Here is a 239,448-nt window from a genome sequence, read left to right as displayed (position 1 = left end):
TGTAAAAGAAAACGCAGTACCCACTCTTATACCAATGATAAGAACCATGGTACTGTCTGTCGGGCGAAAGCTCGGTAGTCTAGCGGATACGACGCCTGTCTAGTGATCAGGAGATCGTTGGTTTGTGTCCAATTGTATGCCCATGATTTTTTTTTCCATAATGGCTCCTACTCAAACACTGAACAATTTGTGCTTATTTACATCGATATAGGGCAATTTGTTAATCAGTTGCAATAAAAACAACTCGACGCGTGAACTCATTATTTTCAGTCAAGACCTTAATGTCAATGATCAGCAGTTTTTGTGTTTTTTTTTTGATGTTTTTGGTTACTCCCATGCTTTGATCGTTTCTGAAAGCGAGCCAAAAATATTGTTAAAAATGTACCATTTCCCAGGCAGCAAAATGCCGATGTTACTTAGCTGTTTCCGTGCAATAAAAAAAAAGTATGACAAGTTGGTACAATATGCGAATCTTAGTTCGGTGTTTTCTTTGTACCACAAAATGAATAGGAAGCCCTGGAGGAAGATTTGATGACCATTGCCAATATGACATAGTCGAAACATGCGAATCTGTTTTTTGCCAGAATTAATGTGGCTCGACAACTCAAGCTCCTCCATCAGCAGATCATCTAAGATTACCATTCGCGACTCGTCAGGATATGGTAGCAAACTTCCTCATGTCGATATTGTTCATCTAGAAGGATAACGCAAGGAGCCTTGAAGTGGAAATTCAACTGGGTATTGAATATCCTGGTATAGAAGTACATCGAAGTACACTACAAGAAATACGAAAATTTTGTCGATTATAATTTCAAAGAGCTGGGACCCTGGTGAACAAGAACAGTGCATTATAAGGGATACAATTATGATTATAAACAAAAAGAATGACAAACAAAGCGTGAGCCGTTTTTATCAACCTCTCTCAGACACCCCCCCCCCCCCAAATCAGAGCGAAAGCGGAATGAAACGGGGCCTCAGGTAATGACGTCATCCTGACGACGATCCGTGGCCCCAGCTCTCGGCGAGCAGTGTAGTATTGAATGTGCAATGGACATCTCAACTAGGATACCCTTTCTCAGAGAGTAGATTCTTATTGGTAGTATGATCATTTTCTTTGTTCATGACGATGTTAGTGTTTGATGTAATAATTGTATTATTTTGCATATCTATAAAGTGTTGAAGGCTGAAACAACCTGCTGAAAATTAGTCGTGTCATGGGATAGTGCGCACTGCAATATTAGGTGCTGGTCCTTCCACCATGCCCCTATACGCTGCAGACAGGGTTTATGCACAAAAATGCTGATATCCCATCATTTTACCAGTAAACCTTTTAAAACAGTTCGAAATATACTCTTTGTTAGCCAAGTATAAAATGGTGTGGTTTTCTAGAATGTTTCTACTTAGTATAAACGATATATAGTACGCAAATTCCTGTAAACTTTATATTACATGAAGGATGTCCTTTTGTTTTAGGATATAATTATTGAAGAATAAACGATTGCATTGTCTTATTGTAACCCTTAAACGTATATACTGTTTCGTAGTTTAAGACTCACCTTTCTTACAATCAATGGAATTTGTAACCTTCATTATTATTTTATACAAATAATTGTCCTAATGTATAGATTGAAAAAAAAAAACTTCGTCCTGTGTGCTCATTGAAGGTTGCATTTAGGCAAATATTGCATTGGATTAAGTTTTCTTGCAGTGGCAATGCATGCGTTATTCTGACTCTGTTTTGTATTCAGAATATGGCGATTGTCTGACGCCGAAGAAACATGAAGGATAATGTAAAATAAAAATGCTTGCATAGAGAAAATTCATTAAACAAAACAAGAAATATATTTACTGTGCAAGAGAGAGTCTTTAGCTACAGCCTCACCTCTTGGGCTGCATGTTCTTTTGCGTATGTATGTTTATTATGAATAAATGCTAACGCTAGTCTAAGTTCGCAGTGGACCTAAGGGATTGCGTGAGTTGAAAAATATTGCATTATTTACTCATGTAGACACTGCTGTCTGGCTCCAAGATTAGCGCCCTAGAGCCTTTTTGAGCGAGGTTTATGTAATTTGCGTGAAGCCGAATCGATAGCATGTATTTCTCACCGATTCCTCGCAGTATTGGATGAGTGCGTGCTGATCCACATCTCAAAGGTCAATGCTAGATATTTGCAAACTTACTTTAGTAGGCTTCCTTTTCATAATATCTTTATGAAATAATTGTATGCATACGTGTATTTGATTGTATTGCGGTGGCCCGGTGATCCGGCTCCATAAAACTGATTTTGAGCCACCAAATTAATATCCAAAAACTCCATTTACGGTGACTTTGGTGAGTCGATCGGGCAGCAAAATTCGAAACGAAATTCCATATATCCTGTTATTTCTTGTCACTACATTTTCTTTTTTCGGGCGACCAAAAATTTCAAGTTGAAAGATTCAAGTGGCAGAGGAAATGTTTATATCGAGCCCTGACGTGTGCATTAAAGATCGATAAAGCAAGTCATCGTATGATACATCACGATTACAACACTCGAATTCATTCAAGTATACAATGTCTGGTTTTTATAAACATTTACACATTTCATTGCTAGTAAAGTTCGTATTATGCCCTATGAAATGTAGTATTGCAACAATATTGTCGTGAAAGAACGATTGAAAAAAAAAAACATTTTTACTTCAGCAAAGATCCCATCAGTGTGAATTCTTTAGATAACGAAACGGTCACAGGTTGGGGTCACAGTTTCTTTATCCTGATTTGTACATGTAATGTGTTATGCACCTTAAAGTTTGAGGAGTATTTCATCTGGTCCTTTAAGACGGTTTGCTTGTATTGATGTTCATTGTTTTAATCATTAACTCTCGTGAAGAGACGCGGAGTTCTGTTTACGCCAAGGGTACTGACATTACTAGGTATATTAATAAAATGTCTCGTTAACTTAATGTTTATACATGTGGTCCAGAAGGCAATCTTTTTAGAAAATTATCTTTGATTAGCCAGTGTGATTAGTTTTAGAGCCAAAAAATGGTGTTGATTACTAATTATGTATATCTATAATACTCGGATCTTGAAGGGATCGAATAGTTTTGGTCGAGACCAGGATTGTAACCAGCATGTAATGTCAAGGATTCAACGTTAAGTTGATGAAAATTGGTCTTGAAATGGCTAGAATATTAAAAAAAAACCCGATTCTTTTAAAAAGAATCTTTTAGGATCTCTTTGTTTACCTTGTTCCTGTATATCTCGGTCATTTCAAAACCGATTTTCATCAAATAAACTTTATGATAATTTTCCGTGGAATTGTATGCTCTAAAACATTTCATAGAGTGATTTCTGAATATTTCGCAAAATGTTGCAAGCTAAATCCTCACCTCAAGCAGAACTGTACAGTCCCTTTAAGAGTTTAAAGGAATAACTTCATTCAGTACAGAAGTAGATTAAGATATGATGAAAATGGTGGAAGTCAATAGACGTGTTTTTAATAATACAATACAGGTATAAAAAGGCTATCAGGGCCATAACCTCTGGTAGGATGGATTGCCCACATTGTAATCCTAGAAATATTTTTTGGCTGAAACTGTTTCCGTCATTGTCTCCACACCGAGACGTGTATAAATAAGTACGCAATGCTTAAAGCTGAATCAAATGAAGTATCAAATGTTTGTTTAGAAATATTTGTGGCTGAAACTGTTTGCTGAATTGTCTCCACACCGAGCCGTGTGTGAGCAAGTGTACAATGCCTTGATAGCTGAATAAATATGAATTGTGTTTGTTTTCCCGTACGTTGTCTTTGTAATCGTGATCAGTCGAGTTCATTGAAAGTAACGTAGAGGATAAATAGAGAGACTGAGTGCTGCTGATGACACGAGACTTACAACCATCAATGTGTGGTCAAGTGGTCGACTCACCCAGCAGCCTTTGCGATCATTTTCGAGTGGGCTTGCTGCAACGAGGGACCTCAAGTAGGCAGCAATAAATGATCATTGCATCTGTCCTCTGGACGGACCAGCCCTCTTTTTTATTTTATACGGAAAATCAAATTAATGGTAACATTGCTAACGATCAAAAAAAGTTTTTTTTTATGTGTGTCATTCTAATGTAAGAAGCATTTCGACAAAAATTTGACCCATTATCATCTCTTCTTTTTTTCCTTTTCTCTTGTGAGAAATGCAAATTTCATTACTCAGCAGTCGATTTAACTAAAACATGACGTAAAGTTTGATGTCATTACAAATGTGGCCCTGCATCACAAAATCAACAGAAAGTCGTCAGCTATGAATTTTTAGTGTAAGGCAGATTCTGAAAGAGCAGACTATAAGATTTGAAATGATGTATAACTCCATTGAAATCTAAATACTGGAAAGAAAGCACACACTCTGGAAAAGTGTGAACTGAGAAAATAGGCTCTGAAGTAGAGGATCTATTCAAGCGCTTGATCTTTACCAAACCGCCCTAGCTGTGCGATAAATGGGACCAAAAAAAAAATAAGATGTAAACCACCGGAGCAACAACAAAGGAGGGATTATCAGATTAAGCTGAAATTGAGCATGCTCTGTTGACACATTTTCCATGATTAATGCCAACCTCCAAAGCAGAAGCATCATCCTTTCAAAAGTTATCAGGACCAAAAGTGAAGAGCGTGAAAGGATTTTCAAGAAATGAAAAGGGGCCTCTCCATAAGACGTGCCTGATCTCACTACTCTGAAAAAAAAAGGCTGCAGAAAAAAAAACTGCTAAAAACACACTTTCCCGTTCATTTTATGATCCAAATCTTTGGAACAATGTAGAATGAGAACAGCTCTTTCCGAGAATATGTAAAACTCAAGATTGACTTAGTTGACCTGTTTTACCTCTTTTGGGTCCTCACGTAAAATCAGTGGGTGCCCCTTTTTGTTCGTTTTGTGATACACGGTCACAAATGATGCAAATGATTTTTAGGGCTGTCTCTATGACGGAAGTGGATGGTTTTTTGTTTTTACTTTGTTTTCTCTTTGCTGTGTGTGCGTATACGTGTGTCTTTGGGTGTGCTTGTGCACGCATACTTGTTCAGGTGCACTTGCGTGCGAGTGCTGTGTGTATGTGTAAGTGACTGATTGTGATTTTTCTTTTCTAAAGACGTACTACACAGGCATCTGCTTTTCTGTTGGTTACGCCGCACATAATTTTGAATATCAAATATGAACGTGACGTACTGTAGACTGATTCAAACCCTTTCTGTATCGTGAAATATCATTTAAAGTCTGCATGCACTGAACTTTTAAATCTTTGTTACTATTCATTGACTTTTAGACGTATGTTACAAATGTGATTTGAGTGGAAATTCATAAATGAAATGATATGAAAAGTGGAAACGTAAGACAAGGTATCAGATTGTCATTTTTCCCAAAAACGTATACAAACTATAGTATCGATTAAAGTTATATGAGCTAGTTGCACACTAATACTATAGGTATGACCACGAAAAATCTTAAATTCATCTTTAGATTCCTCAATTTTATGTTGATGCATCATTTTATACATCTGTCACTTACTATGCAAATGCTCATTGATGGCATTTTGTTTTTATGCAGTTCCAAATTATACGATCAAACTGCTAAGAGTGTATCTGACGATTTACTCAAAATAGCCTCTACATAATCATCTGTCTTGTGTCGCCTGTACAAACTCCCCATGCAAATTTATATAGTGTACCATGACCATTATGTTTCCATCTTGATGGGATGATTGATGATTGTCAAACAATGACTCAATCGTCTTGCGTGTCAATCAGAAGGTCCAGTATGTCTATCCATATATGAAGAGCTTGCTTCCAAAAGGCGCTAAATCCATCATTTCCAACGGATTTAGCACCTTTTGGTTGCAAGCTCTTCATGATATATCGTCTATTACATATACACACATATTTGTATATATATATATATATATATATATATATGTATATATATATATATATATATATATATATATATATATATATATATATATATCCATCGATATAAAAGTTAAATGAGAACGGTAGGAAACATTTAAGGAAGATCGCTGGACTGTCATTAATTGCACGTATCCCCTCAATGTCATCTCGGCTTGCTGCACTGGTAAGTTGAAGGGGAATTCCGAACCAGTCAACAACTGATCTGTAAAGAGATAGTAAAATTTTACAAGAACAATATGATGAAAATTTGATGGGGGATTGCATAAAGATTATGAAACATGAATCGGTTGACACTTGCTCTTTTTTATTTTGCCGAAAACTTCTCGTGTAGCTGAAATGAATAGATTATAAAAATAAGTGAGCTGATCATGGTATAATCTCGAAATTTTTAATTAATTGTGAACAAAAAAGAAGATACTGAGGCAAATTTAATTTTCCGTCAATGAAAGTATAAAATTCTTTCTGGCTGAATAACTTCAAAATAATGATCAGTCAGATGAATAAAGATTTGAGGCAGGATTTAACTGTTTTTGAGCAAACACACTGGATGGTATTCCCGCTAATAGCAGCTTGTGCATGGGAAACAAATACGCGAAATATCTTTCGCTATCTCCATGAAATGTGAAAGGAGCTGATTGCGTCTAGTGATGAAGTTTCATTTAACAATATGTGAAATGTCATGTGAATTCATCTAAATTGTGACTGACAAGCTGATTGAAAAGGACTTGTATACACAAGTGTATACACAAGCAAACAAAGAAACCGATAAACCTTTGTACTTATCAAGAGATGATGGTAAATAAAAAACGTGCGCATTACAATTCCATGCAATGCACCGTGTTTCATTAATACTTCAGATTACTGTGCCTTTCTGTATACATGGCAATGTATGATTATATCAGTAATATTGTGAAAGGATTGATAAATGTTCTCTGCCCCAATGATGTCAGGAGTAGGCCTGTTTGTGTTTTTTGTTATATGCTTCTTTGATGATAGATCAATGTAAGTGTATGGGTTCCATGACATTCGCCCCTGCGACAATTGCTCCCATGTTATATCTGCACGCTCAGCCAAACATTCTACCCACAAACGTAATTCTAACTTTATTCCTGATCCTAAGGCTGGATTCACATAGAAGTATACTATTTGGGTATACGGCGCACGTTTTCGAGGACACGCGATTAGCTTGAATCGAACAATAGGGTTTCCTAATATCGGGTAACATAAGAGGGCACTATTCGAAAACGCCATAGTTGCGTATAGTATAGTATATTATAGTATAGAGGGAATCGTGCTTGTTCGATTTTCATGCGGCGTATACTATCCCGTTCGGGTGCAGCAGCTGGTGTTCTGAATGTATGCCTTAGTATAGATAAGGTAAGTTACAAATTATAGTATTCTTGGTACTCATTTTTAATCATTATTATTAAAATAATTTGAAAATAATTTGGAAATAGATTCAATTCAAGAAAATATTGTTTATATAATTATTTCTTTATTATTTCACTTTTGCCATAAATTCACAGAGCTGGGATGGGGGAGTAGAATTAAGCTACCCACCCACACCCCCCCCCCCCCCACTATGAAAAAAAAAATGACGTCATCTAGAGGGGGTCCGGGAGGCCGTCTACGTACAATGTAAACTCCGTAAACTCCGTAAACCCCTCCCTTTAAGGATGGGGGACTCACCACAACCTCTCAAGGGTGTACAGCTCTGTCATCCGGAGATTTCCTTGACGACTGAATCCGAACAATAACGTCGGTAATGCGTCTGTGTCGATTGGCAACCACACCTTGCCATTTGAAAAAAAAAAACAAATTTCATATATTTTATATTCTATATGACAAGCATAAAAACGAAATGCAACATTTTATCATGGTGAATGGTATATCATTGAAACAAAAAGAAAGTATCAAATTTCTCATAATATATCTAAATAGAATAAGAAATGGAACACGCATATGCAATATATGTATCTGATAAAGTGTATTGTAACGTTGGTATACTCCATTAGCAATGATTAATCCACGGGGGAGTGGGGGTTCTACACTGGCCCACGGACTACATAAGCTTAAGTAGAATGTCCCTAAGCCTTGCTAAGGACATAGTTTTATATATATTTCCTTGATATTATCGTACTGTTCATATTGCACATTGTATGAGCAACTTAAAAAAGTCATATTGATAGTATATCACTTCTGAAAAAAAAACAACAACAACAAAGCAGTACGATATGCACCAACTCAAATTATCGATACCATTCAGATCCTTTATTCGCAGAAATGAAAAGAGTCAAGTTAAATGAGACCATTTTTTTTTTTTTTTTTTTTTTGCAAAACTCACTCTTTATGTTTCGGTTACATAATGGTCAGTTGTCATCCTCTTTTTTCTCATTATTACAATTAAGAAGGATATACATTCTTATCTCGCAAGACAAATTTCATGATTATAATCCTAAAACGGTGATGCTCTCAAGTCTATCAAACACACTGGGACCGATGTTTGGAACTTTCCACCTTCTAAAAGTCGAAGTTTAAAGTCCATGTACTCTTTTAGGAAAACTTTAATGTTGTTCCTTGATGGATATCAGTTATTTCATTGCCATTGTTAGTGTATTATACATGAAATTCTTTCGTAGAAATAGCGAAGCGTTTAATCTATTAACCCTAACTAGGCCGGGGGGGGGGGGGGGCTCCGAGCCCCCCCCCCCCCCCCCCCGACGTTTCGCGCGATGTATCGCTAACGCGAAAAGCTAGCGCCGCGACGTTTCATGATTTTTTTCTTTCGAGTCTCCCGCATCTTTTGACACCAAATTTGCAATGATGCCCGGGCGCGCGGTTCCGAAGTTGCGCATAAATATGTACATGCATGTCAGACCAAAAATTGCTCAAAAACGTGAATTCGTGTACAATTTCAAGGCAAACTGTGCTTGCAGGCAAATTTCATAAAAGCATGATTATTTTGGGGTTTTAATGATTAAAATCAATTAATAACATACTTTTTTTTTGTTCGGAACAATGTCGCGGACAAGTTTCATCGAAAAAAACAATGAAAAACATAAAGTCGAAAAAACAATGAAATACATAAGAAATTCAAAAAACAATAAAATACTTAGGAAATTTTTCAGATGGCACAATTTTTTTCTCTTATATTTGCTCAGGACACTAAAAATATTATTTACACAAAAAACGTGCCCATTTTGAGCTTTATTTAGTGATTTATACCATATTGTTTGATTTCATGCATCATTATGCATAAATTAGTATAATTAAGCATAAATGATAATTTTTAAAAACATTTAACTTCATGGTGCTTTAGATTACGTCATAGGCAATGTGTGTGCGAATTTTCTGAATAGCCCGGCCTAGTTAGGGTTAATCAATCATGTAACCGTCTATGAATTTTTTACTGCTCACATGTACCTCGGTGAGAAAAACATTTTGTCATGCCTTACTGATCAGCGATCCAGGTGAATCTACTTTGTGTAAACCTTAAAGGGATGGTACAGTATTGGTGGAGATGAGAATTGGGCTTATGATATAACAGGGTATACCATTTTAAGAGGAATTCAAAGTTTATTCGATGAAAATCGGGTTTGGAATAACTGAAACATCCAAAAACAAAGTAAAACAAAGCGATCGTAATAAAGTGTGGGTCCCACACTTTTATACTAGAATCGCTCTTTTTTGGGTATTTCAGCCATTTCAAAACCAGTTTTCATCAAATAAACGTTGAATTCCTCGTAGAATTACATGCTCTTTCATAATAGGTTTCTCATTATCTCACCAACAAATGTTAGAAACCTGAAATTAGTTCTCAACCAAAACTATACGATCCCTTTAATAGTGAAAGCAGACAGACCTCTTCTTTCTCTTTCTCCTTTATACTATCATATCTCTATGCAAGTTATCCCTCCGTCCTATTTTCTTTGGGTATTATATGCCTTATGTGTATTGTGTACGGAGGCTGCATGCAAATCAAGCCTCTAGCCCCACTGCATTATTCATAATTGAGTATATGAATATAAGAACGACCCAAGTCCAATTTTTGGCCAAATTCAGTTTTTCATGGGAAATTGTAGCTTATCCATGGACTCATCTTGTGTGTAAATGATAAATCTTAATTACCCCCGGAAGTGCCTAAAATGAATGAGTTAAATCTTATATCAATGTAAGAATGAAGGACTTGGGTCATTCTTACATTCATATAATAGCGCCCTCTGTCATCCTTCTCCCATCTCTATAGCAGAATATCATGTATATGAATCAAAGAACGACCCAAGTCCACCACACAAAATGGCCTCTCCACAATTAATGTAAATGCTAATTGTCATAATGATATATGTTCTAATTTGTATATACAATGTTACCTTCCCATCACAGTTAAATAGAATATTATTGGACAAATAAAAAAGATATGAAGTTTTTTTTAGTTTACTCGAAATGATCCTCCATGGACTTGGGTCGTTCTTATATTCATATACTCAATTGTATTGCTGATACGTTTTGCTGTAGATTGTGTAAAAGCAATGAAGAAAAAAATATATGCAACAAATATACATATTTTTAAGTATAGTTCCCTAATTGTCAGGAAAAACAAATATTTATATTATAATTGTTCATTTACATTTAATATAAGAAACCATGATGTAGTCTTGACATTGTAGAGAAATTTATTAGGTCAATTCCGCTTCTATCGGGCGAGATATTATCAAAAAAAAAGAAAGATACTTAATTAATTAGATACAGTTATGCCGTCTTACGTCATTATGTTAGGTTCAGGCAAGCTTATCGGACAGTGAGGTTAGGTTTTACTCGATTAATTAAGTTCAAACCGAACATGAAACTTCTACTCTTTTGTTCGTCTGGTTTTAATCAATTGTTTTTATCAATCTATTATCAATTTGGATATTGTTGAAGTAATGATGCTAGGTTTTTGTTTTTTCTTTTGCCATGCATCAAAATGGAACTGCAGCTGAACTAACTGACCTTGGCTTATTATGTAGGCGTGTAGGTAAACAAATACGGGGCTACTACGAAGAAAAGACAAATCAGTGATATTTTCGATGTCAGTCTACACACGACTGTAATGACATGATAGTTACTAGCAGGAGGAAGTGGTAAAGAAAAATCTACAACTGCAATTGTTTTCTTCCATACGAAATAACAAGCAGAGCATCCTCGAGTTCAATAGTTGTGCAAACACGGTGTATAAGATGTTTGCAGTTTAAACCCTATGAGTAGAATAGACTAATCCCAGCTTTCAACTGAGGCAGGTTAATTTACCATCATAACGGTGTGCCCTTTGAACGGGCGTCTTGGGATTGAAACATCATGAGTTGCTTGTTCTTATCACCGTAAAACAAACTGATAAGCTACCACAGAGTGCTATACTGACCGTTGAACCAGGAAATTAAAGTAAAAAAAAACGATCCACCTGGAGTTACATGAGACAGCATAAGAAATGCAGGAATGACAGAGAAGACAATCATTTTCATATGTGCGTGATCCTTTTCTTTCGGTCGCATGGAGTAATTCTTACTGCGGAGAAATTACAGTATTCCGGGCAAAACGTGGAGTCATTGAATGGGTCACAAGAATGGAACTACGATCCCGAATATTAGCGCTTCGATGTGCAATCATCATCGGCATGAACGTGGCAGTTTGCGGTAAGTTTTGTGATGTTAATTTGGCGCAGTACGCTGGGGATAGCGTAATATCAAATTTTCACGTTGACACGTTTTGTGAGGATGGATTGCAGCTAGAGGCAACGAGTGTCAAAATCGCACAAGAAGAGCGAATCAAAACGAAAGCAACGGTATATTGAAATACATCATGTCTATGTCCAATGCTTGTGCGTATTTTTTTTTTAATGATAGAATAGCACCATTTTGGATACTACGTGTAATGAGATTTAGAGAAACAGGATAAATCTACATGAATTATGCATATAAGACGCAATGAGGTATTGCCTATGGTCTGCGGGAAGAATTTCTATTTATCCAGTCGATCATGCACTTGTCCTCAACATAATATGTGTTATCCAAATTCATAAAGATATTGTATGGCTTCTTATATAAATTGCGATACGTTACAGCACATGTGTAATATAATTTACCTAACTTCCACATTGACACAGATGAAGACATTACACAACCTATCTGAAGTCCAAACAGTCGAAATTTGCTGAGCTATACGACGAGCTCTGTGAGAAGGGCAATGAAATGAATAAATTCTTGTCGGGACTAAATCATAACTGTCCTGATATCCTGAATGTGCACGGGATTGTTGTTCATATCGAATTTCATGAGGATGACTCCATCATTGGTCCTCATTACGAGAGCCTCATTTTTATTTAATTTCTGACTTTTAGCGTATAATGACTCACATTTTTTTTTTAATGATTATACAAGTAGTTATCTTAATCCGGATATGCTATCACAGGAATAGGAGGAAACTTGACCATCTGAAAACATTTTTGATAATGCATGGGTAACCCCATGGGTGTGTCTTTTTTGTTAACCTAAACAACTAAATGTTGCTCCAAAGTCACGTGGGATTCGCGGCGAACGAAGATGGACAGACAAAATATCATTTACTGAGTATTAGAGACGACGAAGAATTGCTTCAAGCAGAACATCGAATGGAAGATACAGGATTAGTATCAGATTCAGCGTCGCGTCCGTAAATATCCACTCTTGATAACAACAATAATAATTATAATAGTTGCATTCATAAGGTGCTTCATACTGGCGTTTCTAAGCGCACTGGTGCTATTCATACAGAAGGCTAGAAAACACAATAACATGAACAAAACCAACATATTTAACAATAACATAAGAAGAAGAAGAAGAAGAAAATACATATGATACAGTGATACAATGATAAATAACTGGCTATGTGCGCCTCCATATCTTGGTGATATCAATAACTAGATTGACTTTCATTTTATCATTATGCAAAGGTTGGACAAAGCTTAATAAATACCCTAATGGACTTTTATTGCATGAAATATTCATATAATATCATTAGAACAGTGTTACACGGATGAGCATAGCTAAAGGTGGATATCATACCGGTAGATATTTATTTCTAGATGCAAGGGACACTTTTGGAGATATCTATAGCTATATACGATGGTTTGCACAAGGTCTGTAAAATGTGGCAGGGATTCAAATAACAAAAATCACTTACAAAATATGGAATCATCATGTCCGTCACATTTTCTGTCTCAGATGTGACTTATCTTCCTGTTGTCTAATCTGTGTAATTACAGTAAAAGTAATGACTGTCTAATTCTATATCCACGAACTCCCCACCAATATGTTAAACATGTCCCTCTCTATTAATAAACTCACCTATTCATAGTTATCCAATTCAACCAGAACCTTTATAAACGTGCACTTTACTAAATCGAAGAACAGCTCTTGCCCACCAATCCATACGACATGCTGGTCCTCACATCTGGAATTCTCTTTCTCGTGAAATACTACCGTGCCAAACAAAACAAAACAAAACAAAATTTTGTTTTGCGTTCATCAAGTTGACATATCAACGAGTCTTCCCATGTTATGTTACCAGAGTTATCACTTTTGTATACCTTTAACCATCATGATATCCCTCTTCATTCTTATTTTCCTCTCGATCTTTCTTCATTCCTCTCTCGTTCTCTTATATCCCTAACTATTTTTAACTTCTTTGTGTAACGTATATGTACATAATTTTGTGTACGTTATACCTACTGTACGTTCCAGACAAGCTTTTCATAGCTAATGACGATCCACACAAAGTATGTATGACATAATTCCATGTACAAACTATGCACATTTTTGCGTGATATGATACAATTATGTTTAAGCACTTGGTGAATAAATCAAATGAAATCAAAATAGGGAAAAATTACGTAGCTTATTTCTACTTAAATTCTAAAAAGTAAGTCATACTTTTCAGGCTTTTTTCGTCGGAATGTTCCAACATCCTCGCTATGATGTTTTTTCTGCATACTTTCAAGAAGATATTCACTAGTATGTTTTTACCTATTTTATACCTTTTTATATTTCCGATCTCTGTCCCCCCCCCCCCTTTGCTCCTTTCTACTGGGGAAGATAACATACGGATTATAATGAACAATAATCATAAATCACCAAATTTCACCATTCTTCATTACCGTAACGTCATGTAGCCTATAAGCATAAGCTATTACTGTTCTGTTATCGTAATCACTAAGTTTGTGGGATCTTTTATTGATATAAAATTAGCCTTGATTCTTTGTTCCCATTTCTTGCTAACCCCTGGTTTATATACATCAATCCCCCCCCCCCCCAAATAAAAAAAGATATAATCAGCAAATTTAATTTGTCTACAGGAACATTCAACATGAAAGTATCGCCACAATTCATACAGTCCATGAGTCATACGGCCTACTAGTCATAAAGCTCGAGGTTCGAGACTAAGAAAACAAGGCCTGATATACGAGACCGACACATAGGCCTTGAGTTGTAATGTCGAACTCATGTGCTGTTTTCACCCAATGTCGAACTCGTGGTCTGAATGACTTGTGGGCTGTAAGACTCATGGACCTTTTTTTTTTCCAATGTCGAACTCGTGAGTTGTATGACTCGTGGGTGTCTGTTTGGTGGGATTACCTCGTTTTTGCGAGTTGTAAATGGCAAAATAGGGCTTCACTGTCTATTAAGAGACGTGAAAGGGAGACAACTCAGAATACAGAATAAAGAATTCACTGAATGCAGAAAGTTTACTAGAACACAGCCCTCAATTTTAAACAAATTTGTACAGACCGTTCAAAAGATAATAATAATATTGACAGTGCTGGTGTTCAAAGACGTAATTTATTGTATATATTTGGGGATATTCTAGAACCAAAACCTGATCTCGTATAGATTTATGTCTTTCATGAACCTTTGTTACATATGACAGGGAACAACATGTATGCAAGTTTATCATAGGGGAAATTTTGGAACGATACCCTGATTTCGTATAAACATTTTGTCTTACATGAACTTTTGTTTCTTCTAACAGGGAACATACTGGACATGACATGTGTCAATTTCAACCCAACCTTTGATCCCAGTCAGCCCGCTTCATTTGCTGCTATTCTGAGCGGTGCTGACATGACAAGTACACTGACCTTTCAGAGGTCAATAGACTTGACCTCGGGGTCAGATGTGACAAGCTGGTGTTCTTACGATGATGACGTCTCCTCGTGTCAGTTACCATCGGGTTCAAATATCCAAAGCTACCTCACCTCTTCGGCAAAGGTCACCTTACCTGTTGATGCTGGAGACAACTTCGGGGCTTACTCATGTCGAGCTGAACGGTACAATTGGACAACATCCGCTACGACTCTGTTAATGCGTTCGGACGGTAAACTATTCTATCCCTTTGTATTTACGATGGTCAGTTTTCCCTCCTATCATCGGTGGGCAACAAAAAGGACAAAATGTCCTGTAGCAACTAAAGATCTCTAGCTTGCAAATTCAGATTGAGTATTTGAGCCCTTAAAGTCCGTGAGTCCTTAAAGTCATCAAAGTCGCCGTAATTTTCGAGAAATTGAATTACAAAAAAAAAACATGTTAGAAGAGCAAAATCATCGTAGATGCTGCTGTTGGGATAAAGCAGGGAAATAGCTCTTTTCTTCTTCTTCTTCTTCTTCTTCTTCTTCTTCTTCTTCTTCTTTTGTAGTGTGTGTGTGGCTATAAAACAAGCCGATATGGACAACAGAAAGGACAGTTTCAAAAGCGTCACAGATGTGATATGATATTCACAGATGTAACTTGAACGTCATAGTGTTTGTCACTGCCTAAGGGTGCCTACATATCATGATTCCTTCAGTGAATGATATATTTTGCATTGGATATCACGTACATAGAGACCGTGACGTTTTTACTCTTTTTGATTCACAACTGTAATAGGCATTTAAGTAGATGAATGACGTGCATGTAACCAGGGAGGTGAAAAAACGAAACAACACGGGAAGTTCAATTTCATTGAGATCTTCCACTCTAAGTATACTGTTTCAATGAGCCTCTTCTCCTAAGGGTGCCATATTCCTCATTATGTTGAATGATGGAGCAGATCATAATCAAATGTCTTGTTGAAAGCGTACACTTGACCGGGGGAGGGGGGTAATTTTGCTTTTGACTTTTCGTTAGTAAAGTGTAATGACCGGCCTTGTGGCACTTTCGTTTCGCAACCAAGCTCGAGTAAATCAACGTATTTCAAGTTCAAGTTGCTTTATTCCATCTCCAACAAATTGATGATACAATGCATTTCTTGTGTCATTCTTCTCTTTTTTGTGTGTGTAGTTGGAAGGCATGTCGATGTCATAATTTGCCCATAAAATGAAATTGAGAGATTTTTTTATTGTTTTTCCTCCAGTCTTGAATGATTAACTTATTGGGTATCTTCTTGTCCACATATTATTAATGCGCAGCCAATTTCACCCCCGATAAATTGACGGTAACTGCCAGTATTGACGAAGAAGTACGTCTCGTTATGAACGCTGGGACAGGAGCTGGTACAGGCTCACTCGTCTGGATGCTCAACGGTCAAACAGACCTTTCCGCTTCTGTGCAAGCTAACCAACTGAACATCAGCAGGGCAAGCAAATCAATGGCTGGAATACATCACTACTACTACAGCAACATGCCGGAGAGAGGTGGATTCATTAGGCTGATAGTTCGAGGTAAATAGGCATACAATCATACTTTAAAAAGAGAGGAAACGCTGCAGAAGTCACAAAAACCATGATTCCGGTCACAACCCCCAAAATTCCCCCCAAATTCTAATTTTTGGTCGAGCATCAACCAGTGACTGACTAGGCACAACTGATTTCTAGGTTATCGGTTAGTCTCTACGCCAACGTGTCCGCGGCGACCGACCAGTTTTCACCCCCTGGTGAAAAAAAAAAGCAAAAGAAAAAAAAAACACTCTTGGTGTCCGAGGGGCAACCTCCAGGCACCGACCTAATCGAGCGGTCGCTGGCGAGCGATATTAGGGACAAAAATAGTAAAAATAAAATGATAGAAGAAAACGAAGGGACCAGATGAGGAAGAGGAGCCAGGGCACTAAGGAAGAGGTAGGGGAGGGATACAGAGAGGCATGGAAACTTCATCAACATCTCTCCTTGAAAGAAGAAACATGTAGCTGCAAGGTTCTCTTCCCATCTCCCTGATCTGACATTTTCAGGTAGCCCACACAGAATAGGACTCGGCTATCAACATGGGGGACAGGGAAGACACTGACAACTACTCTGGAGCTGATGAGATGAAAGCTAGAAATTTAGGGTTGTTATGTAGACATAGTAACGTATTGTTATTCAAAATTTAGTTTAGCCTATTGAATGAAATTGTAATTTATGAAAAAAGTCGCTGAGAATAAAATTATAACATAAACTTAGGAATAAAAATACAGTAAAAATAAAGGAATGATTACATTCTTTTCATCTTTGGATTTCCTCCTTTCATTTAATTTTCTAATTTCTACCTGTTATTTATCCTTGGTTTCAAATAGCTGAGGTGTAATTAAATCATTTTCTTTTAGTTTTGATTTCATTAATCAATCTATAATTAAGCTTCTACACTCAGCAAAAAAATAAACATATTTCAAGTTCACATTCCTCATAGAATGTATGGCTTAAAGGTAATGTTTTGTATATCATCTTAAAGGTTATTTGATTGACAATCATTAATAAGGGAAATTGTATGCATGAGTGAACAAATTAGATTCTTTCTTCTACAAAACAGGCAAAAATTCACCTAAGAAACACAAATAACATCCTCCCCCCCCCAAAAAAAAAAACACAACAACAACAACAAAAACTATGATCTCGTCAATGTCATTGTAACCATCAAACGTAAATAAAGGCTAAAAGATGATTTAGGAAAAGTGAAGAATCCTCCGTCAAATTTCATTTCAAATAAAATTAAAGACGAAGCAACATCAACAAAAATGGTGGAAATTTCAAATGTTACTGCAAATAAAGATAATTGAAAATTTGGTCCTTGAAGTTCTCTTCTGAATTCTTAGATCCTGAATTAAAAGAATGGAATGAAAAACAAAAGAATCTGTCTATCATTTGAGTTTGTGTTGACAGAAAATTCCTATTTCCTCCATTTAGTATCCCTCTTAGTTTTTGTTTGAGGTCATAAAGAGGTACAATGGAACGAAAAATTATTTTTGCCATGTCATTCATGTCTGTAATTCTTTTAGATTAGCCTTTTGTCATCATTGCTGTCTTGAATGGTATTTTCAAAGAAATGAAAAATGTAGATTTTCTGCAAATTTTACTTGTGTACGTGGGAGGACAAAAACGAATATGTACACTCATGTGTAAAGTTTGCCTTTGTACCCTACCAGGGTGACAGCCAATTAAATTACCTTTAGAATGGCATAATATGCTACAATGATTTTTATCAAAGTCTAATACGGGAAATATGAACTTCAAAAGGTCTTTGCTTTTTTGTTGGATGAATATAGCACATACAACAAACCAATGTTCCATATTATGCGCTTTACAATGTCTCTTACCATTTTACAATGTTATCACAAAAGCATATTTGGCAAATGACACTAAACAAAATAAAACAAAAATTGATGCAACCTTACAACACAAAAAACAATCTGTACGCATTAACATACCTACCCTAACTTACAAAAAAAGAAGAAAACGTTTTCTTTACAAATTATAAAGCTTTATGGCAAATTGAATTCCATTTTGAGAATAATGAGGTTGAAGGAAATTAATTTGCATAGAGGCTTTCATGTATTCCTGTTTTCACAAAAGTACTGGGCTTGAGAACCTCGCTGTCGTGGTCGTTGAGGTAGAATTAAGAGTATCGTAGACCTTGTTGTGCTGTCAGATAGAAAGCAAAAGCGTTGTTGTTTATGATCCAGTCACATAGGTATATACCCAGGTAGATCGTAAGAAATTTGAGGCACAGAGCTGCCGCCGCGCCGCCGCGGCGCACCGGTTCGCCTATGGGACATCTGCAGATGACCTATCTATCGCCGGTCGGTTGCCGAGTGATTTCGACAAAAACAAAAAAAAAAGCCGGTGGACGGCAGGAAATCGTCCAGTTTCCGGTGGGAAATTGCTCGATGACTGCTGGAACTCGCAAAATGCCTAAAATTGACCGGTAGCCGACGGAAAATTGACAGGTAATCGCTTGGCAGTCGCTGGGGTTTTGCAGCCTGCTTGACGGTGCCAAAATGTTAGCGGCGACCGAGCAAGCGACAAATCGGTCTTTCGCTGCACTGAGTCTTCTAGCGATTCCTGTTTCTTCTAATATGCATATCATTATGACACTGAGGAAAGTGACGTAATGAACACTATTACCAGTGTTTGTCTATTCCGAACAAAGGTTCACTCATATCTGGTGCTACATCGTAACTGATACCATGAAAGAATGAATTAAATTTCCATATATTAGCTTCCCTGTTTACACAAAAAGAGATTTACATGGGATCACATTGGTTATCTTTATTCTCCTTTTCATACTCTAAAAGCTACAATACCAATACAATCTCAATGGCTTTTTTATTGGGATTTCGAAGAAAAACGCTATTATAGAAAATAGAATTCCCAGCAGCTGCAATCATGTGATTTATGAGAGAAAATGTAACTGAAAATAATATCGTCATGAAGAAAATGGATATGGAATGTTACTTTTGACTTTATGGTGTCCTCTTTAAAACTGTTATCGTATTTATTTTCTAAAACCAGGATGTCTCGATAACCTTTGGGGGCCCATTTGTCAATATACCTGCCCGACGTGCTACAATGGAGGCATCTGTGACGACACTAGCGGGCGCTGTGTTTGTCCTCCAGGATTTATGGGCGATCATTGTGAAACGGGTAAGTGTATTATGTCTTTGAACACTAATATGCGCATCCATCTTTTATTTTTATTTGAGACGGATATACATGTATCCGTCCCCTCGGATTCTCAACGGCTTTCCAAAGGAGCCCTGTGTACAGTTACATGAAAAACCCCTGGACTACAATAGCCTTCATACAATTCACATACCGGTACACGTATAACAAACCTACAAAAAAGATGTGAGACTGACATATACTGAAATCGGTATAGACGAAGTGAATCATTCAAGAAAACTATATGAAGAGTTTGTTTGCAAAAACCGATAAGTCCATATTTGCGAAATGGAGATATTTGCGATTGAAGGTCAAGAAAAATAAAGAGAATAATAAGAAAATTTTTGCTTCTTTTCACTATAACTTCAAGAATGTACCTTTATTTGTAGTGACCAATATATCATTCAAAAGGTATCATTTTTTTTTGTCCTTTATGACAGAGACCGTACTTCAAAATCTTCAAAAATGGACTTATCGGTTTTTGCAAACAAATTCTTCATATATCCCGTACCAGTCAATATCTGTATAATCTATATATAATATATATATATATATATATATATATATATATGAGATTGAAACCTAAAATGGCATTAAAACGCTTTATCCTGGCGAGGAAAGCGCATGTTTTTGAAACAAGACAAAAGACAAACAAACAAACAAACATGCGCTTTCCTCGCCAGGATAAAGCGTTTTAATGCCATTTTAGGTTTTAATCTCATATATATATATATATATATATATATATATATATATGATATAGATTAAACAGATATTGACTGGTACGGGATGGAATATAACATTCTTTGGACCGGCAGGGAGTTATATTTTCCCAAGGGATTACTAGTATTATTTTGATCACGAGGGATAATATAACTCCCTAGCGTTCAAAAGATTGTTACATTCCACCCCCTATCAGTCGATATCTGTTACATTAGATGGCCTTGCCCTTGATTACGCTTTACAGAAGAGCCTACACCTATACACGACGCATAACCGTTTAGTATACGCTCATAATAGCCCGACCAGACACTGTGTGCACTCTGTCGCGATTTTGTACAGCGGCAACTGGGCTGTGTAGCACGTAACAGTAAGTTAGGCTCATGTCCTCTAACGACAGTAGGTCCTAGGCCCTACTCTTGATATGCTCAAGTCTAGTAACGACGCGACGCTTTATAGTTAAATTAGGCTCAGAGGTCCTAAAGATCAGCAGATGTTCTACACTAGGGCCTAACGTCAATGCAGGCCTAACGTTACACTGACAATGAATGAATTGCCCTCGTTCTATTAAAGAACTGAACTGAACAAAATGTCTCTAGACTATTAACTCGCTTGTTTTAGGACATGTTTAGTGGAGTTAGAATCCCTATCCTCCATAATCTTATCGAGCTCGTCGTCGTCTATTATAGACAAAACGGGGTTCCATTTTGAAGTGTGAATCCAAACTTCGCGGGCCGAATGATACGCGCATACGGAAACGGTACATTGGGTACGGTACCTACGTTATTAGGCCTACCAATAGGCCTACCAATAGGCCTACTCTTTGGTTATTACACTGTAGCCTACGTAACGTTTAGCTTTCCGAATTCTACCCAGGCAGGCCTCCTAGCGCATAACGCTACTCCGCGCCGCGCCGTGCCGTCTACTCTCTCACGTACTGGCAGTATCGTGGGAGGCCGGATGGGGGGAGGAGGGGAGGGGATGGGTGGAAACAGATTATATCGTTCCAGACTGCAGTTATCGATAGTAATCTTTTGCTCCTCCCGGTTACCGATGTGGTCCCGCACCCTTATATTGGTGTAACTGTTCATATTTCAACCGTAAGAGGGCGACACACATGAAAAAAATATATTCATTTGACCAGGTGGTCAATATAACGAGCTGGGAAAATACAACATTTGCGATCTTCGCAAATACTATCATGTGACGAACTCTCGACCAATCACATACCAGAAACTGTCTAAGCCATCTAATATAGATGGATATTAAAGTCTGTCTAGCTGTTGAAAACATATAAAACGCTCCCTTAACCAACTGTTTGTAGAGAGTGATTTATGCATTCGACGGATGTCTTGAGCCCAGAGACATAGACGACTGTGGGCGCAATAATGATAATGTCACAGGTGTAGGGCTATGTGTAATGGAAATTGTTGAAATTGTAGAAATTAGCTATAATGCGTATCATATTTGTACGTTGATTTTCTTGATTAAAAATGTAAATGTGACCGTATGTCACAAAACAAACAAAAAGTCGCACGCACTGATTATGTGTGAGAGCTGAATATAGGTGAAACAGGTCAACCTAGCCAGTCTTGACCTTTTCATATTTTCTGAAAGCGTAAGTCTTCTTCTCATTATAATGAAATTTGGGATCATAAAACAAAATGAAAATTGTTTTTTAGCAGTTTTTCTCGAACCCGTTTTGATATAATAGTGTGATTAGGTGTTACTCGAAGAGTCCTCTTTTCTTAAAAACCCTGTCCATGCTCATCACTTTGAACTCCAATAACTTTAGAAAGGATGACGCCACTGCTTTGAAAGTTGGATTTGATCATGAAAAGAATGTGTTGATAAAGCAGGCATAAATTCAGCTTAATCTGATAATCCCTTCATTGTTGTTGCTCTGGTGGTTATCATCCTGTTATTAGTTGCATTCATCGCACAGCTAGCGCGGTTTGCTAAAGATTAAGCGCTTGAATAGACCCTGTTCTTTAGAGCCTCTTTTCTCAGTTCACATTATCCAGAGTGTATATTTTCTTTCCAAGGAGAGTCCATTGGATTGAGTTATAATACCATTGTAAAGCTTCGAGTCTGTTCTTTTAGAATCTGACCTTAACTAAAAAGTTATGTCTGGCGACTTTTTGTTGGTTTTGTGGTGCAGGGTCACAACAGAGAATAAATAAATCAAATTAAATCAGATCAAACCTCTCCCGAAATAGCATTACATACCAAAGAATTAGAACAAAAGATTTATCAACCTTTTGTCATATGAGTTTCACTGAAGTTCCCTGCGACTATGAACATATACATGTATCAATCTCCAGTTCCCATGAACCTGTTTTCTTTGTACTCGGCATCTGGGAGCCTACACCATGCAAGGCAGCTGGTTTTGCGCCTCATGTGGGCAGTGCGTATACTTTGATAATGCGTGTCTGACGTGCTGCTTCCAAATCAATGCAACATTTTGTACATATCGCAAATTATTCAAATTCATGAAATTCTTCCGTCGAGATATTAACGTTGATGTAGGGCAATTTGTCAATTTTGTACATCGCAAATTTCTTTTTTAACTTTTGTAAAAAAAATACATATATATATATAAAGAGTGTGTTCTACCAATTGCGAGAAGGCTATCATCTGTCTTATGGTTCAAATTGTATAGTAATGGGCCTTGTTTTCATAAATTAAAGTTTTCCCCACTATGGGAGAACATTTTAAGGGAGGACGCACATAAAATCGAGCACAGCACTAACTATGTGCTCTAAAACTTCGTGACATCTAATACATCGTTGTAAAATATCGATTCAATAACAAATGTAACAACGTGTTTTTTTTTAATTGTTACAAAATGCTACATTTTCATTTGTTAGGGAACATGCAATTTTCTTTTCTCTGTGTGTTTGACAGTAAGTATAGCCAGTTCTTTCCTTCCATCAAGTCACGAATCTATTCTGCCAAGCAAGCATGCAACTTCGGTCATACTGCAACAATTGAAGTCTATGTGAATGATACATGTAGTTTGAATTCACATGCTTATGACCATAATGTGATCATTTCATTCATGACAGCATGTCTGTCCGGCTATGTGGGGAAAAAATGCTCAGTTTCATGCACGGATATGAGCTCCCCTAGCAGCGACTGTCAGAGGGCACTATTCTGCCTTCCAGACCCGTACGGATGCCACTGCGCTGCTGGTTGGTCGGGACTGGACTGCAGTACAGGTAAGAGACAGATCTGTAGTGACTTTCCGCTTTTTTCGGTGCATTTCACTTGGCTTTCGCGTCATGACTATGAATGAAAGAAATTTGTGCATTTTGTCTAATTGGTGACATAACATCTGCTCCTGCGACAATTGCTCCTACACTTTCCCCAGTACTCTGGATTTGGATTAGAATTGTGATAGTTTTTTAGGTTTAGTTTGATGTAAGGATTAGGATTGGGGTCAGGGTCATGTTGTGGGTAGAATTTATGTTTGGTTTATCGTACAAGTAGTTCATGGGAGCAATTGTCGCAGGAGCAGATGTCATGAAACTATCTAATTAGGCCTACTGCCTTATGACTGCCATGTGGGAAAACATTGTTGAAGTTATGTAAACTCATGCTTTTAGAGGTTAAGCAAGTCTGTTTTTAATATAATACTATGTTTTGCTACGGCCAAGTGTTACTTAGACTAAAATAAAGATTACATAGATAATTAAGATTTTAGTTTCTGACCTTGGCGACACTAGTAGTGTATGTTGCACGCCCGCCAGTTTCACTGATATCTCTATACACATGGACTCTGTTATTGATTTTTGTTGAACGCACACATTGATTTGCTGTATTTGCTGAGCTTCAGAAGATGCTACATAGTAATATGAGGTTAATGGAACTTATCAATTTTTTTTTGAATTTGTTTGAAAAAAAAAAATCAGGATGTGCTGCCGGTACGTATGGTGCGGACTGCACCCAGACGTGTCACTGTAGTGCGTCATCCAACCAATGTGACCCAGTAACTGGTTCATGTGACGGTCAAGGAGGTTGTGATACAGGCTGGTATGGTCCCCAGTGTCAAGGTATGAATTCAATTACCTTTCTCCTCTGGGCTCTTCCGGATTGTTTGAACAAACAAAGAAGTCCAGAAATGTTCTTAATGCCATAACAATTAGATATCAACTCAATAATTCCGTAGTAATTTTCTGAGAACGACTGTCCAGCTTCTAATGTACTATTGTGAGAGAAAAAGATTATGCCTAAAACAATAATTAAATGAAGCATCAAATATGGGAGACTAGTTAAGTCCAGCTTGTAATTGCTGCCTATACCACTGCATAAACAAGCAATTTGAATGAAATTAGTACTGTTTTCTAATGATAATGAAGCTGCATATCATTTATGTAATTAGTTCATGAGTATTCAGTTTGAGAGGGAAATCGACTTGTGACCAATCTAGGGACATGTGTATTATGACTATTTCCTGAGAGTTAAAGCCCCCTCACACCTGAGCGAATGTAGGGGGACGAAGGGGGACGAATGGGAAAAACGCACGAAATGCGCGCGAATTCAACGATTTCAAATAAAATTGCCTTCAAATCATCCGATTATAAACTAAAGTCAAATATGATTAACGAACGGTAAGCGAAGGATGAATATGACATGCGAAGGATAGCGATTTTTCGGTTTACTTCTTTGAGTAAATTGCGGCCGAAGGCGAGCGAAGGGTTGATATGACCCGATAACACGAACGAACAATGAGCAATGGTTTGATATGGCGTGCGATTGGAAACGAAGACAAAAGAATATAGATCAGGCGTTCTCGTACGTGTGTGTGCGCTCCTCGGGGAGTATAAAAGCGACCAGGGGGGTTTCATCAAAGAGTTCGTCGGAGGTTTTCACCGACAAATTTGCTATCAGCCAATCAGACGCAAGGATTTCAGTAGCTTTTAACAGTTGTCAGTGTAAATCACTGACAAAAAGTTTCATGAAACACCCCCCAGGTCAGTCCAGATTTCAGTGCGGCCAGAGAAATCATCTACGCAACATTTACATTTAAAGGATGTCAAAGATAAACAGTAAAATCAGCCGGAAGATTCCAGTATTTTTGGCACTGTAAACATTAATGGTTTTTTTCGCAAAAATTGTGCGAGTACGTGGAACACTGTAAAACATCGGTGTTAGATTTACACCATGGGTGTTAAATCTAACACCGATCAAACTTCAATAGAGGACCACACCCACAGGTGTAGAAAATGCACTGTGATGGTGCTGAAAAGTGTTCACCTGACACTTCGTGGTGTTAATTTGACACTGTACCTGGTGTTATTTTGACACTATACTGGTGTTAATTCAAAAATGTCACCACATGGTGTTGATTTGATATTTGTTGGTGTTAATATCAATGGTTTAACACCCGTCCAGCTTCAATAAGAGACCACACCAGCTGGTGTTACTGTGGTGTAAATTTATTTTCACATTTTTCAAAAATCTAGTATTTTAATGTAAAATTCTTGATCGTCTTGTTTAGATTAAAAATCAACAAGAAGTGCAGTTACTAAGAAACTCTTCAAAAACAGTTTTATATTTGGAAATGACACCCGGAGGTGTTAATTTAACACCATAAATGAGCACCGAAAATTTAACACCAGCTCGGTGTTCACTATTTAACACCGGACTTTTTGCAGTGAAGGTAATAGTCATCACGATGACGAGTTGGATAGATATGAAAAGAGTTATTTCTTATGAACATAAGTGCGAAAATGTCAGGAAGCTCATCAATTGAAAATTTATACATAAAAATACCAACATTATAATGAAACAAATTTTTATATAGTTTGTATTTTTTTGCAAGAGATTTTAAAAAGTACAGTTATGAATATTTTATGATAATCAGTGGCACATAAATCTGTAACGCTGGATGCATCTGGAAGGGATATAGGTTAGGGCGGTCCGCGGACTACAGTTATTTAGTTAACTTGCCCAACGCCTGGCAGCCCTGTCAGGTGCATTCAGTGTTACGGTATTTTTATGTTATTGTATTGATTGATTGTTTTGAGCTTTGTAATTGATTATGTATTGCATGTTTTCTGCCAAATAAAATAATAATAATAATAATAATAATAATGATAATAATAATGAAATCAATCAATCAGTTTCAGATTTTTGCTTCTACACAAAAGATCATTTGTGTGAAATAAATATCCAATATTATTAATTATTCTTAAAGCACGTTTTTGAAGAAGAAAAAGGGTATCAAGCAAAAACTGAAATGAATTGCCCCAATTGCTATCATTTTAGCAAAAAAAAAAAATAGATATTGAAACAGTAACAATGGAAGTGAGGTGATACCAAATCTGACGTATCCCTAAATTGACTCGACCTACCCCCTTTCCCCTATTGTATCATACCTACCACCAACATCGCACCAGATAAATTTGTAGTCACTGTCCACTATAGCCAACAGGATTATACTAAAAAGCCCATGTAGTTGCAGCATAGCGAGCCGGACAGAGGAGGCTTTCTGATGGCCACATGCTTGCCATCAATAGCTGCCACACAGTGGGGAAAATTCCACCGCTTGTAGAATCCACCTCCAGCAAGTTGTTTCCATCCATCAGGGGTTGAAGGGGCTGTCATGACTTCATCTGCATACTCGTCACATATGGCCTGACACACTTCCCTGGCCACTACAGATAGGGCGTTTTCAGGCACCCTCCACCCATACTGCATGTCGGAGTACTTGGTGCCAGACACAAGATGACGGAGAGTGGCTGCCAACTTGAGACCTTCTTCCAGCGGCTCCCTGTACCAGGTGTACTGCCTCCTGATTCTTCCTCTGACCCTTTCCAGGATTTCATCGTAGAGTTCAGGGGGCATGCAGAGAAATTTCTTGAAAGTCGAAGGGTCTGCTCTTCGGAGCTCAACCAACAGCTGGTCGTAGATTCCAAAAGCCCTTCTTCTGGCAGGGTTCAGCCACGTCCTTCTCCAGATACGACGTCGTCTGAAGCCTCGTCTCCATCTGAAGCGGCCTCTGATGAACTGGTGTAGGTTCAGCTGCTGATGTATAATATCATTCTGAGCCATTGCCAGCAAATACTGGACTCTGAGGCGGGCTGCATCTTCCATTTTTCTGAAGATACTTTGAAACTTTCAGGTGGAATGTTTATAAAAATATATGAGTTGCGTAGTGAGTGGCTGGTCACATAGAGCAGCTCAGCATTCGCCAATTTTTTTCGTCAGGTCATTCGCTCGTATTCGTATCACTTCGCAATCCATAGTTTGTCATAGTATCTCTTAGACTTGCCTTCGTGTATGCATCGCCTTTCAAATTTAGTAAAAGTCAATCTTAGTTTCCCTTCGCATAGAAGATGGCAAGCGAAAATACGTGTGTCATAGTATCTTCGTTTCTATGCGCAAGTCATATTTAGTCATCGTGTTGCTTCGTTTAGAGTTCTTTCGAGATCGGTCCACCTTGGCAAAAGCGCGATGAGGGACTATGCGTGACAATAGCACACGAACGATAAACGAACGATTACCGCAGACTAAATAAGAGACGCGAATGACAGACGATTTTTCAATTCGTCGGGAAATTTTAAACATGTTCAAAAATCCCGTGCGAATTTGAATAATCGCAACTGTTAGTTCAGAAGGTGTACGAACCCAAACACGAAGGGTAAATATGACTTACTATCAATTACCATTGAAAACGATTTTTCCAAAAATGCCTTTCGCCGGCCATCGCAAATCATATTTCAGGCAATTCGCTCAGGTGTGAGGGGGCCTTTACAAATAAGTTGGACTATTGTTGTGATGGTCGACCCTCTTACCAACCTAGTCCCGTAAGAGGGTCAACATTTTATGGCTGTTATAAAACACCATACTCGTGTAGTATGGCTTAACATATTGATCATTTATGATTGGGGGTTGGACAACTCGACCCTGACAGCTCGACCTGGTCGAGTTGTCCGGGGTTGGGTTTCCGATTGGACAACTCGACCCATATTTACTTGGTACAGATTTTTAAAGAATGAAACTCATTTTTGGCACACAAATGACATCGATTAGTCGAATGATGTATGAAAGAAAGATTTATCAAGATTTAAAAGCAATTCCGTTCTATTTTCTGATGCTGCCAAGCAATATTTCGCAGTATTTACCCTGCTCTGAAAATCTCGGTCACCGAGCTTTTTCTTGTGTAGACAGCGTTTATGGTAAGGTGCATTTTGTTGAGAAATTTCCGTGAAAAAAACAAAAACGAAGGAAGAGGAAGTATTTTAGTGAAAAAAAAATTTCTAGGTCGACTCGCCTTCGCTTGTACTCACCCAGAGTGGCGCTCACACCCATTTCGAGCCGGGAAATGTGCAAACGCCGGGAAATGTGCAAACGTCTTGCCGGAAAATGTGCAAACGACGGGAAATTCAATTCAATTCGATTCAATTCAATTCCATTCATTTTAATCGTCCAATAAAAGATATTACAGAAAATGTGCAAATTTCATCAACGGGAAATTGGTAAACGCGTAGAAGATAGAATTACGTTAATGCTATAAAGACACAAATTGCTAAAATTGTAGGTGTGATTATGACGGATCCAGGGGATTTTCCACAATTTCTGCATGTTCTTGTAAAATCTATGACGGATATTCACCAAATTTGGCAGATAGTATCTTTATGGTGATAAGATCTTAACTCGTTTTAATAGGACGGTTTGCTTTGGCGAGCGAACACCCCACAGACGGACAGGTTTTCCAAAATCGATCCCGAACCCAGGGTTAGTAAGGGGGTGTGACTTTAATACGGTCCCGCTTTACCCAATTATCAAATTGCTGTGTATGCGGTGTAGGAATCCGCTTTCTCATTGGGTGAATAACGACCGCTCATGAATAATAATGTCACTGCCGTTTGATACTGGGTTCGCGCGCGCGGTTTGAACTTCATGTACTGTACGATTGTCAATTTACGCTCCCTCGTCAACTCAAATGAATAAGCCAGTTCGTAGTTCTACTTTGCGCATGAGCAGAAAAAGGTCATCAGTACCCAAACACACGATGGTTTTATTATTCACGGAGATAAGAATCTGTCATATCATGATTATTCATGCAATCCTTTTACATGATCCTTGCCATTACATCCACCTGACTGCTAACCTGGTATTTGGCAATAAGAATATAAACATGTTTTAATACATTCAATACAAAACAAAGAAATGTATGCTTCCCCGAGGGTTATTTGACGGACCATGCAGATCACCTGATCTCGCAATGCAAGACCATTTTTTGTTTAATACGAATTTCATAAATTATTACGCAGGGCAAACTCATCGGTACGCATTATGTTGCTTTGAATATGAGTGAAATGCTTAACCAACTAAGAAAATAGAAAGGTCATTTGTACCAACGTGCACATGAGCTAATTACGAACTGGCTTATAGCACCTTTTATTATTGGACACCATGCCATGGAGAGGGTGTCGCAAATATTTACTACATTATTGTTTCGAATTTACTGATTCACGGAGGCAATCTTTCATGGAAACTGTAATCCGTTGATCACAAGCCTTCAAAGTCTTTCGATGAAAAGCGATCGATCGGAGGATTGTATACAGCCTTGCGTATTTCCATTTACACGACTATAAGACACGGCGAGTAAATTTGGCATTGTCGCGATACCAAAAGCACACGAACCCACTCTTGACTTCCTATTGTTCACAAAATTCCTTACCATAGCTAGTCAAGGAATTTTGGAAAAAGTAGGAAAAGATTATTCATTGTATATAAGATACAACGTTTGAAAAGCTGTGACGCCTGGTTTGTCTCCGCTACTAGTATCCAAGTACAAAGCTTGCATGCCTGTAACAGAGACACGTGGCTTTATTTCAACACTAGGCAAACCATCACCATTATGTAATATTATGAGTAGAATTGGTGGTACCGATTTATCAAAGTCGATTTTCGTAATAGAATAACGTCCACTTGAGTTTGTTTCTTGGTTCAGTTTCAGTAATTCCCATAAAGCTGACAGGAGCCCAAAATATTCAATATTCAAATAAATATAGATTCAAATAGATATTTGCATCTTTCTAGCTTTCTTTGAGACATAATGACGACTAAAACTGCATAATCCACGCTTGCGCGATACCTGCCATCAACAGACGATGAAGTCTGTATAAAGAAGTTTGCTTCCTGAAATGATCCATCGTGACTGCCTACAAATTTCGACCATGCGACTTACGTTTTCATGAGATGCATAAAAAAGATCACCGAGTGAATTTATGAGTTTATTATCGGGGGTTTGATGCTGTCATTTTTCTGAGCGATCTCACGATTCGCTTACAACTTCAGCGTATTGTCGGAAAGATATCTTAACTATTACGCGATGTATCACGGTGATACAAGACATAATATATACAAAAAGTCATCACCAACCGAAATGAGTATCGTTATAACTTATATAGAAAAAAACTAAGAATAAAACACCAGTCCTGTTCAAACCAGTTGACAGAACATGTATGAGCTCTTCCGATGAAAAAGGGGAGTCTACACGATGAGAAGAAAAAAAAGGAGAGAGGAATAAGTTGGCCATCTAAATTTTGTTTGATGGAGGGTAGATAATCCAAACAGACTTTTGCAAACGTAATGTAAAATTATACAAGATGAGGTTTGCCTTTGATAATATCTTTCTTTTCATAATTATATATATATATATATATACATGTATATATGTAATATATACATAATTTATATATAATTTATACATATATATATATGTATATATATATATATATATATATATATATATATATATATGAGATATGAGAAAGGAAGGACAAATCGGTGTGTAGCTTTGACATCATTATTCCTCTTACTGTTCCTCCTTTTTGGAAAAGCGCAAGAGTTGAAAAATTGGTCTCCGCCGGGGATCGAACCCGGGTCTTTGGCATGGAACGCCAACGCCTTAACCGCTCGGCCACGGAGACGTCATAGCGATGAAGGCAGACCCAAGCTTCAATACCCGACGGACCAACCCATTAACTCTTTATGCGCACTTTCCTTTTTTGGGCAGAGAGTTATGAGTAACAACCAGCCGCGTGCCTCAGCTGGATCTGCAATGAGATTCACGTAGCGGTGAATTGGGATAATGTTTTTGCGAAAGAATGTATATATATATATATATATATATATATATATATATATATATTATGGGCATAGTATCTTGGAGAAGTGATCATCACCATAAATGATAATATTCAATCTACACGTTTGTAGATGGGAATAAAGAAGTGGATAGCTGGAAAGGAAAGTGATGAGATGTAATGAGATAAAATTAAGGCGCACTAATCGAGGTAAATGGATTACAAAAGAAGAACAAACGGCATATTTGAGTGTGCAAAATGGTACAACATCACGCACAGATTTTGCAGTCTTTTTCGTGTGTGTACGTTTGTCTTCCAATATCATGGTTACAACTAATTCAAAATCGCCGACAAAAAAGATAGCTCCATGATAATGTTCATTCAGCATGTTCTTCTTTCACTTTTCACTTTATCCTAACACTTCAAAAATGTAGCATTAAACAATTCAAATTAGAATGCACATCGATAATTCAAATTCCTCTCAATGTGAGAAAGCGTTTTTTTTCAAACAGGGTTGAGGTGAGCATTTCCGAGTTCGTCGGAAAAGTTCATTCAATTTAGCAGCAAAAAGGTTGGCCAACCGGCAGCAGATAGAGGAAGCCGACATGACCGTGGAAGAACGGCGAGCACATGCCACACAGGCTTGAAGGTCTGAATCATGATCATTACATCACTTCAGAAAATAAGGAAAAGACAATAATATATGTGCTGAAATAAACGACAATTCTCCCGACATTCTTCAACCTCTCATAACAGAAGGCTAATTCTGCTGAAATAATCCTCTCTTACGCCAAGAGTGTAAATCAATATTTGTTTTATTGTGTATACCAATCATCCTCCGATAAAAGACAGAAAATGGAGTACTATATTCATTCAATAAGCATAATCTTTAAAGGAAACGAGCACTTACTGACTGCAATCGTTTATAAATATGCAAAATGCTGCAATGCGATTTCACGAAGTCTAAAGGAATGAATGCATGTAGATTTACCTAAATGCAGAGATAGACATGTAAAAAATACACAGGCACGAAAAGTGCATATTACTAGCAGCATGGAAACATTTTATTACATCAATATGAGATGGACAAGAACATTTCATGCTTTTATTGGTCGAAATACCCTGCTCCTGAACAAAGTAGAGTGTTCAATTGAAGCGATGGGTTATCACATCTCCGTCTCTCGCAAAATTGAATCACCACTTTGGAAATTTGGAGCGCTTTCTGCAAATTCCATATTCGACTACAAAACGGTCGCGTGTGGCTAAAATCATTGCAACTCAGTGATCGCGAAATCATTTTGACTTGTGAACTTACGAAAGAAAATAAATGAACTGAAACCCCGGACCTCTAAACGTATAAATAATTGGTTACAGTTCGTTATTCCGAAGGTTCGTTATTCAGACGGTTTGTTAATCCGAAAATGAAACAAAGCTTATTATTCCGAAGGTTCGTTACGGACCCTATATCATTTCGGATCAACGAACCTTAGGAATAACAAGCTCTATTTCATTTTCGGATAAACGAGCCTTCGGAATAGCGAACCCTATTTCATTTTCGAATTAACGAACCTTCAGAATAACGCCACAAATGTTTGGATTAAACGAACCCTTTTTCATTTTCGGATGAACGAACCTCTAGGTATAGGGAATTTGTGTGTTTCGGATTAACGAACCTTCGGAATAATGATCCTTTGGAATAACGAACAGCACCCAAATAATTGACAGAGCGACTATATCCGAAAATTAGCGTATTATGAAGAATTCATACAAAACTAGACAAAAAAAAACAGTGGACATCACCATTGTCGGTATCATCGTAATATGGGATATAATTTTATTTTTACTGCTTCTTTCAAATGCTGCAAACATCAAGTACCAAATATCATAAGTTTTATTTACAATTTGTGGCGAATGCTAAGCGTATGATAGAAAAAAGACTTCTGCCGTATGTCTTGTTTACCCTCTTTATTGCATCGTATTTCGTTGTCGAAGCTTAAATTCTATAATTCATGTTGGTAACAAGCACATGAGAACTTTCACATTCGATTCCCGTCAACCATAAAATCATTGAGGTCCGTAAAAGAGGTTACGTAATACATACGAAGCACATCATTATAATGCATTCTATATAGATTAACTGTACTATTCTTGGCATTACTTTATTAAAAAATCCATTTTTTATGGCGCTTCAATGAAACTAGTAAACGAAACCAGAAATATCACTAAAAATAATGTATACCCCACCTTAAAATGGTACTTTCTATTCCTCAACTCGACCTCAAAAAATATTTTGTCTTCCATGGCTTAACATCGTATCACAGTGAGTACAGCTTGGGGAAAAAAATCACCGCTGTGCACAAAGTGCTCTACACTCAAACTTATTAATGATTTGTATACACAAATATCGTTGCAATGACAACACAAATCTTGACGCTCACACATAAGGTGTCTTACACAACTACACTGTAGGCCTATTAATCCACAGCATATTGGTTTGATTTTCATTATAATTTGTCATTATCATGGCAATGTGTTAGTCAGCAGCAAGGGAATAAATGTGTCTTACATGTCTGCCTACAATTTCACAGCGGTTACACATGCCAAATCTTAGGTTTACTAACATAAAGTATTCAAAATTTGAGAGTAGTTTGATCCACTATATTTTTCAATGAACTGACCAACGGACCGACCAATCACCTGAATGCCCTGCCCGGCCACCCAACTTCAAAGTGATTCCTGCCCCGTTTCTGATGCTCAAGATTCATTCTGTATTTTTGTTATGTTTTTACCGGTACCACAACAATCGAATTTGGGACACTTCAAATGTGTCATGGACTAGTGCATATCAGGGTCAAAAATGTGTACCAATGTTTGAGAGATTTGCTTTTACTATAAAACTGATTGCAGTACCTTAATCATTATGAATTTTGAATGGATTCAGATGCATATAAAGTGCAAGCTTTACATTAATGCCTTCATTAGTCTTAATTGCACCTTCAAGAAAACTGCACTGCGAAGACACAAACAAAAATATAGCACGTCACATTTTCAACCGATGAACACATTGCTGCTAACTTTTACATGATGAAAATCAGAAATATATTGATATTGTTCACAAAATTGATGATGACAACAGTGATGGTTTTGATAACATACCTGCTTCCATTGTAGAATAACATATCACAATTGTGATTAAGCCATTTGTACATCTCTCGAAAAAGGTGTATTTCCGTCCAGTATGAAAACTGCTAAAGTTATCCCTGTGTTTAAGAAAGGAGACAACAATGATTGTAATAACCCCCCCCCCCCCACACACACACACACACCTATATCAGTACTAACGGTTTTTGCAAAAATATTGGAAAGAATAGCATTTGATAGGTTTTACACTTTTCTTAATCAGAATTATATTCTTTGTTTTTGAAGCCGATTTAATCAGTATGGTTTCCGTTCTCAATATTCCAATGAGTTCGCCATAATTGATTTATATGATCGGGTATTAAATCTTATAGATAAGAATAAACATGCAATAGAATAGCAATATTCATGGATTTATCGAAGGTCTTCAACACCTTCGACTTGGCTTCCTTGTAATTTGAAAGTTCTCAAAACAATATATGTTGTATTTCATAATTCGCAAAATTTGAGTGGAAATTATGATAATATATCATTGTATATAAATTTTACTGAAATCGACCACTGCTCAGTAGTAACATACGTGAGAGTAATATTAGATCAACATTTTGACTTGGATTTTCATATCAATTATGTCAGTTCGAAAGTATCCAGGATCATTGGTATACTTCAACATATTAAGCATTTTGTCCCCCTTCGTATTTTGTTTATGATGTACAATGCATTTATTCTTCCATACATTATGTATTGCAACACCGAGTGGGCCACTGCATACCCGTCCAAACTCAGGAAACTGCATCGTCTTCAAAAACTAGTTCTGCGTACCTGTTCAAATGCCGAATGTTATGATCAATCTATGCCGTTATTCTATAGTTTGAACACTGCAATATCTATGATATTGACAAATTAAGTATTTGCATGATTATGCATCGTTATTTTTCCAGTACATTACCGGAGTGTCTAATGGAAATGTTTCTTTAAATTTGGAGGTACACAATTATGATACTAGAAGTGGACAACTATTTCACAAATCTAGAGTAACTTCCCATTACCTGTATAAATCAGTTTGGTATATTGGGCCAAATAATTATGTGGAATTCTCAGCCTCCGTCGTTACGAAATATTCAATCTCTGAACTCATTTAAAACTAAGTATAAGTTTCATCTTTTGTCTTTTTATGTTTAACACAACATCCTGTTAAACATCCTACATACACTCACATTCACACATACTTTTGCACACAAAGACGGATTGAGTAATTTTCTGCTGTACTCATTTTTACGTCATAAATAATGGGTGTGTCTACCTGTCAAGCCTTATAGACTTTTACTGATACGTCATATTTCAGTTTTCCTTATAATAATCCACTCTGTTTGTTCTATTGTATTGTTCGCTGAAATACTTTTTTAAATAATAAAACCTGTACATATTGTGTATATACGAATGATTGTTATTTTCCAACGCTTATCTGATTCATGAAATGAAATTGAAGATGGTTAGAAATTCTTCTATTTAAGTCATGTTAAGGGCTTAGACAGTTTACCTGATTTAGAATAGCAATGTTGACCATATTTTGATAGCATATTTGTAAAATGATATGGGTACATTGAATATGTGTCGAACAAGGAGAATATCTTCATTTCATGATGCCTACAAGATGAACCCATAAGCTGTTAACACACATTATTTATTTCATATTTATAATCCTTACTGTTTGTTTTCACAGACAATTGCTAAGATAACGCATTCTGGTACCGGTGCGTATCAAAGTCCAGTACACTTTGACAAACATTGTTGATGACACATCATGATGGAGTAGGTATTTGGAGTTGGAAATGATTAAATTAAGTGAACAACTATCAGCAACTCTCAGAAAACATGAACTAAGATAGCCGAAAATAGTTAAGACAGCAAAAAACAAAAAGACAAAAACAAACGCAAAAGCATAAACAAAGCAAAACAAAACGAACAACAAAAATAAGAAGAGGATAAATCATCCTTTAACATAATTATGTTTGTGTAAAGGTTGCTAATGATAAATGCAACTTGATGGATACTTGGTATCCAAAAGGAGAAAGTTACACAATACTCGAAGGATTGCTATTCAAAAACAATTTCATGCTATAGCTTGGGGATTTGGAGGAGAGCGAGAGAGAGAGAGAGAGAGAGAGAGAGTGAGTGAGAAGAGAGAGATGAGTGGTGGTGGTGGTGGAGAGGGTGGGCTGATATTATGTCACCAAGCACAATAACCGTCCAACTGAAGCTACTTTTTAGGGAAACGTTGGATTATAATCTCTTCTATGTACTTCTTTCTGTATCTTCGTTATGACGTGTTATCTCTATAGGAGGGAATTTTTTCTAGATGTGAAAATTTACATGATTGTCTTTATCGAGCGCTAGCTCACTTACCCTTCGGTGAATTTCTCCTAGATTTTAATATGTTGTAGCTGAGACTTTGCGCTATCTCTAAAGTGTCCTTCGTTTTTTCATACGACGTCGAAATCACGTCGAAAAACTGTCGAAAAACTTGGCTAAAATTGAATTAAAGCGTAGCTTCGATATATTTTCATATTCCTTTCTTTTCGCAACTTTCTTTGCAATAACTCAAGAAAAACAGGGCCTATCAGCCAAATATTTTGAACATGTTTAGTTCATGTCACGCACATTATTTCATAAAATAACAACTACTTGATCGGACACCATCCTGGGTATATAAATTAGGGTCAAAGGTCATAAATGTTTCATCCTGTATCTTGGTGAATACATGTCTTATCTTTCCCATATTTTGCACAAGCAAAGACTATGTTACAAGAATCATTTCGCAAAATAACCACTTTTTGCTCAGATGTCATCTTGGGTGTGCAAAGTGAGGTCTAAGGTAAAATATATTTCATTCTGTATAGTTAGTGTATGCGGAATTCGGTACCAAAGATGGTAGGTCTGACTCCCTTTTCTAAATGAGAATCCAAACATCATACGGCCAATGTCCCCTCAACACAAATGAAACCGGTATGGTCATGCCTATTGGTATCAGGACTCAAATCATTGATTTCCGAATAGATCGGATCTCCTAATTTGTCAGTGTTTGCAAATTCCAAGTCTAGTTGAAATTGAAATTATTGAATAATTACTGTATCTCTTTCGACAACGACTTTTATTACCACCACTTGATACCCCTTGTTAAAAATTAGCCTGCCTAGCATCGTCCCCGGTTTAGCGTGCACACCTCTCCATTGGTGTTGCCACAACCGAATATCCACAATGTGTGCATGTGTTTGAGGGCGTTGTCATGAGCTGACGCCGCTATCGCTCCGTGAGGGATTTTGGACTTTTTTCACCCTTTTCCATCCATTTGTTTCACGATTTCAGTTTGCTGCACTGAAGTGACAGAATTTGTCAGACTTTGTGTGTAAACTGTGCCACATTTGATGTACATTATCTCATGTTCGAAATGTCTTCTTGCCAACTGCTTGCCATCCCGACTCTCATGTCACTGTTGTGCGGGAGCACGCTGAACCACTTGCCCGACGCTTCAGTGCAACCAGTGGTGAGCCACAGTCATCACACGGTAGCGGTCATGATGGAGCGCTCACAAAGAGTAAGTTCAACTCAAAGTATTTACAAATACACAGTTGCGGAACTCTACAGACTAAAAACCTCAGCCAAATTACAACTGCCTAGAGATTTCTACTTTGCTGCACATGAATGTGGTATTTATAGACGTCGTGGAAGACGTGGCGGTACCCACACCAGACGAAAAATTTGTGTCTTGAACAATTGTCACCGTGCACATGCTCACCGGCCGAAATCATCCCTTCATAGGACACAAAATCTCGCACCTGTTCGATTGACCAGTAAGACAGTTGACCACACTCTTCCATCTTTCTATTTATGTAACGCTCAATCATTGCTTAACAAACTTGATGACCTATATATCACTACTTCCACCCTACGTGCAGACGTCATAGCCGTCAGCGAGACATGGTTCACACACGATTTGCCATCAGAATTTGTTTCGTTACCGGACTATGAATTATTTTCAAAATGTAGACAAGCCCGACAAGGTGGCGGTGTGGCCCTTTACATCAAACGTGAACTAAACCCCACGGCTGTTTCGTTCATCCACCTCCCTGAACCCCTGGAAGTGCTGTGGTTACAAATTAAGCCCTGCCGTCGACCGCGAGAAATATCTTCCATATTTGTCGCCATCATCTACTACCCGCAACCGGACAGAGAAATGGCTGCCCAGTTGATCGATCATATGCAAACTGCGGTGGACCAAATACTGACCAAACATCCAGATGCAGCTATTGTCATGCTTGGTGGTTTTAATCAACTGGATTTGAGCCCATTTCTCTGCGACGTGAACTTTCGACAAGTTGTTGATAGACCAACAAGAGGTGAGCGCATTCTTGACAAGATCGTCACAAATGTTCACGCCATGTACAATGATCCGCACATTCTCACACCTCTTGGACGAAGCGATCACTCGAGCGTTTGATGGACCTCTCGCGAGCCAACCCCTCCCTCAAACAGCTCACTAAACACGGATGACACGTCCAATGAAAGACAGCAGCATCAGAGCTTTCTGTCAATGGATCTCTAGCCATGACTGGCAGGAGATAAACACTGACGACAGCGTATCTGAACAATGCGCCAATTTCTACGCTACGCTGCACACGGCCATTGAGAAATACTTCCCCATACGCAGAGTCAAGTTGCACCCAACAGACAAAGACTGGATGACACCTAAGATCAAAGCGATGATTAAGTTCAGACAAAGAGCATTCAGCTGTGGCAACTCTGCTGTCTACAAACACTACAGTAAATAAAGTCTCCCGAGAAATAGCCACTGCGAAAGGCACTTTTATTTCTACTTGACAAAGATTCAAAACTTGAAAACTAGCAACCCAGCTGCGTGGTATCGTGGTACATACGTTCGATGACGTCAGGTAAAATCCAGTCAACTCGAATCATTGTACCTGGTGTCGACCCAGAGAACTATATCGAGATCTCTCAACGCATCAATTACCGATTCGCCTCATATTCTGCAGACCTCATACCAATTAACCCCAGCCGACTCCCAGCGTATCTACCATCTCGTCACCCCGTGCCACTCATACAACCATGGGAGGTGTATCGCGAACTCAAATCGATCAAACAATCGCGATCCGGTGGAGCAGATGGTATTTCGGCCCGTCTCATCAAAGAATTTGCTTACGAACTGAGTTGTCCCTTGACCAAGGTTCTCAACTGCGCATTTGGCGAAGGCATATTTCCTGACGTCTGGAAGAGAGCAATCATTACCCCTGTGCCGAAAACATCGGCAGCAACAATCGATGGTATTAGACCGATCTCTCTCACAGATCACTTTGCCAAACTAGCAGAGGGCTTCATCGCAAAATGGACCCTAGATGACATGAAACCATCCCTTGACAGCCATCAATTTGGTAATCGACGAGGCATGTCGACATCTCATTGCCCAGTGAGTCTTCTACATGAGCTTTACCTCAACGCTGATAAGCCTAAATCTTCATCTACAATAGTCCTCACCGACTTCGCAAAGGTGTTCGATCACATCGATCATGGTATTGCGATACAAAAGCTTCCAGCAATGAATGTCCGCCCATGTGTAGTGCAATTGATAGCTAATTTTCTAAGTGACCGGAAGCAGTGTGTCCGATACTTCCAACAGTTATCGAAATGGATTTCACCACATGGAGGTGTGCCTCAGGGGACCAAGCTCGGTCCCATTATCTTCTTGGCCATGATTAACGATGCCTGTCTCGACGGCCCAGAATGCAGTCCTGCCCTGATGTATCTACAAATATGTCGATAACCTCACGCTCGTCGAATGTCGCCAAAGCGAGCAAAGACCTCTCATCCAAGAAGCCGTCGATGATCTCTGTGAATGGTCTCGTATGAATAACATGAATCTAAATCCAAAGAAGTGTGTCACGATGGAGTTTTGTTTTTCGCGGAACCACCCCGACCCCAACTCGTTTGTATCAACAACGAAGTCCTTCGCCAACTGGATTGTGTGTAACTACTCGGTGTCCATATCCAAAAAGATCTCAAGTGGCATACTCACATTTTTGAAATGTTGAAAAACGCCAATCGCAAACTCTACATGCTACGGCTACTCAAAAAGTTTGCGCTCCCACTGTGTGACCTATTAACTATATACACGTGTTATGTCAGGCCAGTGATGGAGTACGCTACTCCCGTTTGGAACGCCGGCATCACAAAGGATCAAGCTTCCAAGCTAGAGTCCGTGCAGAAGCGAGCCCTCCGAATCCTACTTGGTTCGCAGTATACGTCCTATGACGAGGCTCTCCCCCTCGTAAACCTACCTACCCTAACTCACCGCCGTACTACATTCTCCCGCAAATTTGCCTTGAAACTTTCTGCTCCTACCTCAGGTCTTCGCCATCTACTCCCAACTCGAAATCCCAGCATACGGACAACGAGACACACCCAGCCTATCCCCCAACTTAGATTCCGAACAAATAGACTCCGAGATTCCGCAATACCATATTATTTTATTACTCTCATCAACCAGCCGTAATTACGCCTTTAACCACGAATTGTTTATTTTCTGTTACCCCATAGCATGTGTATTTAAATGCACTGATCATTATTATGCATGTGTTACACCACTGTGCGCATGCTCAGGGCACAAGCAAACTATTATGTCGTACTTTTGGGTGTACGTGTGTGTCTGTGTTGTATACTGCTTGGGTATACTATGCGTATACTTGTATGTTCGGAAAAGTACAATATGCGTATGTGTATGCCTTTTATGTGTACAGAACACTATGTCTTGTATGTGTGGGCGTGAATGTGTTTGAGCGTGTATAATGGGCATGTGTGCCTGTGTGCATGAATTACTATGTGCCTGTTTGTACGTATGTACCAGATCGAACAAATGTATACCTGTATATAGATGAGTGGATGCGAGTACAAGTTCATATAAATTGAAATACGCACGGTAGGTGTGGCTCTGTATGGTTGTATTATTATTACCGCAACACGAACTGAATGGATTTAATCACGGAATTTACTATGTCCATTTATGTGTTTGTATTTTTTTTTCTCCGTAGGAGTGATTGCAAGTGATTCCAAGCTTCTGATGCAATGTACATGTAACATGTGCAATTTGAAGTTAACATCAACATTGAAGATGAATCTGATGTATTTTTTGAAGATGCTGTAAAGTTTTTACACCTTTGTTTATAGACTCAACAAACTGGATTTTTTTGCCGCTCTCATGTACAGTGTACTTCTGTATTATATATTCACATCCGAAAGTCATTTACCCTTTATTTGTGTGCGTTTGGGTGTGTAAGTGTATATGTGTGAATGTGTGTGTGTGTACGTGTGTGGGCGTGTCTGTGTGTATGTGCGTGTGTACGTGTGTATATGTGTGTGAGCGTGGGTGCGTGTGTGCGTGTGTGTTGTGAGGGTATGTGTGTGCATCTTAGTGTTTCACTTTTCACTTGATTGGTTCATGCCATATTCAAAGCACACGGAATATTCAAACAGGAGCGCTAATATTTATCACTTGGTTCAGGTTATATTTTAGTATATACACCACGTAATAGCAACCCATGTAACCGATACTAATAAGTGATGCAATAATTTTCATACTTTTGATATGGTCAATGATAAATAAGTGATTGATATTTTTATTCATGTTGATTGTTGCCGTTTAAGTAGGTATTCTTACAGCGTTATTTCCTCACAGTTTTATCTATGAATATAATATGTACAAGTGTATATGTGTGTGGGCGTGGGTGCGTGTGTGTGTGTGTGTGTGTGTTGTGAGGGTATGTGTGTGCATCCTTGTGTTTCACTTGGCACTTGATTGGTTTATGCCACAATTCAAAGCACACGGTATACAGAATAACAGGAGCGCTAATATTTATCACTTGATTCAGGTTATATTTTAGTACACCATGTAATAGCAACCCATGTACCCGATACTCATAAGTGATGCAATAATATTTATACTTTTGATATGGTCAATGATAAATAAGTGATTGATATTTTTATTCATGTTGATTGTTGCCGTTTAAGTATGTATTCTTACAGCGTGAAGTTAACTTATTTCCTCACAGTTTTATCTATGAATATAATATGTACGAGTGTATATGTGACAGTGCACCTCAAAACGAACATAAAGTCGCACACACTGATTTTGCGTGAGGACTGAAAATAAGTGAAATGGGTCAACCTAGCCGAACTTGACTTTTTCATATTTTCTGAAAGAACGGGTCTTCTTTTACATTATGCTAAAATTTGGTATCATAAAACGGGCAGGAAAGTGTATTTTTTAGCAATTTATCTCGAACATTTTTGGTAGAATAGTGTGATTAGGTGTGTCTTTAGAATCCCTTTTTCACTTCTGAAAAACCTTGTCCACACTCTTCACTTTCAACTCTAATAACTTTTGAAAGGATAGTACTACTGCTTTGAAAGTTGGCATTAATTATGGACAGAATGTGTTAATGAGGCATGCTTAATTTCAGTTTAATCTGATAATCCCTTCATTGTTGTTACTCTGGTGGTTTACTTCCTGTTTTTTGTCCCATTCACCGCACAGCCAGCACGGTCTGGTAAAGATTAAGCGCTTGAATAGACACTGTACTTCAGAGCCTCTTTTCTCAGTTCACACTTTTCCTGAGTTTGTGCTTTCTTTCCAATATTTAGATAGGTTAGGAGAGTCCATTTGATTTGAGTTATACATCATTTTAAAGCTTAAAGTCTGCTCTTTCAGAATATGGCCTTAACTAAAAATTCATGTCTGGCGACTTTTTGTTTGTTTTGAGATGCAGTGTCACAGACCATTATATATTGTTTTCATGCAATAATGACTTTTTTATATTTCATTGTGTATACAGTTGTACTACTCCGCAATTCAGCCATTTGGCTGCCATGGCAGTATAATGAATAAACCTGATTGAATTGAATTGAATTGAATTGAATTGAATTGAATATCAAACGCTTCCGTTCCTTCTTGAGTTTCTTCATTGACGTTGCCAGTTTCGATAAATTCATTATTGCAATCAGTGGAGATACAGTAGATGGTAATACAGTACCGCTCGGCCCTGAGTGTTTACACGTTTACCTGTTTCATTGTTTCATTGAATGGTCGGAGCGAAACGTGTAATTCTCTCAGTTCCCTTATTCAGCCGGCGCTCAGACTCTGTGCGCTCAAGGAGAACCGCGTTTTCTTCCTCTTACACGTTTCGAGTGTCCCCGAAGGGAAGCGGAGTTGTCGGCACTACTGCGTGTAAACGTGTAAACGTGTACACAAATCACACGCGCCGTAATGTGCGACGCGCGCGTCGAACGAGCACTCACATCTCTTTTTTGCATGTTTGTAGTGCAAAGTCACTCAAGCGCGAGCGAGCGAGCGGAGATCTAGATAATCACCACCACACACGTAACTGCGGGTACCGTACCGTGGCGGCAGTAAACGAGTAAACGTGTATACAAATCACACGCGCCGTAAATGCGGCGATACAGTACGAAGTGGTGCATTCGTAGTGGAGGTTCAAACGAGTAAACGTGTACACAAAACACACGCACCGTAATGCAGCGGTTGATATACAGGGAAGTGAAGCCCGATGTTTCTGTTTGTAGCTCCGAAACGTTAGTACATGTACTGAGTACTCCCTTGTACATGTACGCCTACTGTCAGCACTGTCTCATGTGCTACTACATGTACTACTAGTCTGGGCCCTACTAATGTTAGATATCGTTACATACATGCATCGGTATTAATATTGTTATGACATTTTATAACGGTCCTCACGAGGCTTGTACACTGTACAGTACCTTCTTCCCCTGTATACCGTACCCCGTAGCCTCTTAGGCGCTAACGTTAGTTAGTGTACAGTTGTACTTTCGCACCTGTTTGTCCAACGACCTCCAAACAAACACAAACTCACCCTGTTTATTTAGTAACCAAAAATACTTCCATCTGAGTCTCCAAAGTCGAATATAAGTGAAATTTTGGCCGAAATTTTTACACTTTTTTAGCGTTAACAAGTGTCTGAAAATCGTTGGAAAATCTTGATCGCTATTCGCTGGTATTGCTGCTCTGAGAGCAAGCACAGTTACAAATTGGTCTGAATAAATGTAGCAAGTAGCGATACAGCGGCTTTTTCTATGGTGTCGTTGAAAGGCTAAAAATTGTTTTTTCCTTGCCCTCGGCCAAGTTTTCCGTTAGCGGTTGTAGCTTCATGGCAGCGGTTTAACGTGTGAGCGAGTGTATGCTGGCTGCCACTTATATCTTTCTCTTTCTTTTCTTTCTTCTTTTATTTTCAGGTAGAATCTATTCCCCTTCCTTCCTAGCAATCATTTCTTTGTGATTTTCCTACTCCTAGACTTCTCTCTTTCTCGAAGGTGTTCCTTTTTAACCGTAGATCTACTTTCTGCCTACTTTTTGTTTCAGCCATGGGTTGTTTTTCCCTCCAATCACAAGGGTTTTTTCTATCCTCTCCAATATAGTTTTCTTACATGTCATTCTAATGATTTTTCCACTCTTTTTTCCCTTTATTTCTCATTCAATCTGTATTTAATTCTTTCTTACCTTCACATTCATCTTTGCTTTCATCCAGGTTTGATTCATCTTTTTTTGTTCATAAATTCTTTGCATTCCTCTTTTCTTTCAAACTTATCCATCTCTCCCTTGCTTTCCTTTATGATGCAAGTTTCTCTTCTTTCTTTCTTTCCATCATTTTTTAGTGAACTCTCTATTTCATTAACCTTTTGTTTACTTTTTTTGAGGGTTTAATTTTTTTGATACAGTGTACCTTTTATTTCCTTTCCCCCTTTTCCTAGCCCTTTCCTTATATTCTTCACCCTTGTCTTATCACCACGTTTGCACAATCCTCTTTCATTCACACCAATTAACACACACACACACACACTTTTTTGTCTTTGTCAATCTTTTATTTTTCTTTCTTCTTCATAGAAACAAACAAATTAATTCATTGCAAAATAACACAATTTTTTAATTATAGCAACATATTCTACATTTGTCAATATCAAGTACACAATTCTTGACTTACCTTGATTCAACATTACGGTAAACTAACGTAAATCAAGAATTTTGTATAGGCCCTATAAAACAAAACACACAAACAAACACACACAAAATACACTGTATGACCAACCCCAATACTGAAATCGCCACAATAGGTTGTATACCGCGACTCGGTAGAAAACAAGAGAAAGGTGGAAAAAGTATTTTCTTTTTAAGGACACCATAGAAGAACTGTCCGTTCATCCTACACGTACGTACAGACTAGACAGCTAGATTAGCTGTGCAAATGCATTAGCGCCGAGCGCGCGAGTAACATTGTTAGCTGTGATCGAGATTATAACGAGTAACATAAGTGACAAAATGGTGAAAAATCCATTTCTGCTGGACTTGAATCTCACTCAGATGCAAGTATTTGACAAACAGGTGCGAAAGTACACTAGCGCCCAGCATTCTAGCTAGGCTACTGTTTTTTGGTTCGTTGTTGTTTTTTAATGCGCTCATGATCTTCACACTCGGTGCTCTGTTAAAAAACCAGCGGAGTCTATACAGTATCGGTAATAGTACATCATAACATGCATCAGGGCCTATACTTAATACTACGTTTGACTACAGTTATTTGGGAATTACAGCGTGTACTAGTAGTAGTACCGTACGTTCGAAGGAAGATTTAATCCAAGCAAAAGGGTCCTGGCTCGTGGCTGGTGCCATAAATGTTAAGAAAGACTGTCCATTTTAGATACGTACGTGTATGCACAATACATTTGTACATGTAGTATATTCGTTCATGCTGTGTTGTTAAGGTGTAGGCCTAAATATTGGCGATCGGGCTAAATAGACTGTTTACAGTAGCAACTTTCTTTTCTTTCTTTCTTGCTCGCTTCTTCTCGACAAAAAAAAAAAATACTTACTCGTAAATTGCTTTTATGTTCATCTAAACTAAGTATATTTCAAACTTTTGCAACAATCCCCTCTCGTAACTAACGTTTTGACGGAGCCTCTGCTTTATCGAGGATGCCTTTTTGGAACAGTCTTACCGGGCTAATATTAAACCCGGCTTGCGAGTTAATAGTTTCCGCAAGTACAGTCAGTGTTACAGCATTGTACATTTTATTTCGATGTCCTGGAGACGGGTTACGTCGCATGAGTAAATTACGTTGACAAGCTTTTTTTTTTCTGTTCGGTGATTTACGTGTATTAAAAGAGTAAACATTTTGAAATGACACCCGGAGGTGTTCGAGCACCAAAAATTGAACACTAGCTTGGTGTTTCATATTTAACACCGGACTTTTTACAGTGTGAGTGCACTCTAAAATCGTTGGATTTAAAAGTAATCTAATAAAACCATGAGGATGGACAAATCCAAATAAGATTACAATTTTTAGTCTAATTGATTTAGAAATGAAATCAATTAGATTTGAAATTAATAATCTTATTTGGATTTGTCCCTCATGGTCTATTAGATTATTTTTCAATCCAACGAATTTATCGTGTATACCTTGTATGTATGTGTGTGTATGTGTGTGAGTGTATGTGTGTTGCAGCAATAGAATGAAACTTTTATGATACCGTCTTCAAATCCAAATACATGTAACCTTAATCTTTAATATCGTCAACACCATGTTTTTGTTTTGTTTTTGTTTTTTTGATGGGGGGGGGGGAGGGGGAAGGATTAACATTTCAATAGATCAAAAATGCTTGTAACATCGCCACACCAAAGTTAGTAACAAACATACCATTTCATACAAGACTAAAAATAAAAGACACTGTCGAAACATTCGTGTTCATGTATAACAACGTTGTTATTTTATTCTTCAGCAAATAAAAAAAAAACCGCCTTTTTATTGACAGTTGCCTATATAAAATGTGTACATAATATGCCATTTGCACTTTAACAAAATACAAGAAATTAATAATTTTAATCAAATAAAACAAAACGGAACATAGAAAGTACAAAGTAAAACAAATAAACAGTGACTTTAAACCTGTCAGTCACATGCTGGTGGAACGAACTCTGTGCACGTTCGCATGTATAGATGGAACGTGTGAAAGCAATTGACTCACAAATTCGCAAAATAGAAAGTACATTGTACATAAGCACATACATAGAAAGTACAAAGTAAGACAAATAAACAGTGACTTTGACAGTACATAAGAACATCCAACTAGAACATAGAAAGTACAAAGTATAAAACAAATAAACAGTGACTTTGAACCTGTCAGTCACAGGCAGTGGAACGAACTCTGTGCACGTTCGCATGTATAGGTGGAACGTGTGAAGGCAATTGACTCACACATTCGCAAAATCAAAAAGATATAACCTTAGATTTTCCATACAATATACATAGCAAAGCTTGACATTTTCTGCAAAACTTTGCGAACTAATACACCGTATGTCCAGCTTAACAGAAATCTACGAAAGTAACATAAGGATGTAGATGAAACGGGTGAAGGCGATCGACTCAAAATCGCAAAATCGCAAAAAAAAAAAAATGTACTGGTAAATTTTGTACTTTTTGTGGAAGGCTTTATGCAAGTGTAAACAATCTTGATACTAATGATAGGGGGTGTCACACGGTGGAACTTCGGGCTCATTGCACTAATACAGTGTTTTACTTGCGTCTCAGGTTGCGATTCTGAGTGTCGATAGCCTTCACGCATCTTTTCCACACGTCCTCCTCTGTTTCGCCGGCTGTCGGACAGATGGCGAAGACGGCTGCCCTGATCGCGTTGATGCGCTCCCTGTCCATAGCGGGGTTCTTTCTCCCAGAGACGTTACTCCCCACACGCTCCTCGTCGAGAAACAGCATGTTCGTTAGTCGTCTGGCCACATCTCTGTGGCAGGGAGCGAATGGCAGCATGCTGTCCACGACGTGCTGTTGAACTTTCAACACTCGCTCTCCTGCCACAGTGACGTGCTCCAGACGACTTCCGATCTCTGCTCTCGACTTCGCTCTCTTCATCTTGTTCTCCCTCCTCTTCAGTTCCGTCTCTTTCCATGCACGAAGCTCTCTCACTTCTCGCTCGAGCGCATCGAGTCGCGCAAGAACTGTTACCATGTCAGGGGTCGGTGGAGTCGGCGGGGCTGGTGGGGTCGGTGGGGCTGGTGGGGTCGGTGGGGCTGGTGGTGTCGGCGGGGCTGGTGGGGTCGATGGAGCTGGAGTGGCGGACGCTAGTTGAGGAGGGAGTGGGGCCAGACGAGGAGGAGTCGATGGGGCTGGTGGGGTCGGTGGGGCTGGTGGTGTCGGCGGGGCTGGTGGGGTCGATGGAGCTGGAGTGGCGGACGCTAGTTGAGGAGGGAGTGGGGCCAGAGGAGGAGTCGATGGGGCTGGTGGGGTCGGTGGGGCTGGTGGTGTCGGCGGGGCTGGTGGGGTCGATGGGGCTGGAGTGGCGGACGCTAGTTGAGGAGGGAGTGGGGCCAGAGGAGGAGAAGTCGCGGTAGCTGGTGGCAGAGCGGATGCCGCTGGTGGAGGGAGAGAAGACCGAAGGTCCCGAAGACTTTGCCTTGCCTTCTCCATCACATCGTCTAGAGATGATGGGAGTGCGTACGTGATTGGGCCTTCAGCGGTTCCTTGAAGAAGCGGCCGCTCCGCGCCGATCATTGATGCTTTCTGTTGATGATACAAAGGAGAAAACAAACAAACAAGCATAAGCGGTTAGTTAATAACTTATACTCAGTGCGTCAATCCCCACCGAAAGTGCGAATGTATATACAAGCAGATCAAAATGCGGTTGCGATAAGCTCACTCGCGCCGTTGGCTTTGGTGAGCTACATAAAATCGTTATCAGCTGCAAATTAGATAAGTTGTTTTTTCTTATTCATTAAGGACAAATTCGCAAACATTGCATACTGTTATGAATACTATCACATTTCTTTGTAGAAGTTTTGAAGCCCCTGCCAGGCCTTGTAAAAAATACAAACAAAAAGAAAGAGTAACAGCATTTTTCGTTGATTTTGAATGAAGTTGTATAAATTAGCAAAATTAATTTCAAAATTCTGTGTGGAACTTTGCAAGTACTAACCAGGCCCTTACAGATAGAACAAACAATATCTAAAATCTGCCAAATACAGGTACGGTAGCATTATCACTGATTTGGGATAAATTTGCACAGTTTATAATATGACAGATAAAATTCAGAATTCTGTGTGGAACATTGAAGCCCCAACCCATCCCTATATACAATGTACATGTTCATATATCAGATAAAACAATTAAGAACCGAACTCCGTTGTAAAATACCTGAAACGTCATTTTGTTTTACACATGTTTTGTATAGAAATTACGCAGCTTTCACCTAACCCATCCCTATATACAATGTACATGTTCATATATCAGATAAAACAATTAAGAACCGAACTCCGTTGTAAAATACCTGAAACGTCATTTTGTTTTACACATGTTTTGTATAGAAATTACGCAGCTTTCACCTAACTTCAGAAGTTTGAGTAATCAGAATAAAAAATTCGCCACGGTAATTGACAGAGAAGAAGCAAACTACATGATATAACCATGAGCACACATGGACGGAGGAATAAAGATTCAGATTGAAAGGGATTTTTTTTACATCTTTCTTCTGACCTAACACTCTCATTTCTGTCTCTACCACTATATTATAAGTTATGACAGAATAGGTCGCGATTTCCCACAAAACATGAGATCGGGAAATAGAGGGTTAACAGTGAATCTGGTTACAAAAAAAAAAAAGAGGTCATGACGTCATTTGTTATAGGGCTACTACATGTAGTAGTTTACAGAGTTTGTTGCATCCTCAATTTCAACGCACGTCACTATACATTTGTATACTGGAAACTGTTATACTCGTGTGCTTGAGTCCTTCAATGTACGTATGGTACAGGCACATGAAGGCAAAATGATATATAGTTATCGTTGAAAAAAAAATGATATTTGATTTGAAGATTAAATTCCTTCACAAGTTCATATAATCACTGTTTGATAATTATGTTGATCGCATGTAGGACCATTCATGCAAACGTGTTCTCTTTTCAAACTGAGAATAATGTTGATTTTGTCTTGTACATAAATTGAAAAACGTCACGAAGATAATAGGATTTTCATCTCACCTTTTTTGAGACCTTTGTTGTTCGCACATTCTTCCGAGGTGACGCTGTCAAAACTGGCGAAGACCTCTTCTTCGATCTGGACTGAGGAGCTTGTGTAGGAGGGCCTGGAGCTGGTGCTGGTGCTGGTTCCGGTTCTGTGAACTCTGCAATGTGTTCATAGCGGAACACTCGCCCCTGATGTTCAGTAGAGGTCACCTGAAAATAATAAATAAGCAAAGAATAGATGCGAGCTGGTCCTCAAGATGCTTCAGGATTACAGAAATACATTATGAAGGATTTTTCATACTTTAGACTGCATTTGCACTTGTATTCTGTGTGGTTACCTTTTCTTGTCGATCTAATTATGAATACACCATCATTTTTAAAGCAAATTGGCATCGTTAGAATATGAATTTACGTAAAATTGCTAGTATTTTTATAAGCAATACGTGTCATGTGTGTCATTCTAAAAAAATTGTGATATACTAAAAATAGTACCTATGTGAGTACTAGTAAAGCTAGTTGTGTGCGAAAGATCGCATTATGTGATAGCAATCGCGTCCCAGTCATGATTCATATTCCTTATAATAAGATAAAAAGGACGAAACAGCAATTTGTAAATCTATCCTACTGCAGAAAATCAATCTAATACACCCATATGGACAATAAGATAATCACATGAATAATTGACATCATAATGTAATCAGGAAACAAAGTTGACGTTACTCACCGTTCCACCAAATGGATCATTTGTGTGTATGGTGATAGCCTCGCGTGACCCATCTACAGCAACAATGTGACACACATCCCCAGTCTGCAGCGTGAACGGCGTTTTTGTCGGCCACATGTCCTTGCTGATCTGCCTCGGAAGCAGCCTTTTCAAGACGGCTTCCCTCACATCTCCAACCGGAACGTCCGAAAACGCATTCCTGTAGTTTGTCCATCTATACATACAAAGAAAAGAGATAGGAAAAAATCATTTAAAAAATGACATGGAATGCAGGGAGTTAAAAAATATTGACAAAACTGAAACATTTTGAAAAAGCGAAAATCATTGAGCGACCAGACTTTGCAATGCATGTTTAATATCCCCAATGAACTATCGGAATTTACTTTTCATGCGATGCCTACATGTACGATGAACATATGACTAATCAGATCTCTGTTCGCAAACTATGCATACTCCATACCCATATCCCATCTTGACTGTCATTATCTTAAAGGCATATTTTACCATTTGCAGAAGAAAAAAACCCGGCATTGGGGCTTTAGCATAATTTTAATATATGTGTTAGGTATAGAAACGACCACTGTAACGTCAATGTTAAGTGTTGCTAAATATACAAATGTGAACAATAGTTATAAAAAAAAAAATATCCAAGACTAAACCGTCTACATACAGTTACGGTTTATTGGGAAAAACACATACTGTATCTCCTTACATTATATAATCAAGGCTTGATTGCAAAAAAAAAACAACAACAACAGACCAACACATAATTATTATGCATTTGATATATCTTTATTTTTTTTTCTTCTTAAATCATTGTTCCTAAAAGTTAACAGGGCCTTTAAATCAAGTGCTGACAATGCCTATATTGTTTTAAAGTTACACATGTGTTTACTAATGGAAAATGTATACGACATAATATTATTCCAAACACTTACTTGACTTTCGCAGTAGTGTTGTTCCTTGAAATGACTGTAACAGCCAACCAAACTCCGGTGTCCGGATCCCTCGCTTGGAACATTACCATGTCGACGACGATGAGCAAACTATATGGAAGAAGTAGGCTTACGGAAGACGGTAGCATGTGACGATCAAACGTGTGTTGGTAGAGTGAACGAATCGAAAAGGATTGAGCTCCACCCGTGTTTGAGACGTGATTTATAGGAGATAGCTTCCCCATGAGAGGAATGGCGAAAGATGAGACTCCACTGAAACAAAAGCGGTAACATTAAGCCAATGAACGCATGAAGTTCTAACAATGCAACCAATCACAGCGTACCTGCGCGGCGACTCGGACGTAATACGATGTAACAATGGCAACCAATCACGGCGTACCTGCGCGCCGACCCGGACGGAATACAATGTAACAATGGCAACCAATCACGGCGTACCTGCGCGCCGACCCGGACGGAATACAATGTAACAATGGCAACCAATCACGGCGTACCTGCGCGGCGACTCGGACGGAAAACAATGTAACAATGGCAACCAATCACATCGTACCTGCACGGCGACTCGGACGGAATACAATGTACAATGTAACAATGGCAACCAATCACATCGTACCTGCACGGCGACTTTGACGGGACTAAAGAACAAAGCAACAAAAGGATTCCAATAATTCGGACTCTTTTTTTTTTTTTTTGCTTGTGCGTTTATTAAACGTCTCTTCCACTGAATGGCGAACGTTCGATCATATTATTATGTACAACCGATTAACAGAGTCCCATGCAATACTGTGTTCAAAGGACAGTTTAAAAACGAAATGGTACAGACCAACAGATATCTATAAAAAAACAACAACAAACAAACATATTTACAGTGTTTGTTATAATACCGAATAAGATACTGGAAAATGTGACGCGTAAATCGGCATTAGATGTAAAGTTTCGTAATATGAGGCGTTTCAGTCGAGTTTGTGGACAAAAAATGTGGAAATCATCTCTATGCTTAGTGAAAGTGGTTTTATTGGGAATATGGAAAAATGGTTGTAGAAACAAACACACACAGAGACAAGACTTCGAGGTAGATTATACGAGAGTGGGCGGGATTCATTTAGGCTACGAGACGAAAGGGGGATACGCTTAATGGAGCACTTCGTGATCAATTCCTTATAAAATTGTTATATTCACAGTGCTTTTATGTTGTAGCTTCTCTAAAGGGAGCAATATTCTGGTGTATTATATAGAAAGCTACCTGTAAATCCCTGCGGAATCTGCATGTCAGCATCCATCTTTAAAATCTGAGTTTAATGACGATGATTGTACAGTATAGAAATTTCAAGTTTCGTTTTCCACAAATCAACCCCTATTATTTACATAGAAGAACTGAATAATTAAAGAAACTAAATCCTAAGCGGAATAGAGGAGTACATGTTTGGCATTTGCATTCATGAATATTCCCTGAAACAAACCAAGCAGATAGGTGAAATTGGTATCTGAAATCAATGAAAGGTTTTTTGAAACACCTCAGGATGAAATATAAGCAGATTCAATATAGAAGTTTGCGTAACTATTTATGCATGTTTTGTGTAAAATTTATGAAACCCTCATCTATATTCAGTAGAACAATCACAATCGGCCTGGGATTGAAAGGGAAGCACATACACATTTTGAGCACGCGTAGACATGTAAAGGCACAGACGCAGAGAGAGAGAGAGAGAAAAAAAAACACACACATTACGTAGTTGTACCCTGCAAGTTTCATAATCTTCCCTTCGCGAGCTTCGTTTGGCGGGGATTTAAAAAATGTAGCCTTTCACAAAGATCTAGTTTTCATGCAAATGTCGAACTGACAATATTGTGATTCATAAGTGACAATATTTTGATTCATAAAGTAGATTATGCATGCTCCCTTTCAGACCTTTATTGGTGAGGAAATCTCATGTTTTTAACCTGCACTAAGATAAAATTCAGTTGTTCAATTCATTCTTTGCAATGTCTTGTGCTTCTTAACTAATTTTACTCAAACTTAAGAAAAATAAAAAATTGATGTCGCTAATCACTTATCTTTTCATTTGAAATATATAAGGAATTTTACCGAGGACATCCTCCAACCCAGTACTTAACTTCCCTTTTACTCGCTTTAATAACTTTTGAAAATGAGAATGCACTAATACTGCCTATAAAGCTTTTCGACGAACGATGCATGCCAATTCTTACAAAATATTGACAAGGATGATTGAAAACGTGACCAATTCTTTCTTAAGGAACTCACATTAACGTCAATGTTTAATTCTGGATTCTTGAATAATGAGTCTCTGATTAACAGAAAATTAAAGAGACTATGGAAAGAACGAAAGATAGCAATAGACAGAATTATAGAATTTGTGTGTGCCTTTAGCATTTTATGAAGCTCATCCGACAAAAAATGATTCATTAATAATGCATAGATCGTTGCACAGATAATGAGTACTGGACGGTACCGACAAAGCTATGAGTTAAAGATGTGTTTTAATATTCAACTGATGATTTTGTTCTGTGTATATATACACTAGCTTTAACCATATATATTTGTAATTCTATCATTCTTATAATAAACATGCATGTTAAAGCATCGGCTCTAGAATCAAAAGGGGAGTGCCCGTGATTAGGCCAGTCTACCACCTGCTTCCAGGCAGGCAAGGGGAAAGTGTCTCCGATCCGAAGTGCGAGGCCATTGTCATGTAATGGCGTGCATTGTTACGTCACAATTACTAGCCATCAAAGGCGCGCTCTTTCTTCTTTGTCGCGCGCACGCGCACCAAAGTGTGACCGCACGACAACCGCGCCTTCGATGACTTTTCTTTCTTTCTTTTTTATCCACAGCTCTTTTATTGTCCACACTGAGATCTAAAGCGAACCTCATTGGCATGCGCCTTTATTGTAATCTATACGCAGGCGGAACCCATTCTCCCCCGGAACGCGTTGGTCAATACAAAGAGTTATTGTTAAACGGTTCTCGTTGATGCCTAAAAAGAAAATGTACAGGTGACTTTGTCACTATATTGAAAGTACAACCGTCTGTTATACCACCCACCTAAAAACTTTACAGAATGAATTTGATATGATTATTTTGTAGCATCATGTTTTTACTATGAATACTCCACTATACAACTTTTCAAGGATCATAATTATACAACATACAAGTGGAGAAACACGCAAACACACGCAGACATACATACACACACAAATTACTTATTCTTTTCTAAGTCTAAGACACTAATGCGTATCCATATCAACAACTTGAAATGGATTCTTCTATTCTTTTTTACATAACGTCATGAAGTATATTCGTATGCAATATCAATGGTATGCAGAATTCATTTTTTGTCTCATCTTCTCATTCTTTTCCTTCTTCTATTTCTTCTCCATCATCATCTTCTTCTTCTTAAAATCTTCTTCGTTTTCCTCTTCTCCTCCTTTTGCTCGTTGATTAGACTTTTGATATTAAACAATGGAATCAATGGAAGCTGCTGAGGTCCTTGCATCTCATTGGCTGTGAGGAAATTTGTCATAGCAATGTGGCAGTTGTCACTGATAACAAGTTTTATGAAACAGGCCCCTGGATAAACAGATAAATATATGAATAGCATATTACAGAATGACTACAGAAAAAGATTGCAAAAACTGTGCGTACCTTTAAAGTTTATGGAGCATTCCCGTGGGAAAACAAAAATCAAGTATATATTGCAGAGCTGCATAAATCATTCGAATGTCAAACCGAATTCCTACATGAGTAGTGACGATAACTTAAATCATGATGTACCGACACAGTACTGGGTCGGAGTGTTGGCTTATGCAAAACTACAAAGAAAATGAATGGATCGTATAATCAGTTTACTTGTTTATGTATGTATGGAAAATCAACTGGGGAAATTGCAACCCACTCCCACTCTCATGAGCTCAGATATGAATGAAAATACAAACAAACAAAAAAGTAAAAGAAACGATACAGTAACTATTTCACCCAAACTTTTGCAATATTAAGGTTTCTGTGATACTTTCTGACATGTTTTTGTCCACTTCACCTCATCTTGGCGATTTGTGCATTCCCTCTCTCCTAAACTCGTATGAAATACCCGGCACCTTTTAAAGGGTGTGTACAGTTCTGGTCGAGGTGAAGATTTAGCTTTTAACGTTTCGTGAGATACATGATGTATTCAGAAACCACTCTATGAGATGTCAAAGGGCATGCAGTTCTAAGGGGTATCAAAAGTTTATTCGATGAAAATCGGTTTTGAAGTGGCTGAGATATCCAAAAATAATGTGAAACAAAGATATACTAATAAAGTTGGGGCATGTCGCCTTTTATCATTAGCACTTTTTTGGATATCTCAGCCATTTGAAAACCATTTTCATCAAATAAACGTTGAATCCTTCTTAAAATTACATGCTCTTTCATATTTCATAAGAGGTCTTTCATCATCTCACTTAGGAATATTGAAAACATGAATCCCTACCTCAACCAGTACTGTACAGTCCCTTTAAGTGCATATAGTTGTTTTAATACTCGGCATTATTTTGAGATATTTCTTTAGGATGTATGATTATGATAATATATTATATACACTGTAGGCACTATTGATCGTAGATTCGTTTATTTGTGATACGGGGAGGGGAAAGGCATATGACGTAAAAACACGTGTGCTGTATTTCTCATTATAATAGGCCTATTTGGTGTGTCAACAGAAGCGTTGAATGTGGGTGCAGATGTGGGATTTTGTTTTAAATCTAACGCAGGTCTATAGAGCACTGGACTTTGAATCATCAAGGCTCGTTATCTTTATTAGCGCTTTCTTTATTGTCCATTTGTTTCTGATCGCACACATCGTAGTAGATTACCATGATCACCGGGGAAGGTTCCTTAATTAACACTCACGGGTACTCTTTCTTTTATTATCCGCTATTCTGTCCACACTTTTGTCCCGCTGCGAGTGCTTTCCTTACCGGCATGCGCCTTTATAATCTTAACATATAGGCGGAGTCCCCCCCCCCCCCCCTCCCGAACACGTTGGTCATAACAAAGAAGAATTACTGGGTGTGTATATAGTTCAACGGTTAATTCTCTTTGATGCCCAAATTGTACAGGACTGGTGACTTCGTCACTATTATATATTGAAAGTACTGCCGTCCATTATACCACCGACCAGTTCACAGAATGGACTTAAGATGATTATTTTGAGCATCATTGTGAATACTCTACAAGAAAACAACCTTTAAATAAAAAAGAATGTACAGCATACAGTACAAGTGGACATACACACACACGCACATTAAACAGACACACAAATAACTAATTCTTGTTGCGACAGAAGTTGTGTAACTCATGTAATAACATTTCCGGCCAAAAAGTAACTGATTCTTGTTTGTTTTTTGTTTCACTTCCCACCAAGACAGGAAATGACTCTATGATTAATAGTACATGTTTTTACAGCAGTTGCATCAAGAAAATATGACTTCTTAATTCTTTTAAGTCCAAGGCTGCACACTGGCGCCGGTCCGACGGTCCGAAACCGGCAAAAGTCACTGTTAACTTGGGCCAGTAACTTTTCAGGAATTGCCAAAGTTTACTGGTCCGACATGACCAGTAAAAATAACACTGTTGGGTCAGTCGAGAAAAAGAGCAGCCCTGATCAGGGAAAATAGAATGCAATCGCATCGTTCAACAAGACGCAAAACTCGAGTAATGATGTACAGAGTGCTTTTTGTTTTTAAAACGATCCCCGTTCGTGCTACAACTTGCGACGATCGGCTGTCATGGCTAAAAGAGTATACAGAATCGCACATTTTGTTTTGAGATGCACTTGAGAGCTCCTTGTATACAGTGTATTTGCTACAATGTAAATCCAGTCGCAACGAGAAAAAAAAAACCGCATTCATAACTCTGAATGTAATTAACAAAGCAACTATTTGCAGAGAAACGAAGAATATGTTTTGGAAATGAATGACATCCTTTCCATTTTTGTACCGTCTTCCAGTTCTTTTTCTGTCTTTCTTTCTTTCTGATTGTATTTTGCTGGTTAGTAAACATTAGCATGTACGTATACGTCTTAAACAACCGAAATAAAAAACCGAAATAATTCATAAGATAAGATAATTAAAGATAGGGCAAAACGATAATGAATTCGGCCCTGTTGTGTATCTCTCAAGAACGAATATACAAAATGCGAAGAGATGGAGAGAAAAATGAAGAGCGCATTTTCTACCCCTTTTGGCCCGTGCATCAAAAAAAGATTAAGCCCTTCCGTAAATACAGCGGGAATAAGTCATGAAACCATAGCAGTCCCGCTGGTATTTGAGGTAGAGATAGGCCTAAATATGGATCAAAAAGTCGTGTACCTATAATGAATGCACGCACAAAATGCGAGGAGATTATCGAGAGAAAAATAAAAAAAAACCGCATTTTTAACTTCTCCTGGTGGGTATAACATCATCAAATATTACAGCCGAAATACTTCACGAGATACTGCAATCCCGCCGAGAAAAAAAGAGCGTGAAATTACGCAGCGAGTTTAATAACACAGATTTCTCTATGTGTACTTGTGCCGATGTCTAAAAAGTTTACATAAACGCATTTGATACAATCTGATATGTTCTTTATCATTTTACACGGTAATTCACAAACAATTTAATGTTAATCTGTAAATTAATAAAATGTGAATTTGTTGACCAGCAAATTTTCTGAGCGGACCAGTAAAAAAAAATAATGATAAATAAGAAATCTTTACTGGTCTGAAAGAGACAGGTCGGACCTAATAGTGTGCAGCCCTAATATAAACGATACACTGCACCTGTACATACATGTAGGCCTATACTTATAATGCGAATTCATATGAACAATGTTGAACGGATACAAATTTGCATAATACATGTGTCATAAGCATTGCAACATGAATGTTTTGAAAAATTAAGTTTTCCCATTTTCGTCTGCTCTTTCTTTCCCTCTTATTTCTTAGCCTTTCTGTCGATGTTTATCTACCCATCTATTTGTCATTATAGCGCTTATCAAAATTATGCTCAAAGCGCTTCACAACGACAATTGGAATACATAAAATGCATTTCTCTGCTCTCAAAGTTTACTAAGAACACAACATAGGCGGAAAACAATACGTCTATAGATTTCATTTGCATGATTCAACTCGGGAGCATGAACGACCATCAAAAGGGAGATTATGAAAATATAACCAAAGATAAAAAGTAAAAGAAACGTTACAGTAACTATTACACCAAAGCGTTTACAATATAGGCTTCTGTTATTCCTTCTGACACCTTTTTGTCAATTTCACCTCACATCTCTGTGCTTTTGCGTTCCCTCCTTCGTACAGTATACACTCCTACCCGGTACCTTGATTATGGAGCATGATTTGAAATGTGTATTATTATGAATTGTGACGTGGATTGATAATAATTATGAAGTGTGCAAAATGGATCCAGCCATGATAGACTAATAGTTTGACATGAAATATATTGATGTACAGTCTGGAACCTATAACTCAACTCACGTTAATGTATTATGTATAATGATTAATGATTTAAGTTCATGATAGTGTCCAATAATAATAATAACAGTCCATAAATTGCTTATACATGTACTATACATAAATGATAATAATCAGACTATGTCAGTCACATCTCCAGGTCCTCACAGCACCCCGGAACGTGTGTGTTTATAGCAAAAGTAAAACAGTGATGAAAATGAAGAGTGTGAGTTTATCATACATGTATACGGTACTATATAGCTAAGGATGATGGACTGGCCAGAGAGAGAGAGAGGGAGAGAGAGAGTATGTGCGTGTGGATATAATGATATACGGGTACGTCATGTATAAATCATTTTTCAGTTAGCCAAAAACAATGCGTAGTATATAGTCTAATAATGTTAAACACATATCCATGCCAGTTTATGGACGAAACCTCTTTAGGCGAAGGCGAGAGGGAATTAATGGGACCTGAGAAAATAACAAAAGGGTTTAAATCAATAGTTCTGTAATAAGCGCTTGCGAGTGTGTACATTATGCTTACGCAGTGTACCTAATGAACGGCTATTGTTCGATGTAATCCCCAGTCGCAGCTTGATGGTTGGTTAGAAATCGGCAACAGTTTTCTCATCTTTCCACGTCGTCTTATTGTGTTACTTCTCCCGGATGTAAAGAAGATCAAAGCGGTCCGGGTGTCGTTAGTGAAACGCATTAGCGCTTGTACCGAATTCTATTCAAATCAATGAAGCCAATGAGAGACCAGACCCTGGGATGTACACTATAGAAACAGCTTATATAGAAGGTAACCACCAAATACGAGTTCATTAGTCATTCTGATTCCTACCCCTCAACGTTCTGCGATTTCATTCTTCAATTTCCAAGTGTTTTATACGGTCATGCCGCGTATCCTCGATCACGTTCGCGTTCGCATCGTGCAGCTTCATAGAGACGGGCGTTCGGTTCCAGAAATTCGTTCTCTGCTCGAAGACGCTGGAAACGTTCATTCCGTCGCAGGGATAAGGAGGGTGGTTCGGCACTACCAATCCACCGGGAGCTTGACCGACCAACCACGAGCAGCGCCACCCTCTGTTTTGAGCCAGGAAGACTTGGACTTAATCCACGAGCGCATGCTCTTGGACGACGAGACGACGTCTCCAGACCTGCAGAAGGTCCTTCTGAGCGAAACCGGGCGGACTATTTCGTTACCAACTATTCGCAGGGCAAGGAGGAAGCTAGGCTGGATCGCTACCGGGGCCAGGTATTGCCAGCTGATACGGACTGTGAACCGGGTCAAGCGTCTCGACTACGCACTCGACTGCCTGAGCAGAAACGAACAGTTTGAGAACGTCATCTTCTCGGACGAGTCGAGCGTTCAGCTGGATAACCACGCGACGGTGTGCTTCAGGCATGTACACCCGGACACTGGAGAGAGCGCTCCCAGGCAGCTGAAGCCAAGACCTAAGCACCCTGTGAAGGTCCACGTTTGGGCGGGGATCTCCAAGCGGGGATGCACGGAGATCCGCATTTTCGACGGCATCATGGACCAGGACTTCTACCAGGGACTGCTTCGAGACGCCTTGCTCCCCTTCATAGCGACACACTATCCGGACGGCCATCGTTTCATGCAAGATAACGATCCAAAGGTAGGCATTTTTATGTTCTGTTTGTTAAAATAAAACGAAAAATAGAATGCATATTTTATATGAATATTCATACACGTGTAAAGCTTGTTCAATCGACCTCATGCTTTTCGAGAAATACAGTTGTATGTCCAAAAGATATATTTGTAAAAAGTTGAAATATATCACGGCAATAATCATTCTAACATCATTGAATAAACCTGAGCATGCTGTGTTTTTCTAAGTAACACTTACGTATATAACGAGTAAATATGAACTGTAAATAATAAACATGCAATTTTATTGTAACGGCACAGCAGAGATGTACAAAGCATGTACTCACCCACTTTCTTTTCACTCTTTTTACAGCATACCAGTCGACAAACGAAGGCATTCATGGAAGAGCAAGGGATCAACTGGTGGCCGACTCCCCCGGAATCTCCCGACCTCAATCCAATTGAGCACGTGTGGCACGAGATGAAGCATTTTCTCAGGAAGGTGAGGCTCATGTGCATAAAGCTGTAGTTTATTATAATTGCTGTACTCCGCATGTTTGTATATGTATTTTTTTCTTGTTCTTCTTTTTTTCTATGAAGCGTAGATATTCGTTAAATTAATTGACTTGGTTTATTTTCATCATAGTAATAGTGTTCACACAACAGATACACATACAACATTGTATGTATTTTTATTTTTCTTGTTCTGCTTTTTTTCTATGAAGCGTAGATATTCGTTAAATTCGTTGACTTGGTTTATTTTCATCATAGTAATAGTGTTCACACAACAGATACTTATATGTATGTATTTTTTCTTGTTCTTCTTTTAAGCGTAGATATTCGTTAAATTCATTGACTTGGTTTATTTTCATCATAGTAATAGTGTTCGCACAACAGATACTTATAGCAGTGGATATTATTCTCGTGGAGTGTAGTCTTTGTTGATACACGTTTGTATGCTTATTTCAGATATCATCCAGCCGCAGTTTTATGTACTTTTGTGATAATTTCTTTGTACTATTTGATAAGAAGTGATTTCCATAATTTAATTTGCGGGAATAAAGTCAATCAATCAATCGACCACAAACTGTAGTCAGCGATTTGCATAAACGGAAACGGCTAAGAGATGTAAAGGCAAGCTTAACCGGCCGCCATGCCCTATACTGTATATGCTTTTGAAATTCTTGTAGCTATTTGGATGAAACTTACATGACCAACTAATGTCAATTTTTTTTTTTCATTCATTCATTTTTTCTTGCAGGTACACAAGCCCAGGACGAAAGCAGAACTTGTTGCAGGGATTAAGCTGTTCTGGAGCGAGCGAATGACGCCGGAGAAGTGCTGCACATACATCAGGAACCTCGGCAAAGCTTTGCCCAAGGTCATCGAGTGCGAGGGGAGAGCAACAGGATTCTAGACGACGGAACGAGACTGAAGATTGTTACATGCACATTTACTGTCTTCCAACGCTATTCTGTAATCGAAATGCGAATGTATTTTCTGATCTTCATGATCAAGTTTACTATTCATTATTCCTCTTCATTTCACGAACTGCAAAGTTTATAGCGTTCAACAGCATTTCACGTACAATAGTCCAATTACTTTATTTGTATTCTTCTTATGTTACTTGTAAATATGTATATTCATATTACATTGTTGTCGATCTTATACTTGCAAAATTTACTTTATGTTACAAAAATTAAATGAGAATGATATTCGACAACTTAGCAAAAGCGTATTTCTTTCGCCTCAACTTTTCTTTTTCCTTCAGTTAAACGCAAACTTATTGTGAGTGTGAGTACTATGATAAATCAATGTGTAATTGTGTATGCCATTGTGTGTGTGATTGTGTGTGTGTTTGTGTGTTTGCGTGCATTGTGGATGGAGGTAGACGGGAGCAGACATCTACAAATGTATTCGATGCAAACAATGACCGATAATCAAAATCATATTAAAACACTTACAGTGACCAAAAAAAAAAATAATAATAAAAAGACAATACATGAAGATAATCAAAAGCACATTAAAAAATGAAACAGAAAAATATTATAACAGTGACAAGCAACATACTGAAGAGAATAAAGTATTAACTACAGGCATGCAAGGTGGATGGAGTTACACGGACCAGGCATATTTTAGTATTGTTTTCGATAAACAAAACATTTAATCATAATCAACACAAATGATTAGAAAACGAAAACGTTTACAGTGAAAAAAAAAAATCCAAATTGAGATACTAAAAAAGCGAAAGCATTGATTACAGTGGCAAGAAACATACTGAAGAGAAAGATAGAATGACAATTAGCATTATATGACATTCTATTATGGGTTGGAACAAAAGGGTTTACGACTTAAAAATCTTAATCTGTGCAAAGTTGTGAATGGGAGTTAAGAGATTAATTAGCGATGTTTACACATAAAACTGGAGGACGCGGCGAACTCATTGTATATAGACGTATGTTTCTTTGTTATTGTTTTCTTTGGGGAGGGGAGGTTATGAAAATATTAATGTGTTACCGCTTGTTTGGTGTTTGACAAAAGTAATTACGTCAGCTCGACAGTAAAAAATGGAAGAAAGAAACTGATCTTGATGCGTCTGTTTTTTATCATTTTACTTATTTTCTTTTACGTGTGACTGTATATCTGTCAACACATTTTTTTTTTTTGCTGACTAAATGATGGAAGGATAATAGGCCTATGTGTAGAAAACAGTAAAAGTTGTTTACGAAAAAAAAATAAGAAGTATCCATCATTAATCCTGCACAAAAATGGACCTTTACTACAAAACAGAAGCAAATATTGGGGTTGCAGTTCTTTTATGTGTATACACAATGAAAAAAAAATGAAATCAAATATAAATATTACAATGTAGTACTAGTACAAATTATTTGTACACGTACTATGAAATCAAACATGTTTCCACAGTGCCATGAGTATCTTTTTAGGTAGAATGAACACTTTCTATAAAGAAGTCCATTATATTAATACATGATTGTACACTTTTTCTAACGCTATTATCATTCAGTTATTATTAGAACTATATGTATTATATTACAAGAAACAAATCTACGTAGACTTCAACTTCCTTCTCATTTTCTTTTCTTCCTCTTTCTCTCTCCCTCCTTCTAATAGCCTTACCTTTTTCTTCCACTTTTCCTTCAACCTCATTATATTCCCTTCAAAACTATTCAAATTAAATTATTAAATCATGATAAATTAAATACTTGCCACAATTTTAAAGACAGGATGTCTAAATCCTGGAATGAACAATTTGTATCAATATTTTAAATAGTGATAATCATGGTAGAGTCAATGAAAACGGAAAAAATACGAAAAAGAAAGTAGGGGCTACACGCATTGCACGAGTTGTGTTCAATATTGTTAGTACCGGTGAGCGGCTAATTAGCGACTACTGAGTATCAGAATCGATTAAATCGTCGACATCGTTCTCTGCCATTTCAATGCACGACAGTATTTATGAATGAGTATAGAAGCTACACTATAGTGATAGTATTTTAGTATTTACTACACATGTAATGTAGTACGTGTATGTTCACGACCGACGTACTTCTCATTAAAACTCCGATTTCACATTTTCTTCCCTTTTGGGCTTTCTAATTCCATGAAAACTCTCTGATATGGTTCAATTTAGCATCTTCAACAGCTGCACAGACAAACGGCGAAGCGAACGGTAAGTGTGCATTACTACATGAAGTCAGCTGTGCTTTGAATGAAAACGATAGTGCAATTTCGATCAGCGCATTTTCTTGCCCATGGTGGCAGCCGGGGCCAATGCGAACGGAACATACAAGTACATGGACCGTATTTGCATTACGAACTTGTCCTGAACAAGTTGGTGTGGTACTCGGCACAGCGTGGAGCGAGCGTGTTTTACGGTGAACCGTTCACTTCGTGTTCCATGATATGCGCGGTGCACACAGTCGTGCATGCTGCTGCATGCTGCATGACAAATGTGTGCGTTGTGTGTGTTGACGGCACTTGCACGGAAGTCGTGACAATCACGGCCCCAACCAAGCAAGGGAGGTGGGCATGGGGGAACTATGTGCGCGTGCACGCTGCATGCGTGAGTGCTCCCGTCGCTCGCGCGCGCACAGACATTGGCATACTGTCCATTTACACGTTTACACGTTTCAATACTTCGGAGACTTCGATTGTTTCCGAAGAGTGGCATCTCCGATTTACACGTTTCATTGGGTCATGGCCGGGTAACCGCGCTTGCGTGTAGATTCTATTCTACACGTTTCAGAAGCCGGATATGCGTGAATACAACCCAAACAGGTAAACGTGTAAACACTCGGGGCTGAGCGGTACTGTAACTGACAAATTATTACAACGCTCGAGATCACTGCGGTTAAATTCTTGATTGCAGCTGAGCTGATACAGTGTACCGATACGTTGAATGAACTTTGGACGCTTGGCCGCTCCGGTACGGCGCACACATGCCTAAGAGCCCCCTCACACCTGAGCGAATGTAGGGGGACGAAGGGGGACGAATGAGAAAAACGCACGAAATGCGCGCGAATTCAACGATTTCAAATAAAACTGCCTTCAAATCATCCGATTACAAACTAAAGTCAAATATGATCAACGAACGGTAAGCGAAGGATAGATATGACATGCGAAGGATAACGATTTTTCGGTTCGCTTCTTTGAGTAAATTGCGGCCGAAGGCGAGCGAAGGGTTGAAATGACCCGATAAGACGAACGAACAATGAGCAATGGCTTGATATGGCGCGCGATTGGAAACGAAAACGAAAGAATAGATCAGGCGTTCTCGTACGTGTGTGTGCGCTCCTCGGGGAGTATAAAAGCGACCAGGTCCGTCCAGATTTCAGTGCGGCCAGAGAAATCATCCATGCAACATTTACATTTAAAGGACGACAAAGATAAACAGTAAAATCAGCCGGAAGAGTCTTTAAGGCCCCCTCACACCTGAGCGAATTGCCTGAAATATGACTTGCGATGGCTGGCGAAAGGCATTTTTGGAAAAATCGTTTTCAATGGTAATTGATAGTAAGTCATATTTACCCTTCGTGTTTGGGTTCGTACACCTTCTGAACTAACAGTTGCGATTATTCAAATTCGCTCGGGATTTTTGAAAATGTTTAAAATTTCCCGACGAATTGAAAAATCGTCTGTCATTTGCATCTCTTATTTAGTCCGCGGTAATCGTTCGTTTATCGTTCGTGTGCTATTGTCACGCATAGTCCCTCATCGCGCTTTTGCCAAGGTGGACCGATCTCGAAAGAACCCTAAACGAAGCAACACGATGACTAAATGACTTGCGCATAGAAACGAAGATACTATGACAAACGTATTTTCGCTTGCCATCTTCTATGCGAAGGGAAACTAAGATTGACTTTTACTAAATTTGAATGGCGATGCATACACGAAGGCAAGTCTAAGAGATATTATGACAAACTATGGATTGCGAAGTGATACGAATACGAGCGAATGACCTGACGATAAAATTGGCGAATGCTGAGCTGCTCTCTGTGACCAGCCACTCGCCATGCTACTCATATATAAACATTCCACCTGAAAGTTTAAAAGTTTCTTCAGAAAAATGGAAGATGCAGCCCGCCTCAGAGTCCAGTATTTACTGGCAATGGCTCAGAATGATATTATACATCAGCAGCTGAACCTACACCAGTTCATCAGAGGCCGATTCAGATGGAGACGAGGCTTCAGACGACGTCGTATCTGGAGAAGGACGTGGCTGAACCCTGCCAGAAGAAGGGCTTTTGGAATGTACGACCAGCTGTTGGTTGAGCTCCGAAGAGAAGACCCTTCGACTTTCAAGAAATTTCTCTGCATGCCCCCTGAACTCTACAATGAAATCCTGGAGAGGGTCAAAGGAAGAATCAGGAGGCAGTACACCTGGTACAGGGAGCCGCTTGAAGAAGGTCTCAAGTTGGCAGCTACTCTCCGTCATCTTGTGTCTGGCACCAAGTAGGCCCTACTCCGACATGCAGTATGGGTGGAGGGTGCCTGAAACACTCTATCTGTAATGGTCAGGGAAGTGTGTCCGGCCATATGTGACGAGTATGCAGATGAAGCCATGACAGCCCCTTCAACCTCTGATGGATGGAGACAACTTGCTGGTGGATTCTACAAGCGGTGGAATTTTCCCCACTGTATGGCAGCTACTGATGGCAAGCATGTGGCCATCAGAAAGCCTCCTCTGTCTGGCTCGTTATACTACAACTATAACGGCTTTTTTAGTATAATCCTGTTGGCTATAATGAACAGTGACTACAAATTTGTCTGGTGCGATTTTGGTGGTAGGTATGATACAATAGGGGAAAGGGGATAGGTCGAGTCAATTTAGGGGTACGTCAGATTTGTTATCACCTCACCTCCATTGTTACTATTTCAATATTCATTTTTTGCTTAAATGATGGTAATTGGGGCAATTAATCTCAGTTTTTGCTTGATACTCTTTTTCTTCTTCAAAAGCGTGCTTTAAGAATAATTAATAATGTTGGATATTTATTTCACACAAATGATCTTTGTGTAGCAGCAAAAATCTGAAATTAATTTATTTGTTTCATTATAATGTTGGTATCTTTATATATAAATTTTCAATTGATGAGCTTCCTGACATTTTTTTGCACACATGTTCAGACTGTGATTGTGAGCATTCCGAGGTTGTGGATTTCTTCCCGGTTGATGCAGTCTTTCGTGCGTCCCCTATGCCTTTGCCTCTTGCTTTAATGTTGCGTGGATGATTTCTCTGGCCGCATTGAAATCAGGACGGACCTGGTGGCTTTTATCCCCCCCCCCCCCCCCCCCCGAGGAGCGCACACACACGTATGAGAACGCCTGATCTATTCTTTCGTCTTCGTTTCCAATCGCACGCCATATCAAACCATTGCTCACTGTTCGTTCGTCTTATCGGGTCATATCAACCCTTCGCTCGACTTCGGCCGCAATTTACTCAAAGAAGTGAACCGAAAAATCGTTATCTTTCGCATGTCATATTTATCCTTCGCTTTCCGTTCGTTAATCGTATCTGACTTTAGTTTATAATCGGATGATTTGAAGGCAATTTTAATTGAAATCGTTGAATTCGCGCGCATTTCGTGCGTTTTTCCCATTCATCCCTCTTCGTCCCCCTACATTCGCTCAGGTGTGAGGGGGCTTTACGTAACACAAAAGAGAGTCGGAATCGTTTTCACGCTCAGAAAAGCAAGAATATTTATAGCTTTTTAATTGCCCCTGATTATATCATGGATAGCTTTCGGATATCAGCACTTATTACATTGACATTGTTCGTCGTCTTTAGCTTCCATTATGTCTAATTAGCCGTATTTAGATATTTGAGCAGAAAAAATGGAACTGGTAAATGGAAATCTTCATGTCTGATGTGCAGTAATGTTAATTCCTGTGGATTTCAAAAAGGCTAAGTGCATTTTGCGCCTATGTGTGTTTGTGTTTGTGTGTGTGTGTGTGTGTGATTGTGTGTGTACTTTTAGAGAAGGTATTATGTTTCCCCAAGATGTTTTGATTTCATTCAATTTTATGTGTGGGAGGCAAATAATACGTTTACTTTTCATATCATGGCATGAATATTTGTAAGATTTGTAATATTTTATTGACTCTATCGATCCCATCTCAGATTATGAGAGTACAAACATATTCACAATTATATCAATATAAAACTGTAAGAAATAATATACATGTGCATGTGAAAATAACAGATATGAAAAAACATGTTTACAAAACAAGGCGTAAAGGGCGTGTAACTACTCTACCACTACGTGTACACACATTCACATCTACTTTATTTTCTACAAAGCTACTGTTTTTCTTCTTTGGTTTTGAAGAAAACTGAAACATAATTATTCTGATAAATTTGGCTAGTTTTTCTTTATTTCAAATGGAAAGCATTAGCTGATTTGAATAGTTTGGCCATATGTAATGCATTTGGTCAACTGGCCGTCAAACTACTATTTCTGTTTCCACTCACTTACTTGTCCACGGACATGTTCCAAATCTGACGTTCAATTTCAGTGCACATTGTCGATATGACGGCGTTCAAGCTGTATGCTGGAATTGACGACACCGCAAATGATTTAATCGGCCCTTACCTAATGGACGATATAAATCATCCTTCAATCGAGTTTTACATCGGGCGAGAGGTGGACACCGGACCGGGGGAGACCGGTCATGGTGTGACTGCAGAAGGCCAAAACTGGCGGGATTCAGGTTTACCAGAAGGCACAGTCATAACAGAATTCACTAAGGATAACTTCGACAGCGTTCGGGCGACTTTCGACTACCAAAATGGCGGGGCTGCCAGAGCTGGAGCTTTCAAGACAGCGGTGAGCTACAAGGGGAGAACGGAAAAGGTGGTCATGATCAACGAGTACCGGGATGGTAAGAGTTATGTCCTCCAAAGTATTCCGTCAGTTTTATGCGTTTTCACACCAACAATTGTTTAACTGGTGAATGACGCGTTGGGTTCGAATGTTAGTCTGCAGTCAATAGCATAGATATAAAACTTAATACGATGTTTTGATATATTTCTATTGTACATGTATTCAGTTTTATTCTACCTTTCTAGAAACTTTTGCGGTCATGACCCTCTGCAAAAGACAGGGGTTTGTTGATGTAAAAAAAAAAATGTCGGGTTTTCTCCAGCATGTTATATTCAGTGATGGATGCTGGTGTGATAATATCTCTTACCTGAAATGATAGCATGAGGGAGTTTCCATTGCTTCCATTGTCCTGGTTTATGTCACAAATCTAGTAATAAAGTGAACCGTAAGCAGGTAAGCAAACGAAAAAACATAGTCGAGATCATTACACACTAAATTGGGAATAAGCCACAATAACACTTTAAAGCATTTTAACTCGGTTATTTACTTCGACAAGGACACTATCTGTCCATTCCTAACTTTTCTTGAAAATGTACGCTCCATTATCAAGTTTATGTCTTTGTGCTTTTTGATATCATTATGTGGAATATAATTTCATATTTACTGTAAATGTGATTTGTCAGTCTTTTTCCTGAATTAATGCATTCCATATAGGATACGGTTCTGACATTTTCGAAATTCCAGTAGACTTGCACTGGAACGCATTGACTGTCCACAGGAGATGTTTGAATGTTTCCTTAACTTATCATTACATTTTACAATCACTACCAGACTGACAACGTAGCTTCATTCTCAACGAAATTAAGCAAAAAAATGACCTTATTCTAAACAAATATAACCGTTGCGACAGGCATAACGCATTATGTATATAATCTGGAGTTGGTATTCCTTTTGAAAGTGTCATGGCTTAATGTTATGATTTTTCTGCAAAGGCAGAGTATCACAGGTGTCACCAGTTCTATTCACTTTGAAATAAGTACAAAATGTAACTCTGAAAGTTTGAATGGGAAAATCTAGAAAAAGAGTAATTGCATCTTATTCGTGGAATAAGATATCAGCCCAAATCAAGTGAAATAAGTCCCAATTTAAGTTGTCAATTTACTACTGGGATCCTCCCGGATGGCATTTTGCTAACCATTTCTAGTCAAATCTCTCACATTATATTGTGTAAGAACGTTTGTCTGTCTTGTGTTTACTATGCAAATATTATTCATATTATTATTTAGTTTTCTTCATTCAGGAGAAGTAAATTTCATAAACTCAAATCAGAATTTATGAATGCTTATGTGTATTGTTATTTTTTCTAATTCTTCAGTATTCCTTGTGAAATATGGTCAGGAAATGAAAATATGGTCATTCAAATAAACTAAAATTTAAGTTACTGATAGTTTCCTTCCTTGCCTTACAAAGAGAAATGTGTCCGAGTTCACAATACTTTGATATTACTGGTCATGTGCCCGAGGTCACGACAGCTATATAATACTGCATTAACCCGTTCGATACTGACTTCTAAAATCGCCATGGACTTAATGCACAGGTCACCAGGTTCCCGCATGGAATGTGTGAATAAAATGATGAAATAACAACAACAGTGTTACTAGTTGCAAAGAAGAGCTACTATTCCTTTTAATTTCATGCAACCCTCAGTAATATAAGGGGAACTTGGAGGGTGACATTATAAAAGAAATCTTTTAAAAAAATCGTGGAAAAATCAAGTATAAGAAAATATAGTCATTGGTGGAGATGGCAATTTGATGATTTCTTCTTTTTTTTTAAACGTAATGGGCAAAGTTTATTTTTATTGCCAACAGATGAGGTGGGATTACTTGCTTTAATACATTCTCTTTAAGGGGAAAGCCCTAGGTATGATGATATCTCCAATGAGCTAATTAAAATGTTGTTGAAGGAATGATGTTTCACCTAGTTCATTTTATGATAACATGTATCAATGATGAATGGAAGTATGTCCGTGAGTATGGAAATTACAAAGGTCGTGTGTACTGTATATTCAACAGGACGACTCTGAATTAGTAGCCAATTATCGTCCTATTTCGTTTAGATGCTTCCCTTGTGCCAACATTTCAAACTCGTCAGTTGACATGCCTTCTTATATTTTATTACTCTCCTTATGGCTAATCGTCTCAATGCAGCATTTGATTCCCTTGATGATGATGAACTCTTTGATTTGTTTAGATGCTCCTCTTCGGAATCAAGTCGGAATAAGTTACAATCGTCTGCTTTTTTTGATAACCTTATTGCCAACAATGTTAGCTCATCTTGAAAAGATGTATATAATGATTTTGATTTTGAATATGACTCCACTCAAACTCCTAAGTATGTCACTGTTGATCAATTTAAAGACTTTCCAAATAGTTTTTCACAATGCACACTTTCCATGTTATATCTAAATATAGTAATAGGTTCAACTGAAACATGGTTGTCATCTGATGATAATTTGGTGTATGCATTAAATAGTTATGATTTTATCATTAACAACAGAGTGAACAGAACGGGTGGTGGGGTTGCGTATTATTTATCTCAAAAATTTGGATTTAGTGTTTGTGATGAATTGAATATTATGAATGATATTCTAGAGTCCCTGTTTGTGGAAAATTTAATTCCCAAAGTAAAAATATTATTGCAAATATAATTGATGTTATTTATAGACCCCCAATTTCAAGTCGTAAAGATTTTTTGGATTGCATAAAAACTTATTAAGAAGCCCTTTTCATTAATAAAAGCATTTTCATATGGGGTGATTTTAATATTTATTTGATTAAGAATGATGATAATAGACTTCAAGAATTTCTTGAAATGTTTTTTATCAGCCTCGTTTTTGCTATTATTCGAAACCAACTCGTGTTACAAATCATTCCGCCACCCTCCTTGATAATATTTTCGCTAATTCTGTGCAGATTTTAAATTCTTCTGTAATTTCATCTGACATTACTGATCATTAATTTTTCCTATCATAGCATGTTTTGACCTGAAACACTGTGTTAATAAGTTTAATTTTTCTTCATCCAGACATAGAGCTACACCAGAAAATTTGGCTAGCCTTGGTGCCAGCTTAGATAGGGCTGATTGGTGTAGTGTTTATGATAATGATGATATAAATGCATCATTTGGGAATTTTTCAGGGATGATCAATAAATATTTAGATTAATATATTCCTAGATCAAAATATAATTCAGTTAATAATAAAACTTCCCCAAAATTTCCATGGATTACACAATATCTTCTTCGTTCAATAAATAGGAAAAATCGGTTATCTAAATTCAAAATGAAAAAAACAAACTGGCAAGTCAAAAAATAATTACACTTCGTATAAAAATATTCTAACGAAGATTGTACGGTTGGAAAAGAGAAAATACTATATGATTCAGTTAGAAAAGTATAAACATTTAAACACGATATAAAAATACATGGAAAGTGTTGGAGCAGGCTATAAATATGTAAAAAAAAAGACATCCAACATTACAAAAATAAGATATGATAATAGAATTTTTGAAGATCCCAATGATATAGCCAATATTTATAACTCTTATTTCTCAATGATTGGAGAGAATTTGGCAGAAAAAAATATCGCAGTCAAATATTCATTTTTCTAAATTCTTAGGTCAATCCAATTCCATTCCTATTTTTTTTTTCGTTTTAATAAAAACTCTGAAATAATAGATATCGTTACTGCAATGAATAACAAGCAAAGTGCCGGTAATGACGATATCAGTAGTTTTATTTTAAAGAGAATTGTATCTTCAATTGCTGACCCACTTTCCTTTATTTTCAATAAAACCATATTTGTGGTGTTTTTCCAATTTTATGAAAATAGCTAAGGTTTTCCCTTTATTAAAAAAAGACATGATTCGGATTTAAGTAATCAGAGACCTGTATCTTTGCTTTCATTTTTATCTGAAATTTTGGAAAAAATAATATTAACAGAACAATCAATTTTCTGAATTTTCATAATGTTTTTACAAATTTTCAGTTTGTTTTTCGTCAGAAACATAGCTCCATTCATGCCCGTTTAAAATTTGTTGACCACGCTGCGCATACCTTTGATAATTATTTTCATCTTTTTGGTATCCTCCTGGACTTCTCCAAGGCCTTCGATACAATTAATCATAAAATATTACTTTATAAATTGCCTCATTATGGAATACAGGGAAAGGCTTTGGAGTGGTTCAGGAGTTGCCTACAAAATCGAAAACAATATGTATCTCTGAACGAGAACAACTCAAGTTTAGAATTCATTAAATGTGGCGTCCTACAGGGTAGTTTATTAGGACCTTTCCTATTTATTATTTATATTAATGACTTTTGCAGATCATCTGACATACTCTCATTTATACATTTTGCATATTATTATTCAAATATTTCTTTTCTCACCAAAATCCATATACTCTTGTACGCATCGTTAATTCCGAATTGAAAAAAAAATGTAACTCGGTGGATAAGGGCTACTAAATCATCACTTGGTCTCCAGAAAACTAAGTATATGCTTTTTTAGAAATTCTATAGAAGCTTTAGGCACAGATATTATTATTTGATGACACTCTGTTAGAACGAGTATCTCATACAAAATTCCTTGGTATCACAGTGGACGATAAACGTTCGTGGAGGCCGCATATTCCTAACATTTGTACAATAATTTCACTTAATATTGGTATTATTATTAGACTCAAGTTTCATATTCCATTGTCCGTTGTTGACGTTGTAATTTTCTGTAATTTTACCTGATCTTAATTACAGACTCCTAGCATGGGGTAGTGCCCATCAAACTTTCCAGATAAACTCCTGTTATTACAAAAAAAAAAGAATATTCGTCTTATTTGAGGCGTCCTGCCACGTTCCTATACAGGGCCATACTCTACTAAATATAAGACTTTGAATATCGAAGATTTGTACTTTTTTCAACTTAGTCAGTTTATGTTTAATTACAATGTAAATGCACTTCCCAGTTTTTTCAATTCTATGTTCCCACATAACCAATCTTTTCATAATTATCCCACTAGAAAATCTAATGAATTTCATTTACCCCCCCCCCCCCCCTGGGAACTTTATTGGCTCAGGATACATTTATATACACCGGTCCTAGATTTGGGAACTCACTAAGCTGTAAAATAAAATAAAAAATCCCCATTTTTGTATTTCTTTGAGCGCAAGTTATATTTTTTCTATTAAATCTTCTTTGATATATATTTTTTCCATTAGCTATAGGTTTCGTCAACCTCAGGGTTCATTATCCATCCACCAGTCATTCAATCACTGAATTCATTATTACGTAATGAAGTAGCCATCACAATCCTTGCACAGTTGCATGCAGCACCAGCTCTATGAAGCACGTTCTCAATCATACCCTGTTCCATTTCCCTTGTTCAACGTGTAGGCATTTTCTCATTCTCTCATTCTCTCATTTCCGTTCTTTCCTTCCATTCTCTTCATCTATTATGGCAAGTTGTGTCATGTTGTTGTGTTTCCCCTGTGTTGTCCCGTCCTGTCGTAGATCATATTTGTGACAAGTGTTTGTAAATAAGTAATTATATTTTTTTGCCAGTATGCGCTCTTATGTTTATCGGTATCATTTATCTATTGCAAAGGCAAATGTTTGTAGTTATGATGTAATTCCTGATTTATCTTGTGTTATGTTTTGTTGGAAAAAGAAGAATGAAAATAAATGAACTGAATTTTAAAAATGGAAAAAAATTAAGTATTGTGCTGTCAATAAATTTGTCTTTACGCGTGAACTGAAGTTGTACTTATCAAGTAATTTGATTGACTTCAAAACTTGCGCTCTAAAATATTATATTTTGTCATTGTCAATCATGGTATTCTGAATTGTTTCTTTGATACCTTGTGAACGCATAGTCTTTGTTAAAGAACTGCAATCTTTCTTTTGTCTCCTCACTTGTAGCCAACTTGTTTTTCCCCTCATTGTTGTTTTGTGAATTATTTACTTACTTTTGTTCCTTCTTTGTTCCTATATTTTATTTTATTTCTCATCTTTGTGGTTGTTTTCGTTTCATGCCCCTTTGTAAAGAGTTCCTATCTCTACATACCCCTTTCTAGTTATATCTTTTAAATTTTGTTATGGTTTGTTTTCGAAGTTTTTAATTAATTGTTGAATATCATTTGAAGTGATTATGAGGACTTAGAATGAAACGTAAATAGGCCTACTGTTCCGTTTCATGACATAATTACAACAGCCTGCACCATTAATTCACTTTTGGATCCCAGATTCTAGTTCTCAAGTATGGGCAGAGAAACTGTCCAACACAGTTGGAGTGGGTGAAACTATCAGTCTCGGAGTGCATATGAGAAGCGGGTTGAATCAAGGGGACCTCGTCTGGAGGCACAACGGAGATGACGTCATAACAGCTTGGCGTGGAAGAACATCAGTAACCCTCAATGACGTCAGGAAGTCTGATGAAGGCATTTATGAATGCTACATTGACGGCAACAGGGAAACCGGGAAACATGCAATTATGAGGCTCTTCGTAAGAGGTGATACGAAAACAACATATTCAGATTTTATGTAATGCAATGCCTAACATGCGTAAATACATGTGTAACCAGCGTCTTTTTTTCATGATTAAGTGCATGAATGAACAATACATTAATGATTCGAAGTACTTTCCCAATGGATCACAACGCATGGTCCTCATACTTGAAGTTTAATGCTATGAGGCACAATGTACTGTACATGATAAGAGTAGCATCCAATCACTTCTAAAAAGCAAAGTTTTCATTTGCAGTTTTTATGTGATCCGAGTATCCTCTTGGATCACCTTCTGTATCTCTGAGTCTTTCCTTATTGTTTCTTATTCAATCTTCTTTATTTCTTTCTCCTAAAGTCCTGTTTAGAGGTTATCTCAAAAAGCTCTTAAACTATCAATTTCAAACTTGCACCATATATGTATCATGTCGTAAGGATGACGGATGTAATGTTTCATTGTAATTGGTTGACCGTGACGTCACTATGACGTCATTAGTTAAATTCACATTTTCGTTCGTATCTCATTAATGGAATGGCATTTCTCAATGAAATTTACGTCTCATATAGCTTAAATCAAGCTCTCATGACTCATATTCTCAAAATTCATCTCTACACCAGAAACGAACGCGTACGCGCGCGTTGAAATGTTGACAAGCTCCAATCGAGTTCAATTTTTTTAAACACGTTTCAGATCATTTTGGAGCATTTTTTAAAAATTAAAAAGAACGACGGCCGCGTACGCGCGCATGCGCACGCGCAGCTCGAATGCAATAGAAATTCCCTGTTTTTTTACTTGGATCGGATGTCTAAAATATCAAGAAATGATTTTACCAAGTTTCAATTCAATACGACTCAATATGAGTGGGGGCGCTGTGGCATAGTGGATAAGACTCACGACTCCCGAACGGAGGACCGCGAGATCGAATCCCGCCCAGTGCTTACGTCCTTGGACAAGATGTTTTTACCCACAATGTCCCTCTCGACCCAGGTGTATAAATGGGTACCTGGCAACGCTAGGGTAATAATGATAGCAGGGCCCTCTGGTAGAGCAGTGGCAACACTGAAGAGGCTACCCTGGGTAAATAAGACCTTATTATTATTATTATTATTATAAACGGGCCCGACAACGTTAATGGCGGTTTATAGTGCAACTATGCCAAAAACCGCCAATTTTAAATCCGATTTTACTCGTCAGGATGGGCGATGACCCCCCCCCCCCCCTTTTTTTTTTCTTTACATATTCTGGAAGCTGATGACTTGTACGTGTTATTTCATGGGAGGGCGATGCTTGAAAATGATTAAATGGTATCAAATTCCTCAATAAAATAAAAAAGTACATTTTTAAAATGACGTCATCAAATATCTAGTTCACTCACGAGTATCTGCCTTATCTTTGGACGATTTTCACCCAGATTTCAATATGTTGTATCCTGTTTAATGTTCTTTTAAAATCTTTCCTCAAAAATTTGATTGGACGACGTCATCATCTCGTAAAAATTGTTTGAAAGTATCCTTGTCAAATTTGACCAGGTTGGGTGTTATCTCTATGAGAGTGCATATTTTCTGGAAATGAAAATTGACATGAATGTCTCTGTCGAGCACTAGCTCACTTACCCTTCAGTAAATTTTGCCCTGATGTTGCGACACGGATTGTCGCCTCCTGCTCGGGGCGACAATCCGTGACGGGCGCTGGCGGCACGGAGTGACGCTTGTGCAGTTCCCAGTTTTTGACCTCGAAGGCGACAATCCGTGTTGGCAAAAAATTAGTTGCGACACGGATTGTCGCCCCGTCACGGATTGTCGCCCCGGGCTCGGGGTGGTTCCTCCGGTGTTAAGCTTTGGTGGGATGGGTATGACTGGTAAGTTATGCGTATGTGTGTGTGGGGGGGGGGGGTGCGTGCGTGTGTGTGTGTGTGTGTGTGTGTGTATTGTGAGCTGCATGATATGTGATGTGTATGATTTGTTCTGTGTGTGTGTGTGTGTGTATGTGTGTGTGTTTGGAGTATAATAATACAATATGTAGAAACTGTGCATGTGTGGTGGTTGTATAGTGGTAGTGGTTTGTTTGTCTGTGTGTATACGTGTGCCTGTATGCTTACGTGTGTATGTTGAATATAGAGGCGCTACTGTGGCAATACAAACGCCTTCAGCTTGTATGAGCACGTGTTTAAAGAATTCACACCAGCGTTGATCTAAAGATAGTATGGGTGTGTCAACCAAGATCAGCGGTGAGGCGGGCTAGGCGAGAGACAGACCGAGAGAAAATACATACGAGGGAGGTACCCTCCCCAAATGTTATTTGTCTTTGTTCATTTTTCACTGCAGTCATTTTCTTCCATCAGTCTTATAAACTAGAACGTCCATACTACTATTCTTTGTCCCAGAATACGAACCTTCGGAATAATTAGCCTTCGGACGAATGAGCCTTCGGACGAATGAGCCTTCAGAATAACAAACTTTTGCAATAACGAAATGTAACCCCCTTCCCACATACCGACGCACACCCGAACCGATACCACATTCCTTCCTAATGAAACGATTTCCCAATGTTGATAAATAAGACATAATGGACCGTATGCAGAAAAGCAGCATCCGCCCGCACGCAAGCTCCACTCCGAATTCATATACAAATCTGCCAAACAAACTCATCAAATTCAAAGCTGCTGATAAAATCAATATCAACGTTTATGCCAGCAACAGCTTACTAGGTATCCCTCCCCACGCGCAGCTAAAAAACACATACGCAAAAAACTGACATAATAAACACATTCTTCTATCACACACACACACACACACACACACACACACACGCACGCACAAACGGACACTAAATTATCATGTGCACGCGCACATACACACTTCCTTGGAACCTCACCATGACTTTTTACATGGCATGTTTGCATGGATGTAGCCATGTAAGTTATGTGTTAGTATTTCAATGATTATGTCCAGAACGATATTACCCAGCAAAATGTGCTTCGAGGGCGGGCGATAATCCGTGCCGCCAGCCCTCGTCACGGATTGTCGCCAGGCGACAATCCGTGCCGGGGCGACAATCCGTGCCGCCAACGCCCGTCACGGATTGTCGCCCCGAGCAGGAGGCGACAATCCGTGTAGGGGCGCCAATCCGTGTCGCAACACCTGATTTTAATACGTTTTAGCTGAGACTTTGGGCTATCGTTACATCGCCCTCCGTTTTTTCATTGGACATTGGGAACACGTCGAAAAACTTGGTTGAAATTGGCACTTGGCTTCGATGTAGCGTCATTTTGCTTAATACATAGAGCCTATGGGGGATGAAGTAGCTCAGTGGATAGCGCATCGGACACTTAATCTAAAGGTCCTGTGCTCGAAGCTAACCCCAGCCAATTTCATTGCTTTTTTAAAACTCTTATATTTTTTATATTTCTTTAGTAAGTCTTATCCTCCCTTCCTAACTATATCTTTTTCTGATCATTTTATTCTTCTCCTTCAAATTTCTAGACAATCCCTTACCTTTTTCTTTATTTTTATTTGTTTCTTCCACTTTATGTGTAAAAAATCAAAAACAACAAGTCCTATCAACCCAATATCTTACACATGTTTAGTTCATGTCACGAACATCATTTCATGAAATAACTACTTCCTCCGACACCATCTTGGGTAGGTCAATTAGAGTCAAAGGTCAAAAATGTTTATCCTGTATCTTGGTGAATACGCGTCCTATCTTTCCTACATTTTGCCCACGTAAGGACCATGTTGCAAGAATCATTTTACAAAATAACAACTTTTTGCTCGATGCCATCTTGGCTGTGTAAAGTGGGGTCAAAGGTCAAATATACTTCATTCTGTAACCTCATTAGTGTAAAATGGTATCACCGCCATATTTTGCACACACATGGGCCTCAATAGATGACTCATTTTTGTCTCGCCCACCGGAGGTGAAAGCGAGACTATGGGATCCAAATGGCGTCCGTCCGTCGTCCGTCCGTCGTCCGTCACAAATGTTAAAGGGGATGGCTAGTAACCGATCAGTGGGAATGAGTGGGAATGCTGAGGGATGATTGTTCCAATCCTTGTGTGATTCATTTAAGAGTGCATTATATATGTACTGTTGTGTGAAAATTATTTGCTTAATAACGGTCTCATACTCAAGTAATGTGCAGATGAATGCCCCGTCACTGACCAGGCACACTAACCTGGAAACATTAAACTGCACATTACTTGAATATGAGACCATTCTGAAGCAAATAATTTTCACACAACAATAGTATATAATGGACTCTTAAGTGAATCCCACCAGGATTGGAACAATCATCCTCCAGCATTCCCACTGATTCCCACTGATCAGTTACTAGCCATCCCCTTTAAAGTTTACCTGCAAGACTCTCTTATGATGCATAACTTGGCAACTGTTACAGCAATGGCAGCCACACTTGAATGATAGAAGTACTGGGGGTATCTTAATGTTATGATGTTGTCAGAGGTCATGTGATGACGTCAAAGGTCATTTGAGGTCATATATCAAAGAGTATGTGCAAGACTCTCTTTTCTATGTTAAAGTTTACCTGCAAGACTCTCTTTTGACAAATAACTTCACATAAGTTGCTTGGATTACAACCTAACTTGGGTCATAGATGCACTGGGGGTACCTTCATGTTATGGTGCAGTTGGAGGTCACAGGATAAGGTCAAAGGTCATTTGACGTCATACGTTAAAGTTTGCTTGCAAGACTCTCTTATCACACGTAACTCGACACATGTTGCTACAATGGCAATCAAACTTGGGTGATGGATGCACTGGGGTACCTTCATGTTATGGTGCCGTAAGAGGTCACATGATAAGGTCAAAGGTCATTTGAGGTCATACGTTAAAGTTTACTTGCAAGACTCTCTTATCACACGTAACTCAGCACATGTTGCTACAATGGCAATCAAACTTGGGTTATGGTAGATGTCTCTTGGGAAGTTGAAGGTTACCACAAGGTCAAAGGTCACAGACAGGGGTCAACGAGCTTTTAGAGCCCAGTGTTAAGTTTTTAGGGCACATTTCGTTTATGGCTCATAACTTTTGATCCCTTTGTCTGTTTGTAACCAAACTTGGATGGAAGATGTCTCTTGGGGAGGTGAAGGTCGTCACAAGGTCAAAGGTCACAGACAGGGGTCAGCAAACTTTTAGGGCCAAATGTTATGTTTTTAGGGCACATTTTCATTGTGGCTCATAACTTTTGATCCCTATGTCCATTTGTGACCAAACTTGGACGGTAGATGTCCGTGGGGAGTTAAAGGTCATCACAAGGTCAAAGGTCACAGAAAGGGGTCAACAAATTTTTAGGGCCCAATGTTAAGTTTTTTATGGCGCATTTCGATTATGGCTCATTACTTTTGATCCCTTTGTCCTTGTGTGACCAAACTTGGATAGTAAATGTCCCTTAGGGTGTTGAAGGTCACCACAAGGTCAAAGGTCATAAGCAGGTCAATTAAGTTCTGGGAGTTATAAAAAATATTAATTCCTTTTATGCGAATGGGCGAGACACAATTTGGCACTTGCCTTGTTTAAAATAACGATGCTTTGGTCGGACGCCATTTTGGCTGTGCAAATGAGGTTCAAAGGTCAAATATTCTTTATTTTGTATCTTGCTTACGAAATGCTCAATCAGGGCCAGATTTTCTACATATATGGACCATGTTACCTGGATCATTTCATGAAACAACGACCTTTGACTCATGTGCCATCTTGGCTGAGCGAGATAGGGTCAAGGGTCAAGACTACTTTGTCTTAGTGATTACATGCCTTATTACTCCCACATTTTGCACACATTTACCCCATGTCACATGGATCGTTTCGTAAAACAACAACTTTTTGATCAGACGCCATTTTGACTTTTTAAAGTAGGGTCAAGGGTCAAACAAATTTCGTCCTTTATCTTGGTAAATACATGGCAATTTGTTCCCATATTTTGCACAGATATAGACCTTGTCAAGAGGATCAATTCACGAGATAATCTTTTTTCAGACGTCATATTGTATGTAAAAATGAGCTTCAAAGATACAAATATTCATTATTTCTCTTTGTTTGCATAATATGCCCTCTCCATTTTAAATTTGTAGGCATGACAGATTTGATTTCAGTATCTTTTTTATGATTGTGCTAATTTGTCACTAAAACCATCCATGTTTTGTCATACCTAAAGAAACATGTAAGGCTTTCCAACGTTAATGTGTGCCTATTCTGCTAATGCACATACTACAAGCACAGTCTTTTGAGTGGGTACCTCCATTTCTTTTTTTTTAAGAATGTATAAATATGTTGTATAAATTATGCCTCATCTTGTACTGACTACAGACATGAGCATGTTATTCTTTGCTACCTGTGTATCATCCCATAAGATGCATGTCAAATTTCACGTACTTTTGTACATTCTTATGAAAAATGAAAATAAAGTTTGAATTGATTTTAATTGAATGACGCGCCCTGTCTCATATGAAAGCAAATGTGAATCATTCTACCACGATACCGGTATGATCAGATTATTTTCTATAACACAGATTGTCCCTCCAAGAAGTATGGGCTGGATTGTTCGAATAACTGTCCGGACTGTAACGGTGCGGGCGTTTGTCACCATGTGACGGGAAAATGCATATGTCAACCAGGATTTAAAGACGATAACTGTGAAACAGGTATAATGCTATAGTATTACATTAGTCATAACTGCTCATGAATGTGGAAGCAGTTTCCAATGAAGCATATTGTCATGGAACAGTGACTCATGTACATTATAAGGCTGCAATAATAGAGCTCTTCAAAAGAATTACAACTGTAACGAACGTATCATTCATAATCATTTATTATGTATACATTATAATCAAACCTACAGATTTGTATTCCTGTATCAAACAACGTGGAGATGATTTTGCGGGTGTAAGATACAAAATGCGTATAGAGATATCTGCGAGTTTAAAAATCGTATGATACGTAATAATTTTGAATTGCATCCACTTCTTGTGACTTCAGTAGTACGCACAGAGATAATTTTAGTAAAAGGTAAATTAAGAGATACGTTACCAATATCAGAAAAATAGCATCGTTTATACCAATCTTACAGTTATTGACCTAGAGGATGTTATCCGTAACAACAAATTAGAACAATTTCATGATGAATAGCGTTGAGGTTACCTACATGATTATATACATTAACATGTAAAAGATTGGATAAAGGGATTTCGTACTCTCTAAAAAAAAAAAAAATTGAGTGAAAATATTCACTCTTTAAAGGAGTGAATACAAAAAAGAGTGAATTTAGAGTGATATTGGAGTGAATTTTGAGTGAAAATGTTCATTTTCACTCATTTTGAAGTGACCTCAAGGATCGATCACTCAAAGATGTTGGAGTGATCCCTGAGGTCACTCTAAAACGACTGAAAATGAACATTTTCACTCAAAATTCACTCCAATTTCACTCTAAATTCACTCTTTTTCGTATTTACTCCTTCAAGAGTGAATAATTATTTTCTCTCGATTTTTTTAAGAGAGTACGAACAAAATGCAGTGCCGAATCGGTAAGAAGATGTGATGTTCGCGACATATCCTGTCCACTGAGAGAGTGCATTGTAGTGCACAATACATAATTATACATCATGCAAAGCGAGATGTTTATGCCTCGTTGTGTTGACGATGTGTGGACTCAAGTTCATTACGAAAGGAACAGATAAAAGATTTGTCAGGGACCAGCAAACTATTGTTGAAAAAAAAAATCGTTTTCAAAACAAATGTTCGTATGGATGAACTCTCGATCAACACGCTATCATTATTATACTCTTTTCTTTCTTTTTTCTTTTTTTTTGATGTGTTGCTGGTTGAGCGTGAAGTTAGAATTTAAATTCTCCATTTTTACTCGTCATTTTGTAGTGATCTTGAAAACTTTTCAGATGACGACTTTCTTAGCTGCTCCCAATAATGATATTTTCTTAATAGTTAAGTTCCTAGCATTTTATTCAAATCATCAATATTTTGAGGGAGGGTGGGGAGGCGTGGGCTAGACGGACAGCAAATCTTACTCTGTTAATTAAGGCATATTCTGCCATTACTTGTATTATTCAGAACGACAATGTATGCCACAGTGTCATTCTTTATTCATGTTTTCCTGGACGTGCTCCTAGGTTGTGGCAACAATGCTTGGGGTAAGGGTTGCACGGCGGGATGCTCAAGTCGTGAAAAATGCCATAGTCGCCTTTTGTCCGTCCCTGACCCTGTGGGTGTGTCTTGTCAAGCCGGATTCGGAGGAAACAGATGTCAAACAGGTTGGCTCTTTCATTGATTCTTTTACCATTGTTGAACAGAACATTCGTTTGTATGGAGTCTGATTTTACTACATGACTATTACTTCTACCCGATCCGTTCTCTTGAACTTTGTGGGCACAATGTTGGTGTGAGTCTGTCTGAGTGTGTGCGTGTGCTGGGGGGAGGGGGTAGTGTTTATGAGAAAAGGCCGGGAGGAGTACGGCTGATAGGTTATTTGGGCATGCGTGCTTATGCTCGATTGTGTATTTGGGAAGGAAGTGACAATTCTCAAAAGTTTCTAGTGATTGCAATCTTTTTCTTAAAATGAAAGGATGATACATCGCGAAAAACCCTGACAACAAGTATAAAAACATTGACTAAATCACTATTATGTGGCATAAAATACTAGAAATCCTATCATTGACATGTGAATTATTGCAAAAGCATTCAATAAGTGCTTAAGTGAATTGACGGGGATTATGAGTAGTATTATAATTGGTATCAAACATTTTACAAAATGTTCCGCAGCTAATCTTAGTAACAGCTAACGATCAGTTACTTTATTAACTTTTTTAATTATGATAGAAGTTGACTACTCAGTATTATCTTTTGAAAATACAGAGAGTCAATGCAGCCATAAGTCAGCACTCGAAGGCGGTAGTAATTCTGTTTCTTTTGTTGGATAGCAGGGCATGCTGAGTTGGTACAGCTACTACCTCTTCTAAAACATTTTACCGCTGTGTTTCATGTAGACATAACGACAACAAGGAAACTTATTTCTGTGATTAAGACTAGTAATATGACTTGATCATAATTATTGACATCTGATTTCAGAGTGTCAATTTTAACACGATATAGTGCCCCCATCCAAATGAAAATTCGTTTTACTACCCTTGTGCCTTGTTTTTATTGGTCCAGATTCTGGACGTTTTTTATCATTATGCATCCACGAGCCGCTCGCTCCACAGCTTATCGCGCTATTCCCTGTAACCGCTCGATGCCAACAAACATGTCCGAAAAAAACCGTCCAGAATGGTTTGACCAGGGAGGTGGAAGAAAGCTCTTCCACCTCCCTGGTTTGACAGTGCGTAGGGTCAAAAGTTCATAGGTATGCTGACGTAATGCCCTATCTCTCGCAAGCTCATTGCGTGTGCGTGAAAGGGATCGATCACAGAAAAGAGTTCTGTGGGATCGATCGATCTGCATGCAGCCAGCTGTGTACATTGCACCGTGAATACAGTGCGATCTACAACATGTACAATGTACCATAATAATTACGTGCACAGAGATGCCTGCATTTCTGCTCAACTTATAATCACAATCAAAGAGCCAACTCTTTGATCACAATGCAATGCGATACTAAGTACTCAGTACTTCAGTGAATCTGTACCATGCATTGTTACACAGCTTATTCGTGCAACGTTTTTGACTGGCTGAAAGTTATGTTTGGAGTCATATCATTCTGTAGGACCTACTTATTCACGTGGTGTTTTGGACTTTGTTGTGCCCAGATTCGATGATGACTTGAATATACTATTCTTGAGATTGAAAATGGAGAGCTACAAATCGCCAGCTCGCCGATATTATGATTTGTGATGTGCCACTTCTAACGTCCAAACACTACATAAAACTGCAAAGAACTCTGTGAAGGTCGTGAGATGTGGACTTCAAGAAAATTTGGAAGATTTATTTGGCGATATTGTTGTTGGTCAAGGGGATCAATATGTTTGTTTTTTTTTTGGGGGGGGGATTGTGCCAATCATATTCATTTAAGGGAATAGTTTTGTCATCAATTATTCTTCATTGATGATATTGTATGATGAAATATTCAGAAATTAAAGAAATGCTTTAATTGACAGAGGTACTTGTATGCACCTGTTTTCACTATTATCTGGACCACTAAATAACAATGTAATTTTGTAATGTGAGCTCAGGGCTGTGGGATGTGGGTTCTATGAACCGATACTTAGCTATGGTATACAAGATATCAAGCATATTCAGGGGTGGTGGAGGTGAAGGGGATACATTACACAATTTGTAGTGAAAAGTTTTGAAGTACATGTAAGGAACCGGAAAGTGCCTTTTTGGTTTGTTCTTTTCCCCAAATGTTAGTATAATAGAGAGCAGTCTAAATTTAAAGAATTGTGCTAAGTTTGTACAACTTCTATCGTTTTATTACCACTTCATGTATATAGGCAGTTAGACCGAAACTATTCACTTTGATAATGCCTGTAACAGAGACAGTCAGACCAATATCTCTGTTGTAAGAATACCCCGTCACTCAGTCTTTCGTTTGTTAGTCTTCATGATAATAAAGGTAAATTTAGTAAACCAAGATGAAGACGCTTAAGGGCATTTTTGCTACAGAGATATTGGTCCATTTGTCTCTGGCATTACAGAAGTGAACAGTTTTAGTTGTGTTGCCCTTCTACATATATATCTTCCTTTTCTTTTTTTGCAAACCATACCTGTATTTGCTAAAAATAGTAGCTCCCTGTATACATTATTAAATAAGTATTCATTATAATTGACAGTCTGACAGAGCAGCTTGTTTGTTTCTAATTCACAAACATTTAAGGGGGATATCAGCGTGAAATTATGCTCGGGAAATGTGTGGGCCATGATCACAACAACACACAAATGCAAACACGCATGTGCACACACACACACACACACACACACACACACACACAAACATACACAAACACATGCACACACACACAATCTCTCACATGTAAGCCATTTGATGAAACCCCCTACTACAAATCACATCCAAATTAAAACACGTAATTTGTACATTCAGCTGTACAGTGTGGTAGACTTTACTTTTTTTCCACGTTTATGGCAGTTGATTATTGGTAAATAAGTTTAGATTTTTTTTTTTGCAGTGTTGAGGTGTGGTCAGGAAATACTTCAATTTATCACTATTGTACTTTGAAATGTACTACATGTGCGATATATGTACTGTTAGATACACTGTGTAGCCTTCATCATTTCATGTATAGTAAGAGCAGACAGCAAAGTGAAAACAAATGAACTACGGATATAGTGTAATTTGAACATACAATGTATGTATAATTTGTACATTTTTTAATCACATTATTTCAACTTAAGCCTTCATTATAAAAATTTGGCCATGATGGTAAAACTGTTAATGTTGTACCAAACTACTAAGGAAGTTTCAAAGCTAGCGTCCCATTCCCAACTGTCAATAATGAGTTTAAAAAGTTGTCACTCTGGGAAGGACGTTCAAAATAATTCCTCAGGTGTATAAGTGTCTTTAAAGTTGGATATTCTATGCCACCAACTACTCATAAGGAACTGAAATTAAATGTTCTATAGTTTATAAAATATTAGGCATATTTCAGTTGTTTCTCCATGCTCTTGAAACTCCTTCATTATACACTTTCATTTGTACAATGTACAAACGTACATGTACAAGTACTGTAATACACAATATATTTACTGTATATTCATGATAGTTCATGATCATTGTTCAACAACAGTGCATTATTTCAAACAAAGTACATTGTAAACTGTTTGACTCTGAATTTTGATGTCAGAGAAATAATTTGATATGTCACATTTCAGTCTGATTACCATGTGTAGTAGACTCTCATTACACATCAAAAACACAGGATTAACACAAACTGGTTACAAGTTATGACAAAGAAATCTTCCTGGTCTGACTGTAGATTTTGTTTTTTAATTTGTTGTCTTTTACAACAATCCTTGGTAAAAAAAAAAAAAATTGCTTCGAAGTTCAAAAAAGAAAATATATTCATTGCTTCACAGTTCAAATTACAGGTGCAAGTTAATGTTCATGTGCATTAACAGAACTAGGTTTGTTTTTATCAAAATGGGCCAAAGTCCATACTGTACTTCTGATGAATGATTTTTGTATGGTATATGTAAACAAATTCTGGGCAGTTGTACAACTCAAAAACATACTCTACACATGTGTACACTTGTCTGTATGCATAGATGAACATGCGATGTACAATTACATGTGCAGACAAACGGCATAACAGTTCAATTTTCAAACACCCAAAACACACAGCCCATCCCGACTTGGCATAATTGTACCTGTATGTACATGTACATTTAATTCACTTCATCACAAAAAACACAACCGTGAACTAAAGTGTTTCAACTTTTCCATAATTCTATCACTTGTAATTATGATATGTACCCATCAACATGTCCAATGAAATTCAAATATTCACGCCTAAAAAACGAAGTACAGCATGAAAAGTAGGTGTGTACAAATGTACATTGTATTTGCTTCTATGAATAAGAGCAAGGTACAGTAATTGCAGTGATAAAAAGAAAATTGTTGTACATGTAGCATGGAACTGCAAAAATTTAGGTACACCAGGAACCAATGTACCAACCACTCACCATTACAGACCTTAAGGAGGAAAAACACTCACAGTGGATTCTTGTTTTAAAACATATGAATTAAAATCATATGAATTCTCTAACAAACAATTTTCAAAGCCCAAAGGTACAAGTTACATGTATACGTAACATTTTTCAGTTAAAAAAACAAGGAATCTGAGCTACGCTGTACAGCTGTACATGATTCTTCATGTTACCAGTATATCTGATAAGGCCTGAAAATTGAGTGCTTTTAAAAAGTGGATATAATCGTCTAGATCACTTGGCCATCCACACAAAACCGTACTGTGTACGTTGCTTACATCAACACCCAGGCCAGTATACTGTATACGCAATGGTACAATGTAGCTATCAGAACTCTGATGTCACCATCTGGTGCCAACATGCTGTCCACAATTTCCTTTTGGATATCAGTTTCTGTGTTCCGGTGGTACATATAAACTTATTTGAACATACCTGTGGCAATTAACCTTCTGGAAGCATTGCGATAAAGGTCGCGTACACATCACTGCACATTTTTCTTATCATCCTTTCACAACATGCACCATGGATCTTCAAGTCATCTGCCAGCCACTTGAACATTGTATCTAAATCTCTTGCACCAGACTTGACAACATGTTTTATATTTTGTTTGTCCGGCAACTAATTTACCCACACATAATTGCGAAGACCAAAGTTTTCGATGATACCGCTACGCACATCTCTGGTTGCAGTGGCTGTCAGGGCAACAGCGGGAACTGACGAATTGAGTTTCGATCGTAATTCACCCAATTTTCCATACGCTGCTCGAAATGCTTTGGTGTCTTCAGATGCGGTCCCCCTGTGATCTATTTGAAAAATAATAATAAAAAAACCCAGTAAGATTTAAAAAAAAAAAAAAAAATTCTACATTGCACATCCATGTGATTTTAATAATGCCTGCAGTCTCTACAATGCATATCGCATAGCCATAAGACTGCATAATTTTAATCTATAGATGAACAAGTATGAGTACATTTGCATACTGAAGCATGTTCCTATTTGAGTTTTTTCTCAACGTACATGCACATGAAGAAGTAGTCTGTGGACCACAGCGTATGTCTCGGTCGCTCCTCTGTGTACTGGAGCGGAGCAAAGCCACCGAGACACAGCTGTGGCTCACAGACTATAAAGGCAATAGGCCTATGTGTAATTGCATTTGTATGCGAGAAAGTTACAGTAATTACTGTACTGTATAAAACAATTAAACCAGTGCAGTTACGGTGTTAACAATTTATCACAATTACACAGGATTTAACTCATCCCTCAGTACACCTAGCAACACTCACAAGAGTAGTAGTAGTAGAAGCCTGACATGTGTTTACCTTACCCGGCCCAGACCCTGAGGCCAGACATTTAACTACATGTACATTTAGTTTTACAATCCTTTTTTGTTATTCAACTAGGGGCCTACAGTTACAGTTTGTAATTCAAGACAAGAGACACTCAATGAAAGTTGTCTTGACGAAACATTTTTAGGAACTGGATAAATGATTAGCTTACCACTTTGTCACGCAGGCCAAGCAAGATCCATAGCCCTGCTCATCTTGTCCGAAATTAAAGACTTCAAAGGTATGACAACAAGAGCCACAGCTTTCGGAGAGTCTGGTCCATCATGTAGATCTACATATTGCAGTTTGCGAAGAAAATCAACGCATAACGGTGCAGCTTGGAACACCACACTATTGCCGAAACCAGTCGGCAGGGAGATAAACAATCATGACCACGCACGGAAAAAACGAGTGTACAAGTAGTATGGGGACTTTAGTTCTGGTTCTGCTGCTGCTCCCTGAAACCGTCAACGAATCCCAAGCTTCTCAGCAGCACATTGAATGCGCTTCTTAATATCGCTGTCAGAAAAGCGACGCTGATGATGACATCATTGATCATATAAAAAAGATTTGGAGGAAATATTTTAAATACTGCACAGATTTTGGTCAGAAAACACAAGATTCGGAATCAATACGAAAAGCACATTGCGCACAAGCTGTACACGCGATCCGGGGATCCCCGATCGAGAAGTAAAAGCCACCTCGAAATTAACATGTACGAAATTTCACGATGCTTTGAATGTGCAAATATCTGTAATATTTATATTTATCAGATTTTTCGTTGTGATTTCCAAATTATTATTTTTGGCTGAAAATTAGATTTAAAAATTTAACAATTGTGATATTTAAAATGTAATACATAACAGTTATGGAACGAGTATAAGTTAGTCTTAATCTTATGCACAGTCTATGCACGTTCTAGTTTCATTCTCTTCTTATGATCTCTAAGACATATTATTTGAGCAAATTTCAATTGAAAGAAATATAATTTGGAAATTCCATTAATATATGATGAGAATAATACAAATATTGGCGTAAAATACGTATGTCATATTGCTAAATGCAATGTACCTGTTTTGCAATAAGACTACAAAATTAGAGATCTATCGACTTTTTTCCTTGCCTGGTGGAAATGATTGACGCCATCTCATCGACCAATCAGGATGCTCGAAATGAATATAGGCGGAGTCTCTTCCCCGAAATATATCGGGGAGACTTGGCAAACCAGACTGGACTGTTTTGGAGGTCGAGATGCGTGCGTGCGCGGCAAATTACTAAATACACGAGCGCACCGGCACGGTGGGGCATACGCGTGCTGTAGCGGTGTGTGCGCGCAGTAAATGATCACATAAAACAGTCCAGGCAGTGGACTATGTTTTTATATGTTATACTCAATGTTATTTCGGAGCTCTAAAGCAGTTTGCTAGTTTTGTGTTCTTGATTATGAAAATACTTATGCCGGGGACCAAAGAGCTGTAGAACGCGAACATCCACAGAAAAAAAAAAAAATGTCCCGCACATGCGCACAATCGCTTATCAAAAATCCATTTGTAGATCTTGCGTTGTCTGAGTTTTCAATACCCGTTCTGGGTTATTTTTGCGTCCGCTAAAGCCGCGACGCAGAGCGCTATACTTGATGTACTGGTCGTATGAGGACGCCATTTTACTTAGCATAGGTTGCGTCCTCGAGTAATCTAAAGCTACTTTGCAAAACGACGCAGGGAGAGAGGAGAACGACCAACACAATCGTCGTCTCAAACGTCCCTTGTAAATCTAAAGCTACAGTACCTGTATGATATGTTTTAGATTGTGTAAATGAGAATCCGTAACAGTGGCGTGTAAATGCTTTAACTGCCTATTTCTTTTTAAACTGAGGTAAACAGACTTAGTTGTTCCGTACATGTAAGTGTATGCGATTAAAAAGCGGATAATCGGTTGTTTACATACCTTTTGTGCCTCTTACGAGTTGAATGCACACTTGCCATTTTCACTGTTTCACGGAATACCGCAACAGTCAATGTGTTACCATTTTTCCACTTAACATAGCTTAACATAGATTATCACTGACAGCTCGGCATCCAGGTTTCTTTTTCGGGGGTTCAGTTCAGTTCAGTTTAGTTCAGTTCAGTTTATTTCTTTCCATCAAGCAGAAAGTGAAACAAGGTAATAACATTATGATTCAAAACATGCTTAAAACAATAACATAGTTTGATTAATTTCAATCAAGCAAAAAAAAAAAATACAAAATGAAAAGTGAATCGCATAGTACATAAGGATTATGATATGATGTAAGTATTATGGGAGACCTGATGATGATTTTCAAATTTTTACATTTGAACAACTATAAATTAGTTATACTGCGGAGGACAGAATTTCAGAATTCAAGATAATTTGGATGAAGAATGAGAATATTTTCGAAATTTATAACAAATTGCAATGAACAAGGATGATGACATGGCAGAGTCATAATTAGAATGCGGGAATTGGGGCTCAAGGAAGCAGAACAAAAGAAGAATATTCATGAATAGATTGTGCACAGGTGATCCGCAAGCAAGCGGTATTGTAATGGAATTTCACTGCTACATTTCTGATGTATGTGAGCCTCCTATATGTCATCATCGTTGTTCAGTGTAATTTGTTTTAAGTTTTTCAAAATATTGTTTCTCTGCTCAAGAATCACAATAAATTCCTCAAATCTATACATAGAGCTGTTGATTTATGCACTACATAATGTGAAATATTATGACAATCGTCTGAAATTACCCCGTACGCATGCTTTGAAGTATAACAATAAAGTAGGTATGGAAAAATAATTGTCCACTAAAAAGCTAAGCTTGTAATACAAGGATCACTCAAAACATGATAACTAGGTGTACATCATCATTTTTCAAACCGTAGTTATTACATATAAAGGACAATTCCACCTTCATAGATATGTGGATTGAGTGAATAGAGCAATGTTTGGTAGAACACATCAGTGAGAGTTTGAGTAAAATTGGACAATCCGTTCAAAGTTATGAATCTCATAAGTTTTTACTCAGTCACTGCTGGATGAGAACACTGGTACAGCTTTTGATGTCATAGGTGTAGAGCGATATACAGAGAATATTAAGAACAATCAACATACACAAGATATGTTTTTGTCGTATTATAAAAGAACACTTGCCTTGCTTCCTTCAGAAAGTAGGGAGAATGTTGCACTTAACATACGTCAGGGGCAAGAAGACGAAATGTGCTCTTTTTTAAACAATAAGATTTGTGAAATTCTCTATGTATTTTCTTTATATCGTTCTACCCATGTGACATCGCAAAATTTTGTAGTCTCATCCAGCAGTGACTGCGCAGAAACTATTAAAAAAACAAATCATAACTTTTGAATTGTCCGATTTTCCCCACTTTTTCACTGATGTGTTTAACTAATATTGCTGCTTTCACTCAGTCCACATGTATGCGTGATTATGAAGGTGGACATGTCCTCTAAATTGCAAAAAAAAAAGTTACAATCACTATTCCATGAGCAGTGTGTACTCAACAAAAGAATTTTAAAAACAAACAAACAAAGAAACTGTCAAGAGTGGATATAAACGTGTACATACACACATGTGCGTGCATTGCCCACATTGCGTAAAAAGGGAAAACAAAAGCAAAAACAGATGAATACATTGACAAAGAACGCGACTTTGTACAAGACAACACCGGCAACATTACAAAACAACAAAGAGGACAGAAGAGAGGGGAATAAGAACAGAAGAATGTATTTAAACGATTTGCATATTATTTTTAGAACACGCTACTCCATTGCCGCGGCAGGTGAAAACACCAATACTATCTTTAAAAAAAATGTATTTTTATCTGTTGAAAGAAAATGTTTTCTTCATTTTATTTAAACGTTGTAAGTTTAAAAACTTGTTTATACTGTTGTCAAGGTTGTTTAAAAGTTTTGGTCCAGTATTTTGGGTATGCCCTGTTCTGAATAAGGGAAGGTGGAATTCATTCGATTTCCGGGTGGGGTATTTATGGATAAGACAATTTCTGTGAAATAAATCTGGAAATATATTGAGTTAATGATTACTGTTGTAATTGAACAAGCTGAAATTGATCTAATTCTATTATTTTTAAGATTTTCAAGGTTTTCTAAATATTTACATTAGTTGTTTGAAAGGCAATTTCCTTTCAAATATTACTCGATTCTTCATTATTCTGGGTATAATATCACTGCGACTGCAGGGGAAACGAAGTGACCGTGCTGGTAATCATCAAGATGACATAAATGCATTTAGAGAGTTATACAGTGAAATTAGCAGTCGATTGCCGATTTATCAAAGACCTATAGTCAACTTTGGTTCAGTTGTTACGCTATCTTGGGTTTTTCCTGTTTCTACCTTTAATATAAACATGCACACACACACACACACACACAAACAGACAAACCAACAACTCTCGCTGTTGGGCGATTTCGTGTATCAAGACTTATTCTAAAAATGAGAATGGTGCTGTAAGGACATGTTATATTCAAATATGATTTATTATCCATGTCTCATTGCTTGTTTCGCTTTCTTTTGCAGCATGTTCCGGGGGAATCTTTGGGGCAAACTGTGAGCTGAAGTGTAACTGTGCGTTCGGTGTGACGTGTGACTCTGCCACGGGATGTCAAGGAGCCTGTGCCGCTGGGTATTCTGGAGATCTGTGTCAGGGTAAAAACAAACAAACAAAACTAACTAAAAAAATTGGTGATGTTGATCCATTTCTCCATCAATCCTTTTGCATTTTTAATATTTCAGATTTGAAATTTCTCTACTGTACTAATGATTTGAAGAAACCAAAAATATATATTCGACAATAACTTTGTTTTTTCACTTGATTTTTTTATTCTTTTCCATTTATGTGTTATTTGCACTTTCAATTTAAAACAGAAGCTACAGGAGATTGCAGCGAAGGCTATTTTGGACCCCTGTGTAACTATCCCTGTCACTGTAAGACCAGCAGGACCTGTGATCGGATTAGCGGCCAATGTACTGGCGATGACTCCTGCGCCGATGGTTGGGCTGGACCGGACTGTCAGCAAGGTATAGCAGAAGTTCAGAAAAAGCAAATGAGAAGAAAAAAAATAGAGCTACTGTTTTCATGTGCAAATGATGTAAAGCTCACAATTTTGATAGGTTCAGTGTTGTGTGTGTGTGTGTGTGTGTGTGTTTGTTTGTTTGTTTGTTTTTTGTTTGTTTGTTTTTTGGGGGCATGACCTGTTAGGCGCTTATCGGTAGTTTCCATAGTTCAGTGTATGAGGAATGTTATTTTTACAACATGTTAGCTTCACGAAAATTCTAGAATCATTTCGAAAGCTCAGGAAATGGACACTAGATATTGTAACTCACAACAGTCAGACAAACACAACAGTAAAAGTTAATAAAGATTTTCATGTGTTTTCACCGGAAAGTCATTTTTATACCAACGTCACATGCAAACCAGATGAGTTAATGATATCATCTTATTTCTTCATAGGATATTATTCCGCACAACACAGTAAATCACGAGGATCTTGCCTTTGGTGGACGATTTTGCTCTACAACACATCCTCTTAAAGTCGCAAGAGAAAAAAGAATTCTATAAGTCATTCATTTTTGCTTGGTTTATTAAAGAAATTATGTTTAATGACTATTTTTGTTTGTTTTTTTACTCAAGAGACGGTCAAATGGCTTCATCTAATTTCCTAGACATGCTGCGAACAGAAAATGAGTAAAGTGATACTAAGATGACATGGCAAAATATACCGGTAAGCAAATATAACGAATGTCTTGGCTTACATTGACAGCAAGTCGAAGATAACAATAAGGCTGAGTAATAAATATATTCCACAAAAAAAGAACTGACTTTCCCCTCTTGGTAACACATGCATATGAAGCTTTAATATTGCTCTTTTCGATGCAATTAATTCTACCTGTAGCATTGCCAAGACTGGTGGATTCTCCGTGGATATTGGATGTCACAAGTGACTCAGTTTTGATTGCATGGAACGCCTGGAAGGACGGCTACGATTATGGCACAGGACCGGTGCACTCGTACCTGATAACTTACAGTTGGGAAGATGACGTGGGTAACACAGGCAGCTCTGATGAACCCGTTGTCGTCTCTGAGGATAGCACTGCTAACATCACTGATCTTCGTGCATTTAGGGATTATGAGTTTGTTTTGTCCGTCAGGCGAGAAGTTGAAGGTTCACCAACGGGTGGGATCAGCAGTTCACCAATCACAGCTATGACGCCATGCGGTAGTAAGTAAACGATTTTTCTGTTGTTGTTTTTTCTCAATATTAACACATTGTTCACATTAAGGTCACATTGGGTTAGCACTTAATTTGCGAGTGCAAAATGTCGGACAATCCTTGATAAAAAATTATGTATCAATCTCTGTGTACCAAAATATGATACAAACACCCTATATGAATATTTTTCCTTAAGTCTTAATTTTGTCATCCCGAGTTGACTATTGTTCGTTTCAGATAAGTCATACCGAAAAAAATGATGTAACTTTTCTATATTTTTGAAACACTGCATAACTGGGAATAGAAATAAGGGTGTTTATTACAAAACACACGGAATGAAATGTATAAAAATGGTGCCAAGCCGCAGCGCAACATTCAGGTGTAAAAAGCCCGGAGTCACGATGGCCTTCCCTATCTTATCTTCTCTTATACCGTATGTCCCCTGCCCCCCCCCCCCCCCACCCAAAAAAAAAAAGAAGAAAAGAAAATACAACCGAACTTTCTGCATTGATAACCTTAAAGGTAGTAAATCAATCAAAGTGTAATTTCAGGGTTGAAAACTGTAACATACTACCCACATCCTGCAGGAAATATCATTTGATTTGATTCAGTGGTCACAGAGAAACGGGGATCTTTGTAAAACATGTCAGAAGTCCCTTCCCTCCAAGTTTCGCATTGTCAATTGTGATCACGCCTTGCAAATACCAAGTTGTTCATTGTGTTTACTCACAACAATTTTTTTTTTTGAAAAAGTGATTTTTGGTTTCTTTTCATTTGTCAAGTAAAGAAGTGAAAAATGAATGACATTGAAAAGGGTGCAAATTTCTGAGTTTTGCAAAATTAGTAAGGAGTGAAGTTGAGTGACTAGAAAAAGATATGAAATTTTGAACTCATTGAAGACGGGATTGAATTTTTTTTTCATTTTTGATTTTCTGTTTTCTGTTTTCTTTTGTTTTATTTCTCTCTCTCTTAATCAAGATGATGATAACGATATCTACATTATATGTATATGTACAAATTTGTATACTATCATATCTTGATGTAATGCTATGCGCAGAATGTTAATTCAATTGTTGTTTGCCCTGTCAGCAGTCAAGTTTTTGTTTGTTTAATAGATACTTTATTTTCTGCAAATCAACAAATCAATCAGCAAATCAATATACATAAGGCACATGATCATGAACATGTGGGAAATATACAAAATAGATTCAAAACAGAGTCGTTTGACTTGCGTAAACAAAGATATAAAAGGTAATTAATGATACAATATACAGTATGCATGTCTATGCAGCGGGGATTACAACAATTATAATTATGGAGCGATAATGCAGAAGGCCGCCATTGTAAGCATAGCTTGAAAAGATGGCCGGCCAGAGGAAAAGATAGGGACGTATACTAGTTTCGTAATACTACAATACAATACAAATTCTGCTGCGAAGATAGCAGGGGAAAAACGTGATGGTGGTGGATGTGCGTGCAAGTGCTAGAAAGTGCAGAAGGGCAGATATGCTGGAATGTAGAATAATCGAATTGGTTTGCTGAAAGAGGGAACGGTATGCGATGTTGCTATTTGGGAGACCAACATTAATCATATGAATTATTTGTTTTTAATTTGTATTTGAAGTATACTGTAATAAAATGTGCTTCTTTAAGTTTGCTTTAAATGAAAACAAGGAGGCACACTGTTTCAACTCCTCAGGAAGAGTGTTCCATGTATCCGGACCGTGATGTCTAATCGATTTTTGAGCAAGTAAAAGCTTTGGATTACTTAAATGAAAATCATGGGAACGACGGGTTGGGTATGAATGAATATGGTCATTGCTTACTAAGGCATTATGAAAAATTGGTAATAAATTTCGAGTGTGTTTATACATGAATATAGCAGTTAGATATATATGTATGTCATGGGCTTTTAAAGTTTTTAGGCGATGAAATATAGGATCGGTGTGAGCCAAAAAATTTGAGTGTGTGCATATACGAAGAGCCTTTTTCTGAAGAATAAAAATTGTATTTAATTTACTTTTGCTACAGTTGCCCCATACAATATTGCAATACATTACATATGGTAAAAATAAAGTGTTATATAACATTATCAAAATTTGATCATTAATCAAATACTTTATTCTCCTTAAAACACCAGTTGTTTTAGATATTGCTGTAGTAATATTCTGCACATGAGTATTCCAAGTTAAATTGCTATCTAGGGTCACTCCTAGGAACTTGGTTGAGTGTTTCTCAGCAATGTTTATACCATCAATATAAATACTTTTGGGAAGGGTGGGTTGGGATTGAAGAGTATGAAAATGTATAAAACATGTTTATCAATATTCAATGAAAGCTTGTTACTTCTAAACCATTTCGAAATATTACCTAATTCCTATTACCTAATTACCTAAGTTGCATTGCCGGCGCCACGTTTTCAAAAGTGGGGGACCACTTCGGACTTCTGGTGCCACTTCAGGGTTTCATCAGCTAAAAAGCAAAAAGAAAAAATGGCGGGGGGGGGGGGGGTCTTCAGCGCAACTTCTGTAGTTCTGTAGGGTGCCACTTCCGGGTTTCTTCAGCTAAAACCTTACCGCGCGCACACTTCAAGGTTTCTACCTACAAGTATTTCTTTCTAGTGCCACTTCAAGGGTTAAAGAAAATAAATAAATAAATGGGGGCCCAAAGTGGTGACACCTTACGTATTCTTTGTGTGGTGCAAAAAAAAAAGGGGGGGCAAGCCCGTCCCCTCCCCCCCCCCCCCCCCCGTTCCGCCGGCCCTGAGTTGTGAGCAAAGTATTTTCATTCATATGGATGCCGAGAGCATCAGCCTTGTAAAAATTATATTCTCAAAGAACAAAATAATAAATGAGATAAGTATAATAATTATTTGATTTTTTTCCTGGCTTTGGCTGTTATTCAGCACACGCAATCAAATGGTAGCATATCTCAAATAAAGTTTGTTTACATCAAAATTATTATTCGGCTTTGGAACACATGTCTTGTTGGGCATTGATTGTGGAAGGAATGTTAGGAGGGCACGACCTCAACAGGTTCTTTCATGTTCTTGCAGAATATTAAATTATTTGATGATTTTAAAAGATCAAAAATCATAGTGTAATTTCCCTTCAGCGAACCATTTTTGTTTTTAGTCTAAATAACAAATATGTGTCAACTTATTACGTTTTCCCACCATGTAAATAGCACCACTCTATGCGCCGTCGGAACTAAATGTGAATGTCACTGGTACAGACAGTATCTTGGTATCATGGCAGGTGAGACATAGTGACTTATGTACTTCAAAATCTTGTGAATGTGACACAGTAGAACTGGGCTAGACATGCGAATGAACGCATGCTTACTGTTCATGTAATACTGCCGTGTGGGTATACTGTTGAATTTGTATTTGACTTGAAATTTGGCAAAACGTACGCATGCTGTTAATTATTACGTAATTTATCACGCATTCAGGAGTGACTGTTATACAGCACAATACAATACAATCAGATCATTTCTAGCACCCTTGCACAGTCAATGACTGGTTTCACAGCACTTTACAACAAAATTCAGTCACAGATTGGCATAAATATGAACTGTTCCTTCGGATATTATTCTTACAAACTGGAGTTCATTAATGCCATAGTTCGTAATGTCATAGTAATGGAGGTGACGTGGCTAAGTGGATAAAGACACTCGTCTCTGAATGACAAGAGCGTGGTATGGTTTGTGGGTTCGGGTCCATGCCAAGCCCGACACGTTTGCCCGTCAGTGTCAAAGGCACTCTGCAATCATTGCTTGGTTGTTTATTAGTAATGTCGTAAAGTGAATACAATTGCAAAGTCTTGTAAATTTCTTAGCAAAATGATGCTTGAGATAAAGTGTTCAAACAAGACTTTCATCACCTGGGAAGATATCAAGTCAATGCAATCATTGCAAGAGCAACAAATGTGACGGATAAATACCATAATATCCATGCTTGCGATAACTGTAGAAATGAAGCATGTCGTGTATCTTAATCTGCGTACTATACATGAAAATAGTAAAGTCTTTTATCACGGAACATGATACTTTAAAAGTACATGTAGTATTAAGGGGATACAATATGATCCGGACAAGACCCGAACCAAAGAATGTCGTACGAATGGACTCTCAGAATATCCTCTGAATCAAAATTACACAAGACTGTTCTCTACCTTCCCTTTTCACCTACTTGATCCCATAATTTCGGGATTATTCCTCGTTTACTCTTCTTAAACATTAAACTGCATAAATCTTTGTCTGGAAGTGATATATCAGAGGTTGAATGATAGACTGGAGTGAAAACATGATGAGGTGTTCTCTGCCGAAAGTCTTCTTTGCTCACTTTTAAAGGTGCCCGAGAACCCGACGTCAACGTGGCTGCAGTGCGAATCTGCTGCTTACTATAGCTACAACTTGACGTACAGGCCTAGCGAAAACCAAGCCGAGAATACAGTCATTGAGTTCGAAGGTGCCGATTCCATCACGCACCATGTCACGGGCTTGAGTCCATGTACGGATTATATTTTCTCGGTGGTGATTGTCAACTCAAGAGACTTGCTCGGACCTGAGAGCCAAATGAGTGGAACAACCGATGCGATACGTAAGTCATGAAATAGGTGTAGGCCGCAGAACTTTTTTTTTTTCGGATTGTACGTTTGTCAACCAACGTTCATTCACCTTGAGCACATTTCCTGCCGCAAAGAAAAACGTATACTTACATGGACAAATGACAATGGTATATAATTGAAGATGTGTGTTCATTTCGCCATTGCCAAGGACGTCAGCTACACGTGTATATTCGAACAATAGCATAATCTCCCTTTTCGTGTGTGTTTTGGTGTGCTTTTTTATATTAATGTAATTCAAATGTTACCAATAAATTATCATGGAAAAAAATGAAGAGTTTGTTTGCAAAAACCGATAAGTCCATATTTGCCAAATGGAGATATTTGCGATTAAAGGTCAAGAAAAATAAAGAGAATAATAAGAAAATTTTTGTTTCTTTTGACCATAACTTCAAAAATGTGCCTTTATATGTAGTGACCAATATATCATTTAAAAGGTATTATTTTGTACTTTATGACAGAGACCTTTCTTCAAAATCTTCAAAAATGGACTTATCGGTTTTTGCGAACAAACTCTTCAAATAGTCATGTATGAAAAGTTATTACAGAGTGGTAAACATCACCGAATTCAACTCATACTGTCATATCTAGGCCTAAAATATTTGTGTGTTTTCATTTAAAACACTTAGGAACTTCCTAAAGACCACAGAAGTAACATGAACGGTTTTTCATTATTTGAGACAGATGATGAAGTGCATATCATCTTAATAATAATTTGTATTTATTCACCACCTGTACTAGATTTTGTAGTAAAGGAAAAGTAATAAATGCAGAATTTTTAGGTTAAATGAAATACATGGTCTACCCCTACCCAGCGCCTGATCCAGTGGACAACCTTTCAACTACCACGGAGTCGTATGATATAGTCGACTTGTTCTGGACAGAACCAGCAAGAAAGTGCTTCCCAGTCTCTTACAAAGTCACACGCAATCTTCTGCTTCGGGACCAGTGCGACGACTCAAAATCGGACAACCCGGAAGTCTCTACAACAAATGTCACGTCCTACACCTATGATGACCTGTACGCATACTCAACATACAACTTCACGGTCATTCCATATTATGAGGATTATGAGGATCATAAATACCAGGCTATCAAGGCATCGTGGACAGTATTTAATTCCAGTGATTCAGGTAATCAACGAATGGTAAAAAGAACGTGGTCATTTGTGTTGTATTTTTGTAAATTAGGCTGTCGAAAAATCACACACAAGATATTATCCCTCTCGCTTGTATCCGTTTATATCAGACGGATGTGTTCTCTTTTGTCATGTTTTGCTCTCGTGGAAGAAAAAAAAACCGATCTCTTTTAACATCTTGTCAATTCTAACATTTAAAGTATATCGAGTATACATGTATACAATAATTCAAGCATGCGAGAGAATTAGCTTTTAGTGTACCTCAGGGAGCGTAAGAAATGAGGTATAACGGGGTATTATTACTTTGAAATGAAAAAAAAAACCAAATATTTTACAAGCAGTCATCATTTGCCAGTAAAGATGACTTGCAATTGAAACAAATGACACATGGGTGCTAGTGTCAGCGGTTGATCGAAAATCAAAAGAAGAGGACTAACATCTGAGATGTCTGCTAATCAACGACAAACCTCTCTTATGTCTACTTTTCGGGTTAATAAATTACAAAATACCATACGCTCTGGTTTTGTCTTGTGGGTTTCAGAATTTACAGATGAATAATATGAAACAGTTAAAGAAAATGAGAAAGATCATGAAATTTGAGGTAAATGTATAACTTCATCTTCTAAATGGTCCCTACAAATTGAACAACGCTATAAAAGTATGACATGTTTCTTCTATTGTTTATCACGCTGTTAGTCCCTACAGAGAAACCTGGTAACCTCGCTGTAAACAATGACACAAAACAAACGTTGACCTACGAGTGGATCATACCATCGTGTAAAACCAGGAATGGAGATGTTTTCTACATGTGCACCTTCATGAAGCTACAGAACGATGATACATCTACTCCCCCGGAGGAAAACATCACAACCACTACGACTTTAACGTACCAATCTTTACCACATTACACATCCTATAACTTCACAGTCTGTGCATACACATCTGCTGGAGGGGGTCCATGTGACAGCATCCAAGCCAGAACCCTGCCAAGTGGTACGTATAAATTGTCCACAATTTATGTGCATCTTGTGTCTGGTATAATCTCAGAATGCACGCACAATCATGACGTCGAAAATACCAATTTATGGTTTGATGGAATATTTCGACTACATGCGTCTTTGCCGTAGCGCCCTATTCAACTCAATTCAATTCAATTCAAATGATTTCATTTCCAAATAAAGTAATACAAAATAATAAACACTTACATGAGTCCATAACATCAGAAGGAAATTACAATCACGTAATTTTCGACAAAAAAACAAACCATGAATACAATTATCATAATGATATCAACTCTGATTTGGATAAATAAACAAGTAAGCAATACAATCTTAGTTTATAACTTTACATGGAAAAGAAGAATTCACAAGAAAAGCAATAATGCCGAATAGAATTACCTTCAGGAAGAATATACTACACCCGTCAAAGTCACTTTCTTTTAACTATCATCACTATTTCCTTTTTTGATGTTGTTACTTCCCATTGCATAGGCCTATGTATTATAAACAACCCATGTTACACATTGCCGGGTCCTTGTTCCTCACACTGCAACAATAGCCTGAGCTAAAAATAAATTAATAAATAAATAAAAGATAAAAAATAAATTTAAAAAATGCATTCGTTCATAAAGAAAATCCTTCAATGAATATATATTGCTTCGTCTGTTTGTTTGTTTTTTTATTCTCTACACACAGCTCCTACTATTCCACGAGATGTGGGGATTTTGTCTGACTCTGTAAATCAAACATCCGCAACCATAATGTGGCAAGAACCTGAGCTCATCAATGGGATTCTGATGAAATATACGATACAAGTGAACCCCGGAGAACCAGTGGAGATTGCAGATAACCTCCAAGAGAGCATGTCCTACCAGTTAGTCGACCTCAGTCCTGACACCAGCTATTCCTTCACGGTAACGTGCAAACTTCACTTGGGGCAAATTGAAATTAACTACTATTTTAACTTATATTATTTCGCTTCCCGAAACATGATCATGCTGTCGTTGCTTTATTTGGATGGTGCACCGCATTGTACGTATTGTGTATCGGGTTTTTTTTATGTTGTTACGACCAACTGATTGCACGAATGAAAACAAAATTAATGTTCATGCGCTTTATTGAAAATGTTCTTGGTACAAAAACTGATCTATAAGTACAATTAAGAACCCAATCAATGGATGATCACTTACACATCATTATGTTACAATTGTGGTAATGTAGTAATCGCAAATTCCCTGTAATCCCTGGAAATCTCGATTGATGCACAGATGAATGATTCTCCATGCACACAGACTTTTAATGATCCATAGCACTCTGACGTAAATCAGTGCTCGAACTCGCAGATTAGTGTACAGCATGCACGATAATCAAAAGCGATACATGTTGAATCCAGACGCTGTAACAACAGTGTCCAGTCCAATGTACAGGTGATAATCTAGCAAGAAATTATCGAAGTAGTTATCCAGCCTGTAACCACTTCGTTGTAGCAATATCCACATACAATAAAATGGAACCGGCCACGAATATAGGTGAATCAACTTTCCACAAGCAATACACGTGTATGCCTCTTGGGCCTTTCTCCACAAAATATAGTAGGTCAGTAGGTTTTTCCCTTCACGTGCATGTACTGGGAGCTTTACAAGCAGAAACTTCTTTTCAATTCTGATGAATTCAATGTGTTTAATTATGACAATATCAGCCAAAAAAAAAAAGGATAAGAGAATATCATGTCCAGTGAATTAAATCAATTTTCGTAAAATTTCATTTCTTATCATTTATATGAGCATGGCAACATACTTCAGTCTGGAGACTGTTCTTCCGCAAGTCCGTGCGGATAAATACAACGTGAATATACATTTATATGTATAATACAACATAAATAATCATTTATGCTCAAATAGATTTTAGATAATGAATAGTGATTCCATTTGACTGTCATATTGATTTCGAAGAATTACAGGAACATAAAACAGATGCGTAACAGTGAGGAGATCATAATTTATACCATATTTTATTTGTTGTGTTAAAGGTGACAGCAGTAAGCAACGGAGGGGAAAGCGAACCAGGTGATGGAGAAGTGACGACATTGCCCATTCCAAGTACGTGATAGCAAGCTACACTCCATCTTCTTGTTCACCAGTATTCCACTAGGATATCACATACACGTTCTTTTTATTAGTGATATAACACAATCAAAATGCATGTTCTGAAATGGCGCAAAAAATACTAAATTTTCTAACACGCTCTTTGTTGTTGTTTTTCTGTTTGTTTTGTTTTGTTTTGTTTTGTTTTGTTTTGTTTTGTTTTGTTTTGTTTTGTTTTGTTTGGTTTGGTTGGTTTTTTTTTTGGGGGGGGGGTTTATTCTTTAACCAAGCTACTTTTATCAGTCCGTGTCATTCACAAATTAGTAAGCTATGCAAAAGGTATTTTTTAAGAGAGTACCTCGTTTACATACATTCAAAAATGAGTTAGCTATGCAAAAGATTTGTTTTGTTTTTTTAAAAGGGCGTCTCGTTTACGTACATCCGCATGGACATGATTTTGCACCACCTCAAATTATCCAGTTCGTAAGTGTACTCTGCAAGCATAGCATCAACTTTACATGCATATTCATTTTTTTTTAATGTCGCATGTTTGTCAAACCTTCTGATTCCATATCTTATGTATTTTCAATGTATCTATGTTACCATGAAAATGCAATGGAAACGATTCTGCAATACGTGTTCTGTGTGATGTTAGCCCTGTGTAATCATTGTGAGTTTTTGGGATGCACAAAACAAGATAACATTTGTACATGTTAAATCGGAAACCAATAGAGGCTTCTTATAAGATGATAATGGCGTCACTTCTTCACATCACATCAGTACCTGGAGCACCCTCTCAGCCGGAAGCTTTCAACATCTCGCAGACTTACATTGTTGTTACTGTGACAGCTCCAAGTGAACCTGACCTCGGCATTTATGAGATCAGTGCCTACGAGTTGGAACTGTCGCCAGCAGATGAGGATCCGATAATAATCCAAATATCTGATGGGATCCAATATGAGATGACGTACAATATCACTGATGTGGTGGAAAGTACAGAATACACAATAAAGGTACCAATTCTATATCATTCTTTGCTTTTGATATCTGAGTCTTGGTAACAAATCTGTCCTGGCCCTACATTATGTGAAAATTCAGATATCGTTGATCTATTTCAAATCATCATGATTATCATTCTGCGGTGAAACGACTGATCTTTATAATAGGCATGGTGAGTGGAAGTGTCATGCTTTGATATACAGAATATTTATCGTGAGGATAAACAGTCAAAGTTGCCTTTAAATAGTGTGATCTGTCTATACTGCGGCCTCTTGTCTACGATTACTTAATATCCTCCGATAAAAACGATGTTAAAAACCATGGTCAAAAGCGGTCAATTGTCTAAAATTGTCACCTTTTTCTTTCTGGTGTCCCTTTGGAGGTCGCTACGTCCAAATTTGACTGTCTACTTCAGGCAACGATTGCCGTCCTCTCTTCTTGTGCTGTCCATCACCACCGTTGTGGCAGGGAATGAAAAGTGGAAATGTTTGCTTTTAAATCTTAGAAAAGACGGTATGAAGGTTGTAGAACTGTTTTTCTCCTTACATTGACCTAAATTCGACAATACCTGCGGGTCACACCTTGCATTATACAGCATGTACAACACGATGAGAATTGAGATTGGTTTGGCCACTTCCACTGGACATTGTTTTAAACTATATGTGAATGACTCAACAGGGTCGAATGTGCATGGTCTGTCACAAAATGGAGCTTTAGATTTTCGCGACGAGGATGTTTAGAGAAAAATAATGTTCTGCGCATGGGCCAAATCGCTTACCAAATTCGATCTACATTGTATGAGTATAATTAGCTCGCGTCGTCACCACGCGTTCTGGGCTACTTTTATGTCCTCTAAATTCACGACGTATCGCAGTTACTTAATATGGGGGCGTCACTGGTGCAATATAAAGCTACTTTTCAGCTCGAAGCAGGAAGAGAGAAGAACGTCCAACGCTTTAATCGTCGTCTCAAACGTCCGCGCCGCAAATCTAAAGCTCCCTATAGTAATTATTGACGATGAAGAGTGATGTGTTTTATCCTCCCCTAGGTTGCAGCTGTCAATGAAGGTGGAAAGGGGACCCTGGTCAGACTCCACAACAGAAACCACAACGGCAAATCCAAGTCTACAAATAAAGGTGGGCATATTCACTAGGTTCTCTTTCAGTTAGCTAATGGGAAGCATCAAATCAAGAGCAGCCATCCCTGGGGAAGATAATTAACTACACAACAGCTCGTCTGCTTGCTTACAGCTACAGGGAGGATGCATCGTGTAAACAGAATGTGCCACCATCGAAGACTTCAAACGCTAGAGTGTGCCGGTATTTGCTATCACGCTTGCGCCCTTGTGCAAGACTCTACATCAGCAACTCGTATTTTTCTCGCAGGGCAACTATAACTCAAAGTATAAGAGCTCTGGCTACCAGAGAAGTCTACTCTAATGAATTCTTAGGAGTATTGAGCGTACGATGTGTTGATGAATATGTTACATTCAGCTGTCTGTACTTAAGCTTATTAAAATGAAACAAACGAAATCAACCTTGGTTAACTTGTAAAACAAGGGAACCAATCCAAGACCTCCGTTCCTTGAGTCATTATACCCTGATCACAATTCCATCACGTTTACAAACGTCTACCCGTTAACGTTACCTTTGTTGTTGCATTCAGCATGTATGCCCCTAGAAGATGGCGACCTAGCCGGAAATGAGAGAAGAAAGAAAACGCATACAGAGACATACAGCAACTGCTAACCAAATTTTGAAGACAACATGTTTCGCCTGTGCTGGTCAATAGTCATCGCACTCTAGTTTGACACATGAATTGGGAAGATGAAAAATGGATAAAAATTCATTTTAAAAAGAATATGAGCTATTGACCTCTCTGAAATGCACATCGAGCATATGATGCTACCTTTGATTACACTATTGATAATTATACAATACATTCATGTCCATATAACCACGCGCAATAGTTTAAAAACTATATGATTGTCTTCATGTCCATGTTATTCTGAAAGGTTTGGCCGCTGGGCTTGGAGTTGGTATCCCAGTACTCTTGATAGTTCTGGTCTCTGGCATTCTGTTCTATCGAAAACGACGGTGAGTGTATAATTAAACGAAAACGTAAGAAGTGTACACTTTGTCGGAACATGAAGCCATCGAACTAACGTCATAAACCCTTGACATGCTCTCTCCTCTCTGTCTCTCTCTCTCTCTCTCATCTCTCCATCTCTCTCTGTCCTCTCTGTCTCTCTCTCTCTAGTAAGTACGACTACTATTCAATACGAATATCAAGCAGCATCACCGATAGCCTAGCTATAACAAACTGGGCATCGAGGCTTTTCCTTGGTCTAATTCTATTCTCTTCAGCAGTCTAAGCTTTCCACTGATATTCAGGTATTCCATTGTAATTTCCCAAATACCTAACAGTGCAACACCAGAGAAACCGAGTTCAAAAAGGCGTTGCAGTTCAAATACAATAAAGCATAAGGTAATTTAGGTGATATCGAACCTACTAGTATCATTTTATCCTATATATTCATACATGCGTTATAAAACGGATGGAAACAGAGGCAGGAGAAAATTAGGACACAAGACTTTAGATTTTCGTCAAAATTTATAATTCCTTCGTTGACAGCAGCTGTTGTCGCGACATTGATGCTTGTTTCTTTGTTACGTAATGCATTGACAGGTCACAATATTGCCAACACAAGAGTCTCCTAGAATGAATAAATATGTCCTCATGGTAATTGTTTTGTTTCAATTGGTAACATAATTTCGTAACAAAGTGAGACGATTGTAATCTTGCGTTCGACAGAAAAAAAAGAACTCCTATTTCTTCTCAGTTTTCTCACCTTTATATCAGCTCGGACTACTGTGACATCCCATGGGAATAAGTTTCCTGATTCCCTGTCTGTAGGCCGAAGTGCACGCTTGTATATTCCAAATAACTCTTGCTACAGTCACTTGACAGTAACATCGACCTTCCTAATTGTGCGCCTCAAAATTAAAAGTATAGAAGTATAGAAATTGCGATGAATAAGAGTTATTCCCTGCGCAATTATATCGCTAGTTCTGAATTAACCACGCTTTTGTTTGGGGTTTTTGGGGTTTTTGTTTCGTTGGTTGGTTTTGGTTTTTTCTTTTCTTTCTGTTTTGTTTTGTAAGCGCAGTCATATTCTCTGTATGAATTCAAAATAAACTGGGAAGTTGTTTACATTCAATTTGAAGTATTAATTATTGGCATACGTTAAATGCTAGAAGTTTCTTTAATAACTGATTCATTCACTTTGATCGTTTTCGTGTTTCTGCTATTCACAGGTCCCCTCCCATACCGCTACCGAAAGCTGGCATGACAAACCCTATACCTGTAAATGACAATTGTAAGTGATTAGGAAGATTGATATATACTCCTTAACAACAACTTGAAAGTTAACATGTTACGTAGGGACTGATATTCCTGCAACAAAATGTAGTCATCTCTTTAATGAAAGGGATTGTATAGTTTTGGTTGAGACGTAACTTCACGTTTCTAACATTTTGGGTGAGATAATGAGAAACCTCTTATGAAATATGAAAGAGCGTGTAATTCCAAGAGGAATTCGATATCTATCTGATGAAAATTGGTTTTGAAATGACTGAGATACTAAAAACAGAGCAATCTTAATAAATGGTGGGACCCATCTTTTATCAAGCTTACTTTGTTTTAGTTTTTTTTTGTATGTCTCAGCCATTCCAAAATCGATTTTCATCAAATAAACTCTGAATTCCATTTAGAATGGTGTGCTCTGTACTATGTTTCATCAGTGCTTTTTTGGTATATCGCAAAAAGTTAAAACCCTAATCCTCATCTCCATCAAAACATCCCTTCAATCGATTGTCAGAGATTAAAATCATTAAGTTACCGTCATATGAATACATTGTAGATAAAACTGGATGATGGTGGATGCATTTCGTTTATACTCCGGCATTGGTCTATGGGAAATGCGTGTTGTAGCAAAATCAGCCCGTCCTCAACGGGTTAAGGTTTTGAATAGATTAAAAGGTCATAAACAGTACAATATCATATAGTTTATGAAAGCATGCGATTACATAATTATTTCCAATATTAGCTCTGCACAAATCAATGATATACATTGTACTTCCACACGGAAGCCCATTCAACATTGTTCTCGACAGCAGCTGCGTATAATCCTGTATCATACTTCCAAGGTATAGTTTTCTATGATTTTCAACATGAAATATAGGCCCTATATGATTACATCAGTCATGTATGCTGCCGATTTCATGTTATTTAAGTCAGCATTATGTATTTGGATATCAACGATAAAGTTTAATAAAGCGTCTGCTAAATTATGTCTACCTTCCAATATGTATATTAGTATGAATAATTATATACGTATATATATGTGTGTGTGTGTGACCGTGCATCACAAAACGAACATAAAGTCGCACCCGTTGATTTTACGTGAGGAGTCAAAAAAGGTGAAATGGGTCAACCAAGTCAACCTTGAGTTTTTCATATTTTCTGAAAGAGCTATCCCTCTACACTAATCTTGAGTTTTTCATATTTTCTGAAAGAGCTATCCCTCTACACTAATCTTTACTTTGGGATCATAACATGAATGTGAAAGTGTGTTTTCAGCAGTTTTTCTACAACCCATTTTTGGGGGAGAATAGAATGATCAGGTGTGTCTTAGAATCCCCTTTTCATTTCTTGAAATCCTCCACACACTCTTCACTTTCAAGTCTAAAAAGTTTTGAAAGGATAACTCTACTGCTTTGAAATTTGGCATTAACCGTGGACAGATTGTGTTAGTAGAACATTTCAAATTTCAGCTTAATTTGATAATCCCTTCACTGTTGTTGCTCCGGTGGTTTATAACGTGTGTTTTGTTCCTTTCAATGCACAGCTAGCGCAGCTTGGTAAAGATTAAGCACTTGAATAGACCCTGTTCTTCCGAGCCTCTTTTGTCATTTCAAACTTTTCCAGAGTGTGTGCTTTCTTTCTAGTATTTAGATTATGCATGTAGGTTGAATTGAGTTATACATCATTTTAAATCATTTTAAAGCTTAGAGTCTGCTCTTTAAGGATCTGCCCTCGACTAAAAATCCATATCTGGCGACTTTTTGTTGTTTTGTGATGCAAGGTCATATATATATATATATATAGATATATATATATATATATATATACATGTATTGCCAAACTTTAACAAAATTAAATACACACAACTCTTCGCTCTCTAGCGTACAGTATGGGCAATTACGAAAGTGTCGTGGAATCCCCACCCGAAGAACCTGCCAAGCCACCAGTGAAGGTGACCCCCGCCATTTATCGGCCCATTCTTTTGAGTAACTTGGCGAAATACGTGAAGAAGAAGCGACTTTCAGAAGGCCTCGAGAAAGAGTTCAAGGTATGAGGACAAAAGAAGCCTTGCATGCTCATTCAAACAGCCTTCATTGTCATATTTTGTTCATTTGGCGCTTTGTCTCACTGTCATCGGCGATGTTTTCCATGTTATTCCTCATGTGTTTAAAAGGATGGTATACAATAGTTCTGATTGAGATAGGGATTCTATGTTTTAGCTTTTTGCGAGATAATCAGTAACCACTTAAGACAGGTTAAAGACCGGACAATTAATTCTAAAAGGATTCAAAGTTTAGTTGATTAAAATCGGTTTTAACATGGCTGAGATGTATATTCAAAAAGCAGAGGGTCCTAATAAGAGGTGTATCCCACCTTGTATTAGGACCTCATTGTTTTGCTCTTTTTTTTTTAAATTTCTGGGCCATCGCAAAACCGATTTTCATCAAATTAACATTTTATTCTTCATAAAATTGTATGCTCCAATATATAAAGCTTTCTCATTCTTTCGCAAAAGGATAAAATATAAATCTCGATCTCCGTCAAACTATGTCCATCCCTTTCATCCGTTCTTTAAATGACTTATTTTTTCCGTTATAGTTTGAAGAAAACTGACATACTGTAAACTGGACTATTTGAACAAGATCGTGTATGAGAAAATGACCATGTGGCATACAGTGGATACGACTCAGGACTCCCAATCGGAGGACCTGAGTTGAATCCAGTCCAGTGCTTGCGGCCTTGGGCAAGATGTTTTTACCCAAGATGTTCCTCTCGATCAGGGGGTGTATAAATGGGTACCTGGCAACGCTAGGGTAACGATAATGACAGGCCCTCTGGTAAAACAGTGTCAAGATTGAAGAGGCTACTCTTGATAAAGAAGATGACCACCAAACAAAAAATCTAGTACAATGCTTGTAGAGAATAATGTGCCAGACGACACTTACTTTGATTACATATAATATAATCGTGAGAAGAAAAAAAAGGAGTAACGATTATACACTTATGTACAGTAGATGATATTGCGGTTGTTTTATTGGTCTCGTTGATTGCTCCCCCGTTGTTACATTCCTTACTTTGTGGCAAGCATATAAACCGGTGCCCTTTTAAAAAATTAGTGCTGCAGCCCATGACACTGTCAAGCTCTGCAGTAACGGCGGAAACGTAGATCACAAGCAACACAATAGTAATGATGTGAAGATGTCACTACCTCACAAGTCACACTATCTTGTACAGAAACCATAAAAAAATAGTAACACATCTAGGTAAAAATCAATTATGATTGTTGTTTTTTTAAGCATCAACAACTCGCGTAACCGCACAGGTAAATTCAACTGAGAAAGCAGCAGATGTAATTTTCATTACAATAGAACAGCAGAAAAAATACTGCTTCAAATTGATTATACTGGTAAAATACACTCAACTGAGGGTAAAAGTGTTTATATCAATAATTGCCGAAGTGTAAACTTGTTGTTGTTTTTGTTTTGGTTCATGCATGTTAGGATCTCTACAACGAAATCCCCGAAGAATGCGTAGCTTTCCTTCCACAGAACAAAAAGAAGAATCGCTACAAGAACATAGTCACATGTAAGTAAATTTCATTTTGCGTGTGATATAGAGTAAAAATATTAGCACATTAGCCGAAGAAGTTGCTTGCTGCAGATGTACGTGTAAATTATAAAGGTTATAATCACGTAATGGCCTCTTAATAAACAATAACATAATGTTAATTATAATCATGTTAATCATGTAAAAAATGCAGTATCAACGTTGATATAAGTTAGCCTAATGACTCCTCTGACAACTTAAAGTTGGACGTTTATTTCTATGCATCAGAACGTCTATTTTCATACGAACGAGAAAACCTGCATCGTAACGTGCTTTATAAGTTAATTTTTAACTGTGTTTTTCATTTCGGTTTTTCACAAGTCGATGAGCACCGCGTAAAACTCAAGACAGAGTCAAACCAACCAGGAGCAGATTACATCAACGCTACGTTCTTCGATGTAAGTATAATATGGAGACTTGCCTTCTATCTATAATGAAAAGAAAGGAAATTGTCTTTCTCTCATTCACGCTATCTAAGGGATATTTCAGCTTGCCATTTAAAGACGATACGACATATTAAATGTTATAAGACTACTCACAGATATGCATCACAATATCAGCTGTGCCAGAGGTGTCGCTATAACCTTAAAACCAAAATCTGGAAGACATCGTAGATCATTTTGTATTGTTATGTCTTGTTTATTGGCCAGTAAGAAGCAAGTTTTCTTGTTTTTATTTTTTTTTACATCATTACATCGTATATTTACTAGTACACATTGATGCATGTCATATTATTCTCACTTGTATTTTGATTTGTCTGTTATAATAATAATAATAATAATAATAATAATAATAATAATAATAATATAATAATAATAATAATAATAATGATAATAATACATATAAACATACAAATATACATACATACCTAACATTTATAAACCGCTATCATATATCTAAGCGCTGGGGAAAAACAAAGATAGAGAACAAGTGAAGAAGAAAACAATGAATAAGGGCATCCACATATAACTACAGTACACAATCATATATAACGACAATTACAAATACTACTACTACTACTAACACAGATAACACTGCCTAAAGAGATATGTTTTGAGGAGTGACTTAAATGAATCTAGTGTATTGGCTTGTCGGATGCTGACGGGGAGATTGTTTCATAGTTTAGGGGCAAGAGATATCTGTTATCTTTTGTTTTTCCTTTTTCCTTTCGTATTTTCCCTTTGCGCTTAGAAACATTGTGTCAAGCGCATTACAAACATAATGTATTATTATTTTTATTATTATTATCATTATTATTATTATTATTATTATTATTATTATTATTATTATCAGTATCATTATTATTATTAGTAGTAGTAGTATTGTTGTAATTATAATAATGATAATAATAATAATTATTATTATTATTATTATCAGTATCATTATTATTATTAGTAGTAGTAGTATTGTTGTAATTATAATAATGATAATAATAATAATAATTATTATTATTATTATTATTATTATTATTATTATTACCATCATCATCATAATCATTACCATCTAATAATAAAACGCGTGAAAAGAATACCTTGATTAATTGTCGAGATTAAACGGTGAAGTCATCCAGCCATATTCATAAATAAAATTATTACAGATATTACAGCACCATTTGTTGTACCTGTTTTGTTGTTTGCAGGGACACCGGAAAAAGAAGGCCTACATAGCAACACAAGGTGATTTTTACTTTCGACGGACTAATGTGACTTTCATGCGTAAAAAGAATACATGATTATTGAAACGTAACGAACGATCCTGCTGCATGAAATGCTCTTTTGAAGTGCTTAAAGAATGTGTGCCGTGATGTATAATGTATCGGAAAAATTCAAAGAGATTAGATATTATATTTGCACCTAGCACTTACAGACAGACAGAAACACCCACACACCCACACACACACACACTCATATATAAATATATATATATATATATATATATATATATATATATATATATACTGTATATATGATATCTCCTGATGATTAAACAAAAAGTCATGTCGTTTTGATTATAGGGCCGAACACAGCGTCTTTGAATGACTTCTGGCAGATGATCTATCAGCAGAATGTAGGGGCCATCGTCATGCTGACCAATCTTGTCGAAGACGGCAAGGTAGGAAGCCTCCTCACTGTGTATTCCCTCATTATTGAGTACTTCAAGGTGTTTAATCACAGTGGAGTTATTTACAGATAGAGACATGTGAGCAAATTGTAGAGAGGCATGTCTCACCGGAAACCTATAACGCAGCCGAATTTCCTCTTAAATCATCTCAAAATGAAAGAAATAGTGTACTTTAAATGTCACATGAGCAGTGACGTCATTGAGATGTGTAAGATGTTATTGCCATGATTCTCTTTGGAAAAAAAAAGAGAAAAAGTAGTAGTTTCCGCCGTTAGTTTAAGCGGAGGAACATGCGTAATGGAGAGAAATCACCTTATGCTAAAATTTAGACCAAGTAATGTCTTCAAAAGATAAATGCCATATGCATTTTCTCTTATATATCTTACGTAGTTTTACACTGTATCTGAAAGCTATAAATATTTACAAACTTGTTGTGAATTGTAGGTTTATTACTGTCCTACAATTTTGCAATGACCATATGGTGAGGTTGAAATACTGGAAAATGGTAGTATTTGTGTCATTAGTATTTATATAATTTTCTTCCCGCATGCTTCATGAAACGTCTCCTGCATGTGACACTGATGGCGATTATCCATTTCCCCCTTGCTATGACATGTTCTGTAGGTTAAATGCCTGCAGTACTGGCCTGAGGCTGACAGCAGCGAGAGGTACGGTGATATGTTCGTGACAAATAAAGAGGAAGAGAAGCACGCAGGTTTCGTCCATCGTCGACTGGAGTTGCGATTCGTATGTCATTTGCATGTTTGTTTCTATGCAAAGTGCATGATCGGTTTCGTAGTCAATCGACAGTATACAACACCAATTTACGTGTTGTTCATTGTAAAAAGAAATTAATAAACAAATTGTGAGCTATATGATAGCGAATGAAACTAAATCAAAATTAGAAACCGTGAAAACCTTTACATGGAGATTACCGAGAGACCATAATAGACATGAAAAATCACTGAGAAACTGTTGAGAGATCGCTGGGCGACTACTTGTATCATACTTCCAGAGAAATGCAATACAAGTCAGTGAATTGACACTTAGACTGTACCAACAGTAAATGAAGCATTGAAGTGACAAGCGTTTCACACCATTAAAACAGTCTGTTTTATTTTCGTTCTTGAACGCAAGTCCTTTATGTATTCACATGCTGAACGTGCCTATTAAGTTTATATAAACATAATAAGAAGTTCTCTTTTCTTTGTTGTTGTTGTTGTTGGTTTTGTTCTGCATTTGTTGTGGTCGTTGTTTTGTGGGTATTTTATTTCGGTACCATCACCAACCAGGGAGACGACGAAGAATCTCGATGGGTGAGTCAGTACCACTACACGATTTGGCCTGACAAGAGAGAACCCGAGTGTTCTCAGCCTCTGATTGACTTACGAAACATCGTGAGAAACGCACACCCATCAGATGCTGGTCCGCTAGTGGTCCATTGCAGGTAAGTTTTGGAAGTACCATTACTATACTTCGTCAACACGTCACGGCTGGTTTTCTCGAAAGTGTGTGCAACTGAAACCTGATTTTTAATTGATTGTGGATGGATTGACATAAAGATATCAATGCCTATAAAAAAGACCTCTAAGATAAGATGTTTGTGATCCGTCATCACGTTACTTTAACAAAGTAGCAGGTATTATAGGGGGAAAATCCAGTCCAAAAATAAGTTAGTCTGATAAAAAAAGGGTAACATATTACGAGGTCAATGGTAAAATTTTGATCGAAATCGGGTGAAAAATAAGGAAGTTATGACATTTAGAAATTTCGCTATTTTTTCACGAAACAGTTCTTGAACGGTTGATATAAGTGTACAAATGGCACAGTAAGCATGTTACCCCCTCACAAGTTGCCGTGTAGTTGTATCCCCCGAACAGAGTTAGGAGGATACTATGGATCTGGCCTCGTTGCGCCGCGTCCGCGTCCGCCGCAGAGATTTTCTTGTAAGTGCTCTACTGGCTGCAGTTCTTCTTCGATCATCTTCAAATTTGACATGAAGGTGTATTATGGTAAGATGAAGAAGCCTATTGTTTTTGGTGATGGCACCCTCGCTTGTTCCGTCCTTATACATGAAAAGGTAAATTTAACAGGGTCTGCTTGTGTGTGCGACGCTGGCCTTGTTTCTCGACAGGTTTTTTTTTTTTTTTTTCAAATTTGGTATGTAAATGTATCATAGTCAAATCTATACACCAATACCTATTGATAACGCTGCCCTCACTGTTCCACCTTTTACAGGTTCAAAGGTCACCCTGATCATGTCAAAATTTGCAGAAGTGGTAATTTGTGCAAAAACTTGATTGTTACTCAATGAATTTTATTCAGACTTGCTAAGGAGATGTATGGGTGGTCATTCTACATGAAGGGCACAACAGTTTGTGGTGACGGCGCCCTCAATGTTCCGACTTGGATGCCAATGCACATTTGTTGTGTGTGCTCTATCAGCCCCATTTCTTATCAGATTTTCTTCAAATATGGCAAAAAGGTGCATTATAGTGAAATGAAGATGCCTATTCAACTTATTGTTTTTGGTGGTGGCGCCCTCGCTTGTTCCGTTTTTATACATGAAAAGGTAAATTTTACAGGGTCTGCTTGTGTGTGCGACGCTGGCCTCGTTTCTGGACCGATTTTTTTTTTCCAATTTGGTATGTAAATGTATCACAGTCAAATCTATACACCTACACATATTGATAATGCTGCTCTCACTGTTCCACCTTTTACAGGGTTAAAGGATATTTCCAGTTTTCCATCTAAACGCAATTATGCCCGAGGTTTAAAATTCAAATTCAAATTCAAAGTTTATTTCATTTTTCGACAAAACATATGTTTCACTTCTTTTGGTAACAGAGAATGAGGTAAATAGAACATAGTGAAGTGAAAAGACTGTACAGCACTTGAGGACCTATAGTAGTCATACATAGTATAGTACAAAAGAAACAGAAGTGATCAAATTGAAGTACATGTATACCGTTGCATAAAGTGCGAAAAATGGAGGGACCCACTAAAAAGACAGAGCTTGTAGTGTGTGGGCCCCTCTGAAAAAGAACATCGATGGAAAGATAAATTGAATCATCTTAGATACAAAAAATAACAAAGTGGAAGAAGTCTGGAAGCCCACTGAAAATTAGATTACCAGATATACACTTTCATAGATGTGAACAAACATGAAACAGGACTAGACAACAAGATAACTACTGAAGAAAAGGTTGTACAGGACAAAACGGGATGGACAAGACTGACAAACTGAAGACAAAATAGCAGACAAGAATGCACAACAGAAACAGAACAACAGAAACAGCGATCTTCGGCAGAAGCATGCCAAGAGAAACAGAAGGTAGTTGCGGGGAAAAAGTAATATTTTGACGCCTGAAGAAAAGACAAGGAAATAGAAAATAGAGGGACGTATGAACAGGAGTAACATACGGAAAGTCAACTTCAAGACGCTATGGGCAAAACGGCATAGATGACAACATTGCGAACATCCAGGAAAAAAATACATTGTACCATTAATTCTACGAAGAGGCATACATGCCAACATTGCAAACATCCAGGGGAAAAAAATACCATTAATTCTACGAAGAGGGGACAGAGTGAGCAGGTCAGTATGTAAGAAAGAAGGCCAAATGGTTAATTCGGTATTGTAGATTCATACGATTGCAATAAAAAAAGACTTCAGTCTCCTCTTAAAAGAATATGATTATGGATGGAGCGTTTTTTATGTGATGATTCAAAGAATTCCAATAATTTGGGCCTACATAAATAAGTGTGTTTTTAGCAAAAATCGTTCTTAAAAGAGGTAAATGAAATTCATTGGAACGCCTAGTGGGATATTCATGAAATGATTGATTTTGAGGAACATAGAATAAAAAATAGACGGAAGCTAGTTATTACAATACTTGTACATAAACTGCCCTAAATCAAACAAAAACAAATCTGTAATTTTTAAGAGCTTGTTGGAGGCAAACATATTTGTATGAGAACGCACAGGGGAATAACAAATAACACGGAGAGCTTTCTTTTGTAAAAGGAACACTCTCTCTAGTAAGTTCTGATGCGTGTTGCCCCAAACTAATATTCCATAATTAAGATGAGGCAATATTATCGACGAATATAACATAAGTAATGATTTTTGTGGAATATGACATTTCAATCTATTTACAATGCGTATATTACGTGAAATTATATTGCAAACATTATCAACATGTGATTTCCAGGAAAGTTTGTCATCCACAATTATACCAAAAAAATTGATATGTGAGATTCTTTGTAGGTGAGAGTCATCTAATACTATATTTGTACTTAAACTATCAACAGTATTACTAAAAAGCATATATTTCGTTTTTTTTTGTGCATTAAGTGAAAGCCTATTGGCCCTGACCCAGTTTGTCACTTTTTTTCAATTCAATGTTAAGTTTATAAACGAGAAAATCAATATCATTGTGGGCAAAAAATACATTAGTGTCATCTGCAAAACGAATAAAAGAGAGGTCGTCGGATACGCGACAGAAATCATTGATATAAATAATGACCAATAACGGCCCTAAAAGACTTCCCTGTGGGACGCCACATTTAACTTCTCTGACAACGTAATCATTGTTTTTAATTGTAACAAATTGTTTTCTATCAACTAAATAGCTCTTGAACCACTCCAAGGCCTTCCCACGTATTCCATAATGCGATAACTTATAAAGTAAAATGTCATGATTGATAGTGTCGAAGGCCTTGGAGAAGTCCAAGAAAATACTAAATAAATGAGAATGGTTATCGATTGCGTGAACAAATCCTGGTATATCTAACTGATCACTATTCTGTAGTTATTCACCCAGGAATAACATCATGTTTAAAACTTCAATGACAGAAACACTGAATTTCATCATTATTTTTTTGTACATGGTCAGTGGAAAATTGTGATGTTATGACATGGTGAGCTCACGCATTTGCATATTCATATCCACTGTAGAAGAATTGTTTTGCAGAAATTTCAAAACTTCAAAATGTCAGAACTTCCTCATCTTTCATCCGATTTCAGTCAATTTTTTTTTTACCGTTGAACTTGTAAGATTTTACCCTTTTTAATCAGACTAACTTCTATTTGGACTGGATTTCCCCTTAAAGCGACTAACACAGCTAGTACATTGCAGGCATTTCGTCATTACCATGAAAAGTTACTCTATCCATGTGGTATTCGCGTAATCATATCTCTAAGGTTCCTTCATTTCAGGTTCCTCTGATAGTTACGCGACTTGGATTACTTGCCTTATTTTCAATCCCATCCTGTGTGTTGTTGTTGTTTTTTTTTTCCTTGCAGTGCCGGAGTTGGCCGCACGGGAACCTTCGTTACCATTGACGCAATGATGTCCATGATCGAACAGGAGAAGAAGGTTGACATCTTCAACTTTGTGAACAACATGAGGAAACGACGTTCATTCATGGTTCAGGTCGAGGTACGATAAGCACATCCTTATTCTTTTTTTTTTCAGATATGTAGTGTCATTATCCAGGTATCTGATTTATGTTTTCCACTGTCGATAAGTGGACATCAATATCATGGCATAGGTTTTGTCTGCAGTCGCCTTCTCGTGACTAAGACTTGATAGTGTCATCGAGGTTTTTTTACGTTTGTTTATCTTTTTTATTCAGTTACCTTTTTAATGATATGCATCAAATTTACGTGACTTCAGCCATTCAGAAGAGAGTCTTCGTACACGTTTTTAAACGTTTGTCTTGGATCGTGATATAATAAAAGCACTAATAATTATGTTCTTTTCTGTTGCTCTCATTTGCTCAGCTGAAAAGATTCCCAGAGATTGATTGATTCGAAAGCTGAAATAATGAATATTAGGCTTACATTACTTGTCCATGGGTAACGGTGGTCACCTTGAAATTTTGGCCATGTTTACGTTCCTCCTTGATAATGATAATAATAATAATAGTGGCCTCTTATAAAGCGCTGAAGTCCATCAAGGATGATGCTCATGGCGCTCTTACATTACCAGTCCTCAGTTCTTCACAGCTTTGTCTTCTCTCTTCCGTATTGCAGTAAAAGATGTGGAAACATTCTTTCTTGATATATTAGTTAATCACTTTACTGTTACATTCATTGCAAATAATGTATGTAAACAGTAAGCTCATCATTATATGCTATGGCATGTTGACATTCAATCTTCCTATCTTTTCCAAAACTGCCGTGTCATTCACTCTACAGGCTCAATACGAGTTCATCTACGAGACTCTGCTGCAATGGTCAGTGTGTCCAGTTATGACCTGTCAGTTGCTGGACATCGCAGTGGTCCGACCTCAGTGGCAAAAAACTGATCCTGCTTCTGGCAAGTCGGAGATTGCAAAACAGTTTGAGGTTAGCTTGAGATCGATTTATTTGTGCAAAATAATGCAGCATGGCAGTCTCCGACAAGCCTAAAACACATTTCGTTTAATTCATTTCTAATAACAACATCGGGACAAGTTTGAATTTCATTTGCAATAGGCACTTTGAATCAAGTTTGAAATGAAAATACCCTTCTGTACACGTTCAATGTCAATGCTGAAATTAATATTTGTTAACATAAGCAATGATATTGATATCGGTATTTCAATTATGTTTCTAAATCATTTTACTGAACTGAGCGGTATCGCGTAAATTGACGCACCGTGAATATCACGCATAGAATTTCAATGACGCATGGAATATAAAAGAATCAATGATATATTTTTCTTTATTTCTGAATTTTCGTCATCACTGAATGCAGCTGCTGGACTACATCACATCAGATGGGACGAAATTGTCAAGTCCTGCTGGACTGAGATCAGAGAACATGAAAAAGAACCGTTTTGCAGACAGGATGCCAGGTGTGTTCAACCAATTCAAACCATTCCTATTTTGTTAGATGCTGGGGATTTTTTGTTTTGTTTTGGCTTTTTTTTGGTCATTGAGTTGCCAGGTTATGCACGATATCAAACAAAGCTGTAATGATAACTGGGACTCGATCCTGCCGAAACTTATTTGACAACACTTTACCTACTGCAACGCCATCATCATTGAACAAAAAAGGTTGTCACAACCAATAGCACAGGAGTGGGATATAGGATGCGATAGAATAAGCAAATCAATTTTGTCCCTCCGATTACTCAGAATCTCATTACGCCACATAAGTTCGTGCGATTTACTCATGATGTCTTCCTCATACCAGGTGGAAAAAAAATGTACCTGGCATCGGTGGGATCATTTTTATTATTATCATACCAGTAGACGATAGGCAGATGGGGTTCTATAAACATGATAAAGACACAATTTGCACACTTATAGGAACGCGATTATTACTTACAGTCTTGTTACTACATGTACTATATTAGACAACTCAAGACGATTGATGCAGATAATGCATCAGCTTTCGACCATTGTTTCAGGGAAAAGTAGAATTCTAACCGATTGCCAAGACTATGTACAGCTTCAAACCAGTTCAGGTTTATTCATCACATTTGACCGCCTATGACTCCTGTGGGTTTTTTTTTTCTACCTCACTTTTGTTTTCCATCCAGCGGATAAGTCACGGCCATATCTCATGATGGAGGGCGACTATCCAGGCGCGAACCAATACATCAACGCTTCCTTCTTCGATGTGAGCGTGATTAGATAGAATTCTAAGTAGAAGTAGATAAGAAATAAAAAATGAGCAGACTTAAAGTGCCCCATCATGTTATTCAGTTTAACTCTAAGATAATTATGCCAACTAGATTTACTTGTTGACCACTTAACTGATAAACACAAATTACAGACCAAGCTTTTGAGAAAAATCCATAATGTGATCTTTCTTTGCTCCGTCTTCAAAGCAAATAAGGCTGTGATGGTGTTTTGTTTTGTTTTTAATATTAACTTGTACCTCTCGTTCGAACTATTATAGTCCTGTATTCGAAATCCTGAGATGTTGTATAGTTTGTCTCTCCTGCCTATCTTTTTATTCTTTGTTATTTTTCTTATTTCTGTCCCATTCTTCTCTTCTTTTAAAACCCATTACTTTGTTCATTTTCACTGCCTATCACTGCTAGCTCTCTGTCAAAATCTTTTCAGTTCGAAGGTAAAACGAACGCCCACATATCTACCCAGTGCCCACTGCCGTCCACGATCACTGACTTCTTACGTCTCGTGTGGGACTACGACTGTCGAACTGTTGTGCACCTCAATGAAATGGATAAGGTATTTAAAAAAAAGATTCTGATATCAATGTATGATATTTGTAATGCATAATAGTTTGCATAAAGTTTGATTTTTTTTGTGGTTACAAAAGAGCCTCCATGAAACCGATGCCAATGGAATTACTTATTTGGCTACTTTTGCCACCGCAGTAAATGCTGTAAAATACTGCTAGGATACTGCTGACTACCCTCGTTAGTCATTAGGCACTTAGGGTGCTATCAAAGTAGCTACATATTTTTGTTGTCTTTGTTGTTCCCTGCCCTCATGCTTGATTTTCCCTTTCAATGTTACGACCATGATTTTCTTCAAATATTATTTTGGTTTATTTCAGACATGTGGACAATATTGGCCTTCACACGGTAAAGACACCTACGGTTCATTTACCGTGGAGCTGCTTAAAGAACACAAAGACACAGACTTCATGACTAAACGGGTTCTGAACATCACTTCCACAAAGAAAAAGGTAAGTCTGCCTTCCGACACGAAAGGTTCATAGGAAAAGATACTGCATGGTGAGCAGTAAATTACAATTATATTTTCATCAGAAGAAAAGAAGCAAAATATGTTTTGATACTGAGAGATAACTTTGAAAGATAGAGACTCGCTAGAGGTTCATAGAGATAAGATTTAAGTGACGATTATTGATGGCAAAGTTTACACTACAAGTTACCAGTATTACATATAGATGCTCGTAACGTTTACATTTACAATGATCGGTCATTAACTCAGTGTGGTCTATTCACTTCTCTTTCCATATTTCATGCCAATAACTACCACATTTTTTAATCAAATGCCATGAACTCAGATCTATTTTGTCTCTTTTTCTACTGTATTCAATTGTTCGCGATATATGCCGTACCTTTTTGAAATTCCCTACTGGCCAAAGGGAATATATATGGACTACAGTGTATTGGAAGAATTCTTGACATTAGGTCGATGAATATTCCTCTTGTTATCTCTTGATACGTATAATTGTCGTGATATCTCTAGTGACAAGCCGTAACAGAATACTTAAACCGAATTGCATTGCAGCAGAAGGAAATCGACTTAACCTTCTCGATTTTGTACTAATTGCATCACCAACAAATGTACAGCTGTAGATGGATTCATATTTGCATCTTAGTTTTGAACACCCTGCCTCAGTTTTCAGACATAATTTTCTGTGAAATTAAACCAAAAAGGAAACATCTTCTTGAGCTTAAACCTGTATTTGAATCGATCTTATATTTGTGTGTACCTTGTTTGTGTTTTCGTGACCTTTATTCCCACCTAAATATCAACACTTGGAAAAAAACAAACAAACAAACAAACAAACAAACAAACAAACAAAACAGGAGCACAAAAAGCGTTCAGCTTAATCTCTAAGCCTGAGTTGCATGTAGTTTCTAAGCTGCTCCGTATGTACATGTAATCCTGTAGTGTATTATTTTTCATCCTGTAAAGTTGGTTTCCTCTTTTCTTGTTTTGGGGTTTCGTTTATTTGAGTGTTTGTTTATTTATCTATATATTTGTTTGTTTGTTTGGAACCATCAGGGAGCACATCGAGTCGATCAGTTTTACTATCACGGCTGGCCAGAAGACCAACCTGTGCCGAAGTCAAAGGGAAACTTTTGTCAATTCATCCTCAACGTTGACGAAAAAAACGACTCTGAGCGACCTCTATTGATTGTGTGCATGTAGGTTTTTCGTTTGTTTGTTTGTTTTTTGATTGTTTGTTTGTTTGTTTGTTTGTTTGGTGGTTTGTGTTTTTTTTTTCTTTTTTTGGCTGTGCCATCGTTAAAAGGACATTCCAGTGAATCAAAATAATTCTACATCATGTAAATCAATTGATAGTGCCATGTATTTGTGAAATTTATAATGGTCCTTAAACAAATTATTTGATAAACCGCAAAACATAAGTTACACTGAACAAGGATGATGACGTAGGAGGCTCATATATTCCAGTGATGTAGCAATGAACTTCATTACAACACCATTTGGTTAAGAAGCTTACCTGTTTAGAATTTATGTATACTTTCTTCTGCTGTTCTTCTTTGGGAGCACCGAACATGCATTCTTATGAAAAGCTGTTATGTCATTATCCTTGTTGACTGTGATTTGTTATGGGTTTTGAAAACATTCTTATTCCTTACCCCGATTACTATGAATTACATTACTCTGTGCCCTATTATGACCAATTTATAGATGTTTGAACAAAAGTCTGACAAATCATCCGGACGTCCCCCTTGATGGCCAACGCAGACCACGTATGACTGTTGACCGGAAGTTATCTCTATAAATTGCTATGAAATCTTATGACAGCCCGTTGTTATCACATGCCTGTAGGGGAAAAAAAAAGTATTTTACTGTCGTGTGTGCGCGTTTGTGTATTGGCTGTGTGTCTTGCCAATCACTCTGAAATGAATATCATGTACGCTTCTTTTTGTGTCATTTGCTGTGTTATTTGATTATGTGCTTCAGAGATGGAGTTGGAATGTCTGGCACCTTCCTGGCTGCCATGGCAACGATCAACAAAGTGAAGCAGGACAAGACGGTGGATATTTTCAGCGCGGTGAAACGTCTACGCAAGAACAGACCGGGCGTCGTGGATAGTTTGGTATGAAGTCGTTACAATCACAACACTAGTTTATAAAGCGTCAAAAAGGATAACACTGAATATTGTGCAAAGGGACCCTTCTCGATCCAGCCATACCTTCTTCCTTTTTTTTGACTCTGTCAGATACATGTCTTCAAACTTGAGACACACTTTGTCATTGCCAATATGCTTAAACTATAACATCTTGCCTTGAATATGCATTTGTGCAAGTGGGTAAGGCCTGTTGGTCCCACGTTGGAGAGGATGGATCGAGGCTGGGGATGATGGGACTTCAGGCGAGGGGAGGGATAAAGTTTTGTTGAACGTAAGTCTGGTATGGTGGTGGTGATTTGTTTGTTGTAAAAAATGTGTGACATGTTTTTGTGCCACCAATATATTCCTCCCTTTCGTAATAAGACGAAATGACAATTCGTTACAAGAATATACTATCATTTTGATGTTTGGAAATGAAAATAAACCATAAATGAATGAATGAATGAATGAATGAATGAATGAATGTGTGAATGAATGAATGAATGTGTGAATGAATGAATGAATGAATAAGAAATAAATAAATAAATAAATAATATCAAGGAGTCCCCAGTGACACCTTTTTAATCAGTGTGTGTGTCAATGCTTTTTAGTCCACAGAAGGCCTAATTAAGTTATGCTATGATTGCTATTACCTTCTTTGCAATTTTTCAGTTGAGCACCGTTTCAAAGCAATTAAGGTATAGGGACCTACCCCGATACTGTAACCAGGAAAGCTCGACAAATCTCATTAAGTTTTTATCATAATCACCTTCGACCCGATCATAAAGACAGTGACATGCACCAATTATGCATAGTGACGCACTTGTTCCAGCAACAGCTCGAAATTAATGATGATTTAGTACGTCAACGTAGCTGTTCTAGAGCGTTTGTTTTGTTTTAAAAATATATTTCAATTTTGACGATGAGAATAGTGATCTGTCTCAACCACTTACTTTTCTCTCCTGCTCTTTTTGTTCTCCTTTCCAGGAACGCTACGAATTCTGTTTCGACGTTGTCGAGGCCTACAAAGATTCTGTGCAAACCTATGCCAACTTCATGTAAAGCCTCGTCTTGAAATCCTACGGTAAATTCATAAAAACGAGCACATGAAAACCTCAGATCACCCGTTACCGTCAGTGTTCTCTCTCACCATTTTTGTTTTAATTCGCTCCGCCTGAGTACGGCGTGGTTCCAACAGTGAATGGCTTCACGAATGCTAGCCAAGTCGTTTTTCTTCTCATGAAAAATAGTTGTAGAGTAATGCACGGTATGTCATCCGATTGTAGCGAGTTGAACTGGAGATAAGTGATGACTTGCAACAACTAAAATTTAAGATATCAAGTTCATAAAACAACTCGAGGCAAGACCTCATCAATTTAATTGAATAAGCAGTACCCGCTACTGAACAGGCAGTTTCCTAGATACGACGCCAATCTAGTAATCAGAAGATTTTTGGTCTAATTGTATGCCTACGATTTTTTTTTTATCATGGCTGCTAGCAAAGCACCGAACAGTCGGTGCTTATTAACGTCGATGTGGGGCACTTTGTCAATCAACGGCAATAAAAACAAATCAACACATGAGTTCATTAATATCAGTCAAGACCGCAATGTCAGTAGCCAGCAGTATGTTTGTTGCTGTTTTGGTTGTTAATACTTTGATATTCTGTGATCAACTCGACTTTGGCTTCTGAAAAAGAGTCAGAAATATTTTGTTAAAAAAAAAAAAGAATGCCTTTTCCTCAGCAGCAATATATCACTGTTCCTACGTGCAATCAGATCAAAATGGCAATTCGGTACAGTATTCAAGTTTGATGTTGTAGTTGTATCTAGACAAACCCAGAGAAAAAACCTAGAGGAAGATACGATGACGATTGTAAACTTGACTTTGTCGAAACATGCGAACCTATAGCCAGAATTACTGTGACTTGTTCATACTCTCCTCTAACAGTAGATCATCTCGGCTTACCAGTCGCTGGACAGGCAGCAAGCTTTCTCCTCTTGGAGAAATGTACAAAGAGTCTTGTATGTGGTGGAGTGTTCGTGTCTTTCTAAAGCCTGGTGTTGAATATCCTATCAGTGCCTGCTGTTGAAGTACCTTAAGATGAGATAAGCTATATACGTATATCAGACACGTAATTATATCTATATTTAGGTACTCTTGTTTATATTTTGATGTGATTTCTTATTTGTCATGATTTCATTTGTAGAAGTGGAAAAAACAAGCAAGCTGAAACTGAAAGTTAAATTGAAATCGGAAATCATATTCCCCTGTATATGGAAGAATCTTACCTTACGGCTGGAAGGTCCTAACGACAACCAATCTGTGCAGGCCTAAACTATTACTGGATTCTTTATCTGACTGTAGTTTGATGTGTGTAGATAGAATTCATTTTGCTGATCTTTCCTATTCTTTAACATGTCGTTTCGCCTGTACGTTCCTTACTTCTCCTATGTCTGCAAATAATTTATCAGACTATGGGATTGTATTAGCAGGAGACTCTCGTGATAACGAAGTCCTCGGGATCGGCAGTTTTCTTTCGTCACATTGAAATTTCGATCTGATAAAGTGTGTAAAGACATTAACATAACATAATTTTGGGACCATCATTTTAGTTACAACAGGAGTACACTGATAGTGGATTAGACGTTTCAGAATTTGTGTTATATATTGATCTTTGTTCTGACTACGCTGGACCCTAAGGAATTATAACACTTGTTTTTATTGAGTTAGTTGTGAGTGTATACTTAAAATCACACGTCAAATACTGCACACTACAAGAAGGTGTTAGTCCTTCGTCAATGCTTCTATGTTGCAGTTGGGGATTATGCACAATAAATGTGATATTTCATAATTTTAGCAATTTACGTTTAATTGCGCAAAATGATTTATCATATTCTTCGCTATCCAATTAATATGTAAGAGGTTTTATAAAGAAAAAATACAAATGTTTATACTCAGTTTAAATGATATGTGATACTCTAAAGTATGTGTAAACTGTACTATATCTAGGATATCATTTGTTTTCATTCATTCAAGAATAAATGCAGTCTTATTTTAACCCTAAAACTTTCATTATGTAAAGAATATTGTTAATGTATAGATTGCCAGAAACCTCACTCGGCGTGGCCAATGAAGTGTGTAGTTTATAAGCAAGATTGCATTGTGTATATCTTTTCTTGCAGTTGTTATTTTATGTGTAATTCTAACTCTATTTTGAGTTCAGAATATGGAGACTTTTTGATGCCGATGAATGATAAAGTAAAAAAAAAAAAATCAGAAAAATACTGTGCATTGTAGTATTAAGAAGAATGAAGTGTGAACGTGAATGTTTCCCATTACAGCCTTGCGGTTGCACATTGTACTTTTCGAACAGTTGGTTAAGTTATGTTTGCATGTACTGCATATCAACTCTAATGTAAGTTCGCAATACAACTTCGAGAAAATCTTGCATGTCAACTCGTGTATGCCACATTGACATAGTTGTGTTAAACCTAGCGCGCAGATTCCATCAAGGTCACGTTTCTGTGTTTCAGCAGAATCTCGTGTATTTCACACAGATTCCTCGCACTCCGGGATGGATATCAGTTTTTGTTCAGTTGAAATTACAGAATGATTGACAGTAAGACGACAAGTGATCATACAAAAATGTTTACAACCATGTCTTTTGATTGAAGAAAAAGAAAAAAATATTGAACACAAATGTATAATGGTCACATCATGAAATGAGGATGTCACAAGGAAAGTAACTTGATGGGACCTAAAAAGCTATAACGCTTGTAAAATTGTAGCTTCCCAATTGCCGATCTTATCTCAAAGGTTGATGCAAATTTTCAAAAATCTGTCGATCTACTACTATAGGCTTCCTTTCATACTTTTACGCAGTAATTGCACGCACTTTTGATGGTTACATATACAATTATACTTAAACATATCTAAAGTCAACATACATCACGACTGCTTGATCCTTGAAACTCATAATCATCCGTATAAACTGTACATGCATGTAAAAAAAAATGATTTAATTAATGATCAACTTCGATCTGACTCGACATTTTAACAAAAACTGTTTTTGTATCATTTTATTTTAGTTAAAACAGAATTCAAATATTGCTAAAAAAACACGAGGAGAGTCGAAATGCTCAAATAGCTTGAACAACGAAGGAAACGTGTTTTAGTTTCAGATTCGGAACTATCTGAATATATATAGTCACGAAGGTCACTGTGAAGTAGAAAGATATTGAAACTAGTTGTATATAAAAAAGCAGAATTTCTCAAATATATCACTATGTAAAGGCACTTGTCCTGATAATTAAATGTTGTTGAAGACCTCGAATAAATCCATCAGAATCGCACATGTACCTCAAGACCTTTGCATCTGCCACCTTGTGAATAACTGAGAAGAGTGTTATCATGATGTATTGTATATAAGTCATTTTTAAACTCACAGGTGAATGCTAGAGATTTAGAATAATAACAAACGTCCATGAAATTCGGGAGGTTTATTAAGATAATCGTAATTATTTTTGTTCACAGCGCTTTTTGTTTTGTAAGCAATAAACTATTCCACTCGATTTTACGCAAAATAGCTTTTACACATCTAACATATCTTCTTTTCTTTTGTTACCTATATTCCCCTTGCAAATTTGTGTCGTTTCCATCATGATTTGATGACTGGTATGGCTGTAAAACTAAGAGAAAGTTTCTATTGAACTTTATTTGGCTCATCATAACTGCAAAAAGTGTATAAATCTGAAACAATCAGAACACTGAGAGTGAGAATGTAATGTATAACATCCAAGGCTCTGAAAAAGAAGATCTTGTAAATTCACTTGACTTGATAATGTTAAGTCTAGTAATTATTTTATGTTAAATGTTATACGTTATAATCATATCATGTAAAATGTTATACGCTTCGTTCTTACGTATCAATCTGAAGGTTCAGTACTTTTACCCATATTATGTATAGCAGTTACAATTCGCCGATAGTCAAATAAGAAATGTTAAAGACACTTCGGGGAATCTTTATAAGAGTACGTACTTAAAGATTCGTACTTATGTAGCTCCTTCATAGTTCTTACGTTACTCCTTATTATGTTGGAAAACCCGTTTGGGTGAGCTATCTCGCCACACAAGATTTTAAAGGGGAATTTCAAACCAGGCAAAACTTACTGTGAATAGAAAAAGTAAATACAATTTTATTTTTATAAGCACATCAGAAAAATTTGATCGAAATCGGGTAAAAGTTATGAAATTATGAATTTTTAGTGAGTTTTGCAAAATATTTCTTAGATTTCTGAAATGAATATAAAAATAAGTGAGTTTATCATGTCATCGCTTTGCAATTTGTAGTACATATATGTGAAAAATACTGATGAAAATTGAATTTTCATGCCATGAAATTGTGAAGCATGATGCTCTCTCTTCCTGAAAAACTTCAAAATAATTATCGGTCAGATACATTAGGATTTTCGAAGGAGCATAACTAGATATGAACAAACACACTAGAAGGAATTCCCCATAAAACCGGCTTTTGCATGGGAATCAATATCCAAAATATCTATCGTTATCTACATGAAAAGTTGAAGGATCAAAGTATATTATGATGAAGTGTCATTTAATAACAAATATAATTGATGATGTATATGAACTCATTTTGTGTGTAGTATTAATGTCAAGCTGATTGACAAGGACTTGTGTATTGAAGTAAGCGAACAAATCAATTTTTGTACTTGTCCGAGATTAAACGGGCGGTGAGATATGATTGGTAATATAAGCATGTTTATATCATGCAATACATCGTGAATTTGTCAGACTTTTATGTCTTTGCTGTTGTCAGAGAATAGATATATTTGATTTACCCTAATGACTTCAAGGGTAGGCCCTACTTGTGTACACAATTTTTATTTTCTTTCATAGATCAAAGTAAATGTATGTGACTTTGATAAGCAAACACGACGTTACCGTAGTAACGTAGCAGAAAATAGAGCCAAGAAAAATAAACCCAAAAGTCGAAATTTAAAACTTTTGAATTGAAGATAAGAAAAACTACCTCTAGACCAAACTTTAAAGACTAACATTATTCTCCCCATCGACACACATAGGTTTCTACGTAACATTTACATGTTGACATGACGTAAAATGACATAATATCTGGAAAGGATAGTAGATGGGAGTGGTTATTTAATATCTCTTGATTATTTTTGATTTTCCATCTATTGAGTGGGAATACCATTGCAAGAAACAAGTGACATTTAGGGTTTTACTTATTCGTTGTAAATGATTATTTCTGAATATCCTAGACTACTTTAGGTGTGGTATTTTGGAAGGCTTACACTGACTGGACACAAGGAAGTGAAATCTACACCATTTGTTTAATGTGACCTTGAATAAAATCAAGATATCACGAGGAACATCAGCCCTAAAAGAAACAAAGCTGAAAAAACGAACCTATACGAACTGGTTGTTGTTGGTCTTAAGTTCGCGACACATCAGACGTATCGTGTTTGTCACTAGACTAGGGAAGATAATTTGAACAATGTAAATACTATACTATCCTTGAACAAGTAGAGGTTGATTTAGTTACAAAATAAAGTATCTATGATTCAAATTTTGTCGTGCAGACTTCAGTTAACTGCAATCAACTAAAGGTAGGGTTAGAAAGTACCCAATGTTTCATAAAACGTGTCATTGTACGCAAACAGATTCAAGTCGCTTAGTTTTCTGTCCTCTTACTATAGTTCTGCATCCCCCCCCCCCCCTCCTTGTTCGACACGTTTCGAAGTATATGCCAAACACTGACAATTTGAGTATCCGGTATGTGATGGGGGAAAGAGGCGAGATGAAGGAAGTATCATCCGCCATTTGTGGCCAAAAATTACTTTCGGACAAAACTGGCAGACATTACGATGCTTGAAGTGCTTCCTACGTATCAAAATATTCATCGATGTAAGAGGTATCCACGTACACCCAAACAAGAAAACCATTTGTTGTACACTATTCTGGGGAAAAAATCACTAAAGCACCTCAGTCTGTTAGAATTCTTAAGCAACTTTGAGCAGTTAAGAATGCTATAGTGAAGTGCGTGTGTGTGCACGTGTTGTTTTTTTTCAATGAAAAATTCTGTGGTGCTTATAAGAATTTTAAGCCATCAAGTCCTTGGGACATTTTGCTCGAAAAAAAAAATAATCATCTTGATTGTCTTTATTACGCTGGCAGCATTGAATTTCATTCTGCATACAATCAAAAATGCTAGCTTCATGGGATGATATAACTTTGGTGGAGATGGGGGATTCAAATTTTAACTTTCTACGAGATAATTAGAAATCACTTACGGAACATTAGAGAAGATACAATTCTAATTGAAATTCAAAGTTTGTTTGATGAAAATCGGTTTTAAAATGGCTGACATGCTAAAAAACAAAGTAAAACAAAGAAGTTCAAATAAAAGGTAAGTCCCCGTTTAAAAAAAAAGACCTCTTTGTTTTGGGGCATTTCAAAATCAATTTTTATCAAATAAACTTTGAATTCCTCTTTATATTGTGTGTTCTTTCATATTTTATAGAGGTTTCTCATTATTTCACAAAAAGTTAGAAACCTGAGACCCCATTTCAACTTAAACTATACAATCGCTTTAAAATCTTCTGAGATGTGCAGCCAAAGGATAAGTTACAGTCTTCTTGATTGAAGTACTCCATGGTTCAAAACTAATACAAGGCTCATGAAGAACTTGCATCCAAAAGGCGCTAAATCCATCATTTTCCAATGGATTTAGCGCCGTTTGGTAGCAAGCTCTTCATATCAACATTTATTATGATAAGTTATCATGAAACTGCAGGTACTCAAATAGACTAGCACTATATCTTTACCATGCGGGGCAACATTGGAAGTAATTATGATTTCTCACAAGTACATTAACTTTGAAGAAGAGTGGGTCAATGTTACATACTATGTTACTAAAGGGGTTGATGATACTTGAGATTTGAACAATATCTCTTTCATTTTGATAAAATTAAGAATTGTGCTTCCATGCTGCCACAATGTCAGCGTAATATCACACAAAGTGATCTCGTGTAGTTGGGGTGGAGAACAGCTTCATTTCCTGTTAACGGTGACTTCCATCCCTAGTCCTTACTGTTCATACCGAAACGCAAGGAGCTGCCGATAGTATCTGCAATGTGAACAAAAGAACCTACAGCTCGACGTGCTCTTACCACATCTCCGGACATATCGTCGTCAAAGTTAATAGTCCGCGTCTAGTTTCTTCTTCGTGTTGCTATTTCCACATCCTGTCCATGACACCATCGTATGGCGATTAGTCACGTGGTATCGGTGGTAAATAGGTACCAAAAGGAAGAGAACACCAGAAAGGGCGTAGACACCGATGCACACATAGAGAGCGATTCCGTACGACCCTGTCCTATTCATGCTTTCCCCTATAAAACAAAATCAAACAAACAAGCTTACATAAAAATATCAGTGAGTGTGTAACTGTGGAAGAATTTTTTTTAAGTGCTGAATCCACATAAACAGAATCGCAGAAGTTCCATTTAAGTAGGTCCTAAAAGAAGAAAGTAATTCCGACTTTCGTTTTTTTTTTTTTGCTTTTGTTTTTGTTTTTTTGTTTTTCGAAAAAGTCATATCAATAGCAACTACAAATGCGACATAGAGATTAGAATAAAATCTCACTTGCCGGTCACAGAATTACACACACATCTTTTCTAGTATGTATCCGTTATATCAAATATGTTATTTTTGCTCGAACACTGCAAATGTAACTTTATGGGAAGGTTTGTCGCTGCTGAAATTGGGACAAAAAAAGAACACGCAGACATGGGTTATGTGATATCTTAGTGCACGAACCATTTTGACGTGTTGTGACTTGAGGATGTCACTGCTCAAATCTCTACCATTCTCTGTTTGTTTGAACTTGAATTATTTGAATTTATTTGAACATGAAGTGAAATTGTTCTTTAAATGCAAATATGAAGTCAGAGTTCAGCACTATAAGTTACAATCACATAGATAATAGATAAAAAGACAAAACCAGAAGACAAAAAACAGGACAAGCAAACAGGGGTTTTTTTTCTATGCTTTACTACAAATCTTCTTGCCATTGTCAGGTCGGACGTAGTTGATTTGAAAACTGTACGGACACAGTCTTAACTGTAACTTATAGTACATCGTTAGCACATCTTTAGAGCACCCTTGCATGAATGGAATCAAGGAATTGCTATCAAAAACTGGAAAGAGGCCAAACAGCAGACCACATTACTAAACTGATATTTGTTTTAGTATCCACTACGAAATATGAATCATAGCGCAGAATTCAAGAATTCTGTTAACGCAAGATTTACATTCAAGACATTCTTATGGAGAGTTTAAAGTCTTCAAATAAATTGTATCACAAAATCTGGTATACATCAATCAGTGTTTGTAGAATATTACACGCAGTGGTTTGGTTCTCCGATCAAATCTACCTATTTGGAAAAAAAAAAAACTATTCAGTGTCACTGACTATTTGATTATTTAGATTGTGACAATAATACCTAATACGGAAGCAAGAATCACTCCAACGCCATAACTCATGGCCATCAGACTAGATGTTTCCCGGCCCCTGCTAACTCCGAAGACATGATTGGCGATGGAGAACGGGAGGCTGCTACCAACACTCATGACAACAGATCCTTGTGCTGAAAATACAAATGCAAGCAATGGAAGAGAAAGAAGTGACTGATTCGCGAGGAACATTCATTATATTGAAACTAATTTCGCGCGTACACTTCACAGGTTTTGTTTCAAATGGGTGAAATTCATTTCTTCTGCATTACTGCGTGTCCGATATAACTGGTTTTTATCTATTGATGAAAACATGCAGACAAACCGCAACCTTGATTGTTCATTCACTGAAGAAGACAGTGAGACTGACAGATATTAATTTCATTTTTGGGGGGGACTTCTTTTCTTTTTTGAAAGGTAGTTATATAAATGAGATGTAGGGCCCTCGAAAAAAAAAATCTTTGTCAAATATGAACTGCTTAAAGAATGTTAAAAGTGAAGTCAATGACGGTGAAATATCCACTTGGTGATAACAATGGCAACACGTCACTCCAACCCTAAAACTTCTGGCCAGTTATTACCTTCTTTAAAGAGGTTATGAATGAAGGCGTAGCATATTACCGACTGTATAAATTGCATGCTTGTGAAATTTTAACGCAACTGAAGAGATTGTTAGAACATCTGCAGAAATAATGCAAATGATGTTCGAGTGTGGAAACTGACAATCTCTTTATAGCTGTGCTCACCGACCAGTAGCGTCATAACTCCTGCGAGGCTTTCGGACACCAGTAGGCAGGCCATGACGGTCATTCCTGTCGTACTGGCGATCGTCGAGAGATATAGCTTGTGGAAAGGTAGGCTGTCGGAGACCAGGGCGACGATGACTTTACCGACCATGAGTGCGATACCGACGACGACGACGGCCTGGGCACCATTTGCCTCAGTGAAACCAAGCGACAGCATGTAGCTGACCTGGCAAGACAGAAAAAACAAATGAGGTGTCCTGACTGTAACGATGACATTAAAGCGCCTAGAACTATACAAGAACAAGCTTTCCGTAGACAAGAAACAACGGAAAAATTTGCACGATAGATATGTAGGACCCTACGTATATTTTGTATATGCATGTATGTAGCCTGGGCATCCCCAAGATGTGCAGTAACTTACCATTTAGATTCATATATCAAAAATATCTCTCTATTGAACTGTTCACTGTTATTCAAGCTTATCCGGAGCTCATGCAGCGCAGAATGATTGTACATAAGATTCTACGCTTTTAATATTGTTTTATAAGCAATCAATGAAGTTTGAAGAAAATCGGACAAGCTGCTTAAAAAAAAAAGTTTTGATGATTTTAAAACTTTTTGTTAATTCATGACTGATTAAGAATACTGCAACTTGTTTGTATTTTATTCGTGTCACGGCTGCAGTGAAACATGATAAGGAAAATATGACGAGAATATAATATATCTAAACGAAAGAACACTTGGCTTTACCGCTTTGGTTAGGCAGAAAGAGTAATATTAATCTAAATCTATGTCAGTAACAAGTGGAAAGTACTTTCCATTAAAAGAATGACGTTTTGGGGAATATCATATTCATATTTTCCCTTTTTCTTTCAGTATATCATTGTTGCACTAGACATTACGAATTGTGTAGTCTTCTTATCTCTAACCTTTATCCCATTTTATAACATTTTCTCAAAGTTCATCCATTTGTATCAGTAATATTCCTGCATTCATTAAATATCCAAAATATGTGTTTCGGTTTAATTACTCTTTTATATTTTAGATTTCGCCTGTGTGCACCGTATCAAAGATAGTGGCCGTGATGGAATCCCCATGGAATAGCATGAGAGCAATGGAGTATACGGGTTTGATTGTGAAAGTGTATTATCATATTTCAAGCTTTATAACTCTCTCAGAGACTTTGGACATTGATATGTACGATGCTATCATGGGAAACTTTTTTGCCAAACGGTACGTTCAACGAAGTGTTTGGCTCTTTGGCACTGGGAAAAGGCGTATTTCAAGAACTACCACCAGTAGGCCCTTATCATTTTTGAATCTTCATCATTGAATCAATGGATGAGTACCGGCAATACAACATGAAACACGCACTTAGATATTCCTAATGTGCTACAGGTCTATATAGGCGTATCACTTCATGTCACTGATGTCATTATTGATATCATAATCCTTACAAGACAACTTTCTTCATTAACCAACTAATGCAATTTTATAGACGACTAAGTTTGTAGATCTGAATATAACTTCTTAAGAAATGGTTTACAATTATGTCGCGGTATTCCCTATTGGAAACTTTGGCTAAATTCGATAGATTTCTTCCTTAAATGAAAATGTTTGTTAAGAAACCATGGATTTATTTTGTGTCAAGTTCACACACACAAGAGTAAGCAGGAATAAAACGAGAAAGATGTATTGCGTATTTCAAACTAACCATCTGAATCAGGAAGAATGAGTTTACGAGCCCAAACCCAAAACAGCCGATCGCTAGGCACCAGACATCAGGATATGTCATCGCAACAAGGATACCTACTCCAAGCGATCGTTGGATGATGTGGCTGTCGATTCCAGAGGTTTCATCTAAACTTTGACATGATGTTTTGCTCACACAAGAACTCATTCCGTCTTCTGAACTGTCGATGAAAACTGTCGCATTTTCCTCCTCTGACGTCTTCGAAGCACGAAACACAGGACTTTTGGCATCATCTCCTTCGGTGTCCCTAGCAACGGTCGCCCTTCTTGTAGGATCATTTTGCAAGTGTACTTTTTCCGAGACATCAACTTTGGTAGCAGTAGACTCCTCCGCTGCAAGGGGTTTCCGGTGCGTCCAGGCACAAATAGGAAGGACGAGTACAGCGATAATGCCTGCTATAGTTCGTAAGGTGTTTCTCCAGCCAAAACGATTGTTGAAGAAGTAGATGAACGGTCCAAGGGACAACATACCTGACAACAAAGTCATATAATTATGTACAAGGCTCAACACTTGAATTTAATGTTTGGTATATAGCCCCCCCCCCCCCGAAAAAAAAAAATGTAGAGACCATAGAAAGGAAGTCAATAATAATGAAACATCAATACGATTCAATAAAGCATGATGATTATCAGTTATTGCGGGGGAAATTAGCAGGTATTAGAAAGTGCTTCGAACACCACTTACGATTAACAAGAAGTTAGGAAAGGAATAGGTGAAAAATCAAATAATTTACTACGATATTTAAATAACTTTAAGCCACGATATCAAGCGAGAACAGGCAGGAAAAAGGGCTGTGAATAAGCTCGCTAAGTTTAATATTTTCAAAGTTAAATGCAGGCATAAACATGATTTCCATGGCACCAGAAATCAATGAAATTAATGTGTCCACCATAAAGGCAGTGCAAGGGAAAAAAGGCCAAAATAGACTAGGCTTGGCTATGAAGACTAGTGTGAATCTGGTGATGGCATATCTGTAAGATATCAGATGTTGATTAGATTTATTGACAACTAAGAAGATGGAATGACAATGACCGAAAGTTTTCATAACTAGTCGGTGAAAGCCATCGCAGTGTTCCGTTTGGAAAAAAAAAAACTTTGACGTGCTTTAAAGCGCCTGCATTGGTAGCAAATAGGTATGTGTAATAAAGATACGTTTAGATAAGTAGGCCCTACTCGGTGTAATATACCGTAGTAAATGAACAGACATGGGAAATTATTGTGCCTGGACCCAAGAAATCAAAAACAACCTGATCTATGTATAAACCAGTTTCTGTCTGACGACCAGGGCAAGGTAATCATGTGTGATTTGTTGTCAGTATCATACAAATACGCACAAAGACTGAGTGGTGGTAAAGGGCACTATAAATAGAATGATCAATAGCAAACAACCAATCAAATGACAAGGATCTATCAAGGTGTTATATGATATCACAACACGCATTGGCGTGTGAGAAATTTGCACCTTCTTTGTGAGTTGTCCATTTTATGATAGATAATAATGAAGATTGTGTGATGTCAGAACAAGAAAGTGAACCTATCAGAAATCTCCACTGAGAGTCCATTGTATAGGTTATCATTCTTACCTAAATTGGATGAGGCCATCGGCAGAGTAACGGCAGCCATGAGATGACGCAGTGGGAAGTACACATGAAGGAGTGAGAAAGAGCCGAACATGATGCAACCGGTACCCACCCCATAGAGCAGGCTGTAGGTGAAGAATGTTGGTGTGATGCTCGGCATGAGTGAGGTCAGTAATAGCCCTATGGCAAGAGCGGCGACTCCGCACGTCACTACACAGCGGTAGCCGAACCGCTCGACGAGCAGGTTGACGGGTATGGAGATTATTGCCGAGATTCCAAATGGCGCCGATCCGATCCAGGCTGTGTTAAAAGGGAGCGCTTGACGATTTTATAAACACTCCGGACCGGTTTCAGTTTTGGAGATGGGTCTTATAATACGATGGCCCCCTGTCTATAGTGGCCACCTGCCGACCACTAAGCACAATATATATATATATATATATATATATACGATATATATATAGACAGTGCGAGAAGATCCACGGACATTACAGGGCATTCACAGACTAGCTAGTTCTGTACACGGACGGGAACCCTTCTCGCTCTCTCTCTCTCTCTCTCTCTCTCTCTCCCTCTCTCTCTCTCTCTCTCTCTCTCTCTATATATATATATATATATATATATATACGTTAGTAGAGTGTGGACTGCAATATGGCTGACAGTGCTCAACTATAATAGGAGCCAATGTAGTACAAGATATAGTAGGGTGGAAGGCGTTGCTTTATTAGTGACTTAGCTGGACAGTCTGTTTCTGCCGAAGCCTCGTCAGCAACTTAATCAGTTTATTGTTAAAGTACAGTGTAAGATATACGGCTGTGGTGCACTCAAGCAAGCAAACAACAGATACAAAAGATACATGCACGAAGGTCAACCAATGGAAAAACACCACCGCAGTCATCAGCTGGTTCAAGGGTACCCCGACAAGGCAAAACTCAACATTCCTTTCGTTCGACGTAGTCAACTTCTACCCGTCCATTGACAGGAAACTGCTCAACAAGGCCACCAAATAGTCAAAAACATTCACCACGATAACGCCAGCCGAAGAAGACATCATCTTTCACGCCAGGAACACCCTCCTTTTCAATGACAACGAGCCTTGGCAAAAAGCAAACGCAGACGACCTCTTCGATGTCACGATGGGCTCATACGATGGAGCTGAGACATGCGAACTTGTGGGTGCATACATACTAGGAGAAATCGGCACCGTAATCCCCAAAGAAAACATCGGGCTCTACCGAGACGATGGTCTTGCCATCATCCATAAACCCCGCAGAGCAGCCGAGAACACCAAAAAGATGCTCTGCGAAAAATTCAAAGAGTTCAGGCTACAGAGAACGGCCAGTGCAAATTATTTCCTCGATGTCACATTCGACCTCACCAAGAAGGAATTCAAACCGTACTCGAAGCCAGGGGACTCACACCTATACGTACATACAGAATCCAATCATCCACCCACCGTCACCAAGAGAATACCACAGTCCATCCAGACCAGCCTAACCAACATCTCCAGCAACGAGGACATCTTCAACAGCACCAAACCAGACTACGAGAAAGCACTCCACAAGGCCGGACACCAAACAACATTGACGTGCACACTCCCAAAGAGACAAACAGCTGCAGAGAAGAAAGAACACCAAAGGAAACAAAACATAACGTGGTTCAACCCCCGTTCAACAGACATGTTAAAACAAACTTCGGGAGGTAGTTCCTAGCCCTCGTCGAACATCACTTCCCTAAAGGGCATCAGCTTCGCAAGATATGCAACAAGAACACCCTGAAAGTAAGCTCCAGTTGCATGGACAATATGCATACCACAACAAAGGCACACAACAACAAAATAATCAACAACAGTCAAGAGCAAGCCAATGACTCCTGCAACTGCAGAAAGAAGGAGGATTGCCGATCCCTGGGAAATGCACAGCCAGGAACATCCGAAGCGAAGGTAGCGACCCCAGACGACGAAAAAGTATATATCGGCCTCACCTCAACCTCTTTCAAATCAAGATATGCCACACACAAGGCAAGCTTCACAAACAGGGAAAAACGACACCAGACAGAACCGAGCAAATACATCTGGGGACTGAAAGATGAAGGCACTCCCTACTCACTCACTTGGAGGATCATCAGGCACGCCCAACCGTACTCTCCCAAAACAAACCGGTGCAACCTGTGTCTATTGGAGAAACACTACATCATCACGGCCAAGAAACCAGCAATCCTGAACTCAAGAACAGAACTCATTTCAACATGACTAAACATAAGAAAAAGTTTTCCCTTGCAGAGCTTCGGCTACCGCTGTGTAGTAACGTGCGGAGTCGCCGCTCTTGCCATAGGGCTATTACTGACCTCACTCATGCCGAGCATCACACCAATATTCTTCACCTACAGCCTGCTTGCACAACTTTATAGTGTTGTTAATTAGTCACGTGCATGTATCTTTTGTATCTTTTGTTTGCTTGCTTGAGTGCACCACAGCCGTATATCTTACACTGTACTTTAACAATAAACTGATTTAGTTGCTGACGAGGCTTCGACCGAAATAGACTGTCCAGCGAAGTCACTAATAAAGCAATGCCTTCCATCCTACTATATATATATATATATATATATATATAGAGAGAGAGAGAGAGAGAGAGAGAGAGAGAGAGGTGTATCTTCAGCTGCTAAACCCCTGGGCCGTCGCATCTTATAGTAGTGTTGTATAACGAGAGTAAAGAAGAGGCGGTAGACGTTGCTTTTGTATCTATAGATCTATATAGATCTATAGACGTATCTATAGATTTTGTTCTTCCCTTCCTGTACACTTATTTCTGGTTAAGAACGCTACTTATGTGTCCTGTTCTTCTTTTTCTTGTGCCTATGTTCCGCTTATTTACACATACACCCCTTGATGTAATTGCTATTATGATTTTATTAATCGCCGTTATTGTCTATTGGTTGCCTGTCTTGACATAATGTGAGGAGATTTACAATTGTGTTTGTGCGTACTTAAATTTATTCGTATCTATTATGTACATGTGTGTGCGCAGATGTTTAGTCATACGCATTTGTAAGTGCTTATGCTTGTTTGTGATTGTATGTATGTATGTTATATTATGTAAGATTGACGTATATATACACTCCCAATTTAATAGTGTATTTATTTTCTGCCGTCTCTGCCTCTACCATTGTTGTTATCATTTTCACTATTTCCTTGATCATCATTATTTTTTGTATATGATATCCATGTTTTGTATTTTGTCCGATTTGTCCTCAGTCTTGATAAAGGGCAGAGCCCGAAAGCTTGAAGTAAAATCAAATTGTGAGGATTAAAAAGCAACGTCTACCGCCTCTTCTTTTATCTCGTGTTATATATCTTTCGGGATTTTTTTTTTTTTTTTTTTTGTAATCGCAACTGGAATTGAGTCTCACTGGATATGAGACCTCCCATTTATGTCTGATAAATGGAATAGTATTAGGCCTAATGATTTCATTCCACATATTTCTGGGTTTCTTATTGTTGTTGTTGAGAACTATTTATATAAACTTTCTTGACAAGAGATTATTGAAACAAAGAAAAGACACCCACCGACTGTCGTAACGCTAGAGTTAAACTCCTCCTGCAAGCTGACGAGGAGAATACTAAAAGACAATATAACCCCGAAGCTGAAGTAAAAGGCGAGGCAAGTCGAACCCGTCACTACCCAGCCCCACGACGTCCTGATCCGCTTGGCGAGGCCTGGTTTACCAGCCATGACTGAACCTGATCCTGAAGTCGGCACGATCTGTTTGACAGAGTTTGAACAAATGGCGTTTGAGGTGCAATTCCATCTCATTAAAAGTCGACTGGGATACAGAGTAATTTCGAACACGCAGTGTGGCTGAGGTTAAATCATTATCGTATATATATATATAAGAATGTGAAATCTGAACGTGCCACACGTTCTCAGCAAACAGCATTATTCGTACACTTTGTACCTATAACAATGCGAATGAGATTAGGCGATTCACCTATAACCTCAGAAGTCTTCTATCGTTGTGTAGAAACGCTAATTCTTAATATAAGTAGATGTCTTCTTTTTACATAAATCAAAAAAAGAAGAAAAATGAACCCGTCGCATGATTTTTGTTTTGTAGGCACTAATGACATATTGGAAAAAGAATTGTAGTTATTGAGGAGATAAAAAAAAAAAAAACATAGAACCTGTTAATAACACATGGCAAATTGTAAATAGACGTTGCGTTATTGTCCAAGTGTTAAAGTTTTGGTTTTTTTTTTCATAGTATTTAATGGGGAGGCAATCGCCTTCCTCCCCCTACCGTGATCGACGCCCCTACTCGGTACTCTTTTATAGTAGTGATCTGGTGATAAACACTGTAACCGGTGCAGCCATAGAAATAAATGCCTCTTTCAAAGGTATTCGAAATTACAAAAACAAAGACGTAACGATATTTGTACAACATAAATCAGTTACAGTCCTATAAAAAGTAGATATCGCAGTCGCACTCTGAACTTTGTAAGGCCTCTTAGACAATTACCATTGTCATGGTCTTTTTTGGGGGGAGGGGATGGGCTTTTAATTTTGATATTTTGATGTTCACTCTTCAGAGCAGATAGACGTTACTGTGATCGCCGTCCACCATTAATGAAAATATTTCAGCAGTGGAAAGATGTTCTGTATGTATATATAATAACTTGTGCGTGTTGTGTAAGAAATCTGTTCAAAGGAAAATAAACAACTTGTGCTATTCCCGGAAGAAACGTAAAATAGAGAATAATGGAGAACTGAAAATCAAAACACAGAATCCGACCACACATATTCGCAAACAAGAATGAACAAGAATCGTTAAAAATATGCCATCGCTTCTATTCATCTGAAAAACCATGATTGTGTTTTAACGTATGTACAATCATTACACAAAAATAGTTCAGTTTTTTTTTTTTTTTTTTTTTAACCACACATCATTACTTTCTTGCACCGAGAACTATGGCTAAGTGAATAACATCCCCAAAATGGCACTATCTTTCTTGCCAGTGTACCATAGCAACAGCGTGCGTTGAGTTAAAAGCCACATTCAAAAGCAAAATATTACTGAGAACTTTCGAGGCACATTTTCATCACTGAAATATACCATGGTTCGAGAAATTCTGCAAACCTAACGCGCGAAGTATGGAGAAGAATTTCAAACAATACCATTGCTCATACGTATAGCTTTAAGTCCCCTCCCCTCCCCCTCCCCCCCCCCCCTCCCCCCCCTATACTGCCGATAAAGTTCACAAAGTTGTTGTGAGAACAGTCGACCACATTAATAACGATCAAGTTAACACTACACGTACATAATATGAGATAAAACTTTGTGTAGCATTCGCATTGTCAGGGGGGATCCAGGAATTCCGTAAAGGGGGGGGGGGCGTACGCGCCTTTTTTTTTATCATTTTTTCGTTTTACTTCCTTTGTTTTAACGAAAACTACAGGGGGCGCCCTCCCCCCCCCCCCCCGATCCACCACTGATTGTGTCTAGTATACTCCTCTCCACTTAAAGACCCACTAAAATGATTCTGAAGTTTTTTTTTTTCAAGTAATTTGATCATGTGAAGTGTTTCATCATGGCCGGCGCCACGTTTTCAAAGGTGGAGGGGGGGCACTATATACGGGGTTTTATGAGCAAATAAGCAAAAAAAAAAAAAAGTCTTTTGCAAGCTCTGCTTTCAGGCTTTCCCTATATTTCCAACATTACGCTGTAAATAACTTGTATGCGTTTATTTATTTCTTCCTCAATTCATGGTGTTTATATGATATTTCGGCGTATTGAGAATATGTATTTTTAATTTCCATAATTATTATTGTTCTTTTCTCGTTATATGTTTGTACATTGCCAGTCTTTAATGAAAATGAAATAAACGAAACGAACGTAAAACAAAAGTTTCATTTTATTTTTTTTTTCTAGTGCCACTTCCTAGATAAAAAAGTGGGGGACCCACAGTGATGACACCCTATGTAGTCCTATGTACGGGTTCCACCGGCCCTATTCATTACTGAGCAATGTTCATTTTGTGCGAACTTCTTAGCCTTTTTGACTTTTGTACAATATTTTTACCTACTCTAGCAAAAATTAAGCAAGCAGCAAAAGCGTGAGGTTCTCTTTCGCATTAACGATGTAACTCTACTTGTCATTGTCATCATGGCACCAATTTCAAAATCCAAGAGGGGCATACTTCTAAATCCTGTGATAACTGAGGTTTGGACAATTTCATCCGCATCTGTTCTGTCAAAGTCAGACAGCATTGAAATAACATACACGAAGTGGCTAGAAACACATTTTTTGATTCACAATCATGGGTTGTTGTTTGAGCTGTTTCTACGATATTGATGTCAGGATAATTGGATATGGCCATCAAGCCTCAAAATGCGTGTATAATTAGAAGCATTATACCACCTCAAAATTACTTGCCAGAGTGTGCAGTATATTAGTGTCTCATTTATGAAACTTGAGCATTAGACCCATAAGTACGGTGTCTTGTTTCACTAAAAAAAAAGCTTAAATAGCATATCGCCCTTCTCGTCATCCCATCATTGGGATGTTTAAATGAGAACGCATGCGCACGAAACAAAACCGATCAAAAGATACGCCCATCAGGCTGGGAGAAAAGACTGTTCATAATTAACCAATATCGTGAAATCATATCAGTCCTACTATAATCTGTCGGGAGAGCACAGACGCCGTCTACTGCTGGGGAGTATTGTCCAGTAAAACCTATACTTTACTCGTGGCCTTTTGACTCGCCTACCTACAGCCACCATGGCTTACCAAGAAGATCTTCTCCAAAGGATTGGGAAGTTTCGCATCTTCTTACTTTTCATTTTCACGTCGCTCCCCTTTGTACATGCAGGTAAGCGATAACCACACATTTGCAAATTAACAGCACAAAACTTTTCCATAAAAATGCGATTTCATGTCATTCCGAGGCTGACTTTTATAAAGAGTAAAATTGGCGAAAAAAATGATAGACGTTTGTTTCATCAAATTTAAAGTAAAAAAAAAAGGAAGTTATGGAATATTCACATGCTTTCACGTGTGGTGATAATGGTTACCAACTGAGTGTAATACAAATAAACTGAAGTTATGTGGTCAGCTGATTTGATTTGTGCAGAAAAAAAAAGAAAATAACCGTTATACCAATGATGCTTCCTTAAGTACACCTACAACCCGTCTCCCGTTAATCTTCATCACTGCTAAATTACTGCAACATTATTTTTTCTCTCTTTTTATCAAAATCACATTATCTACACATAATTGGCAACGATTTGAAAAATGACAAGAGAAACATTCAGAGAAAAATCATACACACAACAACTTTTTACCTATGGAAACACCAGGGGAAAAAAAAAATAAGTAAAAAAAAAATATCCATGGTGACTCAATATGACATATATTTGTTTAAAATCATGTGAATTTAGTATGAAGATGACATACACTGTATTCAATTTTGAGTGCACTGATAGAGAAATAGTACATGTATCAAAGTACTGTCACTTACAATAAGAAGCTGGATAAGAATACTGATCACTAAAGAAGTTTTGAATATTAGAAATCGAACCTCCATTTTCTAAAGCAAATAGGAAACTTATTCCTTTTCTTATCTAAATGATATTCTTTTTTTTTTTGGTCTTAGAGCAAATAATCTTAATGAGGCAGTGTTTGATATGTTATTTCAAATTCACAAAATAAAATTAGTGTAGAACATTTTACCACTAAGATTAAATATGTTACAAAATGTCAGATGTTACACCAAACTACTTATTGAAATTCAAAAAAAAAATTAAAATCAGAATCATACTTTTAAAAAATATGCCTCCTAAAAATTCTCAAATCCGAGTGGCCTTCTCACAATCATTAAAGAAATGGATTATTTTCTCTTCAAATTAGTCACAAAAAGAACGATTTGGGTGAACTTTTCTTTAAATCTTATACAAAAATTCGTTTTAAGCCATTGCTTTATAAAATATTTTGAAATAAAACGAGCGTAGTTTAGTATCAATAGTGCATGTAAAACTTCTAACATGTACTTTTTTCCAATCAAGATTGACCGGTACTAAAATGTTGTTATCCCAATATTCACAATGTTTTGGGGGAACTTGTTTAGAGTTCAGTAAATTGTATGCAAGGCTGAGTTTTTTCTTCGTACTTTTCAACTTGATAAAGAGACCTTCATGTTCGTCTAAATCGTGCATATTCTAGTTTTTTTTCTAACCAGTCATTTGGAATATTCTTTGTTGAAAAAAAACAAAAAAACTTCTCTGTAACTGAGGGAAATCAAAACCAAAGACTAATTCTTCAAAACTTATGACGAGAAAAGGGTGGGCTTAGCAAATCAAAATACAAATCTATTTTTGGTTTTACATTCCGTTACTCATAGCATATACGTCTTAGATTTTGAATGTATCAATCGATTAATCCATTCTTTGGAATTGAGTCAAATGTGCACACATTTCACACACAACCCAATGGACGGTCAATTAATAAACCACACAGAGGGTTAAACCACAATGATTGACGTGGACTTTACTCTGAGATTAGGTATTGAAATTGCTGTACAGTTGCATACTCCATGTAAATGTACCAAGTACGCAAGGAATCTGCTAACTGCGTATTACCTAAAGAGTTTAAGATTTTTTTTTTTTTTTTTTGGGGGGGGGGTCAGGCTTGTATGAATTCCAAATAATATTTGGGTCTCAGGTTTGAGTTTCTTCAGTTTGTCTCCCTCGACAAATGAAAATTTGTTAAGATCGCAACTGCTGATCTGTAAATTAACAAATATGTTAATATATTTCTTTCAAATATTTGGGTCTGTTTGATATTTTTCCAAGATTCAAAGGTATCATCGAGTAAACATTTCAACCAAGCCATTTCTTGAGCAAGATTAAAAGTAAAAGGGTCAGTGATCTTGAGACTATATTCAGCATAATCATTATGCATAAATTTCCTTTGACCCTCATCAGGCCACCACTCCTAATAAACCAAAGTATATAAATGTTACAAATCAAAAACAATTATAGTACCTAATACTTATAACAGAAAATAGATATATTTAAGGGGAAAACAATTGACAAAAAAAAAATACAGATTTTTTTTTCTTCAAATGAATGAGAAGGATCTCGTTCTCCAGCAGTTGAGAGTCTGAGTAATGACTTTTAATTTTCCATTTAACCTAAATCATATACCTAACCCAAATTGAGTAAAAATTTGATCCCGAGATTTTTGAAGTAGAATTCTACCACGTGATGCCCTGATTTATGGAAAGAAGTTTTGGTAACCTCTTTTAGGTACAATGCGAACTACTTCTGTTTTGGTTAATTAATTTTACAGCAAGAGTATTTACCAAATATGTTCAAAATATCAACTAAATGTTTAAAGGAATTTATTGACCAATCTATAAGACAAACTAAATCGACTGCATATGTTCTTGCGGTCTCTTGGTTCCTAATCAAGACCATATCAGAACCATAAACTCGATTACCAGAAAAAATAGTAAGGTGAAATCAAACATTCCTGAAAGATTCCCCTTTGAAAAGAAATACGCTTAGTTTAAAAATGAAATCATTATATACATCTGACGTGCTGAACACAAGGTTTTTTTTTTTCAAATTATAAGATTTTTGACTAAAATCAAATTCTTGTAAATTGTCAAAAAAAATATATGACTGACACAATCGACTGCCTTTTCAATATCAGGTAAAAGAATATCTCTAGGAATTTCATGTGTGTCGGAGTATCCACTCAAATCCAAAATTACGCGTTTATAATCACCAATACTCTTACGTGTTGAAAATCCAAATTGATCGGGGAGGATAAGACCATTATGTAACACGTTTTATACGGTTAAAACTCAGCACTTTGCCAAGATCTTATATAATCCACAATCAATAATGTAATGCAATAATGATTTTGTTAATAGAAGTGTAATAACACCAATTCCCTGTGACTTAGATATTTTTGCAATGAAGAGTTTAGAGAACTAATCAATAAGTCCCAAATATCTTGCAAAAAGACTAAATAGAAGTCAATAGGAAGTCTATCATATCCAGGAGTCTTTTTTATTTTCATAGATTTGATAACATCAAATATTTTCTGTTTTCAATATCGATATTATCGAACATTTTTTTATTATTTCCAATTGAAGTGAGTTGAATGTCATTCAATTCAATTCAATTCAAATTCAATTCAATAGTTTTATTGACAATAAAAAAACCATGCAGCTCAATAGCTGAAATTGTTCATTTTACAACTAAAACACCCACCTTGTAAAATATATATATATATATATATATATATATATATATATATATTGTATACTAGTTGAAATTGGCTATCGATATGAATATGAATATGACGGAAACACTGTACAAACAGATAAAACCTTAATGTTTCAACCCGGTCTTCAATCCTTGAAATTTGACCCCAGACCCAAAAGTTCCTAAGAAAATCATGGACAAAAAGCACATGGATAAATATATATTTTTCCACTAGTTACCACAGTTGACCTCTTAACGCTCAATAAAAATGCATGCATTAGAATTATCAATAGTGCTTTACAAAGCGTAATCATGAATATTCATGTGGTTTGGAAAGTCCGGGGCTAAGAAATACGAGTGTAAAAAGGTCGGTTTTCTCCTTAGCACCGGACAAGAGATAGTACGGGACTAATTGGCCAGTGTAAAAAGCTGAAAAAATTGGAACGGGACTAACGATAGTGACCTGGGTCAGAGAAAGTCCGGGGTTAAGAAACACGAGTGTAAAAAGGGCTGTAGTTTTCCATTGATAAAATCGCAATTCTTTTCATGTCATTTTATAATTCATTTCAAATGTAAATGTCTTTTTTCTGTTAAGGCCTCAGATACCCATTGTCAACAAAGCGATAATCATGACCGGCGCTTTGTTACACGATTTAAGTCATGCACTCAGCCGACTGTTATGAGCATTGAGTAAAATGGCAAGAAAATTTTAACGTTTGTTACAAATGGAAATTTTGGTATCTTATCACAACCAAACAATTACACCTTGAAACGTAAAAGTAGTAGTTGCTGTTGTTTTGGGGTTTTTTTTTCATAAAACGGTGTTTAAAATGGCCCACTTTGTAGGTGATGCTTGAAACGCCATTCAAAATGTTTTCTGGGAAATGCATACCCTACTTTGATATTCCCTTGGTTTTGTGTCAACATAAATCTTCTAGAGTCTGGAAGACTCAATACTATACAATATAGTATACGTAAATAGATGTTTTGTGACTTTGTCGAGCATGATGACATGTCAAATTTTATGGCTGCTCCGAGCATAGACCTACATTTTTGATCGTTCATAGATAAGGGACACTGCCTCTGGGATAATAATAAGCATAAAAGATGCGGGAGCACTAAGTTTTGTTTTTTTTTTTTTTAATTCCTATTCTGTCATGGGAAGTACTTCTTACCTTTGAGTAACAATTATCTTCAATTGATTTATCCGATAGTACTCATGACTAAACCTATACAGAGAATAGATACTTATTAGCAGTTCTGTGACGATTTTGCAAGTCATCATCTTCAAAGTGGCATGTGCACAATAGGTAATTCTCTTTGATATTTAAGAACATTGAACAAGTAAATTAAACTTCGAGGAGTTTATGAGTCTTCGGTGGCGAGAGTTTAGCGATGTCATGTAACCCAAAGCATGAGCCCTGCATTGTAAACAATGCATGATAAATTGAGAATTTGAAGATGATGACGTATTTGCTGATGGAATATTTGGCAAACAATAAAGAGACGAATGGACGTTTTGAGAAAAGACGGAGATAAAACAGAATATGTTTGACACTAGCTGCGATCCTTCGACAGAATCATCTACGTTAATGATATTACAAGAGTGTTTTTTTAAGTTCCGATGACCATACGCCAGCAATGTTACGTCAACAGCATTCAACGTTGATATCTTAGATTGTTGCTTTTCAACAACACTTTTAACATTTTACTCTGTGCTATGCCTATATAATCAAGTATTTCCTTGTTTAAAGCGGATGTGTTTATATCGTAAACATTTTTCACACTATAGTTACATGTCTTACAGAAAAAGATAATAACTCATCCAGGATAAGCTGATACAAAATATATTATTAAAGAAATACTTCCTTTTTTTATGGTACACGTGCACAGAATCCTGATGGTAAGAAAGAAACTAACATTGCTCATTGGATATGATGCATTTTTTAAAGGACTGCTTTGTATACAAATTCCTGGGTCGCTTAACAGATATGACCGATTGGTCCTCTCATTCAAAGTAGCTCGCGTATTGCGAGGAATCCTTATAACTTTGTCCAAACGTATGCATAACTTTCTGTTATGATTTCAATGAAATTACCATTCTATTTGCGCAGTCTTTTCTCCTTGCTTCAAAGACAACTTACACACTACGGCATGTTACGAAAAATAGTTCGATTTTCCAGTGAAATCTTATGGTGCATTTTTGTTTGTTTGGTGGTGTGTGTTATCCATAACCGTAGGGCTATCAAAGTTCTAAAGATAAATGATTCTCCTTGACATTGTTATAAACATTGTGGTGATTTCTTTTCAGCACCATCTCCAGTGACAAATTTGAAGGCTACTGGAAGTGTCTTAACATGGAACGACCCCTGGAATGCCGGTCAGGTAGCGTACCAAGTGTGGTATAGTCTGTACCAGAGGAAGGCCTGCCCTGAACCAGAGAATAACTCAAGCCATCGAGTAGTGACCACCAATCAGACGACGTACCACCTGATCGACCTTCTACCATTCTCGATATATAATGTATCGGTTGTTGCGGTCAACGCTCTGAATGAAAGCAGCCATCCAACCAACATTTCTCTAGAAAACAATGCCACTGGGCGTGAGTTCATTCTTTTGGGTTTATTGTCAAATTTCAAACTTCAAAGGAAAATTTTAAAGTAAAGACGATATTTTCTCTGTTGTTGTTGTTTTTTACATTTCATAAATGATTTTCATATTTAGGCCTATCATGTTGCTTTTTCACATTACATGAACGTTAGGGGTCTACAAGTAGAAGTTACTATTGGCTGTTTTTATTCTTTCCATTGTAATTGGCTGAATAAGATCTTTGCAGAGCATTCTTCCACATCTAAATTTGAATTTATGTCTGTAAATATTGACTTTCTTTAATGGTTTCGTAAGTGGAAGTACAAGACCAGGTGCAATTAAATGATTCAATAACTCTTTACGTGCCATGGTGGAGACCCCCTGTGTGCCACGTTATTCTGAGACAGGAAGGTAGTCATTTTTTGAGAAAGAATTCTGTTTTTCCAATTTTATAACTTCTACAAATTTCTGTTAAGATGAGCATAATAGCAGGCAAAGTTAAAGAGGAATACCAAGCTTTGTTTCGATATAAATTGTACGACGAATCTATTTTCATTTTTTTTTTTGAATGACCAGTTGTTACATTACTGAAAAGGTATGACTTTTGCACATAAAACCGTGACAGAAACTTAGAATGTACAAGCAAATCTAGTTGGGAACACCGCTTGATAGTCAATCACCACATAGAATGCCAGCCGTATAATAAGAGGAACAAAAGCACGAGAAACGCTTTCATTGTGCCGCGGGATTAGCAGTGATTAGCGATTTATCGTTCGGTTTTGGCGGCTTTGTTTGTTGAGCAGAATATGCGAAGTTGGCACGCCGTCGACTGAGTCGGACGTGCGAACGTGGCACATAAAGAGTTAAAAAAATAAAGACGCGTACCTTGGCACACTCACCTGGGCCAAGAATTGTTGTTTTAAGTTTTCTAAGTCAATAAAATGATAACTGTAATATTCGGTTTATTTCGTGTTTGCTTTCTATGAATGTCAATCCTTCTTTCTTCCAGAACCCGGCCGAATCACTGGGTTTAGCGCGACGTATTCCGGCACGTCGCCTCCAGCACTTTTTATTGTCTGGAACAGATTACAGTGTCAAGATATCAATGGCATCTTCAGATATTACTTTTTCCGCGCATATAACATCAAACAGTTCCACACGTCTGATCGGAGAGCTGAGGCAATACACCGGATTATTGCAATCAATTCAACCTCACTGATGATTCGCCACCTGAGTCCCTGCACGGATTATCACCTCGATTTGAACGCCGTCGCCAATGCAAGTGGATGGGCTGTGCGAATAGAGGCAAAAACCCCAGATATTGGTGAGTGGGTGAGATTTAACAAAGCAGAGTTCATCTTCATAACTTGATCTACTCATTAACGATCTTGTAATGACACACCCTTGACATTGGAACTGGCGTAAGAACGGCTTTTATAAAATGATCTTCATAGATATACTGCTCGGTGATTGGTCATAGTGCGAACACGTGACTGATACGACGGAGATCGAAATCGTTTACGTTGCGAGTAGAGATATCACGTCAGACAATAATTTCCGAATTTGACTGGCTGCTGACTGGGCTGGAATGCAAATGATGGGTATTTGTGTAGACCATAAAACAATAAATATTGCGTTGTCCACCCATGTAAAAAATTTGACAACCCCCCGAGAGTTGTATTTTTTTCCTCTGAAACACGTTCCAATAAGCCACTTCTGTATAATTTGTCACAGTTTTTCACACTTGGGTAACAAGATGACAGTAACAAGTACTATACCCCCCCCCCCCCAACCAAAAAAGAAAAAAAAAGACGGGGCGTCAAATTACCCATGTAAGGCATCTATAGCTTGGAGTGGTGTGTACCTCTAGTTTTGGCGTTCATGTAATATTCACTGTTACAAGGAAATACTATTGTTTCATAAGAGAAAGAAAATATCGATGTTTACAGGAACAGCGTTGCTGTTCTTCATTACTGCAGTCATCACAACTTTACAACTTTAGTGTGACGACAGGTCCCTATAGTAACGATTATACAACAACATCAACAACAACTAATGTACAGAAAGACTTTCAGTGCCTTTATCGGTGTGGACAAAGATTTCGGTTATCTTGTTTAGAGCATAATAATGTTGTTTAATGAATGAATAATGCATGTTAGATATCAATTCTGGATTTCGTTCACACTGATATCTCTGAAATTTGTCAGAAACACAAAATTTGCACACACAGAGACTCATCAATATTTTTTCCACTTTGTGCGCGAGACCATCGATACATAATTCAGTTCGATGTCCTAAGATGACGTTTATTCTTAATTGACAGCCCCTCGTAAACCGGTGATAGAAACAACAAATCTTCGTGGACACTCTACGGAAGTATTAGTGACGTGGAAGTACCCAGTGTCAAATGTTTGCGCACCATCGTCCCACGAGATTTCCTACCAACTGCTTCAACGAGGCACCTGTGACGTGGAACAAAACCCATCTTGGACAGTGGCTGGGATTGTCAACGGATCAACGACTGAGTTCACCCTCGCAGGTCTGCTACACAACGCGTACTACAACATCTCCGTCAGGGGATGCAATTCCGGGGGATTTGGTCCCTCTGCGGCCGATGACATATTTACCGTAATCAAAGGTATGCCCATGTAAAATTGTTACACCAGTCATCAACCACGTAAAAGGGTTTGGACTTTACGTTTATGTTGATTATATCCATAATAATTCTGTTTTCTCATTGAAACAATGCCATGGAACTTGGTCCATATCACATGATTGCTTGAATATCATTTACCAAGCAGGGACTGCTTGGAGACAAAGATAAAGTAGGTCACATGAATTCCGTCTGGAAATCATTGTATACTGGAAAAAGAAAAGAAAGCTCTTCTATGCCAACTTTCTAACGTGTTTATAAAGAGCTGCACTATCGCTTCCAAAGATGAAAAATTGTAATTCATTATCTCGCAATATTTTGATATATTAAAACGCAATGATCCAGGTGATGGTGTGTGTGTGTGTGTGTGTGTGTGTGTGCATTGCCTTAACTGCCAGTATATTGTCGACTCCATAGTTATTGCCCGAGTCACATATAAATACGGATGCTAGAGGATCTACACAGTAATCCGGGGAGATCCAGGGAGATCCGTGGAGAACCGGGATAGTTTCGACCTCGACGGAAGAGCGCGGCGTCCACGGACAAACACTGTATTTACACGGATCAACACGGCAGCTACAAGGCAACCACCCCGGATTGCTCTGCCAACACGGCAATCTCCGGATGACGCCGGATGTTTGGACCTCCAGAAGTTACCGTGTTAGCCTCCCGGATGTCCCCGAATCTTCAGACATACACGGATGTCCAAGGCGTCAAACACGGATCTCTCTCCGGTTCACCCCGGATCAGATCCGGGGTGGTCCGGGGTGATCCGGGATGTCTATGTGACTGGGGCATTGGCCTTTTATCGTAAAAAAATACAAAGTGTAATTCTTTCGGATATACTCTCAGCAAAGTTACAAAAGCTATTCACCGTATACCAAAGGTATACAGATGTATCAGTTATGTCTTCGTCTTTTTTCCGACATATGCTCCTCCGAAAATTACTTCAAATAATGAGAGTGCTCTGCGAGAAATTAATGCTCCAAGACATTATTTGCTTGCAGACGAAACGTCAACCGACATACACTCCCCACGCAATGACTCCGACCCCAGTGATATGAATTCTTCGACATTAATACACCGTTAATGCTCCGCCAACAATATCTCCATCGACAGTTGCTCCGCTGATACATTCTTCATCGAAATATGCTCCGAAGATACGACATCTGCTTCGATGATATATTTATTCAATTGGCAACTGGACATGCTAGAATATGCTCCGAAAATAATGCATTAATTAGCTTTGGGGTACAACCTTTTCGTATTCTTAAAAATGTATATATAGACATGCGATTTAACATATCCCATGTAGTGAAAAGATTACGTCGCCCCGCGACGAGGTCTTTATCGACGGATCAGTGTCCCACATCTTTCGAGCAATCATTGTCGGAGCAAATGTTGCACACCTTCGGAGCTTCGTAGGCCTACACCTCGATCATCTGTTTGCAGATCAAGTGTTGGAGTCGCAAATAGTGAATGTACGGGGAGCAATTGCATACGTGCTAAATCATAAAATGTCATGGAGCATTTCTCTCAGTTTTCGGAGAAATTGTCGACGGAGCATAATGTCATGGTAATCTTTCAACACACAGGCTCCCCGTTGGTGGAACACATCTCGTACAAATCTAACAGCAACTCCTTAGAATTCAAGTGGAAGAAACCTGCCTGTGAACATTTGATAGAGGATACGATCAATTACACGTTTCAACTGAATGGGACGGAGATACACAGTGCAACAAATAGTTCTTGGAATGGTTATAACTTTACGGACCTTCTACCCTGCACTACGTACAAGTTTAGAATGGCAACTTCGTGGAATGAAAGTATGTCTGAGTGGACGGGTGTTTCAGCAAGGACTGCCCAAGAAAGTGAGTTGCCCTCTCGTGAGCAAATATTTTGTTTTGTTTCTTGGACCTCATTTCTCACCGTATCGCAATATCATGTCTTTAAAAAGAAAAATGAAATTAGCTAGAATCGAATTCCTGTTATTATTGCTTTCTTATAAGGATTTCTTGTCATTCAACAGCCAGACAGGTGTCCAATGTCATTCGTACAAGACTGTCTCTGGTTAGAAAACGTCACCCTTGTTTTTGTTTGTATTTTTGTGTGTTTTATGTTTGAAATATTATATTATTTACATTAATAAGGTTGTTCGCCTGTTTTATGTTTTTTTTCTCTCTCCTTGTCAGCTTTGTCCGAAATCAACCAATCTCTGGCTCAATATTACATATATATTAATACAAATCATGTTGCTAGCAAACTCAATTTCTTCTTCTCAGGTTTCAGAACTATAATTTATCACTAATCATTAGTCATTTTCGCAATGCGCAATTCCGATAATTGGCATCATCGATAACCTTGTTTTATTGTTTTTGTTGTGTTTTGTTTTGTTCGTTTTGCTGTTTTTTTTTTTGTTTTTGTTTAGACGTTGCACACGCAGTCTGAGGGAAGCAATATTATGACGACCTGAAGCGAAACAACATTTATTTGTCCTATTTAATCTGACGGAGAATTTATAAAAATCATTATGGATCAAAACCTGCAAGTACATTAAACCAATAAAAGTTCCCTTATTTGGAAAGAATTTTAGGAGTTTTTTTTTTTTATCCGACTTATGTTATACGAACTTTACATTACAAAAGTCACAGCAGTAATTACTGCAGTAGTCACTACCACTATCTTGTCAACTGCAATATTGACACTTGAAGCAAACCTCTTTTAATATTCATCGTAATCTTAGGGTAATCCAATTTTGCTTGTGAATCATCAGAAGTTAGGAAGATCGGGCAAACGTACAGCAAAACGATCGGAGGCAGAGTGCCATTTTCTGTCTAAATGTTGGTGACATTGATATAGTCGCTATGGCAATGCATACGGCTCAAATAGTAACTGAAACTTGTCTTGGAGGTATGGCAAGTCTCAACTTCCGTGCTGAACAGGAAGCAATTGAGATGTTACATTCGCTAATTCTCTACTGTCAGGACTGAAAAATGAGTGCATAGTGAGAAAATGTGCAGTCATAATGTGTCCAAAAAGCTGGTGTTGATGTAAAATCGATCAAAAATGCAATCTACTCGACTTGAACGTTGTAGTTCGTGCTATATTCATAATAACAATTAACAATTGACAAATTTCCAGTCCCAGGAAAACCAGGGATCATCTCGCCACTTCACAGCAAGAGTCCGTCGATGATACGTGTTACTTGGTCTACCCCAAGCTCTCTCTGTAAACCGGAATACTACAGTACGAAGTACACTACCGTTTGTTGGAGAGGGGAATGTGCCGTGCGACCACGGGCAGGAAGCCGAGGCTCGCGGGATCAGTGCCTAACGCGACTAAGAGCTTTAAAGTCAAAGGTCTCCATCCCTACTCATTGTACGAGGTCTTCGTGAGGGGAAACACTTCGGCGGGATATGGTGCCTTTGCGGTCCGAAATATTACAACAAATTATACCGGTATATTGCTATAATTATTGTTCTTCTATAATGATTTTATTATATATATATATAATAAATTATACACAAAGTTGTTCATGTAGCTGCATCTTGCCTCACAGCCAATTTTATCATTATAACTCATATAAAATGTATCTCATAAATCTTAAATACATGTTGGCCTTACCTGCTTCTGAACCAGCTCTGTTAAGAAATACAATGTATGCTATAATTACACATCACAAGAAAGCTTGGTGTCAAAAATATGGGGAAATCAGTTATATGATTATGTTCACGTAAGTGTAAAACTTTGTGTGCACAGAGAAATTGCTTTCCTTCTCTCTTCTGAAATCGATGTTTGGATCTCCCTATTAGCTCCGACTTTACCGCCTTCCAACGTGCGTGCAACCATCATACATCCACGGAGTCTCGTATTTTCATGGAGTGAGCCGACTTGCAGAGGGAGAAATGGCGAAATCACGGGCTATCGATACAAGCTGTTTGACCAGAAAGGTATTGCACATATCAATTCAAAGGTGGTACGAAATATAATGTGGCGCTGTAATGCATGCCATGTTCGTACCCCTATTTCATTAAAGTGATGTCGTATATGACCCTTTAAAGGGATGGTACAGGTTTGGTTGAGATGGGGATTCAGATTTTTTTTTCAAGATAATTCGAAACCACTAATGAAGTATGAAAGGGAATAAAATTCTAAAGGAATTGAAAGCTTGTTTGATGAAAATCGGTTTGAAATGTGCGATATATCCCAAAACAAAGTAAGATAAAGCGATCCTAGTGAAAGCTGGGTTCCACCTTTAATTAGAATCACTTTTTTGGATGATATTTGGTGTAGCATTCTCAGTGTTGCTATTCCACTATTAATTGTTTTCAACAAATAATGTTAAGATTCTTATCGATTATCGTATTTGAAGAAGATTTCATTGTTTCCCTTTAGATTATGCGGATTTGTTTGTTTGGTTTTTTTTCTGTTTTTGTTCGTCTTATATTGTTATAATGTTTGTTATTTTTATGGTTATTATTCTGTTGTGTGATAATTCTCAATGCTACATGTTTGTGCTGGAATGCCTCCGAGAAACTATAATCAGTGGTAATCCGTTATTGCTTTTGTCAGCCCAGACCAGTTTGTGGCATCCTCCTTTCTTTAGTTGTGTCAATGTTCTGCGTGATATATATGTCTTGTACTTCTACTGATGTGTTGTGTTGTTTCTGTGCCAATAAAATAGCGGTAATAATAATCATTGCCTAGTCTTCAAATGGAGTGTTTAAGCTCTTAGTTGCTGTTTGATTGCAAGCAATACTTCCTGGCCACACCAGGGGAGCATTTCATAATTATATTAATTATCTTTTATTTTCTGACAAACTGTTTTAAGCTACTAAAGTCCTTGCATCTCATTGGCTGAGAGCATTTTTTTCCGACAAAATGCCTCATGAAATGCCCCCCCCCCCCCCAACAGTCAAATCTGTAGCCTAATTTCACTCTGGTGGTATGTTCATCTACTCACATTTGGATGCTGACCAACCCAAACGATTACCATCTGTGTATTCGTAAGGAGGGAAAACAACCGTTATACCTTTATGGTACACATGTATATGTTACATATTTATGTATTTTTGTGAAAATGTGTGGTGATGTTTTTGTGCAATATGTTCATACCTAAATGTGATTACTGATGTGGATGTTATGTACGACAGCTCAATGATGTTCTGTTTAATTTAGAGGTATTTATATGTCATTGCAATGTATTTTAGACTTCGGGGTACGAGTTTGCATTTTTGTTACCATTAATAAACCATTCATTCATTCTTTCATTTTCATGCGAGCCAATATTCAACGTGCAGCAAGAATTCATAAGTGTATCAATAAATGCCTGCTAAGCTAAGGATTTTGTGCCCAGACATCTTTCATCCCTTTCTTCTTTCTTTCTTTCTTGTGTATGCAGGATCAACATTCTTCAAAAGTGTGAACAGCACTGTGACGTCGGTTGTCGCTGAAAATCTAATGCCTTATTCAAACTACAGCTTCTCTGTCAGGGCTAAAAACTACGGGAAAGGAAGAGCTTGGGCAAAAGCGATCGTAGTGCAAACTGCAGAGGACAGTACGTTTTTTTCTGGTTATCTATTCTGTTGCAGGCATACACTGATTACGCAGAAAGAAAATACAATAACTTGTAGAGTTAGGCACCCTATTAACGTATATATATATATATATATATATATATATATATATATATTATATATATGTGACCGTGCACCTCAAAACAAACATAAAGTCGCACACACTGAATTTGTGTGAGGACTGAAAATAAGTGAAATGGGTCAACCTAGCCGAACTTGACTTTTTCACATTTTCTGAAAGAGCGGGTCTTCTTTTACAGTATGCTAAAATTTGGTTTCATAAAACGGGCAGGAAAGTGTGTTTTTTTAGCAGTTTATCTCGAACATTTTTGGTAGATTAGTGTGATTATGTGTGTCTTTAGAATCCCTTTTTCATTTTTGAAAAACCTTGTCCACACACTTCACTTTCAACTCTAATAACTTTTGAAAGGATAGTGCTACTGCTTTGAAAGTTGGCATTAATTATGGACAGAATGTGTTAATGAGGCATGTTTAATTTCAGTTTAATCTGATAATGGCGTCATTGTTGTTACTCTGGTGGTTTACTTCCTGTTTTTTGTCCCATTCATCGCACAGCCAGCACGGTTTGGTAAAGATTGAGCGCTTGAATAGACACTGTACTTCAGAGCCTCTTTTCTCAGTTTACACTTTTCCTGAGTTTGTGCTTTCTTTCCAATATTTAGATAGGTTAGGAGAGTCCATTTGATTTGAGTTATACATCATTTTAAAGCTTAAAGTCTGCTCTTTCAGAATATGGTCTTAACTTAAAATTCATGTCTGGCGACTTTTTGTTTGTTTTGAGGTGCAGAGTCACATATATATTAAGATCAGGTACTAATAACTTGTGCCTCGCTTCTTCACTACCGTACGCGATGAACTTTCTACAATGGATCAAAATTACATTTTCTGCTTTGCTCTTTGTAATGGTAAGAAGGAAATACAGTGGTTAACTGAAAGTAACAGCAAGGATGGTAGCGCCAACGTACATCTTCTTACATGGCAAACGTACCAACACTCTGCGTACAACGACCTTTCCTGAGGGTCCTGCCATTAGACATTCCCAATAACCGTAGTGCTTGAAAGCCAGAACACTTAGGACAAAAGAGCGAAAAGACATCGTGGATACCTCACCATTTTTCAAAGTGATTATATCTTGAAAGAATCGAAGTAAGGAACAATTCTTGGAAAAAAATGCGCCCTCCGCGGCGACGAACATTTGCCGAAGGCAAGGCGTGAATATTCTGTACAGCGAAATAGTACAAACAGAGGGTTTGGAAAGCAGACTAAATTTGAAGTTGATTGGTATAATCCATATAACCTTGGTAGAATTATTGGGATACTTACATTAGCCAACAAACGTGAAGAACGTTAATATTGTCGAAAAACGGAATAAACTTGAATTTGAATATTGTTAGAGGTGTTTGTTGTATTTTTTGTCCGATGTCTTCTCCTGACGACTGGCAGTTCCAGGTCCTCCTCTGGATGTCACGGTTACTCTTGTTGACCTTGAGACCCTGGAAGTTGAGTGGCAGAAACCAGAACCACCAATGGGAAAGGTCGTCGCCTATTACATCATAATCTCGGAGAAGGGCGGAAGCACTACTCGAAACATCAGCTACGACTGCGCGAGAACATGTCAAAATACCCATCAAGTGCATAGGATTGTTAGCCTCATGGCAAACACAACTTACTCAGTCAAGGTACTTATTCGGAATACAGGTCTTTTTTATTTAATAGGTAGACAATTTCTTTATTGACTGGGGTCTGAAGAGAAGCTTCTCGCTCCTAATGACGGCCAACATTTTGTGTGTATATTGATCTGATAGTTCTTTTTGTAAAGTTGCAGATTAAAAGATATAGGCCTACAGTCGAATAACTTTGTGACCAAGTGTTTGTCTGACATTTGCAAAGTTACAAAGAGTTCTCTTACGTAGGATATAATCTTTACATGGCTGTCATTTGTCATTTCCAAACCAGGTGTCTTATCATTGCAATGGAGACAGAAACAGGAACAGGAATACTGATTTCATCTTACATGTATCAATATGCAAATGTGTCACTCGTACTAAAATGGCAAAAGAAAATGAGCAAGTTCTTTCATGATTGTTACATTTTTCGTTGTACTTTTTTCTTCCCCCTTGTCACTTGAGCTCAGAAATTAAACAAGGACATTCATATATTACCAATTGCAGCATTTTTAATGCTTTTTCAGGTTTCTGCCAGAACTAAAGTCGGCATTGGAGAGGGAAGTCCAAATCCTCCTTGCACAATAAGGACAGTGGAGGGATGTGAGTAAAATCATACTTTAAAGCCGGTATATTTTGACCAATGTTTTGCAGTCCCTTGCTTAGTGAATATCCAGCAGAGAATCTACTTTTGTAGAAGGATTTCCTTTTAAAAAGCCGAAAGCGTTGGATTCATGGGTGACTCAATTCACTCGCTGCCCAACGGGGTGCATTCGAAAACCACGAATAGCACCGGTCAGAGAATATGTGCGTCGAAGGGTAACTGTCGTTGGTAACAGACAACTCCAGTCGAGATTTTTCTTCTGTGTGAATACTTACACAAAGATCAGTGATAAAGCTGTATACGATTTGTTACTGGGATTCTCGAATACACCCTAAGAATCCCCACTCCATGGTTTCGTCACGTTCCCTTGTCTGTAAGTTATTGATGCTGGTAAGAATTTATATAAACCAATTGATGAGAGTTACGCACGATATGACAAAAAGGATACCTCAAGACAAGCATTATTCTTTCACAGACATTTTTTTTTTGTATGTCATTTGTAAGCTTCCTATCTGGCGTCAAGCCTTCGTTAGCATGGTGGATTAAAATTTGTGAAATCGTTCGTACATCCAACATTTCTTTGGTTTTATCTTCCTTGAAACATCAAGATCCGAGCGCTCCTGGTAGTATCACTCTGACGAATCCTTCGGTGTCATCTATATCAATCCAGTGGCAGACTCCGACCTACCCAAAAGGCACTATCAGACAGTATGCTGTGAGTATATTATATAACTACTGGTATATTGTAAAATTATAGAAGCTGTTGCCTGGTGTGGACAATCACAAGAGAGCTGCCTTCCAGTTATCTTTTCTCCGCGGTATAGGGATTGGGGTGGGGCCACTTGGACGTTGAGGGCAAAATGTTAGAGCGATCCTTCGTGGAAATGCCCAATACGTTTGTGGATCTTTCATGATGTAGAAGTTCTTCTAAAGAATAAGAAATGAATACCAGAAATGGTTGGTCGTTCGTCTTGTTTTAACAGATTGATGAAAGCCGTAGTGCTGGAGAGAATTGAATGCAATTTAGGCCTGTAATACTGTTCGAGGTTCGTCGCCCTCTGCCATCAAGATTCAATTCCCCGTCTGTGGAGTCAAATTGCTTTTACTCAGGCATTTATCGATTCACTTGTTCCATCCTATGATTCCAGACGACGGATGTGTATTTTTGTGTAATTTTGGAGAATATTGTATACAAATATGTGACAGACGCATAATAGCATTTCATTTTACGAATAGTTCGAAAGAATGAAGCGTTCTAACAATACCCCCTTCCCCCCCCCCCCCCCCCCCCCCCCGTACTGCCATCAGATTCTTTACAGGGTCGTATCTAGACCATACGACGACGAGTTCAAACCAAGCACTGATTTCTCAAATACAAGCACAACGGGTAACTCGACTTCTTACACAATGAGAAACCTGAATCCGGCAACAAAATATCATGTATGTGTCGCCGCAGCCACGAGTGTCGGATGGGGCGTCAAGAGTGACTGTAAAGAGTTTTATACGGAGCCACAACCAGGTAATTCTAGTTGCAGGATTACTGAGAATGAACATGACTTCTGCAGATGGAAAGAGTCTAGACATAATCAATTCAATTCAATTCAGTTCAATTAAATAGTTTATTTATTTCCTTTTAAAAATTGTTTCAATGCGGTACATGTGTCAATTTGACTCTCATTCAACTGATAAGGATAGTTCATTGAACACAATCTAAAATATGTGCACAAATGAGATCATAACAAAAATTTGATCAAAACTATGGAAAAGAATGATCCACTATAAAGTCAAGCTTGTAGGACGTGGAACACTGGAATGAAAACAACAGTAACACCAATATACCAATAAAATATGTTCATATTAAATTCATATATATCTAACATTGTACATGTAATCATTGATATATACACAGCTACCCATTTCTAGATTCTACTTCTGACATTTTACGCTGTGGGTTAACACAACCTGCCCATTTACATTACAGATCACTTAATCAGATTTTTCCAAAATACGTAACAAACAATTTTATTTGTCTAACATTTCTCACGATGTGTTTAGGAATGTGTGTAGAAACACTTCACCTGCTTTTGAGGCGCGCAGCCGTAATTAGTCTTCAATAAATGTCAGGTACAATAGTTACTATAAGCCACGGCAGTCGAGCGAGTTCGATCAAACACTCTTGTAACCTCGATGAGAGAATAGGGGCTTCTACGGAAGCTTTAAAGTGCCATTCGACTTGGAGACTTGGCGAGATAATTTATCTTGTCAAGTCAACATAATAGCTCTATCATGTCGACTTATCAACTTTATAAGTTGACATGGAGACAAAAATTATCATGTCAAGTCGATTTCTAAAAATTTAAATGTCGTCATGGCAACATAACATATCTTGCCAAGTCGACATCTAAAAAGTTACATGTCGTCATGGTGTGATAATGTATCTTGCCAAGTCGACATCTAAAAAGTTACATGTCATCATGGTGACATAATGTATCTTGCCAAGTCGACATCTAAAAAGTTACATGTCGTCATGGTGAGATAAGGTATCTTTCCAAGTCAACATCGAAAAAAGTTACATGTCGTCATGGTGACATAATGTATCTCGCCAAGTCGACATCTAAAGAGTTACATGTCATCATGGTGCATAAGATATCTTGCCAAGTCGACATCTGAAAAAGTTACATGTCGTCATGCCTACATAACGTATCTTGCCAAGTCGACATCTTCAAAGTTACATGTCATCATGGTGACATAAGTTATCTCTCCAAGCTGAATGAATCTGCTGAATGAATCATGCTGAATTTGCATGAATTTGCATAATTAATGAATTTCATTATTTCGTGTATAGGTTTGGAAGCCCTCACCAAGCCCTATCAGACAAAACAATCAAAATCAAAATCGGCCATGAAATGACGGAGAAGTAGCATTTTCTAACATTTGAGCACACACGGACAGACGCACACACGCATGGACGGACACACACACACACGCATTCACTTGTTATATTTGATGGTTTTGATTTCATTTTTTGGTAAAATATATACCATGGTATTAATTTTGATCATCTTCCTCCTCATCTTCTCTCACACTTTTTATAGGTCCTGATCAAGCAAGAATCACAAGGATTGTGTGAGATATGCTGTGATAGAAAGAAAGACAGCTTTTTCATTCCATGTGGGCACACACTCTGCCTTCCATGCAGCACATTCCTTGAAGAGAATGAAGGAAGAGATTGCCCATTGTGCCAGCACAAAATACAGTCTGTTCGCAGTTTGTATTATTAGCTACCTTAGACCCTTAGTTTGTGTCTGAAAGACGTGCATTAATGCATAATGATCTCCCAGTTCATGCCTATATGGCAGTCCTCGATAAAAGGGGAATTCCACCCAAGTCAGTCCGTGGTTTCTACAGTGTGTTCCTAACAAAGGGAAACCAAACCTCAAGGGTAAATTATATCACAAATGCATAGTTTTGTTGGTTGTTTTTTTTTTTTGTAATTTGTGTGCTGGATTAAAAAGTAGCTCATTAAGTTAAATTTGACACCTTGCGTGCGTCAACATTGCCATGGGTTTTGTTACAGATCGAGTAAGGTTTCTTTGAAGGAAAATGATACAACATCTACTTTTTCCAAGTTTCAAAGAACCCTAACTCTCTAACTCATATCAACGTTGACGCAAGCAAGGTGTTAAATTAAAGCTGGAGAGCTACTTTTTATTCCATTATACAAATTACAAGAAAAAAAACTATGTATTGTTCAGTTGACTTTTGAACTTGCCTTTCCTTTTTAGGAACACACTGTACGGAACACGATGAATTAAAAAGAATAATTGATCCAATCATTAGTGAATAAGGAAACTACACTCATTGATATTATCTAATACTTCATTGTCAGTTATGCAAAATGGCAATGCTGATGAAATCACAGTATTTTTAGGAGTAGTTCTCCATTCACATTTTACACAAAATTTATCATTTTTCAGAGTATGTATTTCCACATCTTAAACTCTGAGTATATTTAGAACAGTTGTCACTCTTTGTCAAACAACTCCTTAGAGTATAAGGTAGAAAAAAATGTAGCTTTCAAGAAAATTTAGAAAATGGGAAATTCTTATGTACAGAGAATGCAATGGAGACTTGATGACCCATGCACCATGACGACATGTAATTTTTTGCAAGTCACTTTGGCAAGATACCTTATGTCACCATGACGACATGTAACTTTTTAGATGTCGACTTGGTAAGATACCTTATGTCATCATGACGACATGTAACTTTCTAGATATCAGCTTGGATAGATAACTTATGTCGCCATGATGACATGTAACTTTTCAGATGTCGACTTGGCAAGATACGTTATGTAGGCATGACGACATGTAACTTTTTCAGATGTCGACTTGGCAAGATACCTTATGCACCATGATGACATGTAACTTTTTAGATGTCGACTTGGCAAGATACATTATGTCACTATGACGACATGTAACTTTTTTCGATGTTGACTTGGCAAGATACCTTATCTCACCATGACGACATGTAACTTTTTAGATGTCGACTTGACATGATAATTTTTGTCTCCATGTCAACTTATAAAGTTGAAAAGTCGACATGATAGAGCTATTATGTTGACTTGACAAGATAAATTATCTCGCCAAGTCTCCAAGTCGAATGGCACTTTAAAGCTTCCGTAGGCTTCCTTTTCCAATTTCATTTTCTTCTGTTCAGGTGAGACATTAACATCGTCTAGTCACTCATTGTAGGAGGGCAAATCTTCATTACAGGAGTGCACCAATGAATCCAAATGGGATCGCAATAAAGTGTGCCGATCTTATCACTTTGGACAATTTTTGGATCAAATTTGCAAACCTTATAAGAATTACCTCTTTCATGCATCCTATAAATAGTTTCATTGCAAAAGCAGAAGCGGCATTGCCGGGAGTGTAGAGTAGTCACCTTCCTTTCTCAAAAATTTTGACTTCCATGTTATAATTATCATAAACTCGTAGTGTCAGAGCTTCCGGAACTGGACCCGCCAAAGGTGAAAGTAGCGAATAAGACGGCGGTTGTGATGTTTGATGTGCTTGATGGCGCTTTGGGACTCTACATCGCGTGAGTACACATCAGTCGTCGAAAATGATGATAATAATGATGACAGGAGAAAGAAATTGAAGTTAAAATTGCGATCAATCAATGTGTGCAGTGCATCGAATGACAGACCCAGAATGGTTAAAGGGGATTCTACGCCAAGTTACTATTACATTGATTTTGTATCTTGATTCAGTGAATGCAGCTCAGTGTAGTTTGATCAAACTCGGACAATCTGTTCAAAAGTTATACATCTGTAAAGTTTTGGTGAAATCTATGTGCCGTTGTCACTTGATAAGAAGAGTACAACAATTTACAAACCACGATAAAAGAAAATACAAAGATAATTATTATATATTCCTAGCATTATGAAAGAGCACTTGACTTTCCTCTTTTGGAAGGCGGGGGGGGGGGGTAAAAATACCATGATACAGTAACAAGTTGAGGGAATTCCTGCTTTTCATATTAAAAAAGGAATTGTGTGAAAGTTGTCTTCTGTTATGAATAACAATAAAATTACGTAATCTTGTATGTTGTTGTTTTTTGTTTTCATCTGTCATCTACAGAAACATCAGTTTAGCCGTTATGAAAATCAACGCCCCTACAAATTGCAAACAATGGAGTCGTAGAATACCTACATGTACCTCCTGCATTGTAGGAAGATGGAAAAAGTCGGACGTCCCCACGAACTTTACCCTTGGTGACAATACCACTCATGGACGCTACCATAATGCCCCTTTGGAAGAAAATATGACGTACTGTGTATGGCTGGGTGTCGTTAGTATGACAGATGTAAAGGTAGGGGTTACTTTGTGGTCAAGATTTTTGTACGGCAATCCTTGCTTTTTGCATGAATCGGTTAAGGCCAAAAGCTGTTCCAAGCTTTACCTACTTAAAATAATATAATAATGTAGTCAACAAATCGAAACTGTGAAAATCTCATCCGCTTGTAATTACTGCAGGTAAATCCATGTTCCAGTAATGGCTGGTGTGTTTGTTTGTGTGGTTTTTTTTTTTTTTGGTTTTTTTTTTTGTGTGTTATTTTTTCATTTTCCATCTAAGAAGATAGCCCATATTCAGCTGCAATAGCTGGTCTTTCCATTGGGTTTCATGGTCCAACTGGATAATTGAGATGGTTTGCCGCGATTTAATATGTGTAGAAATGATTCATCAGTCGTCGGGAAACTGGTGAGTATCCCTCGAAACATCGTTTCAGTTTCAATGCAAACTTAACTAAAGCCGGCTTGCAGACGTCCTTTGCATTAAATGTGGGATGGGGATCTGCAAAGGTATGACGGACTTCCTTGTCCGTCTGGTTCTTTTTATTCCTGACCAGACAAAGATTATGCATGGTTACTGGCCTAGTGATTCTATAAAGGTCTATTGCTCAGTCTATTATATACAATTATTCTCATAAAAGATTTCAGGAACCTTGATAGTAAGCGTGTGGTTTGAAAGAGAGGAGCATCGCATTCAAGATAATTGTCACCACTTTGCCACGACTGTAATGTTCCTTCGTTCCATTTTTTTCTCAGGTGACTGTTAGATACGGACTACCCTCATTATTTGTCGGTGAGTACAAGGTACCTTTAAAGGGATATTTTTGTTTCAGTTGGGAGGGCCCGTCAGATTTTTGTTTTTGTTTTTGTGAGACAATGAGAAACCACTTATGAAATTTGAAAGCATATTTTATGTGGGATTCAAATTAGTTTATGAAATTTGGTCTTGCAATGACTGAGATATCCACAAACAAAGTAGTCCCAATATTAAAAAGGTTATCGATACCATCCTCCCTACACATTACATCATTCACTATTCAGCAAATTCCTGACAAGTACAATCCCTTTTCATAACGATCAACCCTCTTTACACAACTAAGTATTCGTCAGTGAATTCCAAATACAACGTCAAGTTCAATATTTTGTATTCATTTTCGCACCTGCATGGCCAGTTTATTGATTTTCTTTGAACGTTTTATAAGCATGGAATGAACAAATCGCTGAATGTCATAAGATACAAACGTAAACGTCTATTACGTCAAGTAGAGTTGAAGACACTGGTTCTTCTACTTCTATAAGATTATTATTATTATTATTATTATTATCATTATCATCATGACAAAATTGCAGTGTTGCAGGAAAGTCGGAGGTCTCATACCCGATAAATCTTGTTAGTTGAATTGTAAGACTAGAGTAGCTTAGTATAATGGTATTTCTTGCCCCAAGAGTGTGTGTGTGTGTGTGTGTGTGTGTGAGGGGGGGGGGGGAGGGCACATCTTCCCCGACCCCTCCCCTCCCCCCAAATTATTTGGTCCATGAATTGCTCTGTATTTTACAGTTTCTCATAACACAGTCCTAAGTGCCTGTATCATTCAATGTGGCTTTATGCTTTCTCGTTACAGTATCGAGTGGAAGTAATGACAATACCAAGATAAGACGAGCATCATCGTTGGGGCAGTATTCGCGCTACTGCTGGTAATGCTGATCCAGTGGCTATGATCAAAGTGTGGTATGTAAGACACTTCTAAACAGCTGAAAAAAAAAATCATTTTATGCAATCCCAAAGCGAAATAAGTCTAAGTTATCACACATGACAAAATCTACTTGCGATGTGTCTCCACTTTTTAGTTGCAGGTGGAATTAACTCCCTGTTGAGCAATACTTTAGAATATATCCCACTAGATAGTGATGCCCTTGTTCTAGTTTACTAGTGGCCTCTTCCTTGAAGCAAATTCCAAGATAATAATGATTGACATACGTTTCTCATTTACTTTCAAAACTGCTTTCATTCCGTACTGGTACTATGTGTATATACAATACTAGAGAGGGGAGTGTGTGGCCTGTTTCGCTGTTTCGCATAGCAGCAAGTCATCACATAAGTATGGGGCCCTTTACAAGAATGTCTGAAGACCTCAGGTAATATTACCTCACAACAATGTACACTACGTCTAAGGCATTACCTTCAAGCAAAATCTTATTTCTCCCCATGTCTCTTCTCTTGTGATTTCTCTCATCCCACCCCCCCCCCCCGCCACATTACCTCAGGGGCGTTTTTCAGTTTGGGGGGGGGGGGGCTGCGCAGCCCGGGTCGGGGGGGGGGTATCAAGGTCAACCCCCCCCCCCCCCCCCCCCCCCCCCCCCCAGCTTGGATAATGATCTTCTGATCTTGGGAGGGCGGCGCGCGCGGTTAGGCCTACTATGCGACCGAGCCATGCGACCGAGCCCGAGCGAGCGGAGGGAAGGGGGGGGGGGAGGGTGTGGGAGGGGGGTGTTCCCCCTCCCACGGTGAGAACTTTTTGCATTTTTATGTTGTAAATGGTGCAATATGACGCATGTTGAAACGGCCCCACTTTTTTTAAGGTAGCAGGATATTTTGATGTGGATTATTATTGAACAATTTGCCTATAAAGTCTTGAACCCCCCGCTTACACGTACCGGCGTAGCCTGGATAATGACCTTGTGATATTGGGGGGAGGGTGGTGGTTACTATGCCAGGGAGCGAAGCGACCGAGTCCGAGCAAGCTTAGGGAACGGGGGGGGGGGGAGGGTGTGGGAGGGGGTGTTCCTCCTCCCACGGTGAGAACTTTTTGCATTTTTATGTTGTAAATGGTGCAATTTGATGCATGTTTTCCGTCTTTTATCGACTTCAAACGGCCCCACTTGTTTAAGGGATAGCAGGATATTTTGGTGTGGATTATTATTGAATAATTTGCCTATAAAGTGGTAGCATATGAATAAACTTCTTGTATAAATTTATTGTTACCATTGATTTCATGAATGTTGTCTGTTAAGCAATCAAACAGAAAAGGCAGGCTCACGAGGGTGTATGATACAAAAGGCATATTTCTCCTCCTACACGAAGGTGATTTTACATTTTCAGACCTGAAATTCAGCGATCTGGTGCAAACTTTTGGTGCAATACTTGGATTTTTTTCTAGCTCCCCCGGCCCCTACAAAAAATATATATATATATATATATATATATTTATGGAAATGATTTAGATTTTTTTCAGGAAAGTGTTAATACTTAATAGCAAAATCACGGCATTTAGCTGTTATTCCGCGTGTGCATCATCTGTGTGTATGTACAAAGTCTAATGATGGTAGAGGGGAGGGCGTGGGAGGGGGATGCCCCCTCCAATCGACGAGCTTTTGCGTTTTTGAAATCAAGATAAAGCGATCTGAAGCACACTTTTTGTGAGAAATTCGGGTAATGTGATTTTCCCCCGATTTTTCCCCTTCTTTCTTTTTTTTTTCTTTGATTTTTTTTTCTACGATCAAAAAGTGTGTGGGGGGGGGGGGGGGGGCTACAGCCCCCCCCCCCCCCAGCCCCCCCGCTTCCGCGGCCCCTGTACATTCAACCTGATCTAGACATTTCGTTTTTTGCCTGAAGGGGTTTAATAGTATAGGGAGAGAAAACAACTTAGTGTTTCCAAGGACGCCATCATGTTATGGATCTCACTGATAGTTTTTCTCCTTTTTTTTTTCATTCTTGTTTTGAATATTTTAATGTCGAGAGGAATAAACCTCTCTTTTTTCATTTCATACTTACTTTGAACAATTGCGCAGGAAGAGGAGAAGTCTCACCATTGGAAATCAACCGCTACCAGGGAAGAGAGTGGAAAAGTGCCTATCGAAAGTGAAGAAGACAAGTATGTCATCTGGGCCCCGATTCATTAAAAAAGGTTATAAAATGGGTTCAAGAATATAGCCAATAGGAAGCGCTGAAATGAGTCACGTGTGCTTTGGTTATTTTAGTCCCATTGCACAGCGTGTTAAATTTTATTGCGATCGTCTGTGCGCGCGGCGGCTCCTTTGAATTGCATGCATACGCGCTGTCAATCCTGTAACTAGTTCGGGCTGCCGGCTAAGCTGCCGGCCGGCCATTCTTCCCTTGTTCATGACATGTGTGGCGTACGTATACTCTTATACGTACAGTAGACCAAGCGTTGTGGGAACCGACGCGTACATGGAGTCACTTTGAAGGGCAAATCCAACGATTTAGCAGGTTAATTCTCACGCCGTTTTCGAGTATGTCGTCTAGCTAGTAGGCCTATATGAGGAGTCTATATCAAGTTTTAAGGTAAAGGGTGCATATTCTATGTAAAATAAGTAAGTTTTCATGCGGAACTTTAGTGTCCGGAAACCCAACCCCCCCCCCCCCCCTCCATCATACTTATATGTGCGGGATTTCCGAGTGCGACGTGCGTAAATGTTTGGGACGAACATCTTCGGACATCTTGACCCACAAAGGTACGTGAAAAATGCTGTTAGTTTTCGAATTTTCGACCCATTTTATCGAGTGCGCAACGCCTCCACTAACGCACTCTATCGCTGTGCATCATTTGTATAATGTTAGGATAGCACCTCTTACTGGAATGGCAATTGTCATGAAACGTCAAGAGTCCAGCTTTCTGATTGGCTCTTGCCATTGGACTCTTAACGTAACAATGACAATCGCCATTAGACAAAGAGTTGCTATCGTATCAATTTTTTATGAAATAAGGCCCTGGAGTACAATCAGATTTACATACAATGATATCGGTAAAAGTAACATCAACGAGCGACACGAAATGTTCGAAGTCGTAAGCTCAAAAGACACGCCAAATTTCAAGAAAATACAGTTGTAGAAACATTTTATAAAGTTCGCAAAAAGACCACGGAAATGTAAAGAAAATTATAACAAAAGGCGTATGGACAAATTTGTATAACACTTCGAATGAATAAAAAAAAGTACTTTAAAGCAAATAAACATATAGTTGTGATCATTGCAATCGCAAGCAAATGTCACAGTGTCATTCACACGTGAGAGATGGGTGTTTATGTTTCTCTGATCATGACTTTGTATACCACATTCATGTACATGTTTATATTTCTTTTAAATGTTATACACTTCTTTTCATTATACAGCGAAGGCTACACCATGCTTTTGCACGGGTTACAACCAAGCAGTAAGTTTCACACAAATTTAAACAGTCCAACTTCAAGATGTAATGATGGGTATGTGTGTGTATGTGTCTGTGTGCGTGTGTGTCTGTGTGCGGCTGAATAAAACCTCGAAAAATATCGAGGAGGAAGAAAAAAGCCGAAATATCCTGAGAAAATGGAACATAACACTATTCGTATTTTTCAGAAGTGCATAAGGGTCGAAATATAATACGAATCTATATGTCCATGAAATTATGTGTTTTTTGAGCTTTTTCACTTTCAGCAATTGGGCACCGTGACGCTGTAAATGATGTCTCCTTTTAACCTTTGTCCACTTTGCCACATCTTTCCATGATTTCTGATATACTATATTATAAAATAATATTGTATGCCTCCTAGCTGAAAATAAATTGCTAATCTCAAAACGTCCAAGGATGTTAATGATAATTACTTTGATTCTGTGTCTGAGATTATTGACATATTCTTATCGCCATCTGTAGGCATATTGTGTTTCATTATTGTTACCATTTTCAGGTCTGCTTAAAATCTACCCAGCATGGGACATTTTGAAGGATTTCTGATACAAGTTCACAAATGAAACGGGCAACTTAAAGAAACTCTTGGATGAAAAAAAATAGTCAATATAATATATAATGTATATTGTTCACTGTATAAGCTTTGGAAATTATATGCGTAAATTATTTCATTTCACCTCCCGGAAAAAGTCATAATGACTGTTTCTAGATACTGGCATATGTGTGTGTGCTTGTGCGTGTTATGAATATTATAGTATATAATTTACTTGCGTCACTCTTTTGACTCAAGTGCCGACTTTGGAGGTTGATAGGAAAGAGTCATAGCGTTTTCTTTTCCGTGGCTGTCGGCAAACGCTTTGAAATTGATGGGCAATAGGTCATTTTGGTGATTAAAAAAAAGAGAGGAATGTGGTGCGGAAATTGTTCTTCTCAAGTCTTGCCGTCAGTCGAGAAACAGATGATGAACGGCTAACAAATTTTGCAACCCAATGGTTGTTGGCAGTTGGACGTTGTGATACAACGACTGCATGCATAACATATTTTCATTCCGAAATGCTAATGCGTGTCCTACAGTTATTTCGCTTTGACACATTCGAGCGCATTCTTTCGTTACCATGGAAGTACCATGAACACGTTTTATGACGTTTCTGTGATACTGAGAATTCAATAATATTCTGCACTAATTGCCAGAACCAGTGAATCTCGACCTCAACAATCGCTTCCGTATGTATGGCGTGACCAGCATTTATCGTCGTTAATGTTCTAACGTTGATGTTCACACATGCAATGTATTCAAAACGTGTGCAAGAATTAAGTCTCAATTCTTCTTTTAACGAATTGTTCTATTTTTTTTCCCTCACAGAGTATCCCGTCCATCCAACTCCATCCGTGGACGGTAGCTGAGAAAGTCGAAAACAAACAGAAAAACCGCTTCCAAAACATAATTCCGTGTATGTGTTCATATTCCAAGTTGTACAATTGTAGAATATTAAATATGTAAAAAACACACACACACACACTTACAACCTTAGGTAGCACGAGCAGCACAATCAAGACATTCTGTCAGTACAGGAAAGGTACATGACACATATCAAAGATTCAAAGATTCAAAGATTCAAATCATTTATTATCATGCACTAAGGCATAAAAATCTTTTCAACAGTCTCCATTTCAAAATTTCACATTAAAAGGAAAATAAGTATATATTTATACATAACTGAAACGACAAGTAACATAACACTAGACAAAGTATATCAAATACACATATCATAATAATAAAAGTATTGCACTTGGTCCCAGCACATGTATATGTTCTTTGTGGAATTCTTGAAACAGATATTTTTTTTTAAAAAGCTGTTTTATTGTATTCTATCTAGTAACAGGGCATCTCATAAGAAATGCGATTCGGTTCCTGGGCACACGATTTCTTTTCTCTATACATCATCCAATAATCTGTCACCGAGTTTAGGGCAAGATTGTTGTTTTTTTTTCTCTCTCTCATAAATATTAATCAATGAATCTCAGCCATGGTTTGGAGATCTAACAATAATTTATAGGAACAGCTTGGAAAAGACGTGTCCCATTTCCTGTTTCAATTTAACAAGCCGATTGAATAAGAACATTTGTTCCAGATGTTTGAACGTAGTTTTTTTTTTTTCGTACAGACGACCATTCTCTGGCTAAACTGGACCCAATGGAGAGCGAACCTCATTCTGAATACATCAATGCCAGTTTCATCGACGTAAGTCATAAGCCTTATATTCTCTGGTGATCCGAAAATGAAATAGGTTTGCTATTCCACGGGTTCGTTATTGCGAAGCACACAATTCTCTTTACCTTGGGTGGTTATTCTGAAAATATAAAAGGGTTCGTTAATCCAAAAATGAAATAAGGTTCGTTATACCGAAGGTTCTCTAAAGTTGAAAGTGAAATAGAGTTCGTTATTCCTAAAATTCCTTAATCAGAAAAAGAAATAAGGGTCATAATTCCGAAGGTTCGTTGTTCCGAAAATTGAATAAGGTTCGTTTATCCGAAAAAGAGAATAAAATATTGCGAAGAATGGCTCATCTTGAGGTGGCATACTACGGAGGAATAGAAGCACTCCTGTTTTAATCAGTAGCACAATTCCAATTACGATTGTATTCCGGTTCGTCTGTAAGTATTTGTATCGTCTGTGTTTACACTTACATGTATACATGTCTGTGTGGTTGTGGGTGTGGGTGGGTGGTGTGTGTGTGTGTGTTTTATTTAATTTTCATCGGTAAATACTTAATCATTTTGTTTCCTCATAGCAATATCGTATCTTTTCGCTAAATGAAATTATTTCTTTTTCGGAATTACGAACCAGATTTAATTTTCGGATTAACGAACCTTGCGTCATTTTCGGATTGATCAATGAACCTTCGAAATTAGGAACCTTACCTCACTTTCGGACTAACGTCCCTCCATAAAAAAAAAAAAAAAACGAAAGTTTTTTTCGTTTTCACATCAACGACCCTAATTTCATTTTTGGATCAACGAACGCTTATTCATTCTCGGTATTACGAACCTTCGGAATAACGAACCTTCAGAATAGCGAACTGTATACAACCGTATTTTCTCTGCGATGATACATAAACTGTTCAAAAGTTAAAATCAAGAAAAGAAAAAGCAAGTAAGCCGCCTGCCAGTGCTACTGGCCATTTTTTTAAGAAGAGAGCAATTGGCTTTCAAATTGATGAGGAAAATTTAGCCTTTCAGTAAACCAGGAGACGGGTAAGACATCAAACTTCCGATTTTTGAAGCCCTATCAAATTTTTATATCAAGACTTGTCGAACATGAATTGTTGTCGTTCCCCATGATTTACACCAGATATAGCCATACAGTATTTTGTTCCAACCTGACATCCCGACTCCTAAAAGGAATGGATAACAGCACGTGTTTGTTTGTTTGTTTGTTTGTTTGTTTGTTTGTTTGTCTGTCTGTTTGTTCGTTCGTTCGATCGATTGTTTTCGTTACGGAACAGATTGATAACATCTGTAATCTTCACAATTCCATTGTTTCACAGGGATTCAAGGGAAAGAGAAATTATATTGCCGCCCAAGGTATGAATTGATATCTTAGTGCATAATGACTTAAATCATTTGCAATGAATGTTTGACGCTTGTTTAGTTTTACAACTCACTTGAAATCTACATCTTGGAGGTATTGGTACGTATTATTTTTCTCCTGAGTAGATTGTTACAATTAATTTATGCATGAATACATTGTGTTTCTCACCTTAAATGTGACATCCTGAAGCCATCTTACGAGCTGCTTTGAGATCAAATCTATATAGATACATATTAAAAGACCGTTGCAACCACTCACAAAAACAACAAAGGAACCGAAATTGAAGAGAAGAATCTAATTTAAATGGGTTCCTTTGAGATTTTGAACGATTAATACTTAAATAACTCCATTTTACTATCGATAAGATTACAAATAACATATTCTGTAATCATTACTTTTTATACATAACGATAAAATTACATCCAGACGAGTTCTTGAAAGAAAGTGATTTTTCAATCAAGAGTTTTGCGGTCTTCTTAGCAATGACACGCATCAGAAAAGATAGTGCTACTTCCGGTAATCATTATTCTCTGGTGAAAGCGCGTATGTTGCAGAGTTTACGTCAAACCTAGATTGATGAAAGCATCAATGTTGCAACAGTGTCATTTATGCTCTCTTACCTGTGATCATCTTTCAGGGCCAAACTCGGCCTCGATAGACGATTTCTGGCGAATGGTATGGCAATATGACTGCAGAAAGATCGTGATGTTGACAAAGTGCGTCGAGAGTGGAAAGGTAGTATTTTTTTATTTATATAACATTTATCCAATTTTTAATTGTATCCCCCTCCCCAGAACCAGGTTAGCAAAGGAAAATATACCATAGTTTCAAATTTACATAAGCAAATTTCAAATATATTTATCAATTTGAGAAAACAACTTAGCATTTTTATTTTGAAAGTTCTCTCCGTTTGTAACACGACTACAATACTGTATGTAATACGTAGAAACCATTTCTTTTTTCAAAACTAATTTAGTTAGAAATAAAAACATTTTTCATTATAGGTTTGCATACCGCTTTTTGTATCTGTATTTTGCTTTCCTAGGGAAAAAAAAATCTTTTCATTATCAAGTTCAGCCCATCAAATTTCTCTAACGTCAGATGTCTCTCACTTTCATAATTTGTGCCATGTTGAAGAATAGTTGATAAGAAACTTATAAATATCATCGAAAAGTTATTGTTCCCTTTTCTAAACAAGAAAAACAACATAACACAACGCACACATTCCATTCTCATTTTGTTGGTGTGTGTGTGTGTGTGTGAGTGTGTGTGAGTGTGTGTGTAGAAGTACATTTTGTTCTTTGTTTGTTCTTTGTAATAATGTCACCTCGCATTCTTCATATCATACAGAATAAATGCGACAAGTATTGGCCGGACAGCACGGCTACTTACGGAAGCATATCTGTTGAAAAGACAACAGAAGATGTTCATTCACATTACATTATAAGAGAGTTCAGCGTGAAGGTAAAATGTTTCTTACTTCTTTCACGTTTCAAAATTTGTTGCTCGTCTAAAATACATACTTCAGCTAAATCTTTAAGCTCCAACGTAATCAGGGGCAGATCCAGGAATTTCGTAAAGGGGGCGCAAAAATATTTCTGGTGCCACATCCGGGTTTCATTTGTTTTCCCTTTTTATTTCTTTTATTCTAAACAAAAAAGAAATGGCTGCCTGCTCCCTCTCGATCCGCCACTGGTAATATATTTAAACTAACAACCGCCCGCCATGCTGCTCGAAGCCTTTCATTATAGATCTAGTTTTGAAACGTATCAATACGTGAATATTGTGATGAGTCAGCATCTAAGCTCTTTAATGCATCGTGAGAATAACATTGGCATGTGCTTATCCGACGGATCCTGTAATCCTCATATATTTGATGCAAAGTTTTGATTGTAGTGTTTTGCTACTAATTCATATCACGCAGTTAATACTTTGCCTCAGTGATACAGACAAGAAAAAAAAAAGATAATTGCATTGTAGTTGCTCTGCTTTCATATTTGACATTGTGGGTTTGTTTTGACGGGGGTTTTGTTCTCAGATACAGCAGCTCAAACGTAATTGTGCAATTAAATCATAACTCATTTTTTTTACCACTGGTTGCCACAGCGAAACGGTTCAAGGCGAACAGTTGTACAATTCCACTACACCTCTTGGCCTGACATGGGAGTACCAGAATATGCCACGCCCCTTGTGAAGTTCATTCGGGTTATTAAGGAGCATAAGGCTGGAGAGTTAGAACCAACCATCGTACATGGCAGGTAAAGATGATGTTTTGGGGTCGTTGTTGTTGGGTTGTTGTTGTTGTTGTTGTTGTTGTTTTCAGTTTAGTTGTGTTTTTTGTTTTTTGTTTGTATTTTGCCTGAAAACATTCTTTTAAATGACTGGTTTTAATACTGGCTTGATTTTAATTGTGTTATCGTGTACGTGGTTCCATATCTCACACCGTAGTCATTTATTGTGCTCTGCGTCTAGAATAAATCTGTTCATATTGATATTGGCACTTGATCCCTTTATGGACTGCATTATTAATTTACTTGTGCTTCCAATGATTTAAACGAAGCTATATTTACAATCAAATACTTCTGTGGTATTTAGAGAAATCAGGCATACACAGTAATCACCAACAAACCTAGACCCTTCCAAGATTTGAGCAGTTTGTTTGTTTTTTCTACGAAAACTGGTCCCTCTGTTATTTCTTTTGGTTGAAAACGGCACCGTATATGTACGGGAGCAAAGGGAATAAGGAGATTTATGCAAAAAAAAAAATGTGCTTACTTCATTCAAGGTATTCAACAACATGTACGGAAATGAAATATACATCTTAGACTGCATGTCACATAAGACTAATTTTCCAAATGACATGATTTATTCTCAAAAGTACCGGTGTAGGAAGGACGGGAACCTTCATCACGTTGGACGCCATGCTGGATCAAGCCGAAGAGGAGGGTGTGGTCGACATCTACAGCTTTGTCAAAAACATGAGAGAGCAGAGGATAAAGATGGTCCAAGTAGCCGTAAGTTGCGAACCCCATTCCCCCAAAATGCTGTTTATTCTGGTAAGATAGTTGACTTGTAAAAACTAATAATCTACGTCCCCGTATATAACACGATCGTAATTTCGCTTTCGTCCCCATGCTGAAAGCAACACTTTTTTTCGGGCCCTGTGTATTACTTTGAAGATTGATATACTTGCAATAGAAAGCATTAATTTTCGATTTCCACGTTGTTATTTCCAGGAGCAATACGAGTTCATCTTCGAGACCTTGATGGAGACGTTCACTTGTGGTGACACCAGCATCACACATGATGACTTTCACCAGGTCTACCCTTCCCTCAGCCTTCCCAGCCCGGACACGGGAGCGTCGGTCTTACAAGAGCAGTTTGCCGTGAGTGGAGCAATGTACAATTTTCCCTTAAACTTTTTAATATACCAAACAACTCTCATAGATCTGGAGACGAGATTATAACAAACAAACAAGAAACATACACAAAAACACAAACAATCTGTACAGGGGGTAACTGAACATTGTTTTCAGGATGCTATAAGGGACGAAATATCCTAAAATAGCATAAAGAGAAAGAAAGAAATAGAGGAAAGAATGAAATCATTGACTTTTAAGTTTAAATCATGTGCTACGTGAAATAGGTGTTTCATTGCTGTCTGAAAAGAATCGACTGAGGAGATAGTGCGAATATGTACAGGAAGTTTGTTCCATAGAAAGGAACGTGCATGAACAAAAGACCTGTCACCCCACATGGTTTTTGTTCAAAACATGATGTGAAATTATGAAAATCGTCTAGACTTCCGCTTTGATAATTATTCTCTTCACGCCACTGCAGTGCACTGCCTCACTTAGAGGCAGTTTAAGGGTCTTGTTTAACTTTGGGATGTAAAAAATATTCAACATATCACTTTTGATGCATGTGTGTAGGTCAGCTGTATCACAAAACATCCTACCATATAAGATTATTGAAATAAAGCCTGAAATAATATAGAAGATATCACTATTTTTTCTCATTAAATCATAACTGTAGACGGTTTAGTTTCCCACATTTTCATTATAACTGTTGTTCACATTTTGTATATTTAAAAATACTTATCACTGATTACACTGGGTTCAAATTTTTACATTGATTGTTTCTATCCTTAACTAACATTTTTGAACTATTTTGAAGCACTAATGCTGGGTTTTTATTTCACCTACAAATGGTGAATTATGCCTTCAATCAAAATAATCCAACGGTGAACAACGTATAGTTGTGCTGTTTATTTTGTATTGTTCTGTGTCTCAAAAGCACCTTGACACTCACACTGTGAAGCCAGAGGACAATGACCACCAGGCAGCAAAGGATCCTGCCAATATCAACAAGAACAGATACCAAGATAAGATCCCAAGTAAGTCATAGACTCATAACAAGCTTAACGTCTTACGATCCACGAAATAATATGTTTGATTGGCCTTTTTTTTAATTTATGGCAGAAATGACTATCACACTAATTCCAAGTAAGGTCATGGGAGAATTAAGAAAAAAAGATGTTATTTAGTAATGCTACTTGAGATGTTGGCTTCTTCGTGTGGTTAAGTGTAGGATGACTAATTTTAATAGATTATCATCCCTTCCGGGTTATGCACTGCTAACACGGTGACTAAAGCCTTTGTTTAAAATTGGCAGTCTCTGTGCATATCAATGCACGACATCGGTAAACAATAACACGAGTAGGCCCTATAGTAAACCGACAGCCAATAGGCTGTCTGAGGCTTGCCCGTGAGGAGAGTGGATTGTACCGGTGGATTGGGCTTGTCTTAATATAATATCCTAAATACAGATGATTGTATCCTTCTATTCAATTCAATTAAATTTAATTCAACTTTATTTTCATTTCCATTAAATAAACACGGAAAATTATATACAACGCATTAACAGAACATATTTGTAATAATTTCAAAAACATACATTAACAAAATACATGTGATCATGAGTAACAACATAATTACATTTTTAAGGTATATGCATATGCATGTACAAGGATGGGAATGGAAATGGAGGGTCCCACTAAAAAACCAAGCTTGTATGATATGGGACCCTCAGAAATACATAAGAGAACGAATAATGACTTCATTAAACTACAAACAAACAGATATATGAAACAAAATCAAAGAAACCAATGTCAACTGACATAAAATGAAAGAACGGGAAGGAACGAAAAAGAAGAAAGGAAAAAGGAGGGGAAAAAGGGAACAAAAGAAAAAAATGAAACTGCAACACACGCCATCATGGAAACAAGCAAACTGGATTCCATGATGTAGGAGTAATAAGACGCACCCTGGAATGATATTGCGAAGAATTCGGTCCATATACCGGAAAGAATGCAGAAGAGCGGACATATAAAAAGGCATAATTATTCAAAACATGCCATTTAGGGAAAACACCTACAATGCATCATTATGAATATCTTTAAGTTAGACAGATATATGGTCAGCATTTACTGACATGTCAGTAGCTTATGCACACATTTACAGCAATGAATAAATAAATAGATAAATAAATACATAAATGAGTAAGTAAATAAAGTTCTTCCTGGTCCTGGTAACCAGAAGGTATGCCGGACGTTTGGACGTCTTATAGCAACAATTTGCAGTTTAATTTTGAAGATTGTTTTTTGCTTTTTGTGACAAAATTGTATCTTTTTAGGTGAAATTGATACCATGTCACCATACATGCATACATCTCTTCGACTTCATATCTCTTATGCGGATTTGATTTTGATTTAACCGTTATTCCGTGTAAACTATACACTTAACATTTTAGCCGACAAGTCGAGGCCGTGTCTCCGTACCGCAGTAGAACATGGAACCAACTACATCAACGCCTCTTTCTTACCTGTGAGTATGATGATATTTCAATGCCTATCATGGCTAAATGTCATTTGAATAAAAAAAAAAAACAATCATCATGGTAAGAAAATTTTGCAGAGATAATGCATTGACATTCTCCTGTATTTCTTTTACCAAATCATTGGTTTTGATGGGATGATGATACATAATGGAATTTCCTGCCTCGTCCAATGGATATTTTCTTTCGTATTCCTCTCACTGTTCACGGTCTCATGAGGAAGGTGAAAAGAAAGGCTTCGTTAGTTTGTTTGGGGGTTTTTTTTGTAGGTTTTTTGCCACTTTCCTGGTTTCATTACAGTCTCTGGCGACCTTTGCTACTTTGTATTTCACCAGGTCGCAAATGTGAACAAATAGATGTTTGGGTTATCAACTAAAATAACTATATTTATGGCGTCAATTCAGCACTTTTTTCATTTTCATATCATCCTCTATCGATTGATTTAGGTACAGATGATAAACTGTTGTAACGTAGCAGATGTTATAGGGTATGCAAATGGATTTTTGACAGGTGTATAGCGATCATTGTCATCTACCACATTGTCTTAATCTAAATCCTCCGTGAAAACATAATATTTATTTGTAACATGTGCACTTTAATTCATACGGTTTATGCTGTGTGTTGTATATAGGTAACCTGTTATTGTGAACTGGAATGTAATTTGTTAACGTGCTTTGCGTGTGGGGGAGGTGTGTGTGTTTGTGTATGTGTGTGTGTCTGTGTGAAATAGCTGATAGTAAAGCAAAAACGAAAACAAAAAAGCTCTTAGGAAACACCAGTTTGTTATAACGCGCTATAGCGGTTTTATGCTATTATAATTTCGATGATTTTTTTTTCAAGTTTTTCCTTCTCTTGTCGGTTTTTCAGGGGTGCATGAAAAATGACGCTTACATAGGCACTCAGACACCACTTCCTCACACAGTAGTGGATTTCTGGAGATTGGTCTACGATTATAACATCACTAGCATTCTCATGTTGAATGGACGGCCTTCTGAACATCCGGTATTAACCTTTTCATTGATGTATAATTATCTAATCATGAGCACATGTGTTTTTATGTTTGTACGTATGGACATTATCGCATTTCATATTGTACAGTTATTGTTACGCATGTACATATCTATCCAATTGATTTGCACTGATTTTCTATGTACAGCGTCTTCGTAGAAGTCTCATCTGTGCATTTTTGTTTTAGAATATGACCCAATATTGGCCTGAAAAGAGCCAAGTGAAGATGACTTGCGGCCCGTTTGTTGTCACTCTCGTGGATGAGGAGCTTGGTGTGAACATTACCAGCCGGACGCTTCACCTCACTAACACTTCTTCTCAGGTAAAGTAATCATTATTTTCCAACTGCAAATGTTTCCATTCGGATATGAGCAACTTTCTATGAAATTCATCAAATAATTTAGTTCTAATGAGGAGGTATAATAGCCGTCCTTAGCCGAAGGAAGAGGATAGTTATGACTTTTATGATTAGTTTGTTGTTGTCGTTGTTTTGCTTTTGTCTGTTTATTTGTTCGCCAAACTTTATTCCAGAAGGTCACTTTTACAAAGTGAAAGGGCGATGTTTTATTTTGATTGTTTTGATTTGTACGGCAATCACTTTCCTTATCAAGAGGTTAACCTGTTTGAAATAGACTATACATGTATTCCTATCGACAGAGAACACCTACAAGTATAATAAGCACAAGCACTCAAGATGTCTGAGCAAGTATGAAGCGAGACATGGTAAAACTCAAATCAGCGATACCGAGCTTTACGAGAAATCAAACTTCACGAAAAAAACTCAAACCTAACGACGCAAAAGTTGCCAACGAACTTTTGAGTGCATTATTTCACAGTGTCAAACCAAGGAGGTTGAAGAGATGGAGTAACAACATAGTTATTTCCGTTGATCTATGTTCGAAGCCGCCGCTCAAAAATATTTGAAGCATATGCCAAACAGGATCTGCCGCGCCGATACAAAGACAATTGACTCGTGTCTCATTGCATAATCACCAGCCACTTTCAAAGGAAGATATGTCTTTGTGATGGTAATTACTTTTCGCCATCCCTTCTCATAAAAGCTAGGTGGTACAGACACGAGGATGAGCGAACGGAAATTGAGGAAAAAATGCTGAAATGAAGATGAAAATTACTCGACTGGGCATACACGGGCACCAATCTGATATATCTATCAATAAAGAATTATACTTGAAGATTATTACATGTTATGCCCCAGTCACATATAAACACGGATGCTCAAGGATCTACACGGTGATCCGGGGAGATCCGGGGACGTCCGGGATTTTGGTATGACTGTACACACGGTATCAACACGGCAGCTACACGGACAATGCCCCAGTCACATAATTATAAACACGGATGCTCTTAAGGATTTACACGGTGATCCGGGGAGATCCGGGATTTGGTATGACTGTACACACGGTATCAACACGGCAGCTACACGGATAAGGCCGGAAGAGCGCGGCGTCTACACGGACAAACACGGCATCTACACGGATCACCACGGCATCTACACGGATCACCACGGCATCTACACGGCAGCCACACGGACCACCCCGGATTGCTCTGCCAACACGGCAATCCCCGGATAACGCCGGATGTTTTTGACCTCCAAAAGTTGCCGTGTTGGCCTCCCGGCGTCAACACGGATCTCTCCCCGGATCAGATCCGGGGTGGTCCGGGGTGGTCCGGGATGTCTATGTGACTGGGCCATTAGGCCGGAAGAGAGCGGCGTCTACACGGACAAACACGGCATCTACACGGATCAACACGGCAGCTACACGGCTCAATACGGCAGCTACACGGCAGCCACAGGGACCACCCCGGATTGCTCTGCCAACACGGCAATCCCCGGATGACGCTGGATGTTTTTGACCTTCAAAAGTTGCCGTGTTGGCCTCCCGGTGTCAACGCGGATCTCTCCCCGGATCAGATCCGGGGTGGTCCGGGGTGATCCGGGATGTCTATGTGACTGGGGCATCAGTTTCATTGGGGAAATTAAGTCGAAAAGTGATAAAACCAGCTTTCCAGGATGGTACAGTTTTAAACATTTTCACATAATACAGCTCTGATTTACACTTTTGCGCAAATTTCTGAACGGAATTGACTTTTGTTTTACATGCTTTATCATTAAGTGAAATTTCATTTCATTTAATAAGTAAATAAGCAAAATATGGCCAACATCATGATGAAAGTAATTTAAGTAATATTCTTTCCAAAAATACGGGTGTTTTTAATAAACTGAAGAATGTTTTTCCAAGTCAAATCCTGCTTAATCTTTATTCTACTTTGATTACTCCGTACCTTAATTATGGTATTCTTGTTTGGGGGAATGCACCTAGAAATCTTCTTGACATATTGTTCCGTGTTCAAAAACGCGCCATCAGAAATATTAACCATGTTGGATATTTGTCCCACACGAATGATTTATTTTTCAAGAATAAGATACTGAAAACATCAGATGTATTTAGTTACAACGTCGGCATATTTATGTATAAATTTTCTGCCAAGGAGTTACCGGATGTTTTCACTCGCATGTTCAGGAAAAACTATTTGATTCATAATCATCCTACCCGCCAAAGTGACGCATTTCACCTTCCACGTACTCGAACAATTTTCGCTAAAAAAAACCGATAATATATACGGGCCCTAGATATTGGAATGACCTCTCCCCCGAAATAACAAGCTGCTCGTATTTATATTCCTTTAAACGCAAATTAAAAGAGTCTTTATTACGCGTTTTCAAATCAGCCCGATGTTTCGAAATAGCGCGCTATTTTGCTGACTATTTTCTGCGAAAAATATCTCAAGCTTGGATTTTTATCGGGCTGATGTGAAAACGCCTTTCGAGTGCATATCTTGCAGACACTGAATAATTGTAATGTCTTATGTAATATTGTGGTATGTTATTGTCCGATCAAACATTCTTGTCAACACGCTGCAGATTCCATTTTGGGTCTTGCTGTCAGGCTCTCCGAATTCATCATTATCAATTCCACATTCTACTTCGCTTCCCTCTCTTCCTCTTTCCCTCTTTCTCTCAGTAACTTTCTATACAGAGCTTGACGGCAGGCACCAAATGGCTTGATAGCTGTACACGTGTCTTACTGATCATATCCTGGCGTGGCTTTAATACAACAACAGTTTATAGTGTATATACCAAAGTAGGCTTTATGATTATGCAAATTTAATCATGTTGTACTTCTGAAACCAATGATAGCTCGGTCACAGTAATAGTTCACATTTTAGTTTTGTTTTTTTCTTATTTGGCACCCTTACATCATCTTGTCTTATCTACTATCCGTTCTCCGTTTCTTTTTCACAAACACTGATTACTCGGGGCTTACAGCCAAACAAGCTTGCTTTCATGTAGGTCCCGTCATACTTTTCTTTGATCAACCCATCTCGATTTCGAATTTGACCAGTTATTACATATAATTACTGTGTTATCATCATGTATATTGTTTGTGTTTTGCACATTGTTTACAAGGTGAAAGAACTTGTTTGATTTCTGTTATAATGTCCATAAATGAGAAGTATAGAAATAAAATGAATTGAATTGAAAATGAATTGAATTGAAAACGTTCAAAATGAATCTTCAGATTGCTCAGCAAGACGGCGGCTTGGAACATCGATCATCAAAGGCACAAGTGCACATGTGGAATTCTTTTGCACATCAATAGAAATCTGGCAACTGTTTGAATAATTACAGCCAGTTGGAACTCCATGTATAAAACCTCCTCGATCAAACCCTGTTGTGTGTGCTTATTTGCTTTGTTTTCTGTGTGTAAAATACACTGTACACAGTCAGGTGAGCGAATCGTACACCAGCTAGAGCTGACAACGTGGTCACTTGCTGCGGATGTCGCCTCATGTCCTGAGTCTGTCGCAGAGCTGTATCGGAGAGCAAACGGCTTGAAGGACGCCAGCGACGGCGAAGACGCTCCCATCTTGGTGCACTGCAGGTGACATCACGCTCTTTCCTTTAGTATAACCCATGTCTTTCAATTCAACTCTTGATCTTTCTCTGCCAATTGCATTTTAATTCGAATGCTGAATTTCTTTTCGCCTTACATCAAATTCACGTGAAGCTTGATATAACTGGTTAATGTCTTATTTGGCATTTAAGCTACCTGAAAAGAAACACATAAAAGATCAGTATAATGTAATGACCTTTTTAACTTACCAGGTAACAAAATTCAACACAAAAGTCCAAGAAATGTTTGCAATCTGTGATTGTCATTATATTGCAAACAGTGATGGGGAAGGAGCAACAGGATCCTTCATTTCCGTCTCATCCGTGATCGATAGGATAGAATCCGAGAAGGTGATCGATGTCTTCCAAGCCTGTAAGAAACTGAGGACCGTGAGACAGGGGGCTGTAGCATCGCTGGTAAGCCGCCTTTATCTCCCAAGCCGTCAGAGTCAGACCCCGTTTACAGTGCGAGGCTCGGCCGCGGCTCGACCGCGGCGGAGCCCGCCTTCATTTCTGTGTAAACGCGCAAAAGGCCAAATGCGGGGCCAAAATTGGCCGCGCATTTGGCCACGCTCTGGAGGTGGTCTCGGCCGCGGCCGAGCCGCGGTCGAGCCCGGCCTTTTCTCAGAGTAAACGCAAACTGGGCCAAATGCGCGGCCAATTTTAGTCTGGCTTCCAAACCCTCTGCCCGTACTTTTCGCTATTCAGGATATCAACCCCCTCAACGTCGAAAACTAGTATAGTTTAAGGTGGTTTTGTCTTGCAAAGGATTGTTCCTTCGGAAAAGGCCTTAGCCCGAACGGCGACTTCGTCGCCACGGAATCCAGTTGGCAAAGGGTCTGAAAACCAGACTATACCAAATTGCGTTTGTTTACAAGCAGAGCGCCACTACGACAAAATATTGAAAGGTTTGAATTAAAAGCGCGGCCGAGCCCGGCAGTGTAAACGGACAAAATTGCGGGGCTCGGCCCCGCAATTGAGGCTGGGCTCGGCCCCGCAATTGAGGCTGGGCTCGGCCGCGGCTCGGCCCAGCCCCGCACTGTAAACGGGGTCTAATACTGAGTACCAGGCCTGCTATTCAAGCCTTGTTTAGAAGGTCCAAAGTAAAGGCTCATCCTGCGAATGCGAATGTTAATGCCGCCGTTATTGTTTTTTAAAGATAGCATCAGTTTTTTTTTTTCTTCTGGGAAATCAAAAAAAAAAAGAAAAAAGAACATGTTACTATCATCATACAGATGATGTTCCTGGGCGACAATTTCTTGCGAAATGCTTTTCTCAGGCTAGTTAAAACAAATTATGATTCTACTTTGACATTTAATTTTTGAGATGCATTCGTTTGTTCCTGCACAGAAACTATCGAGGCAATTGAATAGAACTCTCCTATCGTTACAGTAACTTCCGAATCTGAGTAGGCCATGTTTATATCGTTCTGTGTTCTTGTATGTGTGTACGTGTTGTGTAAATCTATGTAGATAAGCCTACGTATGGCTTGAAGGAGTACAATAATCTGCTACAAGCGTATACGTTTGCTTGTTCGGCCACAAGATTTCTTGGTTTATTTCTGCATTGAAATAAGCAATTCTATCGTGACTGATTTCTTCATTTGAAATTGAATGTGAAGTGACTTCATTTTAAGCTATTTTCGTATCCACCTATTGACCGGGTACATCCGTTAATACAATAAGCAAAACGTGCACTAAAAAGGTTAACAGAAAAATAAAACCCGAGTGATCAAAATGTTTACTTTGTGTGCAGCAATGGTCGAATCACTTCAATGTATTTAGAGCTTCAAGAAGCAAGATTTTCATTAATTTTCGACAAGTGAAATCACGTTACGTTAAAATACAATATGCATTTGCATAAATGACTTCTATTTGAAAGCGCATTAACGTCATTACAATGTAGGTGTTTTCTACCAGCAACTCTTTGACTTTTTATGTTTTTGCAGGCGCAATACGAGTTCATTCACGCTGTAGTCAAGTCGTATCTTGACTCAACAGAAATGTATATGAACTTCTGAGCACACAGTACGCGACGCTTGTACCAGGGCTGGCTATCTCTGCGGGTTTAACTCGTCGACTCACCTTTGTCTTATTCTTGCTAATCCAGTTCATCGATAGGACCATTAATTGCTACTTATAGGCAAAACTTTAATACAATGACTGATTAAGTGATATAATCTTTAAAAAAAAAAATTATACAACAGATATACCGCATCAAACCACATGAGTGTGGTTTGTGAGACTTAATTGATGAATGTATGGTAATATGTAGAGCAGTCACGTAGAAAAGTAGATAATCTCATATATATGTACATGTACGATGTATGTGTTCGCGTGTAAATAATGCGCTGTTATAAACGATCTGCTTTAATTACTCCTCTGTAGCCGTAATACAATAATCTTGTAGTGGCCTCCGTGCGTTAAGAACATTTGTGACACAAAGATGATGATTATCGGAAACGGACTGAATGGGTTAAAGAACGCGTAAGCACGAAGCCCATCAGCCCGCTCTAAATCAAGTTCGAATGAGGATATTAAAGAGGTGGTGAAACACATTATCAAATGCAATCTTCTTCCACCACCCACTCACTGAAAAGACATCATGCTTTCGGTTGTATCAAAAATATCCAGTATAATTATCAACTTCTTCAAGAGTCTTGATTTTAAAAGTTGATAAACCATGTATTTTCTGTCTTTCCCTTGACAAATAGTCATGCGGTGGATCAAGGTTCCGATATTTAATACCTGCACAACTCTAAAAAGCGTCAATCTATATTTCTGTATACGGTAATGTTGCCTTCAGTATTGTCAGATTCGGTAAAAAGATACAATGTCACGACAAAAAGGTTGTTGAAATTATTCTATCAAAACTCAAATGACAGCAGATATCACATGCAAACTATTCTCCTAAAATAATGTCTTAGAATTTCATTTAAGCTTAAATGTGTCTTGATAATATTGGTGCTTGCTGCAAGGTTTCCAATGCAAGTATCTTTCACCTTATGTAGGCACAGCACTGTCGCGATTTTGTATGAAAAAATAGAAATTGAAAATAAAATAAAAAATGTGCGTGCAATGAAGGATCCTTTTTGAAGTCTAGGCAGCTCAAATCAACCTGGTCGATTACGTTGGCATTTACAATGGATCCTGATGAACTGAACGAAAACCGTGGTTCTTGTTTTAATGCATTACATGATGTAAAACGCCTTGCTGGATACCTCAGTTCCATCCGCTCTGTGGTACCTCTTTATCTGTATAATGTAAACTGTAATGAAATTCGTATTTACGATATATTACTTTGTTCTATTTTCATTAAGTATACTTTTATTATATACATAATAATACACAGAAGTACAATTTTTTTTCTGCAGTTGCAATGACATATAAATTCCGACAATTCATTAAAACATCCTTTTTTAAAAGGTTAAAAAAAGTCAAGAACTGTTTGATAGTCAAAAAATGCAAAATACAAAATCAAGTGGGAAGTACAGATGTTACTTAACATGTATAACTCGGTATAGTTTCAATGATGATCTCATTGTATGCGACATCACGATTTCGTGTTTGTTGAACGGGAGAGATATGTGTAACGGTCAGATTCCTCGTTTTTCATATTTGTAAGCGAGAAAATTGACATTGAAAGACCAGAAATGAAATACGTATGATTTCTATCTCTTTGCAATAGCATTTGGCGTTTCATTCGTTTTCGTATGAGGTCCATTCCTACGGAGCTTTACAGATGTTTTGTTGGTACCATGGTACGATATAATTAGCCTAAAGGTAAAAACAAGCACAACGTCCACGGTGTACGTATTGGAACTCATTACCAAATAACATTAAGTCATGTCAAACATTAAGATTGTTTAAAAAGTCCCTCAAAAGGTCATTATTACTGAATGATTGAATCATTTATGAAAAGTTGATCTCTCTTATTTTGTATCTATATATCTTTGTATTTTGTGTGTGTGCGCGTGTGTGTGTTTTTATGTGTTCCCTCATTAATCTGACTTGTAACATATGCCGGTAAAATACCTCATTAGAAGGTTTAAGAGAACTTACTTCCTCACAAGGCTTCTGAAGCTTTCCTCCAAGTTCTCTTTTTTCATTACACATTTAAGTTAACCAAAGGCTGTATTCCTCAGTTAAATAACTAAGTGCGTTATTCTGTTGATTTGTTATATTTATTATGTTATACATTCTAATCAATTATTGTATGCTTTGTATTTATGTATGTATGCATTGCATGTTTGTTTGTTTTTATCGTAGAAATGAATAAACGAATTGAACTGAACTGAAAAAAAACAACCGTTAAGTGCTTTTAGGAGTATATCAAACTGAAATATATCTTCTTTTCTTTTTGATCTCCACTTTAAAGTTTACTACGAAATTGTTGATACTGCTATGCATCATGAAATCTTCGGGCAACATAGGATGTTTAATTTCTTGCAAGTACGATGACGTTGAAACCGAAATGGGTTGATGTTACGTAACAATATAATATCTTTTAATGATGGTAATGGTATTTGAGACTTACGCAACATCTCCTTCAGATGTCCTCCATCTCGATGAGATTTCGAGAGTTTTTCCTTGCTGCCAACAATGCCGATACAACATCAGACAAAGTAATCCTGTGTAGCTAAGGTTATGGCGAAATACTAGAAATGCTCGAAATACCCTTCACGCCTCCGAACATATCGTCCCTACAGTCAACAGTGTCTAGTTTCTTTCTCTTGCTGCCATTTCCACATCCTGTCCATGAAACCATCGTATGGCGATTAGTCACGTGGTATCGGTGGTAAATAGGCACCAAAAGGAAGAGAACACCAGAAAGGGCGTAGACACCGATGCACACATAGAGAGCGATTCTGTACGACCCTGTCCTATCCACGCTTTCACCTATCAAAGAGAAAACAGACAAATAATAGGTCAAAATTTGTTACATATAACGAAGTGCAACTCACCATTCGAGTTGACTGAAGTACAAAATATCATGCCGTCAAACCCCCGTTTGAGGCGAGACCCCATCGCCAAACGAAGCTTATGGGGTGCTATACCCCCTAACGATTCCTCGTTTGAGAAGTGGGAGTAGATGTATTTGCCCACTGCAAAATAACTTTCTACTCAGGCGTGGCAAACCTGGAGGCCAAGCCAGGGTTTAATGACTGCAACAGCTGTCATATTACGTAAGAGCATGATAAGGATATCTGCCTGTGGCAGACCATTCAAAGTGCACTCAATTTTCTCTATTCTTTCTAAAGTTTTAGATTTAATATTCTATTGAGAAATTCTAAAGTCATCCGTTTTGAATTTCGAACGAAAAAGATTGACCCATAAATAACGAAAATACAGGAATAAGAAGGAGAGCATTGTAGAAGTTTGTCCACACACACACGCACCATGGAGCTACATAGCCCATGCCAACTAAAAACCAAAACAATCTCCTCCTCTCGCAGGTGCCCCCCCCCCCCCCTGTGGCGGTGACTGATGCTTAGATTAGGCCAGGGTCAAGAAACAGGTGTTTTATATCTTTGGTTTTTAAGTCCTTGATTGCCAAGATATACACTGGCATAGGGGTGTAGCTTCTTCAAACGAGAGATTTGCCTCATGCTTGTTTTTTTTTTTGAATATATACAAATTTACATGAAAAGAATAACAGAAGTTCCATCAAAGTCGGATATACAATAAGAAGGTAATGCAATTAATCTCAAAGTTTCACTTTTTTTGCGAAAATGGTCGTATCAGCAGCAGCCATAAATATGATATATGGGAGATGAATAATGAAGTGCCACACATTTTACTGAATTTCTACTAACATTTTAGGAAAATGTAATATTTCTCAACCCAGCCGATGATTATTGACATCGAACTTAAAGGGATGGTACAGTATTGGTGGGGATGAGAATTGGGCTTGTAACTTTTTGCGAGATACCTAGAAAACACTTATGATATAGTACAGAGCATATCATTTTTAGAGGAATTCAGAGTTTATTCGATGATAATCGGGTTTGGAATGACCGAAACATCCAAAACCAAAAACAAAGTAAAACAAAGCAAAAGTAATGAAGTGTGGGTCCCACACTTTATTAGAATCGCTCTTTTTTGGATATCTCATCCATTTCAAAACCAATTTTCATCAAATAAACGTTGAATTCCCCACAGAATTTCATGATCTTTCATATTTCATAAGAGGTTTCTCATCATTTCACAAAAAAAAAAGAATTAAAAACCTGAAAAAAAGGTCTCGACCAAAACTGTACGCTCCCTTTAAGTCATGTAAATTCACCATCACGGGACATGATATTATCAGTGTATGTTTTGTTTTGTTTTTTGTTGTTTTTTAATTGAATATCATTATTTACGTTGACATTTCATGGAATTACATCTTTAGGTACTCTCAAGGGACAAATTTTCTAATTCCCTCAAACTTGCTAAAGTCATTCTCATTTTCATATAAAAACAAAATGATCCCTCTTTAATTTGATTTCATTTCTTGATTATAGGCCAATATCCATTTTACCCCCGATATGTAAAAATCCTATGTACGGGTCTAATTTGTCCTAATAAACAGTTATGTATTTATGCCAAATCAATCTGGGTTTTTTATTTTCAACAATTAATTAGACAATTCTATGTCTGTGGTTTGTTATAGGTGAAGTCTTTTTGAAAAGATAACATGCACGAGGGGTTTTCATGGATGTATTCAAAGCATTTAACACAAGTGACCATGATATAATTATGAATACATAAATCAAGATTGTACATTGTATTTAAGAGGATAAAAGCTATTTTGGTTTATAAACTACCTACATAACAGCCAACAATATGTAAGCTTTTCTTTCCATAGCTCATCGCTATGTGGTGTACCACAAAGCTTATTTAGGGTCCATTATTGGTTATCATAATATTCCTTCTTAATATTTGCCGACAATACAATTATTTTTTTTTATTTCAAAATCTATTAACTCTTATCGCTTGACTAGAAAAGTGTGTTACTTTAAGTGTCATAAAAGGAATCTAATAAATCATTTATTATCAACAAATCAAAATATATTCACTTCCTATTAAACTTCAGAACAATAAACATACGCCCGGGAACTGTAATGAATCCATTGAGGGGATATTCCCAAACTGAAAATAAAAAATATATATCTACATAAAATTTCTGCGAGTTGCCATTGATTGTAATATACCAGTAAATTTGAAAGAACATAGAGCCAGAAACACAGTGAAACTTCTTTAAAATTAAAAGGTTACACTGAATGATTTCTCTTAATCTCACATAATTATTTTTTTTTTAAATCTCGCAGTTCATATTACAATACTGTTTGGGAAAACACAAAAAGAAAATAACAATGTTTATTATTTCGTCGAAAGATAAAGAGGACAAAACGCAAAACCACAAATTAGATGGAGATAAATTAGCTACGTAGGTAGTTGCCAAGCGTGTGCTATCACGCAGAATTCAAGAATCTGGTTTTAGACTGGTACACCATTCTTGTGGATGGTTTTCTTTCTTTCTTTTTTTCCTGGCTTTGTTTTTGTTTTTGCAGTTGTATAGCGTGTTAGACGGTATATCAATTGCGTATTTAGAATGTTAAATACTGTGGGTTATTTGTTTTATCAAATCTACTTGTATTTGAAAACACTCCTCTGTCCCTGCTCATTCAAATAGTGAGAATCATACCTAGGACGGAAGCAAGAATCACCCCAAGGCCGAAGCTCATGGCCAGCAGAGTAGATATTGCTCTGCCCTTGCTCACCCCGAAGACATGATTGGTGATTGAGAAGGGAAGACTGTCCCCCACGCTCATGACAACCGCTCCTTCCACTGCAAAAAAAAATAGGAAAAAGCAGACACACAGATGAACAAAATAATAATTAATGAAGTAAATACATGCATATATATATATATATATATATATATATATATATATATATTAAATAGATTAATGAAATAATAATGAATGAATAAATCTATAAATGAAAAAGAAATTGTTTAAAGGACAAGTTCACCTATATAGACATGTGGGTTGAGTGAATGCAGCAATATTAGTAGAACACATCAGTGAAAGAACATGTTATAGGGGGTTTTATGAACTTATCCAAAGTGTTTGATAAGTTACAACATGATATTCTACTTAAAAAGTTACAATTTTATAGAGTTCGCGGAGTTGCACACTCGTGGTTTAGGGATTATTTATTTTGTAGACAGCAATACGTTGTTCATGTGTATAATGACATGTCATCCCGTTTTTTAGAGATTAGATGTGGTGTCCCCAAGGCTCAATATTTAGACCCCTAACCTCTATTTTTTGTTACATATTAATGATATCGTAAATTCGTCGTCTATGTTATCATTTACACTTTATGCCGATGATAATATCATTTTTTTACTCATATGTTAATATAGATACGTTAGTTTCCATACATAATGCAGAGTTGCCAAATGTACTGAATTATAAATAAATAAATTATCACTTAACTGCCAATCTCTAGCGGCACTTACCGACCAGTAGGGTCATAACTCCTGCAAGGCTTTCGGACACAAGCAGGCAGGCCATGACGGTGATTCCTGTCGTACTGGCAATCGTCGAGAGATAGAGCTTGTGGAAAGGCAGGCTGTCGGAGACGATGACGATAACAACTTTGCCGACCATGAGTGCGATACCGACGGCGACCACTGCCTGGGCACCATTAGCCTCGGTGAAACCAAGCGACAGCATGTATGTGACCTGGCAAGAAAAACAGAAAGTCGAATATCTTGATTTGTCACGATATTCTTATGGAAATCATAGCTCCTCGAAGTGAAAATCTGAAATGTGTAACAAGTGTTGCTACATTTGAATAAAACTTAGAGAAAGGGTTTTTCGGTTCTAAAATACTGTTTGAACAATGCTTTGCTTTTTATCACCTCATTTGCATGATATTCTGTTATTATAACTTTACCAGTGTCAGTGGATTGCGTTCGGCACAGGGGCAGATCCACTTTTTTTATAAAGGGGGGGGGGGGGGGGGTAGTGGGATTGACCCAATGACAATTCTCTCGCCAAACTGGCTGACAAAACAGGAAATGATTTTTTTTTTTTTAAAAAAAGGTCTTCAGTGTTTGCCAATACTGCTTTCCCCAATGCGGCTGACAAAAATAAATAAATGAATGAATGAATAAATAGACATCAAAATGAAATATATAAGATAAATAAATATATTGATAAAATCTATAAGAACAAAAGAAATAAGAAAAAACTCTTCACGTAATGCTACATGATCTAGCGAGAAAAATTCTGACGGAGAGCATATTATATTATGCCAAATGATTTCGTGTGCAAATCCAATGCAAATTGTGTTTTTTGTTTAATTGATATAAATTAGATTATTTCAACTTTTGAACATTGAAATTAATCAAATCTAATGTAGATAAGCTTGAAAAAGTGCCTGCAACAAATTTTGGCCAAAAAACAATAGAAAACAAAGGTCGAAAAAACAATAAAATACATGAGAAATTAACAAAACAATAAAAAAACAAAAGACACTGATTTTGATTGCGCTATTTTTTTACAAGAAAATTGTTTGATGTGTCTTGAGGAACTCTGAAACAAAAATTTAGCAATCCTTCATTCTTTTTGATGGAGTTATAGGCCGAGATCTTAAGGGGGGTCAAATTGACCCCCCCCCCCCCCCGCAGTAAAAACTTGATCTCAAATAGCCCAGTTAGAATAGGGTTAAATTGAAATGTTTTTTGAGAAACTAGGTGAGTATTGTGTGACCAGCACGCACCCACGGAGTAAACACTAATGGCCAAAATAACAATAAACTAGAGAGATGCTTGCATCATGTAATATCCAACCAACAATAATATTCTGTAAGAGTCGCTGTACCATTGCACCTTACCATCTGAATCGCGAAGAATGAGTTGACGAGCCCAAACCCAAAACAGCCGATCGCTAGGAACCAGACATCAGGATATGTCATCGCAGCAAGGATGCCTACTCCAAGCGATCGCTGGGAGATGTGGCTGTTTACTCCAGAGGTTTCATCTAAACTTTGACATGCTGCTTTGCTCACACAAGAGCTCATCCCGTCTTCTACGCCATTGTCGCAGGAAAGTGCCACCTTTACTTCCTCCGACGTTTTCGACGCGCAAAGCATGGGGCTTTCGATATTGTCTCCTTCTGCGTCCCTAGCAGCGGTCGCCCTTGGTGCAGGATCAGATTGCAAGCGTACTTTTTCCGAGCCATCCCCCTTTGTTGCAGTCGACTCTTCCGTTCTCGGGAGGGGTTCCCGGTGGGTCCAGGCACAGGTGGGAAGGACGATTACAGTGATAATGCCTGCTATAGTTCGTATGGTGTTTCTCCAGCCAAGACGATTGTTGAGGAAGAAGATGAACGGTCCAAGCGTCAGCATAGCTGACGGAAAAAAAGAAAACATGAATATGATTAGATATACATGTATAACAACATATACATGTATAACAACATATTTCATCTACATGAGACAAATGAAAAAAAAAAGAGGATTTTACGTCACAATATCTGTGAGGTACACGTCTACACGTCATACCAGCTTCGGAAGATCTTATTTTATTTTATTTTATCTTATTTTCTTGTGGGGGCACACTCTTGACCAAGGGATCTATAATACGTTTAGATTTAGTTTAGTCTTATTTACCTTATACACATTCGACCTTATTTTAGCAAATCTTTATTGATCCACGGGAAGGTTGCATACGACATTCACATTACAACAATACGATATTACACTATAAACAGACATATAGATAGCTACGCGCATTAAATGTCTGCACAATCATTATACAATCATCTTATACATCATAACGATCAGTACCAGTCAAGTCCATTCTTGTTATCTCTATATTATGTCCTATAATATGCAACTATCATTATGCAATCGCCACACGGTTACAGGAGACACTGAAATAGTGAAGACATTTAACATTAACATTTGCATATTTGACTACTCCCATCCAATGTTGCGTCCTCGGTTTGTTGACAAGAAGATGAGAGATAGTACTGAAAGCTGTAGGGGAGTTTGGTGAAAATTTACAAACAATCAGTTCCTTCAGAGAACTTTGGAGTGTCCGCGGGTTGCAGTACCCCGAAAGTGTATTCATGTATGTGTGCGTGTACAGGCCTATTTTGCGTGGGTTTGTGTGTTTAGTCCATTATTTCATCATCCGTATCGAAACTTGTGATGGGGAACAGCAGTGTGAAACCCACGGGGCTGGGGAATAAAAGTGTCCATTCGGGACAAGAGAGTTGGAGTTGGCAAACATGGCGTGAACAGTTGCAGTCATTCGGTGCATGCTGATTCAAGAATGTTTTGTCGGTGTATGACAGATGTTATGTCGGTGCTGAAGGGTGTTCTGTTAGTGCATGACAACAATCGCTTGACCTCAACTGGCTGAAAGTCATTTCAGTGAGAAAACAATGTCATTAAGTTTGCAGTTAGTTTGGAACGCATTTCTACTACGAAAATGCACTTTCCAAACCGATTTGGCAATCACGCTGAATTGGCACGTATACAAACATAATCGAACAATCCCAACTTCAAGTGTTACTGAGCTTTCACCCAGCCTTTCAGGCCAGGATGGCGGCTTTCTGGGAGCTGGGAAAGAAGGTTGATTGTTTGAGTTAGTCACACGAGCATCTCATGTGACCTGTGATATACGTATACGCAAGACTTATTTTTCTTCAAAAGCTAAAGACGCTTTGCTGTTGAGAATGACGACAATAGTCCGCGGTCTGGGATAGTTTGGATATCCCATCATAAAAGGGGTTTAGAACAGTGTGTGTGCACTGCCATGATAAAGGTCAGGAATCTACGGGGTCCCTTTCTTTCTTTGTCTCTGACTCTGTCATGAGGGAGCTTTAGATTTTAGACGCGCGGACGTTCAAAGGGAAAAAAACATGTTCTGAGCGTGCGCAGTAGCGAGCGTCAACTTGACCCGCGCTTCTGCGCACGCTCAGAACATGTTTTTTTCCCCTTTGAACGTCCGCGCGTCTAAAATCTAAAGCTCCCTAATGTCCATATCTCTGTTTTGTATCTCCATCTACTAAGATTTCGTGTATTACTGCATATCTCATTCATTTATGTTTAAAAGACACTCTCGCCACAAGTTCTTTACATCAAGAGATGTGACCCCAGCATGTTCAATTGACCACATTGCTATTTGTACCTACGTAAATATGTTGTTTGCTGGAAATAAATGTAATCATCTGAAGCAATTCCGAGAACGAATTTTGCCCAACACGTATACATTCCTCGACAAGATATTTCACTTTATGATTACGCTCCCCCCCCCCCCCCCCTTGACCAAGTCGTTAAAAGACAGAGCCTTTGGTAATGGTACTGCAGAAGCTGCAATCCTAGAGTACATGAGACCAAATCAGTCTTCCACATAAAAGGATATCTACATGGACAATTTGATTGCACGTTGCAAACTTTCATGATGCCACACATACGTCTTCTTTGTACTCATTCTTAATTCTCCCCCATCGTTAAAGGGATGGTATAGATTTGGTTAGGGTGGCCGGCTGCGGATTTCTAATGTTTTTCGTGAGATAATGAGAAACCTCTTACTAAATAGAAAACAGCATATTCTCAGAACTCACAGTTTATTCAATGAAAATTGGTTTTCAAATGATTGAGATATCCACAATACAGAACTCCTAATAAAAGTTGGGACCTCCTTTTTATTAGGATCACTTTAGTTTACTTTGTTTTTGGATATCTCAACCATTTCAAAACCAATTTCAATCAAATAAACTTTGATTTCTTCATAGAGTTGTAAGCTCTTCAAAATCCAAATTGTTTTGTAATAATCTTGTGTAACCAGACGACTGGTGACAAGAATATTATATTCTTTAAGTTTCTCTTTTCCCGTTCCCGCGCTGTGGATCACGGGTTCACGGGGTTCTGGAACCTTCCTTGGCAGACTTGTCACGTGGTCAAGCGAGGTCCTGACCCCCTTTTTGCCACCCTTTATTTTATGCTAATTATAGCGTTAACCAATTCTTTCAAATATGCAAATAACTTTCCCCCAAACCGGAAGTCAGGAACACCACTCGGCGACTGATCGCAGTTCGTCCGACGTCGGTATCCTCTTAACCTTTCTTCGCTCCACGCCTCCTATTTTACAGGTAAAATCACACCTTTCGTATTACTTATTTATGAATTGATTATGCAAGTTACTTTTGTAAGACTTCGTAGATGGTTTTGAACCCAGTCTCTCATGCCTGTGTGTGATAGTAAGCCCGGTATTTAAGTGAAAAGTTAATTCTCAAAAGTTGACGAGTGTCTTGATAATTTTCGTCGACTAGCTATATGTCGTGTATCAGCTCGCCACAGAACGCCAGTTCTGCGAGAGAACATATTCGATGGGTACTCGAAGGGTTATACACACTTCGCACTCTGAGTCTATGAGAGAACATTCTATTCGTTCGACGGTTGGTATACAAATTGAAAGTGCATGATATTCCCTTATCTGAAAGGGCAGACGCAGGTAATTGACGCCTTATTGTACAATGGGCGAATCGTCTTAAATTTGTTAATCACATTGTTTTAAACTTGAATGAAAGTAATCCACTGTTCGCGAAGAATAAAGGTGCGTTCCGCTCAGCTGAGAGGAGTGCACAAGGGGTAGTCTACGAGTCGAGACCTGCCGAAGTGACAGCCGGCTAAGCTCGGCCGTAAATGTTGATATTGAATATATGCATTTTAACTGGGTAACGTAGATGAGTAGAGGGATGAAATGACGATCATCAATGTGAAAGTTCGTGTACAGTATAATATTAACGTGCAGGTGTCGAACCAAGACGAAGCTTCGCAAGGTTCGTGATGTAGACTATCGATACGTTTCGAAGTACCGATGTTCGGGGAAAAGCTAGTCTCAGTAGAAGTTGCTGAAGGGAAAGAAGTGTTCGAAACGTGCACTCTATGCCATAATATTCGATGTGTACGAGGTATTAACTGTAGAACTAGATCCTCTGTGGAGTCAGTTCATAATAATGTTATAAATGTATTACAAGTACGCCAGCGAACTGCTTTCTTAAGTTTCGTACGGTCAATCCTAAGGGTAGAGTAAGGCGTTGGATAGACTAACATTGGGTCTGACCAACGTGCATCATTCCAAAGGTATGTGAGTGATAGTGGAAGTAGTTGTCCACAGTTGGGACTGACCACCCCCCCCCCCCTTGTTCATGTTGTAAATCTTGCCTAAAGTACCGTATGCCGCGCCGAGAGAGAGAGAGAGAGGGAGGGAGAGAGAGACAGACAGACAGAGAGGCAGAGTGGGAGAGAGGGACGAAGAGGATCACAGCCGTTGCTAAGGGTTACTCGTAGAGAACAGGGGGCTCGCTTCGTACATCCTTGGTCTATGTAACTCTTTGTTTGACTGCAGAAGTCGAATCCGACTCTGTTCGCGTTCGATTTACGCTGTTTTCACTTTCAAAGGGGAAATAAGTTTTGAGTTTACTCGTCGCCGTGATCGTAGTTTAGAGAATGTGGCGGCTTAGCGAATTCGATTCGATGGTACGATAAACGTTGCATCATTAACATGTTTAATGTGACGGCTTGTTTGCAGTTATATAGTTTTGTTGAATGCTTAAGTAGATGATTTAGGAGTAAACGTCTGCAATCAGATATATGAGCATGATCTCCCATTTTCTGCTCGTGTTACGATCGATGAATATCCAGTTATTATTGTCACTTTGCTGTACATATATGTTTATTTTCTGTTAGTCGTCGTGTATAGCTTTAGTCCATTAAATTGGCATGGATGTCAAGTGACACGGACGTCGGGTATTTATTTGGAAACTTGAGTAGTTATAGTACCCAGGTAAACCAATCATTTAAAGTAAATGCCTTATTTCATAATGAAGAAATAAAATCATTTCATTGGATAGCAGAGTAAATAAACAAATTGTTCTAGCATTGTTTGGGTTAATATGGCGACTCAGGGAAAGCAGTTTTTATATGATTACGGATAGTTTGTTTGATTAAACTTTGCGTTAGAAAATACAATCGTAAAGTTATTTATACAACGAGCTAATAAGGTGGATCATGTGTTTGTTTATTTTTGTACTAGGTGATTTTATGAAATCATCACATTGCATAGTTTACTATACAACGGTAATGGTTATTAGTAATAATAATATACGCATTAATAACGAATAAGGATAACGGGAAATGATAATAATTGTATTTAGAATGGTTTAATCAATGCAATAAAGTAGATTGTAACAGTACACGAGCATTAGGAAGTCCAATGCGCTGGTTAGGTAGTAAGGTAGTGAATTAAGATAGTTAATGAGTGGTACTGAACATCTTCGAGGTAAAGATGCATCACAAGTGACCGTCTTCCTTTGTGTTTTAACATTTGAGTCGGCAGTAAGGAGAGTGTTTAATAATGATATGTTTGTTTTATTCTTGCCCTGCACTCTTTGTACATATACGGCGGCTGATTTGCTGTTTATTATTTTGTGTTCTTTGTTTACTTCCGGTTGGAAGTTGAAGTTAAGTAAATAAACGGCAGTTCGTCCGACGTCGGTATCCTCTTAACCTTTCTTCGCTCCACGCCTCCTATTTTACAGACTCAACTCCCTTCAAACATTCTTCATCTAGCCCCAACCTACTCCAAGGGAGGGTCACATTTCTGGCGTAGTCGGCAGGATCGGACAGGCTGCGACGAGTCTTAAAATAGCGGAAGGCGGTTCTTTTACTGAGGGAAAGGGAGGACACACGACCGTGTCCCACCATTGACTGGCCAGAGGCAGGACCTAGAGGGCAGGAGCAGGTGATCTGGAGGACCGAGAGGACTGGAACAGATGATCTGGAGACTGACTGAGGGAGCGACGTTTCTGGACGAATCCGATCAATAATAGCTACATATTACATTTGTAATAATTTGTATAATACTTCAGGTGGATGCACTCCTGTAATTATCTGTTGTTTTATGTTATTTTTCTTCTTTCACGTATCTTCTGAATTTGAGGGACACGTCTGCTTATATTACAGCCTGTAAGGTACATACCCATTCTATTTGCCGCCTCATTTTGTACGGGCTTCGTTTAACCCACCCGTGTCCACATAACATCACCTTGCTTCTTTCATTTTGACATTAATTGTTTCTTTGTTAGCAAATAGAGACAAAATGGTCACACGCGAGGAAGCCAGCTTGCAGTTCGACCAAAATGAAGCGATAGACTTCTCCGTACAAAACCAACCCGCACCCGGTCCGACGGCATTCACGCAGGTCAGGGTGTCCCTGCCTTTAATGGGCGCGACTCGAAGGTAGGAGTAGATGATTGGATTCGCGACATGAACTACTTCTTGACGGCAACCAAGACCCGGCCGCCCTCAAGTTCCCAACTATTGTACGAAACTTGAGTGGGGAAGCCCGTCGCCTCATCCTCAACCTACCAATCGATGAGCAAACACCAGCAGGGGGCGTTCAACGAGTTGAAACAGGAGTACGGGGATGTGACAGCGACAGATCCGTTTGCAGCTTTTACGAGAGGACGCAACGGAATGGGGAATCGGCCACCTCTTCGCGATTGCGCTCGAGGCACTACTGAGGGGATCGAACAACACCATCCCAACGCAATCAGACCGGATCAGAGGGATTGTGTCCTGGCCACGCAATTTATGAGGGGGCTGAAGGACGACGAGTTGCGTCATAGGCTGGCTCCGATGAGACCTCGCGGGATGTCGTTTCGAGCTGTTAGAGAGGAGGTGCGTCTGATATCCCACGAGCGGCATGGTAAAGCCAGGAGACATGGTGGTGCGGTGTTCTCCCAACAGGCGAAACAGAGTGACGAACAGAATGAAACCCAGGCGCACTTGCTCCAGATCAGCCGGACATCGGAGGACGTCCTCAGGTTAGTAAAGGGTATCTCTGACCGACAGGAAGAAGCGGACCGAAAGCTGGCAAGCTTGGAGTCACGAGTCAAAGCTTTGGAGGTATCCCGACCTGGATCGGCAACCCAAACCCGGCCAGCAGGTTGTTGGAATTGCGGCCAACCGGGACATTGGAAGTCAAACTGTCCGAACAGACCGGCTCCCAACACCCGCGACGTCACCAACGGACGGTTGGACGCAATCCAGCAGGCGCAGAATTTAAACTGGTCGGGCCCGCGCCGTCTATAGATAGTTGCGCGGGCAATACCCAACTAGACCCCAATAATGATAATAACCCAAACCCCGAGAGTCGCCAATATAAGACCCCAATAAGTAGACTACAGAATAACCTCCCAGTCGTTGGCCCGAGTAATATCGACACCGTCAACATAAATGGTGTGTCATGCACCACCCTTATCGATTCGGGGTCACAGGTTACTACAATCTCCGCCTCCTTCGCCAAGAGACACCCAGCACTCTCCAGAATACCGCCTACTCCCTCAGCAATTGAAATCAACGGTGCAGGCGGACACACCCTCCCTCACGTTGGCGTTGTCCATATCACCGTTGAATGCCAAGGGCAGAGGTTCGATAAGGTACCTGCTCTGATTGTCCCACCAAATAGTTACGGCCCAGGAATCGATGCTCTCATTGGCACAAATCTAATCCGCGCCTTCCAGGATGGAGAGAGACGTGCCCGGGGAACAGCGTACCTGGCGCACCTGAAGGAGGTAAGCCCCGCATGGCATACGGCATGCGCAGCAGTAGAAGCTGCACTGCCGGGTGACTACCTTGGAAGAATGGGAGAGCTCACCTACCAGGGGAAAACTGCGAAAATAATCAAGCCCAGAGGGGAGGTAGACGTTTTCTGCTGCACAACGAAGAGGTTGCCAAGATGCACCGCCATTGTTGAGCCCCTTAGAATGCCCCAAGGAACCAGAATGCTGGTAGGTAGGACACTTGTCGATGTCACTCCGGATAAACTCATCCCTGTCCGCATACTCAACCCGTCAGAACAGGCAATCACCATTTCGCCCCGGTCCAGAATAGCACAATTGTGCGTAGCCTGCTCCTACGACGACCCCCAAGCTCTAAGGAGTACCCCACCTGTGAGGATGGCCCCAATATCAACTTCTCAACCCACCCCAGCAATCCCCGTCCCTGGTGTTGACCTCACCACCGCATCTTTTGCCAATCAAGAAGAGGAGACGCTGCTGGTTAATCTTCTACAGGAGTACACCGACGTATTTTCACAGCACGACTTTGATTATGGGTGCGCAAAAGGCATTGAACATGAAATCCCGCTGATCGACGATGATCCATTTAGACTCCCGTACAGGCGAATTCCCCCTGCCCAATTCCAGGATGTGCGGCGGCACATTACGGAAATGGAGAATGCTGGTGTAATTCAGAAAAGCAGCAGTCCATACGCTTCCCCGATTGTTGTAGTCCACAAGAAGGATGGATCTATCCGCCTTTGCGTGGACTACCGACGCCTCAACAGTAAGACCCGTCGAGATGCCTTTCCGTTGCCCAGGATTGACGAATCACTAGACGCCTTAGGCAGGGCCAAATATTTCTCGACCCTGGATTTGACAAGTGGGTATTGGCAGGTGGAGGTTGCGGAAAAGGATCGTCAGAAGACAGCCTTCACGACCCCAATGGGACTCTACGAGTGCGTCCGTATGCCGTTTGGTCTGCAGAACGCCCCCGCAACATTCCAGAGATTAATGATGGCCTGCCTCGGTGACTACAATTTCGAATCCCTCCTCATCTACCTGGACGATGTAGTAGTCTTTTCCTCGGATTTCTCTCAGCACCTGGAACGTCTTCGTCTGGTCTTCAACCGCCTTCGCCAGCATGGCCTCAAACTTAAGCCGAAGAAATGTCATCTTCTCCAAACTTCAGTTAAGTACTTGGGGCATGTGATCAGCAAGGATGGGATTGAGACTGACCCAGAGAAGACAAGTACGGTGGAGGGATGGCCACGCCCTGAGAATGTTAAGGAGGTCAGGCGATTCTTGGGCTTTACGGGTTACTACCGGCGATTTGTCGAGGACTACGCCAAGATTGCCCGTCCACTCTTTCACCTCACCGAAGGGGGTGGTGGCCGACGGAAGGTGAAGAAACCAGCTCCACCCTTCATCTGGACCAATGATTGTGAGCATGCTTTCAACTCCCTGAAGGCTAAACTAGTCCAGCCCCCCGTTCTTGGTTTCCCCGACTTCGAACGACCATTCTTACTGGAGGTGGACGCATCTGGAGTGGGTCTGGGGGCAGTCCTGAGTCAGAAGCAAGGTGGCACCAAACGGGTCATCGCATACGCAAGTAGGGGTCTGACCATATCGGAGAGGAAGTACCCTGCACACAAACTTGAGTTCCTGGGCCTCAAGTGGGCAGTGGTAGATAAATTTAGGGAGTACTTGCTGGGCCGGCGGTTTCATGTCTTGACCGACAACAACCCCCTGCTCTACGTCACCACTTCGGCAAAGCTGGATGCCACCGGCCAGAGATGGGTTTCAGCATTAGCAGACTTCGATTTCAGTGTGGAGTACAGGAGTGGACGCACCAACGCTGCCGCTGATGCTCTGTCGCGAGTACCCACAGGGGAAGAGGGACACAAGAAGGACGGCCACTGCCTCGACCCACAGGTAGTGGTGGGTGCTCTATACCATGGACCCCGAGATGCTGACCCCCCATCGGCCCAACAACTCATAGCCAGCCTAAGCACTGATGTGCCTGGAGTGCCCTCCATCAAGAGTATCACCCCAGAGACCCTCTCCCGCCAGCAAAGGGCTGACCCAGACATCGGGCCAGCATTGTTCTTTGTGGAACAGGGTTCTAGGCCTACCAAGGAGGAGTGGCAGAGCTGCCACCCAAATGCCCGTCTTTTACTCAGGCAATTCCCTCGACTGGTGGTGAGGGATGGGGTGCTCCATCGGCAGGTCCAGGATCCCACTGGTGCTCGAAGGTTGCAGCTGGTCCTCCCTCAGTGTTATCGGAAGACGGTGCTTGCCCAACTCCATGACGACATTGGCCATCCTGGGGTGGAGCGGACTCAAGACACTGTACGGCAGCGTTTCTTCTGGATCCGAATGGCTGGTGATGTGCAGGCCTGGGTAACTACCTGCAAACGATGCTGCCTGACACTTTCCAGTATCCACACTTCGGAACCCATGGAGCTGGTGTGCATTGACTTCCTCAAGCTTGAGAAGTCCAAGGGTGGTTATGAGCACGTTCTTGTTGTCACTGACCACTTTACGCGGTATGCCCAGGCTTACCCAACCAAGGACCAGCTCGCCTTGACGGTGGCGAAGACCTTGTGGCGGAACTTCTTCGTCCACTATGGATTCCCTCGAAGAATTCATGCCGACCAGGGTCGCAATTTCGAGAGTCGCCTCATTTCCGAGTTGTGCAAGGTAGCGGGCATTGAGAAATCCCGAACAACGGCCTACCACCCCCAAGGAAATGGTACCACCGAGCGATTTAACCGCACCCTCATTGATATGGTCGGAACCCTCAACCCATCTCAGAAGGCAGACTGGAAGGAACACCTTGGGCATCTGACTCACGCCTACAACGCTACGAGACACGAATCCACTGGCTTTGCCCCATTCTATTTGATGTTTGGGCGATCACCCAACCTTCCCGTGGATTTAATGTTCGGCTTAGACAATGACAGGGACGTGGAGGAGTACGATGATTATGTCGCTGATTTCCGGGATGGGCTTAAGGCGGCCTACGACCTAGCAGCAGAGAGAGCGAAGGTGGCAAAGGGCCGACAGAAAGTCCAGTTCGACAAGAGGGCAAAGGTTGGCCCTCTCTCCCCCGGGGACAGGGTACTCGTCATGGACAAGGTGAACAATGGGCGGAAACTAGCAGATCGATGGGAAGCTACTCCGTACACAGTCCTCCGAAAACACGGAGACCTACCAGTGTACACGATCAGGCGCTTTGACACTGGTGCCGAACGCACGGTCCACCGGAATTTGCTGGCACCTTGCATGTTTCTCCCAAGTGACGACATCCCTATGGACTCCGACCCCCCAGGATCCCCAAACCAAGCTCAATCCCCGGCCAAGGAGACAACCACACCAGCGGGAGAGCCGATGGAAGTGGCTAGTGACTTACCAAATGAAGAATGCGGGGATTGGATCCTCCTTCGGCAAGAGGAGACCTCCGATACCGGAGGACCAAGACCCCTCGAGCATCATCGAAATGAAGAAGCGGTTGAAGCAGAAGGGCCCCCTGAAGAGCCTCCCGATGCCGCTCAGCCTGATGTTAATCAGCCCCCATACAATGAGGTAGAGGAAGAGGCAAATGGGATAGAAGGGTCCCATGAAGAACTCCCCGATGTTGGTCAGCTCGATTTTAATCGGCCCAAACCGCACGACCGAGGGGAAGAAGTGAGTGACATAGCAGAGCCCCCTGGACGCCTCCCCGACGCAAATCAAAACTCGTCCCCACCCCCATCACCCGTCCTGACTGACACTCCACCCGCAGAGAACCCTTCCCCTACACCCCTGACCAGGCGCAGTGCCAGAACACGCCACCCAGTAGATCGCTTACAGTATGAGACCCTTGGTCAAAGTAGTAATCGGTCTGTCTATCACATGAAATTACAAGCCGGTAAACGATTGTGGGCACAGTGGAAGAGCCCCCGCATGGCGGCCGCAAGGGCAAGATTGGGTATGGCTTAATTGGTGACGATAAAGTTATTGTTACGGTGAGTTCGTCGCTCATTACATGTGAATAATTCATGGCGATGTAAGTAAAACTTAATTTGTATTGGAGGCATGCCGGGACGGCATGGATTCAAAGAAGGGGAGAGTGTAACCAGACGACTGGTGACAAGAATATTATATTCTTTAAGTTTCTCTTTTCCCGTTCCCGCGCTGTGGATCACGGGTTCACGGGGTTCTGGAACCTTCCTTGGCAGACTTGTCACGTGGTCAAGCGAGGTCCTGACCCCCTTTTTGCCACCCTTTATTTTATGCTAATTATAGCGTTAACCAATTCTTTCAAATATGCAAATAACTTTCCCCCAAACCGGAAGTCAGGAACACCACTCGGCGACTGATCGCAGTTCGTCCGACGTCGGTATCCTCTTAACCTTTCTTCGCTCCACGCCTCCTATTTTACAGGTAAAATCACACCTTTCGTATTACTTATTTATGAATTGATTATGCAAGTTACTTTTGTAAGACTTCGTAGATGGTTTTGAACCCAGTCTCTCATGCCTGTGTGTGATAGTAAGCCCGGTATTTAAGTGAAAAGTTAATTCTCAAAAGTTGACGAGTGTCTTGATAATTTTCGTCGACTAGCTATATGTCGTGTATCAGCTCGCCACAGAACGCCAGTTCTGCGAGAGAACATATTCGATGGGTACTCGAAGGGTTATACACACTTCGCACTCTGAGTCTATGAGAGAACATTCTATTCGTTCGACGGTTGGTATACAAATTGAAAGTGCATGATATTCCCTTATCTGAAAGGGCAGACGCAGGTAATTGACGCCTTATTGTACAATGGGCGAATCGTCTTAAATTTGTTAATCACATTGTTTTAAACTTGAATGAAAGTAATCCACTGTTCGCGAAGAATAAAGGTGCGTTCCGCTCAGCTGAGAGGAGTGCACAAGGGGTAGTCTACGAGTCGAGACCTGCCGAAGTGACAGCCGGCTAAGCTTGGCCGTAAATGTTGATATTGAATATATGCATTTTAACTGGGTAACGTAGATGAGTAGAGGGATGAAATGACGATCATCAATGTGAAAGTTCGTGTACAGTATAATATTAACGTGCAGGTGTCGAACCAAGACGAAGCTTCGCAAGGTTCGTGATGTAGACTATCGATACGTTTCGAAGTACCGATGTTCGGGGAAAAGCTAGTCTCAGTAGAAGTTGCTGAAGGGAAAGAAGTGTTCGAAACGTGCACTCTATGCCATAATATTCGATGTGTACGAGGTATTAACTGTAGAACTAGATCCTCTGTGGAGTCAGTTCATAATAATGTTATAAATGTATTACAAGTACGCCAGCGAACTGCTTTCTTAAGTTTCGTACGGTCAATCCTAAGGGTAGAGTAAGGCGTTGGATAGACTAACATTGGGTCTGACCAACGTGCATCATTCCAAAGGTATGTGAGTGATAGTGGAAGTAGTTGTCCACAGTTGGGACTGACCACCCCCCCCCCTTGTTCATGTTGTAAATCTTGCCTAAAGTACCGTATGCCGCGCCGAGAGAGAGAGAGAGAGGGAGGGAGAGAGAGACAGACAGACAGAGAGGCAGAGTGGGAGAGAGGGACGAAGAGGATCACAGCCGTTGCTAAGGGTTACTCGTAGAGAACAGGGGGCTCGCTTCGTACATCCTTGGTCTATGTAACTCTTTGTTTGACTGCAGAAGTCGAATCCGACTCTGTTCGCGTTCGATTTACGCTGTTTTCACTTTCAAAGGGGAAATAAGTTTTGAGTTTACTCGTCGCCGTGATCGTAGTTTAGAGAATGTGGCGGCTTAGCGAATTCGATTCGATGGTACGATAAACGTTGCATCATTAACATGTTTAATGTGACGGCTTGTTTGCAGTTATATAGTTTTGTTGAATGCTTAAGTAGATGATTTAGGAGTAAACGTCTGCAATCAGATATATGAGCATGATCTCCCATTTTCTGCTCGTGTTACGATCGATGAATATCCAGTTATTATTGTCACTTTGCTGTACATATATGTTTATTTTCTGTTAGTCGTCGTGTATAGCTTTAGTCCATTAAATTGGCATGGATGTCAAGTGACACGGACGTCGGGTATTTATTTGGAAACTTGAGTAGTTATAGTACCCAGGTAAACCAATCATTTAAAGTAAATGCCTTATTTCATAATGAAGAAATAAAATCATTTCATTGGATAGCAGAGTAAATAAACAAATTGTTCTAGCATTGTTTGGGTTAATATGGCGACTCAGGGAAAGCAGTTTTTATATGATTACGGATAGTTTGTTTGATTAAACTTTGCGTTAGAAAATACAATCGTAAAGTTATTTATACAACGTGCTAATAAGGTGAATCATGTGTTTGTTTATTTTTGTACTAGGTGATTTTATGAAGTCATCAAGTTGCATAATTTAGTATACAACGGTAATGGTTATTAGTAATAATAATATACGCATTAATAACGAATAAGGATAACGGGAAATGATAATAATTGAATTTAGAATGGTTTAATCAATGCAATAAAGTAGATTGTAACAGTACACGAGCATTAGGGAAGTCCAATGCGCTGGTTAGGTAGTAAGGTAGTGAATTAAGATAGTTAATGAGTGGTACTGAACATCTTCGAGGTAAAGATGCATCACAAGTGACCGTCTTCCTTTGTGTTTTAACATTTGAGTCGGCAGTAAGGAGAGTGTTTAATAATAATATGTTTGTTTTATTCTTGCCCTGCACTCTTTGTACATATACGGCGGCTGATTTGCTGTTTATTATTTTGTGTTCTTTGTTTACTTCCGGTTGGAAGTTGAAGTTAAGTAAATAAATGGCAGTTCGTCCGACGTCGGTATCCTCTTAACCTTTCTTCGCTCCACGCCTCCTATTTTACAGACTCAACTCCCTTCAAACATTCTTCATCTAGCCCCACCCTACTCCAAGGGAGGGTTACACTTGCAAAGAGTTGAAGGCTCAATCCCAATCTCAACTAAAACTATATCATTCCTTCGAATAGTGGAAGTGGCTAGTACATTGTACTAGGTCATTGTGCTTTCCAATTATTTGATTAAACAACAAGGTGAGGAAAACTCACTTCCACGGTCAGTTATAGTTTTTAGTGCACTTTGGAAGGGCACTGATAATAGAATGTCAAAGTCATGAATAAATTGCTTCGAATCCTCAATGGCGTAAATCAATAAGTTTTAAACTTGCCCGCTTCGTTACACGCCATTCCGTGAGAGCAGCAGGAAATGGTAATGGTAATGGTAATGGTAATGGTTTATTAAAAAAAATTCATTTGCAACCATGAACATGGCTGAATTGCAGAATTTTGTACAGTGTAATATTTCATTTTATGGTAACATACATAATCATACAATCAGTCTACGATTAAAAGATAAAACTACACAATTATACACATACATATAGAAAGCCACCTGATAACCAAAATAGCAGAATTAATCAAATACACTTATACACACACATTGAGAAATATGCTGGGAAAATTATACATAATCTTCATATCACCATCATATACATACACAAACGTATAGACAAAAATATATCAAAAATACACAAATCATTACACTTCTCCGACAACTTTCAAATTTTGTTTACATCTTGTTTACATCAAATACATGTGCTGAAAAAAAAAAATAGGCCGGCAGTGATAACATATAAGAGATGTCAAACACTCGTGTATGGAAACGGAGATATATATATATATATATAAAAACACACAAATCATTATACTTCTGCAACAACTTTTATATTTTGTTTATACATGTGCTGAGAAATAATTTAAGGGGGCAGTGATAACAAGAGATATCAAACACTTGTGTATGGAGACGGAGAGAGAGAAACACAGAAGGGGTACTTGTAAAAAGGAGATAGCAAGAAAGATAGAAAGAGACAGAAGAGAATACTAGGGAAGAGATATGCAAAAAGATATAAAATATCAAATATATTTGTTTTCATCTTCTATTTCTATCAAAATCATCATTTCAATCCATATAATCTCTTAACTTTGCTATCTTTTTAACAATACTGTACATCATTATTGATCAAAATTAGATAAAAACCAAACTACCTTATCCATATAAATCGTATAATAGATATAAAATATCAATCTTATGAATGCAGATGTGAAATACACACAAAATATATGGATCAGAAAAAAAAACATTCCAAAAACTCACAGAAAATATTACAATATCATAACATTCAGGAATAATTATTGCACAACAAAAATATTGTAAAAATGTGGCTTATTAAATTTCGATCGCATGATTATCATTATGACCACTGATGGACGGGGAGGGCGCCCCATGAAACCGTATCAAACGGACATTGTCATATTGCTTGGTATACTCTTTTGATGTAGAGGTATGAATATTGCAGAAAGATCTCTAAAGACAACCAATAAACTCTGTACACCCCTGAGAACCATTATTTAGATGGCGATTTTTAAAACGTTGCGCTATTTCGCGTAAAAGTAATTTGAAGAGAGGGAGAGAGAGAGAGAGAGATAGGAAGAAAGAAGCGAGGGCAAGAGAGAGGGAGAGAGATAGGAGAGAGCGAGATAGGTATAAAAGCCCATTGCCATAATGCCTCATAAATAGTGCATCCGAACAATAAAATATAAATTATGTAAATTATGTAACATACAAACAATCTGCAACTTAGTTTGTACAAAATACCATACAAATAATATATCATTACCAACCTGATTAAAAAGAATTCAACAAATCAATGGGATACGGTACTGATCTGTTGCGGAATCACTGGGTTTTGCATCTTAATTGTTCTCTGACATTTGATTTGCGTAAATCTCTAATGTTCTTACATAGGGGTATGAGGCAGGGAATCTTATCATTTGAAAACAAGTTCTCAAATCTCAAATGATAACCAATGTACTCTGAACACCAATGAGAACCATATTTGTAAGGTAATTACAAAACTTTGCACTATGTCACAAAAAAGTGGTTTGAATAGGGGAGAGATAGAGAGAGAGATGGGAAGAGAGAAGCGAGAACGAGAGGGAGAGGAGAGAGCGAGATAGGTATAAAGGTCCAAAGAGATAATGCCTCGTGGATAGTGCAACCGAACAATAAAATACGAATTATGTAACATACAACCAAAATGCAACTTAGTTTTACAATATATAATCATAAGCCTGATTAACATGAATTCAACAAATCGATGAAATACGGTACTGAACTGTTACGGAATCTCTTTGTTTTGCATCTTAATTGTTCTCTGACATTTGATTTGCGTAGATTTCTAATGTTCTTACAAGGGGGTATGAGGTAGGAGACCTTATCATTTGAGACCATTTTCTCAGCAAAAGTCAGACATAATTGTTTCCTTCTGTCAGCCAAGGATGACAAGTTCAGAAGAGTCAGAGGACTCAGAGCTGTCTCGTATGATGAATAATTCGTGCCTAAGATTATTTTCAAACTTCTTTTCTGCACCCTTTCTAAACAGTATACTTGTTCTTTAGTTAAGCCACCATTCCAAACAGGGCAGGCATACTCCACAAGGGGTCTAATGAAGCCAATGTATATGGTGCAGAGATCCTCAATTGATAATCCGTATCCTTTCAAAATCCTAATGAGATATATCCGTGCGTTAGCTCGCTTAATCATAAAATCAACATGATCATTTCACTTTAGATCATGACGAATGTGGACTCCCAGCAATTTTACAGAAGTGGATTGTATGAGGGGTTCTTGGTCAATTTGCAGTGGCCATGGGTTTGGGGGATTTTTCATGAAACAGACTTGCATACTCTCACATTTAGCGGGGTTAATAGACATTCCATTGGACGTAGACCATTCGGCTAAACGCTTGAGAGTCGCTTCCAATAAAAGGGGTTGCTCTCCGGCGAATCTTGAGTCAACAATGGAAAGGTCATCGACATACTTCCAATATGCTATATCACTATCACGTAGCGCATCGTTGATGACGATTAAAAACACAATTGGTCCAAGTTTGGTCCCCTGAGGTACTCCGGCCTTTAGAGTCGCCCACATGGATGTGGCACCACGGTAGCGCACGCATTGGCTCCTGTCCGTAAGGAAGTGTGCTATCCAGCGAATCAGCGTAGGTTTCACTCCCAGAGAGATCATCTTTTGGACGGCAACAGTGTGGTTGATTCGATCGAAAGCCTTGTGGAAATCGGTCATGACAAGTGTAGATACAGCTTTACTGGTCTCTGCGTGCTGATAAAGGTGATGCAATAAGTCAACTAGGTAATGCGTAGTGGATAATCCTTTCACATTACCAAACTGTTTGTTGTCAAGCTGCGATCCAATGGACTTCATCAGCCACTTCGAGACGAAACCCTCAAAGACTTTGGCGAAAGTATCAGTCAGAGAGATTGGACGGAGTTTATCAATTCTCGCAGGAGTGGTTTTAGGGACAGGGACAACTACAGCTCTCTTCCACATCGTCGGGACGGCACCTTCAGCAAGTGAAGTACTGTAGATATGGGCCAATGGGACACTAAGTTCAAATGCAAATTCTCTAATGATTCGGCAAGGTATCATGTCAGGACCAACCGCTTTCCCAACCTTCACCTTCCTAAGTTGCAGATAGACGTCCCATGGTTCAACGCGGGGAGGAGGAGAAGGATCAGGTAAGTATGCAGGTAAGTCTTTAGTGTCCATAGCAGGTACATCTTCAGCGACCGAGGTGAAGAAGGCATTGATCATATTCGCTATGACGGCGGTGTCATCTCTGTTAACTCCAGGAACAGTTATGTGTGAGTTGACATTTCTCATGTTGGTCATAATTTTTATTTGTTTATACCATTCTGCAGGATTGGCCTTTTTATGTTTCTTCACTCGGTCGTTGTAATAACTGTGCTTGGCTTTACGTATCTCTTTTTGAACACGATTAGCAAGTTTCCTGGCAAGTTTCTTGTCACCACTATTGAAAGCAGCTTGTCTTTCCTTAATCATAGATTTGATGACAGGAGTAACCCATTGCTTGTCACGACAGTGTATTCTGGTCATTTTTGTTGGCAGAAATCGGTCAATCTGGGAGTTAAGAGTGGCATAAAAAGATTCCGTCTGCTCGTCTGATGAGATGCTGTCTATCACAGAACTCCAATCATAGCTTGTGATCCAGGACCCGAATCGCCTCAAGTCTGAATCTCTAAGTGGTCTTGTTATCCGTTTTGAGGTAGAGTTTTGATAATGAGGAGGGGTACTCGGTGACCATACCACCATGTTGTGATCACTAGCTCCTAATGGGCAACAGACGAGTGGTTGGTCATAGAAGTTAGGGAAGTTTGTCACTATCTTGTCCAAGATCCTACTATCTCTCGTTGGCGTCTTGACAACTTGTGTGAAGTTTGCGTTAGCAAGCAACGTAGTTAAGTCAAGCTGGTTGAAATCTCCCATAATCGCTATGCCAGTATCTGGATGTTGGCTTAAGATCTGGTCCATGGTATCCTGTAAGTGATCGATGAGTCTGTCTGTCAGTACACTGTCTGGCGGATGGTATACTACTGCTACGATCAGTTGCGAAATTGCTCGCGGAAGCCGTTGAGGTCGCATTTTCACCCAAAGAACCTCCAGTTCTGTGGGCACTTCAATTTTCATTTGTTTTGCGTTACATGTTTCCAGCACATAAAGCGCAACACCACCACCTTGTCTATGCTGTCGCGACTTTGTGAACAAGTTGTAATTAGCTATTTTTGCGACGTGCGTTGGCATATTGGATTTGAACCATGTTTCCGTTACCGCTGCTATAGCGGTTTTGTTTTCTCTTAGAACTATTTCCATTTCATCTAATTTGTTATTGAGTGACCTCGCGTTGCATAGAAGAAAAGATGGGAGATTCAAATGTCTTTTTTGATGAGATGTTACAGAGTTATGGCAGCGTTTTGTCGTCTTTATCTGCACAAGGTTTTCATACCGTTTCATTATTTTCTTATGTCGGTACCGGCGACAGTAATTTATTACGACGTTTATTCCTGAACAGTTTTCCGTTGCTCGTAGTGTACTTTCTCTCACCTCTGATTGTCTTGCTGGTGTGCCTGTTAGAGGACGGAGGTTATTCAGGTTGACCCCATTCTGTCCTGGAGTTGCCCTTTCTCTGCTGACCGATGCTGTTGTTACAACTGCTATCTTTCTCTGTTTTCTCCTTCCACATCTCTTTCCTCTCCTTGTACGAATAGAGTGTGATGGGCTGATGCCGAGTGCTGTGATGTGTTTCCGTACCTGTTCTGGAATATTTCCTCTTTCGCAATGATTCCAAAGCGGGTTGCATGTGAGCAGGGATGATCGCTCATACCTGATTCGCTTAGTGTTTCCACTAGGTAATTTGTCATCAAGTGCATATACATGATTGCCGTTTCTGGTTGGTCCTGGGTTTGGCTTCACATCCCCGGACACGAGAAGTCGTAGTTGAAATGTTGCAGTAGTGTTGGCATGATATGATATCCTTGCTCCCAAAAATCTGCACTCTCTCAAATCGCTACTGAAAAGTACATAGGGTCTACTTGGTGGTTGTGGTAGTACCTGAATACGTGCACTTGGGCCTGCGACATTCCCCACAGCCCAGTCGGACAGGTTAACAATAAACACAATAGCGATGAGCTTCACTGGTTCCATTACTCACCCTCCTCTCAATTCCAGCTGCCTATACACTGCTGTACTCCAATTTGATTCTGGTCAAGCATGACTGTCTAGGGCAATGTGGTGTAGCTCATCATGGCTACTAGTTGGAGGTCGCCACAATTATAGACAAACCTTTCAGTCACAGATGAGCTCAAAGTATCACGAAATTTCCAGCCAAAATTGTCTCACATCATCCAGGGATTCACTATAATGCTTTGGTATCATCAACAAATATGGTACTTGAATGAGAACTGCAAAAAATTGCAAAATACACGAGAGCGGTACGGTGGCATCAGCCTGCTAGGCGATTGCCAATTTGCTCACCGAAGGTCAAATCTGGGTCTACATAAGAAAAAACGGATGTGAAGTCATCGTAATCACTAAAGATGTCAATGTCCATACCGGCTTTTGAGGCAAAAGGGGTGCTTACCAATCAATGCCCATGAATTATTTTCATTCTCATGTCCTTATGAGCAGTGCAATTTTACACATGTTAACCATGTCACGTCAAATAGTTTCTGAAAAACTAAAAACTTGAATGACAATGTTGAGCGAGTTCACGCCACTTTCCAGTATGAGAAGAACTATGTGTAGAACCCTTTTGAGCGTTCACAGTAATTACATGCAATAAAGATAAATCCGAAAAATGTGGGCCGACTCAGTAGAATAGGCAATGATAAATGGGAGGACAAGGCGCTCTGGGAATCGTCTTTCTTCTTAGTGTGCTGTCATTTAATATCAGTAAATATCAAAACGCGCAAAAGGTGAATGAATTCATACTGAACAATTGGACACTTTATCCTGAGTGCTCCAACAAGAACGATTATGGGATGGTAGAGGAACAAAGCTGACAGATCAGAAATTTAGCATCTTTGGGGTCACCTCACTAGATCGACACCCACGAGTCATACTGCCTACAGCCCACGAGTTCGACAGATACAACACGGGGCGTAGTGTGTCAGCCTCGTGGGCCTTGTGAGCTTAGTGTCGAACTTATGGGCTGTATGACGCGTGAGCTGTATAATTCATGGGCTGTATGACTTGTGAGCTGTGTGACTCGCGGGTGTCGGTCTCGTGACGTGCACCCGCATCTTTTGGGTGCCCGCCCGCTATATATTAGAGCAGATAAGCCGAAAAATTGTGCAAAATTTGACTAAAGCATGAAACTTTCACCAGTGTTAGTACATGATATAAAATTTATTTTAAGATCGGGAGGTAAGTCTGAATTGACTTCTGATGACCTCCAAAGGTCAATGACCTCAAAATTTGATAAAAATCGATATTTTGCGTCATTGATGAATGTTAAAATGGTAGGTCCTAATGATGTACTAAAAACTCATTTTTTTTTGTTACAGTGGAATTGTCTTCATGTTTCATAGAACCCTGACAGGTTTCTATCCTTGTCTTCTGATGACCTCCAGAGGTCAATGACCTCAAAATATCAGAATATTGATATTTTGTCATTGATTAATGATAAATACGGCAATGATGTACTAAAACCATGTTTGTTTGTTTGTTTTTTACAGTGGAATTGCCTCAATGTTCCACCGATCCTTGACAGGTTTCTACCTTTGACCTCTGATGACCTCCAGAGGTCAATGACCTCAAATTATCAGAATTTTGATATTTGGTGCAATTGGTTGATGATAAACATGATAACGATGTCTTAAAAATTTTGTGTTACAACTGAATCGCTTTCCTATTCCTCAGTTCAAGGGAAATTATTTACATGTCTCTGCCTTTGACCTCCGAGGACTGTGACAGGTCAATGACCTCAAAATATCAGAATATTGATATTTGACGTATATTCAATGGTTAACTGTATACCTGGTGTGCAATCACGCATTATGCTACTAGTATTAGCATTTATGCTACAATAGAAGTGTGTCCTCATTCCACTGAACATTGGTCATTACCCTGTGTATATCCAACTTTGACATCTAAGGACAATGTGAGGTCAGACTTTTAGAATATCAAAATTTGTGTAGGATTACAAGTATCTGTGTTTGGCTTCTTTGGTTTAATCCTAAAAGTTTAATCATTTACAAATCACGCCTTGACGTTATAATCAAAGCATGTATGCATATTCCACAGAGTACTGGTTCATAGTAAAAGGTTTCAGGAATGTGAGCGGTCAATTACTTCAGAAATGAAGCTTACGTGTCTTCACTGATGGCAGTGACCTCAAATACCGTAAGTCCCCCCCCCCAAAAAAAAAAAAAAAAAAATTACAACGGGACCCTCCGCAATGATATCTTTAAAAATATCGAATCAATCTAAATACAAATTCAGGGTATGAAACTGTACCTCATTGCCCACATCTTACAGGAAACCCCATTCGATTTGCTTCAGTGGTCAAAGAGAAATGAAGAATTTTATAGAAGATGTCAGGAATTTCTTCCCTCCAAGTTCTGTCTATTGTATTCACACACAGGATCATCGAAGTGCTAAACTTGGAAGAATCAAACTCATGACAGTCTCTGTGACCTCTTAACCAAATCGAATGGGGTTTACTGCAAAATAGAGCTAAAATTTTATATTTTAAGACCCTGGAGTAGCATTTAGACAATTTAATCATATTGTGTGTTATCAATGCGAAAATCTAATTGTATTTCTTTTCTTTTTTGGGGGGGAGGGGGGGACATACTGTATAATATTTATGTTTGGGTTAGTTATGCAGCCTAGCTTGCATGAAATTATGTGCAACATTATCAAATTTGCACTGGACAAAATTTGTACGCTTAAACACGGAAAGTGGGGAGAGGAGTACCATATTTTGGGTTGATGCTTAATAGTATGTGAACAGGCATATGGCTAAGTCCCTTGAACTGGATGAAAGGGTGAAAGATACTAACCAGAAAACAACAGGCCCACCTCATCAGGTGTACGTCACAAGTCAAACAACTCAAGAGTCGTACAGCCCATGAGTTACGCAGCTCACGAGTCATACATCCTGTGACCTAAACACTAGATGAACAAGGTCCATGAGCTCGACATCAAATATGATAAGCCCACAAGCTGTGCGGTCCGCGAGCTCGACACTCGAGGAAAACTTGGCACACGGTACGAGATTGATATAATGTATTTCAAATAGCTTAATCTATTCAGTGTATAGGTCTTGTGGACCCCCCCCCCCCCCCCCATGTGTCGGACTCTTATGGGCCTGGTTTGCCTAAACTATAGTGTCAAGCTCATGGGCAATGCTACCTAGTTTCGAGCTCGTGGGCATGGCTCCGATGAATGACTCATGATCCTGAAGCATACAGTGACGTCATGGACCATCTGGAAAACGACATACTGTGAGGGATAACATGCACTTCACATGAAGTAATCCTGTGTCTTGCTATTGTCATCCACTTAAGTTTAGGTCATTAAGTCAGGCAACATGGGGCATTTTTTTTTAATGACATCTTTAGGTACCTCACTTCCAAATAGGAGTGGAACTACTATTTGCTCTTATTGTCTTCTTTATACTCGATACTCCTTAACAATTGGGCCTGGCCAAGAGTTGCGTCCCCCATATGCCCAAATATTGCTTGTTTCCAATATGGCCGCCATCCGGTTTGCATCCAATGTGTGAATCAGGGCAGTAAGGCAGTAATATCATCCGGTTAAATCTCTCTACCAGCAAGTGATGATTCCGTGTAACCTCCTGCTTTGGAAAGGGCTATCGAAAGCCGTATAACAGGGGAAAGTTAATAAACGCAGCCTTCTAAAGGGCTTTGGAAAGGGCTATCGAAAGCCGTTTAAACAGGGGAAAGTTAATAAACGCAGCCTCTCCAGGCAAATGTCCATATTTGCCAAGTGGAGATATTAGCGATTAAAGGTTAAGAAAAATAAAGAGAACAATAAGAAAATGTTTGCTTCTTTTGACCATAACTTCAAAAATGTACCTTCATATGTAGTGACCAATATATCATTTAAAAGGTATTATTTGTACTTTATGACAGAGACCGTACTTCAAAATCTTCAAACATGGACTTGTCGGTTTTTGCGAACACATTCTTCATATATATATATATATATATATATATATATATATATATATTTTTTTATATATATGAAGACAACGTCATTATTGTGTAAGTTCCTAAAAGCTCCTTATGACTTTCTCTGAGCCGGCGACCATATTATTGTACAGATACATAGAAAGAGGGTAAGAACACGCCAGCATGCCATTCCCCGTAATTTGGTGTGGGACTTCGGGGATGAAGAGCCATTGGAACTGACCACTAGCGGGGAAAGTAGCCAATGTCTAACTTATAAATTCCTATGACCATAGACTTTTCTTGGGAGAGGGGGTTTCGACAAAAAATAGCTGGAAGGAAGATAAACGGTTTCATAAACTCCAAGAAGGGGAAAATACTGAGCATATTGACGTCACAGGGTGACTAGGAAAACGAATGCAGTGTTCTGTTTTCTTTTACTCTCTATCCTATCATATTCTATTCTATTCTGTTCTATTCTATTCTTTATTTTATGTGCTAGCAGCCATCTGGGCTACTTTGTAAAACAGATATGTTTGTGTTGTACATCCTTTAAAGATCACCAGAGGTCAAAGGTAGAGCCCTGTCTGTGCTCTTTGGAATATGAAGACAATTTCATTGTAAAACAGATATGCATGTTTTGCACATCTTAACCATGTTTATCATTAACTAATAACATCACAGATCAATATTATGGTATTTTGAGGTCATTGACCTCTAAAGGTCATTAGAGGTCAAAGGTAGAAACCTGTCAATGCCCTGTGGAAACGGAAGATTTGTAGTACAAATGCATTATTTAGTGCAGCGTAACCAAGATCATTCACAAATGCCTCCAAACATCAATATTCTGATATTTAAAGTTCATTGACCTCTGGAGGTCATCAGAGGTCAAATCAGACTTACCTCCCTATCTTAAGATGAATCTTATGGTATGTACTAACACTGGAGAAAGTTTCATGCCTTAGTCAAATTTTGCACAATTGTCATGATTTTGAGGGCTTAACTGCTCTACTAATATAGGTCATGTCATAAGTCTCACCCAGATTGGAAGAGGCCATCGGCAGAGTGACGGCAGCCATGAGGTGACGCAGTGGGAAGTACTCATGGAGAAGTCCGTAAGAGGCGAACATGATAAAACCGGTGCCCACCCCATAGAGCAGGCTGTAGGTGAAGAATATCGGTGCGATGCTCGGCATGAGTGAGGTGAGGAATAGCCCTATGGCAAGGGCGGCGACTCCGCACGTCACCACGCAGCGGTAGCCGAAGCGCTCGACGAGCAGGTTGACGGGTATGGAGACGAATGAGGCGATTCCAAATGGGGCCGATCCGATCCAAGCTGCATTAAGAAAAGGCACATACAAAGGACTACTCGTTGATTATTTCTGAAACTTACCGTTTGCTTGTTGTTGTTGTTGTTTTAGTTCTGGAAATGGGTCTGAAGTTTCATGGGTTTGCCAGTCGAAATTGAATAAATTTTGCGCACCTTGTTGTTTAAGTATCGCCATAACGTCAATATACCTGCTAAACTACATTGTTCTCAGCCAAGTTTTCTATATATTCATCTGTAGATCAACATGTTAGCGGTGCGAGGTTAATCTATTATTTAGTCAATGGCTTTATGTTTTTCCCTGTTTTCTTAGATCCTTCACAAATATGTTTCCAATTCCAATGCTTTTCCCAAAATTTTGGCCAAATGGAGGTTCTTAAAACAGACTCTACCACTCACGAATATCGCAATAAAATGATATAGGAACACTGCCACAACTTATACCTCCCTTGGTCATACCAAAGCAGATCATAAGATAACACCTGACTCCAGCCCTGCGTACAATATTCACGTCTCAGATCTTTCCTTTAGGACCTACTCTCATGCATTATGGAGACCCAATTTTTGTTTTTAAAACATTGGAGTTACACATACATATTTCAACTTTTCTGTAAAAACATAACCCATGACTCATCAAGTACCATAATATTGTATCCATGTTTTATGCTGAAACTTATGTGATTCAAATTTAAGTTCTTTAAAATATTATGAACTCAAGCAAGCGTTATGTATATTGCTTTGTATTATATCATAAGGATATAAATCAATTGAATTGAGTTGAATTGAATTGAATTGAATTGAATTGAATTGAATTGAATTGAAAACAAAGCTTGAGACATCCATCAATTAAAGTCTAAAAATTCATACAGTTTCAAAGAAAATGACATAATGTTAAGAGTTCAGTGTACTACGTTGCAAAATACGCAGGTATAGGTTACTAATTGAACAGAAGTAGTCCAGCTTGGAAGGAACAAACCTTCAAAGAGCAAATACTTGAAGGACAAGTTCAACTTCATTTGCATATTATGGCATGAGTGAATGCACCAATATTATTAGAGCACATTAGTGAAAGTTTGGGGGAAATCGGACGATCCATTAACAAATTATGAATTCTTAAAGTGTTTCTGCAGTCACTGCTGGATGAGAAGACTACTATTGAATGATGTCACAATTGCATGCGTACGATACAAGGAAAATATAAAGAGAATGCGTACAACGATACAAGGCAAATATCAAGAGAATATCGCAAATTTTCATTTCTTGAAAAAAGTGCACATTTCCTCGACCTGTCGCTGACGTATGTTAAGAGTAATATAATTTCCCTTGCCTTCTGAAAGAGGCAAGTCAAGCGTTCTTTTATTTTGCGAGAAAAGTGAAAATATGTTTAATTTTCTCTATGTTTTCTTTGTATTTTTCAATTCAATTCAAAGGTTTTATTTTCACTTCTTTCAACAGAACGTACAAAAAGTATATTGTTGTACATCAACATTTGACATATCACAAGCTGCAGTATTCTTCACATTCAGCGGTGACTGAGAAGAAACTTCAAAAATTCATAACTTTTGAACGGGTTGTCTAATTTTCCTCAAACCCTCACTGATGTGTTCTACTAATATTGTTGCATTCACTCAGTCCACACGTCTATGAAGGTGGGCTTGGCCTTTAAAGGCCCGATCTCACAAAGGTGCTACAACCTTGTCCATGGACAAAGACCACGGAGCGCCAAGTATCGCATGGAATATTTCGTTACGAAATCAGTCATTTCGTCGACAAAATGATTATTTTGTAACGAAATGACAACATTTCGTAACGAAATATCTATTTCGTCGACGAAATGACTGATTTCGTAACGAAATATTCCGTTCGACACAAAGGGTCAGCAGTACGAACGAAATTGTGTGTGTTTGTGTGTGTCCGTCAGTCCGTGCGGCCGTCAGCCCGTATTGTGAAGGTCCCTCGGCAACGATAGTTATGAATTTTTTTTTATCCTCTCTTGGTCGTGTTGGTAGGCCCATGGGAGGCCGACATATGGGTAACTAAACGAAGGAGTACCTCCTTGACTATACTACACAGCCCAGTCGCTGTATTGCGCTTCGCGCGCCATCTGGTCAGGCTAGTGTACTGAGTGAGAGGTCACGTCCACTACTTCGAACACTGTGTTGTTTGAACCAGGGCTGTAACATCTTGCCAGAAGTGTTGGGGAGGGTGTTAGGACTATGGTCAATGCTTCGAATCCTTCCTAATGACATGTATTATCTTTTTTGTTCGTTAAACTGACAGATAAAAGGTTAGCCAGCTTGCCACCTGACAACCACAACTTTAAAATGATGAGTTTGAATTTTGAATGCACTCAGGAGGGGCTGATTTACGGTTGGTACAGGCTGGCGAACACAAATAGGTTCATGCTTCGTACTAAAAACAGAGAAAATCGCATTCCAAAACGCCTCTAAATGGTTATTTTCAAATTTGGACAGGGGTCAGTATTTGAAAGTGAATAAAATCCTAGTGTTGCACAGATATCAAATCTTTTATTTTTCAACCAAATCACCTCATTTCGCAGTTTTCTCGATTTAGACGTCAAAAAAATTATATTAACGACCGCGTAATTGTACTCGAGGTGGCATGTTACATGTACAATATGCAGCCTACATTTAATACTACACTCTTTGTTCTTTGATTTCACCTAAGTACCAAACTATACTCGAACACGTAAAGGTGGCTTACTTGCACATATCATATCTAAATCATAGAAGCAATTTCATAATGCTTCGACACTAATTAGCATGCACTGCACTCGATATCCTTTTCTCTGCTGTCTCTGTTTATACATGTATGCTTAACGGTTAGACAGGCATGCCGTATGCCGACGGGGTTATCATAAAGCCTTTGTATATCAAGGTCAAAAGCAGCTCAAATGGAGCTCCCTTTGTATTTTTTTTCTTCTATCAAGTGTAACATTATAACAATGCCCTGTTTATTCAAGAATATTGAATCATCATGCAATGCTTACATCAAGAAAAAGTTAATCACTTAATCAGATAAGTTTTCACATACGATGGATATCTTTCCACTCACTTATCCAATGTCTTTACTCCATACGCTATCATCGACACTGGATTGGGGCAGGGCTGGAGTGGCCTTAAACTCTCCTAGTGAATTTTCATCTTATGATACACGTAAGACCTACGCACTATTAAGTTCCGCAAAAATGTATGCAGGCATTGCAGAGATGTGGGGGAAGTCGTGTTGGACGGTTATGACATTGACCTTTAATTGTCCTTTGCTCTTGAGTATGTGTGACCAAGAGGAGATTGACTCGGCTTTGTCCACTCGCACATTTATATACAAGTTTCATGTGAATACCTCTAAAAGGGGTATCTCACTGAGCGGCGAACGTTTGCGAACGTAGCGAATTTGGGATTTCGCCAGGGTTCGTTAACACTGAGTTGCAAGAAAGTTCTCAAACGGTGTTTATCGTCGCAAACACTTTTTCTTGTCGCAAGAAAGTTCGCAAAGAAATTTTGAACATGTTCAAAATTTCATTGCGAAGCTTTGCGAATTTGTGTTTTCGCTAACAGTTGCAAACATTCGCAAAACACTCGTAAGAATTCGCAAACGGTCGTATTATACGGTGTCGCTAACATTTTTATTTGATTCGCCACTGCTAGCGAACAAGTAACCATATGGTTCCTATATAAAAGCTCCTGAAACAGGCAAGGTTCCACTCTAAGAAAGTTCTTGAAGCTCTTGACATCTCCATCATGTAATTGCTGCAAAAGCTTTTCATATTGATCACTGAAGTCTATCCTCTGCAACAACCACTCTTTGACCCAAACAGTCTTTCTTTTCTTCTTCCTTTCTTGTTTTTTCTCTATCTTCTTTCTCCTAAGCTGCACGATACCTGTAGCAGCAGCCTGGCAAAGCAGCTCTTCAAGGATAGCAGCACGTTGAGCCTCTTCTTGGCAGAAATTTATTTCCATATACTGGAAATCCATCTTAAACGGTTGTCACAAGAGATCTGAATTCAGTGGAAGGTTATACGTTCGTTTTATGGGTCTGACGATACATAATCGCCTGGTACTTTTCTAGGTCCCAGAACATTCGCAAATTGTCGCAAAGGATTTGCAAACAGTTTGCTAACATTTGCAAAATTGTCGCTAATAGGTCGCCACCTGTGTTTCGCAAACACTTTCGTCAAACATTCGCTCAAGTGTTGCTAATTGTCGCTAAACATCCCAAAAAGTCGCTAACTGTCGCTAATGGCAGAAGCGAACCTTGATTTTTCGCAAACATTCGTCAGAAAAGTCGGCGAATCTCAAATTCGCTATAACGTTCGCAAAACGTTCGCCGCTCAGTGAGGTACCAGCTTAAACGGTTATGTTACGTCGTCCACAGCAAAATTGATTCGGACGGACAGCCCTAAGCTATATAATGCTTCCAGCATTGTCCAGCGACAGAGTCATTATCTTTAAAATAATAATAATAATAATAATAAGTGAAAGAAAGGGAAAGGCACCCACCGACTGTCGTAACGCTAGAGTTGAACTCTTCCTGCAAGCTGACGAGGAGAATGCTGAAAGACAATATGACCCCGAAGCTGAAGTAGAATGCCAGGCAAGTCGAAGCCGTCACTACCCCAGCCCCATGCCGCCCTGATCCGCTTGGCGAGGCCTGGTTTACCAGCCATGACTGACCCTGATCCTGAGGTCGGCACGACCTGTTGACAGAGTTTGAGCAAAATGGCGTTTGAGATGCAGGTCCATGTCATTGACAGTTGGCTTGAATAAGCAGAGTAAAGGTGGAACACGCAGGGCAGTATCGTTGACACTGGACAAAGATAAGAATTTGTAAAATGGGCATGCTCCATAGTACCACCCTACTCCTTTTCCGTCGATATACGGCATTGTCTATCAGTTGCAATATCAGTGGGCCCTATTACACTTTATACCGATCACAATATGAATGAGATGAGCTGGTGCATCCAGAATTCCCAAGTCTTCCATCGATGCATGATCTTCAATCCTTACGTTTTGTCCATAGATTGATAGACAAGGAGAAAACATTCAATCCCTCACATCGCTTGCGTTTTTTGTTTCGCAGCATTATTGACATAATATCATAAAGGAGAAAGAATTGCAGCTGTTACGAAAGTATGTGACCAAAGAGAGTGTTTCGTTGCCATGGTTAAGTGCTATTTGTGCATTTATAAGACAATGTGAGAGTTGAATTTTTTGTTAGTAATATCATTACTCAATCTAATTCTAACTATTATGTCGATGTGACCAAAATAAAAGTTGACGAATACATGTAAAACCCAGTTACATAACGTTCTTGACTCTAGTCCGACTTTGGCTGAAACTTCTACCGCTTTATTCATTTCATTCTATGATATAATCAGCCGATAATATGGCGATATGTCGATCATGGGGTCGAACTGTACTTTTTTCTTCTCGGACAAGAGATTTTTCTTTACCACAAGCCGCTTCCCATGCTCCAAAGTGAGTGAGTTTGCGAAGGTTATACTGTCAGCGATTGTTCACACAAGACAACGTTTCTCCCAACACAATGCCCTCCAGCTGATATCTTATTTGTACAACGCTTCAGTATTTTAACGTCATTTCCCATCGAAAAAAAAACTATACAGTACAAGCTAAATAATATGCTTCTTTCGCAGGCATTTGGAATCGTATAAGAAAGCGACAACAGGTTGTACAATACAAATCAAAAGCAGTTTTACAAAACTGAACTTTTTAGTACACCATAGGACATCACCAGTCGTCAAGACGGAAGGGGGTTCATGTGATTTTGCACTTTGCATCCAGTGGAAAAGGCGCTCTATAAATGTCTATTATTATTATTATTATTCAAGCAGAGAGGGCCTTACTTCGAGTGCTTTCCAAACTTCAGGATAACATTTCAAGGAAATAATTATAACATGAGAAAAACTTTATACCACAGCCATCAAAATCGCTGTGGATGTTTTGTGAAGATAATTTGAAAAGAAAAGCGAAACAAACCTTGTTGTTGTGCAGTTACCCCCAAGGAACGCACATCGAGAAATGCGAGTAAATTTTATAGGAAAAGACACCCGAGCAAATTGCACACACAATAATCCATTCATCTACACATGTATATGATATGCCAATGCCTAGTATGTGGCTGCATGTAACATAACGGCGTACGTGAGTGCAATGTGTACAGAAGCGTTCTGCAAGATCAAGTTTTGACAATAGAACCTTTCTTTCCTCACAGTGAAAAATGAAACCTACTGAATGAAATATTCAGCCCCGTAGAGAGCTTTGTGATAGTCGTAGCAATTCTATCATGAGTTTCCAGCAACAATGAAAAGCAAATAATGGTCGAGAGCTGTCGAAACGTGTCACTGTGCATCATCAAAATATATATACCCTGGACTATACAGATTGAGCAAGCAGAAGTAAATTGTTTCTTCTTCTCCTCCTCATCCTTCTTCTCCTTTTTCGCCTTTTCTGCGTGAGTGTGAGTGGAGGTATAGCCCCTGAGGACCTCCCCCTCCCCCATTCCGCGACCCATGACGAGTATAATAGGCAACAAAACTCCGAAAACAAGATTAGAACTTGTCTTGCGAACAAAATGCACCAGGGAAAGCTCCTAAATGAAAGACATTACCCACGGCTGTCGGGTAGCTGAAAGGCCTTTCATCTCTTGTTGTTTATGCCGACAAAGTTTACCAAGCTTTTGTAAGCTAACAATCAACCAGCGTTGAAGGCAATGAAGTTAACATCGCACGTACATAATCAGAGATTAAAAGCTGGTGTATACCTTTCGAGTTGTTGATACTCCTGAGTCCTTACTACTCAACGAAGTTCACTGCCCACTGACACGCGCGTACTTCGTGACGTGATTCAACTGGGATGAACAAATGCCTGCATGGGAGGCCAGAGTTCTGAAATATAAACGCGATATGTAAACATTCATATTATGGTTGACTTGCAAGCACCTAAAAAAGAATGGAATCTCGATGTATATGACGAAATTAGCAGACTAACATGATTCAAAATTTTGGTCATGAGAATCACTATTGTGACAAACTTAAATCAGTGGAAGTAACCCGGCCCATCTTGGAAGCAAAAGCTTTAAAATGACAATTCAACCGCTAACGATTCCACGATTCCATGGAAATGCACACATGAAACATCGTTATATGGTATGGAAACATTTCTTTAAACTTAAGCCTTCTATAATATAGAACCTCTGCGAAGTGTTGAATCTTGCAAAGTCCACAAGTGGTGGTGGCGAGGCAGCAATTATATTATTAAAAGAAAAAAAACGCTTCGGTATATTTACCCTAATGCATATTTATATCTAAGTCGTTATTACATCTCTAAGTTTTTTTTTATGAGCACTACCTTTCATGTTGCTGATTTCATGATCTCGTTACCGAAGTCTTTCAATGTTATATAAAATATCGCTCGTAACTTGACAAGCCGTTCAAGTCCACATAATTATATCAAATCACTGTAAAGATGAGACACCGCGCAACTCTCCCAGATTAGTGACTCCTGCTTGTCACCGTAAAAGTTCATTATTCTGAAGGTTCGTTATTCCGAAGTTTTTTTTGTTGTTGTTGTTGTTGTTGTTGTTGTTGTTGTAATAAAAAAAAACCGTTATTCCGAAGGTTCATTAAGCCGACAATGAAAAAAAAAAAGATTCATTATTCCAAAGGTTGGTTAGTATAATTACACATCATCTTTTCATTCTCAGACGAACGGAACCATAATTTTCTGATCAACGAACTTTCGGTGAATGAATGACGAACATCCATACGCAAATAACACAGTATCAACGTACAACATGAAAAGAACAGTCAGCACATGATTCCTTGTCTATTTGTTGCTATTTCTGAGAATAAAACGTTTCATTTGTTACATCATCACTGTCAAATTGGTTTTTTTAACACGTATACGTACGTGTTTGTCTACTGTATATAGATAGTGCACTCCCCCACCCCCATAATAAAACCCAACCTTCTTCAAGTATGTCCCATTTTATGCTGAATATGACGCGAATGTGTAGCCGTATTACACATTTGCAAAAGTAAACAAACAAAAAAGAAGTGTTTAAAAAAGCACACACATTTAACTTTTTCATATTCCTGAACGAAAATATTTCCTCGCTCATCTATATGGCTCCCTGTAAATTGTTATACTATTTTCTTTAGTAGCTTCTGACGTCTTAATTCGTATGTCATCTGCATGGACCTGTAGCAGTGTCGATAGTTAATCCCTAAAGTTCAACAAGCTCACATCAATTACTGCCTCCTCAAACGCAACAATATCGCTTTGAAATGGGAGGTTCATTGTATCATATATTATATCCAAACAACTGTGTTATGCAACACGTTCTAGATACCTTTCAGATACTAGTATGACGTGCGATGCATTCCGGATTTTGACATAGGCCCTATTGATTCGATATATCGATATGGATTTATATACATATATACAACGGGTGGTGAATTAAGAAATTGTATAAGTCCGAACTCAAGTGCGCATAGGCCTATCTTCGGACAGTGATTATTTGTAAATTAAGTTATTATTACTTATAATTTGCATATATGAAACAGTAACCAAGCTTTAGTGCTTCAAAGTATGTTCTAAAATGTGAGTTAGAGATAGAGACAATTAACCGCTGTAAAATTGTAATCATTTTAACCAATGTTAAGTATTGTTGATATACAAAATGTGAGCTATATATTTATATTCTTGTATGGTACGATGTTTCATGACGCAAACGTGACCTACACATGCATAATAATGCATCAATGTGATAACCTTTTTTATCATCGCTCCCAATGGTAAGCAGTACCTTTAAGATAATTTTTACTCATAACCGCCATCTCAACTGAGGTGTAGATCGAAATACTGGTACCTGAAAATTCTGGAGAAACGGTAATGGCAGATGAGATATCAGAGTCCTCAAGAACAACAGTGTATAGGTCCTTTAAGTCTCTACTGGGTAAATCATAACAACAACAAAAATTGTAACACACCACTACATCTTCAGAAAATGTGTGTGTGTAGTAACAGTATCTCACTTGTTCAAGGCGAAGACGAGTCTTTGATCGACTACTTCCTTGAAGTAATGCGTGGGTTACGAAGTTGAAATCTGATGTTGGTGATTACCGATGAGTGGCTAACCTCACGACACCTGCATCTTCCGCCTGTAGCTCTGGTCTGTCTCTGAGGACTGCATGCGGTTCATCTCGACCAGCTGATGATGGTGCTTCAAGTCGATACGTTGGACACGGGCAGCCGCTGGCTGGACACTATGTCCTAATCACAGCGCTTTTCCCCATCCGCATTATTCTTCTGCATCGATCACACTGCCACTAAGTCACTGCAAACCTTTTCAGGTATGTTTGTACGCACAAGACTGAGCCGTGACGTCCTCCATGTAACTATTAGTGAGAAACGTTGCTGCCTGGACCCGCACGAAATAAGCTTTCGCAAACAAGACCCAATAATCATGGAGCATGTTGAGCTCGAGACTTACTCGGCCTACATTGTATTGTTTAGTCTCTGTCAAAGCCTTTCAATTCCTTCTGAGGTGCAATGTAATAGTGTCGAGACTATTGTCCCCCGAAAGATAAGATGGTCCATAGAATGATAAGCCAATAACGGTCCGCAAGCGACCCGCTATATGTGAAGCTAGAAACACACTCAGACGTGATCATGAACATTAATGATTCGAGCTCCAGGTGTTACGTAATATGCAGACGCAAAACCAAATGTCCGTTGTAGGACCCTCGTACGGAACTCACGCACCCTCATATATGAACTACAAGTGTATAATAGATTGTGATATCGTAGGGAGTATAAATACGTACTTCAACGTAGGCCTATACATGTACTACTACTTTTTTGACAAGCAATATTTTCCATCGCTTATATACCATTTCCTCAAGGTATAAGTGTCACCTGATGGCCAGTTATTTATCGCCCTTACTTGCTTTCAACCCTCTGCGAACCCCATGCATTACTTCCCAGTCCATAGGTATGTTTGAAATTTGTGCAAATTTTACTCATTGGTATATTATGTGACTCATACAGTACACGATATGTAGGCCTACTATATGATTATTTCATTGAACCTGATAGGCATTATTTTCACATTCGAAATAATTATCCACATTTTGAAAGATGTATAAAGATCTGGGGGGCATTTCATGAAGGAACTTGTCGGATAAAATGTCCGACAAGTCAATTATATCCGACAAGTTTAGAGAAATCAGCCAATCAGACTAAAGGATTTCTCAAAACTTGTCGGATATAATTGACTTGTCAGATATTTTATCCGACAAGTTCCTTCATGAAATGCCCCCCAGGAATCGGGGTCTCACCTCTATGATCAGATATGAGCCACTTGCCTTTTCCTGTTGTGAATAAGGACCCTCGCATATTATTAGAGCAGTATACTTGACATTTATTGGCTCGACATTGCCTTTTTTAATCAATGATCGAGTCATTCACTGACTAATCTATACAATGTGCAATGTGCGCTTGAACATGGCCACATGGAATTGTTCACACCACGTATACGTTCTGAATTCTCTACATGCTGGAAGAAGTTAAGTATTCCTTTTTTATTCTTTCTTGTTGTTTTTATGTTGCGATTTTCGTCTGTTTGTGTGTATAGGCCTATGTTACTTTATTTGGACTTTAACTGGTATAGCCGCAAACTTGTATTGACATAAAACACCTTTTTTTCATTGTTGGATTGTTTGGTCAGGGAGGTGGCCTGGCTTGCGTTCCTTACTTTGGTTTGATGCAGGTAGGTATTTTTTGTTACGTTGCCTGAAGATGATGTTAATCACATCAGGTTCTAGAAATCATTATCCACATCGGATGGAAAAAAAACCCAGTCAATCTATAATCATTACTCATTTGACGTCGTTTCCTGCACCGACTGTAAGTTTCATCTATTATTTTGTAGGCTATACGTGTCATTTCATTAATTTGGACTTTCAGTGGGTCTATATAAACATCGCCTTATACTATATAGGAAGCCATCTTTGATATCATTGTCGACGCAATCTTTTATGTGTATTTATTATTGTACTACCGATAAGATTGTACATATCACCTTTTTGAAGTCATTCTCGATATGCTTATCAGCCCCGTTTCAGTCAATTCAATTCAATTCAATTCAAAATAATTTCATTTCCGTATAAAGTAATACATTGTACAAAGTAATATATTTAACGCTTACATGAGTAGATAATATTTAAAGGAACTTTGAATCACGTAAGTTTCATCTTTTGCACTTTCCAATAAATACAATTATACTGAACTTCCGATTTTATTATATAAAATGAATATTTAAGTAGTTATGTCCATAATTACCCAACAAGACAGTATAGTTCATTGCATTTACCTTTGAAAAGAACATTATCGGCTAACAGATATATATATATATATATATATATATATATATATACGTGTTTGTATGAATTTAAACACACACTCATGATATTATCATTTCAAAATGGGGCGAAGAGGTTGCCAAGGTATCCCACTTTCACCCTATTTGTTCTTAGTCATCGTTATCGTTAAGGGAGAAAACTTTATTATGAGATAAAATACCAATCAGGATGTTTAAGTTTGTGTCAGAAATTGGTGCTTTGAAGGTAAATATAGATAAAACAAAGACTTTGCGATTACATTATATCATATATGTACTCCCTCAAAATAAGTTCTGCAATTAAAGTTTAATATATCATATTTCTCTTATATCAGCATTATCTTCATTAAATATGATATTGCAAGAAAGCCTGATTCATTATCTTTAAAATGACACCTCACTTGCTATGACTGAGTGTTCTTGGAATGTGCAAAACAGCTGAGTATGGGGACAGATCAAAAGTGAAAAGTCGCAATTATTCTGCCATTGATAATGTACAGTTTTGATGAAAAAATACCACAGGCTGACAGGAATAAGCAATTCTGAAATGAGAGCACTTTCAAATACTCCCATTTCCTAGACATTACACTGTAAAAACATCGGTGTTAGATTTAACACCACGGGTGTTAAATCTAACACCGATCAAACTTCAATAAAGGACCACACCCACAGGTGTTAAAAATGCACTGTGATGGTGTTGAAAAGTGTTCACCTGACACTTCGTGGTGTTAATTTGACACTGTACCTGGTGTTATTTTGACACGGTACTGGTGTTAATTCAAAAATGACACCACATGGTGTTGATTTGATATTTGCTGGTGTTAATATCAATGGTTTAACACCCGTCCAGCTTCAATAAGGGACCACACCAGCTGGTGTTACTTTGGTGTAAATTTATTTTCACATTTTTTCAAAAATCTAGTATTTCAATGTAAAATTCTTGATCGTCTTGTTTAAATAAAAAATCAAGAAGAAGTGCAGTTACTAAGAAACTCTTCAAAAAACAGTTTAAAATTTGGAAATGACACCCGTAGGTGTTAATTTAACACCATAAATGAGCACCGAAAATTTAACACCAGCTCGGTGTTCACTATTTAACACCGGACTTTTTGCAGTGTAGATGACTTTTTGGTCAACCTGCTTATGTTTAATTTTAATCTGCACATACTACTGCAGTTTTTAATTCATGGATGAAGCCTGGAGTCTAATGATAATCGCACAAAGCATTCTTTTCAAGCACATTCCTTCCCTGAAACGACAAAGCAACTGGGTATTATACTGTTTGACGTAACACATTTGCTCACATTTGACCTTTCCTCATACTAGGTCATACTGTGCATTCCAGGAATGCATAATGAAAACAAGAGAGTTGTCGTTGTAAAGAAATTTAATCAGGCTTTCTTTTGTCTCATTAGAATAAAATGATGTAGTTTTAAGAGAAATATGATTCATCCAATTGGACTTGCAGGACTTTTTGAGGAGTTTATATATATATATATATATATATATATATATATATATATATACATACATATATATATATATATATATATATATATATATATATATATATATATATATATATCGAGACACCTTCAAGCTGCTCCTCCTAGCAATGTGAATAAACTATTGAATTGAATTGAATGGAAAATTGAATGTACCGGTATTGTGTAATAACCGCGTTTTATGAGGGAACGTGACAACATTATCGTTGTTTCACCTGCGATACGAGGGACCATACAGATATATAATGATCTTCTCGAATTTAATATTGTTTTCCCCTTCCTGTCTGGACTCTATATCAAAGCAGGGAGAGGATGAAGTCCTGTGTGGAGACAAAGGGCTACGGAAGCTTTTAAGTACCACCGAAAAGACAAGTTGTTTCCTCGCCTTTCGACCTTTTCAGGTTCGAGGAGGATGAGAGAAGAAAATAATCCAGATTTATTTTTTTTCTCGACATCTCTGGTTCATGAAGACTCGACCCAAGATCTCGTCTTCTCGCAATCTCTGGTTCGGTGAGCATTTTAAGGCAAGATCTAAGATCTTGTCCTCTTGACTTCCATGTCGGGTCCCGAAACGAGAGCAGGTGATATTGTTATAATAACCATGAGCAGCTCGTATTCTCGACTCCGGAAATTCGCAACGAGATCTCGTCTTCTCGCCTTCTCGGATCCGAAAACGATAAAAAGGCGAGATATACGAGATGTCGTCTTGTCGCCTTCTCGGGCACAGAACTCTATACAGGTCTGTATTCTAGGGCCCCGAAATGAAAGCAGGCAATGTATCACAACGACATTTTGTCTTCTCCACTTCTCGATTCCCGAAACGAAAGAAGGCGAGATAATAACAAAAATCTCATCTTCTCGACTTTTTTTCTTTTTTACCCAAGACGAGAGCACACGAGATAAGAACGAGATTTCGTCTTCTCGGGCACAGAACTTTATGATACCTTAACTACAGTTCTGTATTCTCGGATCCCGAAACGAAAAAAGGCCAGAATAACGAGATTTTGTCTTCTCGATTTCTCGGTACCGAGACTGGACATTGAGAGCAGCAGGACCTCGCAACGAGTATGCAAATTGGTGGCACAGGGTGGGGCATGTCTTTGTACTTGGCCTGCACATTCTGAATTGTAATACAGTGTATCTGACTTTGCCTTGCATGCTCCATGTTTCTTGATTACTACACTGTATTAAAATACATCTTGATTTCATTTGAATGTGCTGATACGTGTGCGCAAGTGAATAACTATTTCATTCGACATACATTGTTGCAGGTGTTTTAACAATCCCGGCAGGTTTGACAGGTACATGTAGTTCTGTAGAAATTTTCCCCGTTTGTACGACAGACGTATTTTCACTGCACTGCATGTTCAAATTCCAACGCAGATAATTGAATGTTCTCCCCCTGCACTGCTTGCTCATGCCGAGTCACTTTGAAGTTATATAATCATTCCTGCTTTGCAGGAAGGTGGGTTTTGCCTTCATCTTATAATCAGCTTAATCGACATGTGCTTACCCTGTACTGTGTATCAACTCACTAGGAAGGAAGCCACAAACTTACGACTGAAGAATTACTGTAGATTTGTATATCTTATGAAGATAACACAAAGATAATTCCACAAAACTTCAACTGCATGAAAAGTACATAATCCCTCAACTTTGCTCACACATCTTAACGGTAATATTAATCCCACCACTTTCTGAAAGAGGAAAGTCAATTTTTTTTTTCTTTCATTATGGTTGAAGGTAAGAGAATGTGTTAACATCTCTTTATAATTATTTTCATCTCATTGTCTAGCAGTGA

General features: G+C 38.3%; 2 protein-coding genes, 1 long non-coding RNA gene and 1 other non-coding gene across 4 annotated transcripts; 2 read left to right on the top strand and 2 right to left on the bottom strand.

Annotated features, from left to right (window-relative positions):
• The first annotated feature begins 11,388 nt into the window (after positions 1-11,388).
• Positions 11,389-127,834, top strand: LOC139719011 (receptor-type tyrosine-protein phosphatase F-like). Its single transcript, XM_071630453.1, has 34 exons — positions 11,389-11,601; positions 14,972-15,316; positions 16,386-16,637; positions 24,461-24,601; positions 69,742-70,107; positions 76,347-76,613; positions 83,133-83,264; positions 96,556-96,882; positions 100,060-100,130; positions 101,227-101,476; positions 102,317-102,634; positions 103,336-103,632; positions 104,334-104,551; positions 105,667-105,736; positions 106,502-106,734; positions 107,769-107,856; positions 108,735-108,816; positions 110,038-110,099; positions 111,967-112,133; positions 113,587-113,671; positions 114,014-114,090; positions 115,332-115,368; positions 115,707-115,804; positions 116,438-116,560; positions 117,106-117,260; positions 121,122-121,257; positions 122,019-122,168; positions 122,560-122,659; positions 123,350-123,429; positions 123,879-124,004; positions 124,336-124,467; positions 125,538-125,680; positions 126,465-126,600; positions 127,600-127,834. The coding sequence occupies exons 1-34, from the start codon at positions 11,532-11,534 to the stop codon at positions 127,672-127,674; spliced, it is 5,409 nt and encodes a 1,802-aa protein (XP_071486554.1). The 5' UTR covers positions 11,389-11,531; the 3' UTR covers positions 127,675-127,834.
• Trnag-ucc (transfer RNA glycine (anticodon UCC)) lies at positions 31,424-31,495 on the bottom strand. The gene has a single exon. It is a non-coding gene; the product is annotated as a tRNA-Gly (tRNA).
• Positions 84,744-95,707, top strand: LOC139719063 (uncharacterized). The gene is made up of 3 exons (XR_011710058.1): positions 84,744-84,884; positions 95,180-95,308; positions 95,528-95,707. It is a non-coding gene; the product is annotated as an uncharacterized lncRNA (long non-coding RNA).
• Positions 127,835-134,853: 7,019 nt separating the features above from the next.
• Positions 134,854-143,983, bottom strand: LOC139719010 (monocarboxylate transporter 7-like). Its single transcript, XM_071630452.1, has 6 exons — positions 143,818-143,983; positions 140,253-140,549; positions 138,805-139,139; positions 136,917-137,142; positions 136,161-136,304; positions 134,854-135,047 (listed from the first exon to the last, which is right to left on the bottom strand). The coding sequence occupies exons 1-6, from the start codon at positions 143,981-143,983 to the stop codon at positions 134,854-134,856; spliced, it is 1,362 nt and encodes a 453-aa protein (XP_071486553.1).
• Positions 143,984-239,448: the final 95,465 nt, after the last annotated feature.

The sequence above is a fragment of the Diadema antillarum genome, unplaced genomic scaffold (assembly GCF_040938485.1).
Source record: "Diadema antillarum isolate AM-2024a unplaced genomic scaffold, OU_Dant_1.0 scf00000103, whole genome shotgun sequence".
NCBI lineage: Eukaryota > Metazoa > Echinodermata > Echinoidea > Diadematoida > Diadematidae > Diadema > Diadema antillarum.
The sequence above is the reverse complement of the archived record's forward strand: the minus strand, read 5'-3'. Positions and strand labels throughout refer to the sequence as shown.

Bases quoted from the DNA above. Each gene is read 5' to 3' on its own strand.
- LOC139719011 (XM_071630453.1), top strand. From the start codon at position 11,532: ATGGAACTACGATCCCGAATATTAGCGCTTCGATGTGCAATCATCATC. The intron at 76,614-83,132 runs GTGATACGAAAA...TCTATAACACAG, and splicing joins TATGAGGCTCTTCGTAAGAG to ATTGTCCCTCCAAGAAGTAT. The intron at 123,430-123,878 runs GTGAGCGTGATT...AAATCTTTTCAG, and splicing joins TCAACGCTTCCTTCTTCGAT to TTCGAAGGTAAAACGAACGC.
- LOC139719010 (XM_071630452.1), bottom strand. From the start codon at position 143,983: ATGGCTGGTAAACCAGGCCTCGCCAAGCGGATCAGGACGTCGTGGGGC. The intron at 140,550-143,817 runs GTGGGTGTCTTT...CTTTTAACACAG, and splicing joins CTCTAGCGTTACGACAGTCG to CCTGGATCGGATCGGCGCCA. The intron at 139,140-140,252 runs GTAAGAATGATA...CTTTGTTGTCAG, and splicing joins GATGGCCTCATCCAATTTAG to GTATGTTGTCCCTTGGACCG.